General features: G+C 39.9%; 4 protein-coding genes across 11 annotated transcripts; 3 read left to right on the top strand and 1 right to left on the bottom strand.

The window, feature by feature from the left end:
* Window positions 1–3,653: 3,653 nt before the first annotated feature.
* Window positions 3,654–6,124, top strand: LOC118701380 (cytochrome c). The gene is made up of 3 exons (XM_036405997.2): window positions 3,654–3,784; window positions 4,557–4,733; window positions 4,889–6,124. Exons 2-3 carry the CDS (start codon window positions 4,565–4,567, stop codon window positions 5,035–5,037), a joined length of 318 nt encoding a protein of 105 aa, XP_036261890.1. The 5' UTR covers window positions 3,654–3,784; window positions 4,557–4,564; the 3' UTR covers window positions 5,038–6,124.
* Window positions 6,125–45,048: 38,924 nt separating this feature from the next.
* Window positions 45,049–131,989, top strand: OSBPL3 (oxysterol binding protein like 3). 2 transcript variants are annotated; one of them, XM_036406503.1, is made up of 24 exons: window positions 45,049–45,236; window positions 64,604–64,723; window positions 86,184–86,426; window positions 92,764–92,880; window positions 93,080–93,133; window positions 93,345–93,458; window positions 94,192–94,362; window positions 98,178–98,304; window positions 99,116–99,219; window positions 99,363–99,455; window positions 100,077–100,233; window positions 102,610–102,740; window positions 105,231–105,338; window positions 108,120–108,254; window positions 108,951–109,044; window positions 112,053–112,303; window positions 114,131–114,268; window positions 116,990–117,053; window positions 120,076–120,154; window positions 122,250–122,394; window positions 123,676–123,820; window positions 124,491–124,617; window positions 125,163–125,285; window positions 126,470–131,989. In XM_036406503.1, exons 3-24 carry the CDS (start codon window positions 86,334–86,336, stop codon window positions 126,564–126,566), a joined length of 2,667 nt encoding a protein of 888 aa, XP_036262396.1. In that variant the 5' UTR covers window positions 45,049–45,236; window positions 64,604–64,723; window positions 86,184–86,333; the 3' UTR covers window positions 126,567–131,989. The 2 variants fall into 2 exon arrangements, with proteins under 2 accessions (XP_036262396.1, XP_036262397.1); XM_036406504.1 differs by lacking the exon at window positions 105,231–105,338.
* A 10,125-nt stretch (window positions 131,990–142,114) lies between these two features.
* Window positions 142,115–185,788, top strand: GSDME (gasdermin E). 5 transcript variants are annotated; one of them, XR_004979815.2, is made up of 15 exons: window positions 142,115–142,257; window positions 143,722–143,833; window positions 146,049–146,279; window positions 147,443–147,635; window positions 155,225–155,396; window positions 156,397–156,517; window positions 161,328–161,516; window positions 163,135–163,262; window positions 163,379–163,565; window positions 164,926–164,999; window positions 166,213–166,891; window positions 180,642–180,791; window positions 182,835–182,992; window positions 183,746–183,985; window positions 185,518–185,788. XR_004979815.2 is itself a non-coding variant. In XM_036379121.2 (11 exons), exons 3-11 carry the CDS (start codon window positions 146,069–146,071, stop codon window positions 166,441–166,443), a joined length of 1,506 nt encoding a protein of 501 aa, XP_036235014.1. In that variant the 5' UTR covers window positions 142,115–142,257; window positions 143,722–143,833; window positions 146,049–146,068; the 3' UTR covers window positions 166,444–167,823. The 5 variants fall into 5 exon arrangements, 3 of the variants coding, with proteins under 3 accessions (XP_036235014.1, XP_036235016.1, XP_036235015.1); XR_008508480.1 differs by lacking the exon at window positions 180,642–180,791; XM_036379121.2 differs by lacking the exons at window positions 180,642–180,791; window positions 182,835–182,992; window positions 183,746–183,985; window positions 185,518–185,788 and having other exon boundaries at window positions 166,213–167,823.
* Window positions 168,518–227,963, bottom strand: PALS2 (protein associated with LIN7 2, MAGUK p55 family member). 3 transcript variants are annotated; one of them, XM_036379119.2, is made up of 12 exons: window positions 227,828–227,963; window positions 200,171–200,292; window positions 195,244–195,396; window positions 186,868–187,020; window positions 186,139–186,366; window positions 184,870–185,001; window positions 182,786–182,885; window positions 182,196–182,264; window positions 181,013–181,174; window positions 178,294–178,496; window positions 177,728–177,856; window positions 168,518–175,385 (listed from the first exon to the last, which is right to left on the bottom strand). In XM_036379119.2, exons 2-12 carry the CDS (start codon window positions 200,285–200,287, stop codon window positions 175,209–175,211), a joined length of 1,623 nt encoding a protein of 540 aa, XP_036235012.1. In that variant the 5' UTR covers window positions 200,288–200,292; window positions 227,828–227,963; the 3' UTR covers window positions 168,518–175,208. The 3 variants fall into 3 exon arrangements, with proteins under 3 accessions (XP_036235012.1, XP_036235011.1, XP_036235013.1); XM_036379118.2 differs by having other exon boundaries at window positions 200,171–200,289; XM_036379120.1 differs by lacking the exon at window positions 227,828–227,963 and adding an exon at window positions 227,107–227,127 and having other exon boundaries at window positions 200,171–200,289.
* Between the last annotated feature and the right edge of the window lie 39,460 nt (window positions 227,964–267,423).

The raw sequence follows: 267,423 nt of genomic DNA, 5'->3' as shown, positions 1-267,423 counted from the left end.
AGGTGATGATTTCCATAAGAAATGTGTTCTAAGTTATTTGTCAAAGACCAAACCAGAAGTTTAGCACAGAGTGGAGAAAAAAAAAAATCACATATTCTCCTGAGTTCCAGTGTAGGTCCATAATTCAGGGCGACCTTTTTTCTTTCATTTGCAATGTCCCTCTTAAGGAGATTTGGATGCCTCTTTTGACATGTTTTATTTGTTATAATGGACTTGACACATTTGGTTTATTTTTCCTTCCTTTGGGACAGAATTACATAGAGTTATACACAGAATTCTGATTGCAAAATAACTGTAGTTCCAGTGTGTAATGGCCTGAGCTAGGAAAAAGTATTCCAGGTGTAACCAGAGTGAATAACTGAAAGACCAAAATATGAGCCTTCTAGGCAAACCACACCAAGGCAAATAGTCTAATGAATGTTAATGTGTGCAAAGTATAGAGCACTGAAATTGCACCCCGAGTCATTTTCATTTACTCCAGCAATTCAAACCCACAAAGCCAGAAAAGCCCTGCCTTTGTCTTCAGTGCTGCCTCTGGAAGTCCCACAGCATACTCTGCCCTACACAGGAAGTCAGATGCAGGATTTCACATATATTTCACACATATCTGCAATGTATGTTGCAGATGCCACATTTAGCAGAGAAGCCAAAAATGTCACTATTAGTCTGTCCTATCACAGAACATTTCAAAAAGCAAACACTGGGCATCTTGAAAAAAACCAAACACTGGGCACCTTTCCTGCACCTTCTATTTTACTTACAAGTCAGTTCTTACTGCAGTGTTGCCCCAGATCCACCCTTAGTAATGACCAAATGGGCTCAAACAGATATGAAAAATCCTCTCCATTTGAGATACCTCTTTTTGCTGGTGAAAACACACCCCCTAACCTACTATCTTGTTATATCAGAACCTCTGCTTCCAGTAACAATACAGTAAGGGAACCCACTAATACTCTGTATGTATCATTTACACCTTCAGGAAAGAGTATTATATCATGAGTGCATCCAGTTGTCTTGAATTAAATTGCAGTTTTCAAGAATAGCTTCTTTTTTCTTGGAAAAAAAAAACTGAAAAAATATTGCTACAGTGTCCCTCCACATCAAAAGGGTTAAGTGTGAAACACAACATGCAATTCTCAGAATGGAGCATATATATTTAAAAGGGAAAATGCAACATAAATTTTAAGAGCTATAGATGCCTGAAGTTTGTGTTCTATGAAGAAAGGGAGAACCTCTGAATAGATGTCAGCACAAATCAGTCCACAACAAGAGCTTAAAGAGGCTTAAGAATTTACACTGGTGCAATTTCTTAGAGCAGCTTAAAGGGTGCTTTCAGCTCCCTTCTTCTTCAGAGATAGGAGACATGGTTTTATCATGATTCTTGTGATATTAAGTTACATCTGGCCCTTGGAATCATCTAAGACACAGAAGCCTTAATAAATGAAACTCAGTCCTTACAATCATGATAAAAAGCCTAAAAACAAGAGTGAAAGGCCATGAAGGTTCAAAACCAAACAACAAATAAAAGAAACAGAAGATACCTTTAAAATAATATTTTTCCAGTGAACCTCATAATTATGGGAGTCTGACATGATTTGAGATTTGAGTTGGGCAACAACAGCAGAATTCAAGATCCTGATTTAAAGTGGGTTCATTGCACATATTTCCTCACTCTTCATGAAATACATGAATTTATCTGTATATTGTAAGCAAAACAGTTTTACTGTGGCCAGTGAGCTGTCAATAAGATAACAGCATAAATTGTTAAAAGTTTAAGAATGCATATTTTGTATATACCTTGTGATGAAGTGTTAAAAAATGCACAAAACCTGTGTTTTGTGCTCTAGACACCATGAGCTTTGCAATGCACTGTCTGAACTAGGGAGTGATGATTTCTGAATGGTCTTGTGAATTATCTACACAATTCTGCCATCAGAGGAATCCCTGATGTATTTTTACAGTCCTCACTCCTTTCTGCTTCATGTAGACACTTCACACGAGCCCTGCCCCATGGGCAATTAGAGGGGCACACCCATACCAGTTCAAGGACAACATAAAAGCACACACAGAAAATAAATGCTTTTCCAATGTCAGACAGTAGAAAATTCTGACAGTTTTAATGTCCATAGTTAAAGCAAACAGTTCAACTCTTTGGAACACTGTACATTATTACACTGGGCTTTTCCAACAGCTCTTCCTCCTCCTTGCCAAGCAGAGTGAGACGGCAGTCATGTCTAGAATTCACCATCCAAATTCTGCTTGGAAGGCCACAATGAAAGGAAGTCCTTATTGAGCTCATACCTGTGCCCCAACAGGCGGAGTGAGCTCAGCTGCAACCCAGGGAGGGGACTTTCTGAGTTTGTCATCTCTTTTACGGCAGCAAAGAGTTTTATTGATGAATATTGTTTAAGCTTTATTGTTTAATAAACAGGGTTTTTTCCACTTTTCTCCAAATAAGTATTTTTCTCCCGGACCGGTTGGCGGGAGGGGCCAATTGAATCTGCTTTCCTTGAAGAACCCCTTTGGGGAGTTCTCTCCAAAATTTGTCCTGAACCAGGACAAATACGTCTAGTGGGCTGGCGTTTGGGATGCTTCCATCCCTTCAAGTGGCAGTCCCATAACCCTCTCGTCTTTGTCAGAGCAGTGTGGCTTTGGTGTCCCCCACAGATGGAGGATCCAGCCACACGCCCGCTCCCCTCCAGTCCCTCGTGGGGCCATGGTGGCAGGCATGGGGATTCTCCAGGGGGATTTCCCCTCGCTTTGGCTACTGCAACACTTCCACATCATTATTCCCTTGGCTCCCCTGGAGAAGCTTTTAAAATTCATGGACAAGCTGGTGAAGGGCCCTGGAGCACATGCCCTGTGAGGAAAAGCTAAAGGAGCTGTGGGTGTTTAGCCTAGAGAAAAGGAGGCTCAGGGAACACCTTATCCTCTGTTCAAGTGTCTGAAAGGAGGCTGTAGCCACGTGAGGGCTGGCCTCTTCTTCCAGGCAGCCAGCGACTGGAGAGGATACAGTCTTAAATTACACGAGGGAAGGTCAGGTTGGACATCAGGAAGACTTTCTTCCAGAAAGAGTGATTAGACATTGGAATGGACTGCGGAGGGAGGGAATGGAGCCGCTGTCCTTGGCGGTATTTAAGACAGGGCACTGCACTTAGTGCTGTGGTGTAAATGACACGGCGGTGTTCATTCCATAGAACGGACTCGGCAATAGAGGCGTTTCCCGCCCGCCCTCACCAATGCTGCAGTTCCGTCACTGCGCCCTTCGCTCCCGGCCGTCACGGCCCGCCCGCCACCACCCGGCCGCGGCTCCCACCGCGACTCCCGCCGCGTCACTGCCCAGGGCCCGCCCACCGCCGCGGCCGCGTGCTTAGGGCACCGCGCGACCCTTGCCTCCACTTGCGCAGTGCGCATGCGCCCGCAACACCGGCACCCCGCTGCTGCGCGCCCCCTCTGCAGCAGAGGGACGTCTGACGTCACTCGACCGCGATTGGAGGGAAGAGGGGCAGGAAGGAAGGAAGTCCGGGGGCCCGCCGGTCGCAACCTACCCCACTAGCCGCCGGTGGCGTGACGTCATTGATTGTAACCAATCAGCACTCCAAAGGCTGGCTCTTGATTGGCTGTCAGGCGGGAAGGCGGGCGGCGAGCGCGCGCAGGGGTTGGTTGCGGCGGTGCCGGGTTACATAGGGTGGAGTACAGCGTGTCCTTGGGCGCAGACGGAGCCGGAGGTGCCGGGTGTGCGGTCACCGTGTCTGAGGGTGCAGCGGGCCAGCCGGGCAGGCAGGTGCGGTGGGCGGCCGGGCCCCGCGGGGTGGTGACGGCTGGCAGGGACGTGGGGCGGGCGGGCGTTGCTCTCGGCCTTCCTGAGGGCCGTTCTCCCCTGTCGGGGCCGCGGCCTTAGGCGGCGGCCGGGCTGCGGCGGAAGGTCACCGTGGGGCCGGGCGGCCGCGCCGCGGGCGGGTGTCTGAGGAGAATCTCGGGGCCAGGCTGGGCGCGGGTAGAGCCGGAGCCGAGCGGTGCGGGCGCCCTTGGGCCCTCCCGCCTCCTCACGCATGGCTGCCGGCGGGACCGCTGGGGTCATCCCGGGTCACGGTGACCGCCGGGTGCCCGCCGGCCCTCCCTGGGCGAAAAAAAATTTAAAAAGCTTGGCTGGTGAGCTTTTTCAGCTCCAAAGGAAAAGTCTACCAAGAGTCCTGTGCTTTTACACGAGGTCGTTCACGACTAGGAAACTCCTGTACAGTTGTACAAGTTATGTTCAACTTGTTCTTCAGAAATTGTCGCTGTACCCTTTAAACAATTAGTTTGTCCGAGGGAACGTTTTTCGTGCCCTTCAAGCGTGTTTATCACCTTGATAGCTTTTGGGTAGTCTCGTGGTTTCATAATAACCTTCAAGCCCAGGAGCTGTGGCTTGAGGATAGACAGTGTGCTGGAGAATTGCCAGATTCACCTGCTGCATTTGGTGGTTTTGTAAACCTGCAGGACGCTTTTTAAAGTTTCAGCTCAGTTGGTGACCTTGAGGTTGCAATACTGACCTCGTGTGTGTGTTCTTGGTCTAGCACTGACAATGGGAGACGTCGAGAAAGGCAAGAAGATCTTTATCCAGAAATGCTCCCAGTGCCACACGGTTGAAAAGGGAGGCAAGCACAAGACTGGACCCAACTTGAACGGCCTGTTCGGACGCAAGACTGGGCAAGCCGAAGGTTTCTCTTACACGGATGCTAATAAGAACAAAGGTAAACTTAAGGCTGCCCTTAGGGGACAGAAATACTCAGTTCTTGGTGATAATTTTAAAAATCTGCCAAAAATTGAGCAGAGGACAAGAATATGTGTTTTTGCGATTTTGAATTTGTTAACTGTTGGTTTGGTTTTTTTTTTTATCTTCTTCTAGGTATCACCTGGGGTGAGGATACTCTGATGGAGTATTTGGAAAATCCAAAGAAGTATATTCCTGGAACAAAGATGATTTTCGCGGGTATTAAGAAGAAGGGCGAGAGAGCAGACTTAATAGCATACCTCAAAGTTGCCACTGCAAAGTAAAAGTTATCTGCTGCCTTATTTATTTCACAAAGGAGATGGCAATGGAAATGTCTGTGATGAGATTGGTTTTTAAACTTTCTATTTTTACATGTACTGTGTCTAACCTTAAAATCACCCATCAAATAACTTTGCTGATGGTGGGTCACTGGAGTACACTCTTATTTGGCAGCCATTAACTTAACAAAGACTATGTAATTGGGTTCAGTCATCCTTGATCATAAAAATTAAAAAAAAATAAATAAACATTTCCTGCCTCTTCATTGTTTAAAAAATATGTAAATAATCAAATGAGTAATCATCAGCAGTGTAATAGCTTTGACAGTTCAGCTCTTTAACATCAAAAAGTAGGGTGCTTTTTGGCATCTTCTGCCATTCATCTTATGTTACATTAACAACAAAACAACAAAGGCTATTAAAAGAAACCCAATCCCAGTATAATATTTTTCTAAATTTAATCAGTGCTAGGTGTTGCAATATATATTAATCTAAGGCTTGTGATAAAAATGCATTTCATCTGATTTAAGTACTATTTGTGAACTGCCAGTTGTGCCCAGCCACTTGTCTTTTATCTAGGGGAAGCATGTTACCTAATTCATCCAGACTTTCACGGCTGCATGCACCTATAGAGTACAACTCCCCTTCAGAAACATCTCCAGTTTTGACGTGTTATTGGTGCCCTTTGCTCAGTAAATCTGTTAACAGCCATTCTTAGTGTAAGAGAATCCTGTTCTGGGAATATGAGTGCTAGTGGCCAAGCTGAGAGTTACCTAATCTTAACTCAGCAGAAACATTCACCTAGAATCCATTGTTACAGGAAGTTTCAGATGAAGGGATGCAGGAATGATTGTACTGGTGGACTAAAATACAAAATCAAGCAGTTTTCCTCTGTGCCTGGCTGTAGCCACCACCATTACTTCTGAAGGTTCTGTTTCGCACATTGTAAAGCAGTATTTTTAATGTTTTATCTGCATTTTTTTCATACTAAGTTGTTCAGAAGAATGTATTTACTGTGTACCAACAGTAAGGCATAATTTGGAGCAATCAATACTGTAAATTTAAAAAAAAATTAAAAGTCTTGCTTGCTGTATGTGTATGAAATTAAGTGAAAAACAGTGGGAATGCAGAGCAAAGTTGCATGCCCAGATTTACATCATGAGGAAACAAGACATAAAAAGCTCCACGTGGAAAAAGGTAAATTCTAATTGAGTTGGTGGGGGAAGTATAAATGTGGCAAAGTTAGTATTTTGGACCAGAGCCAGCAAAGCTCTTTAAGGGATGTGCTGTTTAACAGCATTTTCTGCTACGCTTCCAGAGTGAGATGGGAAAAAAATCAAGGGAACTGAAAAGCTGTAGGATGGGCTGCATTTGATTTGTATGGAGTAGTGTACTTAATGGCAAAGTGTTACTCAGAGTAAATGAGTGAAAAGAACTAAGATTACTAACAGTGGGCTCAGTGATTGCTATCATACGTGTTGTGATTATTTTTTCTCTCCAGACTAACCTGCAAACAGTATTTCTTGCAGTTATGGATACACTATTAAACAACAGCAGTTTTTTTACTAAAATCTTTTTAACAGAAAACTTCAAATTGTTGTAGTTTATTGCTGTTCCAATTTCTGTAAGGGATGTTTGTCATAGCACTTCTATGGCTATGCAGAACTGAGGCTTTTTCCATGCCAAAATCCTGATAGAGCAGTATGATACAGAATCTGTAGATACAGAATGTAACTGTACCCAGCTCTGCAGTCTTGCAGGATGATGTTGGTGGAGAGGGAGAGTTGTGACACTTTGTTCTGTTAGCACCTTTATGAAAGAACACTGTGACCGCCAAGCTGCTCTTTACAACATGTTTCTTCTCTAGATCAGTTAGGGAAGAGGATTTTTCAGTAAGGTGTGATAATTTCTGCACAGATTACAATTTGCAACAAGTAAGTTACCCATCATCAAAAAAACTTAAGGAGGAAGCAGAGTTATCCTTTGCCCAAAGTAAGCAGAGGACACAATTTAGCTTGGCTCTTCTATCTGTGTATACAAAAACAAATGTTACTTCTACATAACACTGAAGACTGAGAAAATTTAATTCTAGACTCAGCATGCATCCCTGATAACATGTTAGGGAAAAGACCATTCAGACCTTTAAAATTTCATCTATCTATGTATATAGCCCTGGACTGCAATGGCTCAAAAGTTTTGTAGTAGGAAATGAGCAGCCATTTGCCACTGGAGAAACACAATACTATGGTGTTTTTACTAATTGATAAGCAAAGAATATTGGAAGGAGGTTAGGTTATCACTTGAGTAAGTGTTAATGCAAGGGCTTGCTTGGGTGGGAAGGAGACATCATCATCAGTTACATAATCAAGCTTTAGTTCTTAGTTTATATTATGGAGTAGAGGGTGGAGTTTGCCTTTGTTTTACCAAGTTTAGTGGTCTTCATTCTGACGGTGATACCAGTCTAGACGCTTGGTATTTCAGTAGTTCCTTAACAGTTGCCAATTAGGGAATCAAAGCACCACTGCCAAACATTGCACCATCCTGTAAAAATTCTGCTTGGCTACTAGTTCACAGCTTTGCTTGGGCATGCCTTTGAAACTGATCTTGTGATATTTTCACGTATAGTTATGCAAATGAATGAAGATAGTTAGTGACTGGAAAAAAGGTGAAATCCAAAAGCACACCTTTTCATAGTGTGACTTCCAAATAAGTAGGATACTTACAAAGCTACAAAACTTACTAGTTGTACATCCAATTGAAATATAGTGATACAGAAGCTGCTTTGTTTATTTAGTGTAACCACTCTACAACCAGCTTGGGAAAGTTCCATTTGTTGCTGCCTGTACAATTGTAAATAATTGCTTCGGATAAAGATCTTCATTTTGATAGATTTAGTCTTGTATGGGATTCTGTAATGCTTTCCTTTTTTTGGTACACTATTCTCTTCTGTTCACAGGGGAGAACAAAACCAGCTAATAGGTAATAATTAGATATTCTAGTCTGTCACATATATCAAAGCCCATTGAAGTGCACACATTTACCTCTATAGTAAGCCTTGTCATTGGCCTTTATCCAAAACACATCCTGAAATCTCATCTAGGGCTAAAGGCAACAGAAATCTGTTTTACTACAAACAGGATGAGTTGAACTATTTCAAGCTGATGTCCTGAAAACCAGGTTGTTCTGAGAGGTGAGCAGCCCAGAGCTAGCAGTAGGACATGTTAACCCTGGGAAGGAGTATGAAATCCTGCCCCTTTGCAGTGCTGCAATTGCTGAGTCAGGACTCCAGGTGGCTGTCCCTCTGCTCATGATTTAGAGCTTGCATATGAGTACTTGCATGCTTTTTTCCAGGATTGTTCTTGTTATCTGAAATACAGAAAAAGTGATGGTCACCTTTTGAAAGATTGCTTTCAGCTTAGATGTCAATGTCACAGGAGGTAAAGGAAGTGGGTGATGTTTGCTTCTGAAACACTATTCAGATTCACATCCTCAGTTTCCAGAAGGCTGCAATAACCAACAAACTGAACCTGTGTTCTGGGAAGAAGATGCTCTATGCCTCTGTTGAAGCTGTCATTATGCAAAAGGAGAGCCAAGAAAACATTAGCAAAAGAGGAGCTAACTATAGCACAGTGTTCAAAACACATACCTGGGAGCAGGAGGGGTGTGTTCTCTCCAGGTTATTTATGCATTTAATTAATTAATTTTAAACAGCCTTGGATAAAAATAAACCTGTCAGTGGAGATCAGAAGTCATTACTCTGCTGGTTTTACATCTCGTTAAAGCTGTTCAATGCAGCTTGCTTATGCAACGTGAGCCACTGCTTTTTTCCTTTCAGAATCACCCACTCTCCAGATCCATCTTCCCTTTCCTCTGTATGTTAAAGCATATTTTTGTGTGGAAGTCTGTGCTGTCCCTGTCTTACCCCACTACCAGACTTCTGGTCATAAGCACTCAAAGGAAAAGCTGTAGCAGAAATACCAAGCTGTATTCTCACCCTTACAATAACTCACAGAAATTGACTTCTGATGACCCCATTCAGTTGTGAGTGTCTGGTGACAATTTATTTTTAAGATGTCTCATGGTTCTTAAGATATGGGACATTGCCTTTTATTGGTGTTTTTAATTCTAAATTTTTAAGAGCTAACTAAAGCAGGTGGTTTTATGTGGCTTTTACCTGCACTATGCCTCAGGGTTTTTTTTAGTATGAGATACAGCATGATTATATGAGCGTTCCCTGATGTGTAGTCCTTCCAGATAAGCAAGATGTACACACACTGCATTTTAAAAATATCATGGCTGTCACCTATATGGCACCACTACCCTCAATGATCTGGTGCTCTTACCCACCCAGATTTTGTTGCAGGAGTGTTCCTACATTGACTGTAACCAGCCTGTCATTGAAGTGTGTCTCATATTTCTACTTCCACTGTTGATTTTTTTGTTTGGAGAACAGAGGAAAGGAAATCAGACTTCTCTATCCCTTGCCATGTTTCCTATAAGACTCTGTCATTTTATTTCCAGTTATTTAATCAGTTTATTTGCTACTGATCACAAAATCACTGAATCATTTCAGTTGACATCAAGGCCTCCAAGATCATCAAGTCCAACCTGTGACTGACCACCGCCTTTCCAGCTGGACCACGGCACTAAGTGCAAACAATGTCCAGTTGTTCTTGAACACCTCCAGGAATGCTGACCACCACCTCCCTGAGCAGTCCATTCCAATGCTTAACAACCCTTTTCCATGAAGAAATTCATCCTGATGTCCAACCTGAACCTCCCCTGGAACAGCTTGAGGCTATGTCCTCCTGTCGCTGGTTGCGTGGGAGAAGAGGCTGACCCTCACTTGGCTGCAACCTCCTTTCAGGCAGTTGTAGAGTGTGATAGGGTCTCCCCTGAGCCTCCTTTTCTACAGGCTGAACACTCCCAACCCCAGCTCCCTCAGATTTCCTTGCAGGACTTGTTCTCCAGACCTTCACCAGCTTTGTTGCCCTTCTCTGGACTCTCTCCTGCACCTCAGTGTTTCTCCTGTAGTGAGGGGCCCAGGGTGCAGCCTTCACCATTGCCAAGTAGAGGGATAGTTTCTCTGAATATTAAGATATTAGGTCTGTATTCCTTCCAGTGGTATTTTTACAGGAAAGGTACCACATTTTTGATTCCACAGATTTTTGCCATAGTGAATAATTTTAGTTCTAATTCTCATGGACAAAATGTCGCTGGTTAGCTTTCCCATCTGGTCTTACTCTTCTTCATTTCACGTGTTACTGTTACAATATATACTTTTCATGTCTGAACTGCATGCAGCTTCTTGTACTTTACTATTCAAATTTAGTCTTTATTTATACATCTCATAACTCTGCAGTGGACTCTAAAATGTACATCTTTAACTCTAATGTGGACTCTAAAGGTAAAGACTTGAAGAATCCTTCTACATAGTTTCAATTTTTTTTTTTTTTTTTGCTTTAAATTCACTGAAAGATGTTGAGTTTCAACTGGATACCTAAGAAAATCTTTGCTTGTGATCCTCAGAAACATGCTTCCAAATAACAATGGAAGTGCTGAGAAATGTCTGTAACTGGCTGCACTTTGATCAGTTTCTTGCTTGCACTCAATGAACAGGAGAGGGAGCCAATGTACAAAAAAGCTGGAGAGTTGTATCATCCTCTTAAAAATAATTTTGACAAAATCTCAGTTTGAAAGACAAATTTCATTTGTACACAAAGCACTTTTAATGCAAGTGCTCAGCAAAAAAATGCTGGAGGTGACTATCCAGCTAAATACAGTGATATGTCTGCAATAAGTCTGTGCTATTCCGAAGTCTTAAACCAATTCATGTTTTATATTTCATCAGGTGTGCTCAAGTTTGAAATAGTCTGTGTTAAATTTCAGCCTATTCAAATGGTAAAAGATTCAGCTAGAAAGCAAAATGTTTTTTTCTAACTGCTCAAAAGAATCTTAAACCAAAGATGGCAATCTCTAATGTGTATTCTGGCTTTGTTCCTACTCTGGAGCTCACTTTGATGTCATCAGTCGAAGTATTAAGCATGAAATGGATATACAGGTAATATAGTTTCTCCACTAGCTGTTAGGCAGAAACATTGTGACTTTTGTAATCAAAAATGCACTTTTAAGTCTGTTTTTAATACTGCTTTATGGGTGGTGTTCAGTGATAGTCTCAAATTGCCCCGAAAACCATGATGTTTTATAATACATGTGTATCTAAATACTTGCATTGATTCTATATAAGATCTAGGAAAACTAAGATTTCTAACATTTAGTTAGAATTTTACTTAGCAGAGATATTTCTTATCTTAGCAGAGATATTTCTTATGTTAATTTAACTATAAGTATGGATTTTCTGGCACATGCCAGATCATGAAGCCTTTGCAACTCTTCAAAAGACCATGCTGCCTTTTGTCCTGTCAGTTTATCGTCAATGTTTATGTTTCAAGTTAAGCTTGTTTTGCAGTGGCTAACTCTACCAGGAGCAGTCTGATCAGACATTAAAAATTTAGCTCATATATGTGTTTGCTTTCACTCTGAATTCTCAGAAAGATGACATCTCTCTCTGTACCAGCATCCAGTGATACATCAGAAAAAACTCCTCAAAGAGAGATGCAATCAAAGACAGAGCTTTGCAGATAAAAGATATTTCCACATCAGAAAATCTATCAAAAACATAGGGTAGTCTTCTACAAATGAACTGGATCATAGGATGGAAATCAAGATGACACAAATGAAGCAAAGAAAGGGGAAGCAAAGTGGAAATTAAACAAGGTTAGTGCAGGGTGACATGTTATATGTTCAACAGGGACAAAGAATGCACCTGTGCTTTCATCTATTGCAGAATGAGGAGAAAAGCAGTGGAAACCCAGAAGCAACAAATCCTGAACTTGTGTATCTTCAACTGAAGTTTTAGAGGGAGTGGGTGTGTGTGTTCAGTGAGTATCTCTTTGGTTGGATGCATTTAATTTTGCTTCAGCTAATTGAAGTCATCCAGTTGAGGCCACCTGGCTCCAGCAGTCTGCACTTCACTTCCACTAGTTTTACTGATATATACCCCACGTTAGCAAATCAGCCAGCTGAGAAATGGTGTGATGTTTACTCAGTGCACACATCAAATGATATTTTGTGGGGCTGTCAGCTCTGATTCTTCAGGAACACCAAAGCCTAATGTCCCCACTCACACAATATGCTTGAGTTACACTGCAGTTGGTGGCATAGCTTTAAATTTTGCTCCAGCTTCACATCTTACCTGAAAAGTACAGGTCAGTAATCTTTAGTAAATGCAGTGAACATTCTGTAGATAAAAAGGTAACAAGATGGGCTCTAGCAGAGGAGAGAGAAGTTATACAGTAGAATCAGCATGAAAAAGAGCCTTTGTTCCTTAGCCAGAATATATAAAAGGTATTGATGGGGAGCTTGGCTTAAATTACATTTACACTGCCAATATATTTTATTTTAAATTTAAGGATGATAGTTCTCTGAGCTGCTCTGTGCCAATCCAGAATGCAGTTGAAAGTCAAGTCATCATGAAAGTCTCCAGAAGTGAAGATAAAAAGCCCAGTGAATCCACATCTACTGCAGTGCCATCTGTCTGGCTCTTTGCCTGTCTGGCTCTTTAACAGCAGTTTTCAGTTTCTAGGTAGTGCAGGCTGATGCTCTGACTGATCAGGTTAGCCAAATTTATGTTTTTCTCTCAGAAAATGGTTTCCAATAATCTTTTTTTATCATCTCAAGATTTCAAGAAAACTATTCCTTTGCTAAAGCAGTTAGTTCTATTTTTCTCATACAGTCAAATCAGTGCTGTGTATACAATTGGTGCTATTGCCAGGCAAGCAGGAGAGGGAAAGGTCCCCATGAAGGCTTCCCCTGCTGCATGAGTGAGCTGGGATAATTCCCTGCCAGGGCTTCACACCATGACCCAAAGACAGCACTGTCCCAAATTTTGCACCTGTGACATTTTGGAGTCTGGCAGCTGGAGGGTTGTTGCCACAGCTCTAGAAAGCCTTTCTGGGTGCCATGCCCTCTGCTACTGTGGCTAAAAGGGTGAGGGATGGAGGGAGAGATAGAAACTGTTGTCAGTCTCTGCACTGTGGTTGCAGTTTGGGGTGGTGTGCCAAGAGATGCTTTTCCACCCAGATTTATCTTTAATCTTGACCTTCCCACTGCCCATTACCAACAATGTCTGCTGCCTCTCACATCCTCTCAGTGCAGCTTCTTTTCCTGCATGGCTGCAGCAGGAACTTTAACCAGGTCACAGACACTGGTTTGACTTCTTCAAAAGGGGGGACAGTCTCTACTGGTCTTCCAGGTGTGGGGAATTTTCTTCAAATTTCCAAACATCCTTTCTTTTTCATTTTAGGGTTACAGATTTTGGTTCTTACTTTAAAGAACAGCACAGGATCTTAGGATCACTAAGAACAGAAATCTTTACATTTCTCCAGGCCTTTGGAGCAATCCAGTTGCTCATCTGCTTTAACTGACAGTGTTGGGATCCTCACTTTCTGTAAGGTCTTCTAAGATTTGGGAGTGTTTTTAATTTCTTTTTCTTGGATGGGTTGTTTGTTTCTTTGTTGTTTGCTTGTTCATTTGTTTTGCAAGAGCTGCTAATAGGTTTTAATTTAGAGAGTCTTTGAAAGGCCCAGCCAGTCCCTTCCTCATGGGAGAAGAATATAATAACATAAACACGAGGGCTTTTCTTTATTTTCCTATTTTTCTGTGTGCTTGAATTTGACCCTGAGGGACTTCAAATACAGGGTAATTATTGGGTGAGTATTTCTTACTATTTCATCTGCACATATTCAGTTTATTGGTGCACATCATGTGCTCACTTTCTCTTTATTTGTGGACCTAATGTAATACAAGAGCTTGTAACTTCACTGAAAGTAATAATAAAGTGTACATTTTATGACAGCACTTGACATGAAAAGTTTCAGAGGCAGATTTCTTAACTTTCAGTAGCACAGGTGCTTAATTCTAAGCAAAAGCTTTATAGTAGCACAATGAGTATCTTTAACTTGGATTTTCATATAAAAACAAGCAAATATCACTGAAATTCTGAAATGTTTGATCCTCTGGTGACCCATCCTGTTTTCTTTTGCTGTCTACAGCTATTACAGCCACATTTTTCCAGGGAATCAAATATATAGTTACAGTGATTGCTAAAACATTCAGCTAGCAAATGCTTGGTTTAAGCTGTTTTAGGAGACATTCTGCATAAACACAACAGCTTGTTAATTTTTCTTTTATTTTTATTTAATTGAGGGCCTTGTCTCTCTCTCACACACATGGAGGGTGGAAGAGGAAAGAGGTGCTCATGAGCTCTGACTGCTGTATAAAGCTTTTTCCCATGGCTGTGGATGTAATCCATATGAGTGGGACTTTCTTTTTGTCCTGTGACTTGTTCATGCCCGCAGTTTCTTTCCAATCACAGAGAAGGAGACCTTCTCCCTTTTCATGAAGCACCTTTTAAAGCAAGTCCCATTATTTTGTTACCTAAGTAACAAGTCCCCTATTTTGTTACCTACCCATCTTTTCCAGTAAATGTAGGTAGAGCCAGTCTGAGTTTGTACAGTCTTGTGACTTTCTCTGTTTCTGTTGCAAGTTTTAAGTGGTGCAGGGGTTTTATTTTATAAATGGAAGAGTTTTCACTATTCTCAGGAGTGGTATCCACTTACCATTGTAAAATTATATGCTTTGAACTTTCTAGCTGTGGGAAAATATACATTTGTCTAAATTTTGCAAGTAGGTGGAATTTTTCTGTCTTGCCAGGCTTTGAAGGAATTACACAGCACTGTAAGCATTTTCTAAGTATTTAATAGACTTTGGTGAGTTCAGAAATGCTGGGGCTTTTTTCTTGTGCTTTAATGCATATATGAGACTGGGAACCTGCCAATAAATAATTCCAGAAAATGCAAGTGCGAGGAAGTCTACACAGCATGTATAAAGCATGCCAGACGTATGAACTTGACTTTTATTATTTTATTGTTTATAAATTTATTTATAAATAATAAATTTTTAATTTATTTTTAATTTATTTATTTAATTATAATTAATAATTAATTAATGAAATTTAATTTATAATTAATTTAATTATAATTAATAATTATTTTTAAATATATTTATTATTATTATTATTACTTTTTATTTCAAGCAGTATGAACTTGACTTTTATTTCTTGTCAGTCTCAGGGAACCCAAGGTCTTAAAGCATTGCAGGTGTTGACTAAATCAGTGTGGATGTGTGTCCCACGTCTGCCTAAAATTTGGCTCCTACACCCAGACTTCATTGCATAGGATTTACTCTCCATATCTGCCTTGGTTTTATTTCTCTGCCACTATAACCAAAATTAAAACCTCCTATGGGGTAATTTCACATGTAAACACCACTTATTAAGGCATCTCAATAGGGTCTTGCAAGGCTGGTGTGCATGCATATTTATTTGTTGTTTATTTATTTATTTATAAATATTTATTAATATATATTATTAATATATATTAATATATAATATTATATATAGTATAAATATCTTATATTATATATATATTAATATATATAATATATTAATATGTATTATATATATATATATATATAATATAAATATTATTTATAGGTTTGGGCTTCTGACTTTCAGTGTTGCTTCTGTGATTCTGTGTCTTTTCCTGAATTGTTTATCTGTAGCTTCAAAGTCTGTCTCAGAAAGGCTTAGACGTCAATAGTTGTATTCTTGCTAAAGTCCCTGTTATGGAACACATAGAGGAGGCAGCCCAATAATTACACAGACATGAATATTTTGCTGCTCTTGAATTGAATGTCATATAGCAAGAAAAGATAATTTAATGACTGAAGCAAAAACTCTGGTTAAAAAGGCTTCCTATATGTGGAATCCTGGATTTATGTCCTTTATATCCCTAGAGGGATCAACTCTTCATGCTTAATTTATCCAGCATTAAATAGTCCATTCAGGATGAGCTTGTCTTCCGTGAATGGATGCTGAACTTTCCACCATCCCCAGCCCAGCTCCTTCTGAAAAAGTTATTTCTCCATTCTCTTTGAATGAAGTCTTTTTTGTTTTGCTCTGCTGTTTGCTTATTGATTACTATCTCAAATATATATATATGTGTATGTGTGTGTGTGTGCGTGTGTGTGTGGTCTCTTGCTGCTTCGCAGTTTATTGAAGATAAAGATATAGAAGATAATTTTTAGATAATAAGACATTTAATGTCTGCAGCATATAAATTATTTCAATAATGATTCCATTAGTACATCAGATTGGATGCAGTGATGGATTTTTTTTTTTTTTAAGTAATGATCCCTAGTAATTCAGAACTCATAAATAGGATGTGGGATAAAGATATGTAGCCCAGGACAATGTTTTCAGCAATCCTGTTTTTGCAGCTCCTTTCCTCATATTCAGATGCATTTTCTTGATTTGTGTCTGAAGCTCAGGAGGAAAATAATCAGCTTTTGTGGGATTTAGGCATTACAGTGCATCTCTGTTTCTAAGCACTCAAGTAATAAAGGCTTTGTGAATTATCTCCAGCATACAATATTACTATCTTCCAAAATTGTCATTGCAGTTGAGTTTAATGGCTACTCTACAACTTAGAAGTAGCTATAAAAATCAAAAAGGATGGCACAACAGCTACAGACTGAAATGCAGTCTGTAGAAAGAGCTAGAAAGCTCTAGTTCTCACTCCAAGAAAAATATCAAATGCATTAGCAGAACATGACTTCATTAGCAGCATTAAAAGTTATCATTTACGGGAAGGCAAAGTCTACTTTGGCAAGTATTTCAGTGAATGACAACAGCTTCTTCAATATTTCAAATAAAATGCATTGACAGCTGGTTTAGGGCAGCAGGTCTAAAAGCATTTAAAATTACAGGAGTGTTCCTTAGTATAAAGAATTGTCACTGCACTAATTTTCTTCATTGTAAAAATACATTTTCTTGAGTGTTAGTGTATACTAATGTTCATATGTAAGTAAAGGCACAGATGTGTCTCCTAGTTAATTATGTTGCCCAGTATGTCCTAAAATATAGTTTTTGGGTGGGGGGACAGGGGCTGGGGGAGTGTTTTGGTTTGGGGGTTTTTTGTTGGTTTGTTGCGTTTTGGATGGGGGAGTTTGAGTTTTTTGTGTCACCGTAGAAAAGGAAACATATTCTACGTTTTGCTACTTTGTGACCTAAAGTTTTGCTTACAGTTGACTCAATTTTGGGACTGTGGAGAGTTGTATTTTTTCCTTCTGCTTCTCCTCCATCTTCACCTCTATACATGAAACCTAAAAATGCTCATAATTCCTTCCTTCAGCTCTGGCAGGATTTGTAGATGATCACTTGTTTCTATGTAGCCTGCAGTGAGTCCTGCCCTAGGCTGCTGCCACTGCCATGCTGAGGTTTAGCTTTTGTGACATTATCCTTCTGGGAACAGTAGGATAGATTTCTTGGATTGCTGCAAGGCACCTATCCAAATAAGAATATACCACTCTGCAGTTCAAAGACTGGTATTGTTTCCTGAGCCAGCAAACCAATATTGATAATATTTCTTAGCTGTTTTGACAGTTATTTTCTTTCTCTTCAATCTCATGATTGTTAAAAAGATAGCTGCTATAATTTTGATTGAGGGCAACATCATTCAATGTTTCAAAAAATCTAGATCAATTTTAATTAGGCTTTTAAAATTATCTTTTACTTACAAGAAAAGAAAATTAAAGTGGGTAGAAATGCTACTGTGTCTTTGAGGATTTCTTGTTTACACATGTAAGGCTTGATTCTCTTCTGTTTTATAGTGACACAAATGAGGCATAAATGTTAGGCACAATGTAAATGTAGACTGGTGTAAAGCAGGGGGGAGGAGAAAGAATTTCTCCTTAAGATGGGCAAAACAGAGAATATTTAGATGCAGGTGGAGTGCATGATCTTCAAAGCAGAGAAGGCAAGGACAGAAAGTCCATGACTCTGAGTGGACAGGAATCTGAACTCAAATCCTGCAGGGAAGTACAAGAGGTAGCTGCTTTGATGCCCCTTGCCAGTCCTGCAGCAATTATTTGTTTCCAAATAGGCCCCTTCAGACAGCAAGATGTACAGATGAGATATTTGACAGACAGAAGGGGAACATAACTATATCATGCAAGCCTTCCCTGCAGCTCCAGGGGCTGGGACAGGAGAGGAAAGGCAGACACGCAGTTCCCGTGCCCTGTTTGGTTCTGCCTGGCTGCAGAGACCAAATGCACCTTGCCATACCCGAGAGTACCCAGGGGGTTTCTGGAAAACAGGAGAGCCTCTCAGCAGCTGCAAGGGCTGAGGTGCTGCAGAGCCACCAGGACCTGCCTTTGCTGTGACCAGGCCTGGGAGCAACTGGCATAAAGGAAATTCCTCTCCCAGGCAGTTAGAGAAGTCATGCAAGCCTCATTTGCTGTCACCTCAACAGAGCCACGAGCCTTTTCTGTTGGAGCTGGACACTCTTGCTGTCATATGAAAGGGGATAAAAAATGAAGTTTAAAGAACTTTGAGAAGAAAGAAGGAAAGTAAGCAAAGTCAATGTAAAATCAAGCCTGCTCCTCAGTGCATTACAGAGAGAAGAGTGGGGACAAGAAATCAGCAAGTTCTGGAGGGAAGGCATAGGGCACTACGCCAATTAACAGTGGGAACTGGAAGTGCGTGGAATATTCACTTGTTTTCTCACATCTAAATTTCTACTAATGTTTCCAAGAAAAATGGCCATTAAGCAGCAACACATATAATGCAAAAAAACTGCATTGTGGAGATGGTCACTACAGACCACCCTGTGGCACTAAAGACCTGCTTGAGCAATACAAGCAGCTGCTTCCTCTGGCCACCTACTGGCACTGGATGCTGTGTCTGTCCTGGCTGCCACTTACTAACAGGAGCTTTGGCATCCCTGACCCAGCTGCCATGTCACCAAAACAAGCAAAGTTTCCTCAAGTCACTGAAAAATTGACTACATAATTCTCATTTGGCTAGTGTGTGGAGAGGAAAGAACAAGTCATGCAAGTGTTTTTGGTGTGCTCCTTATCCAGCACCTAGATGGAGAAATGCATGGGCACTTACATAGAAAGATGAAAATGCAGTTGCAGAAGGGAGTAAGGAAAACGTGGAAGGGGCTGAGGAGATGGTGAAGAGGCTTTGTGGTAGAAAAGTCCCCAAGATTCCCATTCTTTGGGAAGAAGGGAAAAAAAGACCAGAGATAATCAAGGGAAAGGAAAGCTGGTGAAGTGCTCACACAAAAATTAGGGAGGCAGACATGATTACATTCATCAGAGAGACAGCACTGAAGGGAGGACAGTCATAGAAAAGCAGACAGCTTTAAGAAGGAGCAAAGCAAATGCAATTTAAAAGAATGAAAGAATTTCCATGGAAAGAGTGAGACATGAAGAAGACTAGAGAAAGCTTAACTAGACATAAAAGGACGGTGGTGGAGAAAAAGAAGGTAAGAATCAGAGCAGGACTAGGATGTTATAGACTCTGTTTTATTGAGTGTTTGGCCCATCAAGCATTCTGCCCTGTAAATGACTAATAGCTTGCTTCCCTCCCTAGATTCTACTTTCAATACAGCCTACACCATCCTCTTTTTACTTCCTTCTGAAAAGCTGCCTCATCTTGCACTCAAAGAGCTGAAAGTCCATAAAAATTCAAAAAAAGTAATCTTACAGCAAAAAGCAATATTACAATAGCGAATCACTGTGCCTCCACAGGCAGCAGCTGCAGGAATGGGGGCTAATTTTCACTCTGATCAGCTCTTCAGCTGAGCATTTTCATATGCCTATGGTCTCATTCTGTGCCATAACTGAGAGGTAACAACTGAAAACTGGGAAGAAGCTTCATGTTATTAATTATGTAGTTACTTCATTAGTAAGTAGAATATACATAACACGACTACATATGCACTGAAACAATTATAAATTATTCAGTTGAAACCATACTTACCAAAATGCCTAGGAAAACTGTGTTCTATTTCATATGGTTTTAAACTTTGAATCTTATTTGTCCATAAGATATGAATCCTCTAATTTCTTTAATTTGTTCTTATACAGAAGAAAAAGAACACTCATGATTCCCTATTCAGGGATTTCAGAGCACAGAATAGCACTGGTAGCAATAAATAGCTCATTTAGCTAAGACTTATTAGCAAACTGATCAAATAATAGCAATTTGTGGAAGCATCTTTCATTCTGAAATTGATAGTCCTGTAGTACCATCTTCTGATTGAAGTTGTTTTGGAAATATAGAGTAGGGAAAATTACTACCCAAATTCTGTTGGTGTTACTTTTAATAATATTGGCCTACAGTTCAGTAATAACCAAAACGTTGATTATATGTAAATACATAGAAAGTTTCTATCCTCTGATATTAAATAAAAGGACCATCTGAAGCACAGGTTCAATTTCAACTGGAAATGAAGTTTTAAAGTGGTTTTTGTGCCTGACAGGCCAGGAACATTACTGGGTCTTTGACTAGAGTATTTTCATTTCTGATCAGCTTCCTCTCTTCTTCTTAAATGTGTGCTTAGGAAATGGCCTGGTTAAAAGGATGTTTAGCAGTCAAGTAAAAGCTTCTTTAGGAAGCAATGTTTCTGTACTCCCAGGTGGCAGCAGAAATGGGGGCTTCTGCAATTCTCTTCCATTCTAAGCCTGCTTGTCTTTTCAGTCTCAGAGGTAGGTGCGCCTGTGCTGTACAATGCAGCACAGTGTACAGATTTTCAGGCTAATTTTTACAGAGCTATCATTGGCAGCAAAAAGAGAAGAGCTGCATTAGCAGAGCACTGCATCAGAGCCAAGTCCTCCAGCTGAGAATCTACCCTGGATGCCTCCACTCATTTAGCACTTAGCATCACAGGCAGGCACTGTGTGCAGGCATGGAAACACAGGCAGTGTTTCTGAGGGGGAGAGCAGTGACCGCTTCTCCCAGTGATTCACCATCTCAGCCTGCTTCTTAGCAATCCATGCCTGGAGTCCTGTGGCCTTCCAAAGGACCTCTTTAGTCATGGGTGACACACAGAGGCCAAGAGACCTTTGCATCTTTGGCCCCTGACCAACTCCTCCAAGGGAGAAGAGGCAGCGGCTGTCTGGGAACATCGATCTGGGTATTGACTTCTTTCTTTCTCTATTGACTGGTTTCTTTCTCTAGCCTAAGCAGAGCAGGATCCCTCCTTTCTAAGGAACTGGCTGTGTGAGGTCCTGAAGCAGCAGCATGTGTCAAGTGCCCCTGGGAATGCCTGGGGAGGGTCTTCAAAGCAGAGGAGTCCATGAATCTGAAGTGGACAGGAATCTGAACTCAAATCCTACAGGGAAGTACAAGAGGTAGCTGCTTTGATGCCCCTTGCCAGTCCTGCAGCAATTATTTGTTTCCAAATAGGCCCCTTCAGACAGCAAGATGTACAGATAAGACATTCGAAGTCATTATAGGCAGTGTTTCATCCAGCACCAGGAACAGTGCTATTGATTTTGCTCCGTTCTCTTGTCTTCAAGTTGAGTCAAGGTTCTGTCTTCTGAAAGCTGCATCAGAAAAGTGTCAGCAGAGGCTCTGCTGCACCTCCACATACTGTTCAGGGAGCTCAGGGGTTTAGCTAGGCCGGGTGTGGTAGGACATTATATCATCTTTCTGATTGATTGCTGGAAATCTGTTGTTTTGCCAGGCTCTGTCTGTCCTGAGAAAGAAGGACTATTGTGCCAAGTTTCATACTGAGTGAGTGCAATTTTATAAATCAGCTTTAGTGCTTGGCTTATTAGAACCAGAAGCAAATGAGAGGCTAAATGAGCAATGCTGGTATTTAACTATGCATGAGATATGATTCAAGCAGCACAAGGCCTGCTTGTTGGATGCACTGTTAGTGGACTCAGTAATGAAGCTCTTTACTGGGGAACACTCACTTTCCTTTAGCCAAATGACAAGAAATGCTTTTTGGCATCATATGACTGTGATACTGCAAAACTTGCAGTGCAGAAATAAACTCGAGAATCTAATTTAACACTGAGCTGATGACTTGCTGATCACAGGCTGTTAGATTTATCTTTAGGTAAATTACCTTCCTCTGGACAACAGCAACTGATGTTTAGACATAGTGGTATAATGGGCAGTTCAAAAAGAAGAGTAATGTGTTCATCCCCATGTATCATAAACTCATTGTCCAAAATACATGTAGTTCTACTTAACTTTCACCAATGTCCTCTGCAGGACTCACTGCAAGTGTTCCAGGCATTTGCTGCTTAAAGAATGATCAAAAATATGAGATAAAAAGGGTTGTGATTTATTCTTGAAGCTGTTTGTTGCAAGATTTGGACCTAGATTCAGCCGTCCTTAGGGCAGTTTTGTGCTGCACCCTGGGCAGAGTGCCCTTGAAAAGGGCAGAGCTAGCATTGTGTTTATGGACTGCACTCTAAGGTGTATAAAGCAGCAAAGGTCGAATTCTGCTTGCCCTGTGAACTTTATTTAAAAGTCAGAAAAAGCTAAAGGCAAAAAAAGAAAAGTACTTAGTCTGTAAAGAATATGCTGTCTAAAACCTGTGTTGAGATCATGTTGGGGAAACAGTGCATTAACAAGAAATCAATCTAATTCCTCCAGTAAATCTGAAATCAGACCTTATTGTTGGAAAAAAAAAAAAAAAAAAAAAAAAACCAAAAAAAAAAAACAAAAGAGGCAATAAGCCATTCACGCAATGTTTGCACTTTGGTACTGATGCCAGAAGTGCCAAGCTGTCACTCAGAGTCCAGCTTTACAAACATAACTCTACCTTTTACCTTTTGCTGAAGTGCTCTGTTACATAATAGCATTCTCTTTTTTTCTTTTTTTTTTTCCTGAGAGATGGAATTTTGTCATCCTAGCTCTGCAAAGAAACAAAAAGACTCATAGGAAACACCATTATGTCCACTGGCTTTAGCTCATACCTGAAACTCATTTTTCTTCCACCAATCTGTCCTGTCTGCATTCTCCTTCCTCCCATCCCATTCTCATTTGTCTTCTTCAACCTTCTCTGTCTCCTTGAGCAGGTATGACCAGACACCTCCATGACAGCTGGATTAGAAAGCTGTGTTTTAAAGAGGCTGAATGCTAATGCCAGCTCACCAGATTTCACAGGCTGTGGGTTTAACCTAGCTGCAAGGGTGCAAGGAGTGCTGCAGCAGCACAAGCCTCATCTGTATCCCCTGCATTTCCACATTGCTGTATCTACCTTATTTTGTTTATGCAGAAACACAGCTAATTTCTCAATGACTCTCTCTTTGTCAGTTCTTCTTTTCTAGAGACTCTTTCCAGACATGCTTCAGCCACTGGGATGATCAGCTAAGGGCATCAGTAAGGATTTCTGTCTCACTGCTGCTAGACCAGACAAATTTACCTTGATGCATAGCAAACAAAGTCTTCTTTTCTTTTGGTGTCTTACACACATGGACATTAATACATGTATAGCCTCCTGCCTGGTGTTTCTTATCCCTTTGGTCCTGATTGTCACACCAGCAGGCTATATAGCATGATGGAATGAAGTCTCCATTCCCATATGATTACATTACATCCCACCCGATAAAAAACAGACAAGATCCACAGCAGCCCTCATAATCTGGAGATTGTGGCTGAGGAGCCCCACTGTGCATGCCAGCAAATGTTTTATTCCCCTGTCTGTAAAGAACCTGTACATCAGTGTTTTGCCTGGATCTGTCTTAAGGACTGAGAAGACTGTAGATGTTGAACTCAGCACTCCAAACTGTATGTAATTGTTACTATCGTTCAGGGATAGGAACATGCTAGACCTGCTCATTCACCTGGCCTCTTTTACCACCAAAGTTTGCCCAGCACTTTCCACACAAATATCTTTTACTTAGAAATCATTATATAGTTACATAAGAGCACTGATAGGACACTTTTGCATGTCTAATGGAGGAGGCCAGCACAGCTGATCTGCAGAGCCTGGGGCCTAATTCTTCAACATGAATGAAGCTGAGATGGAAATATCTTCCCACACTTCAGCTCATGCAGAAGTCAGAATGCAGAAAACCTTTACAGTGACTGATAGCACAAGTAGATCATGGACAATCCCAAGCTGCAGGAAATGCATGTTACAAGATTACGTAAGCATGTCAAAAGAGTCAAAGACTGAGGCAATCTATATGGTTTCTATCAGTGTCAGAGTTTTTGTTTTCCTCATTGGAAAATAAATGCTTTTGTATTTTCTTCAATGGAATATTTTAATAAAAGAGTGAAGCAGGTGTGCACATGTCAGGAATAATCCCCATGTTCTCCTTGCTGCCAGTGTCCTTGGAAGCTGAGATTGGATTGAGATTTTCCTCCCTTAATTATGTCAATTTTAATTTGCTGGCTGTTCATAAGAAGCTGCTTGCCTGGAACAGCTGCTGGGGCTGTGTAAAATTAACCTGAGCCATGTCCAGGGTCTAGCAGATGGGTGCTGCTCTGCACAAGCTGACGCATTTGGTGCTGACATCCCATCCTATCCTGAAGCTGAATGCAGAAGGCTGAAAGCTGGATATGCCCTGGAGATCAGCATGTCCTGCCTTCCTCTGACTTTATCTTCTTAGGCCTGGCAGAGATGGATTTGCAGGGGGAAATCAGGAGGAATGTAATTCTCCTCATCTCTAAGTACTGCCGTGTGTTTTGTGTCAGATGGAGAAGTGCCCATGGTAGGGACTGCTTTCTCCCTCAAAGTGTCATCATGACTCTCTTACAACTAACCCTGAGTGGTGAAATACCTTTGGGAAACCCTAACTCCCTCCTTTCCACCCTAAAGGACATGACAAAGTTTCTTGAACTAAGGCAAATCTGCCCTGGCTGGCTTCCTGCAGCTGAAACACAAGGTGATTCCTAGGGGGTAAAGGTGGTTTACCCTGGCATCAGTATCCTGTGTGCTGTTAGAGTGGCTACCTCTGGGCTTTTGCCTAGAAATTTTTTTCTCATGGCAAGTCAGGTTAGTGTTTTTGCCCTGGTTTTACCTGTTCTCTGAATTACATTATTCAGCCTCCAGTGCTCCCAATAGAGTCCTTGGCTGCAATTTTCCCAAGACTAGTTCTGTCCTGTCACTCTAAATGTTCGTGTTTCAAATTAAGCTTGTGTTTCATGGGGAGAATCAGCAACATCATGATGAGTCAAGGAGAAGTATGAAGTCAGTTGACATGACTTGAAGAGAGAAGCCTGCACATTGAGATTCTATTCTACAAAATACCTTTGAATCAATTCAGAGCACTCTTTCATCAAGAACTAAATCCCCAAGGACTGAGGACCACTTTAGTCACATTAGGACCACTTCAATCCTAAATGAGGACAGCCATTTGGAGCTTTAATGCATGTTGATTTTCCATGGACAAATAAATTGGCTCAACTTGTTAAAGTGTGTCCGTTTTCTTACAAACTCCAGGTCTCCTTTGTTTTGCACTTCTGCCGCGTCCCACAGGAAAGGAGTGCTGCGTCACGCCCGCTACCCCACGTGTGCACAATCCTCTTTCCTTCTCTAAGTCACTGACTCATCCCTTCCGGCAACTCCTGACTCTCTTTGCAGAGTTTTGTATGCTGCAAGCTATATAAAGAAACAAATTTTATTCAACTGTATTAGCAAGTAGCCTGGAGGAGTTTTTATTTTGGGAGGGGTGAGGGGGGCTCTGTACAGAAACCAATTTTCCCGAATCCCTAAACTTTCCGATACACTTGACTCACATTCCTGAGTTGTCAGGACTACTTCATGGTTGTACTTCACTTCTTCATTCACTATGTTCTTTATTCAGAGCTGATATTTTTTCCAAAATTATTCAAATGAGGCCACAATTATCATATTTCACATAGAAATAACAAGTCCATCTATTCTCCCACTGTAATTAGAGAGTAACATAATGCATTTGAAAATAAATAGCCCAGGCATGAGGTGGTTTTATGGAACAATGCAGAACAAGTTGGCGAACAGGAATGTGGAAATAAAGCCAGGATTTGAGTGGTAAAAATTGGCTCATCTCCATTAGCTTTCCAGAGCTACAATAGCTTGAACTCTTGCATTTGGCAATGAGTGGTAAAATTATAAAAATATGTAGTATCAGGAGAAACATGTCCTTTTAAGCTTTCTTTCAGTGAATTTCTGCTGGCAGCAGCACAGCTTCAGAACAAATGATCTAAAGTTAGATTTCTGTAGTTGCACTCTTGGCTATAACTCATGGAGTTACAGCAGAGATGCTGTGTAGAATGGGGGGGGGTGTCTCTGTTGTAGTTGGAATGACTGATAATATAAGATATTGTAGTGAACTGTATGACCAGGAAATACAACAGCACAGACCAACACTTTATGATTTGTAATTTTATGTCGCTGAGCAATGGAGAGTAAGGAACATTGAAAAATTTCTTTGATTTTCCCCCCTTCTTACTAGCATTGTGGCTTCTTTTCCTGGAAGGCTGTTTTTGAACAAAAGAAATAAAAGGCTATATACCTTTAATAAAAATCAGGATACAAGTTTCAAATCCAAGGTGCTGCTGGATGTTGTATTCCCACCCTGCCAGTCATCCCTAACTTGATATCACGAGTCTCCTACACCACAGCTTCTGTTTATAGTTCCTTACAGGCAGATTTCTGGTTTGTGTAGATTGGTTGGTCTCCCTTGGCATCTTTCAGGAGACCATAGCCAATGCTCAAAAAAGAATGAAGCACCTAAAATCTGCTTCAGCCATCATTTTGTTAGCATTAGGAGGAGAAAATCAGATCTTTGTGGCCCAGCTTTCTGGTGCAGAATCTATGGATAGAAATGTGCATTGAAATAAGACCTTATCTACTTGTTTGTTGCTGCTTAAGGAAGTCAGGTCATTAAATCCAGTTATTCCTATCAATCTTTACTTGAGAATTTTGTCTGTTCTATTTTTTCTGTAAGTCAAAATATGACAGCTTAGAAAGATCTGATCATAGCTGTGCTATATTTATTAGTTAGGAGTCTTGATAAGATGTGGCCTTATGACTCGCCAAATATATTCTTTCACTCTTTTCAAATGCCTTAGCATAGCACATAAATATCATGAATTTGCAAAATATGGAGCATCAAAGGGAAGACTTACATCATACTCTGTCCTCCCTTACTTCTCAGGCTAATATAAAATGTCATATGCTTGTGTTATTGAACAGGAAACAAGTTGTTGCTTTTCTTAAAATTTAGGTTATGGTAAAAGGCTAAACTCCTACACACTTCCATGGGAAATATCATATATATGAATAAACATCACTGCATTTTCCTCCTCCCTGATGCTAGCTGTAGGGTTTCTGATCTCTCCCAGCAATGAGATTTTGTTTGCTGTCCCATGCCTGGTCAGATGGCTGGGGTTGTGACCAGTATGTGGCTTTCACAGTTGTTGGCTGAGTTTCACACTTACACTACTCCTATCCTGAAATTAGCAGAAGTATTTGTGCAGAGCTCTAGTGAGCTGTTACATTGTTTTGCATGGCTATCTCAGGTTCCCTACAATGACTGATCCAACACTCCTCTGTATTGCCACCCATCATGCTGGAGTATTGGACGACCAAAATTTACTCAGAATTGTTAATACTGATAACAGTTGAGGTATCTGTGACCTTTTAGATGACATCAGCAGCTCTGGGAAGGCTGGGTAGGGAGAAGTCAGAACTGAGACTAAGAACTTGCTCGGTGCCTCCCTCCTCAGACGATAGCTGCCAGGCCTGCCATCATCACTTATCTGCAGACAGAAGGACATGAGTAATGCTTTGGATGTCACCCACACCTCCCCCGCTGCAGAGCAGTGCTCCTGCTGCTGCAGCAGAGCCACAATCACCCCCTGGAATCCAGGGTGGCAGCAGGAATGCAGTCCCACTCATATTTTATACCACTGGCCGTAAAGGACACTTTGGCCTTGGCTAGGAAGAAATACAGAGCTGAATCTGAGTTTTCTTCCCTAGATTTTTGGTAGTTCTTCTCTTACTTGGAGCAGAACACACCTCCTATCCTTCACCAGGTTCTCACTTCTGTAGGTTCTCACTGCCCAGTGTATAAGGATGCTAAGTGTGCACATTCTTCTTTGTGGGTTGTTTTTCTTAGAGAGAGAAAGAAAGAGCAAGTTGGTTTGTATTTTTCACTGACACATCTTAAGGAAATAAAGTGTGTGTCAAAGAGGGATGGCTGAGCAGCAGTCTCTGAGATGTGAAGGTCTGACAGATGACTGGATGGGAGCAGGAAAGAGGGAGCAGCAGGGGGAACTCAGATGAGATTTCTCTCTGACAGCAGCTGGTTAACCAGTGGCTGTGCCCATAGCTCTTCATACCATGTGTTCATTTGTGCTCATTTGTGCTCAGCAGAAAGCCCAAAGGCTGTAAATAAGGGACATAAGTAGATCTTTGGATGCTGTATGAATGGGACAAGGACTGTAAGAGGAGTTTGAGGTGAGGAGAATTTAGGAGAGACAGAGACTGGGGACACGGTGATGGCAGTACTGCATGAAACATGGGTGAGGGATGGATTACTAATACATGTTAGGGTTCAGGACACATAACACACATTTGTAGCTTGGTAGACTTAGTTTGCTTTCCTGCTAGTGGAATAAGTTATTTCCCTCTTTGGTCCCAATTGCCATAGCTTTGTCATTGGAGCAGCTCCCCCATCAACAATGACTAGGAAGGCAGACACAAACTTCCACAGCAGCTTGAAATTTTTGCGTAGCAGAAAAGAGTGTTTCCTAGCCAGGGAACATCTCCTGAATAACCACAGTTAGCAGATGGAAGAGCCACAGCTCTGAAGTGTGTGTGTGTGCTTGTGTCAGCACTGGTTCTCCCTTTTGGTGCAGCAATCTCTACAAGTTAGAGGCAGAAGTCACTACAGAGCCAGCTCATGAAAGCAGAGCTTACCCAAAGTGTAGTGTTCAGCACCTTTTCCTACTCTTGGATTTCTGATGTGTTTAGTGTGGGTGTTCTGCAAACACGGATAGGACTTATCAAGCTATGATCTTGAAAGAGCTGCTGCTATGCAAGAAACCAGATTCTGCTGTACAATGCTTGTGGAAAAGTCACTAGCAGTCTACAACATAGTAATCTGCCACTTCCTTGGTGACTGGATTTTTTTCACCTGGCAGCATGCCTAGTTCAGAGTTAGTACCAAATAGAGACTAAGTCTTGATCTGTTACCTACTTCCAAGAATAACACTTGCAGTAGATCTTATCACTGTTCCCTTTGTCAAGGTATGGTATCATCCTTTTGCAGTTCACTATTATGTTCTTATATGACTTGAGTTTTGTTGAAGTCCTAAGGCAAAACACATCAGCAATAATATTTTTGTGAGCCTCCAAGGAAGTAGTGGGATACAAAAAAGTGAAAAGACTTGGGGTAATTACCCCCAGCTTTCCAGGATCTGTGTTACTCCTCACGTATGTGATTTGATGTAAAGCATTGTGGAATTTTGCAGGACCTGTTAAAAAAAGTGTTGTGCCTTGTCAGGAAACCAATGGCCACTGAAAAGCCTGGTGTTAGAGAGTAAACCAGAGGCTTTGCATGGTATTTTTTTTCACCAGGCTGAAAGATGCTGCAACAGTATTCTTTGTAGACAGACAATGGGTCCAGTCTGCCAAAAAAAATTGTCCAAAACATAAGAAGTTTACTCTGCAAAAAATAAGACAGCCAGCATTTTTTATTTTCCTAATCTAGGACTGTGAAGATCTAGCAGTAAAAAGTGAAATGGAAATTGCATGCCAAACTGTTGACACCATCTTTTTCCTTCCAAGAGTTCTATCACAGTCAGAGCTCTCACAGCTTTGTCTTGCTGCCCTCACTAGTGAGTTTCAGAAACTCTCCAAGAAGATAATTGTTTGCAGCTTTATGATTACATCACTGGAATGCTGTCAGAAGAAAATGCCTGCCCTGAGCAACGTATTGAGCTGCCAAAGAAGGTGGCTCTTCATAATCAAGGAACGAGAGATCTCTGACGTTTCTCAGCTCTGCTTACAAGACTTGGTTGAAAACAGTGAAAAAAACTGCTACATCCACATGGACAGCTTAACATGCCCTTAAAGCAAGTATCTGACCTTCAGAAAGAGTTGTCAAGACTTTGTTGTGGAGACAGAGGAGAGAAGAGAAGCAGATTGCTAATACAAGGCTAGTCCTTATTATCTAGATGGGCTTTAAACACAGGGAGACAGAGGATGTCATTGCAAATCTCCAGTGCTTCACTTCACACCACAAAAAGGACTTGGGCTTAGTCACTCAAGAATATTCACTGTTAGATGTGGGCAATTTCTTTGAAAAATAAATATTGCTATGAGTCAGCCATACACTAGTCAATTTTATTGCATTGTAAATCAATTATATTCCTGATAATTTAATTTTACTTGCACACATTTTAACAGTTTACAGACTTCTTAATATTGATGAGTTTCCATATTAGATTTTTTAAATTTCATCCAAAAAATGCCCTTCCATGCACACATACTTGAAATACCAGCTTTTTTTTTTTTTTAATCAGACCAGTGTCTACTTTTCATGCTGCATTACTTTGGTTCAGGTGCCTGCTTTCAAGGTTAAAAGTGTCAGTGTTCCTCTCCCACTGAGAGGTGTGCTTTGGAGTGCTTTTGTACCAGCTGAGAAATCTTTGGAGGAAAACAGTAATTATATGACAGTGTTCTTTTTTTGTCTTTTGTATTACAATAGCAAAGAAATGCACAAAAGTCACAAGATCTGACATCATCACTAGCCCTGGAAATTCAGACTGCTTTAAATAAGGCAATGTCATGGATGAGACAGAGCAAATGACAGCCCACCATTGATCCAGGAACTGAGCATTACTTAAAAACCAACAAGACTATAATTTTTACCCTTTTTAATTATTTCATATACTCAGTCCTACTGTCGGTGTTATGACCTCTAAGTGTCAACTTCACTTCCCAGCAGGATCATCACTATTCAACCAGCAAGGCCGTCCCCTGGCATTCACCTACACACAGCCCCCAGGTCTCCAGGATCTTCCTCCACATTCAGGATCTTTCCTCTAGTGAAGATCTCCACCTTTCTTTTTGCAGACCACCTTCTTTTTATTGAGACCACTTCTTATTGGGAACCTGTCATTTTATCATCAACTCTTCTTTACAGAATTCAAGGACCCGATTTTCCCTGGTCTCAATAGTCTGAAGCACAATGCATATGATCAACCTTGTAACTGGTGGCTCTGTCTCATGTCTCTTCATTAATTGTATTAATTGATTCAGGATGTTCTGTTTACTCCAGGTGTTACCAAAATTTGCTATTAGCCTGGACCAGTTGCAGTTAGTAGCTGGCTTCCAGGCTGAGCTTGATGGTGAAGTTCAGCTTTAGACACTCTTCCCCCATACACATACACCCAAATATCTCTCCCCTATAGCTTTCACAATTTAAGTCATTTTTTCACATAGTGCAGACAGGACAGAGACTTTCTACCTTCCTCACCTGGTGTTGGCTTGGACTAGGATTAAAGATCTTGGGGCAAGTGCTTGAGGACAAACAGACACTGAAGGATATTCTGGCTGGGGAAACACTGCTGAATCCTACCTGGGTTCTGCTGGAAGAGACTAGTTGGGAATAACTTGTACATTCCTATCATCTCTGGCAGTCTGTGAAGGTCACCCTCAGGTTGCCAAACCAGATTCAGCAGCACAATCCTGCAAAGTTAGTCAGCGTAATCCTGCAAATTTAGTCATGAGGGAGGCGTTAGATGAGTTAGACTAGACAATCTCAGAGTTAATAAAAACACTGGTAAAAATTGACATCAGCACACACAAAGAGTAGGCAACTCTCTGCATTACAAGGCTTTTCAAACTAGCATAAACTCAGTGCAATAAGTCCTCGAGTGCCTCCTCATGAGACCATGGCTGTATTGCTTCCAGATTCAACCCAGCTCACATGGAGACCCTGGGGACATCTCCACACTGAGCAGAGTCACCATGCCACCTAGTTAGTTCTCTCCCAGCTGACTAGGAGGAGACTATCATTTTATATGTTATACTAAGCCCGGTTTATAAACTAAAGCCCACTTGCCTATACTTCATACAAGCTAAAAAAGACAAGAATTAATCTGGTGGCTAGGATGATATTATTTTACTGCAAATCTCCTCCATATTTGCAGTACTTCAAGGCAGATTTTATTAGAGACACTTTTGCCTTTTTCTTCTTCTGCATTTCCAGGAGCTAATTTCCATTTGCAAAGTTATTTCAGCTGGATCAGATAGCTAAGCTTCACTTCTTTTAAAATGGCTGAAAATTATTTAAGTCAGTTCATTGTGAAAAGAGGCCCCAGAGTGTTGGGCATTCACAACAGAAAACTATTTTTAGATTGTTTTCTTAAGGAAGCAGTGCCTTCTCAGCCAAGTTGTTTGTTCACCCATCTATCAATTTTGCTCTAATAACTATGAACATCAGATTTGGCAAATTTGCAACATTCCTGCAAATTGTATTAAAACCCTGTAGTTAGGTAGGAAAAGCCTATTATTTCCTTCATGATGCAGGAAAAGGAGGCACTCAGGCACTGTTCTTTTGGGTGAGAGCAGGCTGACCTGTTCATCTTGTTACTGATTGACCAGGTGCTGAGCTTGAATTCAGCTGCAGCACATCTGGCCTCTTCCCTGCCTGGTAATTAGAGGACCTGGAGTGAGGTGAAGCTATTGTAGGAGAGCTGAGGGACACGTAGGTGAACTCTGCAAGATGAAGGGAAATCCATGGCTATTGAGTGGAGCTTCATGAGAAGCATGTAGAGAAATAAACCTGTAAGACAGCAAACTTCTTTCATTCTGCTGCCCATTTCATACTGTCTTCTCTTTCCCTCTGAAGTTTCTTACTCTGAATTTTTTTCTTCCATTTATATCCCGAAATCTCACCTGAGTGATTCAGATCTTTTCAGCTGCCAGTATAAAGATGTCTGTCATTGCCATTGAGCCTACATTTGCTGAATAAAAAGACAGTCACCTTTCTGGGCACCTCCTCCCCTGAACTGCTCAGGCTCACAGAGGCTCAAGCAGCACATTCATTTTTTGCCAAACCTTTTGTGTCACTTTCCTTCCTTTTATTTTTTGGGGAGTGAACACTGAATATACGACTTACATTGACACTGGGGACCTTTTATGGTGACAGTTATGATTTGTCATGCTGGTTATGTCTGGATAATTTTCTTTTAGGTGGGAGATTTCAAGAATTGAAAGCATAGAGGTTTTTAGCAAAAAGGGCTTTTCAAATTCAGCCTCAAATACGGAAGTGATAGGATGGCCACCTGAGGAAGTGAGAGGGGGAAAAAAGGAAAAATAGTAGAAGAATTGTTTGGATGTGCACTTAAGGTATGTGTGAGTATGGAAAAGGAACAAAAGAGAAAAGAGAGTGATGAAATGAAGTAGTGGAAATGCAAAAAGCCACGCAAAAAAGCAATGTGGGATGTCTTTGAAAAATGCCTTTAAGTTTCAAGGGCTCTGATGCAGCCTGTTGTTAACTGGCAAAGTGAAGACCAAAAGAAGCCTGCATGGTATCATATTGTTTTGTCTATTACCTTTCATTTTCTTCTTTAAAATGTTAATACTTCACTCACTTCTTGACAATTGCTGAACACTCAGCAGATGTCTTGGATTAACTGACAGCATGCATTTGCATCCTGAGCACCACAAATTGATTTGACAGCTAAACTGGACAATTTAAACAAAAAATGGTTACAATCAAGTCTACAGTCTATCTTCTTGTCAAAAGAAACCCTCAAAAACACTGGTTCATTTGATGCAAATATTCCATTCCAGCCTCTAAGAAATACTTTGCTCAGAAGAAACATAGAAGAAAATTTAGTCTAATCCTCCAATTTTATTGTTCCTGCTCCTTCAGTGAGTAAGCATGTAGTGGGAACCCTCACCTCCTGTCTAAAGCATTTTCTGAGAATCAAGCATTTCCTGACAGGAATCAAGGTTATTTTTGTGGGGGAATACCACTTATTAAACACACTGGATTGGTAGCAACATTAAAGCACTGCATCTTCCTAGGAATAGCTTGATCACTGCCAAGGTCAGGGATTCATTATTTTCCTTTTTATTCTGCAAGGAAATGAAACAATTCAATCTGCACCCTTTGGCACAGCTTATGCTGTGGTAGCCCTGTGGCATTCCCCCATGACGTGGGGACTTCCCTCACAGGAAGGAAGGGGAACTGGTTCTCATCTTTTCCAAGTGCTCCAGTTACTACTTCACTTTTTTGAACCTGGCCCTTGACATTTTTTGGCTCTTTTCTTGCTCAAACTCTTTGGCTAGTCGGTTCATATTTGCAAACAGTCTCGAGATGACAGCAACCACACTGGCAGTTCTACTGGTGCTTTTTTAATGATCTTCTTGCCAGTTGTGCTCAGGGCTGTCCTTGGAGGTTGCAGTTCAACCAGAGCCCACTGCACACAAGTATGCTACAACTTACACTCCTTCCGACAAGCCTTATCTTGAACTTTCTTTCTTGGTGTCCTGATTTTGGCTCAGTCAGGGTTAATTTTCTTCCTAGCAGCTGGTGCAAGGCTGTGTTTTGGATTAAGGGTGAGCATAATGTTGACAACACACTGGTGTTTAGTTGTTGCTAAGTAATGCTTTCTCTAAACCAAGGACTTTTCAGTTTTCCATGCTTTGCCAGTGAGGAGGCACAAACAAGCTGTGAGGGAGCAGCACAGCCAGGGCAGCTGATCCAAACTGACCAAAGGGATATTGCACACCATAGAAGGTCATGTTCAGTACATAAACTGGGGGGGAGTTGGCTGGAAGGGGCAATCTCTGCCCAGAGATGGGCTGGGCATCATTCAGTGGATGGTGAGTGACTGTAGTGTGCATCATTGGGGTTTTTTCCCTTGAGTTTTATTTCTCTCTTTCTCTCTTTGTTACCTCTCTTTTCATTACTATTATTAGTAGTAGTATTAGTATTATACTTGACTTTATTTTAATTATGAAACTGTTACTATTTTAAATCACAAGTTTTACCCCTTCCCAATTCTCCTCCCTGTCCCACTAGGGTGGGGGAGAGTGTGAGCAGCAGTGCAGTACTTAGATTTCTTGCTAGGGTTAAACCATGACAGTTGGTATTTCATTTACAATTATATTGCTTCCAAACGTTTACAGTAGCTTTATTAGATCCATCTGGTATTCTTCATAATCCTCCCAAACTGTGCCAAACCCAAATAATCTGTATCAGAGGCAAATTTTACTACCAGACCATTCATCCTGTCAGACTCTGAATACTTCACAGAACAGTGGCTCCAGACAGGGTCCTTGGGGTCTCCTGCTATTAACCTTTTTCCACTTTAAGAGGCAGTAATTTACTCTGTCTCTCAGTTTTTAACTCATGATATGACTTTACCTTTCACATCTGATTCTTAAGTTCCTTTACAGCCTCTTGGAAAAAGACTTTATTGACAGTGTTTCAAGGCTCCCAATTAATTTCATCTCTTCATCCTTCACTAGCCAGTATTTTAATACTGAAATAATGTTTACATCTTAGAAAATAAATGCTCTTCCTGCCATTAGTAAGTGACTTCATTTTGGCTTATCAAAACCAGTGCATGAGAGGCATATTTGCTAGTTTTTCTCCCCCTGTTGTTAGGACTGTTTGCTTCCAGCCTATAATAGTCCCCCAGCTGCCTCAGAAATACACCTTTAATTCTTTACCTCAACACTGATTAAAAGTCTATAACCTGTGTGATTCCTAAAATCAACACAAGTTCCATTTTAGAGAGTGAATATTGTGTTTTTTCATTTTCTCCTTGCAAAGTAAATGCTTGCAATAACACATTGTCTTAGCTTTTTGAGGTCAGTTTAACAGCCCATTTAATTCAAAGGCCATTTTTCATTTTGTGGGATGGATTTTTTGAATTCAAATGTTTCTTATTTTAGTTCTTTCCAGACATTCTTATGTCACCTGCTCCCAGTTATGTAATATGATTTAATTCACCTTTTCAAAGATGTCTCCAGGAGCCTTTTGCCTTTATTACTTGTAAAAACCAAGAAAACCCTGAATTCCCCACAGGCAGTTATTTCTGCCATTTGATTTTTCTAATTACTGTGATGTTCATAAAATCTTTAGGCTGGATAAAGCCTTTAAAATCAACCATTAACCCAGCACTGCCAGTTTCACCTCTAAACCATGTCCCAAAGTGCCATATCTACATGCTTTTTAAACACCTCCAGGAGTGGTGATTCCACCACCTCCCTGGGCAGCCTATTCCAATGCCTCACAACTCTTCTGGTGAAGAAATTTTTTTCTAATGTCCTTTCTCAGCCTCCCCTGCTGCACCTTGAGTGTGTTTCCTCTCATTCTATAGTTTGTTACTTGGGAGAAGGGGCTGACCCCCACCTGACTACACCCTCCTTTCAGGCAGTTGTAGAGAGTGATAAGGTCCCCCTGGAGCCTCCTTTTCTCCAGATTTAACTCCCCCAGCTCCCTCAGACAATCCTCATAGGATTTTGCTCCAGACCCTTTCCCAGCTCAGCTGCCCTTCTCAGGATATTCTCCAGCACCTCAGTGTCTCTCTTGTAGAAAAAAGTCCAAAACTGAGTACAGGATTTGAGGTGTGATCTCAGGAGTGCTGGGTACAGTGGGAAAATAAAATCACTGCCCTGGTCCTGCTGGCCACACTATTGCTGATCCAGGCCAGGATGCCACTGGTCTGGGCCACTTGGGCACACACTGGCTCTTGTTCAGCTGCTGTCAAGGTACGCTTGACACTTCCAGGGCATTTTCCAGCCACTCTGCCCCATCCTGCAGCACTGTCTGGGGCTGCTGTGACCCAAGTGCAGGACTCAGCACTTCCCCCTGTTATGGCACAGCCTTGGCCTTGGCCCATTGATCCAGCCTGTTCTGATCCCACTGCAGAGCCTTCCTACCCTCCTGCAGGTCAACACTCCTGCCCAGCTTGGTGTTGTCTGCAAACTGACTGAGGGGGCAGCCCATGTCCTCACCCAGGTCATGAATAAACATATGGAACAGGACTGGCCCCAATAGTGAGCCCTGAGGGATGATTAGTGTGCATTAACAGATCAGTGTCTCTGCCAAATGTTTTCCTTCTTCAGTTATGAATGGAGGACTTGGTGTTTTTAAAGATTATAGTATACACTTGTTCACCTTCAGTTCCTTCAAATGTGTACAGACCAATCACCTGAACATTTTTGGTGTAATATTTGCTGAGCTTTTCAACAGGTTTGTTTTTATTTGGTTTTGTTATTTTGTTTTAGTTTTTTTTTAAATTCTATTTAAAAATAAAAGTTTATTAAAATAAAAATCTTAACAACTGGTGAATCTCTATCTGTTTGTATTCAAAAATAAATTTTAGAAGTGGCTGACTTTAAAACCTTATACAGATATCTCTTTCCAACACCTCTTCTGGAGGCAGAAAAATGGAAAGGCAGCTGCACATCTCTGTCATGGCTGAGATTGAACTTGTGCTAAGTGACTGAGCAGCAACTGAGTGGACTGAGATGACTGAAGAACTGGCTATGCCTGGCCTGCAGCTGAGTAAACTTCCTTTCATACCTTTTGCTCATGACCTCTCTATTTGTATTTGCCCAAGGTGGACTGTGTGGGAGGTTTGCTTTTCCTCTATTTTACTTTGTCAGCCAGTTGTGGCACTAGTGCCATAAATGCTCTTGTTCTTCTCTTTCTCAGCAATCACCTTTGAGCTCAATTAAAGGCTCTCATTGCTTTATCATTGCCAAAACTTTCTTAACCACAGAGACCCATTCTCAGCAGTAAACCCTTAGAAGAACAGCATGGATAAAGGATGGATGCATTGAGCAACAGCCTGTGTGGCCCATCTTGCCTCAATTATCATGAGGTAACAGTGGGGAGAAGTACTTGTCTTCCCACAGCTGCCTGGATTCTCATCAATATCTTGAGATGCAAGGGAAAATCACAGCCATTCAACATTTTGATCCATTAGGTGAGGCATCTGACACAAAACCCATTGAACTTAAAGGATGATTTTTCCATTGATTTCAACAGCTCTAGATATTGTCTGATGCTGCTGTCTGGAATGGTTATGTTACTTCAAATAAAGCAGAAGATTTGATTTCTTGGATGTTCTTTCTCCCTGGAACCACTGCTGACCTCTGGCAAATAAAAAAATAAAGTCTGCTTGGACTTATTGACTTGTTTTTTGTGGAGCCAGGGTTATGGTGCCTGGGAAGACATATTTTTCTGTCAAATAAGGTCTACTAGCAGCAGTAAAAGTGGGAAGTAAACTTACTAGTATGCATCTGAACTGTATTAAAACTCAGGCCGTGACACCAATGGCTGCAGTACAGAAAGAAGAGAGGCTGCTACTGTACCCCAGCAGAAGTCAACCCACCTAGCTTAGTTTTTCCCTCAGCTAACAGTAACTTGACAGTCAGACTGAACAGTTTTCCTGATGGAAATCTCCAGATGCAAAGGAGCAGTTCATTCACAGCAGAAACATGCATGCTTTCTACATGGTGAAATTCTGACCCATGTACATGTGTCTACCAGCTGTGACAGGGGATAGTTTTGCTACATTAAGGTTTTGCTAATGAGGTGCAGGTCTGGGGGGTTGTGCTTGTTTTAGCTGGGGCAGTGCTAATTTTCTTCACAGTAGCTAGACTTGGGCTGTCTTTTGAATTTGTGAACACAGTGGTGATAGGGGACATATGTTTTTGTTATTGCTGAGCAGGCAGGGCTTGCACACATACAAGGCCTTTTCTGCTTTTTATACTGTAATGGAGGTGAGGGGACTGGGGTTACATGAGAGGTTGGGAGGAAACACAGACTGGTGACTCCCACTGTCCAAAGGGATATTCCAGACCATGTGACATCATGCTCTGTATATAAAGTGGGGGGAAGAAGGAAGAAGAGGAGGACATTTGGAGTTTGTCTTCCCAAGTACGTGTCAGGCATGATGGGGCCCTGCTCTGCTGAAGATGGCTGAACACCTGTCTGCCTTGTGAAGCAGTGAATTCCTTGCTCTGCTTTGCTTGTGTGTGCAGCTTTTCCTTACCTATTAAACTGTCTCTATCTCAACCCATGAGCCTTCTGGCTTTTATCCTCCTGATTCTCTCGCTGATCTCACTGGTGGGGCAATGAGGGAGTGACTGTGTGGGGCTTGGCTGCTGGCTGGGGTTAAACCACGGCAGGGTGGGAAATAACAACAGGCACAAACTGGGTGTAACTGTGCCCAGTCTGAGAGCCAGGAGACTGTCTGATCACTGGAGCAGGAAGGCTCTAGAACAGCTCTTTGGTTGGAGGCCAGAAGCCTAAGTCTCAAGTGAGTGTGAGGAGAGTTGCTTCTCTGTTCTTCTGCTCTGATGCCAGTCAGGAAAAACTGTTTGCTAAGTTTAATGTCTGTCAAGCTGGACTTGCACACATTGTCAAGGTCGTGCTTGTTACTGCCATCATTGACACTTGCTGTGTATCACATGCACTCAAATGAAGTACTAGCAATTTCAGGGAGTTCACACAATGGAAAACATTGTTCATGCTGGCAGGAAATGTACCTTGTAGGTCCAATTTACAAGGTTTGAGCAATATAATTTATTTTCCTTTGAAGCTAAATGCAAAGGTATCTATCACATGGTCTTCCAGATAATAACTCAGTGTCTTCTCTTACCTTCTGTGTTCATGGTTCCAAAAGAATTAAATAACTTGGCATCAGCAGTTTTTGTGCACTAATGTTTCTGCATTTTTTTCCTCTTGTGTGTATTCAAAGGAAAGGAACAGCAAAGCTAATACTAATAAGAGAAACTGGGATCCTACTCTCAGAGCAGAAAGCATGACAGTCATCAAAGATTAAAGAATCTGTGCGCAGATCCTCTGAGAAAAGAACAGGGACCTAACCTCTGGATTTGAAGTGCTCCATGCTGTGTGCAATACTTGAAGGAGAAAGAAGAACACAAGAGATATGCCTGGGCCTCACCCAGAGCCCAGAAAATAAGTAAAAACTTTGGTTGCAATAGACAATCTATTAAGTCTTCCATCTGCATCTAGGTGAGACTCTAAAAAGCTGAATGACCCATGGGTGTTGAGTCTCTCTGCTAATCCTTTGTGCCCCACAGGAGGTTTCTGTCTCTCCTAGTCCAGGCAGAACCCCTCAGCAGCAATCTGAATAACCAAGCCTGCATCAGCAGGGAGGGATATTGTGGCCTGCAGTGCACTGAATTCCAGAGTTGCCCAATGGCTGCATTGCCTTCTGCCAGCTGAACAGCGTCTGGCTGCCAGATTCTGCAGAGACCTAATCACATCTCTGTAAACATGCTTTCTAAATATGGTAAACCTCCATGTACTCTGATGTTTTTTTGTCTTAAGTAGTGCAAAAAAAAAAAATTAGGACTAATTTTTTTTTTCCGTCTGACTGCCTTTTAGATAAATACTAAAATCCCAGAACGCTGGGACAAATGAGTAATAGTCACCAATGAGGGGGAGGAGGACAAATGTTATAAAACAGCATCTGGTATGTATGAAACCAGCACAAGACTGAGAAATCCAGAATCTCCAACTGCCAGTTCATTTAACTTCTCTTCTTAAGGGAAATTCCTACTATAAAAAAAAATCAGAATAACTTTCTCTTGAAAACCTTGAAGTTTGCTCTCATTTCTGAGGCAGTATGAAGTTACTACTTGAAAAATGTCCCCGTCTGTGTGAAGAAGAAACTCAGTGATTCTTTATTCCCTGTTTTTCTAGAGGTCTTGATGTTAATTTTACTCATCCACCACACAGTGACCACTTGACATTCGAAATTGGCTCTCAAATGCAGTAAGCCTGGGAGCCAGACCAAATGCAAGCGAGCTCTCACAGTTTCCCTGGAGCTAAGTAAAATAGACAAATAAAACTCAAATCAACAGCGAGAAATGTACTTTTAATACTCATGATGAACATTACTATTTGAAATTCAGTGATTGCCAAGCCCACAGATCCTACTGTGGCAGGTAATGCACAAAACCACACACACTCACAAAAGATGGGGTTCCTGGGAGTCTGAATTTTTGGCTTTTGGGTCTTTTTTGAGCAACATATGCTGCATGCCTTCTCTATTTCTTTGGTGTGCACTGGTGCCTTCTGGGACAGATCAGCAGTGTTGTGGAAAGAGGCTGTGAAGCCACTTCATGTTATCATGTCATGTTATGTATGTCATGTGATGTTGTGTATATCATGTCATGTTACACAGCTATGCATGGTCATTCATGGCAGCCACAGTAAATCTGTGCATCTTTTTAATGTTTGCTGCCTGGTTCATCCTATCCAGCTTTGTACATTTTAGACCAGGTCAAACTTCTTTTGACCATTTGGCACAGGAACTCTCTTCCTGAGTGCCCAGCTGGTGGATATTAATTCCTTTTCAGTTTTTCATCTTCCCATTTTGACTTCCTTCTGCCCACCCTGCTTTGCCAACATGGAAAGACTACAAGCCTTCCTGCTCTCTCTCTGCCCTCATCTGAATAAGTAAACAAAAATCAATATAGCAGTTTGTAAGAAGAAAAAGAGTAAAGGGTGCTGTGACAGCAGGTCTGCTTTCCCCCACAGCTGTAGAGCTCTTATCACCATACAAATGGTAAGGCACAATCAAGATTGCTAAAAGCATTGCAAAAATTAATGGATTTTGCAACCCATATGATATGCTTTTACCTTGGAGGTATCTAGAAGGGTTCCCAAGGGAATCTAACAAGGCTAATTCTAGCTGGGAAGCCAGACAAGTCATGGAAGACCCAGTAACCATGGTCATGTGAAAAGAGGCCTGGGCAGCCCAGGGAGATAAGAAATTAGAAGTACCAGCAAGAAAGACACAGGTGGTGCCAAGAGCTTCCATAATACCAGCCAGTAAGTGCAACAGGACAACAGCAACATTTGCCAAAGCACTGTCAGTGGGATAGAGGCTCCTCAGTGGTGACCAAGAATAACATAGAAGGTACTGGCATAAGGACAGAAATTACATCATGGGGAGGGCTGGTGGAAAGAAGAAAGCTCTCAAGGACAGATTTATTTTTGTGCATGAAGAAAGATGCTTCTGAATTTCAAGATAGATAACTCCTGTCCAGGACTGAAAATATATGTGCATAGTCATCAGAAGAGTTAGACAGATGAATCCAATAACTTTGCAATGTGCACAACTTGTGCTGCACACACCTCAGCCACACAAATACTGATAAATATATCCATCTGCTGTAAATGTAGAAACTCTTTGCAAAACTTATTTGTCAGTTGTTGAGCTCAAACCGCAGGACAAAACCTGTGTGTCATAATGAGCCTTTCTCTTTGTGGTCCATACACATGGAATGGAAGCTGGCTTGCTCACCAGACTAAGACTGCTTAAACATGAGGCATCATTGCTTGTCTTTGAGTTCAATAGGGATGCAATAATTATTTTTACCTAATAATTAAAGGAAAAAAATCAAGCTGGAAATCAAAAGACAATCCCTTTCATTGTACCACTGGAAACATTATTATGAACTGTCCTTACAAAACCACAGGAAAGAGCAAGCCAAAAGAACACACGTTTTGGTAGAGTTTTAATTCAGACCATGTAATTTAATTCTGAATTACAATAGATCAAAGGGAAATTGAATTTTAAAAAATACCTGTTGGATTATGCAGAATGGAGTTCCTCTTCTTAATAGCTCTGAAAAGATTACTGTGTCATGAGCCTCCATCAATCAGAATACCCAAAGAGCAAGGATAAATCGAAGGTTAAGTGCATGTTGCTGAGGAACACCCTAACCACCTTCCTTTTATGATTATAAACCGGATGAGTTTGTGTTGATGGATGTATTAAGAACAAAAAACCAGCAACCTATATTCACACAGAGGCTTTCTGCCCATACATTTCCTCTGATATGTACGAGACCACATTGTATCTTGCCATCTCAAATAATGAACTGTGTGTTGCTTTTCTAACAGAAAGAATGACCTTGTTCTCAGAAGGCTGGTTATTACTTATTTCAAAACTTTTCTTTAGCACAGGAAAAGAGAGTACTCTGCTATTTTTTATTCTTTCTGTGTGACAGAAGGAAAGAACAAAAGGAAAGGAAATGAAGCCCTAAATCCATAAGAAGATCAAACTCCTTCCTGATGTAACTCCAGTGAAATAATGTAATACAACCCATGGATGCACCCAGTCCATATTTTTTACACAGGAACAATAGAAGTCCTAAATATTTCAGGAATTTCAAATAGGCCAACATCTATACAGCAGGACTCAAGATGAAGATTTTGGTCTGGAAGATAATTTTATTTTTGCAGTTTGTGTCTTTTTTATTGCAGGGTCTGGAGTTTGTACATTTTCAGGTAGACACATGGTTACTTTCTAAATAAAGAGGTGGTCTGAGTTTGATTTCCGTGGAAATTGGAAGAGGCCACACATGTATAGGAAACATGCTGCTACCTAACAATGTGCATCATTGTGCATCCTAACATCATGGGAACACTAGAAAGGTATATGATCAACACATTCCAGGTGTCTAATTTTTCCTTAACTGAATTGATGCTGCAGGCTGTTCGGTGCCTTTAGTTCAAAAATTGTGCTCTTTGAAATGACAGGCACTGCTAATTTTGTCCTAAAACCAGGATTTATAAAATCAAACTTTTATAAAATCTGAAACCCAAGGAACTGCTAAATGTTATTGTTAAACTCTACTTGCTTGCAAACAGATATATACCCTCTGGCAATGCCTGAACTCCCATACAGCAGCGACTTGGAGCTACGTTAAACAATACTATGAAAACTAAAACTACTTATGTTGCTTTTCATTGACTTTGATGCTAAAAAGTCGTTGCTTGAGCTTTCATTGTGTAGGCAGCATCTCCTTAAGGCATCGTCAGTTTGTATAGCTGCAGTCAACAGCAGAGGCATCAGGAGCCCTCCCTGCTGTAGTATCACACAGGCCAGCTCTGAAAGCAGCTTTCAGGGTGTTTGGGTCACGCTGCTGCTGATGGTTTGGGAGGCCTACTGTGGATATTGTCCTTACTAAAAGTGATGTTCGGCAGCATCTCTCACGCCCTTACAAGACTTTGTTCAAGGTGCTATGTACTACTCTGCTCAGTTATGCTGCCTCATGTTCTAATCTGTGAATACCATTCCTAACTTTCGGGATGTCGCTTAGGCTTGCTCTTACAAATGCTTCTGCTCTTTTTTAATGCTGTATGAATGGTATTCATGAAGAAAAAGGTTTCTGTTTCCCTCCAGTCGAGAAATCACCAAATTCTGAATGGAATTGAGAAGCAGCTGATCAGTTTTGGGCATGTGATTCTGAGTAAAGAAACCGGGGTGGTTCTTCCCGCCCCCCTCCTTTTCCCCTAAGTGTGAATTAAATCGCACTTTGTAAGTAAAGACGGTGTGAATGGTGTGCCAGGTCACATCCCGTCTACCTCCTCGCAAACAGTAACAATTTCTGAAAGATTTAGTGCACACATTAAGGGTTCATGGAAGCCGTCCAGCGCGCTTCTAACGGCTTGGATCTAATTAGTCATTCAAGATGTTTATTTTTAAGTAAGGTACAGACAAACACGATAATTTTAGGATGCCGGTTCAGGGGAAGGAGTAGCGGGGGAAGGCGGGGAGGGGTGGTTCTCCCACAGAGGAGCTCTTCCCCAGGCGGATGGCGAGGTGGGGCGCGGGAAGCGCTCGCCGTGAGCGGGAAGCGATGCCCGCAGGCTGCTGTGGATGCGGCGATCCCCCGGCAAACCCTCTCGGCCGGCGCTGGCTCGCACTTCGCCCCTGCGGCGCGGGGAGCCGCTCCCTCGGGACCAGGCGGCTCCGGGAGCCGTCGCTCCCGAGGCTCCCTCGGGTCGCTGCGGGATCAGCTCCGCGCCTGCCCTGCCCCGCCCCAGCCGCTTAAGGCGGGCTCGGGGGCTCAGCTGCGGCTTAGCCCGGGGCTCCTGTCCCCGCGTCCCCTCGGGTCCGCTCCCCACCTGGCCGCGGGCGCTGCCCCTGACGTCATGGAAACACCCCCCTGCCCCCGCCCCGCCGCCCGGGAAGGCGGGCACCGGCACCGGCGGCTCCGGGCGGCGGCGGGGCGGGGGCAGCGCAGGCTCCTCCCGTTGGCCGGCGCGGCCGTCAGTCGAGCGCGGCGGTCCCGCCGCCGGTGCCGCTCGTGGGTGTTCCCTGCCAGCCGGAGCGAGCGCTCAGCCGGACCGGCCCTGTATGCTGGCTGTCGCTCCTGCCGCGCTCCTTCCTTCCTCGCTCCTGCCTGCGGGGCGCCGCTGCCCGGAGGCCATGGCGGGGGCGCCCGGCGGGCCGTAGGTGTGGAGCTCAGGTGGGTGTCCGCCGTAGGGATGCGATGGGATGGAATGGGGTGGGACGGCACGGGACGGCGGGGCGCAGCGGGAGCGCTGCGGGCGCGCCGGGGCTCCGCGGGACGGGACGGGGCGGGCCAGGTGGCGGCAGCCGGCGAACTCGGCACACGAGAAAAGTGTCGCTTTGGCGCTCAGCAAGCGCCTTTCACGCTCGGCTGGCAGCCAGGGCGCCCACGGCTGCCGTCCGGGGCGCGGGCGGGCGGACAGGCGGCCGCTGTCGGTGCAGCGCCTTATCCCGCCGAGCCCCTCCAGCCTCTTCCCGCGGCCCTCGGGGTCTCCGGCCGCGCTGTCACAGCCACACGAGGCTGTTCCGGAGCGACAGCCAAGTTCGACCCCTTCCCTGCTCCGGGACGGTGCTGCTGAGGGGTTTATGTTCCTGCCGGTGCGCTCCGTGCGGAGCCGAGCGGAGCGAATTCGCGGTGAGCCGGGACGCACCGGGCAGGCGCTGCCCCGGGGATGGGCTGGAGCAGCTCTCCCCGCGGCTGCGGGCTCCGGGGGATCGCCCGGCAGCCGGCTGGCTGTGAAATCCCTGGAACTTCAGAAATCTTGGGCGTGTTTGCAAAGCCATCGATCTCTGCTCAATCTGTGGCTCTCTGTGCTCATGTAAAATATAGAAGAAAAAAAAGCCACCATTACTATTATTATTTTTATTTCTTGCCTCTATCTTAAATAGGTTAATTAAATCCAGCTTGTTTCTAGGTTGATTTAATTTCCATTTGAGGACCAATTAGGCAATATGAGCTTTTAAATACTCCATTATTTGAAAACTGTTTGGTGTACAGTACTTCACAGCTCAGTGACAGTGAAGTACTCTTCATTGAGACTATTTCATTTTTACTAGGAGGATATCTAGAACAGCTAGAGAAAAGGACGTTTAATAAATGTAAGGTAATTTTCTGCCGTATGTTTTCATCCTAGGCTGCTAATGATGGTAACCGTGTTTTTTTTTCTCTGTTTTCTTGAGAAGGCACAAAGGGAACAGTTGCTTCATCCCTTGACTTTCATCGATTAATCATAGAGTTCAGAGTGTTTCACTCATAGAGTTCAGAGTGTTTCACTCTACTTAATTTCAACAGAGCTTGTAAGTCCGGTTTGGGTATTTAAAGCGTGTGTTTTCATGGACATTTTCTGTAAAGCCCTGGGATAGCGACAACTTTAATTTCCATGAGCTTTGGTTTTTTTTATTGTTTAAAATGTTTTTTTTTAAATATGTCTTTAAATAATGCTCCCCAGTCTGCACTCCCAATAGATTCAAACTAGTTAACAGATTAATAGATTAACTAGTTTTCCATTGTGGCTCCTATCCATTTTCAAAGCAACAGCATTCACAAGTCTTAATTCTCTTTCTCTTTACTCTTATACTGCCTTCCCCACACATTGCATTAGGCCCACTTATGTCATCTCTTTTATGATTTTGTATAGTATCTGAGTTTGCATGCAGGAAAGGTGGGAGGGGACTTTAGGTGTTGGAGATGTTCTCTGTGTGTGCACTGAACAGTTGTGGTTGTGCTGAAATTATTGGTGTGTTCACCAAGGACAGGAAATGATGGTAAGGCTCTGCTGGAGTCTGCCTGTTGCAACACTCAGTGTGTGGCTAGCGCATTCACTGTTGCAAATGTAAGTATGCTGTGTTTTATACAAAACCTTGTTTGGGTTTTTTTAGTAGATGTGTGTACATTGTTGTAAAGAATTGTGTCTTGTTCAAACCACATCTATTATAAACAGATGCGTGTCAGCTTAATTCCCGCGTTTGTTGCATTCTCTAGATCTTGTTACCATACTGAGGAGAAAATAGAGTCAAACATGGCATTTCCTGGACCTTATGGTTTCTAACTGTAAAGCTGAGTTTTCAGTTTCTACAAATGATGCTCTTAGCTACCAAATGAGAAAAGCCTCTCTATAGAAAAGTTAATTCATATCTAAAGTACTAATATGTTTTAGGTTTAAATTGGATTTGTGGCAAAGTGCATTTCAAAACCGTGCAGTGATGAATGAAGCAGCAGAATGAGTATTTTACTGTGCATGGGGTACTTTTCTATGACAGAAGCAGTGTACTATCTGTATCAGCATATTTTGATCTCATTAAATTTAATCTACTTTAGTGCAGGTAAGATTTGACCTACTGAATTAGCAAAGTTTTACTGGTAAAAGGCTGTGGTGTAGATACTGTGATGCATTGCTATTAAGGTAGCAAAGAAACTTCTAGGAGAATCTAATTGCTTTTTTTCTGTATCAAGTTTCAGATAATAGGATGCAGATACACTGAGATCTGACAAACAACTCTCTGGACCGGGACTAATATGTTTCCAAATTTACCCTGTTCTGCTCTTTGAGATGCTGGATTTGCATGTCTGTCTTCTGCATTAGTGATTATATTCAAAAATTATACTTTGGGGGGCAGACACTGTTTTTAGGCTCCTGCAGCTGTCACTTGTGCAATGTCCTTGAATACTGTGCCTTGAAATACATATTTCATTCCTTAAGATTGTCATTTATCTGAAGGACAAGGAGGTTTCGGGTATTGTAACATTCTGTCCTGTTGTGGGTGGATGCTTGTCTTTTTTCTACTAACACAAATTGTATCTCCTCCATGTTAATTTCTAATTACCTTAGAGGGAGGTTTTCTGTCTGCCTTCAAGGTTGAGTGATGTGGGTGTTGATGCTAATGACTATGATAGCCTAGGTAAAGCTGTAGGCATGATAGTTAAGAAAAGCACAGCTCTGGGTCTGACCCTGGGAGGCAGGATATCTGTAACTCCTTCTTTAAATCTGTTTTAGCTTGTTACTCGTGCAGAGTTCTTGAAAATGCTTGTGGTTTTCACATAGGGTGTATGTGCAGAAATAGATTCTATTATATATGAAGTTATGACATGAATGAACAGCGTTGGGGTTTTGGAACTCTGTCAGCATGAAGCTCATGCACGTTGTTGCAAGTCACTTGAAACATTTAAAAATAAAGGACAGCTTCAGCTGAAAGAAAACGGCAAACTTGAACAAGTTCTTTCTGATTTTCTGTGTTCAGCTGTTGTAACTGAGATAATTTTTAAATGATCAGAGCTGTTGTGGCTGCTGGGTTTGTTTGTTTGGGGAGTTGGGTTTTGTTTTGTTTTTTTTTTCTAAAATACAAATTCAATGGCAAGTCTGGTACCTGCCTTGCTGCTGAAAGCACCCAAGTCTGTAGGAATGCTAGCTGAAACTGGGAAATGTACTTGGCCATTGCAGCTCAGCCTCTACTGTCCTGCCTGTCTGGTGTGCCTGACTCAGTGCAAGCTCCTTAGGGTAGAAGTCACGTGTTGGTGAGAGGCACCGAGCACAGCACGGCCTAATCCTATTTCAGTGTCTGGGCACTCCATGATGTTAACCATGAAAGTAAAGAAATAGAGTTGAGCTGCTTTCAATCTGGCAGGTGCTGAGCAGGTTTTGCAATGTCTGTTTGCTACTTGCTAATGATTCTCAGTCTTTGAATGCAGGCCGTTCGAGACATGCCCCTTGAATTGTGGAAAATACGTACTGATAAGCAAGACTTGACAGGAATCCCTGTCATGTGCAACAGGAGGAACAAACAGAGAGAACTGACTTTCACTGACATCTAAGCCCTAAGCTTAGGGACTACACTGAGAGTTGCTATGTGCACCTAGCTCTTAGAGATATCTCTAAACTAAATAATTGTACATCTGGCTGTGAGACAGACATCCTGACAAAAAGATAGTGGCTGCCTAATAGCATCTGGTAAGTCACAGCAGAAGGGCTGCAGATAGGATGTTTTATGTGTCTCTGTTGTTTGTCAATATTGTAACTGCTTAGACTGAATGTGAAAACTTGTCCTTTGAAGTCATTGAAAAGCATACTAGACAAGCTCTGCATTCCTTGTGCAGCCATGAGGTGTGTGTGTATATATCTGTGGTTTTAGATTTGTTATTTTCAAGTCCAGTTGTTAAACTACAAGTACCTGAACTGAACATTTCCTTTCTAGTCTTTAAGTTGTGGGGATTTGATACCTGAATCATATTTAGTTTGGCAAACACAGCAGCTGCCATGTCAACACTTAATTATTTCCTTCTGAACATTTTCTTTGGCAATTATATTAACAGGAGTGTACAAACAAATCTCCCTTTCCTCTGCTTTCCAATGTAATGCATAGGCTGAGAATTAATGACATTTTTCTTTTGGTTCATCCTTACATATGAGCAACTTTTTAATTGAATCTTCAATTCAGAATCTTCAGATTCTGCCTCCATGCTAGTTGAACTTAATCCTGAAAAAATCACAGCAAAACCATGGTAATATGTGTTGCTACAGCTGTCATGCAGCAGTTGCATGTAATTGCTGTACTTAGAACAAAGACAGTAACAATACAAAGCAGTAAAGGTGAGAAACTCATCCTTATTTGTGTTTCTGTGTTTACTGTAGTGGAATTTCAGTTGACTTTTTTATTATCATTTGGGGAAAAAAAAAAGTATTGGGCTTTCTGGCTATTCTGTGTATCCTCTGATGAATGTTTTCAGGCTAAAAATCTGAAATATTTCCCTTACTGAATGTAGTCATACTTTTCTCCCATCTTAGTTTCAGCCAATTTTTTTATTATTGCTAATGATGGTACTGCAGAGTCTGTTATCACACTGTAATCTCCTATCTCTTGTTCCAGTCACTCAGGTCACTTCTCTCTTATCTGGTGCCACTTACTCTCACGATTCTGGAGGCTTTTCCTAGTCATAGTGAACACTTTTTTACTGCTCCAGTTTTAGTCTGTTCCACCTTCATAGAGCTGTTGGTGAAAATGAATGAAGCTCCTGGTGTGCATGGTTCTGCTAAGGAGCAGCTGTGTGGATATACTCCATTTGCCTCCCATGTACTCTCTGCCCAGAGAGTAGCTGAAACCCCTGGAGAGACAATTTCTGAACAGCCTGGCAATCAGGGAAAGAACCATGTGTGCTGGAGACTTTATCCTTCTCAGTGCACAAGCCCATCTGTGTCACTGTTAATTCTGCTTGTTACAGAAGGTCAAGTCCTGCCCTTCAAGTTTTCATGTGAGCAGAGTAGGATATAGGTCTCTGGTACTACTTTCTTCCATCTTGCCAGTCGCACATGTTAAAAACATTTTGTTGCAACGTCTCCCTCTTCTCCAAGATAATTGCTTTGTCAGTGTGCCTAGAAAAATAGCCTTGAGGAGGGATAGAGTTACTTCATGCTCATAGTTGCTGAAGTGAAATATACAATTCTTATTTTTACAGGACTTTTTCCGTCCTGTCTGCAGTGACAACATACGACTTTGAGACCAGTCTTGCTAAGTGTGTCTGTCAAAAAGGTTCTGGTGCTACCTCAGGCTGTGAGGCATAACTGTGGCAGCTGCCCTGAATATGATGTGGAATGCATCCTGTTCATACTGGCAGCTACATTGGCTGTAACTGTGCTGCCAGAAAAGAAGTTTGTTTAATAGTCTGATAAAATACTGTATTCTGAAGGAGGGTGAATGATTCTATCATTTTTCAGTATTTCTGGCTTGTGACAAATACAAGTGCTGAGATGCCCTACAAAGCTTTGACAGCATAAAATCTGAATTCAAGTGCAGTTTGTGATGGGAGGAAGGGAGGAAGTTTCACTATGAACGTGATTCAGTCACTGACAGTCTCGTATACCTCAAAAAAGGAAACAGCAAGTGTCTGTTCATCTTCTGCGGTAGTGCTTGACTGATTTAAAATAACAATGTGTAAATCATCAGTAGCAACAGCGATCCTGAAGACAGGCAAGTGATTATGTTCTGTGTGTTGGGGGCAGATGAAGTGAGCTCCAAAGGAAGTGGGTTACTGAGTCTCTGCTAGTTGCAGATGACTGTGGTTAGGAGTTTGAGGTGGCTCTCTCAGGTTCACTCCCTGATACCTTGCTGCTTGCCAGAGGAAGGCAGGCTGCTGCTTGCTGAGAGATGCCTTTCCACAATTTGGAAGCTGTGTGGGGTTTTCCCCGCTTAATTGCATGTATCTGTGTTTGTGCAGCATAGAGGCACGTGAGCTCTTAGTTCATGGGAACTGTGCAGCCATTTAGCTAGCAGGTCCATCTCTTTAGCAATGATTCACCACCTCCAAAGAAGGTAGGCCACCTAGAATGCATCAGGCTGTTTGGAGCTGACATTTTTGCTGAAAGATTGAAGGTATTTGCTTATTAAATAAGCAATATTGGAATAAAAAAAAAATTAAAAAAGAAAAGGTGTTAAGACTATGCCTGAAGAGAAGGCTACTCCCTAACTTTTTTTTTTTGCTAATGAGAGTAATTAATAGGACTCTGTGGTCTGCCCTGGAAACTTGTCAGAACTCCATCTTACTTGCTGTTACTGTTAAATAGGGTTAGCTGAATCATTCAAAACAGCCGTGTTCAGTTTCCTTAAAAGATAACATTCTGATAACAGCTTTGTCACTTCTTAAGATATGTGAGAGGACCAGAGACAGTGGGCATTGAAACAGGGGAGGTTCCATCTGAACATCAGGAAGTTTTTCCTTCACTGGGAGGGTGAATGAGCACTGGCACAGGTTGCCCAGAGAAGATGGAGTCTCCCTCCTTGGACATACTCAAAAGCTTTCTGGATGTGATCCTGGATAACCCATTTCAGGTGATTCTGCTTGGGGGGGGGGTTGGACCAGATGCCCTCTAACTGGGGAGATCTCTTCCACCTTGAACCATTCTGTGATAATTTTACTAGGGTATTTTGAAGCTCAGTGTGGTGCAATTCTGCTTTTCAAACTCTTAGATAAACAAATTAATTTTTAAAAGCCAGCTAGAGTCTTGGTGTTTTTTTCTAGTCTTGGCTGTGCCTTAAAGTCAATAACCAACCTTGTGGTTGGGGTACAGGTCATCTCTCGTACAGCAGGGTGCATCCATTGTTGGAGTAGGCTTCCTGTGGAGGATTGGTGGTGGCTGTCTGAGACAATTTGAGTTTTAAAAAGAGCTAGAGCTACTGGGGTTTTCTAATTTGCTTGGTACTGAAGTCAAGTAACAGCAATTTGTGTATGAAGAGAGGAGAATCTCAGCTAGATCTTGTCTTGTTATGGAACTCTAACAACCCTGTTAGGAAAGAAGAGTTAGTATTTCTTGTTTGCTTTCTGATTAAGGTCAAACAATGGAAGGAAAAGAGTTTAGGTGTTGGTCTGCAGGATTTTGTCATGTCTTGGCAAGAAGAATGCTGGTTTTTAATATGTGAATTCAGTAGGTGTGCTCTTACTAGTGTCAATAAGTACTATTTAGTGAATAGAATGATGGACAACAAAGCTGTATCATGAACCCTCAACAAAGATGTATCATGGACCCTCATTTGCCTACAACTGTGGTATCTGTACCACTTCTGGCTGAGAAAGCAGCCAGCTGGGTTTAGATTCCAGGAAAATTTCTGTGCCAAAAATATCAAGTCAAAGTATTATGATTGATTCTTGTCTTCCTTAACTGAATGGCACTGATATTGTTTTACTGAGTGACCTAACTAGGAAGTTAACAATTCATAGTTCTTACACTACTGCCACAGCTGCTGAAATTCAGGAAGTATAAAACACATTCATTCTTTCCTGTTGTTTAAAAATAAAAAAAAAAAAAAGCAAGGTATATCAGTGAGTTCACTTGCAGATTTCTTACTGTTTTTCGAATCCACCAATTTTAACTGTAAGCCATTAAACCAGAAGCACTCATAATTATAACTTTATAAACCTTATAAAACGAAGGCACACTTATTTAATATCTCCCAGTGCTTAGAGAGTGTCAAATTGTTGAGGAAGGAGAACTTGCTGAAGGAGGGAAATGCTACTGTGGATAAAGTAAGTTCTTGCCTTTTAGCTGATAGCCAGATTGTTTTGTTGAAACAAGCTTTTCTAACATCCTATTTCTTAGAACAAGAATACAAATGCTTTGCTGAAATCATGTTTTTTCGCTCACTGAATAAATATGGAACTTCAGATTCAGAGATAAGAGATTAGAATTTTCCACAGGATGGCTGAATCATAGTCTTCTCTCCACACATGGACACAATTTTACAGCTTATTTTCCTGTTTGTAATACTATATTGTACTTTACTACTTGAAGTTCAGCAGGATCAATGCTTGCACTTGAAAATCAACAGTAGAGCTATTGCCAGGATAACACTTTCACAGATGACACTTGCTGTTTGTTTGCTTCTTTCTGAAAGAAGAAAAAGGAAGTAATGTCAGCTTTGACAAAATGGCATATTTGATAAGTGGTTTATAATTTTTTTTCCTTTATTGCCAGAACACTTAAGTATACAATATCAGTTTCTTCTGCCATGTCATGTGTGTGCAATTGTTGGTGTACTGAAGATCCCTTACAGATAATATTACATTTTAAAAGATCAGGTTTCAAGTAATGGGACACCTTTGAGTATTTTTAAATGCATGCAAGTAATTGTTTCCACCAGAAAAGTTTAATAATCTGCTTTTAGTCCTAGTTGATTACATTGATAAGCTGAGTAGGGAAATGCAACTTCCCATTTATTTCTGGCTGTAGTATCAACCACCTCTGTTTTTAAAGTGGATTTCTTAATCTCATAGTAATTTGGTGCTAGAACATTGGCTGTATCTCAGTGACACCAAGTGACTGTTCTCACTTTGGGAGATAACAGCTTCCTATTTGAAGAGGCTTGGGAAATCTTGGTTTCTGGGGCACAGCTCAGCATTTGAAAATATTGGTGTTTTCCTAACTGTGGATGCCATTTCAGTCCTGGCATTCCAGACATGAAAGGTCACATAGGTCACATGGAACTACCAAACGCTCCTTGTCAAGTGAGTTTGCGTTATTTACTTTAATATGACTAGAATGCATGCTTAGCACAAAAACACCCTTCTATTCAGTGCAGGATGAGAGTTGTTTGCTCAAATTTAAATAGCAGTTCAGTCTCCAGAGCCCTTCTACAAAAGGATCCTCTTTGCTTGCTGTTAAGTGAATTTTATGTTCTAAGCTAAAAAGAGTTTGTCTCTTGACCATTAGAAAGATGCAATGCCTTTCTCACCACGGCCTGTCTCCCAGCACTCATATCTTGCAGAACTAGAATTCTTGAGGGATTTTCTTTCTTAATATCATTACTCAACACTCTGCAAGTGCATTGCTTCTTGGTCTACCTTGTGATGGCTTACTTAAGATGAGAGATCGTATAGGCTGTGCATTTGTTGTACATTAATTTATTGATAAAATCATGTCTTATATTAGCCCAGCATAATGCACTTAAAGCTGAGAGGAACAGTGGTATTCAGTAATGGAACTAGGGATGAAGGGCAGGGAAACAGGATTTTCTATTTTTTCTTAAATATTAATGTCCAAAACTTAAATTCTTCTCTTTTGACTCTAGTTTACCAACTTATTTTTTATTTCCTCGTGGGTTTTTTTGGCCCTTGAAAATCATGAGGGTGTTTTGAGTAAACACAGCCAAGTCATCTTATGAAGCTGTTTTGCCCAGTCTTTGAATGCTGCTGACACATTTGCATGCAAAAATGCTTTGTGAAATGTGGGAGGAGTGCAGAAAAATTTCAAGGCATAGATGGGTTAGATCTGTGCTCGGATTGACTTTGAAGAAGGGAATTGTTCTATAATCTCCTACTTCCTCCTTGCATTGAGATTCTGAAGTGGTTGTTTCTCTGTGTCTGGGGAGTGTAGCTGTCTTTGGAAAGGCAAGGACATGCAAAGCATTGACATCAAATCAAGAAGAAAATATGCATAACTTTCATTGTCAGAATTGATGTAATTGAAGCCACCTATTACTGGTAGCCTAAACTAGATTATAGATTATAAAACTTAAACATAGATTCTAAAATATACCATTTCTGTGATCTAGCACTTAAAAAAATTATATTCCTTTAAAAAAACCCATAAAGACACACAAAAACTTTGAACAGAAGAAATACATGTAATTGAGTAAAGATGAAGTAATTTCTTTTTATTAATGGAAACCTAAGAGTATTAAGGCAAGGTCAGTTTTCAGCCCAGATTAAATCAGTGATAATAACATTGGCCAGTGATATATAAAGACTTCCTTGCTGAAGGTAGCTGTACTGGCACATAATATAACTGGAAGAGAGTTCCTGGATTCTCATGTTTAGTATTTGTTGCAGTCAATGCATTTGTATATTCCCTTTTGCAAAGTTCCCAAGCATCTTCTTAAAGTAGTCAAAGCTTGTCTCTTTAACAAATTATTTCAAAGCTTACGTGTTTGGACTAAAGCTTGATTCCAGGATTCTGGCTAAAAGTACTCACAACCAGCTTGTATGCCCAGTTGGATAAAACTGGTATTTTATCTCGGTATTTATAAGAGCATTTCCACCCTTTGTAAAGTGGTTTTCTCTCTGTTTGTGTAGGGGTGACTCTCTTTCTCCCAGTCAGTGTAGGAGACTTGCATTTATATTCAAAGAGATGCAGGGAATCTTGTGATAAGGCTGATTAGGTATGCTCATGGTACTCATTTTGGAACAATATTATGCTGTCAATCTTCCTTGCATAAACTTACGTATATCTCACCTGTGTCTTAGGTGCTATTTTTAAATCTTCTGACCAGATTAGATACTGGCAGTGCCTTTTTTTGATGTTTCCCTACACAGCTCTGAAGGAAATGCCTTAATTTATGTAATGGGTAGCTCTTTTCTCTTTTCATACCTTCACTAATTTGATAATGTTGATCAGACACGTATTCCATGCATGTGAGTGCCTTCCTCTCCTTGGTCACTTCCCAGAGTCTCAGCAGAACCTGTGCTTGGCTTACTTCTTGGACCCTGACTGTGAAAAACGCCAATCACTTCTTTTTAAAATTTTAGAAGTTTAATAGTAATAAAATGGTTATAAAAATAGTAATACGATTAGAGTAATAATAATTTGGACAATTTGAATTAGGAAAATATGAGACAACAGAAACAAAGAGTTACGGAAGTCCAGGTACCTTTTTCTGGGTAGCATAAGCCTGAAAAAGGGCACCTGTTAACAGAGGGTTAACCCTTAAAAACAACAGCCTGTTGCATATTCATACACCTCATACATGATGCATAAATTCCATTCAAACACAGGATTCTGTCTGGTCAGTGTCAGCTTCTTCCTCATAATCCTGATGGTGTCATCCTGGCTGTGTGAGGCTGGAAGAAGTTTGTTTCTCCTGATAAGAGAGCAATAAATTCTCTTTCTCTGAAAGATTTAGGTGTCCTGTGGCTGCTATCTCAGTGCAAGTCCTTTCTTCAGGAAAAAAAAAGTATCCTTCATAGCACAGTTTCTATTTTAACATTTTGTTATAACCTAAAACTATATTTACCACACTACTTAAGAGAATTAATACAGCATTACTTTCTAACACAACACATATAATATTCATTTTAATATTTGCGAAAAGCCAATCATAAAATACGCATTTTTCACACTGACCTTGCCTCCAGGGCTGATAAACTGCATTCCCTGTCACTGCTTCTGCTCATGTGGCTCCTCTCACCTGGTGTCCTAGTTGTTCAGTGCATCAGATGTGCCTCTATGCCTTTTGTCAGCAGCAACTTTTGGTAGACACCTCAATTCCCTTATTCAATAAAACTAGCTTCCAGACAATTCTTGGCAACTTCTTCTGGTGATCCATGTCCAGCCTGATAATTCTTTATTGTTTGTAGCCAGTCAGTCACTTTGCAATTCTTCTACCAAATAAGATCCTTACTAACTTTTTTTAATTCAGCTGTTGTTCAGTCCAGATGTGATCTAAGATTTCTCCTGTCTGTTTTTCACTTTTTGTAAAAAGTTACTCTCTTACTATTGACTGCATGGTACTGATTGTAGTAGGGCTGATGTCTTTTTACTTTTCTCCCCTCTGTTTCAACTCTAAAGACAGGTATTCTGTTTGTTCTCCTGCCATCATCTCCATCTGGGGTTTTTTGTGTGCTTTAGAAATACAGATTGTAGGTTTTAAATTATTTCATTGGCTCAATGTGAAGTAGACACAAAAGCTTGAGAATACATCAAAGTTTTATTTGCAACTCTATGTACAATCTGCCTTTTTTTTTTGCAGGAATCTGCAGTGGTTTCATCTGTTTTTCTTCACACATGCTCAGGAAGATGTTACTTTTAATTTCATGCTGGTTTTTGTAGTTTCCAGGTCTGTTTCATAGTCGACATCCTATATTTATTTCTTTACTAAGAAATTTTCACTTCCAGGTTACTACTTCACATAATTTCTATGAGGTGTTGAAGAATTTAGTTTCGAATCTTTTAAATCAGAATTTTTTTAAGCTGTAACTTTATTCCTGTACTTTAACATCTGAGGTGCAACTTCTTTAATCAACTTGTTCTCTGCCTTCTGGGAGCTGTGGTGAAGTGCTTATCTAGTTGGGGCTATTTCATCTTCCAAGTTATCTACTGCATGCTGCATCCCATGAGGTGTTTCCAGATTTGTTTATGCACATTTAATGAAGCAGCAACTCAGCATTTTCAGTTTAGAGAGGCTGAACTCCTCAATCTACATGACTACTTTAAACTTCATGTGAGTCATAAGTTAATCTCTTCTAATGCCCAACTCACTGGGATATTTTTCATTCTAATAAAATAAAGTCTGTAGCAATGCTGGTTTCTTTGAATCTACTGCAGACTCTGAGCAAGGCTGTCCTTTTTAAGTGTGGTTGGTTTTGGTTTGGTGGTTTGTTTTTTTTTTGTTTTTTTTTTTTTCTTACTCAATTGTATTCTCTAAGTTCTCTTGCAATGGTGTGTTTGGGGTGTTTTTTTTTTGTTTTTTTTTTAATCTATCACAATATTAAGTGGTGTATATTTGAACACCCCCTGCCTCTATGGGCTTTTTTTGAATAGCATGTGCATTTCATTATGTTTTAGCCACTAAGATACTGTTGTCCCTATGATATTTAATCTTGTATTTAATTCAGGTGCATTAGTTTTGTAGAGGAGGCCTCTTTTTCTGTAAGTACACAAATGCTTTAGAATGTTTTATCTCGTCATGCCTGTTTACCCGGGCAGACTGCTTGTCTGCCTGAACCCTGTTCTAATCTGTGCTAGGACTTTCAGCCCTTTATCAAACAATCAGAGATAAGAGTCCTTCTTGGTCACATTCTCATTTTTCTTTACTTGTGCCTTGAGGTTGGATGTGAGGTTGTGTGGGTGCCCAACAACTCTCATTTCTCTCTTTCATCTGTAACGCCCTCCCTGGGCGTGTCACCTTGCCCTTCATGGTCAGTGTCCTTGTCTCATAACTGAGAGTCCTTGAGCAGGAGAGTCCTGCTGAGTGACTCTGAGATGCTGAAATGTTTCACCCATCTTTCTCTCTGCTCATTATTTTAATGCCTTTTTATCAAGTCACTTGAGATATAGCTGGATCAATTGTTTGAAGTCCTGCCATATGAATAATCTCTAGAGTCTGTGCCCCCTCCTTAAGTAACCTTGTACACCCAGATAGAATATAGCTTTGAATCAGCAGGGAAATACATAATGAGCAAGGGAGAAGGGGAAAGCCAACCTAGGTGAAACTGTTCACTTAAATGTGACTTTTTATATTTTATAAACATAAAAGTGCCTCATGTTGCATTTAAGTGAGTATAAATAATTAACTGAAAATTATTACATGTCATTTTCTTTCAGTCACAAATACAGTAGTGGCTGTTGCCAAGGTTTATTGCTATTGCTACAGCTAAGGCAAATTTCCAGGTCGTCAGATAGATGTAGAGGAAAACATCTGGTAAATAAGTAGATTCTGGAATTTGTCGACATCTGGACTGGTCACATCTGTTTGATTTTTTTTTTTTCCTTTTTTCTTGAAGAAAATGTCTCTGAATAAACTTACAGTGATTAGGTTGAAGCTTCTGCAGGATGGTATTTATTTATTCTGGTGGATGTCATATATTTACTCTGATGGATCTTCTTGTTTTAACATAATTGCTTTTGAATTAATGCTTTCATGACAATTTTGTGAATATTTAGGCCACAATTGTCCTGACCTGAAGCTGATAATGCCTTTTTCTTTTTTGTGGCTTTTTTTATGTACACATGACTCTTAGGAGGGGAAGGAGTTACACTGTACATGTTCCAATTTTGGAGAGGAGAGTAAAATCTCTTCAGTATTACAGATGATGAGAAAACAATTTACCTTTTTGTGGTATCTTTTCTGTCCTGCTAATCCCCAGATCCAGATTTAGAGGCATTGTGTGTCTGTGCACCGTAGCTGCATGCTTCCTTTCCGCTCTGATGCTGCAGTTGCCTTGGCTGATCTCCTCCGTTCCTCCCTCCTTCTTCGCTTGCGTGGGTTTGTCGCTTTTTTTCTTCAAAGGCAGCATGTGGTGTGTCCCTGCTCTCTGCACCTCACATGGTGGTTTCAGATGTGGGGAGAGGCTGTTTGGTGCTCAGGACCTGTGCAGCCCTGGCTGACAGGCTGCCTGCCCTGCCCGTCTGGTTGCTGCTGCCTGCGAGCGGAACGGCTCAGCCTGGATGAGCCCCGTGGAGTTCTGGGGCACTGAGCTCTGATTCATGGCAGCTAACACAGAGCTGCTGTAAGACTATATTTATCCACAGTACAGGCATGATGTTTTATACACTTTGGGATTTTTTAACCTTCATTTGTTCCAAATAGTCTGTTGTGATCAGCAGAGTTTTAAACTAAAAACGTGTTCTGTAAGAGTAGCCAGATCTAGTATACAAAGTGCCTCCAGTACTCATCCCTATTTTTGATGCTATTTATCCACACTTTGATTTGTTACTTCAGGAGGAAGAATCTTAATGGAATGAGTGCCATGATTCTGTGCTTTACCACAGGTTGGTAAATGAAGTCTGTGCCTGCACTGACAGTAGGGAGCCTTTCTGTTCTGGGGCAGCTCAGCTAGCAGCAGAACGCAGATTTCCCAATGCAGAACAGCATCATGGAGGCAACGTGTCAGGAGGCTCGCTTTAAAACCTCTCCTAAACAGCAAACAGACATAGTTCCTTTAACCTGTTCTATTCAGCCTGGTCTGCATCCCACAAATGGCTGGTCAGAGGGCAGAAAATCAGTGGCAATCTACCTTTGGTCTTGTTCAGTGTATAGGTACTTCTTGGCAGCCCTCCAGGCAGTGTTTCTAAAGTGCTTGCGCAGCTCTAACACAGCCAATCCTGGGGAGTTTTACAGCTCAAGTGAAGGGCCAGGTCATGTGGCATTTGGTGATTCATATGGTCTGGTAAATACTTTATTTTCCATAAATAAAATTATTCTTCTTTTCCCCACTTAGTAAAGGAGAAAGGGATGGATGAAACCAGAGAGAAAATAGTAAGATGGTCAGATGAGAGTATGGGGGGAGAGAACAAAGTTTGGAGTTCTGGCCTGAGGGAAGGTGGGAAGACTTGTTATTGCAGCAGTGGTTACTTTTAATTTAACTCCATGGATTGTAGAAAATCTGTGAGCACTTTAATTACATAATGACCTCTAAAATGAAGGTGAACAGAAATGCTGAATTCACAGAACACATTTCTAAGCTGTCAGCCAAATTTTCTGAGTGAAACCCGTTATCAGCACAGAGAGAGGAAAATGAAGCTTGCTATATGGAACTTTTCGTTACATTTTTTGAGATCTTTATTGGGTATTAGAAGGCAGAGGAGAGAATTTGTTTCATGCCTTTATCAGAGTGCTGCAGTCTCAGCTGTTCCAGCAGATTTTGGACCCTCCCATGCAAGCAGTGCCAATCCAGGGGCTGCAGGGAAGGGGCAGGCTGTGTATGAGTGTGTAGCCTTGCTCCTCTTCCTGCCCCATGGTGCCCAGTGAGGTGGCACAGGAAGAAGTGTGTGGGCACCACAAAAGACACATCTTTGGCTGGAAGCACAGGGCAAGCAAGATTTACAATCTGCTAATAAAGCAGCCAAATGGCTTAGTTTGAAAAAGTATGCATGCTTCCATCACCTGCTGTAACTGGAAGCAGAGTGGAGGAACAGGGAAACATTTGGTCTCTGGAAAAACAGGAGCTCTGAATGAGTGTTGGAGACTAATGTAATCATCCAAATGGTTTGCTTCCTGCCTCGCTGTGCTGACATGCCACTCTGTATGCCTGGGTGCTTTTTCTAACGAGAAGGTTTTTCCCTCCTTGAAAGACTGAAAAGCTGAGGGGGAGCTATTAAATTCTGAAAGCTATATTTAGCTGGGAGCAATTAAAGCTAGCACTGTATAATGACACTTGAGATTAGCTTATCCATCAGGCAAACAGTAAGATTTTAATGTTTGGTTTCAGTCAGACTTGGCATTACTGTTAACTTCTGCTTACATTCATGAAATTATGCATTTTAGAAGGTGTGTCTGGTGCAGGTTGTCCTGGAGAAGTTACTTGCTTGCTTACTGTTCCCACTTTGTTCCTACTTCCATTTGCTGTGTAAACCCTGTCTGTAGTCCCATGTTGCTTTTGAAAGAGATAGTTCTGCTCTACCCTCCAGTCACAGATGCCTGGTTTGCTCTTTTCATCATCTTTATGCTTGCAGCATGTTGGTGCAGTGAAATGACTCTGCAAACATTATGGCTAAAAATTTGGCTTTTTCCTTCTTCAGTTATTAATGGAATTAATGTTCTACTCTAATTTCTCTCTGTAGTCATGTTGCTGCCGGCTTTAGTAGAACGTGCTGAGGGCATAAATGACTGACTTTGAGAAGGGAGAGAATTAGCTGGTTCCTCCCTAAGAGAGTTCTGCTTGATGCAGACTCACACCAAATTGCAGTCTATTGCCAGATTGAGTCTTTGTTACACTCCTGGTAGGCTCTTCTGGAAACAGTTAGAAATATTAGTCCTTCCTTAGGACTAATATAGTACAAAGCAGCTTAATTAATTGCTGTAGATTTGTTAAAAGGTCACTTATTGCGTGTTCATTCTTTTTTTCTCTCGGGTACCAAATAATTAATTTTCTCCATTCTGCATTAAATGAACATCCCTCTGTGATGCTCACAGGATCTATAGCCATCCACTATTGCTCAGTTTGTTCTTCTATCCCAGTGCATCAGGCTCTAGAGTTTTTCGTTTTTGAGAATGTCTGTACAACTATGGGTTGCTTTTTTTGTACACAGGCACAGAAAAAGTTAAAAATCAATTAGCAGTGCATTAAGCTGATCTCAATTTCCCAGATGGTTTTAGAATTTGTGTACCTGTGTTGCAAAATATTCAGAAACAAAATCATAGGAGTGCTTCTTTATGCTCAGTGATCAGAAGAGATCTCTTGAGTACAGTGGTTTGGGGACCAAGGGGGAGTGTGGAGCCTTTTTTGACCAGCAAACTGTTGGGGAAATTTCATTTTGGAAGGAGGAGAACATGATGTCTATGCAAAAATGGGGAAAGATTGTGGAATGGCAAAGGCATCACTTGGCTTTATGGAGTGCCTAAGAAGTTGATACAAGCCTTGGTCTCCTGAGCTGCTGATGGCTTAAGGTGCCCAGTGAAGGGTGCTTATAGGCTGTGTCTCCTTATATCTGTGACTTTCCTTTAGGCTCCTTCTAGGGTCCCTCTTACTTCAATATGATTATGTAATGTACTCCTAGTAACTAATATAGTTCTTTGTAACTGGTTATCAGATAATTTTTATTTAATAATTTTTTTAACATAATTGTTTTAACATAATTGTAATGCTGTTTTTCTAATGGTGTTCATGCAAATAGCACAAATATTTCAGAGCTAGCTTGTTGGGTTTTTTTTTTTAAGGCTTTTTGTGAGGTTATTCTGTTGCCTTAACCATGAGAAGTTTTTAATATATGATTAGTTGGAAGTTTTGAATGTAGAACAGCTTAATTTTTGAGTTACTGGGAAAAATGCCAGCCATAGATTTGGGAAAGTCTGAGTAATAAAATCATAAAGCTGGTTCATCGCTCAAATATGTTGTTATTTCAGCTGCCTCTGCCCACTGCATGTTCCTACAGGCTAAAAATGTCAATAGGCTCTTATATTAATAGCTATTTTAGGACTCTAATCTTAAAAGGCAGTACAATGAAAGAACCTTAGATTAATCAAAAATATCAAAGTTGACACATCAAGTGTTCTTTCTTACTCTAGTTTAAAAAACTTCCACCCTTAATACTTAGATTATTAAAAATATGCAAGTTCATGTGTTAAATTATCCTAAAATTAAATCACAGATGTTTAAGCTACAAACCAGATGGGGACAGTGGCATTTTTAGGAATCGATATAGACGAAGCAAGAAATTCAGTGTAAAATGTGAAATTAGGAGATATTAAATGTAGACAGATGATAGGAGAAGGCAAAAGTATAGCTCACAACTCTGAGTTGAAAATAGGGAAAAGAATTTCCTTTTTCCTTGGAGAATATGCTAAGACTGTAAGAATAATATTAAATAAGAGCAGTAATGTAAATTCAAGAAATGCAGAAGAATTTAATTTCATTACTGAATTAAAGGTGTAGTCTATGACAGCATATAGAAATAATAGCTAAGAAAAAGTTAAATTGTAGCAGTAACTCAAATTCAAAACTGTTGTCACAAGTAATTTGAAGAATTCTCTTTTTCTCATATTGGTTTTGAAGAAAGATCAGGAAAGCCTCAGAGAAAGCTTAACAATGTGCTAGTTTTTATAAACAGTATGTGGTAGTCAGACACTGGTTTGTCTGGGGCTGATTTATTGCAGACTTTTGGAAAATTTATCATCAAGCTGATATGGGAACTGACTCGGGGCAATAGAAATTCAAATCTAATAATTGGACCATGCAGTCCATGAAAATAAAGGCAGACTAAACCATTGTTTCTTTTTAGCTGGAATGGAGCACGTTGAGCTTTGTCATAATGTCTTTTTGGTAGTGTTCATGTTGTACAGAGAAGTCTTGCAGGCTGCTAAAACTGTAAAATTGGATGGTCTTCAGAAAAAGTGCGTTTGACTAAACATCAAAGCCCTGTGTTAGTTGCTTCAAAGCAATGGCTGAATCATGTTACAAGTTTGTAAAGAGTAGTACCCCAGCATCTATTTCTGTTCAGGATTCTTCTTTCTTGTTTTAGTGCTGACAAGGTGTTTGGGTGGGTTCCCCACAGCCTCAGTAGAGTTACACACTGGTGCAGAGTTCTGCATCTTTGCAGCAAGAAGGGTTTCTGTCACAAAATGCATTGCCCCCACACTGTATTAGTAGACTAAAACTCAACTTGCTTAATTATATGGGAGAATGTGGGTAACCTGAATTTTTAATGCATATCTTTGAGGAAAAACTCAGCTGTAGATGCTGTATTTTAAGAAGGTGTTTTGGGAGGGGAGAATACACAAAAATCAAAGCAGAAAAATTTTCAGCTATTCATATATCCTAGTTGTTACTTCCCTTGTGCTTCTCAGGTATGAAAGGACAATGCCTCAGGAAGTTTTATTTCTCATCTGATTTTTTGGTTGGTTTTTCAGATCCAACACAAGACTCATGTGAGCTTGCCACATCCTCCCTAATGGAATAGCTCATCCTTTCACTTCTGTGAGAGAAGAGATTTGGATTCTTCCTGGTGGCAGTGATCCTACCCACTCACTGTAAGTCAGTCATCCTTCTCTCACAGCTGTGTTGCTGGGAAAGAAGAGGTTAAATTGGTGTGGAGCCTTCTAGCCTAGAGAGAGCATGATCAAAGAAACTGTCTAAGAAGCTTCATGGTATGAAGAATCACTCAATGGAGAATGGAAGAGGTCTGCAGTATAGCTGAGAAGGGGCAGCAGTTCATCCCCTTTTGGGATAAGACATGATGCTTAATTAGATGTCAAGAGAAGAAAGTTACTAGAAGAAAGTAACAAAGAAATAGAGTAGGTAAACCTGAAGTTGTGCTTATGTAACCTTTTATTTTGCTTAGACAAGGGTAATTGTTCAAAAAACCTCAAAGTTCTGTTACTTTTGGGGGAAATGGGGAAAAAAATACCATTTGTTGGGTTGTACTGTGTTTTGGGCTCCCTTCAGTCCAAGTCTTTGGGGTTTCCATTGATCACCCACTGAAAGGGGGGAAGGGGGACTCTCACCCATTGCACCATTGCACTGTGTGGTTTGTGTCTCATTCTGAAATCAGCCAAATACAGGACTTGGGCAAGGCTGAGATTATGTTATCAGTGACATTGAAAAACTTCTTGTCCTGCTGGTGAGTTTTTTGCCTGAGTGTTCACTAATTGTGAGATTTAGCACTAGGACAAAATTCTGTCCTGAGTCATACTTCCAGTCATGGCACTTGTGGCATTTTATCTCCTCTAATAGTATGTAAATGTAGTCACAATGCATTCTGAATACTTAACAATTTCTCTTTTGGTGTAGGAATGTTGATAATGTGTGACAGTGTTCACAGGGGTCTCAGGTTGAGGGAAGAGACGAGGATCTGACTCCATGTTTCAGAAGGCTTGATTTATTATTTTATGATATATATTACATTAAAACTATACTAAAAGAATAGAAGAAAGGATTTTATCAGAAGGCTAGCTAAGAATAGAATAGAAAAGAATGATAACAAAAGCTTCTGTCTCGGACAGAGAGTCCGAGCCAGCTGACTGTGATTGGCCATTAATTAAAAACAACCAACATGAGCCAATCACAGATCTACCTGCTGCATTCCATAGCAGCAGATAACCATTGTTTACATTTTGTTCCTGAGGCCTCTCAGCTTCTCAGGAGGAAAAATCCTAAGGAAAGGATTTTTCATAAAAGATGTCTGCGACAATAATGTATTTGAACTTTCTGGCTAGCTGCTTGTGCTGCATTTAAACTTTTAATGTTTGTATTTGTGTGTGTTTATAAATATATCTATTCCTGTCCTTTTAAACCCGTAGGGACTAGATTAGTATTTTAGAGCACATAAGCTGGTTAGGATGTTTTAGGCCTTATGTGCATGTAATTTACTTATTTGATTGCAGTTTTGGAAGGCTGGGTGCTCTGAACTTTGCAGTTCTTATAGTCCTGTGTATAAATTAATGTTTTTAAAGTCAGTCTTGATAGACTTACGTGGATCTCATACTTGTAAACCAGAATAGACCACTGCTGTTTGCACTAATTTCTTACTGTATTTGCACCTGTGTTTGTGTAGGCTTAATCACTGTTTAAACTTGGTGAATTTTTAGGCAGAATCTCTGTTTCTCTTGAGGGCATGTAAAAGGTATCACTGGCTCTGTGGTGCCCAGGAGGAACTTGCTTTCCTCTGGAAAGCTGGAGATGAGTCATGACAACTGAAGTACAGAGCAGGCACAAGGACTGAATCTTTGCTAGATGTGACTGCTGTAAAGCACATTAAAAACCACATATGTTTTCAGCTTCTCTGAATTAGAAGCTGTAAAGGTGTCAGTGGAGGAGAGCCAGGAGTGGAAAATACTTTCACTTGGTTGTTTCTGTTGGTAGGTGCTGCCATGCTGCTCCAATGGGAGGTGCCCTGTTGCTATAGGATCCTTTTATCTGTGAAGATAGTGGAGTTTATCAACACTATTATAAAACAGCTCACTGATAAAGTTGGGAAGTTTTATGTTTAAGTAGCAAGCCAAAGGTTTTTTTGTTGCCTAATGACTTTCAAAACATTTCTGTACGAGCCAGAAATGAACACAGACCTGCCCCACCCCAGTGTACAACATGTGGCAATTTTGTTTACAGAGAGGGTTCCTGTGGAACAGATAGCCTTGTGAATTCACATGGAGTCATGCAGGAAACCTGTGAAAAACTCTGGTCAAGACCTTATCTGCTTGTCCTAATCTTTCCAGTGTTCCCCATTGTAAGGCAACTTGGATAGCAAGGGTGGTAGATTTACAGGGATACGGATCTGACAGCATTTTAACAGTTACAAAGTGGGATTTTTTCACTGCTTCTCTAACAGGGGCAGCAGAAGACTGGAATGAGAATTAGGATTTACTTTAACAGTAATACTTCCATTTCCATACTGATGCAGTGCAATCCTGTTGGTGTATGTTCTTGGAATGCATTAATTCTTTGTAACACCCTGTTTTTTGAGATACATTAAATCTCACATTAACATATGGAATAATTTCACTAAATAGCTCTGTGTCTTTTGAAAAAAGAAAGAAACAGTAGCTGATGCTTAAAGTGAATTCACCTTTAAGTGGGTATTTAAATTCATTTTTACAAGCTTGAATATTGAATCCATGGCTGTTACAGAAGCAACTTCCATATGTCACTGAGCCTTTAGAGGAATTCTTTACTGCTCTCCTGAATATAGGAAAATATAGTGAAAGAAGTGATCCTTAGTCCACATAATTTTTTTTAAAAGAAACTTAATGGAAACTTTGTGTATTCTGTTCTATGTTGGTATTTTCTGTTAGTTTTGCCAACCTAAAATTCCAAGCTGAGTTCTTTGGTACAAATATTATGTACATTGAATCTTCGGTTTTATCTCACTTGTGAAGGGTATTTAATTTTACTTTTTAAGTTGAATATCAGCAGCTCAATGCTGTCTGCTGCTCTTTACTAATAGTGTTATATGAAAACCTCTTCATACAGAATAAAATTCTTTGTTAAAATATGTTATTTAGCACTTCCTCTGAAGGAAAAAGAGGCCAAATCTTAGCATGCATATGCTTGTAAATGCAAAAATAACAAATGTACAACCCTAGCTTTTGTGTACAAGCTCAGGACTCTAAATTGAAGCCACTTCTCTCATATGTGTTTTTTTTTGGAATTAGCTATGAATATTTGTACTAACTTGTCCAGTGAATAGTAGCATAGGTAAACCTCCTCCAAAAAAATGTGAAGAAGGGACGAAAAAGGCTGTTTGTTAACTTCTTGTCTCACCAGTGGCTATTGAAACAAATTAGTTTTGTTATTTTTTAAGACCAAAACAAACTGTTACAGCTGAGTATAATGGATTGCATCTGTGATTGGGAGAGGTGAATAAGCAGGTTACCTACCTCATGAAAGTATAATTTGTATCTTTTAGTTTTATTCATAGATACTTTGGTCTAAAACAGAAAACACCTGCTTAGACAGAGGAACTGTTTGAAACAGGAAGACTGCTGATTTCATACAATCTCAGAATAAAGTAATTTTTTAAGACTTGTTTCAGTAGAAAATAACTGTGAAATTACAAAAAGGTGAATGAAATATACATCACAATTTCATTAAGGCAGCAGGATATTATTAATCATTTAAATGCATTTTTTAGGGCAAATTGTTGCTTGTGCCAAATGTGTCAAGCTGATGTTTGGCTTGAGGTGGTGTGACAAGGTTGTGAGCTCCTCAGCCCTGTGGTGCCAAGGTGACAGACCATTCTCCCTGGGTTAAGGGCAGAGTATGCCACACACGTGAAAATTCAGGTCTTTTTAATAGTTACTGCTTCCTACTTTGGCAGAGACCATGAACTTTAAGTGCTAGAAATAGCTAATTAGCATAACCAAAAGTAACTTAGGAGATCATGAGTCTTGTCTCCTGTTATAGAAACTTTAGATTCCGTAAGCTTAAATGCAGAGAAAAGTAGCAACTACTGTGTGTCTGGTTGTTCCAGAGACAATCAGCTGGGTCACCCTTCCCATTTTAGCAGTGGGAACAAGTTGCCTTCTTACTGACATTACAGTGAGGATTTTATGAAGTGAGATTCTGCATTTTGCTTACAGAAAGTGATACAGATAGTCCATATTCCTACACCAGTGAGAATGTTTTCATCACACCCTCACTGAGCAGAAGCTTGCACTTTTCGTGAACTCAGTCCTCTGATGTACATAATTTTTTGCTTGGAAAAGCCAAAAGAACTTGCCTGTTCTTTTAAGAGTAGTTTTAACAGACCATCTCTGTCTTTTAGTATATGCTTGAATGTGTGCTTCTGCCAGCCCTATCTTTTTGAAAAAAGATGGGGTACATTTTTCCTGTCTTTGTTTATGTAGACTCTGGTAATTTATTTGTAAAATTATTTGTAAATAATTTTATTGTCAGCTGAAGAAGAAAATAAAGAAATAATAATAACGAAATAATAGAAATAAAGCCACAGATACATCAGAAGGCAGAAGGTTTGTCATGTTTCAAAGGTGGCCTTTGAAATTAATTATGACCAACAGCTGTATAGCTGTATAGCTTCAGGGCTCTTGTGTGCAAGAGAAATGCAGGAGGGTGGAAGAGAAGGTTGCTGTTGTTGGTGGTGGGCTCCTCTAGTGTGGTGATGAGGATGTGAGACTGAACCCCCAGTGCTGCCATGTGTAATAGTGAATGAGGGATGGCTTTGGCCTCTAGTCACTGCTGCTTATTCACTGATTCCTAGTTTGTATGCCTTATACTCACATTGCTTCAGAGAAAAGGTCATATTCTTGTTTTAGTTCATAAGGCAGGTTCTCATATCACCAGGTACTTCAAGACAAAATGAAAATGAAATTGTTACCTTAGGTTGGAAAAGGCTTTCTACTAAGCAGAAAAACATTATGATTATTGAAGTAGTCACTTCTCAAGGAGAAATAAAGATTAAAGACTGAGTAAAATGTTAACAGTATAATTTTTTTGAGCTACATGTATAAAGCTGAGTGGCTTTTTCAGTTTCAATCAGTGGACTTCTCTTACATTAATGTGTTTAAATTTTGTTCCTGTGTACTTGCCCAAGAATGTCATGTCACAGATTTTTTTGTTGCATTTCTTATCAAACCATATAAGAGGGATGAAAAATGATCAAACCTGGTGAAGTATAATTATCAATAGTGATGAATAAACTGAGATGTTTTTATGAAAATGTAAAATCTGCAGTATTTGTTTAATGAGTTTCTTTAACTTACCCAACTTTATGCATCTCACAAAATGTCTGTTGTGGAGACAAGTGCATAGCAAGAACTTTTCAGAAGAGAAGTACATTCTCACATCAGCTTATGTTTCAAGAACATTAACATTCTGAGAGAAATCCAGGAAAGGTGTTACCTGACAGGGAGTAAAACACACTCTCTGGTAACTTGGATGCTCACAATAGTGAGCATCAGAGTAAGGATAAAAATAAATTGATGATAAAATGATGGTGATAAAATAAAATGATGAAAAAGCTTTAAGAAGCCTTCAGTGCAACAGCATGTTTTACTGTGACTTTCACTGCTCTTCCCTTCAGAGAAGTCCAGGTGACTTCTCTGTCTTCTGGTCTGGAGGAGACCTGGGCTCTGCTGCTGTATTTTTGGAGGATGGCAAGTTATTAGAGAAAAGGAAAAGTTTTTGATCTAAGACCAGATTTCATATGATACTTTACCTTGAGAAGTAGCAAAAATTTTCTTTTTTTTTTCCCCTTAAGTTCTGCCCATGGTGTGCTTGTCCCCTGGAGTTTTTTACTTCCAGTGCTTAAATATCTGAATAATTTGTTGACTGTCCACAGGTGTGCTGGAATATACTTCAAGCTGTATTTTATTTTAAACATAAAGCAGGAATTATGCTTTCAGAAAGATCAAAGAAATTCAAGTTATTATTCTACTTTAGAAGTCTAATAATAAAGGATTAATCAAAATGTTGACACTAGTCTTTCTGTAGCACAGCATTTGTTTGGAACTTCTAACAAGCTGTCAAATGCTCCAAAAAGAAATTATTTTAATTCTTGGGGACACTTACATTAGCTAAAAGGCAGAAATCTCCCAGCTGCTTGAATGGTCCAGAGGCAGCAGTACTCACCGTGGTGACAGTGAAAAAGCTGTGTGTTTCTGGCTGAGGGACACCAATGGAATTTGGTGTTGGTGATGACAAGGAGGACTGGAGAATGGCCCTGTCCCTTCGTGTGTGATTTTTTTTTTTAATGCCAACTTTTATTGGGCATTTTTTTGCTTCTAAACATTTCAACTGTTAATGTTGTTTCTAACACACATTGTGATGAGTCACATGCCACTACCTGCTTGCTTTTTTTTTTTTTTTTTTTTTGCCACCACTGGACAAGATGATAGTAACAAATGGTTAGCAAAGTAAAATGTACCCTATGAAAAGCTTAGTTTATAGTTTTACTCTTAATACCATTCAGCATCTGGCCAGCAGCTTTTGAGGGAAAACCTTTGTTTCAGGAGAAATAGGATAAGCATGCATCGTTTACTTCAAGCTTTGGGACTCTGAAGGAAATTGGATTTTCCACTCTATGGAGTGAGACAGGCTGTAAAATCTAGAACTTAAAAGTTCAATGGATTTTGATTTGTCATGAGGGTAGTATAAAATAAACATTTTCTATGCCTGTAATTGGCTGTTTGTTTTATCTTACACAAATTATAGCTTGTACTTCACCTTTAGCATTTTTACATGTGGTTTATGTTTTGACTAGAATTGTCGGGTTTTTGTTTGCTGGGTTGCCTTTTTTTCCTCTTTTTGTTGTTTTGTGGGGTTTTTTTTGGTTCCACATAGCTATTGAGGAAATCTAAAAGAAGGCACTAATTAAGAGGTGGTGCTGGCTAAGTGACAGCTGTTAAAGGCATGATTCAGCATCTCCTGCTGCAACTAGCTTCCCCTGCAAGTTGTGAAGTCTCAATCTATCCTGTCTTTGCAAAATCCATGGTAAAGAAGTGCAGGTAACCAGGGTGCAGGGGCTGCCACAATGGCTGTGTGGTGGGTTGGCACCACCTAAGCCACCCTGTCACTCCCCTCAGCTGGATGGGACAGAGAAAATATAGTGGAAGGCTCATGGGTCAAGATAAGGACACAGAGAGATCGCTCAGCAATTGCTGTCGTGGGCAAAACAGTCTTGACTGAGGGAAATGAATGTAATTTAATGCCTGTCAAATATGGAATCATGAGAAATAAACCCAAATCTTAAAACACCTTCCCTTCACCCCTCCCTTCTTCCAAATCTACTCCCAGTGAGCAGGGAGTGGGGAATGAGGGCTGGAGTCACATCATCACACGTTGTCTCTGCTGCTCTTTTCTCCCCAGGGGAAGGACTCCTCACTCTCTTGCCCTGCCCCAGGGTGGGTCTCTCCCATGGGAGGCACTCCCCCAGGAGTTCCTCCTTTCCACGGGCTGCAGTTCATCCTCAGCTGCTGCAGCGTGTGTCCCCTGTGGGCTCACAGAACTTGTGCAATACTTCTGAAATGGGATTGTGGCTTTAGGCTGGAGGCCCTTTTGACAGGATCTCGTAAGAAATGAGGAACCACTGATAGCATCTTTTGCCTGGGTGGCTGGCTCTGTGTGGGATGCTCCAGCTGTGCTCTACAGGCTATTCACTGCAGACTTGGACTCAATGATCCTTGTGGGTCCCTTCCAACTCAGAGTATTCTGTGATTCAGTTGTCACTCGTGGGAAGATAAATTCATGGATTTTTTTCAGTTACATAACTATGCATCACATTTCATTTAACTTATAGCCCAGAAATCTGACTGTAATGCACTCGATATGATGTGTGCATTTAAAACACAAAGGCACTGTCATAGAGAAAATAAATGTGCATATTAAGACTTGATTAAAAAGGGATCATTAACACTTGAACAAGGTGCTAGTATACTTCAGATGCATATATAGAAAACATGAGTATCAATATGCAATATACCAATATATCAATATACCTATACTTTGCAAAGGTATTGGCAGTGAAACAGTTTTGTGATCACCAAGAATTATGGGGTTTGCTATGGAAAGTGCAGCAGAAGTTCTTAGCCTGATGGATGGAACAGAGCTGGTGAAGGTGTATTTGGTAGAGAGAAAGTCTGCAGTCCTCCTGAGTGCCCACCTGAGGCAGATGGCAGGCTGATTGACCTGAGCTCAGGGGCCAGCTCAGAAGGCCCAGCCATGCAGGTGCTGAGCAAACTGTCCAGATCTGAGGCTCTGCAGTGAGTCAGAGCTCAGGGGCTTCTGCCTTTGCTTCCAAATGTGCTGCCATCAGTCTGGTGTAATCTAATAGGCAGTGACCTTTAATTGCCTTTTGGCCTTGTGGCATCAAGCTGCTACTGCCACAAATGACAATTAGTAAAATTCTTCTCATTAGACAGCAGTGAACAAGGGTTAACATGATGGAAAGTCCGGGTAAGGAAGATGTATTTTCCTTTATAAAGAATATTTTATTGCTGTCACAAAAGCATCCATATGACTGCATGTGTTTGAATTTCAGAGTATTCTGAAATTGTGAAAACTAGCATTGTTGCTACTTACTTATTTAAATTAGCAGTTGCAAAGAACTTCTGGTTCAGTATGTTAAAAGGAAGATCAAATGGAGGACTGTTCAGTGGTTTTGGATAAATTGTGGCAACTCAGTTTGGACTGTTTGCTTTCACCTGATCTATTTAATTTGCTACCTGTGAAATACCCTGTTTCTGTCCATGGGCACATGAAGGTTCACTTATGTTGTTGGAATAATGTCTCTCTGTTTGCTCAGCTGAAGAAAAATCAGGCCTGCAGCATCTCTGAAAGTGGTTCTGAATCTAAAAAACAGTGGTTGCTTATGTACAAAATGTTAATTGTCACTCTGCTCTCTTCAGACATAACTAATGTGTGACTTAATTTAGATATGTTAACTGAGAATCATTATGTTCACAGGGGAAGTAACGCATTTGTCACATGTATTTACTTTCTCATGCTTAATGCATAGCATCCAACTTGACAATTCCTGCACTTGTTGGTGAGTCTAAGCTCCTTAGATTTACTGTGTAAGGTGGTTAAGCTGCTGGTTTTAACTTCCAAATGCCTAATGCTTTTTCCATGTCCTCACCTAGCTCCAGAAAAGTATCCCTGGCATGGGCAATGGAGCAGGGACGAAGACAGAGAGAAATTGAGCTGTTCAGACTGGTAAAAGGAGATGTGAACTCTGAGCAATTCGTGAAGTCCGCAGGCAAAATTAATATAAAATCAGATTCCTGTGCACAAGGCAGCAGCATTTATTGGAAGCTTTAATTATTTTAAAGCACTGTATGCTGGATTTGTATGGACAATCTGTAAGAACAAATAACAGACTTGTCAGAATTAGTTGCTGAATGCCATAGGGAGTACAAGCAAATTTACATTCCAATTTTGGGAATAATACTGAAATTTTGACTAGATTGGCCGTTAGTAATAGGTCAAAATTTGATTTGTATTTCTGGGAATGCTATCATTTATGTGAAAGAAAAATGTGAAGTGTGAAAGCTTTTACTGCACGTTTGGGTCTAAATGAACTTCACCTTAGGGTGGCTGTTTTAGGAAGCACGAAGATGCAATCAGCTTTCACACCTTTTAAAAGTGTGATACCCGTTCAACTTGGTAAGCAAACTATTCCCAAAATCAACCTGGCACGTGGCTATCATTTGTCCCATTTTCAAAACCCTTTTCCAAAAACCTAATATGCTAAAGAGAGAAAAACATAAGGAGAGGGATCAGAGTATTCTTCTCCGAGTAATTCAGTAACTTTTTTGTACTTGACACAAATATAGATTATTTACATTTTTTTGTATGCACTTCAAAAATGAACTGTCACGTGGCTCTAGTAGTATTTTAATTCAATTGGCCAAAATGACCATTTGGAATACAGCATCAGGTCTCCAGGAAGTGCTTTGTGTTGTACTGTACTTTCTTTCACCTCTTAAAAGTGTGATACCCATTCAACATGGTTAAGCAATCTATTCCCAAAATCATCTCTTGTGATGCTGGAGGGTGGCAGGAGCTCCTGCTTGTTTTGTCACTGTGTTTTATAGTTAAATAGTGACTTGAAGCAGTGATCACCCTCACTGTGATCTGCCTAACTGGTATTGTAAAATCACTCCAGAGAACAATTTTTTGCTCTCACCCTGGGTGGGAACCATATGGGAAGAGTTTCAACAGCACCTCTTTTATTATTCCCACTGTTAGTGCGAGTGTCCTCCTCTGGAAGATGATTATAATGAGGGATATCATGGGGCTGGTGAGCAGTCAGGTGAGTCAACAGGTTAGAGAAGAGCCTGAAATAGGAGCTGGGGCATTGCCAGCTCCTGTGGCCACCTTGTTTGTTTGCAGCTAGAACAGACAGTGGATTTGTTTTCTTATTTTTTGAGTACAGAAGAGAAGACTGTCAAACTTCACATGCTGATAATGTAACTTCTCCAAATGTATACTTCCTTCCAACTACCATTGGCCATTCCCATATTTATTTTTAATGGGATGTTGCATGTAAATCCTTGCTATTTTGGTGTAACAACACTAAAGATTTTTGGGTTTTTTGACATATTTTATGATATGATCTCAAAAAGAGTATAACATGTTAGGAGAAATTATTTGGTGTATTTTTGTATGGAAATCTTAGGGGTTTTTTACTTAAATTACCATTCACTGTAATTTTTTTCACATTTCTCCTCCAGCTCCTCATTTTCTACATACATTTAATTTTTCTACCTTTTCACAATAAACAGGTAGAACAAAAGAATGAAAATCAGTTCAATGGTTGTGGTTGAACTGCCTGTATTGCACAGGTGTATTTTTTTCTACAAGGCAGTGTGAGTTATGACAATGCTTTAATGTCTGCAAGTGTCATGTTTTCCAGTCAAGGCTGGATGAAAACTTTCTGAATAGAGTTTCAATATTGAACAGCCTTTGAGAAGACAATTTTATGTCAGAAGTCAAATTTTATGTCCTGGGCTTTGTAAAGGTGTTTTCCTCCTTTATGCCTTCTATATTTTATATTATTATAAGTATGTTCTTGAATAAGTATCTCAAACCTTTAATGCTAAAATATTACTTGGCGGCAAAATTGTAAAAAACATATTCAATGAAAGATTAATATTAGTAAAAGTTAAGGAAAAAAAATGTAGGTCAGCATGGGTGAAGTAGGCGTGAGTGCCATCTGTTAGGAAAATAGCTTGCAGTATTGTTTCCTGCAACTTCATATGTTGATGTTTTAGTCATTTTAGACACTTTTATTAAAAACCCTGAACCTTTTAATGTCTTCCTCTAAGAAATTGCTTTGTTCTACTTTCCTTTTCAGAAATTCATCAAGAGAGTTGCATGAAATAAGACTTGTTAAGTATTGTCAGAACTCACTTTATGTGCTATCCAGAATTAACCACAGCTTTGATTTGTTTGTGTTGCAAGTCCTGATGGTCTAGCAGAGCCAGTGCCATATGTCAGCAGCTTAAAAACTAACACAAAACTGATGGAGGATTGGAAGGAGAGTAGAGAGAGAAGGCAATGACTGGTGGAACTCTAATTTTTAGCCGTTTAAGGAGAATCTACATCACTTGTGAAAACTTATGTTTATTTCTGGTTTTATAGCCTAAAATTAAAATCCAGCTTGCTGGTTGCTGTTCAAGTACAACCAACCTCAAGAGTGCTATGAAGCAACCAAAATGTTGGACTGTACATATTACAAAACTCTTCATGTTGTTGTCTGCCATCTCTATGGCCTGCTTGCAGTGACTGGGGCTGAACTAAAAAATTATTTACTACTTAGAAATAAAAAATATGGATAGTTAATTGTACCACTCTTTCACTGAGCTCCAGTAAATTTCTGTGTAAATTATTCATTCTCTCATATTGCTGAGGCATCCTAATTAAAACCTTCCATCTTTTAAACCTCTAAAAATACTTGAGAATCAGAGCATAGCTAAAGCTTTTTTTAATCATGGGGTATTTAATTTGTATTTAATTAAATCCAAATAGATAGTCGCTAGCTTGCACTAACCAGAATCTAAATGTAAAACTGGGGGCAGAACTGTCTGGATCAATTGAAAATAACAGTACTTCCACTTTCTTGGCCACCAGCTGGTTATGACCATCCCAAAGCAAAGTGTGTGAACTACTTGCTGTGACAAAAATCTTGCTCTACTGAAGTGGAGAAGGGAGGGCTCCTGTGATTTTTTTAGTTTTGTATTTGTTTATTTTTTGTCAGGGAAACTACTGATCTCAGGAAAGGACAGTAACAAATTGCTTGGGAGCAAGAATTTCTTTAATTACTTTGGCAGATTTGAAAGTTAATATGATTTTGAGCTCTAACCCATCAGTGGAGGCACTCTGAGCTGCTACTGAGACCCACAAAAGTTCTCAGCAGCTTTGTATTAATTCTGAGCTCTATTGCTGGCAACAGGACATATTTTTACATTGGGATATTACATTGTAGCAGACTTGTATAAATAAACTTAGTGCATTCAAACTCTTTGGGTCTTCCTTGTTCTGGGCTGTCTGTAATAGTTACATTACTACTTTTTTTGGCTAATCTCTGAACTTGCTTTTAGATTTCGTACCCTTGTAGCTAGGCAGAGACAGGGCAAGATCTGACATGAAGTCACTCACTCACTCTGAGATGGATGTTCTGATCTTCCCAAATACAGGTTTGCAACTTCTAAACGCAGCTTTGTGTTTAGTTTCTTCCTTTTTTGAGGGCAGAAGTTCCCTTACCAGCTCTATCCAAGTTGAGCCTTTGTGGTAACCCTAGTTGGATTTGTCTTCCCCTCCAGCATTTCAGAACTTGAGGACATGGTGGTGGGGTTGCATCATTTGAGGTGGGGAGAGGATCCCCTGTATGGTTCTTTCCTGTTCAAGAGCTGCCCTGTTAACCAGTCAGAGACCCTCACTTCTGGCCTGCATCTTTTTTTGTCTGACCCAGCTATTGTGATTGATACTTTCCCATTTCTTATTAATTAGGCAAAACATTGAATGGAGTCATTCAGATTTATAATCTGAATTCCCACATCTTGCATCTCTCTGCTTCTTGGTCTCTTTCAGTTCATCTTTTCCCTATACCACGAAGATAATGTTGCAGAAAACTTGATCCATGGAACCGCTTTCCTGGTTCCCATTGTCAAGGTGTTCATTACAAGCATAAATATGAATGGATTTAAGAGCAGATGTGATACAGAATCTTCCAAGAGTGTGGTTCTGGCATCTGTGACTCATGGTGCCTGTCACCTGCATACATGTATGTGGGTCATGTGTTTCCAGGGAAAAGGACAGCTGCAGGCATCCTCCTGTCTGTCCTGGAGGAGCTCCTGCTAAAGCCTTAACAGTTTTAATTTGTATTTTAAATGAATACATTTCTGTGAAAGATGTAGATTAGATATTCAGAAGAAATTCTGTGAGGGTGGTGAGGCACTGGCACAGGCTGCCCTGAGAAACTGTGTGTGCTCCAACCCTGGCAGTGTTCAGTGCCAGGCTGGATGAAGCTCTGAGCAACCTGGTCTAGAGAAGATGTCCCTGCCCATGGCAGGGAAGTTGGAACTGGGTGATCTTTAAGGTCCCTTCAAGCCTAAGCCATTTGATTCTATGGTTCTCTATATACTTTTTTCCTTCATGCTGGCTTTTGGTTTGTTTTTTTTTTTTTTTTAAATTGAAAACTTGGAATTAGCAAACTCCTACCTTTTGGCATTAATAATAAAATTACTTAGCACTTGTAGTACTAATTGTTCTCAGGATACTTTATATGTTATTATTTCCCACAATGCATTTCTAAAGTGCTGATATTTGTTTGCACATTGTGTGTTTAGAAACACAGTATTAAGAAATTAGTGACCTCTCACCTAAGGTGGTGTTAGAGTTAACATTGATCCTCTGGCAACTACCTGCCCTTGTTCAGAGCACCACACATCTCTTTTGTAGTTTCCAGCTCTCTTAATATGAAAGACCTTCTGGAAAAAATAAAAATCTATATAATATTTAAAAGAAAGCTGTAGTGCTACATGTATAAATGCTAATGTTGTAAAGTACACTGAAAAAGGTGTCCTGGAGTGGACTTAGAGACAGAAGCCTCTAAAGTTACATTAAGTTGATCAAGAGGAAATACAAGATTTTTATAGCTCGTCATCATTGCACTTTATAAAATGTGTAAACAAATTTCCATGCATCCTAGGAAGAACTGAATCTTGTTACCACAGTTATTAAAGTTAATAAGATTTAAATTTTGAGGTAATAGGCCTGCTTACAAAGGAAAAATATGAAACATTCTCAAAGGGAAGTGCTGGTTCCTTTGTACCCTTTTTCTTTTAGCAATTAGTGGTATACAGGACAAATGACAATTCCCATATATCATAGAAAAACAGGTTTCTTAGTGGGGGATTAAAATTTTTGTTTGGTTCATTTGGTGGTTTTTTGTTTGATGTTTTTCATGGTTTAGTTCATTTGGTTTTTTTAATTTAGAAAGTAGATGATGCCAAAGTATGAAAGGTAAAAGAGCACATCAAAGAGGACAAAACAGGATCCTGCTTTGTTGGATCCTGCCACTCTTTAATGAGTGCTAGCTCTCCTGCTAAGAGATAAAGGATATATAGTGTGTTTGCTGGTCATAGCACCCTGATGATATTTTCCTTCAGGCTTTGGTGAGGATCATGCCTGGGCCACCAAAACTCTTCAGTATTTCTATTTGCCATTCTACTTGAAACCAGAGGTGACTCAGTTTGTGTTTCTTTCTCCATAGCTAAACCAATTAATGTCAGCTGGTTTAATAAAATATATTGTTTTATGTTGGCCTTGATGGACTTATGCATCTCACTACATTATGCAGTTCATGAGGTCACAAAGAGCCAGTCTGATTCAAAGTTACACTGATGCTTTCAATGATTTGACAGAAAAGTGGTGTCTTTTGCTTGATGTGCAGACAGTTCTGTCTTAAGATCTTGATCTACTACATGCTGGCAGACCGACAGATATTTCCAGAGCTAACATTGTGCCTATCAAAACTGAATCCAGGACAACAAACACTGTGTATTTCAGTAACACTTTAGCAATAGTGACTGCAGTTTTGAAAAGGGCACAGGGAAATATCTTTGTTTCAGTGAACAAAGCAAAGCTTTGAGTAGTAAGAGCAGAAAAATGAAAGACAAGCAAGCTCCTGCCAAATGTTTCCCACTCAGGGATGTTATCACTAAGAGGTGGGCCTTTCCAAGGTTTTTAGTACAGGCTGTAAAGTGATACCATGTGCCTGTTCTTTTCCTTACTGAAGCTGATAATAAGCTTGTCTCTCTCTTTTCTGTTGCCTGATCATCTTTTGTGAGGGTTCTCTAGCTGAGCAGCAGTTCAGTGCAAACAGACCTGCTCCTGGTGTGTTGTTTGAGCAGAGGGAATACCTCTGTACCCCGTTAGCCCTGTGGTGTACAGTGCACCTGATCCCAGCTCAGGGTTTGATCCCAGCTCAGGAGCTGCTGTTTTGTGCTCCACCCTCTTGGCAGGGAGACTGTGGACGCCTCTTTTAGTGGGTCACAAGTTGTTTCTGGTGGTCCCCCAGCTTTTGGCTGACTGGTGAGCTGTTGAGCCGTGCCAAGAGCTGGACGGGGCGCGTGCAGCTCCCTCGGTCACACTGCTGAGCCCTGAGCTCAGGCAAGCCCTTGGCAGGACTCCTCCTGAAAGGGACAGGGAGAGAAGAAGAATATTAATCATTTAGGACCTGACTGTGGGCTAGGTTAGACCTGTTAGTTCTGATTCTCAACTGTGATTGAAAGTTGGGTGGAAAAGGGAGTAAGACAGCTGACTAATTACTGTAAAAATACTGCTATTACCAGGTGTATTTTCTGTATCACTTGTCATCGAGACTTTTAACATGTCTATCTAGTTTATATACCCAGTAAGTTTGGGTTTTTGGTACAAGTGCAATTTATCACAGATCTCCTTGGGGGGATGGAAACAGTGTCAAGAGTGTGCATTTAAAATGAATCATGTCATGTGCAATATTATAGTCAATTTCTGTGGCAGATGTGAGGAAAAGGTGGTATTTTTATATGTACTCATATTTCAGGATGCTGAATGACCTGTTTCTAAATTTAAATAAGATTTTTATAATGTAAGGATTGAATTATCTTTGATATCTATAAGGCAAGGATTGACTTATTAGTGAAACAGCAAATATTTGCTTTGCTTCCAGAAGGTCTAACTAGACTTGACATTGAAGCATGTTCTTTGATGTCTTTCTTGGGATGTATTCTACTGGATTGTTTTTGGGGTTTTTTTTTTGTGGTTTGTTTTCCATTTCTGTGGTTTTGGAGTTTTTTTGCTTTCTGTTCACTGGAACATACAGGATTTTCTTTCATCAAGTGATGAACATTATAGATGTTCAACATTATAGATAAGCAATGATGATGAACATTATAGTGATGAACATTATAGATAAGCAATCTCTCGTTAAATGTAATATGTTTGTTGTTTGTCTAGCTTTTTCCCTCTCCCTCTCTGTCTGTCTCTCTTGATTAGACAATTAGGAGAGTTTTCTTTGAACTAAATTTTCCTCTTTTAGGTCAGTGACATAGCATGATTAAATTACTACAAAAGCCTCCTTAAGGAGACAGGCTAGAAGGAACTGTTCCTTTGCATCACAGACTGCTTCCAAGTAGCATTTTTTCATGGCTGATGAAAACATCTGCTGAAGAGAAGTTGTGATTTGGGTGAGCACTTATCTGATGGAAGGCAGTTCTGAAGTGTTTCCTGTTATTGTTAGTATCCCTAAGATGTTTGAACCTGTGCTTTCAAAGATAGGTTTAATAACCTATAAGTAAGAGTTGTTTTAAACTGCTTTGTGTTTGTCTCTGCAAGTTTTCTTTAGTAAAGAGAATAGCCAGTAACAGAACAGGATTCATGTGCTTTGACCTTCAGTAGTGTGAATCTTACAGTAATTGAGGAACAGCAAATACCTGCCTTGGAAAGACATCTCCCATAGTTGTATGTGGTGTACCTGAAGCCTATAAATAATTCTTTCCTGTTTTGAGCCAGATAAGACACTGGGATAGATTAAAGCTAGCACATTGAACTATAACTGAGAGAGACATGAAAGCAATACTAGGAAAAGACTATTGCTTTGTTTATCCAGGCAGATGTGAGTGAATGTAATTTAATAATAGCTGCAGAGCAAAGGTTTCAGCACAAAGTCTTTGTTAATCCTGTGAAAAGTCACTCAACGTTGCTTGCGACTCTGATTTGGACTGCTCAGTTCCATGCTTGCTGTATCCACCTGACTCTCATCAGGCTTTATGTTGTTACTATTCTTCTATCCAAAAAACCTTAATTGACTACAGAATGAGATGTACACTTCCAGTTGTGCTTCTCAAAGTCTCTAGTGTTCCTTCACTGCTGAATCAGCTTTGAAGCAGCTGTTAAGGCTTTACTTTTCCTCCAGAACCGTGGCAAAAATAATTGCACAATGTTGATTTTTTTTTTTACTGCAGTTATACATAATTTTTTTCTGAATTTCCCTTCTCTTCTTTTGTGAGATGTGAAAAATCTTTGATTTTGCTGTAAGCTTATTGTTTTCAGAGTTGTGAGAGATTAAATGATACTGCAAGGCTGCTTTGAACCTGTGCAATCTTAAAGGTTTGAGGACAACCTGGGATGGTACTTCTTTAAAAAAAAAGAATTGTATTCCTGTTTTACATATTATCATATGTTTACATTATCTTTAATTGCTATAGAATGATAAGGCTCTTAGTAGCAGATGATAAGTAGAAATAATGCTGTTTATCATCTTATGGTGTAGAAGCTCTGACCAATATTTGATACTCATGTATTTTTAATTCTTCAAAATGCACCTGGTGAGGTCATTTGCAGAGGTACTCTTGGCCTACTTTTGCAGCTGTTGGCTTTATAGAAAAGAATTAGGGCAATACTTAGTGCTTGTGAAAATTACTGTCCTAAATTTATTTGGATTTGCCTCAGCCTCGCACCTTTGAGTTGTCTTTGTTGAATAGACAAAAGTGGCCCTCTGTGTGCTCCAGAGAAATGTGGGAACAAATACAGTTCTAAAGCCATCCTGTGGCATGGAAAGGAGCAAATTTTAATGAATCTGAAGCAATTGTATTATGATGACCTTAAAAATCAATTTTAGTTGCAATCTTTGCTTCATTAGCATAACACTGCTTTTTATGCTTGCTTTAAAGTTGTAATTGCTTTTGTACCTGGTGACCTTAATTTCCACAGGTATTGCAAAATATCATTTGCCCCAGAAAGGCCCAGTCACTACTGCTAAAAGCAGTCAAGTTGGGATGCAGGATCAGTTTTTTCTCACCTTTCCAGAAGAATAAGTGAGTTATTGTTCAAGGGCAGCCACAGTTTTCTTTTTTTCTCTTCTAAACTTGAAGAGAATTTTTTAAAAGGAGCTCAAAATTGTTGCTGGAATACACAGCAGTTTTTAGAGAGGATTTGGGGCCATGATAGTTATTCACATACACTTTTTCATGCTCAAATCTGGAAGTCTCAAGGTAATAAGTTAAATTACTGGGAAACACCAATAGAATAAAGCACTTCAGAGAGAGGACACATTTTTCACTCCTGAATTCTTCAGGGCTGGTAAGAAAAGCCTTTCATCCAGCCCATGCAGTAACTCATTTGAAGGAATAAAGGAGAATTCAAAAACCCCACTTGAGAAGTAGACTGACAAAATACTTCAGGTATTCTCTACCAGATTTACCTCACCTGTCACCTGCTCCTTGTTCAAGCACCTCTTGTTAGGTAGTGAGTCATCTTCAGCTCATTTGAATTCTGGAAACCTGCCCATCACTCTCTTTTTGATTCCAAAAGGACAAATGACATTGCTGTAGGAGATCTTAAGTACTTTCTTAGTGTCTCTGACGTCAACGTTAGCAAGTGGAGCAGTGCAGTAAAACTGGATCCTTGTAGTCAATCACTTAGGAAGAGGACCTAACATCAGCCCCTGCATAAGACTACTCAGCACTAGCTCTAGTCAGGTGTTGTGCTTTGAGCACTGGATGCAGTCCTGTAGCACATTTAATCCAAAAGGGATTTGGCTTCCATGTTCCAAGACTGCCCTGCAGTGCAGACCTTGTTATTACGGGAGATCTGCAGAGGAAGCCCCCCTCTGCTCTGCCCTAAAACATTGGTGTAGCCAAACCTTGAGTTCATTTACACTCCACACCAGAAGCATGATGATAGAAAGATTCCTTTGATTATGTGGCTTCTCTCTGTGCTGAAGTCCAAGAGACCTCTAGGGGTTTTTTTGGGTTATTTGACACTTCTAGGACATCACAACTATTGTGCTGTGTGTTCGAACAAGCAAAGGACATTGTATATTTTAAATTTAGTGTGTCCTGGAGGTATACCCAGTGCTTTTTGCTGCAAAAGTTTCTGGTAGTTTTTGCTGCAAATCAGAGCCTGTTTCTTGCCATGAACTCTGCCAATCACTGCCAAAATGCCAGATTGTCACCAGTGAAAGATGAAGGTGCTCATTCTCAACTAGAGCAGGGAAGAGAACAGGGATTTATCTGAGCAAAGTGTGTTTGCTCAGAAGCAGAACACTTGCTGCTGGTTTCAAGGGGGTATCTGAACAATGAATTTACAGGAGGAGTGTTTCTGTTCTTGTAAATACAGACGTTACCATTAAACTCTTTTGCTGAATGGAACTTGCAAGTAAAGTAGAAAGCTACCCTTTATATTTACTCCACAGTAAAAAACCTGAGATGCTTCTATTCTAACCTGCTTTGAAAAGAAAACGGAAATAAATCTAAACCTGTTGAAGTACTTGTTCTTAATAAAATGCCACACTGATTTATCTTCCAGATAGGACTTCTCCAAAATGCACTGCTCCTAATCTCAGTCATAACTTCAGTCTCAAGTCCATATGTTGGGCCCAAATCACAGAGACCTTGCTTGCCACGTTGCTCTTCTGGGGTTTATTTTGGCCTTCATTGTGCTCGCTGTCTTTGTAGCTCTGTGATGGTTCCTGGAATATTTACCAAGCTGACTCATCTTCACTCCTGGAAGAACCCCAGGAGAGTTGATTTCTCACCTCACTTGTGGAGGCTGGGGCTGTAGAACAGATTTGTTCTGGAGGGTACAGAGTATTTCTAACTAGGTAAAGTAAATGCCATTGTGTTTCAGGTGAAAAGAGGGCATGTTGATTGAAATGTTACAGCAAACTGCATTGCCAGAAAGCACTGTAGATTGGAAAAGGTTTCTGTTCAGAAGATGGATACTTCAGACTACAGCTGCAGGGAGAGAGGTTTTCTGCTGCAGAGTGCTGTCTTCATCTGAAATATAGCACCTGGTTTTAATTTTGTGTTCTGGTTGCTTTTTCTTGTCTGTGGCTTTTGATGTATTTTTGTTTTGTTTTTAAGGAAAATGAATTCTTAAGATGAACAAAATATTTTACTAGGGATCTGAGACTACTGCTGCTCTCAGAATAGAATTTAAGGCTCTTCAAGGAAAAAATGAATGGCAAACTTCAATAATCACTGATCCCAGCTCAGGACTATTGTTGACAGTGCAAGTGAGAGAATTGTGAAGTAGTGCCTTCCTGTTTCAGCAATAAAATCTCTCTTCTCTCTGTGGAAACTTCCTTACTTCTATCACTGATTGTTCTTGGACTCTTCCTAATTGTGAATTCATTGCCTGAGGCAATAAAATTTGAAGTGATACACAATTTATATTGCCACCTCAAGTTTTGGAAAGCATCACTCTTTTGTAACGTCCTCTGTTCGTTTGTGTTTTGGTTTTTTGGGTTTTTTTAAAAAGTATTCAGTTACCATGACAGCTTTTACCCACGCTGGGACTCTGTTACTGGAGTTCCTGGCATGGCTTGTATTTGCATGTGCTGCAGGGAGCACTGTTATTAAACAGACTGGTAATTATTCTTCCAGTCACTTGCTGAGACAACTGATGTGACAGTAGATAGAGCTTGCTGATTACAGGTAAAAGTGCTCATGCACAGCTCTAGACAGCTAAGTTTTCATGCTCACTAGTTTTAGGAATTGCTCTTTTATGTAGAGGGTTTTTTTTCCTTATAACATGAATCCATGCTTAGTTGTTTAAATTATCAAGGAACAGAGAAAAAGAGACATTTATTTAATTACACCATCATTTTTTTGGCGGCATTTTATTGGATGCTTGGCTCTTACTTTGGATCTATTTTGGGCTATTTCATATAGATATTTATGACTTTCTTGTGAGTTTTTATTAATTTTTAAAATTAATTTAAATCTGTAAAAAGGTGCTCGATACTGTACTTTGTCCTCTGAATAAATAGCAACAATTAAAATGTTTTTAGGATTCAAAATTTATATCATTCCTTTTTGAGACTTTCAAATTTATCTTAAAGTGGTCGTTCAATTTATTTCTTATAAAATACAGTTATGTGCTCAGCTTGTGTTAACCAAAGGCTTTATTATAATTCATGCTAGAATGTGGCAGCAAGAGACAGCATCTGACAACTTCTTGGCTTTTTTTTTTTCTTTTCCCTTTTAGGAGTTTCCATGGGGTACAGATCATGCCACTGGACTGCATTTGGATAAAGGATGAGTTTGGTGTTTCATTGAGGAGTCTTCCAACGCATTTTCCAAATTACCTTTTAATGGTGTTCTAAGTGAGCTTATGTGACACAAATAGTATTGGATCATGAGTGAAGAAAAAAATTTTGGTGCGTCCCAGAAGATGTTGTCTCCTTCAAGAAGTACTAGCAGCTGCTCCTCCAAGCAGGGAAGTCGACAGGTACTTTTTTCACCAAGCTGAAAGCATTGCTAAGATTGGCTGTTTTTTTCTTGGATACCCGCAAATCTCTTAAACCTTGTTTTCCTGATGCTTGCTTGTTTTATTTCATCACTTCTTTGCTTTCCTCTCTCTTTTTTTGTTGATAGCATCTTGTTTTGAGTCAAATACATTAAACACATATTACTGAATAGCAGGCATGTGTAAAACTGGAATGCTTACAGTGAATTTTGATTTCTATCTTATTGTATGTATGGTGTCTTTATAGTAAAATACAGCTGCTGTTGCATCTTGGTCTCAGTGGTTTGATCCTGAAATACCAAATCTTTTCTGTTAGGCAGTACTTTTGTGGTAGAATATTGTGTAACTGCTCTGTTTATTTCAAGTTTCCAAGGAAAGGTGTGCATGGATGTGTGAAAGATAATTCATTTTTCATGAACCTGACACAGGGTTTCTTTGAATGCCCACTTGTGCGGGGTGTTGCTGTAGAGCTGCAGATAGCAAAATGAGCATTTGTGTAACATGATGCTTCTGCATGCCAAATGTGAACGTTGCTTTGTTTCCTGCTAAGAAGGTTGCTTCTGTTTTCTGTAAACCTCTCAGTTTCAAAAGACCTGTCTGCAAATGTTTGCACCTGACAGGTGAGGCTGCTGAAGAAGGCTTCATTTGTGGGCAAGAAATGCTGACCTGCAGCTGCACTGAGAATTAAACTTAAATGTGCTCAATCCATGTTTGCAGAGTCATGAGCAAAGTGCTCAGCATAAACTTTTATCTGTACAAGTGCTGGCTTAGTGGAGCTCTTGGAAGCTGCCTCAGGCAGATATTTTAATTGGAATTGAGCATCCCAATCCCCCAAAAGCTTTGGAGCCCTCAGCTGTGTTTTGAAGCAGCACCTGCTCTTCTAGGACTTCTGGCCCTGCTCATACAGTTGGCAAGGCAGACAAATGTCTGAACAATTTATAACTTTTAAAGTGCTGCACTTGTGAGAAATGCTGTGCATTACTGAACAATAAAATCCTTCCTCTCAGGATATCTTTTTTGTTTTCCTGCAATACTATTTTTTATATCCTCCATATGAGATTACCTTTGAAAAGTATATTTTAAAAGATTTGGTATTGGCTGTTCAACAGTTCGTGTCTATCAAGTGTTATCATTTATTATTTAAATAATAGGATTTACATGAGTATGACTAAATTCACTGCTGTCTAGTACAGCCAATATAAGGAACCATAATAATGCCATTTATTTGCCCTTTCCATCTGTGTATTAGTTTAAATGACAATACTTTAGGTGTTCCATTATGACAACAACAACCATCTAAAGTTGTATGAAATAGTTAAGAATCCCCTAATCAAAAAAGGACCACATGTACAATAACCTTCAGGAGCTTTTGTTCATTTGTTTGGATTTGTTTTGGTGTTTGTTTCAAAATCCTGGTAGAATAGTGGGATGTAACACTGTTACTGATACTTTTTTATTAATAGTATCCTGAAAGTTTAAATGATGTTGCCAGGTGCTGTGCAGCTTAGGGAGTGACATGCTATGATTTTGATATTCTTTTCTTCATGTTCCAGCTCCATGGAGGGCTTCTTATTCCTCCTTCAAACACTTGCATCCCTTGTGCTCATGGCTCGTGGGTTAGTGACAGATCTTCCTGAGGGGTGCTTTTCTCTGTGCTGCTGCTCTGATGCAGTACTTCTTTGAATCTGATTAAGTAGAAAGAAGATCTGAAAATAGTGGGGGGAAGAAGAGTTGAAGCAGGGTGAAATTTGCCCCAAAAAATAGCAGGATCTGAATTCTGAGCCTCTCTGGATTTGCTACACACAGACTTTATTGCTGATGTGTGCCAGCACCAAACAGGTGACCTGAGGCTGGGATATGGAAGCACAGTAGTGCCAGGCTGCTGTGTCTGCTGAAGTTTAGTTCCATACTAGAGGGCTGTTTGTGGGGAGCATGACTCCTGTGATGCAGAAAATGAGCCACTGTGCTAGAAAGGAGTTGGCTTAAGCAGGGCTGCAGGACTTTGAGGGATCCACTCCTTCCTTTGCTACATTTGGTGCCCGTTTCCTGCCCAGCTGCTGTGTGAACTGAACAGGTGAACACTTAATCCTCCTCCACTAAATTCACCTTCACTTTGAAGCCCCGTGGAAAGTTGGAGGCTACTGCCACTTCCCACCTCTTTGCTTTTCTGTTCCCCTCTCCTTCAGTTATGGAATGGGATCTCTTCCACAGAGACACAACTCAAATTCAGTTTTGTGAGGAAAGAAAACTGGTGTTGACCTTCCTTAAATTTAAATTGACCTGTGATCAAAAGAAGGTATGTTGTGCTAGTTATTTTTAAATCTAATATGTTAACTAACTTTTAAAATATATCCACCAGGGAAAAGCTTTGTGACAGGAGAACTGTTTTAAAAAACCTCCTGTTCCATAAAAGAAAACGAAATAATTTCTGCCAATTTTATGAACCGTAACAAATGCCTTAGTTGCAGCTGATGCCAACCCTTATCTTCCACAAAGTAGGTTTCTATTTTTGGCAGTTTAAAATATTTGGTCCAACTGACTGCATTTTGCACTGAAAGAGAGTGTGACACTGTCATCTGTTTCCTTCAGGGAGCTGCAACTGCAAGCATCAGTCTGAGAGCCATTCAGAATCATTACTTCATACTTTCCCCTGAAATAATTTGCCTTAAGGAGCAGTATGGTGCAGAATGTTGCAGAAAATGAGAAGGCTTTTATTATATTCAACTAAGAAAATGAATACATTTACCTACTAATGGACATATCTCTGACGACCAAAATCTATGGGTTTTTTCCTCAGCCATAGACTGAGTATGCACCAAGGAACGTGTACAGGGGAACTTTTAAGTGTCTATCTGAAATGAGCACCTCTAGACCTGAGAAAAGTAAAGATTTTGTTCCTCCCTTAGCCTCAGGTGAAATTTCTTCCTGGGCAGCAAATACAGTGTTGATAATTTTGTGTAGATTTTGGCCCAGATAATGATGCAAAAATCTTTTGTAGCATCATAGTCTTAAAACACAACCAATCTAGACAGGAGACTTATGCTAGAATTGTTAATGACATTCATCTGGGAGTTTTGGGGGTTTTTTTGGGGGGTGCTGTTGTTTTTTTTTCAAGTTAGTGCCATGTTTTGGGCTATCTCTTTCAGTTCCCTATTGTGGGGTAAGAATAAGCAAAAGGGAGTATAATTTGAATGCTTTCAGGAAATCCTTTGTCTCCAGTTTTCTCTTCTGCTATTTCAGAGGGATGAGTAGAGATGATAATCGACCAGCCTGATTCATTTGCCTTCATTTTAGAGTGTAAGCAGTTTTCTTTCACTTCTGCAGCTGCTCCCAGGAATAGCCAGCTGATGCTTTTTCCTCATTCAGTGAGGTGTCAAATCTCTCACAAAACAAAAAACCTGGTCAAGATCTGTAGGGTCTGGTGGAAAACCAAAACCAGTCACAGCAGCAGTGTTTTTGAAAAATGTGAGAGTTTGTTCAGGTGGGAAAGGTTGGATTCGTCTGGAAGGATGTATCTGGAAGAGGACCAGGTTCTCTTAATCCATCATGCCACCTCACATGTATCCAGCAGGTCCCCAAACTGTTAATTCTGTGAGCTTTTAAGAGGATCCATTTCTATTTCAACTCAGCCACCTTTATGTACAGCTGACAATTGAAGTGTGAGGTTCCCAGGGTAGAGAGATGAGTAGCAGACTTGCCTTCTACCTGAGATTTGGCAGGATGTCAAGCCTGCTTGAGGGGAAGCAGTGCTTCCACTTCAGATTTTCTTCCCATTTTCACACCTTTTATTTGAGAAGGCACACTCTAGGATACATTGCTCACCTGGAGAACTGTAATAAATATGATTTTCCTGCAGGAATGTGAGAGACACCTTGTATCTGGACTGCAGGAGAGGTTCAGGCAAAATTGGAGTTCTAATGCAGGGAACATTGTATTCTGTACTAAAAAGAATTTAAAAATTGTATTCTGATCAAAACTGTTAACACTGTGTTTATTCCAGATGAGTGTAATTGGCTGAGCTATTTCTCAGCTGATTCTTTTCACCTCACCCATGCAGTATCATGGGTCTGTCTCATTTCAGGAGTCCCTTTCTTTCTAAGCTTATCCTTACAGAAAGATGAGGCTCCATGGTGACTCATTGCAGCCTTTTTGAGTACTTAATGGAACATATAAAAAAGACTGAGAAGGATTTTTTACATAGTGATAGGACAGACAGGATTGGTCTTGAACTGAAAGAAGGGAGATTTAGATTAGCTGTTAGGAGATTTTTAGTGTGAAAGTTGTGAGACCACTGAAGGCTGCTCAGAGAACTTGTGGATGCCCCAGCCCTGGAAGTGTTCAGTGCCAGGTTGGATGGGGCTCTGAGCAATCTGATCTAGAGGAAGGTGTCCCTGCCCATGGCAGGGAGGTTGGAACTAGCTGATCTTGTAAGGTCCCTTCCAAACCAAGATGATCGATGATGCTGTAAAAGTTCCTTGATTGAGATGAAATTTCTGCTTGTCTCCTGCAATCAATGATATACTGTGTTTATGCCTAACCAAACTCTGTGAAAACTTGATCCCAAACAGGAGAAAGTTCTTTCATTAGGTACAACGCTAGAATATTGAAAAAGATCCACTGTTCACCACTACCAGATTAATTCTCAGTGCTTGGGTACTGCAGTTTAATATATTTTGGCATGACAAGAGAAATAGCTTGCTTGGTATTTGGGCAAAGCAGCTTCTAAGTTTTTTTGGCTACTTTCAAGAAGAAAGAAACAGAACCACTAACACAACATTTTTCTTAATCTCACAGCTGTAGCTGTTAGTTCTTCATTAGAATTATATGACAAAATGTATTCTCTCATAAAAATTTTGGTTAGGACAACTGCACTTCCGACATGTGTTGAGGTAGTACAACATCACTGGATGGTCTGTAGGGTGTTGGTTGACAGGAGCTGCCCAGCCCCACATTTCCACTGCTTGTGGCTCATTGTGGGTGAGTGTTGGCAGACTTAACTCCAAGCAGGAAAGCAGAGAAGCTTACCAGTTTGTTCTATTAAACAAGGCACAAGGAAAATAACAGAAATAATGGAGTGCGACCAATAGTGTGGTGGAATTATTAGATACCTTTTCAAAGTTGACTTCCTTGTAATGCCTTATTACACAAGTAATGAGCATATTACCTGATGTCATTTTTTTTCCTGGGTTTATAGAGATGAATTTTAAGGATTCTGAAGATTGATAAATTAGGACAGCTAGCACACTTGCTGATTTTTTTTTAATTTTGTTTCATTTTTCTTTTTAAGTTTTTGGTTTGTCTTTTTTTGAGGCAGCCAAGCTCTTTTTGGGAATACTTCCCTATGTATCTTATAGGGAGCACCATGAGTACTTACCTACCTAGAATAGTTCTCTTCTCCCTAATGCACTTCATACTAGTCCTTTTTTCTTATTATACTCTATGCATTAAAGTATTCTTTCTCTCTTTCAAATCTAAGGGGATGGTACTAGCACATACCATTTCCTCTCAGTTATTTATAATGCTGCATCTGCCAAGTCCTGGCAATAAATAATTCATGAGATCTCTCATCAGAAACCTTGAAACTCATGTTACTCATTGTCATTTGTAGTTGTTCCATAAATAAAAGCAATAAAAATACTGTGAGATTTAGACTCTTCTGGTTTGTTGCTGTAGGGTCTTTCATTTAAGAGTTCCTGGCTTTTAATTAGTTTTATCTGATGAAGGGTGACTTCTGTTTTTCTTGTAGTTTCCCTTTATGTCATATTCCTCACAGTACTTCCCTGGCTTTTTATATTGTTTTTAGTTTAGTTTGATTTTTTTTTTTTTCCTTAGGGAGGCTGCAATTTACAGCAATTTGAAAACCAAAAACCTTGAGTTACTGAGTATGGACAAAAGAGTTTTATAGAGAAAGATCTTCGTTTTTAGTGTCTTATTTTTTGCTTCATAACCTACAAAACCTATCTTTTAACGTAGGGCATTTTCTGTCTCTGATGACAAAAGGTTTTTTGCTAAATTGTGACTATGCTATGGTCATGCACTGTGTGTATGTATATGCAGGAAAAGATACATATAAAATTCAATGAAGGATGATGTCATAAAAATTATGTTTTGTTTAGTGGTATTGTTTCTATCAAAATTAAAAAGAACCTTATTATCTCTGATGATACATAACAAAATGTCGAGATGGAACCTTGGTTATATTTCAATGTCAATTGGGTTTTGTCTTTTTTTCTTATAGCCTTCTTCTTCTTGACTCTCTCTTAAAAATTCAGTTATTTGGAAGAAATAAGATCTACATTTGGATTTTCTGTTTAAGCAGGACAGCTGGGAAATTGTAGAAGGACTCCGGGGAGCAATGAATTGTACCCAGGAGCCACAGAAGCAGGAGGGCTGCTTGCTGAAAAAGAGGAAATGGCCTCTGAAAGGCTGGCACAAGGTAGGAAAGGAATGTGCATCTGAAAGCTTGAGTGGGACTTATTTGGTGTGGTTTTGTGACAAAAAGGTTACATAAAAGCAGAGAATGTGTTCCCCAGAGAAATGGAAGCAGAGAGGATGTGTTTGCTATTCTTATGATTGTGCCTTTTTCTTTTTGTGTGTGTTTTGTTTGGTTTTAATTCTCTACATTTCTGTTACAGAGATACTTCTTTTTGGACAGAGGGATTTTGAAGTATTCTAAATGCCGAGCTGATGTAAGTGATCAGAAACCCTTTAAGGCCATTACAAAGTAACAAGTATCCAAAATAACAAAAATTCCCTGCTGTTGGCAACGACAAATAGAGTTTTCAGTAGTTCTAAACAGTAGGTTGAGAGGGGAAGAAATGCTGATTTCAGAAGGTAATATTTATCCTTTTGCTTTCATCTGGAGTGATTGTGGGTTTTTTACCTTTTACTTTTTTGCAGATAGAGAGAGGAAAACTTCATGGCTGTATTGATGTTGGACTTTCTGTCATGTCTGTAAAGAAATCAACAAAATGTATAGATTTGGATACAGAGGAGCAGATATACCACCTGAAGGTAGGTCTTCAAGATTGTTGTAACCTTGCTCCCAAACTACTGCCATTAGCTGTGTAGGTTGGAGCACTTCTTTTTAATAGCAAGAGGTTTCTCAATTGCACTAATAACTTTTTAGTCTCATCAGATTAGTTTGCACTTAATAACAGGAGAGGTCTTATTGCACTGTTTTAGGGCCCAGAATCAGTAACCCTATTCTGACCAGAAGCCACATGTTTAGCAGTGCTTTTTTCATTTCTTGCAAAAGTGCTTTTGTTTTCAGTATCTTCATCCTTGTCTTATCTATAAGACGTGTTTTCCGTGGTCAAGTATGAGGATTTATACTTGCAGAATAAATTGTTTTGAAACGCATCAAGAATATCAAATTTCTGTTTGTAATTAATTAAACACTCACCTACCCTTAACTATGGCAATTAAGAAATGATAAATGCGAGGGGCTTTATTCAAATTTTAAGGGTTTTTTAAATCTGTAAGTTGCTCTAGTATTGTGTTCTGTATTGGAAGGAATAATTACTAACTGTAGTTTCTTTTTTCCTTGACTTGATCTTGTGATTGATTTTCTGTCATGCCTAAGCTCATATAATGTGCATTTTGGTAGGAGCATCCTTAGAAAAACTTTCCTGATACTTTGCCAGTAAAGGTCAGCCAGGCTAGCTGTCTAATGAGCACAAAATTCCATAATTTCTTTGTTAGTTATTTCGAATGTGAATGTCATCCACCCTGAAATTTTGTGCAGGTGAAGTCCCAGGAGCTGTTTGATGAATGGGTAGCAAAGCTTCGCCACCATAGAATGTACCGCCAGAATGAGATCTCCATGTTTCCTCACGACGCCAATAACATTTTCTTCCCCGTGTCGACTACCACGGACTCTGTCCCAGGTTTCTGTGATTCTGCACCAAGTAGAAAGGTAATAGTTTTTATGTATAAATAATGAGCTTCCATAAGGAATTAAATTAGTCTAATTTGTGTTCATTAAATAAAGAGCGTCATGGAAGTTGTTGGTGGCACTTAAGTTACGTTGTAAAATGTCAAGAGGAAAATTTATTATTTATTGATTTACACCTGAGCAGTTTCCTTTATGATGTTGTTAAATTTTTAGTAGTTTTTCACTATTTTAATCTAGTAAATTGTGCTTTCACAGTGAATTTCAAAACTGTATATTGAGTTAGAATCCTCGTAATTTTTGGGACATATATCAGTATTTGTCTGATATGTGCTGGTGAATATTAGTCACAGAAGAGTACTCAGCTAGGTATTTTTTTCCCTTTAGCATTTTGCTGTATATCCTTCTTATGAACCCTCTCTCCTTTTACATGAATGAAGCTGACTACTTAACTAAGGAGTATGTAGGAATTATACACGAACTCACTATTATACAAGAAATTATATATACAAGGAATATATATTATACATATTTTATATTATTTATATATTTATATTAGATAATATATAATATTCATATATAATCATATACATTAATATTTATATTTATATATTTATATTATGTGAATTTATATAATATATAATGTATTTTAATATATTATATATTCAAGGAATTATACAGGAAGACCACTATTTATATTTTAACTGAGGCAGAAGCTTTACTCAGACCAATCCAAGGGCTGGGCTGTGGGTGGATATGGGGTCTGGATGGGTCCAGTCAGCAGTGTACTTCTCTTTTGGTAAAGTCTGTGAATTAGTTTCACAAATGGCCTGACAAATGCTCAGTCCAACCCCATAAATGGCCTCTTTGCAGTTTCATGGAAGATGGTGTGTGTTCTGTGCCTGAACACAGCCTCTGTGCCTTCAGCTGTCTGTACATTGGCTGGCTGACCTTCACCCAAAGCAGCTCTTCTGCTCCAGTGTAGAATCACTGGTTGCTTTTGAGAATCAAAAAAAAAACCAAACTGCTCTGTGTTAGTACAACTGAGATGTAGTAACTGTTTCTGTCAGCTCCAGATCCAGAATGACTCTTGAGCAGCAATGCCCTTCTTGTTCTCCTTCTGCCCAAGGCTTGCTTTTCCCTGGTGTAATTACTTTATGATCTGAGCAGGCTCGTTCCCCAATACCCGCAGTTCCTCACTTTATCCTGAGACTGAGAATGAGTTGTAGCAAACGCAGACGTGTGTCTGAACAGCTTTTTGCGGGTGGTGGAGCAGGAGGGGGTCTGTGTGAGTGGGCAGCTGAAGGAACAATAACTCACCCTGCGGTAACCAGGCCGTTCTGCAGAGAATTGTCTGCAGCACCTCGTGTGCCAGCAGCAGCTCCAGGGCTCTGACAGCCTGCTCTCCTGACAGCCTGCTCTCCTGAGGCACTGCCTGCAAGGGAAGGGCAAGTCTCCTGTGGACATTCAGTTGTTTTCTCCTGAAAGACAGCAGGGATAGAAGGGGAGCAGAATATCAAGGGCAGAAGTGGAACATTGCAAAGTCCGTGGGATATTTATGCTAGTGCCCTCAAAAAAAAAAAAAAAAAAAAAAAAAAAAAAAACCCAAAAACCTAAACCAAAGAAACCTATGTGATCAGCATATCTAAAATCTATTGCTTACTGTCAGGAAACCAGCCATTTCTTCTTTGGCATGAAAGACTTTAATTCAGACTATTAATCCAGATTTGCACTGCAAAGAAGCCCTACTTATTTTCATGTGAAAAATAGAAGGGGATAGTTCTTAAGCTGCAGTTAATCACCTTAGCTGTGCTCAAGCTAAATGGAAGTCTGCCAATTTACACCAGCCTTAGCTTGGTGTTAGTTGATATCACTCTAGCACTTAGGTTATTTTGAGAAATATATATATCAAGTGAAATTTGAGTTGCATTTTATTTGCTTTTAGCAGCACCTGATTGGTTTCCACTTTTTTTTATTGTTGTTGAGAGACAGGTGTAGTTATCTACACACTTTTATGTGGAATTCCTGGATTCTAAAGCTTAACTGTGCTGATCCAAAGCAAAACTATGAAAACTGGAGCTACACAAGCTCTCTCTTGTCTGCTTCTTGGTAATCCCTACTTCCTTCTTTCCTCATGCTCACCTCACTTATGTATTTGAGTTCTGGAAAAACTGGTTAGGTGAGGGCAATTAATGAAGAGATAAATGTGAAATTGGTTCACAAAATGCCAATATAATTGCCCATCATTAAATTCAGTTTACTTGTGCTTTTAAAGGTGCTGAGATTATTATTTGGATATATATATGTGTGTATGTATGTGTATGTCTAAATATATGACTAAAGCTTTATGTAGGAATAAGCCAGCTAAGCTGCATTGATTAATTTAAAAACAAGTGTGCTCACTGATGCTTACTGCTATTGCGTACTGACAAAATACCAAATGACATCACATGGATGGTGCATTTTATTTTATTCTGAAACTCAGGTTGGTGGTTATGCTGTAAACTTGAAAAGGCCAACTAAGGAAGCTGCAGCTGAGTGGGATGTAGATGAAGTTTCTTATTAATAGATTTAAAATTAGTACTACTGGAGTTCTGATATAAGGTGAGCAGGAGGTTGTAATGAAGTTTGTAAATTGTATGCTTCAGAGAAGAGCCAAACAATTTAGTCAGCTTTTCTCATAACCATAAGTAAAGTGGCTGTGTAAAGGCACTAGGATGAAACAGTTTAAAACTGATGATTAACAAGATGTTGACAAAGCATGTGATTTGTGCATCTTCTTACCTGGGTTTTATTGAAAATGAAAGGTTTAGTAAGATGTACAAATAATTAGGTGTTTGAATGGCTATTATTTCTAGTTAGGTTAGAGAAGAAAACAGCATTATAGGCCGCAATCAACTGGTAATATACTGGGTAAAAATTTCTTACCATTGGAAGCTACATAATTATACTCTTCAGTTAGCTCTTACACAGAATTTCCATCACCTCTTGGATCATCTGATGATGGGCACTGCTGGAATTGAACTAAGTGTGAAAATGTTTACAGAGGTGTTGTCAAAGGGTGGTCTTTACCCAGATAAGGTGTATGGCCATCCCTGTATTAAGGACTGTTGAGCCAAATCCATGCTGAAGTCTTTCAAACTTGTGTCAAATTTTAAATGACATCTAGCATCAAAATTTTAAATGATATCTTGTTTTTCCACTGAAAAAATAGCATTAACAAATGTGTGTGTTACATCTTAGCTACTTTTGGGGCTTCTTTGGCAAGTGTGGAGGAGGAACAGAATGTCTGAATTTGGTCCTCTTCAGATATAGTACTTTATTTATTTTACACAATCAATAGGTTGGAAGAGACCTTCAAGATCACTGGGTCCAACCCATGCTCTAACACCTCAACTAAACCATGGCACCAATGCCATATCCAGTCTTTTTTTAAACACATCCCCCACCTCCCTGGGCAGACCATTCCAGTGCTTTATCACTGCTTCAGTAGAAAACTTTTTCCTAATATCCAACCTGTATTTCCCTTGGTGTAGTTTAAGACTGTGTTGACTTAATTTATGCAGAACTTTGCCCTTCCTCAAAATTTAGTTTTCAGCAAATTTTCATGGTTCCTTGAGTTTTTCTGCTGTTTATGGACAGCAGTTACATTAGTTATCATGCCATTGTGCTCAATGACTATATACCTAGTCTGGATTGTACACTTTTTTCCCCTCCATGTAATTGGTGCCTTCAGTCCTTGTCCATGATCATCGTCCTCAAGTGCTGGTTGTCAGAATTTGTGCATAAACCATTAAAATATTTTGTGTTAATACTTTACTCGTTCTTCTTTGGAACAGGCAGGCAGCTTGACCAAACAGAATTCAACGTCAACTGGAGGTAATTTGTCGTTTTCTTTTTCGAGTAATGAGTCAAGGATTTCATCTTGGTTACAGTCTTCTGAAGACATGGAAAAATGCTCAAGAGGTAATTATATTTCAAGAAAATTGAAAGTAGCCTAATATTTTCCCTAGTTTTTCCTTAACAATGAGAGTATTATACACTAAGTAGTCATTACTGTTAGAATTTTCTCTGAAACTGGAGGAAGGAAAGATGTGGTTGTCGATTAAGTGGTTACTCACTTTTTTTTCAAAAGAACTGGTAATTTTGGATGTGGGGGGTATCAATTGCAGGCAGCTCTTCAAGAAGCCAATGCATTTCAGTACATTTGCTTTTATATAGGAACATCATGTTCAGTAGTAAGATTTGAACATCCAAAACCTAGTAACTTAAAAAGCACTGAGTCTTTATACTTCAAAGTCGCCTTCTGCTTTCATGCTTTACTAAGAGCAGGAAGATCTTTCTCATGTTGGCAATGTCTATGTGATATTTATTTTTTAAATTTCTACCTACCAGTGAGCTTCATCTCTAATGCAGAGGAGCCTCACCTCTAGGTCTGAATGTACAATTCAGTGTTGATGCCTGTGGCATTCTTACCCTCACCATGAGGAGCTCTGACAAATCTCAAACTGCAGAAATTATCACATTATTCTCATTTTTCTGCATCCAGCAAGGAGAAGATATCATGATCATTATACACACCACATAGATGCATTTCAATATTTTGAATTTAAACTTGACTATAGGATACAATCATTTTATCCAGCAGTCTAATGCTTTTAGTCAATGAATAACTTAAGCTAGCTGCAATCAAAATAGGATTAACCTTCAAAGAAAGAAAACTGTCAGTGTGTCTGTTACTTTAGGGCAACTGAAAATACTCTCTTGTTCCAAACAGACCTCTCCAACTGTCACACATATTTACTGGAAATGAACCAGCTGTTACAGAGCATGGATGTTCTTCACAGGACATATTCAGCGCCTGCTATAAATGCTATGCAGGTTTGTTGTTTAAAAACAAAACCAAAAACTAATTTCCCTTTCAATTCCAAAAAATAACCCCAAATCCTTAAGAATCGAGGTGTTTCTTAGCGTTGTTGGATTTATGGCAGTCTCTATTGCTTTTGTTTGTGCGCTGTTAAAAGGTTGGACCTTTTGAAAGCCCAAAGAAGGAAAAGAGAACACACAGGAGGTGGCGATCCAGAGTTGTTGGGAAAGAGGCTAAAGGAATGTTACAGGTAACTTCAGTCCTTTCAGAGCCCACCTTCCTCCAAACCTTAGTTATTGATCACTACTTGGCATGACCAGTTAAGGAAATACTAATCCTTTTTAAGTAGAGTCCTCTATTAGCTCATTTTAAGTGGTAATATATCAGACAAAACACAAATGTGATGTCATTGATATCTGCAATAGAATATCTTTCATGTTACCTTCAGGACACTGGTCACATTTTTTACCCATTGTCAGTCTTCTCTAATTTGTTGGAGTTTTTTGGTTTGTTTTTTTTTTTTTTTTTTAATGAGTACAGATTTTTGCAAATTCCCTAGATAGTTTTGTGCACATTTGCACCCAGAAGGCATGTGATTAGATACTTATAAGTGGGGGAAATAACCTAGCATATGTAACAGCTCTCAATGGGCTTGTTTTTTTTTGAGTTTGGCAATCTCCCATTATGGCACCTTGGGCGAAGTTATATCTCTGGTTTCATTTGCCAGGTGTCATCCATTTAAAGTTTCAATTGATAATTGACAGTATTTTTTTTCATTTTTGGTGTCTCCAACATGGAATCCAAGTGAGTACAATAAAACAAGATTTTCTTTTGTTTATGAAAACATCACAAATTACTATCCTACTTACAGGTGCCTTCAGTATTTTCTGCCCCTATGAGACTGCATGCTTCCAATCCAAACTTATCTACAATAGATTTTGTAGAGGAGAAAAATTACTCTGATGGCTCTGAAACATCATCAGAATTTACTAAAATGCAAGAGGACTTATTTCACGTTGCACATAAAGGTAAATGAAATTGTCTTTTATAAATGGTTTTATATCATCCCAGTTTAGATAATGATATGACTTCTGAGAATGTTAGAAAACACCCTTCCTTTAATTTCCTTGAGGAATTGCAAGTGTTGAGATCTTGAGTAGTATGAAAAAGGTGGCTTAATCACCACTTTTTACAGTTTTTATTTAATAGAAAACTACCTCTTGTTTTATGTGCTAAAAGCCTAGATTGTTTTATTTGTTGCCAAAAGGTAAAATACCTAAAATCATTTGCTAGAAATACAGCAGTCGTTACTCTCTTGTGCTTGCACACATATTTGTGCATATGGGTGCATTTATGTTTCTATATTCTGTGTGCTTCACTGTGGTTCAGAGTCAACATTTGTTGGTGATGCAAGGGTTGCTATGGTAGTAACCTATTTTTAGTGAATACAGAAGAGTAAATCATGCAAAGCAGCCAGAGGGGGAGCTTGACTAGAAATACTTCTTCCCTCAAAATCATTTTTCATTAGCAAGTGCTTTGTTCCATCACCCGCGCACCAGAAACATTTTTATTGTTTAAGTGATCTTGGTGAGGGAGGCACTTAAGCATTTATAGCTGAAGGGCTTTTGGGAGGGTTGGCTTTTTCCCCTTTGGCACAGATAATGGTTGATGGTATCAACAAGCATTCTTTGCTTGCTGTTCCCCTTTGGTGCTGATGTATCTTGATTCTGTTATGTAAGGAATGTATGTAAGTAGTAAACTTCATAAAGCCAATTATAGTCAAAACTGACGTATGTTTTCCAGAAGAGAAGAAGTGAGGGTGGGATGCAGTGGGAAAAGTTGCTGTTAAGCAGAGCAAAGAAATCACCTACTCAAGATCATCTTACTTGAATTGCCCAGGACAGAAATTTCGGTTAGATTGCTCCTCACATTTGAAGGGACAATTAACTTTGTTGTAATGACTGCAGAATCATTTTACTAAGAGGATAAAGAATTTTTCTCTAAAGTTACTTCATAGCACCCCTGTTCCAAGAAAAAGTAGTGGAGAAACCTCTTGTGTCACCTTTTTGATACAAATTAAATAAAATGTAACACTAGTCATTTAGTAGGCAGAAATTCTTGAAAAGTAAAGTTAGTATACAAAATATGAAATGCCATTGAAGGTCACTGAAGATTCTGGTCATGTTATCTATATATAAAAGAAAGCCTAACAGAATAGATCACAGTGGACATATTTCCTTCCCCACCCTATGATACTGTTAAAGATTTATTTGGATAGTATAAGAATTAGCTTTGGTAATGGCTTGCAGTATTGGAATATACCTTAAGAATAATTTTTCAGAAGACCAAATTGGGTTACATAACTACTCATGAAATGATGAATATTCAGGTTAACTCAGAGTGGATGATTAGGAGAGAGAAGTGTTAGGAATTTCTTGTTGTTTGCCCTTCTCATGCATCCGTGCTCAGATTTTCTATCTTCATTTCCCTGTAAATGGATTCATTTTTGCATTGGCAAGTCTCATGGCTGTATTACAGGGCTTGATTAGGTCCTCAGAAGTCCTCTAATGCTCCAGTCAGATGAATGTTGAAAACCTACACTGACAAGTACTGCTCAAATAAATTTTTATTCCTTGTGGTTAAAGAGAAGATGCAATGTCGTAGTGGTGAAAAAAATTCTAAAAGTGCATTTCCCCTATAAACCCCCCTGTAGTGATGTTAAAACTGCATGATCTGTTGTCTGATTTAAATGTATTGGGCTGGTGATAGTGCCTCAGGAAGGAGAGGAAGTAGCAGCACAGCATGCACATCATTCAGGATCTGACCCTTTGAGTCACTAAATCATCTAACAAGCTGAAATTTCTCTATCACAGAAAGAGATAACAAAACCCAACACCACAGTTGACTTGCTTCTGGGGAAACTACTAACCCTATAGCTGTGGCACAATACGTGTTATAGCTGCCTTTTTCTTGATTATTTTTTTTTCCTATTTGATTTTATTTTTCCTTTCATCTCTTCTCCCCGCCGCTGGAATTTGTAGAGGAATATGAAATAGAGTCATGAACTATCTGAAGATTCAAGCTAATTGGGAAACAAAAGCAAGTGAAGAGCAGATGTGGTTAGTTAGCTCTGTTGCCACCTGTCACAAATAGAGTAATTTTGACTGTGGCTAATACAGTCAACACAGTGGCCTTCACCATAAACATGTCTCCTACAAAAAATCTACCCTATAGCCTTGATTGGCTAAAACCTTATTTGGTTTTAGTAACCCACCCTGGATCTCTCGACCTAAATTCTTGTTTCTGTCACCATAAATGATGCTTTATTGGAGTTTTATGTAATTAGTGTGTATACAATTGGCTGCTGCTCTTTTTAACCGTCCCTTTTTATGAAATGCTTCTAGTTTACTTCACCTTGAGGTCAGCTTTCAGCACCATATCTGCAGAGAGAGAAAAGCTGAAGCAGATGCTGGAGTACGATGCATCCTCATCTCCATCTGCACAAATAGCGGGCTTGAAGAATGCCTTAACATCTGTAAGTGACATGCTGAAGCTCACCAAGCTTCATTGTCATCAGATACTACTTTTAAATTTTAGAATAGTTAATTTCTGTTTCTTTAGTGTCAGCTGTGTGCTAAAATTTGCAGAATTTAATCAGTAAGTTATTCTAGATCACGTTTTTCAGAGACTTTGCTAAATGTTAAAGGTATTGTCAAATCATTGGAGTTTGATAGATGGATTGATTTAGGTATGTAGTCTAATTGTATCATTTGAGATGGAGAATCAGAGGGCTGCTCTGTGACTATGAGTCTGCTTTCTTTCTGAACATGCTACTACTCACTTCTGATGGGTTGCAGGTTTCCTTTTCCTTTTCTTTACCTAAGCAGCACTCAAACATTCCCTGTATGACTTGGCATAAAACAAAGGTGAGGGTGGCTGAATGCACTCAGCTGTCCCTTCTAATGCACTAGAGCTTCACCATGCTGCACCAAGACACTGCAAAGCAAATTCAAGTACAACTTGTTTATATTGTCTTCCAGCCTCAATTATCTCTCAGTCCTCTAAAAACAGCAATGGAGCTATTAGGACAGAGCTCTAAATGTCAAAAGATTGTGCTCTTTAAAAAGGTGGGGGTTTGGTTGGTGTCCTTTATGTAATTGGTAGAGATCAGAACTTTTCAGCTTGGTCATGTTTAAAAATGACAACCAGACTGATCTGATTCCAGGGCAATGAGGGCAATCATTACCATGGCCTTAAAATTTCAGAGTTTATTGCAAACACCAAATCAGGGGCAGGGGAGACTCTCTGGCACTGATCAGTGTGATGTAGATTCTCTTAGAATTATTTCAGTATGAAAACTTCCCTTTGCTTTACAAAAGCTGCATGTGATCGCAGTTTTTAAGAGTATGAGATGCCTCTTTGCCTGGACCTGTAGAGACTGTGATGTCTCCACAGTGTTTAGAGAAAGTTGAAGTTGTGTAATAACTCATTCACTTGCACTTCTTTTGTTTTTGGCTTTCAGATGTTCCACTTCTGATATTTGAATAGGTGACTTTTATTTTTTCAGTGTTACTTGTCTACCATTTTGTATCAGAAAATCACTTTTAAGATCGCTGAACTTAGTGAACACTCAGCTTAGCATGAATTATTTTGTTTTCTGGGCAGTGAAATGTGGTTGTCCATCTTCATCCTGTACATGTCTAAAAAATACTTCTGTTAGGTTTTATCTGATGCTTGATCAGTCTTGTAGCCCATCCAGAAGTCTTCTGTGAACCGTGGCTGTTTCAGCAGGGTAATCACCTATGAGGGCTCTTTTTAATCTGCAGATCTGTAAAGTCTGTTTTGCTTCCATCAGCCTGGCAGTGGAAGAAAAATGAGCAGATTTAAAGTGAATAAACCACCACAAAACTAGCATATCTGCCTCTGCTTCCCCTCATTAAGATAGTAGCCTTGACCTACACACATTCTAAGAAAAGGAAATACAGAATGGGAAAAGATACAATATTTCTGGTTTGGGGGGAGGAAGAAGCCAGCAGAAAGAAGAAAACATTTTGTAGCAGATAATGAAAATGGGAAATTGTCATTACAGCAGAGTTATTTTGCACTTGCCTGATGAGGATTTAACACAGTGCTGAGCATTTGACCCAGTAGGGATATATAAAGCTTTATGGCAAATTCAGACCAAATATAGGTAAAGCCAGAAATAAGTTTTCTCCTCTCCATCATCACATTGAGCTTTCTGGCTTTCCTGCACCCAAGATAATTTCCAACACAAATTACTGCCAGAAGCAGAAGCATTTGTGGGATAAAGCGGATGTGTAAACAGCAGGGTTCTCCACATCCTGGTATTGATTCAGATCACTAAAATGGGATGTAAGTCTTCAATACTGTTCCAAAATTAATAATACAATCTTTTATTTCAGAGACACTTTCATTGCAGAGTTAGGCTCTCTTCCTACAAGTCTACTCTAATTGAGTATCTGTCTATCTAATTGAAAATCTGTCTATCAGATGCACCCAGAATAAGTAGATAACATGTAACAAATATGAGTTTGCAGTAGAGGCTTTTTATTCTGACCGTTGCCATTATAATCTGATGGGACATGAGTTGTATCTGTTACCTGTGTGAATTTGTCTTGTTTCTCTGTTGAAAGGCAAAGGAAACTGCCAGTATGGGAAAATTAAATGGTTTTGGATTTGGCAAGAACTAATGTTGAGAGAGGCTATGTTGGAGATAGGGATGAAGGAAGGGAGCTTGAAAAGAAAAATATCCCTGCCATCTTTGACTTTTTTTCTCCACTGATGTCTCTGTTTCCTCACACTAGAAAAAACAGTTTTAATTTGACAGATAAGGAGTAAGGTTTGAAGAATTTATAATAAAGGATTCGCTGAACCAGTAAAAAAAGGATGTGGTGGTGTTTTCTATTAGACTTTAAATAGTCTTTGCCCCTTTATATACAATAAAGCCCCGTTCGAGTTAGTTGAGAGAACTTTATATCCCCAATATTTTTGTTAAATATTCCAGGCAATAGCACAAAACACAGATCTTAAAGACCGGTTACGCAGAATACATGCCGAATCTAAGATCATTGATTCAGCATCTAATGCAAAATCAAGCCCAGATTTGGTGAAGGTGGGTATGGATTTCCTCTTTCAGTGATGTCCTGTTCCTCCAGCCCCTACATCTAGACAGTGCTGCATAGCTGCCTCTTGTCTGTTCTTGGTGTCTCCCCCGTGGTGTGGTGTGTTAGCAAAGCCAGTCTGCTTTCCTGGCTGTGAGTCATCTCTGGTGATGCATTGTGTGGTGTTTGGTTTCAAAGACTCGCCTTGTGAGCAGGTTTCCTGAGCACATCTTCCATTGCTTTCTGCTGCTGGTTCCTGGTGTTCTCCCTCGCCTGCTTCTCATTCAGCATGTACAGAGCTGCCACCTGTCACCCTCGTGCCACTGTTTCTCTTGCCCTTTTAATCCCTTGTTAAGTTATGTAGATCTTTTGTCACCCATCTAAGTGCTGTTAGCCCAGAATGTTGGCTACCAGTGTGGATCATGTAAGGTTTAGAACGATTTTCAGACATTTCCATTAAAGGATCAAAGTTAATGGGACATAAAAGAGCCCTTTCAGCCATTTAGTTGTCTTTGTGTGAAGCCAGGGACTCTTCTACATCCAGTTAGCTGGTCTGAGATTCCACTGATGTTCAGACAGCTTTTTGGCTCGCTGCAGAATGCATGTGAAAATGGTGTAATTATAGGTCATAAGATGTGGGTGTTAATGGTGCTAGTGAGGGAAGCCAGAACTGTGTTATTTCTGATGGATTTTCCTAAATGTTAACTCATACAGAAACCTCTGATGTGCTTGTAGTATAAATCTTTCATTAGGACTTGAGTGCATGTAATGCTGGGGCTTTTACATAACTAATTATTTCCTTTTATTTTTAAAGACAGTTTAGTCATTCCAGAACAGATTCCATCTGTTCGCTTCTGGTTCAGTTCTGGTGTAGTGGAGCTGTGTTTTGGTCATATTTAGCTGTTCAGTTTTGGGTTTTTTTTCCTGTAGGTAGTTGATCATTCTAATGCCTTTTGCTTTAAAACCCACGAGAATTTGAACAGCCCTTAAACTGCTGTCCAGAAAAGCATTAATGCGTTGTTACTTCGTTTCAGGAGTTATTTTCTTTTTCAGTGGAGGTCCTTGCAATGACAATGGGTTATTTTTGAATCTTTTGCTATGTGCTATACACACACAAAGAGACACACATGACAAAAATAGCTTTCAGAAGGTCCTTTGGAGGCTGGATTCACAAATTCCCTCTGGCATGGCTTGGGCTGGAACTTGAGGATGAAATCACTTATACTGGAGAAGCTTTATTTTAAGACTGTGTGAGGACTGTGATGCAGTAGTGCTGCTGTGAGGAAGACAGGGCCACTACACAAAACTTGTCACTAAATGATACATTGGGTGTTGTGATCCACCTGTGAAAATTGAAGCAGTATAAAATAGTAGCTCAAGCCTTTGCATAAGGGAAAAGTTTTGTTTGTCTATTGGGTAATTTACTGTAGTTCATCATGCCAAAGTGGGAATATGGAACAAGAAAAACTGAAGCTTATGTGTTAGATATATAAACCTGATGCTCTTTTATGAGTCTTTCCTGCTTGCTTTCCTTCTCAGATTCAAAATAGTATTGGAAATAATCCCAGTAGCAATGCTTATGTGTGTAAGGTTGTTTTTTGTTTTTTTTTTACTTGTGTGCTAGTATAACTGCCGTCCTCCAGGAGGAACAATGTTGAGGTTCTCTTTTATCCCTGCTGTAAAAGGAGGGGGTTTTTCAAGTCTTTTTTATAGCAGTTTTTGTTCCCTTGTCACCATTATCAGCATGGTGTATAACATTCCATACTAACTACCTACAGAAATGCTTTGAAAGAAGGTTTGTCAGCTCAATTCTGGCCTGTCACGTTCATTATGTTGTTCTGAAAATAAAATACCACAATTCCTGCAAAATCATGATGTGGAAGTCATGGTTATAAGCTAGTAAAGCACCTCATGCAGAAAATCTTGAGAGCAGCTAACCCACTCATTTGGGCCAGCATAGCTCATTTCCTTTGCGTTGGTGGAGTTATCAGGGAAAACAGTAGCACACAAGCTTCTCCAACTTCTGTACTGCCACCACACAAAGAGAAGTCTCACTGGTCACCCCACCTTTGCCAGGCCACCTATTGGAGCTCTGCTTACACCAATGATCTGCAGTGCTCCCATGGGAGGGGCTGTCAGGATCTCTGTGGCAGTCAAATGTGCCTCCAGCAGCAAAAGCAATTCCAGTTACGTGGCTTTAATAATACGTTGGTTTTGGGTAACGTGGAGATATCTCAGGTGTGGATATGAAGGAATGACTTCAAAAACACAGCATAGAAAATTAGGAAATAAAAAGACCTAGGAAAACATACCATTATAAACAAAGCAACTTTACCCCTCTGAATTTTGTAGACTACTCGACGGCAGGCTTTGCATTAAGCAAGGCTTGAGCAGGAAAAGATTAATTAATTTGCTAAGATCAGGAAGGAATCTGAATCTAGGGTGTAATAAAAGAGATGGGAGTTTTGTTCTTTTGTGGGCTTTTTGATGATACACTTAGATATATCTCTCTAAATCATTCAAATAGCAAAGCATTTTTATGTACAGCACCTTAGGTGATTTACTCAATATGCATTGCTTTATTTTCCTTCTTTTTCCTTCTCTTTTGGTCTGTTTTACTTTGGTTTTAAATCCCACTTTGAAACACATGCTGTCTTTCACATAAATTGAAGAGGGGCATGTGCAATCTTCTCCCAGTGTTTTACAGCCCTTCAAGTTGGGAGACTGTGGAATTGCATGCGTGAATGTTGTTTGTGCTACTTCCCTGCTCAAAACTTTTTTCTTTTAAACAGGAAAATTCAAGAGAGGAAGGCAGAGGTCTGGTTCACCAGGTCTCCAATGAAAGCAGACTGTCTGTCGCTGACTCTCTCACAGAATTCTTTGATGCACAGGAAGTCCTGCTGTCTGCTAGTTCTTCAGAAAATGAGGTCTGAGCAAGGAGATTGACATCATCCAGATGTCTTTTCTTATCTGCTTATTGACTGGCAATCTTTCTGAGTTCTAACTGTACATCAGAAGACTGCCAGAAAATTTAAATTTTCAAAACATTTAGAAATTAATATGCCATTTATTTTTATTTGCTGTCATTGTCTCTTCACTGTAAAGGGTAGCCAGTATTATGAAGAAGTCTTACATACACAGTGAGGGAGATGGCAATTAAGTAGCTTGTATGCAGATACTGCAGACATTGTAGTCTGCCTTGAGGCATTATACAGGTGCCCAGGGAATTGCACCACAAAAATGCTTATTCACACCTGTCCTTGTGGTACCTGTAGGTACCTTGAGGCTGATGTCATACATATTGAAATTTATTAGATCTTTGTTTCCTCTCCTAGGTTCCATAAAAACTTTGGCTTTTGATATGAAGAAAGCCTTCTTAGTTGTGAAGCCAAGGAGGGGAAGCATGTTTCCACTCAGGTTAAAATTTCAATTATAGCCATCTCTCCCAAACTCAAATGCATCTTCTTAGGACTTTGTAGTACTTTTCTATAGTACTGAAAGACAGCTTAAACAGTTCAATTATATTAAAACAATAATTGCAGCTGAAAGTAATAATGTCCACATGCATTTGGGATTATTTTAATGAGTGATGTATCTTGCTTTTTTCCCCACCCCACACTCAGGTATCAGATGATGACTCATATGTAAGTGATATCAGTGATAATGTCTCAGAAGATAACCTAAGCAATGACATGGAGAATGAAAGACAAACTTTAGGTAAGTTCAGTGAGGTTTTTATGCCATGTTTTGAGAATTTTGTTACTGCTTGTTTGGATATTTTTTTCTTCTCTTACTAGATAATTTGATATTACGGACTTTGAGATGTAAAAAGCTGGTTTGAGATGTAAAATGCTGGTTTGAAACAGCAGATTCCAGCTAATCTGCTTATCTGGGCACTGTTGATTAAGCAGGATGGTGGCTCTGTATCAGCAAGGAAACACCTCTTTCCTTGGCTTCTGTGAGTGACTCCCACTCTAACTCAGTTTCTCATGGCCACAGGATTTTTTCAAAGTAGTAAGGACCAGCTGCTTTCATTTTTTCAAAAAAGTTATTTTTTCCTTGTCACACTGTTTTTTCAGTCTGCAATTTAGCAACTGCATTCAGAAGTCCTGTTGTTTTAGAAGAACTTAGGGTTTAAAGGAACATGAGAATAATTACTCACTGGCAGCTCTGGTGCATGACCACAAGAATTTCTTTCTTGCATGTATTACTCATGATAGTCTTGTTAGTACCTATGCTAATTTGTCCTCCTAATGGAAAGAGACTCAAAAAAAGAAGAATTGGTCATTACAACCTAATTGGCTTTGTGCCTTCAACTCATTTCAGCTAACCACAATGTTCTTCCCAGCCTAAAAATATATTTTTATTTTCAAAAGTGCTGAACAGTGATTTCTCACTAGCAGCTGTTTCCTGATCATCTCCAAGAACCAGCAGATTCCTATGAACTTGGGTAGTTTGATATGTATTCTGTAACTGTTCAAAATTAAGACATTTCAATTTTTCCTTAAAGTTAGGAAAGAATACAAATGAATTTATTTCCTGATCTGGACCTTAGAAAGCTGTATTGATATGGCAGTTCATCTTTTTCTAACAAAGGCTGTCACTGAAGCTCTTCAGTATAAGAGGCACCTCTGCATGCTTCTGGTACCTGCTATTTCTGTGCTTTGGGCAGCCTGCCACTGCCATCAATAGAAAACTGGATGTCGTTTTCCTACAGGGCTTTAGCTGCACCATAAATTGTGGGATTATGACAAAATCCTCTGGCCACTGTAATGTAGAAGGTCAGATCAGATGTTGATAATGGTCCAGTTTGGCCTCAGAAGTCATTGACTCCCCCTGGAGGTCAGATGTCTAAACCTCCTTTGGTATTCATCCTGTCTGTCACAGCTCCTCCAAATCAGAACTGCCTGGGCCTTTCTGTAACGCAGACTAGGCAAACTTCACTGCTTAGAAAATTTGGCATCTGAGCACTGAAGTTCTTGCTCCACTCCATTAATTACTTCAATTAATGGACTGGTCCTGAATATGTAAATGAGCCAATTTGCATTCTGTTTTTAATAATCAGAAGCTGTCAAAAGGCATAGCCAAATCCCATTTCTGGGAGCCCTTTTAAACAAGACAGGTTTTTAGTATTTACCTCATTCCTGAGGTATCTAAGGGAACATCCTTCTTTTTGGCCTCTTCTGCTATTAAATAAATTCTTCCAATAGGGAAGTAAAAAAGTGAGCTCCTTAACTCTCAACAGTATAATTGTTTCAGGTAGGTTTTTGGACCCCTAGTGCCTATGCCATTTTTAAGCAAAAAGAAAGATATAGGCAAGGGGCTGCAAATGGTTCACCTGACCTTGTTATAGTAACTCAATCATATGAGGTATTAGGACTTGGAGTTTGCCAGTGGTAGGAAAGATGGAAACTCCTTCCTCAAAACTCTGAGGCTACTGATTACCCTATAAATGTTCCACGTGAGGCATGGGCTGGGAGGCGTGGCAGGCATGGGGAAGTTTGTCCTTGTGGTCACCTGTCCCTGCTGTAAGCACTGCTGATACCCTGCTTATGTCAGTGGCAGAGAAGAGGAAGTACTAGTTAAGTGCATTTAAGGGCAGGGATTCTTCAGGCATGTGTAGCTCAGAAGGAGATGTGCAGCCCAGTGTGGGTTTAATTCCTTCAAGACAGAGCTGTGTGGGGAAAGCCAGAAAAGGACAGGGCTTGACAAACTGAGGCTATGCCTGGGTGTCTTCAAATAGTAACTGATCCTAAGGCAGGAGCTTCCTAGCTGCTCCTGAGGATGTGGAAAGATAAAATATGTTCTTGTAGTGGCAAACACACTCTGAAACAAAAGTGATGTACAGCTAAGCAATATAATCACTTCAGACTAGTGCCTGTTGTGGAAGCTTGTAGCTCTATTTGGATTTTGCTACAAATCCTGTCATGGCACGCTTAGAGCTATTTATCCTGTTCTGATTACTTTGATATAGGAACATAGACTTCAGATATTCATGTCAAGGACTCTTGACTTGAGTCCTTGTTTTTTTTTTTTAATCTTCAGCAAACCCATAGCTCTACAGTTGCTTCAGCTTTTGCATCCTTACAACACATCAATTCTCCATCAATATATGGGTATATGTCAAAGTAACTCAAATATAGGGGTATACTCAAAGTATATCTCAAAGTAAGTTTAAATGCTATGGGGAGCAATGTGGAAAAGCCTGAATGTAAATTCATGGTACAGTAAATTTCCCTGGTAGGAGTATGCAAAGAAGTAGGAAGAGATCAGTAGGAGTAGTTATTATCCTTGCATCTGTAAGTTACATCTTGCCTTCTGAGAAGTGTCAACTTAATTAAAGCTCTGTCAAGGAAGGAGGTTTTATATCCCCTAAACAGATAGGAATCCATCTCTGTTACAAATAAAATAGTTATAATATTTACACTTTCAAATTCAGTGGAAAGTCTGAGTCTTTTCTTGCAGACTTTAAGGGAAAAGGTCATTTTTATTCGTCTCTTGTACTTGGCATTTTACTTCTGTTAATGTACAGAAAATGTGATTCTTAATTTTGTCATTTTTATAACAGGCTATCTTCAAACCACAAGTGAAATACTTAAATGATTCGTGGGTGGAAGGAAGTTTTGACAGAAGGAAAGATGGTTGCATTTTAATGTATGTTTGCAGAGGGGGATGAAACTAAGAAAATGTGAATTTAATTGTTCTGCCACTTCCTTCCTTTTCAGATTGTATTTCTGAAAGCGGAATCGGATGCAATTCTAAACGGAGAACGTGTTTACCAGCTCCATGCCCTAACACAAGTAACATCAGCCTGTGGAATATCCTGAGGAATAACATAGGGAAGGATCTCTCCAAAGTGGCCATGCCTGTTGAGTTAAACGAGCCCCTGAACACGCTGCAGCGCCTCTGCGAGGAGCTGGAGTACAGCGAGCTCCTGGATACAGCAGCGCACACGCCAAACCCCTTCGAGCGGATGGTAAACACCTGGTTCCAAACACTCAGAAACACTCAGCAGAATGAGAATTAACATAAAAGCAGTGCTGAAGAAGTGAAGATGTTCTATTCCATTGTTTTGTTTCTCTCAGCTGAGAGGCAAACTCTCCAAATGTCTGTACATACTCACACAGCCTCTATTTTTGACCATTCTGTTCCATTTTTGTTGCTTTTTCAGAAAGTCTCTCTCTCCTCAAGTACCTTGCAGTACTGCAAGTTTAAACAAAAAAGGAGCTTAGTTCTGTTTTGCAGCTCTTGCTCTCTAATATTAAAAATTACAGCAAAAAGGGAGGATGGGATTGAATTTAGTTCCCTCTCAAAGATGAAAGCTACAATAGATCTTTTTCAAGGGTGTCTGATGTGGTAACACATTTCTTCATAGACATGCTGGATCTTCCAGCCCTACATGACTGTGATATCTTTATATTAACTAAATGAGCTCCATGGTTTTTATTAACTGGTTTTCTGAAGTTTTTGTGTTTATCCAAAAGATCAGGATCTCAAAACTAGGCTGTATGCTGTATGTTGGGTACAATAATGATGTCATCCTCTTCCAGGGCAGAACCCTGAATTCTGCATTTGGCAAAAGAACAAGAGAGAAATGCATTTGTTGCTCTGCTTCCAGGTGTACAAGAGCTACTTAATATGCAAGCCCATAAATAAAGGATTAGAAGCTCCCTAAATTCTCTTAAATGAGAGATGGAGATTTTCCCATAAACTGAATTAAGCCTTTTCAACTGAATGTACCTTATCTCAAAATGAGGTTATTAATGAGAGTAGGTAATCATGTTGAAAACACTGCTTGAAAAGTTTCTTTCCTCATTCTGACACTTTCAAGGGTTACAATTTAGGGCCTATTCCCAGACTGTGGTCATTTACTGGGGGTTTCAGACCATAGCATTTTGTGTTCTCTTGAGAACATATGCTAAAAGGAAAAGGAAATGAGCAGTAGTTGTTCAGAAGGGAGGGAAAAGAAGCCTTTTCCCTCCTCCCCACACCCAAGCATCTGGAAATTACCTCAGACTGGTGTATTCTTTGCCTTTGAGAAATTCCTGAAGCAAAATTTAATGCTAGCTGTTGCATAGTAATTGCAATAGTTCAGAAAAGAGCCTATCCTCAGTGGACTTGTTTTCTGAAACTGTGAAAAGAGAGTATCTACACTTTCACAAGATGAGGAAAAGGGAATAAAAAGAGGAAAAAAAGTGTTACAAAAAAGACTTGAATCCAACGACCCTGAATTCTAATTTCTCGTGTTATGCTTGAGTTGACAGCAGAAATTTGGAAGGGCTACCTGTGTGTCAGTCATGAACAACAGTTTCATGATTAGGTAATAGCACCCAGTAGATAAAAAGCAATTTAAGTCAAACAGCATTAGACATAGCGAAGTTGGTGAAAAATCATCCAATACTTCCAGTGCCATGTTTATGAAAAGGATAGTTGGTACATTTATGGAGTCACAGATGTAACTATAAAAACCAGTTATTATACTAAATTTAACAGTGGCTTTAAGGTTACTTCTTTGAACTGTGTTGCAGAATGCTAAACTGTTTCAAACACTTTTCAGAAATGCTGTTTTCAGTTGATGAAATTTGCAGTATCTGACCCTAGCAATTCTATCCCTGACCTATTGAATGACTCTGAAAATTGAATAATCCTCTAATGTGTGAACTAGGGCTTAGCTTGCGGGAGGCGTGCATGTCTGTAGCCTGCAAATGAAGGGAAAACTACAGAATCAGGATAAATCTTGCTTTTATTTGTTTTGTGTCTGTTGTAAATTAATTAATCTAAGTCCCAAAAATGTACTTCCCAGGTGTACATAGCTGCCTTTGCAGTCTCTGCCTATGCATCCAGTTACTACCGAGCTGGAAGTAAGCCATTTAATCCTGTGCTTGGAGAAACCTATGAATGTATCCGTGAAGATAAGGGTTTCCAGTTCTTTGCAGAACAGGTATTGTATGCTGCAACCCTTAGAATTGCTACTTGATACACTGCTGAATTCTAAATGTGTGGCTGGAATTCTCCAGAATTACTGGCAAAATACAAAATTACTCTACGTTACCTGAGCCCAGCAAAACCCAAGGGACTTTGCTGAATTATAAACAAGGGGAATTGTTTTTTGAGGAAAGTCTGCTAAGTCTGTTGTGGAACATCACAACCAGCAGCTGACACTGGAGGAGCACAGGCTGGCAGGCTGCCTGCTCCAGTAACAGGATATCTTGGTTAAGTAGAGTGCAATTCCCCATGCTGAAATCTGACCACAACTGCAACAAAAGTTTACATTCTTGTAATTTTCTTTTGTGTGTGATCATTAAAAATACTGTATCTTCAGCTGTTTAATGCCTTCTTTTGTAAAAAATGTATCCCTTGTGCAAGTCAATCAACCACAAGTATTTCCAATGGCACCATGACTATTCCTGCTTTCTGTCCAAATACTTAGGAGGCTAAGCCTTGAGAATTGGCTACCACAGCTGAGTAGGTGAAGGATTTATACAGCACATCATGGTCTGAGTGTTTATGAAGATAATTCCCCACTAGTAGAATAATTATTAAGTATGAGTGAAAAATACTAAATTCTAAATTTAAACCAGCCAAGCTACCAGAATTGCTAAACTTGAAGCATATGGTAAAAAGAGATAAAACTTAAATACCTGGTGCCTGGTATCAAACTAAGAATGACTGAAAGCTGTCTCATTCTGTCTAGACATAAAAAATACAAAAAGTGCAAGTGGGCAAAGGTGTGCAACCTAGAAATTTGATCAGAGAAAGACTTCTCAGAGGCTTCCTTTAGGAAATAAAAAGTGCTTTTTACTGCCTGTGAAGGTACAGCATTTTGCATATTATGTTTTAGAATTGACAAAAAAGAATGTTATGTGATCTTTCCTTAGTCTCAGGAAATGTCACAGGCAAGAGTAAAAATGAGGGGGGGAAAAAAACCAACAGAAAGTAATACAGTCAAAGCAAGAATCAAATTTAAAGTTCATGTATCTGGTTCATCACTGTGCTACTTCAGTACTACAATAATGTGTATGGAGCACTGCAAGTACCAGCACAGCATCAAATTTGAATACTGAAGTGGTGAATAGAAGTTAGCACTGAGTTTAATGTTACACTGAATTAAAGGAAGGTGTTTTCACTTGAATATTGGGTAAACCAGTACAAAGGCTAGTTTTTATAAAGAAGAATTTTACTACTTGAGCGGGCTTGTGCTATGTAGAACTGTTGTTCTAATATGAGAAATAAGTGAGGTGGGTTTAGAGTGGTGAAGTTACTGTAACAATATGGGGTGGAGAAATATTAGAAACAGAGGGCAGTATGGGAAGAAAGAAATGTAATGCAGCTTGCAAGCATTAAATATTTCTCTTTACATCAGGAACAGTGGCTTATTGCTTGCACTAGCATTTTGATGCTTGCTTCACCTTGTTAGTGCAGGCAGAATGTAATTAATGGATAGACTCACAGAAGATACAAAAGTAACAAAGATTCTGTTTTATCACAGGAGGGAGTTTAGAATAACTCCTGTTAGCACCATGACCTTACTCTGGAATTATAACAGTTTAAGTGAGAGCTAAGTTTAACCCATGTATTACAGTGACATCTGGGGTTAATCTGGCTACAGTATGTAAGAGAGAGAGAGAGAGTTGCTCTTGCTGAATTAGGCCATAGCTGAAAGTAATTAGTACTACTTTTTTTTTTTTAACCAAGTAGAGGATGTTCAATAAATAACTGGATGCCTGTGGGGAAAATGTTTAGTAAGAGATTTGTGAAATGAGTAATAAAAAAAAAGTAAAAGTTGACTTAACTTTTTTAAGTTGATTTTTCATAGTGAAGAATAGCAATCTGACTTGAAAATAAAGTTGCCCAAGGAACAGCTGGCATTACACATCTTAAGAGCTGCTCCTGGTCCTAGTTGCGTTCACCCAGAAGGGAGAATTCAGGTTGAGGAGGAATGGCTGCTCCTCCTTTCACTTTGTGCTTTTTTTATTTACTGTTGCATTTTAATAGTCTGAATTGTTTATTTGCTCACAGTCCTTGCTTTGCTAGTTTGGTGGTTGCCCTAATTTCTGCACGTGCTGTTGCCCAAAGCTGATGAAATGCAGTGCATGTGGTTAGAGTTTCACCTAGAAACACCTGGGGTGCCACTGCTGCAGTGGTGGGCATTGCTGGATGGAATTTCCTGGCTTGATTTCTTCACCCCTGACCCCTTAGAGATGCTGATCACTATCTCCTCCCTCATACTCAGGGTTTTGTGGTTATTCACTGTACAGAAGCTTTTGGCCCTTTGTTGTTTTTGGTTTTTTGAACATTTTTATCTGTGCACTCGAAGTGTAGTTTTTGTTAATCTGTTAAGAGGTCCTAAGGGTAAATTTAATTATTACCTCAGAGACAATGTACAAAGCATATTGCTAGATTTTCACTGGAACAAAATCTCAGGCCTTTTAAAATAATTGTTTGCCATTTCTTTCAAGGTTTCTTGGGTCTGAGAACCTTTATTAATCTCACTGCCTCCCCCTTCAGGACACAACTGCAAAGTGAAAACTAATGTTCCAACTGTAAATGCCATGTGGGAATGAAGGAGAAAACAAAACAAAAGAAGCCAAACCAAAAAGATTGTTCAAGTGTTCATGTGTTAATCTTTTTTCCCCCCTCTCTTTTCATGTCTTGCTATTAGGTCAGTCACCACCCACCTATTTCTGCATGCCATGCTGAATCTGTGAACTTTGCTTTTTGGCAAGGTAACTCTTCAGTCTATCATTTACTTGTACAGTGTTCATAATGTTTTCATTTTATGTCTAACCGAAAATATCCATAAATTAGGAAAAGTTGAAATTCCTTGCTTAAATTTGTATTAGAATGATTTTATGAAATCTTAGCCTATCCTTACTTGCATTCTTCTTACTTGGATCCTCTGCTATTATAAAAATTCTCAAGAGACTTTGCTTTGTTTGGATTTTTTTCATGTAATATTAATTGATTATTATTTTCATGTACAAATATCTGTTCTTCTTTAAAATCAGGTTTGTTTGGGGTTTTGGGGGGAGGGATGTTGTTTTTTAGTAAAAAAGAATAGTATGTCAAGCTGTTTATAAAACAATCAAGCCTGAGGACAGCATGAAAACACTACAAGTTAAATCCTGAACCTTGGCAAATCTTGTAAACCTGTTCTGAAAGCAATTTTCAAAAATGAGCATAACAGCAAGGGTAAATACATTTACCTTCTCTTTCTCTGCTGGCATTATTACAATATGTAAGATTTTGTGCTATTTGACTACTGTTTTTTTCCAAAGATGTGTGTTGAAGCTTTGTTTGCTGTGTACTGTAGCGAAGGTGTCAGCCAGTAACAGCACCTGTGTGATGAGATAATTTTGGAGTGCATGCAAAACATAACCATGCCTTTTAACTCACTTAAAATCCTTCACCCAGGGGTTTGTCAAATCACATGTGGCCATATTGTAATCTTTTTTTTTCCTGATTGGCTCTGCTGACTTGATTATAGTTATTACAGATGGAGCCATACTGAACAGATATTGGAACCCGTTAGTCTGGGCTTTATTATTCTGTGTAATTCTTTGCTTTATAAACAAATACAGGGACACAAGAATCCTTTTGTTCATAGCCCAAAAGCTAAGATGACCATAAATTTATTCAGTAACTTGAACACTGTATAAATAAGATCAGATAGCAGCCTGTTTTAATAAAGATAGGTGAGACTGATTTGTTTAACAGATTTTGACAACTGTTATAATTCAAATATTTTAACACTTCCGTTCAGAGAATGAAGTTCTTCTAATGAGAGCTGAGAATCTGATTAATGTGAGAGTCTGAGATTTGGTCTTGATGAGCACAGGACATTCAATCGGGGTGCAACAGGGATTGGGGATTTTTGTTTGCTTTGTTTCTAAATATGGCTGGCTGAGCTTATGGGAGGGCTAGACAGTGACTTTTTTTCATTGTAAAGGCATTTTTTGAATGCTGTGACCTCTTGTAATGAGGCTATATTAACTTACATGGAAAGATGATTAACACCAATTTAATCATAGAGGCAGCTTGCCAGTGAGTTCAGCTCTTTCTGTGTGCAAAGACCTTTTCACTTACTGTGTCACCTTCTCAGCTGAAAAGGAGACAGCAGCATTGCCAGGGTAGTGCTGTCATCCCACCTTAGTTCATGTGTTCCATCACCAAGAAATCTCCTGATCACATCTTGTGAACTGACGACTGGGCTCTCACAGGAGCCAATAGTTTGGAAATAGCTTTCCATGACTTATGAAGCTAGCTCTGCTTTTGCAGAGGAGTGCTCAACACATGAGCAGTGGAAATGAAGGAAGTTTCAGCTATTCCAGCATCTGTGCATGAATTAGTGTGAGCATAGCTTTGAAATAACACTTTGCTTTTCCTCTTCTGTCCTTAAATTATTGCGTGATGAAATTGCACCCTGGCTCCCAAGATGTTTCCCACATGCTGATCTCTGTGGGACAGCTTTGCCATTTATGAGAGCATAGAATTTGGCACAATCTGGTGATGCATTTTAACTGTTAAGTTTGGTAGGGTGTACCTTTGCCTTTTTTCTTCCATCCCACTGCAGAAGAAAGAAAGCCAGGACAGAATTTGCCTCAACAACATCATACTGGAAGTAGCTTTGGAGCACTTGTGCAGTGTAGGAATCAGAAGAGAATCGCTGTCACTGAAGATGTTGACCCAGCACCAGACTTCAAAACCAAAAAACCCAAAAGGTCTTTTTCTCACATGATAAGAAAAGTGACTTCTTTGTGTGCAGAATTCTGCCCTATATCCCATTCTAGTCTTGGCAATGATAGGCAGCCCAGTGTGGCTCATTCCTCACTTGCACATACACACTCAGGAGATACCTGAGTAATTTCTTAGCTGTGGTTTGAGCATCCATCTCACAACCAGTGTAAGAGTTTCTCCCCAGAATTACACAGGAAATGGTGTTATGTTTTCCTTCTGTTAGAACTAGTATCTTTTTGAGACTAGAGTTGAAGTTCCCCCTCTTTTTTAGGTTGGGCAGGGAATGGAGTTCCTAGAGTCTAAAACAGGAAGGGTACTATTCCTCTGAGCTCTGAAGTTACTATGAAAGTTACTGCCTGATTATCTAGCCCAATTTAACTACACACATTTTGCCATGCTCCTCTCTGTTTCTTTCTCTTCCAGGTGATTTTGCTCAATAAATTTGGCTAAGCTTGCATTGAGTTTTCTTATCTTTTTTATATTTTTGAAGAAAAGGCATGAGGCTTGGACACCTCTTTCTGTGATTCAGACAAGATTTCAAAAGACCAGTTAAACTTACAGAGGAAGTTGGACTAAAACCCTCTGCCATTTTATGCCATTTGAAACCTTCTTTAGCCTCTTGACTGCGAATTTTCTTGTTATATTTTTGTATTTGAAATTCTGCTTTTGTCTTTGAAAATGTCTGCATTAATTGAATAGCAACTGAATTGCAGACAAGTGTATGCTGCCTATGGCTTATTCAAATCCCTTTATTTTGAAAAAGTTTTTGAGAGGACTGTTAAACATCTGTTACTTTGCTATTTAAATAACCAATATTATGATGAAAATCAAACAAAGCAAACAGCAACAACACCAAACCCACCAAAACATATTTGAAGGTCCCACAACATTCTTTGAACGCTTCTGTTGAACTTTGTTTTTTTGAATTTCTTGAAAATAAAGTAGAGCCCAGAAACAGCATGATTCACCCACCTGTGACTAAACCTATCTTTTTTTTACTTCTTGTTCCAGATGTCAGATGGAAAAACAAATTCTGGGGGAAGTCCATGGAGATTGTTCCAGTTGGCACAACACACGTAACTCTTCCAGCGTAAGTGCTGCCGCTGGGCACTGCTGTTCCTGCACAGGCACTGATGCTTGCACACACTGCAGCCACGTTCATTCAGAGGACAGCCAGCTCTGCTCTGCCCTTTGGAAGGACTGGCGGCTTTGAATTCATTTAAAGAGAAAAGGGGAAGAAGAAAGACCCCACCAAACCAAAACAAGAAGCATAAATCAGAAGCACTGACTCTTTCAAAAGTTATGAAAAACAAACAATGAAAAAAAAACCTTTACTTCTGTGTACCTTGAAAAAAGAAAAGTATTTTTTCTTTTTGAAAGTATGAAAAGGTATTTTCATACTTCAGTTGAATTTCAACCTTAATGCATTTTAAACTCACAGGGAAAAACTGTAGGGTAAAGGAAGCTATGAATTCTTTTGCTTGAGTATGGGTTTGGGGGAAGAGGTGGTAGTGGTCCTGTCTTTTTCAACTATATTTGTAGGGACCCTGACACCATGGGATGTTCTGGGCTGTAGGCAAGGTCAACAACCATAATCTCTGCAGAAATAATGACTGTAAGTGAAAAGTAGAACCACTTACATATCTGATGTTCATTATCCAAGGAAGCAGCCACTGTAGAGAAGTGTTGAGTACAGTTGGTTTGTTTCCTTTTGTTTTTTTAAATAAAAATCTGCAGTGTTTCAATGCTGGCTTGTCAGAGTGCCCATTATTGATGAGCAATTAAAATCCCTTAAAATTTGGCCTATATCCATCATGTTTGCAGAACCAGAGGTCTAAAGGTTGAGTATTGTTCCAATTAAATCTGTTTTCCAGTGAGAAAGTACAAAATTAATTAATCTGCCATCCTGCCATCTGAAAAAAACACAAAAACAACAAAGAATTCAAGTACCTAGCACTCATCAAATCAAGCATGTCTTTTTTTTTCAAGTGGATAAAGTTGTAGTCTAGTAAGATAGTATCCAAAAGGTAATGTATAAACCATGTTATGTTCATAGCACCTGCCCTAAACTTTGAAATGAAAGGATGTGAATGAGTGCTCAGAGCCAAAATAATTAATATATTAGGGCCTATGATGGGCTGATGAACTGGGAAGCAATCTGATTCATGTGTGATCTCCATGTTTTGGTTTGTATCCTTGTTTATTTGATACAAAATTGGGTACAAAAAAGGTGCCCAGGCTATGGGGAAAATTAAGCATTAGTCTTAAGGTTCATTTTGAAACAAATAGATGTTTTTAGTATTTGTGATAACATGTGACATGCATAGGTAAGGGCAGAAAAACAAGTTACTGTGGGATAAATTGGCTGCTTATCTGCAAGTCTGTACAAACTGTCCTTGTGTGTGCCCTTAGAAAGCAGCAAGTGAAAGCAAGTGATTAAGGGGAGGAAGGGAAAGATTGCAGTAACTTCACAAGGATGTGTGTGAGGCACTTGCTGTAGGGAAACTGGTGCTTTGTAAGTTCATATTTTACCTTACCCATAGTGAGTTGGCCATCCATACCCAGAACAAATTGTAGAATATATGTCTTCATGAGACTTTCCTTTCCTTGATGCTTTATAAAGCTGTTTTATAAGAGCATCTACTTCCTTCATAAAAGGTGAAACGTTGCATTCTCTATTGGTATTTGTTTATCTCTCCCTGTCTGCTGTTTCCCAGTGTGCAACTGCATCTTGAAGTGCCTGGTGAGAACTTTGGCTCTTGCCTAAAGCACACATGTTAGGCTCAGCCTTGAGAGCTTATTCCTCTCAGTACATGTTCTGGTGGCCCATGTCCTTGTGTTCTCCATTGTCACTGGGTTACAAGCTTGGATGGGCATCTCAGACTGTAGATGATAACAGAATGATTACTTCTGGAAACTTAAAACTGGTTAGAAGGACAAGTAGATAGAGAGAAAACTGAATTCAAGACCAAAGTATCTAGAAGAAGTGAAAAGGATTTTCTGGGAGGTGGGATTGTTGCCATAGGGTTTGTTTTTGAGAAGGTTTGGAACAAGAAGATGAAGCAGTCTAGTTTAAAAAAAGTTTATTTGGTTTCTCTAATCAAGTTGCTGCAAATGTTTTTCCTCAAGCTTGAGCTCACTTGAACATGGCATGACAATTTTCTTGTGTGTAATTTTCCTTACAGTTTTAAAGACCATTTTGCATGGAACAAGGTGACATCCTGCATCCATAACATCTTAAGTGGGCAAAGATGGATTGAACACTATGGAGAGATCATCATAAAAAATCTTAACGATGACACGTGCCACTGCAAACTGACTTTCATAAAGGTAACCACAGCAGTGCTGGCACTGCCTTTTCTGACAGGCAGAGCAGTGGGAGGATGCTCCCTGCTGAAGCTCAGCGCTTCTGCTTACAAGCTGTAATTACCTGTGATTCCTTGAAAACTGTAACTTTGAAGGAACTGCCACTCACTAGACACAAAAGAGAAGCAACAGCTTTCTTGAGTGATTCCACTGGAATGGAGGAATTATGGGGAAAGGAGTATCATGGAAAGCCCACTCTGGGTTTGATGAGAGACATAAGCACAAGGTGGCTACTGGCCCGCTGGCACATGCTGTGCTTGCAGTCATTCAGCAGCTGTAGGACCAGTGCTTATGCAGGGTGTTTCTCCTGATGCTCTTTGCTAGCCCTTGACAGGCACTCAGAGGAGTTTAAGTAAGAGGTTGGGGTGTTACTCAAAGCTTTTGCTTCAGTACAAGTACAATATATATGACTTCTTCAGGAATTGTCCTTATAACTGAAATGAAATTCAGCTTTTGGCAATAAATGACTTCGTAGTAAATGAAAATCAATGAAAATATAAAGCAATGCCAACATTTTTAACCTGAGAAATACTTTTATAAATCGTCCTAAGAGACTTACCTTAACCTGCATTTTCTGTATCTGATTGATGGAGAAAGGCTCTGCTGGACATAAAACAGACCATACAAATACAAGGGATACAGTACTTCAGTGTACCTATGCAGCATGGCATGCTCCCCAGCAAGTTTGGGGTTCTTTGATTTGTTTTCCTGAATACTTTGTGCTTTCTAAGAAGCATTAGGGTGATTTTTTTTTTCCAAATACTTACTTGAAAGTACTTTCATGTATTTTCAGAGCTACACTGGATGCTTAAAATTCAAATATTTAAGGCTGAGAGCCTGCAAATCTCACACCTTTGATATTGTAAAGTGTTTAAAGTGGAGATTAACTTATGAATTCCTTCTCTTCCTCTTCTGCAAATTTGGGAGAGATGTAGATAACCAAGTCAGGACTCAGGGTCAACTGTCCTTGGGCAAAATTCATGGTCAGCTGCACTTTACCTCATACTGCCCCTAAAAAAGGCAAACAAAATAAATACAATTCTCAACGTCAGTATTTTAAGAAGCTAACATAGTAATAGGTTTGTATTTTAATGGTACCAACAGTAGTTCTTTGCACTTGATATTGTAATGCACACCTGAAATGAGCAGTTCTTATTGCTCTACAGCCTGGTGCTACTGGCATGGCAAAATGGGCTGCACTTGAGCTCTTATGCACCTTTTTCTCCTTGTTCCTTTTAATTCTAGGCAAAGTATTGGAGTCCAAATGCACATGAGATTGAGGGCAGTGTCATGGATAAATCTGGGAAAGTTGTGCATCGACTCTTTGGGAAGTGGCATGAAAGTTTATACTGTGGGACAACTTCATCTTCAAACTGCATATGGAGAGCAAGTTAGTGATCAGAATTGCTCATGTACACAAACTGAGATCTTCAGTATAACCTTACTGTTCTCATATCTTTATTATGCCCCAATTTCTTGTTATTTTTCTGTAGAATATTAGATTTTTGTCAAGCATTTAAAAGTTACATCAGAAGAATATATAATTTAAATAATATGAGAACTTAACCCCATGGCTTCCTGAATTTTCTCCATTCTCCCTCATTTTCATATTTGGGCATGAAGTGAGTATTGAGGACTCTAGCAGGAAGGGGAAAAAAAAGGAACAAACTCCTACTGCTTGTGCAGAGAAGTGTTGTTTATTTCATGTGTTGAACACTGGAGGATAGCCCACAAAGCTCAATTCTGTAATGACAGTGATAGCTGAATTTCTCCCAAGCTTGTGGGGTTTTGTCTACTGTGTTTTGAAAAAACATTATGATAATAGCATGGCCTTCATCACAGTTGTGCTGTGATTCAGCTGAGAGAACAGAAATCTGTCTTGTTGCAGTGCAATTATCAAGGGGGATGTTCTCTTTTGTCACATTATTAAAAACCTCTTGTTCCCCCAGCATTGACACTGTGGATCAGGCATAAACAAATGACTGGAGGGAGCTTGAAATTTTCTTTCTCAATATAATAGCATTTAATTGGAATTCTGAATGTACTTTTTTCTTCTGTAGACCCAATGCCTAAAGATTATGAACAGTGGTATGGATTTACACAATTTGCACTGGAGTTAAATGAACTGGACCCACAAACTAGGTCATTACTCCCATCCACTGATACACGTTTTAGGCCAGACCAAAGGTAAGAAGCTTTAACTCTGAAATATTTTCCTTAAATAGTTCTTAATCTTCTGTACACTCACTTTACCCTGAACTCAGACTATTTTCTGTGGAAAACTGCAGTGTGTTTCTATTTTTACATTAATGTGTATCTGAAACAGACATTGTAATCACTTATTGAGAGATGGTCTAGTTATTATGGAAGTCTGTCCTAAAATTGCCTCTTGGATGCTTCTAGATAACTGTCTTTCCAAGGATATTAAAACCTCAGTACTTCAGGTACTGGATGTTGAGCATACTCAAAGTATTTGAGTAACCTGAAACTGAGACATTTGAAATTCCTTTCTGCAGTGGAATTTTAGCTTTTGCAAATTTCCAACTAGAAGAATCTAATTTAACTGTGACTCTGAGCTTGCTACAAGAGTTAGTTTTCCTTAAGTGCTTTTTCACAGTGCAGTTGTCTGCAGAGGTAGTTGTTTACCTTTCAAACACTGTGAAATACCTGCTGGAAAGATTAGATCCTTCTGGGGGCAGGAGACCAATTGTGTCATATCACTGCTGCTGCAGGTTTCTAGAAGAAGGGAATATTGAAGGGGCTGAAATGCAAAAGCAGAGGATCGAGCAGCTACAGCGAGAACGACGGAAGGTGCTAGAAGAAAACAATCTAGAGCATCAGCCTAGATTTTTCAGGTACTAGATAATAATTAGCATATACTATCATTTATTGAAATGTGTATTATAAATCTGATTCTAAATTGCCATGTGACAGGCTCCAGTTTTTTTCAGGGTTCCCTTATATACTTAGGGTTCGTATTTTGGTGATGTAGAATACTCCCAACTTGGTTAAAACTCACAGTTATGTATTAGTTTTTTATTAGTGCATCCCTGAATTTTTTTTTTTTTTGCCTTGATGGTAATTGATATTTGGTCCACATTTGAATTTTCCTGAGTAAAATGTAGCACCTTTGATTCTTTGAAGCAAGCTGAAGTAGCTGGATTTAGCTCAATTACCTCTGCTGAATTCAGTGGGATTGCCTGGCATGGAAGTGTGCAGAGTTGGAGCCTTTCACTTGCAGGGCTATTTTTGAACATGTTTCCCCTATTTTATGGGGAGAGAATTATTATTCTGAGGGCACTTTATCTCTTCCTGTTGTAAATCAGTTGAACAGGAGACTTGAGGCATCAAGACAAAAAGGAATGCTAGTGAGAATGTGGTCTTTTGCCCCCAGCTTCTCTGTCCTCCTGCAGTGAGAGAGTTGGAGCCAAGATGAATGTTGTATGGGCCTATTAGCAGATCTAGGGTCCAATGTTTTCTGGATATATCTATACTGTACTTCTGAGGAACCCTGGAATGTTTTAAATAGGTGCAAAAGGGAATGGCATAGACTAGTACATCTCTGACAAGCTGGTGAGCTAACTCATCTCATGCCAATCACACCTACTAAAGGGAAGCAGGATAAAGGCAAAGTCTAACACTTTGAGATTGTATATTCACAATGAGAATTGTGACTAAGAATGAGGATTTGAATCCTTACAATGAGGATTTGAAAGCTGAGATTTAGCCTGTAGATTTAAATGGTGGAATAAAGAATTTAATTATTATATAGCAAAAGTATTAGAGCAGATAGGAGTTAATGCATTTGGCTCTTTAATAGTGATGTTCTCTGGTGAACATGAGATTGAGATGCCTCTCCATGGCCCAGTGCAGACACACCCATTCATCTCTCCAATCTGTACTGCCTTGTTTGCAGGCTGCAATGAGCTGCACTGCTCCTGGCTTGTGGGCTGGATTTGCTATCTGTGCATGGTGCTACACTGCATTACACAGCATATAGATGGAAAATATAAGCTTACATTTGTTTAATCTTTGATAGGAAATCCAGTGATGACTCCTGGGTGAGCAATGGAACCTACATGGACCTTAGGAAAGAACCTGGTTTTTCCAAACTGGACAATCCTGTCCTCTGGTGAAAGAGGAGCTAAGTGAAGACATTCTGTGCTGTATTCTTGGATCTGATTTAAAAGACATATATATATTAAAAATAACTATATATCTATATATACACACACACATACAGAATGTGTGTGGTGTGTGCATATGTGCAAATGTGCATATCTCCAGAATCATGCTTAATTTAGAATCTGAGAATTCATTTGTTTCCTTTACTCAACTATTGCAGTGATTGTTTGAATGTATAAATATCCTAACTTCCTTTTATAAAATATTTAATAAATAGTAATGAATGTTAACAGATGGAAAAGAGAGGAGCTTTTACACTACTTTTTCAATGTCTAATAATGTCAGTTCTGAGTTAAATTATGCCTTACTGAATTGCATTGGAGACAGTAGCATCAGCATCTCCTAGCTGTGCTGAGGAAGAGTGCAAGCCTTAGTAACTCAAACTGTAGGTAGGCTTCCACAGCGCAATGAGTAGTTCAGCTGTCTCTGGGCTGGTATAAATTGTTAAAACAGATTATCAGCTGGTGCTGGAATCTGACTGTGATCTTTTGCTGTCTGCAGGAAAGATTTAAGTAAGCTTTTGTTTCTATTAACTTTCTTCTGAGCTTTATGGAAGCGGTAGTTCTGAGCTTACGTCGGTGGTTCCACTGCCTTATACATAAACTGTACCCGGTTAAATGTAGTGCTAGAAAGTCAGGAATCGCCAAAATTTTTCACTGGGAAAAATTTTCACTTCAAATTTATAGCCCCCAACAGGGCAAGAAGAGGAGATCATTTGTATATACTGCTTGAGTACTGACTAGATGAAGAAGCTCTCTCTTTTTCCAGTAAGTGAAATCTTATACAGAGCACGAAATCCTGTGCTTCCATAGCTTCATTTGTTTTTATTCACTTAAAAATTGCAACAGTAAGACTTTTTAAAAAGTAAGCAAACTCATTATTTTAAGATAGAAATTTTTTCCTTGTATTTTGATATTTTCTACCTCTTAAGAAATAATGTATTTAAAATCTTATATTTAAAAAATTACCATCTGCCTTATGGAGAAGTGTATGGAGTCTTTGATCTTCCTCTGTTTGTTTGTTAAGTTCAGACAAATATTTAAACGTCTTGCACTAAATCAATTGCATCCCTTTCCTGTAATTTTATACGTATGGTTCAATTTGTGAAGCTACTAAACCATAGGTCAGAAACTTAACAGGAAGCAAATGTAGCAGAAGCCTCACTTTTGAATGAAGATTATAGAGATGAGCAGCACTGTTGGTTTTTTCCCATCAAATCACAATGCCATAGTCATTAACAGACTAATTTAAAAGATAGATCAGAAGATAAAAGATAGATCATTCCCACATATCTGCAACCCAAGGCTGATCCATGGTTCTTCAAATCTGCTCCGTGTGTCTGCAACTCTCTGGCAGCAATGCAGTTTTCTATGTGATAGACCTGCATCCTGTCACCACACCCTTTTCTTTTCTTTACATGCCACTGTAAAGACACAAAACAAACCCAAATGCTGGCATGCTGGCTTATGGCTGGAACAACTGGACATGGTATGGATAAAGTAGACTCCTAGGAGGACAGACTAATAGCTTAGAAAAGCTTGCACTTTATTGCAGTTGTGCTGCATTGTTCTAGAGAAAATCTATTGAAAATGGATCTTTGTGTTATATGTATCATGAAGGAAATACTATGAAGGTTTTAAATTTTAAACAAAATCTGTGGTGTCAGATTAGATATATATTTGAACTGTGCTTTCTATTACCTTGAAGCCTCATTGTCTTGGAGGCAGATGAATGCTTTTTCACCATTTTTCATTTTGCCCAGGATCTCTCCCTCACCATCATTTTCATAATTTATTACCAAAGAAGTTAGCATAATTATATCTAATTAATATGTCTTCAAAAAACTTGACTACCATGCCAGCAGCTTTAAACAAAGCAAGGCTCACACTTATATGAAGACAAAATCTGGGCTTTGATTCCAAAGGAAGTCTTAAACTTTGGGGGCTGTTTGGCTTTTCAAGAAAAATTAGGTTCTCTTCATGCCTTGTTCCCTTCCTGTCTTTTATCCTTGTATTAACTGTCAAAACCTGGCACAGAAATGAGTTGATAATTGCAATTATCCTTGCTGTTGGTAATTACAATTTATACTAAAATTAAGGTTCATTTAAAAACAAAAGAGGGTAGAGGAAATAAAAGCTTTTAAGAAAAGGAGCAAAATTTGTGGAGGCTGCATTAAGCTTGCTCATTGTCATATTTGGCAGCTACTGTGATACTGCCTGATCTGATTGCTGGGTTTGTGTGTTCTGTGTGTGGAGGGGATTCCCCCACGCAGGTATTAAACAAAACAAGTCTCATATGGGGTATTTGAGTCGTGGTTTTTGAGGAATCAGACTGGTAGTGCCAAGTCTGATTTCTCTAACACTCCCAACTGTCTCAAATACAGACATGGGAAGAATGACAAGAAGCATTGGGCTGAGCAGTGCCTTATATAACAATTTCTTCATCAAAATTTCTGTATCAAGAAAGTAAACTCCAGAGTTTTAGCACTGTCTCCATAAAAATGCCTGAGAATAATCCAGGGTGTTTCTTAAATGCATGAAGCAAAATCATTGAACAAGTAATTGCTCCTTTTGTAAATCTCTAATACACACCTCCAAACACAATGTAATCAGTTGTGAATGATCCTCTGACCCCACATTTCCAACTGCAGTATAGTTTTCCCTGCTTACTTTTGTATGAAACAATTGGGTTTAGTTGTTAAACTTCTGTTAACTGTATATTAAGAAGTGGAAGAAATTTGTCTTGATGTTAGTTCTGTGTATTTCTGCATGTAAATATATTCAACATTCACAAAGTTAATATATTCTATAAAGTTATTCTTGGTAAAATATGAAATTTGGGTAATGTTCTTCCCCAAAACTTCAGCTGTGTTAATGGGTACAAAATTTATATTAGCTTTCTGCAGTATAACTAAGACAACTGTTATTCTTAATAACTGACACTGAGGGACTTTTTACCCACTATTTCTATCCTGAATGGTAAAAAAAGAATGCATCAGGCAACTTAACTGCTTCCTTTCATACACAACTGTGTTCCCCAAGGTGTGTAGCTCAATGGACCAGTCTTAAAATTTCCTGATGACCCTTGCCTGCTGTCAGCTCTCTTATTTCATTGCTTTATAACACTGCTTAATATGAATTTGGAGGCCAGTTTGAGAAGCACTCATGCAACTCTGCCTTTCTGTGTGTGTCTCTTCATAAAGTAAAACCCTCACTATAAACTTCCATCAAGGTGATGGAGCAGCTCAGGCCTTTGGGTGTTGAAACCCTGCTTCATTTTTCAAGTTATAAGCATAGAAAGAAAAAAAAAAACAGGGAAATATTATACATAGGAACAGAAACCCACAGCTCTGCCTTCAGATTTGCAGGCTTGATGCTTAGTTTCTGATTTTGCGTAAATTTGGGATTACAAAACAGCATCACTTGTTCAGGAGGCGACTCTGGGTAGTGTAAAGTGCCCTTTAGACCAAGTGGAACTAGAATGCACCATTAATCACTGCATTCCTTTCTGGATCTCTGTTCTCTGAGTTATGCCTGATGTGATAGTTTGCCAGCACTGAACTACTTCTTTTAGACACTTTTTGAAATACAGATCCAGCAGTCTGTACTTAGGTTCTTTATGCAGAGCTTGGAAAGTTAGATGCCTGGAAGGAGTACAAAAACCAGCCCAAATTTTCATAAGGAAAGATCCTGGAGATCTGTTCTTACACCAACCAGTTTTCTTTGAAGGACTGGAAATAGGATTGCTGCTTTCTTTTAAAATCTGGCCTCTGAAGGACATAATAGTTGCAAACACATTCACCTGTATTACCTGGCAGCTTAGTGTTGAGGCCAGATCATAGTACAGAAACACCAACTCACGGGACCAGAAATTAGGGCCCAACGAGGGACAGCTTTCACATTGCACAACAGTCCAGTGCTGGTCTCAAAACAAACAACCCCCCCAAAAAACCCAACCTAACAAAGACCTCACCCCTTTCCATGCCCCCCACTTTCCCTCAGCTGTTTACAGTCCTGCTCAGGTTTTCTTTGTGGTCCCTTATTCAGTGTCCTCTATTTTTCTCTTTATTAAAATAACCTGAAGAATAGGAAAACAGTCCAGAGCAACAAATGATAAATCATACCTAGAGGCTGTAGTTAAATCTTTTTCCCCATAAATTCCTTCTGTATCTTTTCTTTGACGGTGAATAAGACTTTCTTACTCACTGGAGTCAGACCTCGTAAGGGTAGTGTGCTATGGAAATATGCATCTATACCTGCTCAACAGATCCTAATTACAAATGTCCTTGCATCTGCTTTTGTGTAAATCTCTTGTGTTGTCTCTCCAAATAAGCAGCTTGGCAGAGCAGGAAACTTTCAGCAGATCCTGCTTTGTTTAATATGGCTTCTTTTTTTGTGTACAACTCATGCAAAGGGGGCAAGCTGAAGAGGAGTGCAAAACTTGGCCCATGGTGCATTTTAATAGCAAGAAGGATGACATCCAACTCGTCCACATATCTGAATACATCTTGCAAGGGCTAGAATGAGATGGTGCTATACAAATGAGTGACATTAAAATGACAGGTTTTTTTTGGTTGAGTGTGTTTTCATTCCGGAATTATTCCTACAATAAATAAAATTCACAGTGTTCAATAACTCATCTGTTCTATTTTCTAGCTACTGGTGGGTGCAACTTACTCCAGCAGCTGTGGGCTCATAAGAAACTGCACATTATCTGGCTTTTACCTTTTGAAACTTAGTAAATGCTGTAACCTACCACCAAATGTATTACTGTACTGCTCAGTTCTTAGCTACTGCTCTTGCTGCAGCTTTTTGGAAGCAATAAGAGAAAATTTCCGCGTAAGTAGTTGCCATATGTTAAAGAATTATTTTAAATGGTTCATTTTTTTAAATATAAACTGTGGATTTGGTGTTTTAATGTGGAAACCAAAACTGTATTAAAGCCTATGAGAATGTTTGGGATGCTGATCCACAAGAGGTGATGATGTCCATCACCTCCACACATTGGAGATGATTGGCATCCCTGAGAATCTGAAAGTCTTTGTGTTAACAGTATTTTCCTAGTTCCAGTATTGGAAAACCATCTCACATGTATGAGGTATTACATAAACAAAGCTGCTAAATGCTGAATTTGTTGTTTGTTTTGATAGGGCATTAGTGATTTCAGAATGAGGAAAGGTATCTTATGTATTAGAATTATTGCTGACTTTCAGATATTTGAGAAGTCTCTCTGTAGTCAGGACCATCCCTGTTTTCTGCTTCACTCCAAATATTTGTAATAACATTGGAGTACCTTGATGCACAACTTGATTTATTATTTTTGTCTCTGTAACCAATTTAGTTGGATGTTAATAAATCATACTTGCAAAAGGTCACAGAGCACCCTGACTTTTTTCCAGGGGTTGTAAGCATCTTTCTTCAAAGGTTGTTAGTGGCAGCTGAAACAAATCTCACTGCTGTAGTGATCTGTGCTTTTTACACTTTGCAAAATGGCAAGTAGGAAAGAGCTTCCATCTGCTAGAACCCTTATTTATCACTCTAACAATCTGTCTGGAAGTTGTGCAATGTTCCAGTTGTACTGCTCTGCACAGCTCTGCTGCACAGCTAATGTGCCAGACACTGGGGCAGGAAAGGGGGTAAGCTGATGGAATCCATTTACAGCTGGAAGTTTATTCTTAAAAGCAGTTCTTAGCATACAGATGTCCAGCATAAATATTATGCTTTATTATGAGTGCAGAAACCACAAACTAAATGTTTTCCATAAAACAACTTTTAAAAACAAGGAAACATGGTATTTACTAGGTAAAATAAATAACTGGAAAGAAAGGATAGAAATGTGGTGGTTTTCCCCTTAGAGATGGTGATTCAGGACAGCTCTGCCTATCAGACCTCAATAATGTCTCACAGTCCCACCATATGTGTATAAGATGCAATATGGATGGACTAGGATCTTTAAAAATGTGGGAGTACAGTGAGTGTAACTCTTGTCCAACGTGAAATTCCTGACTGCAGTTCTGTGGCACTTTGCAGCCTCAGTGGCTGCAAAGATTTGGTGGGAGGGAGCATGGAGCATTCAGAAAGAGCTGGGAAAACTGGATCTAAATATTTGTTACCATGCCAAATATCCTCAACTGTGGTACATGGCAGAAGCAGGATAGAGGCCAAAAGCAAAACAGTCTTTACAGTGGGCCAGAATCAGCTCCTGGATTTTTGAAATCCAGCCATTTTGGTTCTATTGGGTGAAGAACTTTGGAACTTTCTCATTGTGTCAGGGAGAATTACTTCATTGCTGATTTATTTCATAGAGATCTGATACTGTTTAATTGGTATCTGAAATACCTAGCATTTAGTTGAAGTTGCTGGGAAAGTTCTGGTTTATAGAAGCAGTAGTATTTTTTTCATAATTATAAAAGGGAGAGGAAGATTGCAAGGGATGTTCATTATTGGTGACCCACTCATGAACACCCAGGGCAGCAGGAATTTCTCTTGCAGAGTGAATTTCTCATGACTGCCCCACAAGCTAACACCATGCCAAATGCCCACAGTGTGGTCAGTCCTACCCAGACAAAACAGGCTGTTCTCCTCTACAGAAGTGCAAGATAAACTTGGCGAGTGTAGAACTTGCATCCAATTTGCATTTAAGATCAGTTGTCTTTTCATTTACAGTTATCCCCCTTTAATGTCATTTTGCTTACTGCAAAATGATTCAAACCTTCATAAGGTGAGGAAAAACACTGACAGCTGAGCAAAGCTTGCTCTACATAGTAACCAACACGTCTTGGCTTTTTGTTGTTGTTTTTTTATGGTCTATAAATTCTATATTATATATAGACTATATAATTATATGTTCCTTATATTGCTTTCATGTTGCAAATGTTGCTCTCTCTGCTTGGTTTTTTGATTTTTAATTAAGACCTCTCTGTTTTATGCATAAGAATTTGTAGGGTTACTGTTTTTAAATGGGGTTAAAAGCTGGCCAGAATCAAAATTCTGATGTATACTTAGGAATTTGTATCTTTGCTTACTCTGTACCAAGGGAAATATTTGAAATTACTTTGTGCAAACTCTCATTTGAGGTAAATCAACATTGCTCTACTGAGCTGAATGTAGCCAAGGCTTGAGTTAACTGAGAATGTGTCTCTGTGGGCTCGCTGATGTAAGTTTTAACAGGCTCTTGAACCAGTAATAAATTCCTGGAACACAAGATGTTGTGTATTAACATCCGCTGTTTCTGACTGTAATTTCAGACTCCAGGAATTATTGTCTTCCTCTAAATACTAGGGTACTACTTATCCTTGAGGATTTTATGTGCTGATGTTTCACATGCTATTCTAGTAAAACCAGCTGTTAAAATTCAAAAGTACTTTTTTTTTTTTGCTTGCTTAACATTGTTTGTCTTTATTAAAACTTCTTGATGAAAATTGTTTTCCAAAATTACAAATTCCTTACTTTTCAGCTTGTGTCAAAAAAAAAAAAAAAAAAAATAAATGTTGCAGTAAGGCAACTTTGAATTACCACAGTACATGCCTTGAAAAATCCTCTCCTCCTTAGGTTTTTATAAGGATGTCTGCAATGCCTAGACTGCTGCCTAAGGCAAGGAAGATTATGTAGATTTATCAATAGATGAGAACCTGTCTAATAGCTGAAAGAGATTTACAGTTTTGTTTACTGCAAGGTTTGTTATAATTTTGGCAATGGACAGACTGAAGATGGAGTGAAGTCAAGAGGTCATCCTACTTGTATTCCTTGTTTGCTCCTTGCAGTTCAGTCAATGAAGTAAACCCTGTAAAGGCAACAAGAGCTATATAGGTTTTTTGGATGGAAAAATCAATTTTTCTTATAAGGTTTAAAAATAGTGCACCAAATTACAAAGTTCTTTGGTGGGGAAAATCTTTTACTAAGGACTTTGCCTAAGACAGGCACTGCAAATATGTCAGTTAGGACACGCTTGACTTTTTCTGAGTTTTCTAGTTACTAAAGAATGGTGAGCCTGGCCCTTCCTTAACATGCCTTCTTTCATTAAGGAGACAGACTAAAGCTTCAATTAAAGGTGATGTAGGGTAGAGAACTCCAGGATATTATATTCTCATTTGTGAATATAAGGAACTGAAAAAGAGCATGTGCCACATCACAGGGGGGGGGGGGGGAAAGCCCTAGTAGGAGCTCCATTCTACTTTATGTAGGTGCAAAGCTTCCTAAAGCTGATGCTTATGTTTTGGTCTTGATAACAACATGAATTGGTTGTTTGACATGGTGGGAGAAAGGAATGAGAGGAAAGAGTACATGTTGAAGTATGATTCTCTGTATTGAAGTGTGCAGTCATGAGGTCCTAGGAAAAAGGAGTAACTGCAGTTCATGCTTTCCCTGTACCAGTTGCTCATTGTTTCCTTTCCTGACAATGCTTCCTCTCAGGACACAGCTGGTCTTCCTTCTCTTTTAGAAACTGTATTGCTCTCACTGCAGTATGCTGGCATTGGTGAGGCTGGACAATAACTTAAATAAGCCCCATCTCAAGCTGACAGCAACTGGTTCTGCAGGAGAAGCACAATCCCATCTCCCAGCTGCAAAGAGCTGTCTCTGGCAGTAAAAAAGCCACCCACCCCAGGGTACTTGCATCACCTGTTACAGATGCCATTCACCCAAATCACTGCACCATTCAGATAAACAAGGGCACTACAAGCAGCAAGGACACCAGTTTTAGTCCTGTGATGAAGCAAATAAATTACATTTTTAATTGTCAGAGAAGAGGCCAGCACTTCATTTCATACATGAGGTTCTTTTCCAGCTTAGTGAAGACCTGGTCTGCATGTGGAACTGCAATATAACAAATAGTGTCAACAACCTGGAGCTGTGTGACTCCGTCCCGGGCCACCATCAATATAAATCTGCAGGACAGTGACTGCTCTTTACTTCCCACTCTTCAGAAGGATAGCTGCAGCCTTTTCATAGAATCAGTCAGGTTGGAAGGGACCACATTTGATCATCTGGTCCAGCCTCCCTGCTCAAGCAGCATCATCCAAGAGCACATGGCACAGTATTGCACACAGGCAGTTCTTGAGTGTCTGCAGCAAGAGACACTCCACATCCCCTGTGGGCAACTTGTTCCAGTGTGGGGTCACCCACACAGTAAAGAAGTTCTTCCTTATGTTCAGGTGGAATTTCCTGTGCAGCAGTTTCTGCCCATCACCTCTTGTCCTATTGCTCAGCACCCCTGAGAACAGCCTGGCTCCATCCTCTCTGCACCCTCCCTTCAGACACTGACAGACATTGGTGAGGTTCCCTCTCAGTCATCTCTTCCAGAGGCAGAAGAGGTCCAGCTCCCACAGCCTTTCCTTGAAACAGAGATGCTCCAGTCCCTTAATAATCTTTGTAGCCCTTGCTGGACCTGCTCCAGGAGCTCCACGTGTCCCTTGTGCTGAGAAGCCCAGATTGGGACACTCTGCTTTTATATCTACCAAAATCTGTTTTGACCCAAAACATTCTCTTTATGATACCTGCTGTCCTTTAGGGCAGCACTGTTGCATAATATAAAAAGAGCTCCCATGGAATTACCAGCCCACACACTTTTTAGCTGCTTGCCAGCCCTTTCTCCTTGTTTCAAAAAGAACTGTGTTCCTTTTTCATCTTGTTCTCTTTTGTGGGAAAATCCCAGGAGTGTTCTTACCCACTGTTCTTACCACTGCCTGTAGGACACTGAAAAGCAAACACTTGACATGCTGAAATTGGGAGGAGCAATAGCAAGCTGAAGAATGAAGTGACTTTAAGAAGAAATATGAGGCCTTCCTCTTGGTACCCAATGGGGTGTCACCCCTGTGGGAAATGGGATGGGGTTTTAACTTCTGTCCTCCTCTGTGTGTTTCTACAGCAGAAGATGCAGACAGCTCCTGGCAGCTCCTGCTGCAGAGCCCCTGGGAAGCTGCAGGAGTCCTGACTCACTTGCAGGAGCAAAGCAGCCTCACCACTCCTCAGGACCCTCTGTAGCCACTGACTTCTTTGCTGTTTGTGGTCTTCTCCTCAATGTATCTGCCATTTTTATGGGCCATGGCTTGCTTCAAAGACTGATAAACAAAATTCTCAATTTCTATATTTGTGGGCCCTTAAAACTACTTTTTATTTTTTTTTTCTTTTTTGTTCTGGAGAAACCCCTTTCACATTGTCCTGGAACAGGAATTTCTGCTGTTGTTCCTACAAGAGACACTGAGCTGACAACAGATAATCAGAAGGGGGATTATGGAGTTGCAAAACAACTAGAAAAGAAAACAAAGCAGACACAAAAACCAAAAGGGAGAGAGAAAATTTGTTTTAAACCACAATAAAGCTATTGCTACAAATGTAGTACATGACATGCATCTGGTGGTACTCAATGAAATATTAATGTTACCTTCTAACATTTTGCAAGGTTTGACTATGGCCATGCTCCAGTTCTGCAGCAGCACAACACGAACACCATCCAGCTGGCTGCCCCATGAGGGACTGCAATCACATACTGCCCATTCTTCAGAAAATTCTGCCCAAATCATTTGTTCCCACAGGTGGATAGTGAGGTTTTTTTGAGGATGCTTGTGCATACACATTCAGAGGATGCAAAAGGAATTGCACGAAGTATAACATATCTGGAGAGCTGATCAAAAGCAAACTTACAGCCAGTTTTTCTCTCTACAGGCAGCTTCAGCCTTGGGCTCTTTCCCAGGGATCATTTAACTCCTGTTGCTTGCCAATTTTGTCCTAAATCTTCTATGTGTTATTTAGATATGCTTTCCTTAGTATTCCAGTAACTTTAAGGTTGTCTATAAATAGCAAAATCACTAGGAACTGCCCTAATTTTAGGGTGACATTTTTACTGATCTGAAAATTTAACAGTAAAATAATTATGAGTGGACGAACAATTTACTAAAACAATGTATATTATGTAAGCATTTACAATCAGTTACCTAGCTGCCCATAGTAGTAGGCACTGTACAACTCTGAATGGTGCCCTGTGCTGCTGTACACTTAGATTTCAGAGCAGTGCCAGAAACCCTGACAGAGAGCTTACAGTCTGAAAAGTGTACATGTGCAGGGATGAAGGACTTCATTTTTTGGAGGCATGGTGACAGGTATTCTCTGTTTGCAATGTTTTATTGAAAACCAAATTTTTTTTTTTGTTTTGGTTAATTTTTATTTGTTTTTTTGGTTAATTTTTTATTTGGTTTTGGTTAATTTTTATTTAAATACAGTTTGTCATTTTGACTTTGTCACTCCTGTTCCAACTGGCCAAGAATTAAACATGTAGAAAAGAGAAAAAAATTAAGAAGCTTGAGGAAGAAGCTAAATTTCAGATCTTATTACTGATACATTTTCTAGGCTTTTGAAGTTTAATGTTGAAGTTTAGTGTAGTCTAATACTTTTTAAATAACTGTTTATATAGGACCTACATGAAAGTTGTTTGGGGCTCCTACACAATAGTTTGAAAGCCATTCTTTTGGGCTAATTTATGAGCAAGTTTTACTACTAAATAGCTTGAACAATACAGCAGCCAGATGGTATTTGATAAAACATTAATGAAACCAGATGGTTTCTAATAAACTATTATGGAAGGCTTTTGAGATGTGCAAGAAACGTTATCTATTCCTAAGTCTTCATTTATCACTGTTGTAAAAGAAATAAAGTTCTGTGGCTGCCATCGAATCTACAATTTCAAGTTAGAAGCAACAAGTTTATGCAAATTCATGCAAATTGTTCTCCATATTATTATTGGAGACATCACAGAATCATCGCATGGTTGGACAGAGGGGAGCCCTGTGCCACAACCTGTGCACTAGAGAAAGGAAGTGTGGCACTACTCCCCCCCATGCCAACATGAGAGCTGAAGGCAGAGCTCTGACTGAGCTACAGCAAACAGGTTGTACTGAACACGTCTGTCTCCTTCTGCATCTCACCATGGCACTCTCCAGTGGTCTTTTCAAGGGACTAGAAGGTCCAGAAGTGAACTCTGTTTTCCTCATATTGGTCTGTAAAGGTAGCAGAGTTGAACCTGGTAATACAAGATAGCCTCTAAAGAGTGGCCAAACTCATCTCACAGCAAAATCTTCAGATGGGTAAAGATGTCACCTTCCCATCATCAAGAGCAGAATGCACAGAAGCTCAGAGGAACAGGTAGGGGAGCACAGCAGAATGGATTTTCTGGATGTTCTGAACTCACACAGCCCCTCCTGGCTCATTGCACCCTCCCACTCATCTCCCCTTCTCAGGACACCATCCCTTGCTAAGCCTGTCACTTGCTGCTGGCACGGTGGCAGGGCTGTGACAGCCGTAACAGCAGGAGAGGGAGAAAGCTGTTGTGTGCAACAGGAAATGTTTCAGAGGACACAATGGTAGAGGCAAAAAGTACAGAGCATCCCAGCAAAACAGGACATGAATTTCAATGTGGAAGAAAAATGAGGCTGGTTAGTTGATTTGAAAGAAATGCAGAAACAAACAAAAACTGTTGCTCAGATCTTTTATTCTTACAAAAGGAAGTGGAGGGAAAAAAAAGAAATTAATTCTTTTGCTGGTGATTTGGCTTATGTTGCTGGACACCTTCTAAAAGATTTGCTACCCCAAATATCCTTCTCTTGTAAATAGAAACCCAAAATAGCTTCACACTTTCTTCCTACTTCCTCCACTAAGGTCAGCAGAGCCTTCTCCAGCCAGCATGAGGGTTTTATAAAGGCCTAGCATGCAGCAGCAGAGAGCTCTGGATGACCTCTGGACACCTTAATATACAGGCACAATTTTAGCGAGCGTTTTCTAGCCAGGCTGGATGCAGCCTGAAACAACACATTGATGGCTACAAGGTATTATTGGCCATTAGTACTGCTGTTCATGCTGTGAAAGCATTTTTTAAAGTTTTTAAGATAGAGTTAATTCAAAAAAGCCATTTAAGAAGTTCTCACTGGCAACTAAATTTGGAATGACATCATAGTGTCAACGGTTGAAAAAATAAGGCCAGATTATGCCATCATACAAAAACAATTAAATCTAATACCAAATGCATATAGGATGCAAAAACCTTTTCTGTTTCTGGCAAGAATAACCATTCTGCAATGCTGACATCTTGTGGTGGCATGCTCAGTGATTTTTTAAATGTCATACCTGAGGAATTTCACACAGCCATACTCAAAAAGCATACAGCTATTTTGCTGGGATCTTTTTTCCCTTTCAGATTATCTTTTGTGTTATTACTCACTTATTATGTGCATTACTCATTTTTAAAATTGTGGCTGTGAAGCCACTTGCCTCACTTCACTTATTTAAGAGGTAGCCAGAACTTGTCCCATACCAAGAGCAGTTTGTTCCAGAGGCAAAAGTTTCTGGTTTTCTCCCTCTGCTCTTTCTGCAAGATGATGTTCTCAGGCAGGAGCAATGCAGAAGGATCTACTAACACAGCAGTGATGCACTTGATGCTTCAGCTCAGGAGATGGAGTCTGTGGCTGACAGACCACGCTGAGATTGTGTATTCCTCCGACTCAACATTCTCCCTGCTGGCATCCCAGCTGGTCATGGAGTAACCATGGGCTGGGAATTTTGACTGTGCAGTGCACCTGAAGAGCATTTCCACGAAGACTGAATGCTCAAGGTGGGTGTTCAGTCCTAAATGTCTCTCATTTGCAAGCCAGTTTCTGTGACAGACTTTGAAGCCTCAAAGTTAATTGCTGCATAGCCCTAAAACTGTTTGCTAAGAAACCTGTGTTTCTGTTTCTTCTAGTCAATTATATGCATCTGAAAATTACCCTGTATCAGCTGGTGCCATTCAGATGGAGAGACTTCTGTTGAAGACTTTTTCTTAAAAACATTTAAATATTCCTAGTGTGGATACCCTCTATTTGGTGTGCATGCAACTGCTGGTAGTGTCCTTAAAATTACCAGCAAGTTACACTAGTTTTATTTAAGTCCTACCTCCCCAGTGGATATTTCCATAGCAATGTGGTTCAGTGCAACTTCCTCCCTTATTTCTCAAAATATGCTTTAGCAGGCTCTTGCATTTGAAATGATCACACATTGCCACTCCCTGGAAAAACACATGATAGCTTATGAAACGTGTGCTATTACTGGCCAGATTATTACTGGAGCTAGCAATTCTGCAGCTCAGTGCTGATCCTAAAAAAGAGATCTCCCGAGGATGTGTGGGTACTTTTTCTCAGGCAGGGACTCTAAGAATGGAGATTTATAAATTTCATTAGTTCATAAAATTTAAGCTATCACAAATACAGGTACTTAGTTCCGTTCTGGCTATTTGTTCAAATTTCTGTATGCAGGTACAACCCCAGAATGAGGATGTTTTATCATTGAATCAATAAGGATGTCACCTGGGGAAATCAGGAAGGGGTGATAGATTAAAATCAGCTGAAATTCATTGGAAGGTTTGGATGCTGCATGTAGCTAAATGGAAGAAATGGGTCTACTTTACTGCTATTTTTCACCCAGAACTGTTCATTTAAAGACATTAAGCTTTCACCGTCCCTTTGTTCTGAAGCCAGGGTGTTAGCCCATTAAGGTCTGCTGATGTGACATTTGTGACTTTACCCCAGCCTCAAATGCTCTCTGTTCAAACCACAGGGGAAGGTACCCAGCCTGTGGCATGGTTCACTTGAAAAAGATTTATTTGATATTTATTATAGTGAAAAAAAATACTCTTTGGGTTTTTGCAGACTCATCTGTTTCTCACTGGATCGCTCCTTTGGCATCATGAACAACCAAGTTTTTTCATTGTGTTTTCAGACGGCCGAGATACTGTGACAGCGCTCATTATTTCACACTGTGGTTCACCAACCTGCCCCAGGCTCCACTGACCACACTTCTCATTTTCCACAGTGCTGCCGTTCAAGGTCCCTGGACTGGGGACCTTGACTTGGGAGCTCCCGTTCGGTGCACGGCGGCTTCACAAGGCCCGCAGTGCCAACCCAGAGCTGCAAACTCGCAGCCAAAATCGTGGCAGGGCTGGTGCTTCCAGCGGACACGGCACCGGCCCCGTGCACTGCTGACCACGGGCGAACCGAGCCGGGCTAGAGAGGCTGTCACAAAGATGTCCTTGTCGCTCGTGTCCTAGCACATCGCTGTCACGCAATTACCTGGAGGGAAAGACACCTGCCAGTGTTATCTGCCAGGGTGCAGCCATACAAAACCGTCTGTCCCAACCCAGGGCGAATTCTCCACTCACAGGGCTGCCCCACACGACACCTGCCGCAGGGGGCCCTGTGCCGGGCCACGCCTCACGCAGAGGGACACCTGCAGCCCTTCGTTCTAACCCTCACGGCAGGACGGTCAGCGCCCGAGGGAGCTCAGGCAGATGGGCGGGATGGCGAGGGAGGCAGAAGCCGCCCCGAGGGCTCGCAGAGCCGCGGGCAGCGCCCCGGCCCCCGCCCTGCGCTGGGCGGCGGCTCCGCGCCTCAGCATGGCGGAGGCGCCCCGGGAGCGGCTCCCGCCCGCCCGCACGGCCCGGGCACCCGGGCGGGGCCTGCGCTCCCCCCGCCGCGCCCTCCCAGCACAGAGCCCCCGCTGCTGCGGGACCCGCTCGCTGAGCTTCGCCCGCGGCCCCTCGCCTGGGGCGCGGCGGGCTCGTCACGCCCCGCGGGCGGAGTGCGCCGCATCCCCGGTAGCGGCGGCGGGGAGCGCAGGGAATGCCGTGAGTACGGGAGCGGGAGCAGGCCCGGGGCGGCGGCGCGGCCCGGCCCTGCCCGCCTCCCCGGGCCGCTGCCACTCCGCCCTTCCGCGGCGTACGAGCAGCGGCTGCGGCCTCCGTGCCGCGCCCCGCTGTCCCCCCGCCCCGCGGGGAGCGGAATGGCCGCGGTGCCCGTGCGGGGCTCCGAGCGGTGGCACGGCGGGGCCATGCTCCCCTGCCCGAGCCGCTCCCGGAGAGGCGGGCGGGACCCAGCGCCGCGGCAGCGCCGGGCCTTCCCTCAGCCCTGGCAGCCCGCAGGACGGCGGCACGGCCGGGGAAAGGCAGGCGCCGCTTGTCTCCGGGGTGCCCGAGGCTGCGGCACCGGCGTGTGCAGGCACGTGCTGCAGAGCCCTCGAGGAACAAACAGAGGGCTTCAGCCAGGGCTAAAACCTTTGGAGGTGTTTTTGGGGACTACGTGCGTTCAAAACCTGTAACGCATTGTGTGGGCAGCCCAGCTAGGCTTTGTTTATTAGCTCTTATGGGTATTTGGTTTTTTTTCTTTATAATTTTAAGTATTTGGAGAGGAGGTGAAAGTAACTGTGATGTTCTTAATGAAACATGTAACATGCATGTCGTCACTTCATGCTCCCGTTCCCTTCCGATACGGACTCATACTCCTTTAGGATTCCAAGGCCATTACCACTCCTACACAGTGGTTAATGCCTAACAGCCCTTCTAAAGCTAAGGCTTTAGTCTTAAAAAAGCTTCCTCTTTGGCTTTTAGACATCGCATTTCCTTACAACTTGGGTCTTAGGTTAAATGCAAAAAAAAAAACCATATTTGAAAGATACAGAATGTAAGAAATATCAGGTAGCTATTTGCTTTCTTTTGTACTGACAGAGGCAAACAGCAATTGCTCATTAAATGTCACTTTGGGTTTAATGTCCTACTATACTGAGTTAGGGAGCTGTAAAGTAACGAAGCAGGGATGAGATTTGTTTGTTTAGGTTAACGGTGAAATTGGTTTCATTGCCTTCATTTGTTCTCATTCTTGCCATTAAATTATCCTCCTGTAGTCCAGATTCAGGCTAATTTTAGATTTTGTGGTAGGCAAGGAAGGGACTCTTCTTTTTCATGCCTAGCTATCTGCAAGAGTGAATTCACTCTGACGGGCATTTCCTACCAGCTTGATACCTTCCCTTTTATTTCTGTCAAACCCAGCACAGCTCTATTAAAATTTGCAGAGGAACAAACTCCCAAGGCAGAGCTTTCTTTAAGCTGGGTCTGTAACTACTCCCTGTCCATTGGTTCAGGATGGCACTGAGCCTTGGGCTGTATTAACTCCCTGATGTTTGGGGGCATAATTGCTCTGTGTCTTTGTTCTGGGAAGAAGTGAAGCAAGGTATTTGGGGGCATTGTCAAATTTGTGTTAAAGGTGCTATATCCAAAGATAAACAGGGATTTGGATAGAATATTCTTGATTTGCAGGTACATCTACACCAGCAAAATATGCTCCCTGCAAAGACATTACCAGCACAGCAAAGTGTGGGAGACACTGCCATAATTTTGAGTGTGAAATCTCCCCCATCTCTCCTGTCTGGTGAGTGTTGCTAGTCCTCAGAAGCACTCTGTCCTCTTCCCTGGGTGTTCCTTTTGCTAGTCAAGAGCGGTGATGGGAAATGAAGGCAAAACACTATGAACTGGAAGTTTTACAGACCAGTGCAGTGGTTCCTCTCATGAGATTTAGTGAGTTTGTAAGAATATTAGTACCTGGTTTTGCAATTTGTTTTATGATATACTCAGAAATTGGTGGCCTTTTTAATTTTTTTTTTTTCCCAGAGACTATGCCTATGTGAGCTGGCTATGTAGCAAGGGGATCAGGGTGAGTGAACTGTCACGTGAAATACAGAAATGTTTGTAGAAGGTTTTGCTGGGCAAAGGTAGCTAATGCAGGCAGTGAGAATTTTTTTGGTGGTCCTCTACATAACAAATCAGTCACTGTCTGGCTGTTTGCAAAATACAGACACTCCTGCAAAAGAAGTCCTGTGGATAAAGGAAACTAGTTTTGGTTTGAAGTTATATTTGGGCTTTTTTCCTTTTCTGCTGCAGTGGATCTGCACTGCTTTATTCTGTTAAAAGTGTTCTCACTAAGATTAAAACCAGGGAGATTAAGGAGGAGACATAAGAATGTAAAAAATCAGTCTGAGTTCAGTTTAAGAGGTCAGAGAGCAAGAAGTCACTGGAAATATTCCCGGTGCCCACAGCTGAGGTTGTGCTGCAGGGTTTGCTGCACTTACAGTGAAAGCCCCAGAAGACTTTTCAGTAAAATGCTATGTGACTTAGACATTGCTTAAATCCTTTTGATGCAGGTATTGTTGGAAAACACCTTTTATTTGTTACACAGACTAGGCTGTAGATGATTCATGAGGAGGTAAATACCTCATCATGAATTAGTAAATACTGTGTGGAATATCTGAAATGGGATTTGGGAAAAACTAATGAAAAGGTTAAGTTTGCTTCTTCAAAAGGGCTTTTTTTGCTAACAATAAAATACTGAGCCTGTGGTCCAAGCACTAATAATCTGTATTCAGGTTATTGTTTTCTGTCAATAATCCTGAGTGCTCACTGCAATATCAGTTTTTGTGTGAAGTCTGTCCTGCCTTACTCTAGTCTGTGTTTGTAAATGAGAAATCTAAGATCTGTGTGGAGCAAGACAGGTAATTAATCATGGAAGTGTGAATACCCTGCTGAGACGTCTTGTGATCGTAGTTGAACTTTCTGGTCAGTGCCAGCTGGGGGACTTAAAGGAATGCTGCTGGATTTAAAAACTGATTTAATTCTGGAGATATCATTAGCTCAGATAACACAGAGTTGAAAAACTAGAAAGATTCTTTAAAAATATCAAATATTAATTTATTAGAATTGTTTGTTTGGCACCTGTGAATGGTTGTTTTTACCATTTTGTGACTTCAGCCAGACTCCCTTACTGGAAGACATTCCTTGTAAATACAGTAAAATACATTCCCAGGGATAAGGAAAACCTTACTTTATAAGAGATGCTGGTAATTTTTAATTAAAATCATTGCAAAGCTACAGTAAGATAATGTATGTAGTTGTGTAGGGGATATGAATAACAGTTGTGAATAACAGTTGCACATAATGTATGTTTCATTTAGCTGTAGTTATGCAAATGAAAAATAGAAAATTGGAAAACATTGAAGGTAAAAAAGAGTTCATAAATAAAAAAATTAATTGGAACTTTCCAGGGGTGTAGTTCAGAAACAAAATTTAGTAACAAGGATGCCAGCTTGGTGCTTTTTATAGAACAGTTGTTATTATCCATCCATGTGTTTATACTCCCTATTAAAAAGATCAAGATAATTTGTGTGAGTAATACCTAATTGCCTTATGTGGAGTAAGTTTTATGTTAGGTAATAAAAGAAGGATCCTGTAGGGAGGCAGAAATCCTTTGCCATTGCCCCAGTGCTCTCCTCATCACAGCTGGTCTCTACGGGGTGCTCATTAGTAGATGCTTTTTCATAGAATTTCAGGTAAGCTGTGTAAGTTTTTCCTCCCTAACAGATTAGTAACCTGTGAATGTCCCTCTTAACTAGAGTTCTTTTATTAGTTACTGAGAAAACTTGCACTGGGACAAGTAATTGGAACTCCTTCCCAGCTCAGAGTGGAGAAGATAAGTTGAAAACACCATGGTGTTCCTTTGTTAATACCAATTCTGTGAAGGACTTCTTAAAAGGACAATGTAAATATTTATACTTTCCAACTGTAGTTGTTTAAAAACAGATGTATTCTTTCAGGCTTTAACTGATTCCCCACGATGTTTGCAAAAGCAACGAAGAATTTCGTGAGAGAAACTGACAGTGGAGGTGACCTGATCCCTGTCTCCCACTTGAACGCCTCAGACAAGCTGCAGCTTTTGAGCTTAGTTACGAAGAGGAGGAAGTTCTGGTGCTGGCAGAAGCCCAAGTATCATTTCTTGACAGTCACCCTGAGTGATGTGCTTACTGAAGACAAACCAATAAAACCAGGTAAAGCCATACTTGGGCAGCACTATTGGTGCAGATAAAAACAGTACAATCCCTAACCTGTTCTGTTATTATTCTCAATTATGTTATTAGAGGGCTCCTTTCAGAGAAATGTTCTGAAGGAATCATCCATCCAGGAATGAGACGAATGGATCTTTTCTCACTTGACCATTTATGTTTTAGTTACCATTTATGTAACTAAAACTGGTAGTAATAAATGTTGGTTAAAAAAAGAAGAAAGTTTTGCCTGGGTAGAGTTATTAAATTAAGTGCTGAATGTTGTTAGGCTGTATAGTCCCGCTGTTTAATAACAGTAGCTGTCTTGCAGCTACAGGAATATCCCTAAAATATTATAGGGGGCTGTATGTCATAGTAGTGTGAAACTGTACTGTGCTTCAGGTCAAAAGCAGTGAATAAACAGTGTCTTGTTGGTGTTAGTAGCCCAGGGAATGCTTCCAGGCCAGGCCAGATGAGTTTTACCACCCATTCTGTTTGTCTTGCTCAGACTGTTAAAAAAGGTTGACCCTTGTACTTTTTTCTTCATCCAACTATAGCAGTCCCACCCATGTTTTAAGATTATTGAGAAGGAATCCCATATTTCTGGACATGTCATAATTCCGTACAGTAAAGTAGATAACTCCCTAACCTAAGATCTTAATTGTAGCTGGCTTGGAAATACAGCTGATTCCAAGTTGGCGCTCTGCTTTTTAGGTATATAAAATTCAGAGTTGTTTTAAACCAGTTAGATTTTTCCATTGGTTTTCAGTGAGCTTTGGGACAGCCCTATGATGAGTTGTGTCAAAATAATGCCAAAATACTAGCACTGTTGTACAAGCAGGTCTGCTTTGTAGTTTTCTTTGTAGCTGAAATAAATTTCAATCATTCTTTATAAATATTTCATAGTGTCTGAGTTCAGCACTTCAGTCACCTTATGTTTTCCTAAAATGGCAAAATTTTAAAAGATAAAGATAGTAGGGCAAAGATGATGAAAACATGAAGAGAGCAGATGCAAGAGTTGCAGAGATGTAAATTTTATTATTTACCTCTTCATACTGTTCCTTACCTTTGCTAACTTGTCATATTTTCTGTAAGTATCTGTTCCTCCAATCACTTATGGACAGTTTCAGCACTTCTCTTCACAGAAATTACTGTTATTGCTTTCCTAGTGATTGTGGAGTCTGACTTTGCAAAATATATGGGGAAGTTTGAAGATTTTGTTCAAGGAAGTATTGAAACATCATTTGTGAAGTTCAGCCTGGGAGCTGGAGGGAAAGGTTTTGTGGAAAACCAGTCCTCATTTGGAAACCTGAGGAAGCAGGAGGTTGACTTGCAGCAGCTTATGAAAGATGTCAAGGACAGGTATGTTTCTAATGTGAATGTTGTAGTGGCCAAGAGAGATTACTGAGCTCAAAAGAGTTGGGCCAGCTGTAGTCACTCACCAGTTAATTCTGTAGTGTTGCCACAGTTTGAAAATTATTTTTATTGTAAGCTTTCATATTCATGACAAATCATATATACAAAAATGAAATTCTCCATATTTTGAAATCTTGTTAGACAGACTTTTCTCTTTCTTGTTTTAAAAACATCTCTCTGTTATTTCATTTTACATTTTTGCATGAATTACTACCTGGGACAAGAGCCAAATCCTCCCTTCTTTGGGGGACTGTACTGAGGTAACAATCTGGAAAAAAAATCAGTTCTCTGTGTTACTGGGGCATTGAATATAGAAATTGAATTCAGAACTGCTAATGTTCTTGTAAGCAGGCTTTGTAAGTTTGTGTGTGTGAGTGACCATGTTAGAAAATGAGATTATTTGAAGTTAAAGGAATAGCAGAGGTGAGCAAGCATAGTCAAGGCATATTCTACCAGCTGAATAAAATATAAATATGTTGCTTCCTGTTATACACTGTATTAACTGAGGGGAGCCATGTTCTTTATTTTCCGAGATATGCAACACTTCTCTCTTCCTGTCCTACTCTGAAATGGGATCTATTTAATGTTGCAGTGGGAGTGTCATGTACCAAAGCCTGTTTGGCAACCAGCTGCCAAGTCAGGGGTCTGCTCTCTATTGCAGGTCGAGGCTCAGTGGGAGATGAGGGTGCTTTATTTGTGACAGCATTGTACTCTAGATCTGTAGCAGAGGCTGTAATGAATTTAAATAGCCTTTGCTGATGCTCTGAAGATAAAGATGATAGGTTTTTGCTATCAGTGCAGAAGTTGTCAGAAGCAATGTAAATTTGCTTTAGATACACTGATGTTCTAGAAATAATCGATTCTCCATTTTCATGGGAACAAATGGCTGGTGTTTCTTTTATTGTGAGCATTCACAAGTCAACAAATTTATTTTAATAAGGCACCTTGCTCTCTTTGTTCTAAGTGCTTTATTAAAAGCAGAAAATACTGGGCCAAATGTGTGTACCAAGCCAGTAAAATTAATCTGCATCTAATACCAAGACAATAGTATTAGTCAAGATTTAGAGTCTTGTTTGTAGCACTAGGTAGAGTCTTATGGAGAAACAAACTACAGTAACTTTGGTTTAGGATCAGTAAGCTTTTGCTTGAAGTTACCGACTCTGTTCACAAAAAGAATCCTCCCACAGCAAATCAGCACATCTTGGAGTTCCAATCCTTTATGTAACTAAATACTCAAAAATACATTACCTTCTTTTGAGTGTTGAAAATCAGTAGCTCTACACTGATCTGTGTGTGACTGTTAACTGAAGTTGATGTGCATGCTACTTTATGCAAGGCAGTAGGTCTTAGTTCATACAAAAGATGCTCATAGCTTATTAAAGCTTATGATGTACAGTGTGTAATTCAAACTGAGTCAGTTTGCCTTCTGCCAGGTCACTGAAAATGATGAGGAGAGCAGAATTTTTATTTTTTTCTCCAGTGTAATGCAGAGGCTCACTGGAAATTGTTGGCAATGCCTTATAGATGAAATTCTACTTACTCGTTCATAAATATTCTATGATTTATGATTGATTGTGTCCGAGTTTCAAACTTTGATCTCGTTCATGAGTACTGTGTGAAATTCAGGAGTGCTGATGCCTACAAGTTAGTGATTTTTGGATGCAAAACATTACAGTATTTACAAGAGAATGTTTACCTGTCAGGCCTTGTGAAATGAAAGGCAGCAAACTGATCTTGATGTCATTTAACAACATGTGGTGCTTTTGCTTGTTTGATCAATCATTGTTTCATTTATTATTTCTACATATATAACCTAATTAAATTGCATTTTTTAAATGTTCTTGTATTAGGCTGATTAAGTCAAAGCTGCAGATTAGTAGCAGTAAAATCTAAAAAGTCAAAGCTGATGTGCCTTTTAAAATAAGTTACATGAGTCTTCAGTGTTGAGCAAGCTGAAAGTGCTCAGTGGCAGGAAATCAGTTTCCTGTCACTTCTTAAGTGAACCTTCTGAAGGAGAATCCTACTGATCTCCTGATTAGATTCCAGGTGCTGCATTTGCTCCTTTTTCTGAAAAAGAGTGAAAGCTGAATGATGTGGGATGAGATGCTTCCTGGTTTGTAGAAGCAGTGACATTGTAAATGCAGAACACAATAATTAACATAATAAGTAATACCTAAAATAAAGTTAAGCAATAGTTTTAGGTATACAAACTTGGCATATTTGCCTTTACATTATTTTTGATTTTGTATTACATAGTGCTTGCTAGTTCACAGAGCACTGTAACATGCTGATACATGACTTGGGGCAGAGTCCTGTGCCTTTAGCTCAATTGGTTTGCTATGGATTTAAGATATTCCATCTTCTATTTTAAGGTTTTCAGTACTGTTTGCCATAAGGTCCTCTTAGAGTAGTTGATGAAGTATGGGCTGGATGAGCCACTTTTCAGTGGCGCCCAGAGACAGAGCAGAAAGCAGTAGGCGCCATCTGGGACACAGGAGGCTCTGTCTGAACATGAGGAAACTCTTTTTCACTGTGAGGGTGGCTGAGCACAGGTTGCCTGAGGAGGCTGTGGAGCTCCCCACCTTGGAGACATGATCCTAGGCAGACTGCTCCAGTGGCCTTGCTAAAGCAGGGAGGCTAGACCAGATGACTGTCCAACCTCACCCATTCTGTCTTCTTCCCAACCTCAACCATTCTTCTTCTTCCCTCCAGTAAAAAGATTTATGAGGATATTATGATCTCTGTACTTCTCATATATTAACAAATTTGCTTGTTTGTTTTTTACCATTTCACTAAAAGTCATGGAAGGTTATTGAATGAGAAGTTCTGAGAGGACAGGGATAGCAGTCAGTTCACGTCAGCTGCAGAAAAAATTGCCTATCACACTTCCATCATTTTGTGTGAATGATTCCTAACTCTGTCATTAGCATATTAGGAAAAGAGTTGTGTTTTTAACAACATGCTCTGGCATGCTGAAAGATACTTTCATACTGTTGCATACTGCATTTTAGTTGAATTAGTGAAACTGCATGGTATTGTCCATCCTGAGACAAAAATAAATGTCTATTCTTAATCTGAGTACAGTGGAAATTCAGACTATCTTGTGATATATTGTTTAAAACTCCTTGAGCATTTATGAGCATGATGAGAAAACCATTCAGTTTTCTATGTAAGCTGCTACATGAGATAACATGAAGTCACAAAGTGTTGTGAGACAGGATTGAATAAAAGCAATTGTGTGTGCCTGTGATTTAAAAAATAAGGAGCATGTCAAATAGAAAATAGAGAAAATACCTTGCAGTCTGAGATGTTTCTGTTATTCTTAGGGAAGATGTTCTGTGAAGTATGTGTCAGGTTATTCTGTAGGGAAAATAGTGAAATGCTATCAGTGAAGCTGACTATTGCAGATGCTGTGTTCTGTAAGAAGTAGGTCAGAGAGGTTATATTTGAAGTGGGTTAACAAAAGAAATATGCATCTGTGCTTGGTGGAAAATGGCAGAGTGAGATTTTACTCTCTGACACTCGTCTCTATTAGAGCAGGAGCAAAGCTGGGTGAAGGCTCTCACTTGCAAAAAGCACTATTTGTATGGCAGACATCAGACTACAGCACATTATAAATGAAGTGGAGAAGAAGCTGTGAGCATGAGCTGCCTGTGTCTCTGCAGCTGGGAGAGGAGGTGTGTTGAGGTGACATTGCCCAGTAAAGGACTGAAAAGGTTTTTTACTTGTAAGTAGTTTGGACCAGTGAAAATTTGTGCAGAGAGGCAGCAGTGCTGATTTCAATGTGAGGATGGAGAGTATGCACAACAATACCCATTCTCCTTGGTAATTGTAGGAAATTGACAAGTACCTTGCTTTGAGGATTTGTGGGTGGGTTACTGAGCTGGTTAGACAGGATTTGATGGAAAATGGTCCTGTGGCCTCTCCTTTGTGGGAAATTAAGTCAAATTCCGTGCCCAAAGGATAGACCCTCGGTCTCAGCGCTGGAGTTTAGAGCAGGCTCGTGCTCTCTACTTTAACTGTGAGATCCTGCTATGTTGCCAGGTGTCTGTTTTTTCTTGTCTTTATTTGGTTTCTACTTTTTTCTTTTCTGACTCCAGTCTGCAGCAAATTGCCTTTATGCCTCTATTGTCCACTGCTTTCCTAATGTAAGAAGAAAAATACTGAATGAAGGTGAAAGAAGTCTTTGCATTATGAGAGAAAAGAAGTGTTTAATCTAGTTAAATGTGGAGTGAGACCAAAACTCAAAGAAATTCTTTTATTTACATGTTTGACCTGTAAAGCTTCCAGCATAGTAAATCATTAACCTCAGGAAGGTTGTTTATACAGAACAAATAATCAAGCAAAACCCCTAATTTGTATTTTTAAAATAATTTTTATTTATACAGGCTTTTACTCTGTGTGTTGATAATGGGACTTGGCAGACCAACATCTCATTATATTTTCTGTAGTGTTATTTTTGAGTGCTTCAGCTCAGCTCCTTGGGGTGGGAATGGCAATGGTGATGTAGTACAAATGGCACAGGTTTGGTGGGGGCTCTCGTATAGTACAGAGTGAAAGAGATGGTAAGAGCCATGGTTGTAGAACAGAAGTTAAAGCTCTGAAACATGACCTGTAAAATAAAAAAAATCAATGCAATTTATGTGCCTTGCATGCATGTGTTCTCAGGGATTTAACTTGGTCATCTTGTGTTACTCAGATATTTTCTTATATTCAGCGTTATGCTGGCAAGTAAATTCAGTTCTTGCAAAAATACAGTCATAGACTCAGCAGCCATTGCCCTGCAATACTTGAAGGCCTGCTCTGATTATCAAACTTTAACCCTGTTGTGGATTGCTCTTGATGACTGTTTTCAGTGATAATTTAGATAAGATACTTGCTTACCTTGTGTTATCATCTCCTGTTTGAGTTGCTGAGGAGAGCAGAATATTTTGCCTTCAACAGGCTGTGCCCCAGTAATAACTCATGATGTGCCCACATGCAACCCCAGAGTTCTGTTTTATGATGGAAAGTTCAGTGCCAGAAGTCTAGAGGCAAGCACTTTACTGTGCTGTCCTCAAAGAGAAGGTTTCTGTTGCTGTGGGCAAGGCTGTGTGTTTGAAAGCTCTGAATTTAGAGCTCACTGAACTTACTGGGCAGAGGAGAACAGTTCTGACAGCTTTACAATGGGACACATCCCACTGAAGTCATTTGAACCTTGGGGCTGTGACAGTGGCTGGCACACATTCAGCTCTGTGCAGGGGATCCCAGGTCACCTCTGGGCACTGCCTGGGGTGTGCTGCTGCAGCAGGTAGCTCTGTGTCCCTGTGTGTCCCTGTGTGTCCCTGTCACTCCATAGCCCTCAGTGCTGCAGCAGCTCCTCCAGCGTTGCCTCCAGGATTTGTTCACTGCCCCTCTCTGCAAGTTAACGTCTTCTGACTCTGCTGCTGCTTCTGCATCTGGGCCTCAAAGCCAGGAGTGTGACAGGGTTGGAGCCAGTCCTGCCTCAGGCAGAATACTGTAGAAGCAGGTGGAAGAAAAAGTCTCTTGAATTTGTTTGGCAATTCATTTGCATAGGTCATGTTCTTTAGGTTTCTTCAATTAACACTTATTCAGAAATAGCAAATCTTTATTTAATAGGTGTGTTTCTACCTTTGTTTGAGGGGCTTTTTTTCTTGTAAATTTTGGAGATATCCAGTAAGTTTGTCATCCTCTTAAACAGTCAAAAAATACATGTGAAAGCAAATGACAAATTATTTTTGTGCTTCTTCATTGTTATTTTTCCCCTGTGGCTCCCTAGGTCAAATGTTAAAACTGCAAGTTCTTAGTGCATTCACTTGTATTTTCAGGATGCTTAGCACACCACTTTGAAAACATAAATAATTATTGTGAAGTATATGATAGGCTTGATAGACTGTAACTAATGGCCCTGGTTTGGCAGACAGCTCTGGGAATGGTGAGGTTTGTGGTTGCTTGATGTTTCTTGAATTTTTGCTTAATCCAAAGGTTCATTGCATTCCAAGCATAAAGCATGACTTTGCACCAAATGAAAAAAGGTTATATTAATAATCTCAGGAATGTTTGGGGCTGCTGCATTGCTTCAGAGGTATTTTCTTTCCCTTGTCTAAACAATCAACTTTAAGGTTTTCAGACAGTTCATTCCAACTGATTGAACTTTCATATAAGCATGTAACTCTCCAAAGATCAAAAATTGCCTGAGGACGTTTTAAATTCAATAAAAACCCCAGCTGACTTCAGACTTACACAGACTGTATAAATTCAGAGCTCCAGAATCTAATAAATCTAAAACTTTTTAATTAAAACTGGAGATATCTCGATTTAAATGAATTGGAGTCAGACATGTCTTTCTGTTACATTTTTGGGAAATTGCCACTTAGCTCGATGAATAGCCATTTAGAATAAAAGGGAGGAGAAAAGACTGAATAATTTGAGTCAGGGATAGCAGTCCTTTAATCTTCCAACAGTTTTGCTAGATTACCTGTTCATAAAAAATAAAATATCTCATCTGAGGACCTCCAGTGAATATTTTTCAAAAGTGTAATATAATTGACACATTTTAATCAATTAAATACAATTAAGAAATTGCTTTAACTGTTACCAGAAAGTCTGTTAACACCCCAAAAGACAAGGTGGGGTAGATTTTGTAACATTTTCTTAGAAAACTAACCTCCTGTAATGTTTCTGGAGTTCCCTTTCTGTCTTCTGCTCATTCTAAGAAGAACCTAACGTTAGAACCGTTTCCAGCAGCATTTAACCAGATGCTGAATTGTGCTGTGGAGTAGGGATGGTTTATTAAGTTGGTGCCTGAGCTAAGTTTTGAGCTCCCCCCCGCCAAGTTAGTTTTTCTTTTGACTGTGGCAGTCCTGATCACCAATTTTGAATTTTGCGTCTATACCAATGAATAACACAGGACTTGGAAGCAGGTGGGTAATCCCCAGTCTCAAAATCAATGAAGTCTTCTGTTTCCTTATTCAGCCCTTTGAAACAGTGGGGTCAGTGTTGATCCCACTCAGCCTGTTTGGGGTTTAGGTGAGCACTGAAACAGATCCATAGCAAGCAGTGGGGGTTGGCACCGGGGCATTGCTGTCCTTGTGTCCCCCAGCCAGCACCCCCTGCCATGGCCATGGCAATGTCAGTGCGAGCTCACAGTAGGAGAGGATTCAGTCCAGTGTCCAAGAGCCTGACTGGTTGGTTTTGTATTACCCAGGAAACTTAAAGTTGCCTTTGCTTCCCTCTTGCTTTTTTCTTTGCTTAGAAAGTATCCAGACAACTTCCATTTTTGCTCAGAGTAGGGAATCAAGAATTCAGTATATATTCAATATGTATGTGAGGATTTACTGTGGAAAACAAATATTTACTGCTGCCAAATAACAAAAGAGGACATCATAATTTTGAGGAGGCTGCTCATACAGAAACCATTGTCATTTTTGCAATAAAACCTTCTTCAAGCAATTTAGAAAATGTGGTTGGTCTTGTTTTTTGGGGTTTTTCTTTCACAATTATAGTATCGTTAATGGTGTTTTTTTCTTTTTCAGAACAATAGATCTAAATAGTAGTTTGCTGCAACAAGTAATAGAAAGAAAACGTGAAGTGTTGTGCATCTTGAGAGAAAAGATAATCACAACTCAGAAGTGTACAATATCTGAACATATCCAGACAGAAGAAAAAGTCAGTGGTGTGATGGGATGCACTGCAAAAACAATAAGGGTAAAAGTTCCTAAAAATCTGCAAGGAATAGAATGTTTGCATATTATCTGAGAAGAAGTTATTTCTCCAAATGGACTTGAGAGTAATTTTCATGCTTTTTTAATGTGCTGAACAAACTGCAGTGCTTGGTTGTAAAAATTCTGTATGGTAAAATGCTTTTTCCACTGCCTTTCTGGCAAAAGGTGCCGTATTTTTGTATGAGCCTGGAATGTAGTTTCCATCAATACTATCAAATTGTGATTCCATTTCTCTGTAGATTCCTGCCTACAGCAGAACATGAAGCAAACCAAAAACAATTCATTGCAATTGAATAGCAAAATGCATTGCTGAATCACATTTATTTTAAAAGCCAAGTAATCATTCATCACAAATGGTTGCAGTGTCTACTGAGTTTTCATATTTATTGGGAAACTATTTGTTTTTGATCATGGGAGTAGAGATTAACTGCATTATGAGGCTATCTGAAAAATTGCCTGTGAATTGAGAAGGAATTACTGAAGTCAAAACATGCTCATTCACTGCAAGTTGTTGTTTGTTTTTTTTTTAAGCTGGAAATCACTTCTGTGTGCAGTGAGTCTCCAGTTGCAGGGATCCAGGAATTGCAGTGTAACAACCCCCTTTGCAAGTGCCACCTTCCTGGTACCAGCATCCAGCTGGGCAAAAGAAATGTCACAGTAGAATTGGGCAAGGCAGGACACTGAAGTGGGTGCCCATTTCCCATTTCCATGACATGGGGCTTCATCTGTGACAGAATCTATGCCTGGAGCTCAACTTTGTGCTAGGACAGGGTAGCTAAGAGCATGAGAACTGCTCTTGCCACTGTGTTTCTACCTCATTCTTCATCTTGTTCCTTTCTTAGATGCCAGATGGAAGGTGTAACACTTTGATGAGACATCATGAAGAATAAAGGATATTCTCCCTCTGTATTTTTCACCTTAATTACATGTTTAAGCTATGCAGTAGCTGAATCAGATAAATGGTGAATAAATCTGTCTTGTAGGTTTCAGTAAGTGAGAATGGAAGTCTGATGAAGGATTCTAGTGTGATCCTTGAAATTCCTCCTGCAACCACTATTGCCTATGGTGTAATTGAACTGTTTATAAAGCACAATGGCCAGTTTGGTAAGTGAAAAACTCTTTTTTTGTGGCCCACAGTTCAACTGTGGACAAAACTGTTTGTCAGACAATGATTTTTGTGTTTCCCTGTGTGTGAAGGTGATTATGTTGTATGGTGTCCTTTGCCTTGATAGTTATTTGTGCTAGAAATGCAGATTTAGTAAGTTTAAAACTTCGATATGGTAACGCTTTTTCAGTGGCTTGAATACACTGTAAACTCAGAGTGACTTAGGTTTCAGGGAACCACAGGAGATTGTGTAGCTTGAGCCTCTGCTTAAGACAAGGCCAACTTTTGAACTTTGATCTAAGTTCAGTTAGATCAGATTGCTCATATCCTTATCTATTATAAAGTTTTGATTTATCTTCAGAGACAGATTCCATCACTCCTCTGGACAGCCTGTTACCATGTTTGACCACCATGGTAGTGAAGTTATTTTCCTCAGTATCTGCTGTTTGCTAGATAGCTCCAGTCTGTGAATGTGCGGCTTGTTCTCAAGAGTCCAAAACTGGACATAGCACTCTGAATGCACTTTCCCAAGTTGAAAATTCAGTTCCATCAATCCACCAGCTACAGTCTTGTCAGTGCAGCCCAGTATGCAGCTGTTCTGGTTTAGGGCAAATTTGGGAGCAAACTTCAATAACTGCAAGGGCAAGCTACTGATCCTCTCGGATTTATTGTCCATGTCTTTCACTGCAATTTTGCTTCCAGCCAGCTGGCCCTTGGCCTGGGCTATTCCCTTTGCCTGTTGCAGAGAGTGACCTGACTGTAAATCAGATATCAACCAGGAGTGTTTAGACAACAGTCATGTTAAAAACAGAATCCTACATTCGGGACTGGAATTTAAACTTCTCTAGCTTACACTTTCATCTAAAGATTGCCCTCAGAGTGGTTGCAGAAATGCCCTTGTAGTGTTGTCTGGTCATGCTTTACTTACGTCAAGTCGAATATTTTTCAGGTTAAAAAAATGTTGAAATTGGCTTTGGGGGGAGTTGTATCTCTGCTCTGCACAATCACTTGGATTTTTCTTTCTTGTCTATCCTCATTTAAACTCATGGACCTAAAGGAGGTTTCAGAGGATGTTATGCAAGGAGGAATAAAATCAGATAGTAGAGGTGGAAGATGGGAAGGACTGATGTGGAGAGAAACAGGAGATACATTGAAGAAATAATTGGAGTAGAGTTGAGATTTAAATCCAGGATGTGCTTTACTTGGATGAGAAATGCTGAAGATTAACTCTCCATCATACTCCTTCTGATATAAAGAAGTCTGTAGGCTCAAGAATAGAAGTAAATATTATGTAACCTGTAAAAAGTTTCTGAAAAGTGGAATTGCTCTGATGTAGCCCGAACACAGAGATAGTAGCAGAGGATGTTGACGTCATGGTTATAATGGAGCTGTAATTCAGAGTAATGAGGTGCAATTAAGGCTGTCTGACTGCATAGGTATATAACTGATAGCCTACTTAGATGATTTCTACATGAAATTATGATGTCCTGCTAGCTAAGAATACATAGGTCTTGTTAATGATCTGTATTTCTCTGTTTTTTCTACTTCTGCTGCTTTTTCCACTTTTTTTTTCATATTTAATATTAACATCTTTTAAGCTTCAACACCAGTTTGTTTCATGTTTTGTCTTAAACAATCTATGTCCTGCCTCTTTTCTTTTTTAATTTGTGCTATTTTCCCTTGCTGGAATGGCATTGAGAAGGTAAAGGAGAGGAACTGACAATAAAATTAGGGCTTTGCCAGCGAGAGTAAGTATGGTGGAGCCTAAACTTCAGCTTGTTAATGTCTGATAGCAGGGATCAGTGTCTGTTTATGGGAAAAGAAAAAGCCTTTGAAGTTAAATCCAAGGAGTAATGTAGTCCTTTCTCGTGAGACTGAAAGTGACCAATAGCAGGTGTAACCTAGTGGGATTCTCTTGTTAGATAATTATGGAGTAAGATGCATGTAAGCTTTTTCTTGTTCCTTTTTCTTTTCCACTGCCAGTACCTGACTTACTCTGTTAGGAAGAATGGTATATATTTCTTCTAAATGTTTTGACTTGTGCAACTAGACGTATTTGGATATTTTTATAAATAAAATAAATTTTAAAAAAATTAAAAGGATCTAATACTTTTCTGATCCATTTACCATTGTGTTTTCCTGTAATCATTCTGTTTGATTTCTACAGGCTATTTTCACTCCATGTAAAAGCTGTTTCTGCTTAAGGCTTTGCAGTTTTGTGTCTTCTAAAGTTGTGTTGAAGTGCCTCTTGTTCATACTTTACAAATCGGGGGATATAAAAGCACCCAGCTGGTTTGATTTGTTCTGTTCATGGCTATATGTGTGGGGTTTGCTTTTTCTTAAATGTCTGTAAATTAAGCAGTCCCAATATATCCACTTTTCCACATAAAGGAGTCTCTTTGATTGTTTTTGTAGATCATCTCTGGTTTTCTTGCATTTTTGTTAACATTTCTGAGTAACTAACAAGCTCTAACTGCACTGTTGGATGTTTGTCATTGATGAATGTAATAGAATTCAATACAGAATTTATTAACAGTCCTCTTATACAGAATTTTGAGTCCTGTGTTTTCCTGTGAATTGAGTTCTGCTACAAGATTAAACAACATGATCTGAAAAGTTCTATTTCCCTTATTAGCATCCTTTTGCCTCAGGAGGGGAGGCAGTGTATTAGCACAGTTTTCCTCCTCAGGGTTCTTGTGAGAGGCTTGTTCTTTTCAATGACAGTAACATGAATGAGTTGGCCTTGCGGTGCCTCAGCTGCTGTCCAGAGTCTTGTTGCTTTGGGAAGTTCTTAGCTTGTGTTAATCACTTTCTGCTCCTCTGTAGCTCCTTCTTCTCCATGAAGGGTTATGCAAGCATAAAGGTCTGTCATCTTTCTTTCTCTATGGGCAGGGATTTCTTTGTCTGCTTTCCCTTTGAAAAAGCTTTTTGCTGATGGAGTGCTCTCCATGCTTTCTCATCTGCTTTGAATGTCCTTAATTTAGTAAGACAGACTCTTACAACTGCAGAAAGGTTATATTTAGGTTTTGTTCCTGGTACATCTGAGCACTGTGCTTGATTAGTTACATTTTTTTCACTTTGCTGTCAGGTATTACTTAAAATTGAGTTTCTCTTGCTAGCTTGCCTCTGTTTTCCTCAGACCCACTGCAGAGTGCCATAGGTACACATTCAAGTCTTGCATTTGAGCCAATAAAAAATGATCAGAATCTGCACAGGGCTTTGACTGTATTCTGCATCTTTAGGGCACGGTGTTGGACACATGAGCCCAGAATTTGATACTCCAGATTTCTCAGTATAACTCTTACAAAGGCTCCTTGTACCTTCCAGGAAGCCCTTAACTTCTGGCTGTGGGCACTGGGATGGCAGGATAAGGGCAGTCCTGTTTGGGTGAGTTTGGCCAGTGCTTGTCACAAAGATGAGGCAGAAAGAGTAATCCAGCCAGGGTGTGTTATTTCCTCTGTGATGTTACTGAAGAGAGACAGTTACTGCAGAGTGATTCTCTTAGGAAACATCCCTGGGTGATGTCCTTTAGAGGCTCTCAGAAGTCTCCTGTTGTCCACTTACCTGGAGGACTTGAGAATGGACCTGTGGCTTGGCTGAGAAAGAGGAGTCTGTCAGTGCCATGACCAACAGAAGCTCTGTGAAGGACTCTCAAGAGTTTTTACAAGTCTCAGAGAGTACTTTCATGTGTCACCTTCATGAGTGGATCCCCTTGCCTGCATTACAGCATGTCTCTTAGAGGTAGAAAAAGTACAGAGTGGGGAATGAGAAGCTGGAGAGCAGTGCTGTGGAAAGGGACCAGGGGGTCCTGGGCAGGGCAAGGTGAATCTGACTCCCAGTGCCCTGGCAGCCAGGAGGGCCAATGCTGTCCTGGGTGTGTGAGGCACAGAATCCCCAGCTGGGCAAGGGAGGGGATTGTCCCACTCTGCTCTGAGCTGGGGCAGCCTCACCTCATGTGCTGGGGGCAGTTTTGGGTGCCACAATGTAAGAAAGATATTGAACTGTTAGAGAGGCAAAAGAGGGCAACAAAGATGGTGAAGGGCCTTGAGGGGAAGCTGTATGAGGAGCAGCTGAGGACACTTGGCTGATCAGAGAAGAGGAGACTGAGGGGAGACCTCACTGCAGTTACAACTTCCTTGTGAGGGGAGAAGGGGGCAGATGCTGATCTCTTCTCTGTGGTGACCAGAAACAAGGAATGGCCTGAAGCTGACTCAGGGGAGGTTTAGGTTGGATATCAGGAAAAGGTTCTTTACCCAGAGAGTGGCTGGGCACTGGAATGGGCTCCCCAGAGAAGTGGTCACAGCACAAACCTGACAGAGTTCAAGAAGCATTTGAACAGCACTCTCAGGCACATGGTGTGACTCTTGGGGATGGTGCTGTGTGGGACCAGGAGTTGGATGTGATGGTCTTTGAGGGCCCCTTCCAACTCAGCTTATTCTGTGATTCTGTGAAAACATCAAGAATTCCTGCCTGCATCTCCTGTCTGCAGCATTCTGGTTTACAGTGTCAGCAGGAAGTTTTCATGTTATTTTCTGTCTGCATTAATTTAGTTCACAGGAGCTGGTGTCATGTTCTGTAGGAGGCAGCTGCACCACAGGTCTTGTCTGTACACACTGTACCAAACATCAGGGCTGCAGGAATGCTCAATAATTCACATGCACAGCAACCCCTGGCATTCTCTCCATCTGGGAAAGACAAGACATGGAGAAATAACATGAGAGAACACTAGAAAAGACAAGCTATCATCTCATTCAGTAATTGCTCGTCTATTTTATTAATTATTGGTTTTGATTGAATTTCTAATTCCAGAGTTCTGTCTGCTAGATGAACAGCAAGGAGGTTTTGAAAAAGAAAGTACAGAAGGCTCAGCTTCTCCCCATTCAGTTCAATTCAGAGATGCTTCGTTCCTCTATCAGCCAGATGCTGTTGATAATGAGATGTACTCTGGGGCTAAAAACCTCGTTCCCAGTGATGCTTCTATAACTATATTGAAACAAGGTATTACCAGAAATGCTTTGCATGATTATATTACAGTGCATTAAATAACCTGATAGGCAGAAATAATCTGGTACAATAGTAAGTAAGAAATCTTGTTAGTTCATTTTAATAGCTCTTATCAGGAACTCTTGGGGGAATGCACTGAAAGAGTATAAAAAAATCAGTTTGCAGTGAGTGTATGCAGTGGACTCTTTCTGTGAAGATTCTGAATCCATCTGTCATAAATACCATCTTACAAAGTCAGATGGCTCTTTTGCATTCCAGATAACCTCTGCAAGTTTAGTGATGATACATGCTTTCATTCAGAAGGGGTCACTGAAAATAGTTTCTCATTATTTGAAAAATACTCTCAGTTACAGGTTAAGTCTCAGAAATAGACATCTCCCTTGCCTTCACTTAGCCTCATTATTTTCTGAGAAGCATTGTAACTGAGAAAATCAAAATGTGGTTTAAATGGAGATTTGCAAATGGGTATAATGGCCCAGGTACAAGTTTTTATTGTAGGAATGTGGAAAGAAGAGGCAGGAATGTTACTGGTGGAATGGAATGGAAAAAGGGAAAACCAGTCAAGGTCTCAGAACACACTGTGCTTTTCCTCACTTCTTGGTGGAGTTCTTACAGCTGGTTCTCCTGATGAATATCACCCTCTTGTCTCTAAGTTTCCCCCTTGATAAATAAACAATATGTAAAAAACACTTGTGAAAGAATGGTATGCCCTGTTCTATTTTTTGTTTTAGTTTGACAGACCTATTTGCTTTTCTTGCTTAAAAGGCTCAGAGATTTCTTAAATTAATTTAACCTCTGCTGTCTCTTAGAAAATGAAAAAGCTAAAAAAAATTGTTTTTACTAAAGAATTTGGAAGTACATTTCATTTTATGTTATTTGTATAGACAAATTCATACCATTGCATCAGATAAACAAAATATCTGCCTGTGGCTGGGCTTTTTTTTCCCCAGTGAAGTAATTTTTTAGTTATAAAGGACATCTTTAAACAGAGTGTGTTTCTTGACTGGAGTGACATGAAGGAAAATTTCTTTTAAACAAATTTGAGAACACTTATATGCCCACATTTTTGGAATGTGGAAAAAAGAGCCATTCCAACCTTCCAGTTGGCATTATTGATTTGAAAGCTTCATTTTTTTTTTAGCAACATGGTAATTTGATGTCACAGAAGATTTAATTTCAGTATCATAGTTGAATTGTGAGAAAATGAATGCAGAGCATTCCCTTGTACTTAATGAGTACTCTTCATTCTGCCATATAAATGAACATTCTCTGGAGATAAACTTCAAAGTGGAAGACTTAAGATGTAGTTAGTTTGTTAACATTAAAGTATTGAATTTCAAAATATTAAAAATACTGTACACCAAAATCTTGATTCTTGGAAGCTGTTCTTCTTTCTTAATGTTTGCATTGAGGTTTCATTAGCTACTTAGGAAATAAAATCAGATCTGTTCAAACCTTACCTTATAACTTGTACTGGTGAAAATCAGGATGTCAGGGATGTCAAGGTGTGGTGACAGATGAGCTTGTGAAACACACAGCAAAATGTTATCTGGTTTTACTGGCATTTTCGTAGAAATACTTAGTTTTATTTTCCACTGCTTTCTTGGGAAAGATCTGTCACGGTTGAAGACCCAGTTCCAGCCCTTTGTGAAGCTTCCTGAAGACAAGCAAAGAGCTTTATATAAAACCCTTTGTGAACTCTTGCTCCATGAAGAAATGGTGACTGCCCTGGGGGACATGGTAAGATCAAGAACCTTTGTATTTCTTCCTAAAAGTAATTTCAGAATAGTACTAGCATTCCCTTTTGCTTGGATTTTTCTCTTTTCAAGAAGTTTTGCTTATTCTTTTGCTTTCAGTTCGATGATATCTGCACAGGAGACAAGCCAGATCTGGAGGAGTTAAAACTTGAAGAACAAAGAGACCTCCTTGACTTCTTGCAGCTCTTAGGGTGCAGTTTAAAGAGTGAGCTGTTGTTGCAGAAATATCGGCCTCAGGATGAAGAACTTTTCTCAGCTGCTCACCTTCTTATCAGTGCTATATCTGGTATGTTGTGAAAAGCCCTTTTAAAAATTTTATTTTCCTTTTAGAAGCTCCCTCCATGTTAAAGCTTTTATGGCTTTCTTTGAGCAGTTGGTGAGCTGCATGAACATAAATTTTTCTGTTCCCTTTTTATGAGTTTGGTATACTATGCTTAGCATTCCTGGCTGTGAATTAAATTCAGCCCTCAATCACTGACAGATTTTGTGTGTAAATTGCACATTCCCCCAAGACTGCTCAACTTTGCTTCTGCTGAGTGTGAGCATTTGCAGTTTGGCAAGCTAATTTCTGTACTTATTGCCTGCCAGAGTCCTTCCTGCTTAAAGGCTGAGAATTACAAATTAGGTGTTGTCTCCTGTGTAACAGTGTATATTGTTCAAGTGCAAACTAAATTTAGCAAAAATGAGTTTAACACAGAGACACTGCATTTAGAGGGCTGTGTTGCAGCTGCTGAAACAGGAGATTAAACATAAATGTCAAACAAATGCCATCCTCACAATCTAGTTAGCCCCACAGTGTTAATTAAAAGCTACCTGCAAAGTCCAAGACAGACTTCCCTGGATTTTTCTCTTCTGTCTTGTATGTAAAGAATTCCTTGACATTAAGATAACGAAGGAAAGTCCTGTGTAAATTGTGGCACTGTGCAGCAGAATGTCAGTGTGCATTCATATATGCACAGGACCCAGGTGGGAGAGCTTAACTCATTTGTGGAGAGAGAAAAGAAATGGAAAACAGAAACCTGCTGATGTGGTATCAATTGTCAGGTGCCATTAACAGCAGGGCACAGTTAATTGAGTGTGTTGCATTATCACCTGACTTTGGACATAATGTCTGCTACTAAAGTCCAGACATAAGTGTAGCTGGATCTAGATTCAAAAGCTGTCTTATGCTTGTTACATGTGGTAGGAATTACAGCCTTTTTGTTCCAGAGTTGAAGGGCACCACAGGGATCAGCTAGTCCATCTCTCAAGGCAGACTCAGCTATGCCATTCCTCTCAAATTGGGCTTTGCAGAAGTTAGCATCACCTATGGATTTGGGAGCGTAGGTTCTTGATTTATTCAAGGCTTAAGTCATTCATCCAGCCTCCAGACTCAGAGTTAAACACTGAGGAGATACTTAGGGAGAGGCAAGGTGAGGGGGAGGAAACCCCCTTTCCTACAAATGCCTTTTCTCAAGGACAGAGATAGTCAGACCCTCTGCCCATCCCATTCTGTTCTGCTGGCAGGAAGGGGCTGGATCAGCCTCTTCCAAACATCCAGCTGAGGAGGACCTGCCAGCTCCCTGATGAGGCTCCTGTTCCAGCAGCCAGCCTGGTGCAGGGCTGCTCACTGGAAATGACCTTGTCTGTGCATGTGTCCTCCACAGAGCTGCCTGCTGACACCCTTGTCCTGCTGCGTGCCTGCTGCGATCTTCAGGTTGTTCCAGCCTTGTGTTGTTTGGTGAGTAATGGAGATGAGATGTGCTCGTGGGCACAGCAGCAGGAGTGGCTGTGTCCTCTGCCATTTTTCTCCCCAATAAAGGAGGAGATGTCAAGCTCCAGTGGGAATTTCAGCTGTAGGCAGTGCTTAGCCAAGGTCAGAATCTGACGTGGCAAATGCAGCACGTAATTTACTGCACGTGGCTATCTAACTTCTGATCATTGCTGTATTTGGGAGATTTCATGGTTCAGGAGCAAAAGAAAATTGTGGCTTAAGCTCTGTTTTTCTAATAGTCTCACTGTTTTAAAGTCTCAGTAACAGTAAATCATCTCTCCTTGGGAAACAAATTTTGCTTTGATAGCAACAGTGCTTGAGCCTTGGCAAACCCTGAAGTCTCAAAACTCTGAGGCCATTTATTGTAACAGCTGAAGGAATGGTGCAGGGCATTAGAGTAATGCAGCACCTCTCCTGTGAGGAAAGAGAAAGAGAATTGGATTTGTTTAGCCTGGAGAAGAGAAGGCTTCGGGGTGACCTAATTGTAGCCTCCCAGTACCTGAAGGAAACTTACAAAAAAGATGGAGACTTTTTACAAGAGCAGGTAGTGACAGGACAAGAAGGACCGGATTCAAACTGAAGGAGGGTAGGTTTAGATGGGAAGGAGCTCTTTACTATGAAAGTGGTGAGGCACTGGAACAGGTTGCCCAAAGAAGTTGTGGATGCCCCAGCCCTGGAAGTGTTAAAGGCCAGGTTGGATGGGGCTTTGAATAATCTGGTCTAGTGAAAAGTGTCCTTGCCTGTGGCAGGGGGGATTGGAACTGAATGATCTTTTAAGGTCCCTTCCAACCCAAAACATTTTCTATGATTCTGTGATTTTTCTAAGCTTTTAAAGTCACTTTAAAAAACAATAGTAAAATCCTTTAAATATGTAGGAGCAGGGGGAGTTCTTTTGTTTGCTCAGAGTGGTAGGTAAGTGTGATGTGCAGTGAGAGAAGTGGAACTCAGGGAATGACACAGTAGGAGAGATGTTTCCCCTTAAATTGTGTCATGGAGCTTTGGTTGTGGATCAGTACGTCGTACTTGTCAGGGCTAATAGCAAAGGGAATCTTGACCTTTTGCTGCTGCCTTGTCAGCTCTCCTGTGGTTTTATATGAAACTGAGCTGTGCAGTGGCAGGAACAGCAGTGCCTGGAAAATGTTTTAATGTCTCTGTCTTTTGCTGTCTCTCATGAACGCAGCCTAACGTCGCTTCAGCCGATGGCACTGTGGCGCTGAGCAGTCCTTTGGTGGCCACTCTGGCTGACAGAGGAAGATTTGAGGTCGTGCAAAGGCTGTTTGCTTCATCAAACATCAATCTGGAAATGACAGAGTCTTCTGTAAGAGCTGTAACCATGAAAGAACCAAGATTCTTCCCACTTGTTCTTTATGTTGCATTGTATGGATTTCATGCTTTAGGTGGGAATGTATAGGAGCTGTACTGAGTATCCAGTTTTTGCTGTAGCCTGTTGCTTCTTTTGTAGCTCTGTAATTTTGGTATGTTTGGGATCAGCAGTAGAGCTCTTCTGTTGGTACTTAAGGCAGCACAGCCAGGAATTAGGGTGACCAGGGGACTCTGCAGATTCAGTGAAAAATACATAAATAAGGGATGAAGGGGAGAAATTAAAAAAGAGAGCCATGGGAGAGAAACTGAACATAGCTGCTCTGGTAGGTGTCAGATCTGCAGGGCAGTGAAAGCCTGATTGCTTGCATTAATATGCATGGGAGAAAGCAGCTAAGTACAAACTCTTTTTGTAAGCAAGCAAACAGGCAGACCCTGGAAACCCAGGGTTCTGCAATGCAGCAACTGCTTTTCTCCTTAAGCTTGGGTGTGCAGAATGCCTTCACTCTGGAGCAAGTGCAATGGAGGGCTCTTAAAAGGTACTCGATTAGATTCTCTTAATTATTGACTTTTATGGATATGAACTGCACACTGCAGGAAATAACAAAGCCTCTTTTTCAACCACCAAGACCCACTTTAGGGATTCATACCTCTGTACAGCATTCTGTTTTCTGGTATGTTTTTACTTGTGTTAGCAAGTTTCAGCTGCATTCTGTACTTTGGCATGGCAATCCCTTCTGGTGTGTGCACATGAAGGGTCCCTGCTGCACACCACAGAAATGATCATTTTACCCATATGACATTTTCAATGCAGGTATTTTGCTTGTTTCTTTGACTAACAGAAAAGTATTAGTAAAGCACTGTGTGCTTGAACTATTTTGCCTGTTTTTTCATCATAATTTTTTATAATCATGGATGGTACAGAAATGCAGCAGAGATCACTGTAAATGTGGGCTTGGGAAGATGTTCCAAGTAGGTGGAGTATCAGTTGAGATGGCTGAGAGACAAACAAGCAGGCACCTGTGTGGGGGTGATAAGTAACCAGGCCCTGCAGCGTAGCTGGTGGGTAGGAGTTCTGCTCACTTTCCTGCTCTATTCCCACATGGCCTTGAGCAGATTGTCTAAGAAGCCTTTAAAAAGTCACGTCAGTTCAGCTTTCCCTGAGGACATGGACTTTGCAGAAAAGCACCACGGTGCCTTCCCACTGCCTGAGAGCTCAGGATAGCTCTGCACGCTGGGCCGTGGGTGGTTCTGCAGCTCATCTGTTCAGTGAAGCTGATGGTGTTGCCTGAACTTTGTGCTGGTGTAGAAGGAAAGATCCTTGAGGAGCTGAAGCGTGGAACTCTGCTTCTGGGAGCCGTGTGTAAGTGGGACAGTTGTCTTTTACCTATCACTACTAAAAGTCACCTCTGTAATGAGTTTATGAAAACTTTCTATTAAATGCTATAGAAAAAATCAATAGAGTAACTTACACATGTCATTTCCATTGTTTTTCTTTTGGGGACTACATCTTTGACAAACAAGTGACTCCAGGCTGGCCTCACAGGGAAAATGCTTTTTCAAGCTTAGATGTGGTCTTCCCTAGCAAAGGAGGTGGTAAAAGACCCATAGAATGCTTCAGAGGAGGCTGAAGCTTGTCTGATGAAGGGTGTGATTTCACACCCTGATTTAACCTCCCCAGAATAGTGCTTCCCTCTGCCTTGCCCAGGAGGAAGGTTGGAGAATCCATACCTTTGCAATACAGGAGGAGGTCAGCAGCCTTTCAAGAGTATGTGCTACCTGCAGAGGCCAGCAGGCTCTGCCTTGCAGCCAGTTCCCAGTTCCTTCCAGCTGCCCAAATCCCTGGGCTTTGTCCACTGGCCCATTCCAGTGTGGGCCCAGGAGATCAACTCCCTTTGAGCTGCAGTGCTCCGAAAATCAGGTGCCCAGCTTCAGCAATGATGACATTCCCAGGGTGGCTCAAGAGTCCCCAAGGTCTCCCTGTGCATGGAAAGGGGATTTGGCACGTTCATGAACAGGGAGATAAACAAGACTAACTGAAAAGCTGCTTTTATGTAGGTGGAGCACCAAAATCCAAAGATAAAAGGCAGATTCAAAGACTGGTACTTGATACATTATGTGGCTCAAATGCAGACTATGAGCAAAAAAAATCAGAAAAAAGCCAATTACATTTTTTCAATATTAAATCTTTATTATATACAAAAATATTTTGTTGGGAATTAACAGAATTTCATCATTTGTACATTAACATTTTTATGTTTGGCTGTGTTTATTGTGAAAATACTAGCTGTGAAAAAGACAAGGTGGGGGGGGTCTTAGAAAACAAGTCACAATTTAAAAACATCCCACATAGTAGCTGACTTTATCAGTATGAAGTCACAATGCTAACAAGTCCCATATCCTAGGCCTGCTCTACAGTACTGTATTCAAATAATTAGGTACTAAATAATTTCCAGGTTTTTATTAAAAAATTCAGCTAATTCAGGTTAAGATTTTTCTTGTAGGAAGTTTTCAGCTAAAGAAACTATTTTTTACAGGAGAGCAGTTTTGAAAGTTTTACAAATTCAAATCCAGGTTAATTTAATATACTGTAGAGATAAAAAACAAAACAGAAAACCATGAGAGCTTCCAACTGGCAAACCCAGTTGTGAGAAAAGCAAGGTAAGGAAATTCCTGGTGACAGAGCTCTAATACACATTTAAACCCAAACACAACCAAGATTCTACAGTTCTTAGCCCGGTGTGAGGGTGGAAAGCAGCAACTTTCTTGTGTTTTAAACCCCACAGAAGCAGTTCCCCTCCCTACACCACAGTGCACAAATGTTACACATGGGCAAACATGGGGAGTGGGGAAGGGATGCTCAACATGCATTTTCCTAGGGGGAAACAATATATTTCAACAGTTATCTCCACACATAATTGTGTACAAGACCTAAACCCACAAAAATCAATCAAAACCTTTTTTTTGCCTGTACAAAGCAGCACTGTTCATTTTGCTTTATGCTATGGATCATGTGAAAGGTCAGGTAACAGAGAGACTGGGTTTTTGGAAGAGGCTCTGCTGTATTCAGGTAAATGTTGGCTGCTTGTGGAGTAACCAACAGCTGGCTCAGCCATGGGAACAACCAAAATTGCATGGAAAAGTATTAGCATGGAGCTACTGACATAAAAAAGAAGAGGCTAAATGGGAGAAAGTGTTTCCAGGACTACTTTAACTCTGTTACCTGACCACTGTCCTAGCAGCAAAAAGAACTCCATACCCAATGAGCATAAGAAACAGTTCCAAATACCAAGAAAAAAATGACTTCAAGTGTCACTTATTCTATAAAATATAAATATTGCTGAACCCCTGCTAAATAAATTCCATTTGTAGGTGAAGCTACATCACAGCTGTCACCAAGCTGGGGTTTGTTTTTAGGCCTGTACCAGTAAATCCCAGCTACAGTACCAGCAAATGAACTGAGAATTCAGCAGCTGGCAATGTAACTGTGGAATGGTATCCCACTGCAGAGAATTCAGGTAATTCAGTAGACACTGCCTGAATTATTTGCAGCATTACCATGAAGCTTTATATATGTATATATATGGGTGTTTGTGTGTGTGGGCACAAGCACGCTTTTTTAATATGATCAGAAGCCAAAGCTGCCTGTAAAAATAACCAAAACTGATTATTTTACAAGTGTTTTCTATTTTTACTTTTAGGATCTGTCTTGGGCCTAAAACCAGTGAGTTATACAAGTCCTAAATACTGATGTTTTTGTTAAAATACTATTTCCTCTATAGGACACAAATTGAGAATCCTGGACAATTTCCACCAGCAAGCCTGTTAAACATATGTGAAAACTAGGAAGTACAGGCCAAAAAAGAAGAAACCCAGGGAAAATAAAAAGAAGGGCCAGGACTTCAGCACTGTCAGTCACAACAGTCCACCAGAGAAAGTAAATTAAAGTAGCCTTAAGGATAGAACCCCTTTCAGTGGCCCAGGAGAGGTTTTTATTGCAGGGAGAGGAGGGTGCTGGGAGCTGAGGGGTATTTAAGGCAAGAGGCCCAGCAGACTGCGAGTCTTTGATCCAGTACCCACCACACAGACACCAATAAAATGATCTCACCACTTCTGCAAAGGAGCATCATGAAGTTTGGCAATAACCATGTGGTACTTGAACTCTTTGGAATTTGGGTGAGGCAGGGAACCCCGCAGGAAGCAAACAGCCTGTACAGATGTGCAGGACATGGGACAGAGCCCCAGCCGTTGGTTATCCGAGAGCTGCACCCACAGGCACAATGGACAATGGGGCAGCTGCTGCAGGAGGCACTGTCCATGCACTGGGACACGGCCTCAAGGTTCAGTGGGAGCAGAGAAGCAACCTACAGGAAGCCTGGCTGGGAAACCATGGGAGAGGTGAAGGGAGTTTATATTCACAAGATTGGCTCATGTGTAAGGACAGGTAAGAACCCAGTTCCTGATCTCTGGAGCACTCTGCTTCATTGCTCTCCACTGGTCCTTGAGCATTACAGAGGCCCACTGGGCTCAAGGGGGTACCTAGCCAGGGATTTTCTGTGTTTCAAAGAGAAAGAAGTTTCCTATTTCTTAGCTGAATCACCCTCTTCAAAAAACAAAACCAAACCCAGGTGACTTCCTGAGCACTGAGCTGCAGGCAATTTGTAAGCAAGTCACTTACTTAGGTATGATTTTAGAAGATGCAGCGAGTAGAGAGGATGAAGGAAGAAACGTCACAATTTGAGCTCAGCCAAGATGTGACAGTTTATATAAACAGAAATTCAAAAGCAATGAGCTGATCTGCCATCCTGCTCCACAAAGCTTTTGTACAACTAAGTACACAGAGCTGCCCTGAGCCGAGAACACGGCACAAGTCACAGATACTGCCTTGGTTATGAACTTGATTTTCCTTGCCTACAAAGATCTGTGATTCTGCTCTGTGTTTACCTTCGTTGCAAAGGGTTGCAGAACATTTTGAAAGACCTTTATAAATCTATGCAAGATGATGTATTCCATTATAATTATCCCACTAAACTTGGACTGCATCTTGATGCAGAACCTAAAGCAGACCTGCTATAACACTTAAGAGACAGCAGGTCATCACCTGGGTACACAATGCACCACAGTATTTACAGGAGAGTTGAGACTGGTGCACGCTTAAGTGAATTTTTGGTGAATTCAGGGAAATAACTTACAGGTCTTGGCATACTCACTGTACTTCTATGTATAACTTTTCATTCACAGGGCAACTACAGTGTTTCTTCTATAAGTCTCTATATGTACAGAATTTTACAGCACCTCATGCACTGTCCAAAACAAATAGAAATTACAGATAAATATAGGGTTTTTTTTAGATTGAAATATCTGTATATTTAGAAAAATATACATTAGTAAACACAATAAACCAGGTAGAGAAGTGTACCAGTTCTAAAGTCTCACATGCAGGTAACATTTCTGGATTAAGTCGTGGTAGCTTAGTAATGTGATAACCAACATGAGCATTTTTTGTTTTACCATCCACATACATATACACAGACAACTATTTGATAATTTACTTTTCCTAAACTACTTAAATATTTATCTTGTGATACATACCACATATCTTAAACATTTAGCAGCATCTTCACCTCGCTCAGACACACCTATTGTACTCTTTAACAGTCAATGTAAAGTTTTCCTGTTAGTATCTGGAAAATAAATGTTTAGTACAGAATGAGATAACATGAAATCCCAGTTATTTTAACTCCTCCAAAATACTCCAAACAGGTGTTTTATGAAATGTTTTTGCTTGCTCAAAATGAGCCTCTCATAGTGTCTTCTTCCCTAATTGCACAATGTACAACAGCTGATGCAGCACACCCTGGCAGGTACGGACCATCACAGCTGTGGATGGGACTGAAACAACACCAGCATTTCAAGAACCTCCAAGAACATTCTTTTCAAAAAATAGTAACTATTTTTCTCATTCCAGTCATTCTACCAGGTGGGGACAAACTAAGCAAAGTATCTGATGAAAATCTGACTATGCCAAAACCCAAAACTACCACAAAGAAACAAAGCAATCTCCCTCCCCCTCTCACCATTAAACAATCCAATGTGAACACTCAAGATTTAACACACAGATGCACAGGGTGTGCTGTTTGGGTTTGGGTTTTTTTCCCCCCCAACCTGGCACACACACAACCAAATGAGACCTGCAGATACTTCCACACCATCTTTGTGCCACCCCAAGCAAGTCACCTTCTCTTACTGCTTCAGAACTGCACTGCAGAATTGCTCACTGCCATCTACATCACCACCACCACCACCCAAAGCTCAGCCACAACACTCCACCACCTGACTTAAACCCACAGAGTGAACCTGAAGCAAACATTCAAGCTTTAGGCTTTAGCAAATATGTGACTATTCTGGAGATTGCTAACTAGGGAGACTCTCTTGACAGTATTCTCCCTGGGATGGAAACAGAATGAGAAGAGAGAAGCTTTCCTGACTACACCTTGGTGGCTGTGTTTCATGTGTTTGGTTCAGTAAATTTACAGAAAAAAGATGAAAATAAGTGATGCTTGCAATATGAAGTACTGAGGTGTGTAAACTGAAGAATCTTTTCATTCCATTCATTGGGGAAGAGTGAAGTCAGCCCACTTTTGGCATCAGAAATAAGGGTATATTTCTAACTCATAATGAAAAGGCATCTTATCTGTCCAGACAGCATATCTTATTTACAGCATATGGAGGACTCCCATGACACAGTACACAAACACAGCTCAGCCATGTTCAGCACAGAGTGCCAAAAGCAAACCACTGAAATAGCCAAGCAACAGCCCTGCTGTCATTTGCTGCTACACACCACACTCCAGCCACTTCTCAAGGCAGCCTCTGAGCAACAGGATCACAGAACGTGTCTCCTGGGAAAGAAAACTACAAGTCCCATGCTGGTGCCACAACTGAGAGCTCTGCCAAACTTAAAAAAAAAAAAAAAAAACCAGAGAAAACACATCCTGGAAAGCATAACAATAAAAAAGGAGTGGTACAAATTTTCCTTGGAGAATTTCATATTCCCTCTGAAAAACATTTTGAAATCTCAGTATTAAGAGCCAAGAAGACCTCCTGTGTTACACACAAGTTTAACTAACATTTCCCACACACACACACTGGGATTTCAAGCCTCCTCTGTCCCTCTTTCCCCACAACAACCAACTTTACAGGCTGTGTAAAAACCATCTGTTGCATACGGGTGTTTTGAGTTTTTTTCAAACAGTTTTCCTCTACTGCATCCACTCAATTTTTTCTTTACCTTGTGCACATAAAAGTCTTTTGAGAGCCACAGGAAGCAATGCTGTTTTACAGTGCCTAAGCCTGTCTTCCTCCAGAAATAGTTCTGAGGAAGATGTCTTTTGAGAGCATTCCGGGTCACACTTTGGTGTTGAAAAGGAATCCAGAGCCAGGTGCCTGTCACCAGATGGAAGAGGAATTAAACAGATGACTTCAGTTTAGACACCTAACCCAGTATGTGATGGTGAATGTGGCTATATACAACAGCTGACAGTGTCATATAAAACATGGTCACAAAAAGAGCTCATCTGAGCAACAAGCTGTATTTTCCTTCTGTTCCCATTAATTTACATCAGCTTAAGTTTTGATCAATGAACCTGAACCTAACCTAATATGAATTATATCAATGAGCGTACTGAGGGGAGAATTGTCACTGAAAAGGAAATACACTGTAAACGAAAAAACCTATAAACAACATTGCTTTTTAGCAGTAAGCTTCCAATTCACAAGCTATCTAATGAAAAATGCAATTAAAAGCAATGTAAGAAAAAGCACAGAAATGCCATTACACAACACTCAAAATACAGCAATTAATCACACACAAATATTTAAAAGATAATTTAGAACCCAGCTAGAAATCACAGGAAATGAAGCCACAGATCACTACACAAATACAGAACAATGGCCTAAGAAAAGAAAATGTCTTTTTTTTTCTTTTTTTAAGCAATGTGTTTTCACAAGTATGAATAAATAGTCCTAAACATTAAGTGTCACCTACAAGGCTCCACATTATCAGGTTCTCTTTCAAGCTACTTCACCATTATTCAAATTGCACTGAATTACCTTGCGTATGACTTTCTAATGTCAGTACTTCAACTGTGATGGGCTAACAGGTTGGCTCCCAAGAAAGCATAATAAGCAGCTTGCAAGGTATTGCTCTATGTTATTTTAGGAGACAGATAGAAGGGAATCTACACAAAAGTTATCTAAATCAAGAGATATCAAGAACTTTTGAAACATCAGGAATGCACCAACATTAAGCTGAAAGCAGCTGGAGCAATGGACCTGTGTTTTTGTTACTGCTTTTAATATTTAAAATTCTGCTCCCATGAAATTATTATTTTTTGAAGAAGAAAAAAACCTAAAAGAAATTAGTGTTCTTTCCTAATAAGAGCTATAGACTTTTGATCAGTTAAACACTGACATTAACAAATTTTACAAAAATTGTTTCAAGTATCCTTTTTTAATCACAGTGAAAATGTAAGACCAAGATGTAAATGTTGAAGTGAATGAAAGTTTCTTAGATGAAAAAGGCAAAGATACGAAATCAAAACATAGAAAAATGCTTAAACGCATTTCCTTCATGTGATATGAATAGAAAGGTTATCTGTAAAAAGTTAGAAAAATTAAAATAAATTACATATTTAAGTACACTTTCTCTTCAACATTTTTATAAAAATTCAGAACAGTGTACTTTTGAATATACACAGAGTAAAAATGCACAGGTGCTGTAGGTTATCATCAGTATCTACACGTCACGTTTGCTGTTGCTGACTTTATTTGTTACTGAAGCTCCCTCTGGAACACTCAGTAGACCCAGCTGATGGGGACCCACTGGGGCTCCAGCCTCAGTCTCTCGATGGCCGTCTGCAGCTTCTCAAAGGCTTTGTCCAGGTTGTCATTTACAATGGTCAGGTCAAAGTAGTGGTTGTACGCTCGCTGGATCCGGGCACTCTCATCCACTGTTTTTTTCAGATCAGTGTCCTGTGCAAGAGATTTTTAAGGATTAGCGAATCTAAATCTTACTAAAGATTTAAAGATAAGACTTGGCAAATCCTTAGAGATGCAGAAGAAGATCCCTTCAGTATATACTGCAACTGACTATTTAAAGCTAGATACCATATACATTTTAAAAATAAAGAAAGTTTTCATTTATAATGCATTCACACAGAAATTGAGCTAAAATACATTGAAAGGGCTCAGAAAGTTCTGAGTGGTGTCAGTAACGTTAAATATGGCAAGCAAATGTTTGCCAATCTTACAATTTCGAAGAAAATCAATAGAAGCACGTGAACTTGGGCTGCTGTGCACGGGGAGCAGTTAATCACTTTGTAAGGGCAAGTGATGATCCAACCAGAATAAAATTAATGCTTTAGGAATGACTGAGTCAATCAATTTTGTAAATATATTTGTGTCCCTTTTATTTCCACAGAAGATACCAAAAATCCAAGATTTTAAATTAGGATGAAATGAAAGACAATTTCTAGCAGAATAAAGCTCTAGAATACTTTATGGCTCTTAGAGACAACATTTTAGCCTAGCTCATCTGACATCAGTCCCTCATTTGTAAACTACTGCTACATTACTGTAGTCCTGACCTGAGCTGCAAAATATGCAGGAAATTTATATTCCTACATGATGAAGCCTTCATAAAGTGCCTCTGAGCACGTTTTTGTGTTCTGCTAGTCCTACATTCTTTAAAAATTCCTCTCAATTTTTGTGCAACATCAGTTTTTTGGAACTCGTTATGAGATTTGTCTCCCTTTACAGTAATTATTTCAGTATTTGCAAGTCCTTATACAGCTGTCAATATAAAAACCAAAATGAAAAACTAAGTTTGTCAATAGCCTTTCCTTCACAGTGAATGAAGGAAACAAGTAAATGTATGAACCCAAGAGCCAGCCTTTTTGTAATGGAATGGGTTAGGATGCTAGAAGTAATACAGCCAGGTCTAACAAACTGTAATACTTTAAATGACATTTGTTTTTCATTTGTTCAGGAAGCACAAGAATATGAAATAGCAAGTCATACTCCATATACATGTGCAGGGATGCAATGCAGAATCCATAAAAACACATAAATGCATATCTGAAATTTAACGAACCTCTCTATTACTTGTAAGAAGTAATACAGACCCAAAGACATCCCTTAGGGAATCAAATATTAGGAAGTGCAGGAAATTATTTTTATACTTGTCTGGATAGTTTAAACCTTGCCTTCTTGTATATGCACCATAAAATTCAGGGTTCATTTGGAGCAGGAAAGAGGGATGACTGACTGAGCATCCACAGAGATACTAGAATGCATAATAACTAGAAGCCATGACTAAAAATTATACACTCATTTAAGTGGAAATACTAAACCACCACCACCACCCCCCCCCCCCCCATTTTATAGCTTTGAGTGCCCTGTCAGCGTTTATTCAAGATATTCCTATGAAGCTGCAGCACTGTCATTATGAGCCATCAGCAAAACACAGCTTTTTTTCTGTTGGGGAGCTGAACTGCTTCATCTGGCTTTTTTTTCTTTGCTCCTGAAGCTGGCAAAGTTCATGCCCACACAGAGTATTTATACTTAGCTGCATTGGAGGAATCGTCTTATTTCCCTCTGCTACACACAGTGTCTCAAGAAAAGGAGGGAAGATCTAATGAACAAAACATACCACTTCACTTTATATGACAAATCCAAGGAACAACAGGGGAAGCTGTTCAACACTTCCTATTCTGGCAGCTGTCAGCCACTCTCAGTGCAGCACATGATGCTGCAGCAGTGAAAACAAGGACAACCTGCATTCCTGGGGTTTTTTCTGTTTGTTTTTTTTTGCGGGGGGGGGGTTGATGGTTTGTTGGTTAGTGAGATTTTTTTGCTTTTTCCTTTTTTGACACAAGCTGCAATATCTTTCCCAAGCATTACAGATTCCATTTTTAAAGCACACACATATTATAAGACAAACAGGAACAAAAATTTGGGTGGGGAGGGAGATGGGAAAGTCAAGGAAAGACATCTGCATAAAAGAACAATTGCAACCATGAAATATCTACCATTTGCTGCAAATAATCAAAGGTGACAGTTCCCAAAGTACACATTACAAGTAATTTTTGTAATCAACACTTCTCTGTAAGAGGTCTATTTTTAAGAAAGAAGCAATCTCCCTTATACATAATATTTGATTAACTTCTACTAAGTAATCAGCAAAAGTCTTGCCTAGCTTTTCTAAGAGACATTTGTTTCAGAACAAATTCCACCTAAAATGAATGATAAAGAATTTTTAAAAGATCTAAGAACATCTTGTTCAAAGAAAACTAAATAGGAAATGATCTGCTTACAGTGAGAAGTTTGGTTGTAATTCCAGCATCTACCACAGCCTTGTGCATAGCTCGCAAAGTCTCTAACTCTGGAGCAGCAATAAACACCACATAGGGCATGAATTCTGAAGTCCTCAGAATTTTTAGAGCCTAGAGGCAAAGAAAAAGAAAAAAAATTAAGAAACCACCAAAGTTTGAGAGTGACTCACCACATCTCCTCCTTACTTAAGGGACACAACAAAACTCAGCATGCTGCCCATGATGATGGGCAGCAATACGTAAGTGAAGATTCTTATTTCTATTTTGGAAATTCCTACATTATCTTTTGAAATGCTGAGCATCATTCTTTCCTTGGCTAAAAAGATTATTTATCACTCTGCAAGACTCCTCTTTCATGCAAAATTTAAGTTGGGTATTTTCCATCTTTCTAATCCATTCCAAGTAAGTGCCACAAACACAGAAATCCAGCTGATAACTGTAACCTTTGAAACCAGATAAGAAGCCTTCAAATTTGAAGGCATCTCTCTTCACCTCTTCAGCATTATAATCCCACACATGTTATAATAATAACATTATAAATCATATACCTGTGGATTTACATCCAAGATGCAGGTCCTTCCTGTCTGAACAACTTCAAGGATGGAATCAATTTTGGTGCCATAAAGATTTCCTTCATATTCTCCATGCTCTAAGTATCTGCCAGCTTTAATATCTGTCTCCATTTCAGCTCGTGACACAAATCTGTACGCTTGCCCGTCTTTTTCATCATCCCTTGGCTTCCGTGAAGTAACTAAACCAAAAATTAAAAATATAAATTGAATGTTTTCACTTTATATTTGGAATATAAATATGAAACTGGACTGCCTATTAAGTAGGGAGACTATAATACACATTGTTATACAGTTGTAATTGTTCCATGTACATGTTTATTCTTCATTCTAGATATATTTTAGAACTGAGCACAGCCCCTCCTGTTCCCTTTATTTATACTGTTTCCTATGTGGTGCTTACCCACCCATTTGCCTGTTTCTTTTGCCTACTCCTTCACACCATATACAATACTCATTCATGCAATCTTTTTAAGTAATCACTTAATAAAATACTTATTTAAGTGACTTGGAAATCAAATGGAAGTTTAACTCCCAAATGCCAAATGTACTTCTGAAAATAGCTGAGCACAACAAGATCCGCCCCATCCCACCCCCAAAACCTTTGCTCTCTGTATTTGTCCTGTTCTTCAGGGTAGAATTACATGAACTAGCTATAAAGAAAGTTAGTTTAAATATCAGAAGCAGCCCAGCCACCATAGCAGAATCCTAGTGGAAGCCAGCTAATGCTGCTTTCCAGACAACTTCCCTTTTAAAGCAAGGTAAATTCCCTGCAGAAAAATTAAAGCCAGTATTTGAGTAAATCATTATCAGCTATCTTGGGTATTGGCTACACTGTGCAGTACAGACATTACTTAAGCAAAAAAATAAAAATAAGAATTTAAAAAAGTAAAATAAAATATAAGATTATATTATTATTGACTTTGCTGCCCTATCCCCGTATTAACTACCTGCTACTTATATTTAATTAGATTTGAACTCTAGAACATATTAAACCTGAAGTCAGTGCATTTCTTTGGTAATACTTCTATCATCACTTGGTGCAACTTGCTGAGACAAGTGGAAAGCAATCCTTCCCTTCCAGTAATTCCTATTATCTTCAATCTTATAGAAAACACAAATGCCAGGAAAAATGATCATCTGAAGCTGTTAAGAATAAACAAATTACTAGAACATCTAGTTTTAGTCAAGATTTTATGGAAAGATTAAAGCTATAGTGGTTAATACAATACATTAAGAAGAATTACATATCAGTTTGCAATTAATTTTGGAGAGTAAGCTTTAACATCTTACAGCTAAGAGATGATTTAACAGTTCAGTTATTCACACTGAAGAAAACCACAGCACCACGTGCTGGATTAGAACTCGACACCAAGAACATGCTTCTCCCCGTAGAGCACTGGATCAATTTCATCCATTTCCCACCTCCCAAAACACATCCTACACAAATCTGTTTATGAATAATCTGGAGAATTTTCTTCTAATCAAAGACCAACTAAGTTTACTGATTCTCCCACTTAAAATCTGAAGTAGAAAAAAAGGTTCTACATACAATAAACTGGGTATTGCATGTGCATGATTAGACTAGCAGATTGGGGAAAGTTTACTTTTATGCCTTTGAAGAATGTTCAACAACTGTGCTGCATTACTTACATATATTCAAGCATCTATATAGCATTTTAGAGAAATAAGTAATTCTGAAGGCTTTTTTGAAATAGAGTAAGAATTTTAGAAGCAATAAAAAGCCTCTTACTATTTCGCCAATATAAAATAATGGAATTCCCAAGAGAAGATTCCTTTTTAAAAGTAACACAGAGAAGTCAACCTTGTTATCAGGCCCATCAAACAATTTTAAGGGCCCTGGCCAGTTTTGATGCTAGAGATTCAGCAAATGAGAGAGACTGGTTCTCTCATCTTGCACAATTCATCTTTGAGACCTGTCCCTCCCTCCTATTATTATCAGATCTATTTCTTGCCCACTGGAAACAGAAGGGAACAGACTGTTTTCGAAATTCTGAAAAGTACATGTCAGGAGAATAATAATGTAGCTAGAGTGGGCTTCTCTGATCAGCAGCCAAACAGGAGGGAGGAGTTAAAAAAAAGGTTAATGAGCAAAGCATCTGAAAGAAAGGCAAGAAAACATGCTTCAGGTAAAATAAGTTTTTTTCTGCTATTTATAGGGGGGGAAATAAAAGATCATGTGCTTAAGGCTAGATATATTAAAATACAGTTATACAAATCTTGGAGATCACAAACACTTCAGTTTTATTGGATGTTTGCTGCTTTTCTCTACATTTCTAAACTAAGCAACAATTTATAATGCCTAGTCCACAGGTGGAAAACTAAAAGGCAGACCTGAGAAACTCCACTGGCCGTTCATTACAGAAGGCTACTGGGAACTTATGGAATGACTTCAGTAATGGATGGCGACTGACACTGAGGAAACCCAGACTGAAATACTGCACAGACAAAAACTGGTATTCTGCAGCATCAGTACCATTTGAGTGCTAGTTACAAATGTTTTCATGGTCATATGTTAGTTCAGTTTTCTGAAAACAGGAAGAGCCTTTTGTTTTCCCACTCTATACAATTTTTATGCTCTGACAAAATGACTCCAACACTGAATCACAAGGATGAACATCACATACTTTCCAGTTAATCAAAGGATGATATTACGTTCGGAATCCTGAGAACTTACATGGCACTGTAGTTCCAAATCTAGTAGGATTCAGCACAATAAACCTGTTCTTCAAACTCCTTCGCCCCACTCCTTGGGCCCCAATCAAGACCAGGGTTTTCCTCTGAAAAGGAGGCATTTTGGCTACTTCCTCATATATCTGGATTTCATGGCGATCAAATTCTACATTGAGAAACGGTACAAAAAACTTTAATACACACTCAGGGCTGTAAGAAAAAAAAATTAAGTAGTCCTGTTTATCAACAGACCCCATTTGAATACAAACAGTGCTCAGAGGGCAGTAAGCTTGACACAAGACTTCTAGCTTTAAATTGGTTTGGGAATAAAATAGTTATTTCTCCATGGACAACATAAGGTCAGGTTCTCTCTTTTACTTCCAAGGAGAAAGTCTGTGTTTGATCAGAAGGGGAAAACTGTGACTGACAATTAGTGAACTTCCACAGAATCATGGGATGGTTGAGGTTGGAAGGTACCTCTGGAAGGCATCTGGTCCACCCCAATACCCAGGACCACATGCAGACACTTGTTGATTATCTCTAGGGAGGACAACTCCACAGCCTCTGTGGATAACCTGTGCCATTGCTCAGTCACCCTCACAGTGGAAAAGGTGTTTTCTGATGTTCAGAGCCTGTGTTGCCTGTTGGCTCTTGCCCTGTCACTGGGCTACTCTGCAAAGAGCCCACCCAGCTCCATCCTCTTTGCACCCTCCCTTCAGGTATTTGTAGACATTGGTGAGAGCTGCCCTGAGCCTCCTCTTCTCCAGATTGAACATTCCCAGCTGTCTCAACTTTTTCTCATGGGTGAGATGCTCCAGTCCTTTCAACATCTTTGAATGTCCACATCTCCCTTGCACTGTGGAGGTGCCCACTCTTAGGTGTGGCCTCACCAATGCTGAACAGAAGCAAAAAATCACATCCCCTCAGGCCACTGGCAACAAACATTTCACTGTTTTTTCTTAACATCCAGTTTTTCTCTGATTTCCACCCACCAAATGATGTACGCAGCACAGCCATGTCTGCACTGGTCGCTATTGTTTTTAAACCATAAAAACTATCTATCAAACTTATAATCTATCAAACTTATAATCAAATATTTTACTGCAAATCTTTAGCTTTGGATACACTACACTCTGTGAGTTTTGACACCTAAAGAACGTTGACTTTCATGTAGTATTAAGAGATACCTGCATTTCTTGTAGTGAGATACATCATCTTTTTCTTTTTTTTGCTGCTGATTGTTCCACAGAAAGGCCCTAAAAATAAAAAACTAGATGAACTCACAATTTCTGTTAATTTCTAAAACTTATTTATATGAATATATGATATTTTAGATTAATACATTTATAAGGACTATTCTAGAATTGTATATATCCTAGGGCAAGAAATTACATCTATTTACAAACCCATCAAATGGTACAGGAACAACTGAACACATAAAAAAATATTTTCCTAGAAAAGAAAGCAGTTGAAAAATTCATGTTTAGCTTATTAACTTTCCGTGCATACCATACAAAAAATTTTTAAAAAGTGCACACTGCCTGTCCCACCTCATTCAGCTTTTCATCACCAGGTGGCAAAACTGATTCATGTATCTTTGAACACTAAACAGAGACTTCACCCTTTGTCCTTCAGCAAAAGCCAAAATACGAAATTCAGCATTTCACAATAATCTGTGTAATCTCACACAGCAGTTTTTCTATGATTTATGAAGGTGGGAAAAGCAAAACAAATGGAGTCAGAGCAAAATCTACTCCTGAAATTTATTAAATCTCACCTGAGTTGTCCCAGTCCCTCCTAACAAAAGCCTTCCTCTTCTCTTCCAGGAACTGGCTAGGAATTAGACCTGCACTTCCTCCTTCTTTGACATGACTAGCCTGGGAGGGGAAAAAAAAACCAAACAAATAATTATATTTAACTTGCAAGAAGCATTTTTCTCATCAAGATGGTGTTGACTGACTTCCTCATTGCCAGTTTCTCAGTGGTGAGTGTTGATACATTTACTACTGAGACTTAAAACTTCAGAGTCAGATGTAAATATTAAAATTCTCTTTTACAGGAATAGTGTCTTGATATTGAGTATTAAAATTTAGAAAACGTAAGTAAAATAGATGCAAGTTCCATCACTGGTTCTCATTATGTTAGTAAGCTCCTCCAGACATAAAACATTGGCATAAAATTCCCAAGTGGAATTCTCTGGCTCCAGACACTGAAGTCTCAGGTGACAAAAGTCAAGATTGCTAGTATACAGTATACTTATTTTATATTCTTGAGCTGCTCCAAACAGGCTTCAGTACAGTTTATTAACTGTCATTTCCCAGTGAATGCCAGTAACACATCCCTAATCATGCCTTCAAGCTTTCTGCACTAAGCAACTACATATTTAAAATCTTAGTAACTTAAGCATTCCCAGTAATGAATTGGCTAAAATACTCTATAAAATCATTTCATGGCAAGCTCAATTCTCAGCAAGCTTAACACACACAAACACAGTTATGAAGTGTCTAATTCTCCATAAATCTTTTGCTTGCAATAAATCCTTCTTTTGCTAACAGGAGATGTTTGCTTTTCAACTTGTATGCTTTTATCTATGACTAACTGATTTTTTACAGTATGAAGTTTTCATTAACAGTCCAGCATTTCTAGAAAGCATGAGGAAAAACTAAACTTCTTTTTCCTGGGGCATGATCTGCATAGCAATACACTATACTGATTTAACACATTTCAATTTTGCCAGATTGAGTGTTGAAGATTTATTTCTCCTGGACTCCCACAAGTTACAACTGGAGAGACTGAAAGGCAATACAGAAGTCAGCATGAGAGCTAAACATCAAATTCCTCCAGAGTTTTGGAGTGTCTACTTCTGAAACTAATTAAGTTGGCAGCAATAAATTCTCAGCCTTTCCTCACACTTTTTATTGTCTTTCTTTCTGTTATTACTGTCACTGAGAAGCAACGAAATTCAGCAGCTGCTTAGGTATGTTGGAATCTTTCTGTTGCTCTTAAAGAAGTCATAAATCTTGCTCTCAGGTAGTCTGGCTCTCTTCTGCTTGTTACTTTGCAAAGGGTGAGCAATGTAGGGGTCGAAAGGGAAATTAATAATGTTATACTCTTTGCCAGTTTTGAGGATCTCAGTTGAGAAAAGGGTCTTAGAAGTTCACAAAAGAGTCTTAAAAGTTCACTTGTCCCATTTTCAGAGGCACTGATAATGTTAAATTCTGTGAATAGTGTCTTGTAAAAAATAAACATAGCATAAGCACTGGATTACATTTCTACTGCAGGACTGAATGTAGAAATACCACCTTAAAGCAGGATGAGCTGTTAATATTTGAAACAGTGCCAAACACTGTGACTATGAGCATGCATGATGCACAGCTCACAGACACTGACCACTGTAGAAATAAAACATACAGCCTCTCCAGACAGCTATTCTCACCCCCTTCAAATCCACAATATTAATTTCCTCTCTCTGCATCTCTGAGCACTCAGGAAGGGGTCCACGTCTTCCATGGCTGCTGTCAGGGAAGGCTTACCAGAATTATAGTCAAACTAAGACTTTTTTTCTAGAAATTGTCCACCTAAATTTATTTGTGGGATGTCCAGGCTTATGATACAAGAACAAAGACAAATAAACACAACTAATAGTAAAATAAGTGTTACATATACAATTTAAAATATTACTTTTCCTTTAGTATTTCAACTTCATATCTTTATATTAGCTTGAAACTGGATTGAAATATAAATTTTTTTCATGTATCTACTGTTAAATGGAAGTAGATCATAATTTAAAGAGTTTATTAGTAAGGCACCTACTGATGCTTTTCAGTTTTTTATTTTACTTATTTTAATCTTTTTACCAACCTGCCACCAATTCGGATCTTCCCGGTTTACAATCTGAAGAATTTCTCCTTTAGAAAATTTCAAACCTGCTTCTTTGCATGGGATGAGGTTGTCATTATATGGATTATAATCAAAATGACACTTCACAAAAACCTGAAATATGTAAAAAGTAACAAAGCTTAAGCATTATAAAATACATTCTGACTAATCTATCTGTCAAACTGAAGTAATGTCTTTACCTACAGCATAAAAACCTTGACATGATCCAAGCTGCATTTGGCATGTAAAACACAATCTAGGGGGAAAAAGTTATTCACCAACTGGGATAGAATAATCAATGGTGCAAGCCTTGGCTGAAGTAGCTTCATGATAAAAATTAAAAAACTCTGTTCCATTTGGACATGGTATTACAAAATGCTCATTTTTGCATTTCAGTGTAAACAACTCAATTAGAATTCTAACTTTTAACTACTTAAAAATACAAACAAATTATTGGAATGCGAGCACTGTATTTAAGGCTTGTAGAATCTTAACAATTACTTTTAAATCATTGAGTTCATGGCAAAAATAACAGGAGATGCAGCTGCTTAAGACTCAAATTTGATGCAGGGGAAGAAACAGTAGTTTGCATGACTGAACTGAAAACAGCTTTGACTCTCTTTGTACCAGGCTGGGGAGCAAAGGAAGCCCTGCACCTGCCTCAATAGAGCACATTCCCTCAGCCTCTACTCAGTGGAAGTCACAGCATTAAGATCCACTACTTGAAGGAGCATCTTATAGGGTGTTTCAAAGGACTGATTCAGCTCAGGAAGTCACTTCTGCCATGGAGAAATTGACAGCCTACAGCAACAACAAAAGGATAAGGAACAGCCACCATCCAAGTTCCCACTGAAGTCAGAGAGTTCAAAAGCCTGTCTGTTGAATTAAATATGTTTCTGAATTCTGTTAAACTGATTATTTTGACACTAACCACATTATAAACACACACACACACTTAACTGCATGTGACTGTGGTCAGGTCAGAGATCACCTAAGGTCAAAGAAATGTGCTTTATATGTAGCGTACAAATGCCTAACAATTTTAAACACTAATTTAAGTTTTTCAGGCAGGCATATTAGGTGAACAAACTCATTTCTAAAATGTAATTAAAGGTAAATACTGGTATCTAAATTTTACTCTTCCTCCTAGCATTATATTCATATGTCTAATCCAGAATCTTAGAGAATCTTACACAATAAAGTACTAAGCAGAAGTTCTTTTCACAGAATCATCAGAAATGTGCTACTGACCTGTTGAGGAATGACAGTGTCTCTGTAGCTGGGGAGAATTTTCAAAGTGACACTTCCACTGATGTTTTTCAGCAGTTCTTGCAGTTCTTTTGGGTTGTTTCCAACCTCGTGGCCATTCACCTCTTTAATAATGTCCCCTACATGCAGAAGACCTTGCCGATCTATCATTCCTCCATGAAGAATTCGGGCTATTACCAGATCGTTGTTCTCCACTCTGAATGTGACTCCCTGAAAGAGGTACAGGTCACTCAGTTTACCACTGTTGGAACTTCAGTTTCATTTTACCATTACCTCAAGCACAAATACACAGCTGTGGGATATTCCACTCACTCCAATGAAAACAGTTACAGCTACTACAGTGTTAGAGCTCCTGATATAGAGAAGCATCAGGTGACACAAGTGCTTTCACACAAGATTTTCATAAGACTGAAAAATTACTGCTGTTTTGATTGCATGCAATCCTTTCATCTCATATCAAGATGTTGTGTTAGTCAGTTTTGCCAGCAGTCATTCAGGCCAGTGATTGCCTAATCACTGTCCCCTTACTTCTTAGAGAGAATGGGAAGGAGTACATGAAAGTATCTTCCTATTTCAACCTCTCAATACTGAACTTATCACCCATTAAATTACACAACATAATGAAAACACTTAAAACATAATGCAAGAAATCAGATATGTGCAAACATTTTCACTAGCATTTTAAAGACACACTCACCCTCAATTACTTACCAGTGGCTCTCCTGCTCTTTTGTGAATTCCAAGGATACGAATAGCATCTACTGGAACAACCTGGTTGTTCACAGAAGAATTATTGACTTCTGGGCTAGAAGGAGGGGAATCATAACATTTTGAAGCCACAATATCATGTGCTTCCAAGAGTGACTGCAAAGGAACAGAAAAAAATCTTTTTTATAGTCATGAAATAACTGTTTGTGAAAGGATTTAGTGCTGAATAACCACTGAATCTGTCCTTTTGGGATCAGGTCATAATACCATTACTTCACATGAAATAAAGCAAAAACGGACACAATAAATGCTCACATGAACTGATAAGCCTATTGCCTTGGCAAATATCCTATCTTGTACAGAAAAATGCTGCTTCTTAAGGAAATATAGGAGAAATGTAACTAAACTGGGAGGAATGTGTGATGTTACAAGGGAAGAAGACACAAAAAGGAGTACCTAAAATAGTCTTCCACCTAATGAGACAGTATCTGAGCAAATGGTTACAGTAAATGAACAGCCCACTGCAAAAAAATGACGGTAACTCATCATTAGATACTTGTGTTTAATGCAATAAAATTTTCCTCCACAGTAATTTGGATAATGACAAGTATGCAAGGATTTCTAGCTATTTGCAGAATGAGTGCTTCCTGCTTGCATAAAGCCAAGGCAGAATTCTAGTAACAAATGAATCCAAGCTTACAGAGTTTACTTTCTGGAAGACAGGAGCTCAGACCTTAGAGTTAACAGTGTTTTCTCCAGTCCATATACGTCAATACAAGGTAGAAGGAAGAGATCCAAATGAATATAATCATGTTTGGAAGACAATGTAATTTAGGCATGATTTTTTCATAAAAAATATCTTAGGATAAAGAAAAATGTGTACGGCAACACATACAGGTAAAGCAAGATCAAACTTGTGCACTAAGACAGTGGAGACTTTCAGACTTTCTGTCTTTCTGTCACCCTCTAGTGTAAGGTGTCCCTGCCCATGGTGGGGGATCTGGAACAAGATGATCTTAAAGGTCCCTTCCAACCCAAACCATTCTGCAGTTCTATGAGAGGAACAGGGACACCTGATAGCCATCATACACAGTAGTCCAAAGCATCCTACAGCACAGGGAGTCACGCTGACAGATACACAGAGAGCAGCAGCAAGCAGAAGAGATGCCTACTGGGCCTCCAACTACACAGCTTTGTTTCCAACGGTGACTGGTCAGATATGGTCTAAAGGCAGGTTACTGACTGTGTCACAGAAGTAGCTAAAAAAAAGACACCATGGGACTATGACTGATACTGACATGCACATGCCAGAGGAAGACAGCAAACTACCAGAAAGCAGAGTAGGCGAGCAGGTAAGAGTCATGATTTGCTATGCAGTCTGCTCCATCCTTCCATAAGCCACCTCTAAGCTAAAGGCTGTGCAACCACATTAGGTTAGTGCTAAGCTCAGCATGCAAGCCCTCAAAATGTCACAAACCTGAACAGTCATTTTAATCTGCCCATTACACGATGAACCTGCTGATATTTCAACTTGAGGTTAGAAGGAAGTATTAATTCACCGATTTTGCCCCTTCCATTAAGACTGTAAAGACAGCTGCTTATTGTGGCTGCTCTGATACTGTGGACACAAACCAAATCAAATTAAATAGGAAAAACAATCATTTATTTAAATCAAGCAGCTGTCAGATGGTAGCAATTTCTAATTCTTCACTGTCCAAGATACATCCAATCCAGAAACCAGGAGAATAGATCTCTCTGCCAATGTTTGCAAGCAACATATTTTTGGCTCTTTCTGCATTTCCAAAATGAAACTAATTTGCATCAGCAACACATTTTTACAGATTAGCACTCATAAAACCAGGTAGATGCAGTGGTATGAAACTTCCAGTTTTCTTCTGGTCACATGCTAGAACAAATTGTCCCTGAAGCTTCTGACCACAACTCACTATACTTCTCATAAAGCCTCACACAGCTGCCTGGACAGGTCTCTGCCCTTTAATGGTAATGCAATTTATAGATTATAATCTGATCCAAAAAGCCTACTAAGATAACAGTCTGTGTCATCCTTTTCAAATTAAAATGCTCCATAAAATTCTTCAGTTCTTAAATCTGATCCCATTTCACATTCTGATCCTTTTTAACCACTCAGTTTTATGGATAAGCATGAATTCATACAACTGCTACTTAACCATCTCTCAGTCAAAGGATCTTTTTCCTATTTCCTTTTACACAATGCCTGAGTCACAGAAGGACTATCAGGGACTGCTCACAACTTTAAAGTGTTTTCTTTAAGAAAAGTAGTTCATGGGTTTCCTGGAGGCACAGTTAACTTATTACTGTCCCATACCTAACTCTCAGGTCTGAAACTCAAGAATCTGTACCAGTTTTATGAGCCTGTTTCCAGCCAGCCAGGTCATGACCTACAGTCCTGAAGAACACTTAAGTACACGCACCTGGCAACGGGGCCTTGCGTCTGTACCACTGCCAGACTACTTGCCAACATTTTGTGTCTTATTTGGGGAACATGGCTGAGGGAACTGAGAAATACAGTTACATGAACTTCTCTTGTTTCTTTCTTGTGATACCCAAAAAAGTGATATCCTGTGCTCCTGCAACTCCAGAGCTCCACTGGAATCTGACCTTTCCATACTGGTGCTGGAACACTTATAAAACCACTGCCAAAGTCTGCAAAACAACAAGGACTGATCAACAACCATAAAATGGTTCAAAATTTCCTCCTGTAAACAGGATCAGCTGATTATCCAAGACTGGATAGCTGTAGAAAGGTTCTCATGAAAAAATGCCAATATTGTCAAAAAAAGGCATTTAGGAGAACTGCTACAAATCATAAGAAGTAATACACAGTCCAGTGGAAACACAGACCTGTGACAGACAGTATGGTCTCTTTATGCAAGACACTGTCAAAAAACAATTCATAAACTTAGAAGATATTGATCTCTTTACAGTAGTTTTCTGTGGCTGCATATATTTTGACAGGTAAAAAATATTTTAAAACATAATTGAAAATTCAGTAAACAGAGAACCATTAAACACGCAAGGCTCTCTGCAGTACTGAAGTCAAGCTCAAACTCAACATTTGTTTCTCATTAAAAAAATTCTCAACACAATCAAAACATGTTATGAAGCACTGCCCTAAATAAAAGAATGACCATTTCTCCAATTCTGATCCAAAAGAACAATTAAATTACAAACTGGGGGCTGTGGTGGGAGGGAATACACAAGAGTAGAATGACTCTATAGTCTTCAATTCAGGCCTCCTTTCCTAACATTTTAGGCCTAGAAGTATCTAAAATATTTCCTTTCCTCTCTTATGCACTAAATGTGTGCTAGTCTTCCCTGATAACCTTGTTTAAATATTAGAACTTAATAAATAGACTAGAGACTCCTAATGTTCATGTGAAAAGAACACATTTTAAAGGCTCTCCTGGAAAAGTGAGGGAATCATTTATGACCCTAGAAAAATCAGAAGGGATGATAAGAACACAGGAATATGTAGGGAAAATAACCCTATATATTAATATCTGTCTAGGAGACAATTTAAGATCACGTTTTCTAAATGAAACGTTTTAAAGGTATGATCAGCCCTTATAAAGCTAACTAGTAGAACACAATACTGGCTGCTTTTCAGATTAAGTATTTTACTGCCAGCAGAATCTATTTAGGATGAATGGTTTAGCTAATTCTTGAAAGGTGAAAGTAACAGAACAAGCTCTTCCAAGAGGAAGTAGAAGTGATTCTTCTGCATGTTTAACCACTCCAACAGTATGAAAATTTTTAACTGCTGTTTCTTTCCTCAAGGCAACCTCTCTTACCACTCCTGTGTTCTGCTCTCCTGCTACTGCCTGGTAAGATTTGCTACAGCATTTTCCATGTGCAGCACATGCCAGCTGGCTCTCCAACACATACTGACCTACTGGCCAGCCATCAATACTATGAAACTCATTAGAACTTTCACACTTTGACCTCTAAAAAGTTCAGTTAAAACTAAAAGGGGTAAAGAGTGGAAGGGATGAAAAAACAAGGAAACAAGAGGAGAAAAGAAAGGGAATAATAATACAGCCAGGCATGCACCTGTACTCCAGAGTTAGTCCTTCCCAAATGCTCTTCTACAAAAATGTGTAGAAAAAATGAAGTCCTGTAATTTGGTATTTCTAGCACTAAATGACACATGCAAACAAACTACTGCACTGATGCCTTGTATATCCACATTTTATACTTGTATGCCAAGGCAGGTTACAACTGTAAGGTGAGACTGTGATAAAGTGGAACCATTCATTTGTAAAATACAGTCAGCCTCTAAACCAATTACACAGTCGTGTTCATAGAACTTTTAAAGAGTCAGGTTGGATTGTTTGTACTTTTATAGAACTGGAGAAAGGATGCAAATTACTTTTTCTATAAATGCAATTGACATTGTATTTTTACTCTTTCCCTTCATGCAGGATTTGGAATATGCCTACTTGCACCAAATAAGGCAGAAATGATAGCACTTATTTATTGAGTATTTAGGTAATTTTCTGTTTCCTTTTTGCAGAAGAAGACACACAGCTTTCCCAAGCCTTAAAAAAAGATACCATATCTACATTTTGGTCTGCAATTTGACCCAGAAGTACTTCTAGAATGGTCTTAACTATGATATCAGTTCAATAAAAAATAGTACTTTGACCTCAGCTGATTTTGTTGCTTGCACATGGGTAATGGAAGTGCAAAATTAAGGGCTGAAAATTCTCCCTAATTTTTGGCTTCAGAAATGAATCACAGCAGATATACTTTGAAGAAGTAAGTAGCAAGGTGCTTTTACCCATACACAGCAGCCAAAACTGCTCATTGTTTCTGCAAATGAGACTGAATGCCTCACAACAGGCACACAGAAAATAAATTTTAAAAATACAAATTAAAACTTCTTCAGACTTTTTTTTAATGAATTCCAATTCTGACAGAGTGATGAATAGGCCAGTTCCCCAGGGCAGCATTTAACTATCTTAACCACCTATTTTCTCTTCCTTTCACACTTTTTGTCCTTTTTGTACAATCCAGACTTTGCAGCAACAAGTTGCACTGCATTTTTCTTACATGCCCATGACTCACCCAACACTACAGGGAAAGAAGCAGCATATAAGCAATAACCATGACATGAATATTTAAACTAGGTTCCAAGGAAGAGTCAACAAACTGCAAAACTAAGTGTGATGCTGATACTAAACAAATCAGAAGTTTCCATAAAACCCAGAGTGACTGGACAAAATGGATCATGGGAAAGCATCAACATGCTTAATAAAGGAAGTTATGCTTCTCAAATCTAGTCAGATTCCTTGGAAGAGTCACCAACAAGCATGGCAACAAGGCAGTTAGAGTTGTTAATGTAGAACAACTTCTATAGCCCTTTGGCAGAAGTCTTTCAGAAAAACAAAACTATAACAGGATAAGCAGTAAGGCTTTCAAATGGAAGAAAATATTGGTTAAAGACAGAAAAATCGGTGCCAGGAATATGGTATTTTTAGTCTTCAGAATTCATGTCATCAGGTGATTTCCACAGGCATCTGGGCTCAGTTCTACACCTGCCAATATACTGACATGTCAGATAAATGGCCTAGGAAATGGGAATGAGAAGTGAAATGACAGTTTGCTGATGCTGATGAACTACTCAAGGACTAAACAACTGCCTGTAACCTGCAGAGGCACCTTATTTGCAATACACTGAGAACAAGGCAAATTAATTCAACACAGACTACAAAAGAAAACACAATCCTAGCTTAATACATTAACTGAAAGACTCAGAAATGGTATCTCAAAGATGTAAACAATACAAAACCAAACTGAGCCTAACAAGCAATCCACCTCTACTCTCCCTGAGCCTAGAGGTACCTCTTCCTTACTGACAGGGTGGTCAAACACTGGAACAGGCTCCTAAAGAGGTGGCTGATGCCCCATGTCTGTCAGTGTTTAACAAGCATTTGGACAAAACCCTTAATAACAGCCTTTAATTTTCAGCCAGCTCTGAATTGGTAAGGCAGCTGGAGTGGATGATCACTGTAGGTCCCTTCTAACTGAACTGCTCTGTTCTATTCATCAGCTGTTAAATAGGCAAACCAAATACTAGGAACTTTTAGGCCATGAGTAGGAAATGCAATGTAAATTATGACACTATTTTAGAAATCCATGCTGCATACAGCTTTGCTTCCCTTCATTTTATTTATTTGACACAGAGAGACACAATGAGGTCTCTCAAACCACAAGTAACATGGAAAAGCTGATTAAGAAAAACTGTTCACTTTCTTCCTACACAAGAGGACGGGAATATTAAATGAAATTGACAGGAGACAGTCTCAAAACCAAAAGAGCACAGTCTCCACTCAGATGGGGGATGCCGTGAATGACAGATTTTCATATGGGTTGAAAAAAACAACTGAATAAGCTCATGGAAGAGAACCACAGGTGGATGGCACTACTTCTCACTCAGAAGTCTTAGCAACAATCACTATATCTTCACCACACATTTTGGAAGGTATCATTGTTGGCTTGTTCTAGCCTTACAGCCTTCACTAGACACCTACTGCAGAGATAGGGAAGGAAAACAGAAGAGATGTTTGCTAAATGAACCTTCAACATACAATTAGGAAGCACTACAACTGAACAAAACTGTAAAGCTAAGATAGCATATATGCAGTTCCATGTGTGCTCCTTATATATCAAGCAACAGAAAAGGTACAAGAAAGAGCATAAATACTGACACTCCAGTTCACCAGCTATTTTGGAACTTTCACATTACATGTTTAAGTTGTTCAAGCCTGAACTAATGAAGTATCTGACACCAGCATCACATTCTGCCTCTCTGTAGATCTGACCACAGAACAGGAAAAAATGCTGGGTTTGCCTTAGTGTTGGCTATTCACCCAGTAATTCTTAGTTGATTCTTAGTCACCCAAAAATTCTTATTTGATCTGTCTCCTACAGGCCATCTCCAGTTTCCACCCCAAAGATCCTTTTCCCAAGCTTGTCTCTGGCCTTTGCCATCTCTCTCCAGAGATCATTGCTACTGAGCCTTTCAAAGTGCAGCACTTCAATTGTTATGCCCTTTTCATCTTTTGATTCATCATCCTCTTTGACTTTCAGCTTTATTTTCTCTCTCTAACACAATGGATCATTGTCAGGTCTGTCAGTGCACAGGTGGCCCTCAGTTCTAGTCCTTGTGCATTTTAACTATCAATTCCTCCAAACTCATCCAGTCCTTTTCAAGTACCAATTTTTTCTATGGGATCAAAGACTGATGTGCAGGTTTATGCACCAGTAAGTCTCCAATCATAGTTTTTCATCACTCTGCTTTTCTTTCTTTTCTTTCTTTTGCTTTTTCATCACTTGCCTTTCTGGACAAGTAAGAGCACAAGGGACACCAACACAGGAGAGGCAGAGGAATTGTCAGTACTCAGAAAAGCCACTGCCCCAAAAGCTGAGTTCTTGAAGCGATTCCTTTCCCAATAGGACACAGTACAACCAAAAGCATTTTCACTGTTTATCCATGTTAAACAGTAATATATCTCACTGCTATGTTTGTAAAACATGTAATGAAAAACCTGGGGGGAAAGTGTGTTTAAACTCATCTATCCCAAAAATGCTTATGACTTCATAGCTGTCTGCCAAAAGAAACCCACTTATACTATGGCAAAAAGTTGTTTATGCTCTTCTACAGAATACCTTTAGCTTAGTAGCAGTCCACTAAAGTAGCAAAGTCCACTGAACCCTACCTAGAAAGGCCAGACTCTACAAAGGATTTTCAAACCTTGATCTTTGAGGTTCAGTACAGAAGCTAGTCATAGAAACAGCAAAATGGAAAAACATCTGCTTTTGACAAGCACATGTCAACACTTCCCTTAAGCAGAGCAACAGTGAGAGGGCTGCAGAGTCTCAGCTTCAGCTGCAGTGCAGATCAGCTCACAGAAGAATCACGTTCATTCAACTCTGCAAACCATACATCTTACATACGAGTATGAGTGCAAACAGCTGAACTGAAACGGACAATGTTCATGATCAGGAACTGAGATCACCTGAAAATGTTATGGATGAAGCAAGCCTTTGGGGAATTTTTATGGAACTCCACTCATACAGGAAGTAAAAGCTTGTCCAAGATTTATAACAGAAACTCCAGTAGAATTTAATACAGTGAGTAAAGGTGTTTTTGAAATTATATCAAAAAATAAAATCATGTTTATTTTTAACATGGCTTCTGATTTACCTTTTATTTGAAGTAAAATCCTACATATTACATTTTGTTATAGTTCAGGTTTTGTTTCATTGTTATTCCTAAATCTGTATGTGGACACTGATACAGTAAGTTGGTAACATACAGTAAAAAGGTGGCACCTGAAAATGAGGCTCCTTGAGTATTCCAACCAATTCTGCAACATTTTCATCCTTATTTACTAAGGGACTGATGTCTTCAAGAATTTCATTCACCAGCTCCAGGTTGTTGTCACTGACAGCCTCAAGTTTAGAATCTTCCAGTCGCTCGTGAGCCTGTAAGATTAAATACACGAGACTATAATGTAAATAAGTTTCGAGTGGTTCAAATCTATAAACTTTTCAAGTAATTTCTCAGTGCAAAATTCAGCAGAAAAGTCAGAAAAATTATATATAGGATAACCTGATTAACTGCTGAAGGATTTTGCATGCTCAACTACAGGATCCAATAAACTTTATAAGCAGCACATACCAGAGAGGCTTTTAAGTGCATATTTCCTCTATGCTATACACAACAAGCACTGCTCTATCAACAGTACAGCACCTCAGGACCTTCCCTGCTTTGGAACCCTGGACAAGTACACCTTCTAGAAGCAGGGCATAAAAGGAACTATGGGATCTTTTCAGAGTCTGCAAGAAAAACATTTACCTCAGACTCCTCCCATTCAAACACCTTCTGAACAGCACATTCTACCTGCTAAAATCTGCCTAACTGAAGGAAATGCTAAAGAAAAGTTGAGGTCAAAGGCAGCCAGCAGTATCCTGGGCTGCATTAAAAGTGTTACTGGAATAGTGAGTGTTACTCAGCACTAGTGAGGCCACACCTGGAACACTCTGGACATTCTGGAAAGAGCTCAGTGAAGGGCCACAAATATGATGAAGGGTCTGGAGTACCTCACATTTGAGGAAAGGTTCATCAAGCTGGGACTGTTCTGCCCAGAAAAGAGAAGGCTCAGGGAAATTTCAACAATGTGTATAAAAGGTATACTATGCAAAGAGAACGGGGACAGCCTATTTCCAGTGGTGAATGGTGACAGGACAGCAGGCAGTGGGCATAAAATGAAACTCAGGAAGCTCTGTCTGAACATCAGGATACACTTTTTCCAGTGTGAGGGTGACTGAGCTCAGAGCAGATGGGATTTTCCCTCCTTGGAGATACTCAAAAGCTGTCTGGATGTGGTCCTGAGCAACCATCTCCAGGTGGCCCTGCTTGAGTAGGGAGAGTTGGACCAAATGCCCTCCAGAGGTCCCTTACAGCCTCAGCCATCCTGTGATTCTTTGATAACATTTCATCTATTTCTAGAGCTATTCCTGCAGACATAATCATTTCCTGAACTCTGCAGATACTGAAATTCATTGAAAGGTAGGTGCTTTGAGCAGGAAGAGAAGCATCTCTGCTTAATTTATTTATTACAGACAGGGCTCTATCACAGAACTAGGGAATAAGAGGAGGCAAAAAATAACACAGATTCTCAATTAAAAGTTATTTTCAACACTGTAGCAACAAGAAATTTACAAAGGAGCAATTACTTTGGCATACAGAGGCCAAATACATAATAGATATAATTCAGAGTCAGCTATATATACTTCCCACAGATAAAATGTGAAGGTATGTGAGCACTTCTGCTCTCTTATTACTGCTTTAAAACTGACAATAAAATAAAATTTTGGTAAAAGCAGAGAACTTTGCTTCCTAAATCATCTAAGTATTAAATTGTACTTCATATCTATAAAATGCTATTTCTGCAGGCCTGATGGCCAAACTCTGGAAAGGTTAACTTAACAGAAGGGCATTTCAAACATTCCCCAACACCAACACACACAAACCAAACAACTGTAATTACAAAGTTATAGGAAGCTCGGCACCTACACACATTCTCCTTTATAAGGGAATGCTATTTTGTACAGAACACATACAGTAAACAATATCCTTCTTTTACAATTTAGTTCTTTTACAGCAAGTAAAAACATAAATCTAGTGATTTTTAGATATAACCCAACTGCAAAACCTTTTTAAGATTAGAGAATATGCGTTACCTTTTTTCTCACTCCTTGTTTTCAAAAAACCACCACTAACACTAAGTGATATAATCTAAATACAAATTTTCTCACTCTCCACTCCAGAATCAAGGCCATGTATATACTGGGGAACATAAAGTTTTATCAGTAAACAATCTCTGATCCTGTAATATGTTGAGGAGTAACAGGATATGGAATGGTATGAATAAGTTAAAAACCAAACAAATAGGAATAACTAACTTGGATATTGCAATTTTTTTTTTCATTTCAACAGAACATTTCAGAAATACTGATGCTGACTTTAACCTTTCTGTGCATTCAGTATATATCATACCTGCCAAATGTTCAAATAGTAAGGCTTTTACCTCCAACAATCTGACATCTTAAATACTGGACTAAATGCTTTTAGATTACTCCCAAGATTTTTCCTTGGCCTGGGGTGGGCATTCACCTGGTCTCCTGTAGGCTGTGATATAATGCTAAAAGCAGTAGTGTAACAGCAGAAAGAAGATAAAGTTTTGAGGTTTGAGAGAATAGTTAACAATCCAGGAGAAGAGAATTTTGATACCATAGCTCCGCAGCAAAACTGAGGAAAATTCATGCTTGTTTAAAGTTCAACAGTTATTTTCCAAAAAGTATATTAATTCTAAAGACTAGTTAGGATTGAACACAAACATCAGCATAAGAAAGATATGGAGTTGGGGCTGTTAAGTCTGGAAAAGAGAAGACTCTGTGAAGACCTTATAGCAGTCTTTCAATACTTAAAGGGAGGAGCTTACAAGAAAGATGGGAACAAATTTTTAGTAGGGCCTTTAGCAATAGGGCAGGGCATCATGATTTTAAACTAAAAGAAGGTAGACTGGGACTAGATATAAGGAAGAAAAGTTGTAGGATGGTTGTGGTAAAACACTGCAATAGGTTGCCCAGAAAGGTTGTAAACACTCCATCCCTGGAAACAATCAAGGTCAGGCTGGACGGGGCGCTGAGCAACCTGATCTAGTTGAAGATGTCCCTGGCTCATTGCAAGGGGGTTAGACAAGGTGACCTTTAAAGGCCACTTCCAACCAAAACTACTCTATGATTCTATAAACACCAGTGACAGGAAAAAACATTTTACAATGATAACAGTTCTCCTTTCCTCTACCACCTACTGAAAAGTGGAAAGGTTCAGTGAAAGAACCCTATCCAAAAAACCCCCTGTAATTTCTACCTTATTACCTTTATTCTACACAGGAAAAGTGTGAAATGAATGTAACCCAGTTTTAAAAGATCAGCCAAAATGCACTGCGAAATACTGTAAACTAACTACTATACTTATTGTTCACCTTCATTTATTTAAGGACCAAAAGGAGAAAACAAGTTTGTATAGCTTTTGGCACATTTCCCCAAGTTTCTTATTGTCCTTTTTGGTGTACTTTACATAATGATTAGTCTTAATAACTGGCTAATAAAGGAAAATGAAAAAGCTTTTGCATTTCTGGCCTGCTTTGAAATGATTCTGCTGTAACAATGTAACCATCTCAGAGAACTGAGATGACTGAGAACTGAGAACCAGCTCTTCTAATAGAAAAGCAAGTTTATGTATTTTTAGGGACAAATATGTGAATTACATACGCTTCACCAAATGTGTTTTGCTCTTATCCTTATTTAGCACTGCTTGTTAAGACTGAGGATTTTTCCAAAATAATTACTAAGAAAATATGAGTGCAGTCACACCATGTGAACACAATTAAAACCTTTAAGCATTCTAGATAAAGCATGTGTATAGTTAAGAATCTGTTTCTGTTACAAGCACTTTTTTTACATCTGCTAGTCATTAAATTCCACCTAATTGTTAGTGGCCATTAAAGCACAAATTCTTTATAAGAAAAAAAGGCTTTGCAGTGAACATTTTCTTCGTGATAAATATTAAAGATGACTTATGCAGCAGACACTTAAAGTTGTTCCCATTGTCAGTAAAAAAATGCTTTTACTTACTCTAGTAAATTTAGTACACAAATCTTTCTCTCTGCAGTCATCTCACCAGCAGATAACACACTTCCATTACTTCTAAGTTTATTACTGTGCCATGTCTTCAACTTAAAACCAATTTTTTTAACAGCTAAACAGAAGTAGATTCTTACATGAATTCTCATGAGAAGTTTTCCTTTCCAGATTTTTATACTGAACAAAATCCATTGGCAACAATCCTTTAGCTTTACAGAGGATTTCATGCCTGCCCAGAGGGCACTGCTTTCAGATGTCTATTCCTATTAAAGAGACAGCTGTATTTAAGTTAACTGGGTTTTCCTCATGAAAGGAGCTTATTTTTATGAAGTAAGATTAAGAACATATATAAGTGATGTGCAGTATTTGTCTGCATTTCCTACTGGTAAGGCCAGCTACATTTTAATTAAAGAGTCCAAAGATTTTTTTGCAAATATCACCTTACATTTTTATAATTGATTGCTACCACCCATACATAAAAGATTTTTGTAATCCAAGAACAAAAACTTAGGATAATCCATGTTTTAGAGAGCTGACAATCAAAGATAAAATTATTAGTCTGAGATCCAGTAAAGGGCATGGAGAGAATATTTTCCTGGCATATCAGAAAGTAGTTTTGAGCTAAAGATGAAAAGAAAACATTTTTATGCCACAGGATAATGAAGGTGACTGCTCTCACTTTTCATCTCTGGCAAAACCACTAAAAGTCAGAAGGCATATGGGTTATGCACACAACAGCGGTTACAAGACTACATTAAAATCAACTGCTTCTTATTCCAAATATTATGATTTTTCCTCATAAATAATGTAACCACATTATTTCTGTAATCTTTGAATTTTTTATCTTCCTCTAGATTTTTCCATACAACTATTAACCAGCATGCAGAGAAGTTATGAACTCTTCACCTTCAAGCCGGTCTTCAAGTCTTTTAATAAGATGAACCAACAACGCGTTGTGGATACCTCAATCCACACTCAATGTTCACAAAATAATGTAAGAGTTAAAACATTTCCAGATTCTACTCAAAGCAGCAAATTTAAATACCTTAGCAAGCGATCTTACGATGGGGTTTTCCATAATTCCTTTAAGAAAAATCAGGTCTATTTCTTCAGCACCTGTCGATGTCGGCAGATCGGTAAGGTTGTCTAAGACCTGCTGCATGGCTGCTGACAAAACAAAAACAAAAAGTAAATACTGACCAAAACAGGCTTCCATAAGGAGCAAAAGCTCTAGGAAACACCACAACATTAACTTTAAAGATGTTAAGCAGTCAAATACATTTACTGAGAACAAAGGGACAGAACAGAAAAAGAACTTTGTGTGTGTGTCTGAAAATGAAATACAGGTTGCATCCAACTGAATCCAGGCCCAGCACATTCCTTCCAAGATTTGCTACTAAGGATTGAAAAAACAAGTATAAACTATGTATAAAGTATGCATAATCTTCCAAATACAATAAAATCAAGTCCTTCAGTACTCTTTTTATTTCATAATTTTCAGAAGTTTTCAGCCCTCATACCTACAGCAACCCACAAGTTTTACAATGCCTGGAGAGGCAGATTCACTGTTGTAAAAATGACCACACAGTTCCAAACCAATTTTTTTAAATCAAAAATTTGCTTCCAAGGCAGCTCTTACTGTGGGAACACTTGTGTCCACCCCAGCAGTCCTTCACAGCCAGTCCTGACCCACTGCACTCTGGCACTAAGTGCACTAACACCAGCCTGGTCCCACAGCACACTGCAGTGGGAAGCACACCCTACAATGAGAAATGCATCATGCCTGCCCAGTACCCTCAGACTTGCTGAGAGAACCACTCTTGGCTGAGAGTCAACAATGCTGCCTCAAGAAATGTCAGGAAATGCCACCATCCCAGCTGTCTGATCCCCTGAAGTCATCAAGGTGAGTTAAGAGAATTTGCTCTTGTTCTTAACTTTACTCTTTTAAACTCCTGCCAAGCTATATATGCATGCTCAAATAGACACACACACACACAGGTGTATTAACAAAATCTCCTGCTGAGATCCCCAACAAGCCCAGAAGCCTTGGAATAACCACTGTGTTCTGCAATGCTCTGCATGTTGCAGAGTAGTATATATCAAGAAAATTAGAAAAGCCTATATATGCCCCTTCTCCCACACAGGAATTAACCTTTAAATTTCCTCACTGCTTTATAATGAAAGCTATTATGAAACTGCACAGTAACAGAACAAACCGCATTTCTCAACACCTACTTTCTGATTCTAATTCTTCCTAGAAAATTCCATCAGAAGAAAAAAATTTCAGGCCATTCTTTCTGTTGAGTGGAACTGACTTTTTAACAAGTAAATCAACTCACATGCAACATTTTAACTACAGCAGTGCATGTCAAAAGACCTGTACTATGTTAAATCTTTTAACCACACTTTTCGTTTCAAAAAAAGTGAATTTTCTGTGAAACCATGAGTAGGAGGGAAAATAACACTTTATGTTTTCAGATTTTGAAGCAGCATTATTTCTATTTTGTAACAGACAAAGTCCTGTCAGCAACCATACATTATATAAAGTCACAAAATTACCATGCAAACAGTCCACAACTTCCCCAGACTAGGTAGGTCCTACATCCTGACTAGTTCAGCTGCAGATGAAACTGCCTTCTTCATATTTTCTCAATTCCCAGTTTCAGACTTGTGACTTTTAAAGTAGTCATGCAAGCTGTACTATCTGCAGAAGTGGGCAGATGTTTCTGGCCAATTTATGTCATAGGTGCTGCATAATAATGCAAGTGTTAGAATAAGAAGCTTTCTTTACATTTTTAACAGTTATGCAAATTCTTTTTTAAGGAATTTCAGGTTAGCACTTTTTCTCCTACAAATAATTGGAGAAAATGCAAAGCTTCCTTGAAGCCAAAGTATGCATCTCAACTACCAGCTGCAATTCCAGCATCTTTGGTCATATTATCTCCATGACATTATCCTGTTTCTTACTTAAGCTTTTCAGAATTCTGCCTTAGATCAAATTTTAAAAAATAGTCCCTAATAGTCCCTTTATCATCAAAAAGAAAATGTTAATAGCAATGTTAAGCTTCAGAAAAATGTCTTCATGCAAGTAGTCAGGGTATTTTCAAATTAATATTTTATTCAATAAAGGTTCCACAAACATCTAGCATCAGAACTACTTAAGTATATTTCAGCATTTTTAGAAAACAGCAACCAGCTTTATCAACATGCAGAGATCAAAATATTCACAAAGGCAGACTTGCATTCCAGGTCATCAAAACCAAAACCAGCTGTTCTCAGAAACAGCTTCCTACAGTCGTGTGTTGGCTGTCTCATGGCACAGCCATCACAGCAAGAGTTTCTTAGCTATAAATAGTGTTGTCTCAATATTAGAAAGCAAACCAAAAATGCAGGATAAGGCACCTTTACCCATGCTGTATTGTTTATGTTTAAACACAGTAAGAGGCTCAATATTGCCTCAGTGTAGATAGTTCCCCATCTTAAAGGGAAAATTTTTCTAAGTAGTTGAATAAAAAATAATACCTTCAAGTATCCCTGTGTTTTAATCAGTTACAATGTTAAGCAAAAAAATTTTAGACTGAGAGAAAGGTTAAGCTTCAACAGTCTTTGCACCTGTTACCTAGCACAGGGTAGGCAGAGGAGCATTTATATGCCTCACCATGTTTCACTGCTTTACACTCACCTGGCAAAATATTCAGAACATGATCGAATGTTATTTGCCAAAAAAAATATCAAGTGCATATTCCAACAGGAATTATATCTGCTGGTTTATTCAAAAAGAATAGACCACAAATATATGGATACTTTTTTTGATGGACTAGACAAAGCATTTTAATCTCAGTGTTTTGTGTGTATTATACAAGTCATGAGCCTCTTTCAAATATAGTTCCTGTTGACTGTGAAAAGCTGGTCTTTGTTCACATGTGAAAATAGCTTTGAAAGTCTAAGCAATATACTGACTACATATGCCTTAGATATTCATACATGTACTTCAAAAAAATTTGATTTATCTAAAGACTAAGGGCAGAAGTGGGAGGAGGGGAAGACACTTTGGGAAATGTATTATGGAACCGTTTCTGCTGTATCTATTCAAGAGGCTTTCATTTACTCATTTCTAGGGTCTATTAGACAACAAACAACAGGAGATACTTTGTTTCCAGGCTTAATTATAATGATCTTTCAGAATAATGTAGATTCACATGGAATTTCAAGTAGCACTCATTTAAACAATTTCACTTTTTTCTTTTCAGGGATAAAGCCACCTTAGCACTTTTGAAAAAGCATCTTCTCTTATTCCTGAGCAGCAGGAATGAAAGCAGAAGATGAAAGTACTTAGGTAGGAAAGTTTTACTTAAAAGATCAGCTCCTACCAAGCAAGAAACAGATGGAACTGAGGAGTTTTGAGACTACCAAATCTAAATATCCCATCAAGAATTGCCTTTTGAGGTTCACATCTCTTTTGAGGTGAATCTGCCCCTGAAATGTTGATAGAACTTACTGAGGGGTAGAAAGTGCTGTAGAACTTACATTCAAGTCAGGCATACTGAAGAACTAAGGACTACATGAACAAACTGCATAAACCAGGTTGTCAGAAGTCCTTATTATTTTTGTGTACTTTGGTGTACAATAAAGAGAAAATGTGTGCTTTTCCAGTGGAAAACTAATTGGGTCTCTCTTCCCTCTCTTGTCCCATTTTTACAGGAAAATAATAAGACTCTAGTGACTTTCAGGGCTCTACCATTCACCTCCCTCTCTCTGAAGACAAGACTGTTTCTATATTCAATGACCCATCTGGGGAAAATGTTAAACTCATCACAACACATAAGGATTTGTTTTAGTGAGGACACCATGAGACAGGCATGGCTGACTACAGTGGTTAACAAAACCAATGAGGAACACATGTGTATTACAAGAAACCCACTGACAACAGCCTCCAGACACGCCAGGAGGAACTGGGTGGCAGAAACAAACTCTCAGTTGAGGCGAGGTGCTGAAATACAGGGATTCTTAGGAAAGGGTGACAACAGAACTGAGTCTGAGCTGGGACTCCTAAGAAAAATGAGATTACAACTCCAGCCCCCGGCTTTCGTGACAGGGAATACACAAAGAATTAATTTCCACAGTCAATTTTCAAAGAACATCTTCATAACCGCAGCAAGTTTAAAGCCTCAAGCAAGACTCAGCAGGAACATTCTGGTCTGCTGTGTACATGCACTGAGCAATTTATTCCTACTATACATATGACCCCACATTCAGGCAAACTAGTTTGTCATTTGAACCCCATTTCAAAAAGGGAAAGGGGCCAAAGAGATGTTAATTGATCTCTGTGGCAAACAGCATGCATCCTGAGGTGTGGGAATACAGAAATCCCACTTCCTAATGCAAAATTTACTAACCAGAATTAAATCCTCCTAATTCCCACAGAGTTCTTCAGACAACCAAAGGATGTTTCAAAGGTTTAATCTACACATCGTACCTTACAATAGTAAGTTCAGATCAAACAGATGTAAAAGATACCCTGATAACTCCTTTCTTCTTGTAATTGTAAGAAAGAGGCAAGTTTTCACCAAGCTCTCAGCTGTGATCCTTCTACCAAATTTGATTTTTATTCTTTCTTTCAGTGTCTAATTCTTGACTGCATTAATTCTATGTAGAGGAAAGAGGAAGCATACATTTAAATAAATTTTCCAGATTTGCAGACAGAAGACAAATGTGTCACTCACTGGGGAAAATTAAAGCTTTTCAGAATGAATATTTTGCACAATTTTTTTTAGCTCAGCTTCATTTTATTAGTCTCCAAGCTTACAAAATAACAGGAATGAAAAGAAAATTATGTATAATATATTTAAATAAACATGCATATTTATTTCCACATGGCCTACTCATCTGGATAGAAAGTTATAATAAATACCTCAAGGACTACTGGAGAGGCAGGTACTCCACACAAAGTCTAGAAAGTTAGATTAAAATCTTGTCACATACATAAACTTCAGAAATAGTCTCTTGTGTAATTTAAAACCTTTTCAAGAGGGATATATTGAAGTTTCACAAGCCACACAATAAGCTCAGACAAAAGATTAATTTTTAACTTCGCCAGCCCTTAACCAATGACAACTCTGTAATTTTTTTCCCATTTCTGTCTAAGGTTTTTAAATAATGATCATTATGCTTAAATAAAAGGCAAGGGAAAAAACAAAGCTATTTTGTCTTGGCCACTTCTCTCCCCACTCACAAATTATAGCATTTTTGGCAGTCTAGAACACAGAAAAGGAGTACCTATGAACAAGTTAACATTCTGAGAATATTTCATGAGTTCATTCACAAACAGGCTATTGACCAAGACGATATGAAAGGCTGACAAAGCTGTCTTACTACTGCTAGAGTACATTTCAGAAGCCATATTTTCAGATAGAAGTCTCTAGGGAAGCACTATGCAGTGAGCACATGCAACATTATGTTTGTGTTTTCCCAGCCAGCAGCTGCATGCACTGAGCAGGATCACTCTCAGCAGCAGCTCCAGAGCAGCGAGTGCTACAGGAGTGGTGGAGCTCTGCAGTTCCACCCCAGGCTCCTCTGCAAATCAGGCACCTGCTCCACAGCCACTGCTGACTGCAGCAGGGTGCAATGACAGTCCTTCAAACACCCAGTCACACACCTTGCATCTCTGTCTGACAGACACTGCCAAGCAGGGAGCGCTGGGCCAGCCCTGGACAGCCACCTGAACTCAGACATTCCTGGGCAGGGTTCCATTGTAACATCACTCAGGCACCTCTCCTAAACGGGACCCCTTCCTCAGGCTGCAAACATAGCAGATCTCCTCTAAAACACAGAAAGATTGATTAATGAAGAAACCTGTTGTCTGCAGCATGAACACTTTACTGACTGCAGAATCATACATGGCAATGAATTTTTAAAGGAAGAACGAAGTCTAATTGATAAGAATGAATGTTCCTCTGGATATTCAAATTCTGCCCACTAAATTGCTGCACATTGAAAAGAAAGAACGTAAGTGCTTAGAAAAGTTTATTAATTTTTTTTACTTCATTTTCTCCAAGTCTACTGCCAAGCCAAGATGGAACTATTTTAACATACCTATAAATAGAGGCTCAAGCAGTCCCTACCCTTATCAAACCTGGCTCAACTATATCTTTCATGCCCATGTTTCATGACTGTGAAGGTCACAAAAGCTATAGGGAAGAGCCAACAATCCTTTCCCAGCTTGAACACTGCAGACATACTTCTTTCAGGCTGCGAAGATTGTCTAAAAAAAGACGAAGCACAAATTTTCTGATGAACAGATGGACCTCACAGCTGCATCTTTGGAAAAAATAAATGCACTATTTAAAAGTAATCTCAGCAAAGATAAAAAGGGAACAAAACATCAAAACTCCAAAACTAGCATATTAAAAAGCTTAAGTCTTATTTAAAATACATATATCATGACCAACAACAAGACATTGAGGATAGATACACTAAAATCTAGTTTTAAGGAAATTATGTCAGACTTCTCTTTCTTAAAGGATTGCCAAGAAAAATATTTCATAAAGTACAAAGGCAATTAACTTCATGCTAACTAAGCTTGATGCTTTGAAGATAAGCCTATGTAAGTGTTAGGTATTACCAAGTTTTCTGACCTTTTTTAATTAGAGGAAGAATGATGCAAGCTTCAGGCACAGAAATTATTAACTGAGGAAGGACACACGCACACAACAGACAAGAATACAGAAAAAAAAATCTTTAAGCACCATACAGCACAAAGCAGAGCATGTACGAGCAAGTCAACTAAAAGTTTTTTAAAAGGTTGAATTTAAAATTTTATTTGTGTGTTTTTACTTTTTCTCTACGGATATTAGGAAAGTATACACTGATGTCACGCAAAGAGTACTGTACGTTAAATGAGTACTAGGACATGCCCAGGAGAATTTTCAATTTTGGTGAAGAAAGACTGTACTACCCTTAGTTCTTCAACTACCTTAGTAGTTCAGGTACTGGAGAAATATATTTGAACAGATTTTTAAATGAAGGCAAAACATTCAGTGGATCAGCAGTCTAAGATTCTACTTTGTAGTCAAAAGTTACAGGAGAAATTCAACAAAGTTTCAGAATGCATCCTGCACTACACTCAAGTTATACAAGAGGCTGAGCTTATTGCACACATCCATCATTCTCCCCGGTATTTTGCAAACAGTAGCTGGATGAAGAAACCTGCATTCTCTGCAGACCTCTGGTAATTAATGCCAGTTTTTATGAAGTCTAAAATGCCAGCAAAAGAGATACAACAACCTAAGTACACCTTTTGAAGTATTGCTTTCTCTAATGCGCACTCTTCCAAATGAATCAAAAGCTTTGTATCTGCATTTCTGCCACAGTACTCAGTATTATTTATTTGTTGCAGTACTACAGAGCCTGAAGAAAGCAGGACTGAAAAATGCTAATATAAGTAAAGAAGACAGTTATATAGCAAGGAAGAAGTCATGTGTAACAAACAAACAAACCCAAACAAATGTAAGAATCAGTTTACTGTACCACTTTTCTTGGTGAAACACTTGATGGAAAGCCATGCAGAACCACCTATTGCTTTATCCTATTCACAAACTCAGCCTAAGGACAGCTGGAAATCAATTAAGATTTCTTCCTCAATTAAATCTCTTCTTCACAAAAGTAAAAAAATTAGACCTGAAGAGAAAATAATGAACACCCTTCCAAAGGGATAGCAGACTTCCACTCCAAGAACATGCTTTCATCTTGTTGCTGGTCTCTAATCAACACTGTCATAGTGGATACGGCAAGCTGCATGTTGTGTCCCACTTCTGAGACCAGGAACCCCAGGAGCAACTGGCCCAAGCTTGGCCATCAAGCATCTTTTTCCAGCCATTTGCACTTTCATCTAGGAACACTGGATAGGCATTTTTTCAAAGAAAGGTAAAATTCACAAGGCTTGTAACGTACTAGTATTGTCAGTGTAAATGAAACGGTTCAGAACATTAGTTACAGAGCTGTTCCATAGCGTGCTTTGTGCACGTCTGCAAAAAAGACAAGGTACTTCAAATAAACAAAATTAGATACTCCACTGTGTAGCAAAGTAACAACACTGCACCTCCAGAGATCTGTGATGCATCTTATTACCAGAGATGATGTTGGTTTCACTGCAGTTTGCATCCCAGGGGTGTCTGCATCCTTGTGTCTGAAAGCACCTGATCACTCAACAGAGTATCAGGAGGATATCATTAAAAACAATCCACACTTCAGATACCTGGGCATTTCCTTAATCTTGGTTAATCGAAAATCTAGATTAAACAATTGTTCCTGCTCCCTGTTCTTAATCCAATGTTTTTAACATCTAGAAAGCACAATGTCTCAGTTTCCATTATTGGACAAGAGTCTCGTGAGTGCCTTGCATGACACCATTAATACTTCCCTCTCTAGTGATAGGGAGAGATAATGAGATCTATTTTGACCTTCTTACAGTTACATCATACTGTCAGCTCAATCTACTGGTCTGTCACAAAACAGTACAAAGGTACACTTTAAACATCACTCTCCTCCAAAATTAAAAACTGTAACTGAACAAAAAGTCCTCTTTCTTCAGTGAAAATACTTCACATATATTTTGTCCCACTGCTATTACTCCAGGCTTCAAATTAGTTTTTGGCACTTTGTTTTTGTGTTTTGGCACTTTTGCTTTAGTGAAAATGCTTAGACAAGGAAATGCACCAGAAACCACATATCATCCAGATACTACTGTTGCTTTTAACACTACTTCCTTTTACAGCTTCAAGCGTAGGAGACACTCAGGAATTCTAACAAATAAGAATTTTATAATGAAGTTTTGATATCAAGTGAAATAACACTGTCATGACATATTCTCAGAGTTATTTTATAACAGCAGAATGCTTTTTTAAATGAAAGCATCCAAACTCAGCACTTTCAAAATCTCATTGCTCCATTATGATGTAGCTGTAAAAAACTACACCTCTGCCCTTTTACCAGTCACACCCATATGTTAACATTTCATGCATTCACTGTTTCAAGCCTCTGCTACTGTGAAGTATTTATTGAATTATCCCTTCCAAGTTAATACACCGAAGTATTTAAATTAGAGCTGTACCAGTGCAGACATAAAATTATTTTTGAGGTTCCACTATGGATGCTACACAAGCATTTAAAAGTTGCTCAAAAAAATTATATGGAGAAAACAGAAATACATGACAGCTTCTTGGAGCACAAAATAGGTTAAAGCACTTTAGAAAATATTTAGACTATGTCAACATATTCTTTAATAAAAAAGGAAAAAGATATTTAATTACACTATTATTATACCTAGCCCATTTTTCTATTGAAAGAAAAAGAACCACTATGAAATGCTTCCATAGGGAAGTGTTCACTTAATTTCACTCAATTTTCTACTGCATCCCAGCCTGAAGACAAAAAATTTAGCACAGGAGTGAATCTGCAAACAGGAGTGAATCTGCAAAATTTATAACATTTAAATTAAATTATCTCTGTCCCAGGACCTCAGTTTTCAATTTTACATGATCACCTAATACATTTTCCAAAAATTTCACTTGAAGTTCATCCCTAAACTCTAATGCTCCCACTTCCACTAAACTAATCTCTCTCATGCACACACCCTCATTTCTGCCCAACAAACTTATTTGGAAGCAGTAAATGCAATTCACTAAATGAATAATGGTCTAGTTCAGGGTGACTTGCAACAGAAAAACAAAAAAACCCCATTTACTTCACTACCTTTGTCATATGACACAGTTCTTGCTTATTTTAAGAATACAGCTAAAGCTTTACCCACAAAGAAAATTTCCATAACACAGTTGGAATATTAGTACTGATATAGTGGATAGAAAATGGCTTTTTCAAACTTGTTTGCCAAATAACACAGCTTATCTTTTTAAATAGTGAAAAATACCACATAAAAACTGTGTGTTTTAATAAAGAAATGGCAAAATATGGCATGTTAAAGGCTTACTTGACCTTCAGGAATGCTCAAAATACATCTCCATCACTCCTAGTGAAGAGACTCCACTCTAAACCTTTCTTTCAGTTCGATGCAGTCAAGATTTACACAATTGCCTATTCATTACCCTCAACAGTTATGTTTCTTTAGTCCTTAGAAGGCTGTGTTCAAGAACCCTGGAAAAGGAATAAAAAGATCAGCTTGACACTTGTATTTTGAAGGGAACTGAAAAACTTCATGGAGTAAGTCACACTGCCCTTAGTCATGTGTTTTACCTCCTGGACTACTTCCCCACGTTATGTTACCAGGATTTATTCACAATTGCCAATGTTTAATGAAAGGTGGGAAATCTAATTTCAATTTAAGAATATCTAGGCACAATAACATCAGGAAAAATTTATTTCTAGTGGTCTTGGGGCAGCTTGGATTAAGAACTACATGCTTTTAAGGAAACTGCCACTTTGAATGCTCTCTTTGAATGTTTGCCACCTTCACTTTAAAGTTAAAGTTACTGCTGTAAACCCTGAAGACAGCGTTCTGTCTTGTATAAGGTGGGCACAGGCAGTGAAACAGCAAAGGGTGTCTTCAAAACTGTATGTGATGCATACTGACATGTTTGAAATTTTCTACTCCATTTCCTCAGAACACAAAGTTGGATTTCATTAAGTTTTGCTAAGAACTTCTGAATTTTCAGTCACATTCCCCACCACTCCAACTGAAGCAAAACCAGGGATCTTTCAAGTAAATTTTGCATATTTTTCAGTTAAAATGTCTTGGTTTAGTTTTTTTTTGGCTGGGGGGAAGGGTTGTTTGCTTGTTTGTTTTCAAAAGAAGCACTGGCAAATGCAAAGACAGCCAAACTTTTCTTCTTGAACAGTTCACACCACTGCAAAACTCAGTGAAGAATAATATCTGTCAGGGCTTTTCATCCTTTTCTGAGACAGGCAAATTGCTGTAAATCTGAAAGGTTTGAATCGACAACTTTTACTGATATGACATCATCTTTTATAATGGCTTCTCTTGTGAAAGTTCCATGATGGAACTTGCTTTCTGACTGCATCTGAGCCATGAGAAAGCCTACAGAGGGGGGAAAAAATTGTGAGATAATGATTTTCTCGACTTCAAACTGCAATTGCTGTTTCTTAAAAGCAGTTCATACACATCCTCATATGCTAACTCTCTTCAAACCTCTTTATGCTGAAACAATAAAAGCCACATTATCTTAATTTTCACTCAAGTCCTTTGTTCTTTTGTTTCCGCACTTCTTAGGTGTCTCAGAGAAAGGAGTTGGGAGAAGAGAGGAGGGTACTAGTACAAACAAGTACTAGTACAACACTTGTTGGGTTTTGACTATAAAACCTCTCAGATCTGCACAAATTTTAAGACCCAGTCACCTGGGTAGCAGCAGTCAGGACCACTTCTAATGCCATCCACAGAAAAGAAGAGGATTCCCAAAATAGCCTATTGAAGTCCTCCATGTACAATCAGAAATGGTAGGCTAGGGATCATGAGTCTCTGTCCCCAGCCTTGGAATTTCACTACAATCGATAAATAATAATTCCATGTTAGAGCTTTTCCCCAAGAAGGTTTTATGAAGTCCAGGTCCTGACCTGGAAAAGAGCAATTGCTTTACCAGCCACCGTCAGTGTGGCACTTGAGAGGACTGTCTCATCACACCAAATGAGTTCTCAGAGCAGTCAGTCCCATCCATGGTTGTTTCTGCTTATCTTACTCCCCACTGAATTCCTCTTTCCCTGAAGAGTACTGGGCTTGAAAACAATATAAAAAAGAGAGCAATGTAACCTCCTATGGATAAATTGGTTCTTTGGATACAACTAGTTTTAAGATTGTGGAATAATTTAACATGAAATTACCTTCAAGTTCCCAAGAAAACTTGAAAGGGCTAAGATGTCTTTTTACATAACTTTCTGGGTGTTACAAGGTCAAAATCACATTGTTGCCAGTATTTTTGAATGCTATTTAAAAAAAACCAAGTCCTATCTCAGCAGACAGGTTATACAGCACGCAAGGTAGCAAAAAATAGAAGGAGTAGTCATTGTCTCCACAAACTTGACACATAAGTGAAATGGCCCCATTCCTCCTCAAGATTTTGAAAGGTCTGAAACAACATAGTCTAGGGATGCATTTTCAGAAGTATAAATTCCTCTTTGCAGAAAGAATATCAACCTGTTTACTTATTTTTTCAAATAATTATCTCTATTTCTTTCACTTTTCACTATACTTTTCTTTAAGTTGTGCCCAACACCAAATGGAACTTTGATCCTGTTTCAATTTCTCAGAAACCCTATCAACACAGCCCCTAGAAGACCTGCACACATTCCACTTGTCGTGTGAGAGAAGAAAAGTCCTAGACTCAGGACAGAACCTGGCTGACAGTTGATAATTGAGAGCAGCTGATAATTTTAAGCAGCCCAGGCTTGCACTTCCCTAAGTCAACAGATCCCGATTCCCCAGCTACATGTATCCTAAGAGTCAGCTACACTTGTGTGCAAAGTTTTAAAGACTGCTGGCCTGCAAGGACACATGCTGGACTTTAGCTTGCTTTTTGGTCCAGTGAGGAAGGAAAAACAGCTTGAAGAAACAGATCTAATAAAGTAAACCACACGCAGGTAGACTCCCAAACACCTGTCCCTGGACAGATCCAGTGGCACACAAAAAAAGACGTTGGCCGAGCACCCTGGTGAGCACTTACTGGATTGCTGATCCAGCCTACTGGCATTAGTTTGTACATTGAGACATCCTTTAGCAACATCAGATCGTCGGGCCCAAACTTCCTTCGGAATAATGTTTGTAACAAACCTCAGCAGTACTAACTCCATATTGCTTGGAAAGGGACCTTTCTATCTTCATTAATACCCTTTCCACAAATCAAACTTACTGATGGCACCGAGTATTCCTCTACACTAACCTGCCATACAGCAATCCTATTTGATCCTGTAAGAAGGAATTTGTGTTCAATGACTGAAGCATTTGAAACATGAAAGAAGCTTTCTCAGCTGCAGAAAATCCGGCAGATATTCTGTTTTTCCAAAGACAGTGTCAGGATTTAAATACCACATCACTTCTCAGCGTAAGTTTTCAGACCCAGACAAGCCAACTTTCACGCAGAAGGAATCAACACTTGTTTTTTAATACCAGAGAGACTGCTTTGAATCAGCTCCTGCCAGTAGTTCAAAAAAGAAGCCAAGTCTCTGCACTGAAAAAATCTTTTCACAAATTAATTACCATGCCTCTGTCCAGAACAATGGACATCAAGAGCTATGAAGGATAAAGATTCAATCAGGCATGCATTATGTTGGCTCAATATAGGATTAAATTATGGCTGAAAGGGTAGAAAATTAAATAGTCTCATGGCAATTTTTTGATATACACTCTAAGTACTTGAAATTCACTATACAGTTACATAAATTTCACATGTGCTCAAAACTGTGATCTTCCTGTGCTTAATAAATGAATTGTTAGCATGTCAAACAAGTTAAAACAGAGGACTCCAAGAAGACCTGCAATTTCCTGGTCTCGTGTACCAACCAGAATCTTAAACATGAACAGAAAAACATTCTCATCCATGCCAAATACCAGCAGGATGCTGCAGAACCCTTCCTCTAAAGGATTTTTACCAGACTTACACTGTTCATCAGTTTTCCTAATTCTTTAAATAAAGTCCATCACTCTGCAGGCAGTTCTTGTTCCAGAGAGATACCTGAACCTGAACAGGTATCTTTTTGTGAGAAAGGAACACTTACACAGTGCTTTATCACAGTGCACACATCAGATCTCTCATTTTAAATTATCAGGAAGACTATCTTAAGTTCAAGACTTAATAAAATTAATAAATCAGTATAGTAATTCTATCAGTCTCAGTTCTGAGGCTTTCCAAGAACAGGTGGATACAGATTTTTCTGTATGACAGATACAGAAAAACAATGCAAAGATTGATGAAATGATAAGTTTATAGCACAGCACAAATCTGCTTCATGCAGCAGAGTTGGAAGACTCCACCATAAATTTGAAGCATGGAAATATCACTGCAACTGCATCCCAGTCATTCTTGCTTCACTGAACATTTTTACTTGAATCTACTGTGCTAACAGCACAGCAAAGCCATACAATACACAATGTCCTATGACTTTCAAGATTCCATAAAGACACACACATAACAGCATCCCAAACATATTCACAGACACAGCACTTCCAACGTCATCTACAAATAATCCTCTATAAAAACTCGCTGACTTTAATTCTCTGAAGACTTTTGTTGGATTATATTTTTGGAGGGGTAGAAAATATATTTCAGTGAGTTTAATCACCACCAAAACGTACAAATTCAAGATCATCTCAAGTGTCAGATTATCTCTCATGGGTTTTTTGCAGTCATCATACCAGCCATCAGAACACAGGCCTGTGCACATACCCCAACAACAGAGTTCAAATCATTTAGCCAAAGACCCTATCATACACAGAGAAGTTGGTCATCTCTCCAACACCCATATAAAAGTAAAATTTTGGTTGAGTCCTGAACACCTATGTAATAGTAAATTATTTGAAAATGTATCTAATAAAAGGGAAAAATGGCTGGAAAGTAGGCAACACATTATAATGAACTTAGAAAAACTAGATACAGCAAAAGGAGTAGCTCAGTAGGAAAAACAAAAAAATGTGAAATGTCTTCTATATTCCAGCTAATGGCCCAGGAAACCACACCTCATCTGTCATTTCTGTACGCAATCTAGCACTACCACATGGTGCTTACACCGTGCTGGAAGGAGTAGTGTTTAAATGGAACTGTCACCTGCTCCACCTGTCTTCATGTACACAGACTGGCACTTCTGCCCGAAGATAACACGGTGCTTATTCATTGATGCCAAAGAGAGGCAGGTTCCCAATGCTGAGTCCCTCACTGTGCCTCTCTTTCAGCCTGCTGCCTGTAAAAAAGTTTGTTAGACAATATTCCAGAGAAGTAGAATTTGCAAAAATATTACTGAAAAGGATTTAAGTGTAAACTTAGCTGCAAGCAGGTAACCAGCCCCAGTGACTTCCAAGTTAATGCATCAGTTAAAGTTGGTTTGGGAATTATGTCAAAAAAAAGAATAAAATGGAAGTGACCTACTTGAATGAAAGACTCATTCAGAGGTTTATATGTTCAGATCCCCTCAAAACAGGCTGACAAGAGGTATTTGCATATATTTCATTAAGTACAAACTGTGAAATGTCACACAGTATAATTCTTGATTAATCCATTAGGTTCATACAGACTCGAGATTTTTCCACTATCTTTTTATTCACTGCCTATTTCTGTTTACACAAGAAAGTACTCCTTCTGTTTCCTAAGTATACCCAAATGTTCAAGAATCAGAGTAGATACTAAAACCAAAATGGCAGCTTAGCTGCAAAAAAAGAATTAGTAGCTTGAATAAAAGCAACCTGTGCTATAGACATTCAGAGATCTTCCTAACATTTTGGAATTCTAATTTAAAATAGGATGGCCAAGATCTCAAGAGTCTCCTTATGAGTCTTCACTTCTTTAGCCTTTCTTCATCCTTTTAATTCACTCAGAAGCTGCCAATGAACTCTAAAAACTACATAACAGAAGCTTTAGCAGGATTCTAATTTTGGTCACAGATAACTAAGTAGAGCAATTCTAGATAATATTAGCTGAGATTTATGATGCATTCACTATCTTCAGATGCACAAGAGTATTTTTGGGCATCACTTGGAAAGACAATATTCAATGTACAGCTGGTAAATTTTATTCCTTTTTTTCTCCTATTTCTATACAAGAAGCATATTCATGCTGCACTTTTTTTTTTTTTTTTTCCAAAGGATCTATTTCTTCAGCAAGAGAAAACACAAGTCTGGTCAAGCCTCACTTTCAACATATCAAGATGATGAAATTACAGCCGGTTTTGAGAGTAGAAGTTCTTGTTGCATTATTACTAAAATAAATAAATAAAAAAACATTTACATAATTGTTTGTTTTACCTACCACTATGAAAATCTCTTCTCCAAAGAAGAAAGACCATCTATAGAAGCCTAGATCAAGTTCTTGGTAATGGAACTGTTCTTATTTTTTTACACTTCCCAATTTCTGTCAAGCCTGAGAGCTTCCACATTCCACTCAGACCAAACTAGGGATTTGTCAGTGATTACACTTCCTATTAAAATATAATAAGAAAGTCACCTTGAAAAAGTATTTTTTAAAATCTTTCTAGAGAACTCTCTTGGGAAATTGCTTCGTTATTGCCTCTTTAAACGACACAATGATCAAACATGAGAACTGTGACTTTTACCAATGAGTGAGAAGATGAGAGACTGGAAAGTAAAGGGGAAAGAGCTCTTTTCATCTCTCTGAATCCTTGGCACCACATTTCCAGCAGGTAGTACAAACTATTCCTGTAACACTAAGCCTTTAGTTTGTATGGAAATCACTGCTTGGATTCTAAGATCTCCTATCAAGCTGATTTTGATTGAAAACACATCTCCAGTTCACTGCTAACACAGGATGATCTAGAACATCTGACTCCATTCCTCCTCCTTACATCACAAGACTGAACCTAGAAGCTTTAAAGCCCTTGCTTATTGCTGTAAAACTGGAAGTGTTTTCCAAGTGGTACCAAATCTAAAAAACTGCTAGCTACCTGTAGAATGACTGAGTGAGGGAAAGATGAGCCAGCTGCTTCAGCTTGTTCCCAGTTCTGCATGTAGATATAGGACAATGTGAAGGAGGATGTTAGGAAGGATGTTTTTTAATCACAGCAATTGAGACAGTGATGTTTCCTTATTATCAATGCATTTCCACAGATCAGTTGAACATGCTTCCAGGTACAGGATACCATACTGTCAGACTAACTTGAAAGAGCATTTCTATTGCTAATTGAGAACTCTCCCCTTTAGCTTCAGACGACCACCTTTTATCAGCTCACATACGTAAGTTCAAAGGACTCAGTGACCAAACAATCCAAAATTCAAGCTATTAGAATGTTCTTCCTTTAGTCCCAACACCCTTTATCTTTCTGTGTTTATTAAAACCCCACACTAAAGGCAGAAAACCCTTAAAGCCACACCAAGATATTTGCCAAGGCTAGGTTCACCTTATTCAAGGTGCCTGTGTGGAAGCCAGTATCAGAAGGAACATGTCACAGGGCAGCAGTCAGATTTCTAGAGAGCAGGTGAATATGTAACAGGCCTGCAAGCTCCAGTGTTTGGAGGCTAAACATCTATTTCTGTTGTTTCACCTGGACACATCATTAGGCAGAATGGAGCAATGGCCCACCAAAGACCAACCTGTGGATATCCTGGTCAGTCTGACATGCTTCCTAAACTAAAAGATGGGTAATCATTAATCTGCTGCAAACTTGCCACCAGCTCTGTTACTAAAACAAGAACTAGTACTGGTTCAATCTTCACAGAAGGCTACAATGCTGCACGTATCATATCTCAGTTATCAAGCACTTCAGTGAAAATCCATTGTCAATTATTTAAAGAAACTAAACAGTAATCCAATCCAAGGATAAGAGTTTCTCATGTTTAATCAAACAGATCTCCAGTGCACACTAGCAATTTATGTATGAATACAGTCCATTAAGGAGTTGAAACCAGCTTTGAAATTGAAGCGTCTTGAATGGTAAAAGCACCCAAACCAAATTAAAAAATAATCCACAACCTAATTTAATTTAAAAAATCTTCAGGTTAAATGTTAGCCAGATTCTGGGAGATTACCTAGAGAAAATGTCATGTATGTGTACTTTGTATTTATGCTTTCCTAGACAGTTTATGGATGTTGGGCTTTCTGTTTACAGACAAGCGTTCTTTTTTTTAAGATACATATGTATGCATACATATACACCCACATACATCTTAACACACACATATAAAATACTGCATTTTATTAAAAATTACTTCTTTTTCTGTATGTTTCCATTTATGTATGGAGTTGCATGCACGCACACAAACAAAATAAAACATATGTATTTTTAAAAGACAGACTGCAACTTCCAATCCATTACTGGCATCAACCCTGTCCAGTTCAAATGGGTAATATCCTAACACAGAGGAAGATCACATCAAACAAGAGAAAGATCCTGATGCAGGGTCTTTCTTCAGTGCAATATTAGAGAGTAGGAATCTTCTTCTTACAGGTAGCCACACCCACAGCTGCTAACATGTGCCTGGTATTTCAGGTCATCCTCTTGCATTTATATTGGCTCCCTAATGACTTGCAGAAGAGCAAGAGAAAAAAAAGAGTGGCAAATGCATAATCTCTTCTCTACTCAGAGATGGACTTCCTGGAGCCCTTCAAGTCTTACGCCTTTAGCATTATCAATCATTCTGCTGTCTTAGTTTTCAATCCCCTCTGCAAAGCTGTAAGATCATTTTGGAAGCTACTAATTTACAGGCCCAGGACAATTACATAAGATGTTATTTTAGTCATGAACAACACACTAAATTTTGGAATCTGCTGCTGTTGCACATTAGCACAATGAATTCTTCATTGGTTTTTGGGTAATGATGTCTAGGCACTTGGGGACCATGCTATGCTTCTTTATGCCTATCTGTAAGCTGAATTTAAGGTTATCCAGACACTAACTCTTCTGGCCCCAGCATCTTCTCATTAAGACACATCCATGTCTTCTGTCTTCTTGAAAATCTGCTCAGGGATAACACTAATAGGAGCTCCTGACAGATTCTGCACGGTTTCAGATGCTGCACTGCATGTTAGAAAAACGAGCTTGATGGAACTTCAGTCTGACCAAACGACAGAACTTATTATTTGAAAACCTACTGTATTCAATGGGACCCAAGTACTTTCAGGTTTGCAATGGACTTACATGTTACTTTGCTAGGCTGTAGGACTTCACTGACAACACAGGTAACAAGTTTTTACCCTTTAACATTGTACTACTTTTGCATTAGTACACAATACTCCCGCACTTGGATACCAGATGCCAACTACAGAACTAAAATTACTGCCTCTACAGATATCCGGGCTGGTCCTGTATTCAACACAAACAGGAAGTCATATTCTGAGACCTCAAAACACCAAAGATTTCCTTCTATTTCAAAACAGCACTGTATTATTAGAAGATTAATTTGCAAATTAATCTCTGTAGTCTTCTCTCATCTACTGCTTTAAGTGCATTGCTGCTTCTTAAAGTAAGTAAAATCCAAATACAAACAGGTCATTTATATAAATGCATTTGCATCCAATCGTGGTTCACTATCATCTATCCAGAGATTTGCCCTTCCTGCTGAAGTTCATGAAAAAAATAGGAAAAACATTTTCCTGACTATCTCCCCTGACTAACTCTGCTCCTCTGTTTATTTCACACTAACTGGCTTTCTGTCCAAACATTTTGTAACAGAGGTAAAAGTAGTAACTTGCTTTATTCATGAAGCTTACTGCCAAACTACTGGAAAGATTTCAAACCCAGAACTCTGGAAATACAGATTTAACAAAAACATTGCTCTAGCTAGACTTGGTTAAATGTCACAGTTGAAAGATTTAGTGTGCTTACTCTCTGCTTATTAAGTAAATATTTCCAGTATTTCCAAATTAAGAAACTCTACAACTGAGACTAACTGAACACAGCATGAGCTGTATGAAGTTGAGGAGCAGAACAGATACCTACCTGAAGGAAATTAAGTTATAGATGAAAAAAAGTTAATGTCATCCCCTCAAATGCAAGTATTCTTAACTTTCTCAGTCTAGTTATAAGGAAGAATAGTAAGCCTTAAAAGTGATCTAAATTTTGAAGTAATTACAGAAAAATAAAACTCAATGTATTAACTCACCCTGGAGGAAAAAACAGAGTAATCTAATTCAAACTAGTCTATGGCTGTCCAGAGAGATTACCTCCTGGAAGTACAGTAATTATATTTGTAAAGTAAAATCATTTATGCCTGGGGTAGCGAAGCCCAAGGGATTTTATTTTTTTTTTATTATTTGAAATGTATAAAAGCTTTATAGTGACATCCATAGTGAGGAAAGTGCTTTGTGCACAAAAGTACACATTCTGTGAAATGGGTTCATCAGAAGTGGTGAACAGATAACTGGGGTGACTGTATCACACCAGATGTCACATATGAACAGATATACAATTGCACTTTTCCATATAGGGCCCATACATTCTAAGCTAAGTAGCAGACTTCTGAAACTTATTACACATGCATTTTTTGCCAAATTTGTAATTAGACTAATTCTTACAACTCTTAAAAAAGGATTCTTAATGGTTTCACTAAATATTCCTCTATGTAGTTTTTTTGCTAGTACTTTACAAATAAAATTACTTCGAAAAATCCAACCAAACACTACATTCTTAGGAGCTCAAACTTACTTCAAGTGTCTTAATTTAACAACTCCAGTTAACAGCAAGACCCAACAGCACCATTCTGACAGTCACACTGTCATATAAAATACTTGTGGTTTTTGGAGAAACAAGGCGTGTGGTCAAACAAGGGCTAACTTAGGTTTTGTCTACAAAAGAGAGCCCTACCAGGAGCCAAAAGTTGATGGTTTGAACAGTTAAAGACAGCTAAAGTAAAATACTAGAAACTTGAAGTCATCTATGAAGCAGTTATCTCAGAAATTTCAAATTACACAATGCACCTTGAGACCTTCCACTTTATGATGAGTCCATCTGCTGAACAGTTCACCCTTCTCTTTTCCATTTCCTATTCATTAATGCCAATGAAGTTCTTCCTTCTGAAGGCCCATGGCTGCTTTCCTGAACAGCATGGAATCTGATGTAAGACAGAGAACTGTGTGCTAAACTTGTTAAGAACTACGCATTTCTTTCTGCTGCTGTTTAGTTAGTCTGTGCTGTTTGCAGAGCTATTTGCCAAGATTTGACACAGTTAAATGTGCACACTTCAATTCATAGCTAATAAATTCCATTCAGCAGTAAACCTGCCTGCTTCCAGGCGTCAGCACAAAAAATCCCAGCAGAGACTGCAGCAATCTCCCCATTTAATAGACTGCTGGATGGGACAGTCCTTTTTTGACCCAGCTACCAGAGCAAGATTCCTAACTGAATCAATTTTTGGCAACATTGGCAACAGCAGATTAATCTTTCCTTTAAAAGCCACTTATTTGTTAAGAAGCACCAGCTTATTTATCAGTGTGCTCAGCTAAGCACGCAGCCATCCGCACGACAGGAGCTGGCTTCTGTCACTCAGCCGGCGCGGCGGCCCCGACGGCCCCCAGCCCATCCCGGCGCCGCTGTCCCTCTGTGGCCACTGGAGAGCGCGCTTGAGCCGCCTTTCCGAGCCGACCCGGCGCGTTCGGGCTCCGCATTTCAACTTGCAAATCATTCCATACAAAACCCTTTTCTGCCCCTTTTCAACAACAGCCAAAGCCTCTTACATTCTCACCAGTGTATACACCCAGTTAACCTCCCATTCCAATAGCAGGATTTCTAACAATGTCTGGATCCCTAAGCCTTACCCGTTGTGTGTGTGTGTGTGGCAGACGCAAAGACCAATGGATGGATGGATTTTTTTTTTCCTATAAAATTATATGTAAAACTCAAGACACGATTCAACTCTCCGGTACTCCCATACCCCTTTCTCTTTGTGTATTTATAGCCTGTCCTCAAAACTGCCCAAACGTTTCTCCCCTGCAGCAACAGGAACATGAAACAGATGTGAGGGCTCTCAACCATCAGTGAGAGCAATTCAAGCACAGTCATTACTGCCCTGTGACCAGGTAATGTTACAGCAGTGCTGATTAAAACCCAGCAACACAAGTTACCAGTTTATCTTGCTTCTCAAAGCACAATGACTTAAAGGTAGTGTGTCCATTTGATCCCTCCTGCGACAAGACACCTGTGAGATTATTGTAGAGCTAATGATGGACAACTCCTCTCACACAACAGGTTTACACCAAGGTTGAATTTTATCCATGCAGCAAGTGGGCCACCCCACGTAAAGCTATGAAAGAATAAAACAAAATTCACAGAACTGAAACCAAGTGTTTCACTTGATAAATAAGCTGCAGTTGAACACTGCCTTAAATACCACACATAGCAATGTACACCCAGAGTTTGTCCTCAGGGAAGATCATGTAAAACAAATGCCAACTGCAACAAGTTCCTGGAAGTTGTTAAAATACTACAAAGAATAAATCTGTATAAAGGAGCTTCACTGGTCAGAAGTGACTGAATCAAGCACTGCTCATCCCATTTTGCTGTTCCGTACCAAATGTAGCGTAAGCAGCAGAGCCGTGCCAGTAGATCTGAGAAGAGAGACTGACTGTCTGTCCCATTTGAGTTCAGATGACTGAATGCCCGACTGCCACACACTCCATGAACATGAAGTTTCACTTACCAACTTCTCCCTGCCTGCATGCTCTCTACCAAAGAATGCGTAAACTGAACTTTCAGTTGTTAATTACAGCTCCTTCTAATGATCTGAAGAATGCGTGAGAAGCTGTAAGCAGTACTATGACTACAGCAAAATTAATAACATTCAAGCAATTTCTGTGCAGCAGCCCTGTCCTTTGCAACAGCACAACAAATCACAATACGGTAAGCCAGAATAACTTGGAAAGGAGAAATTAACTTTTCTCTCACTTCATTTACTAGAACATAGTCTGTCTTCCCAGTCTGAGAACTTCTGCTGCATAAGCAGTTTCATCTTGCCAAAAAGATCTCTGTAAACTTCAACAGAGGATCAGAAAAGGAATGGGATGGAATTTTAATAAGATATGTAAAGGCTGACTTACCAACTGGCCCACTGACTTGTTAAAAAATAAATCAACATCACATAAAAAGTTGTTGACACATTTTACGTGCAAAGCCTTTGACATGATCCCTGCAGTCAGATCTCTGAACAATTAATGAATGAATATGGAATAAAATATTTTTTTAAAAATTTATCATGGAATGGAATAACACGGCCAGAATGACTGATACATCTTTCTTTTATTCTCCTGCTAATTTACTTGAGGGGTCCCCTACCTTGTGTTACTAGTCTTAAGAAAAAACTTCATCCAATCTTTTTACCCTCAGTCTATTTACCCTCAATCTACTTTCCTCCATCCTGTGTTTGGATATTTTAAAAGGTATCACTTAAACTTTTCATCAATGCATATTTGACCAGTGGGTGGAGATAATTAGAAAATTAAACCCAAACTATTTGAGCAGCCACTCTTAATACAGAAGCAATATTTGAATGCCACAGCTCTTTCAGTAAGAGCCTTAAGAGTGAACTATCTTAAAATAAAAATTTAAACATTTTCTTACATCCTAATTTTCATTATTTTAAGAGTATCTCGATAAAATGCTTGCAATCAAAATGTAAAGGCTTAAGCTTATTTCAAATCAACAATTGTCTCCACCTACTGGAAAAGTGAATTTAACTGAAACAGTAATTTGATCCTTTGGGATTTGGGTAAGCAGAAGCTGCAAGAGGAGCAATGTTTTTGTGTTACATACAAAGAATTTGTGTGTGTGTGTCATGTGTCATCATGTTTTGTGTCCCTCTCCCCCAAAAACAAGTTTGTAGAAACCACATTCTCTGCAGTAAGCATGGATTACACTGAGTCCCTGCTCTCAAACAATTCTTTGTCAGAATGTAAAACTAATCAATACTCTTAAAAATCATGTAGAGGTAATTTATCAAATTTGTTCCTAGTAAATCTGAAATGTCATCTGATTTCAGTATCTTTCTAATTGCCACCATGGTTTCATGAGACCTGGGCACTAGAATGAGTTCTTTAAATAACTGATGTGTAAAACCCATGGAATAGTTGCTAATATGAAATATTGTTACGTTACAAAACACTGTATGAAACACCTTTTTCTTTTAAGCCACGGACATTGAAAATAATTAGAACATGATGATAAGAGTAGATAACATCCCATTTTTCAATTCTTCTTGTTATTATTTATCAAAGGTCGTGAAATTACTGTAACTTCAAAGACTCTAATTAACCCAAAATAAGAATGTAAGTGTTCACATATGGAAGAACCCCATCCTAACTTCTCTTCTATCTTCTTTTTGGTCTCTATTATTCTTGTAAGAGTGACATCTGCCATAACTACATAATTCAGGTGTGCTTTATTCTGAAAAAAAGCAATTTTAAGCCCCAGGATAGCACATTACCAACACCATGCTTTGTTGCACTACAGTACTGCTGTAGTATAAGCTGAGATCCACCTGCAGATGCTTATAATGACCACAGAACCATACAAGCCCTGTAACAGAATCTGTGAGCAGCACATCTGTATTTCAGCCTGTCTCTCACATGTCACACCCAACTAAACTCACTCCTCTCCAGCACCCTCTACGAGCTCCTTCTCTTGTGGGGGACAGCAAAACCACTCTTCCCTCTCACAGACTTGTTCTTAACCCTGCCAGCATATTCTGTGTCATATTTCCACACAAATAAGTCCAATAGTGTTTGTACCGCTCCAGTTGCAGGATGCTTCTAAAAATTCATGTTTTTACCACAAGTGCAAGGCCAAGCCTTCCAGGTTTTATCCATTTTTAGTTTAAGCACACAACATGATGGAGCATTTTATTTTAACATATGTGAGCTTCTCCTCCTTTCAGATCTTGAGAGTCTTATTCCTTCGACATCTGCACAGAGACTGTCACAATCCCAAGTGCATACCTGTCTCTTGAGTAAAAAGAAATTCCTCCCTCTCCTTCAGCATGAGAAAAGATTGACTGATCAGTGTCCTAAACAGAGGATCAAAGGGCACTCACAAGCCTGGGACAGTCACACTCAGTGAGAACTTTAAATCACTCAGCAAAAAGTATGGGTTTAAAGCAGGACACTGAACTTCTAGAAAATGGCATTCAACCTACAGTTTCGACAAACAAATACCTTTAGAACAACACAAGAATTCAGAGACTGAGTCACTCTACAAAGACACTCATACTAAAGAGTCTTTTGCTTGTCATTTTGGTATTAGAAAGTTTTCTGCAGATCACTGACCTCTGTTTCTGCACACAAAAATACCAAACACATGGACTTAACAGCAAGCTGGATCTTGATGCTGACCAAAGATACCCAGTGTCTGAGGATAATGCTCTGATCACATCCTTAACAACTTAAAATAAAGCCAAATTATTTGATCAATTACTTGGTTTTCCTGCTTTTACTATGGTTAAATATCAACTAAAAATGCCAAAACTAGTAAGTCATACTGCCAAGATTTCTTATCCTTTCTGCCTCCCTGAGGTTTACAAAACCTTTCCTTTTCCTGTTTTTACAAAAAAAAAAAAAGGAAAACAAAGATCAGATTAAAATTTTATGCTCTAAATAAGAAATGTCCTAAAAGTCAGGGTTCTTGCAGATATTCATCCCATTAGTGTTTAAGACTCTTTTGTATTATTCAGGTACATTTTCATTACTTCCTTTCTTATTTTTCTTTTATTAAAAAAAAAAGTAAAAAGAAACCATCATGATTTAATAGCTTCTACTAGTTTTTGAAAGGGAAAAAGGGCACAAGAAAGAGGCAGCTCAAAAAAAGGTCCAATTGCACATATGTTGCAACAGCTTTTCAATCATTTTAGAGACTTAAGAGTATGCAGTTGGCCCACTAATAGAGCAGCAGAACAGATACCATTCCACAGAGCTAGTACAGCATATTTGTCAATAATTTCCATATTAATTAGTTCTCAACAAGACAAGCTGAAAGAGCAGTGATCCATAAGATCTAAAATAAATGCAAGCATCCTGAATTCAAGGAATATACACCCTTTTGGTTAGGTGTCAAATATTCCATTAAAAAAAAAAAGAATAAACAAAAAACTCCAAAACCTAAACAACAAAATAAAAACCTAGCAGTGCTACCAGCATTGTGATGCCATACCTCAGTACTGCAGATTTTTCACAGCAACAGAGATCTCAGGTAATCTATCCAGTGCAATACTTTGAGAACAAATTAAGGACAGAAGAGCATCAATTCCAAGCATTTCAAGGGAGGGAAGAGGAAACTAAAGATTTCTCTGAAGGGTCATTTAAAAACCCCATTTAAATGAGCTCAAACTAGACTTCAATTGTCAGCACTTCATTTAAATGAGAATTTTCTCTATGTCCTTTACAGGAAGAATTTTTTGGCAGATGTTGTATGGTCCAGTCAAAGTGTTAAAAGCCAACCACCTCAGCAGAAATAAAAGGAAACGTTATGATGCTAGTGTCAACCCAGCCAGTTTAACAGACACTATCTGTTCAGAAGCAGCATGCTAAGATTTGAAAGCCTCCTCTAGTCCGACATCTATTTATAGGTGCCCAGTCTCCATACAATTTCTCACAGCCTCTTCTCTTCTCAAAGCCAAGTGGGAGAAGTTAAATGGATATAATCCTGGGCCTTGTGCTGCAAGATGGCCAGAAGATCTGCAAGTCTCCTCCAGCAAACCCATGTGCAGGGAGACCAGGTGTTAGGAGAGAGACTGGTCGAACCTACGCAGGAGTCAAACACATAGGATAAACCTTCCCCCTCCGTTTTAGGAACACATGCATTTTTCCTCAGCCAGCAAGTTGACAGTAAAGAACCACATCAGCATCAGAGCTTCAGCAAAAGATACCAGCCTGCTTCCTCCTCAACACCAAGCAACAGCCTAAACCAGCTGCCTTTCAAGCCAAGACAGAAGCTACTCAAGCCAGCTCTGACCCTCGAACAGCAGCAATGTCATCCAAGCACCCTCCCACCTACAATGCTACTACTGTACATTGCACCCTCCTCAAAGAAACTCAGAGGCTGCTGGCTTTTTTTCCGTGCAGCCTCTACCACCCAGCACCCATGCACGTTTTTTTTAAAGCACTGATCCAGGTCGGCTCTCCTTCATCTCCACCAGATGTAACATCGCAGGAAGGGTGCAGATATTTTCCTGCATAGGGAGCACAACGCCACAGGCTGAACTCTGGTCCAAGCTCCGCACATCCATCCCTGCTGCCTCCTCTCCTACACCTACATCCACTTGCCTGTAGTACTCGTACAACGACCGAGGAGATGACAGCACTGCTGGAAACTCCTGCCCACCTGATCACAACCACATTTTCGCCCCTTTCCCCAGTCAGAGGCAGACGGAAGGGGAGGGTTGACTTCCTCAGGTAGAAAATAGGCAGGGAAAGGCCGGGGCAGAGATCAGGGGAGGAAGAATCACCCCAAAGGGAGAGCAGATAATCCCCGAGAGGCGAGGCTGCGGAGGAGCATAAACGCGGAGGGAGGGACAGCGAACTGGGGGGATAATCCGGCAGAGAAGGGGGGAGATAATCCCCTCGGAGGGGGGGAGGTGGAGGATCCCGGAGAGGGAGGGGCGGGAAACCTGATAATCTCCAGGAGGAGAGAAAATACCGGGAAAGAGGGTGGGGGGAAGGGGGTGGGCGGGTGGATAATCCGGAGCGGCAGATGAAGCGCGAGTCTCCCGGGGACGCATCTGGAGGCGGGAGGAGGAGGGTTAATCCCCGCTCTAGGGGCAAAAATCCCTCTTCCCGGACTCCGGCGCTGCCATGTTCGCTCCCCTGCAGGCCCGCCCGGCCCCGCTACCTGCGGACGGCTCTTCCCGCCTCACGCCACACGCACACGCGGCGCCCCCGCTCCCGCCGCCGGGTCGAGGGGCTCGGCCGGGATGGCAGCGGGACCCCGCCTCCCACCACCATTTCCCCGCCGGCTGGGAGGGACGGGAGAAGCGAGCAGCCGGGCGGGCGAACCGTCCCTCCCCCCCTGCGCACGCGACCTCCCTGCCGGTACGGGAACTCACCGGCCGGCACCGACTCCCGCTGCTCCCCGTCCCCTCCTCCCTCAGCGGGCGCCGCTCGGCCCCATGGACGATCCCGGGCGCGCGGGGATGCCGGAGGGACGGCGCGAGCCGGAGGTGCCGCCGCCGCTGCTCTGCGCCCGCCTCGGCGCGCGCCGCCGGCGTGGCTGTAGCACGCGCTCCCGCCGCCGCTCCTCTGCCCCGCCCACCCCCGGCCTGCGCGAGCGCGCGCGCGCGCGGCCTCCGCGGCAGTGGCGCGCGAGCGCCTCCCCCCGCCCGGAGGGAGCGCGCGCGCCTTTGCCTCAGCCCCCCCCCCCCCCCCCGCCCTTCTCTCCGTGAGTGTGAGTGAGTGAGGGAGTGAGTGTGAGAGTGAGTGAGAGTTGAGAGTGTGAGGGGGCGAGAGGGGTCGGCGAGGGTGAGAGAGCGAGTGCGTGGGAGTGCGCGTGACTGCGCGTGTCACCGCGTGTGCAAGCGCGCGCGTGTGCGAGGCGGCGGTGGGGGGGGGGGCGCGGGGCCGTGCGGGGACACGCGCGCGTTCGTGTCGCGGCACGCGCGTGTGAGGGCCGCCGTGGGTGGGTGCTGAGCGAGTGAGGCGGCAGCGAGCGAGGGTGCGAGGCGTCCTCTCGCCGTGTCCCCGCCGCTGCCCCCGGACGGCATTCGGGCTCCCCCCGACTCGTGCCCGGGACCCGGTCCCGATTCGGGCTCGCCCCGGTCCCGAGTCCCAGGAGGGGACACGTGGCGCTGCCCGCTCAGTCGCCGAGTGCGAGAAATGCCAGCCGAGAAATCTCACATTTCACTGGGGAAAGGGAAAGTGGGGAGTTTCCCCTGATGCCAATAACCTGCAAGACCACTCAAATGGAAATAACACTGGGAAAGCCATTTCCCCGCACTTCTGGTCACTGTTCAAACATTTCGTGTGTTTTGAGCAATGATTACAGAGCAGCTCTTGCTTTTTTTTTTTTTTTTTTTTTTTCCCAGGAGAGACTCTCACCTTTGGATACTCATGGATTTAGGAAAATTTGGGTTGCACACAGTCAGTCCTGCATACAGAATTCTCACTAACTAAAGATGGACTTTTTTGGTTTTCACCTAAGGGTAAAATTTGCTCCAGAAACGAAATGCTCATATCCAAAACAATCTGTCATTCCTCAACTTGTTTTCATTCACTTATTCCTCCTCATACCGACTTTTCCTGGAAATTTTTGAATCCAAGCATATACTTCAATTGCAATCTGTATAATTATGCTGTTTTAAGAATACCCGGTAGCCCAGTGTGACATAAGGTAAACCTTCATAACAAGCTGTCTGCAATTCATGCTGGCTTTTTCTTTGGGACCCAGTGGAGAAAAGGGAAAGCCAGAGCTATGAGGGGGCAGAGTTCTAACAGAAAATCCACTCGTTACCCTTTTTTATCTTAATGGGTTCAGATTCTGCTCTCCTACCAGATAATGACTAAACTGATTTCTATGCCACCAACAACATCAAAAAAGCAGCTGATATTTATGATGGGCATAATTGCAGAAACTGTGGAACAGCAGCCAGCCGGTGAAAAACCTCTCTCAGATTTTCCAATAAAGTTGCATCAAGTAAATGAGGTCTTGTGCACCTCATCTTAGGAAAAATGTGTGTAAAATTCCTTTAGGAATTATTTTTACTTACTCTTCAAATTACAGTAGCTACCCTGTGCTGAGAGCTTCATAGGCATGTGGAATTATACATCCCCAGGTCCAAAGAGCTTACAGCCCTCCTGCAATTTCTCAGTAAAAAGTCCAAATTGAACATATTTTTGGTAAATTGCTTCACAAACAGTTATCTTTTCCTTGTTAAACTGAAAGGAAACTTAAAATGGCATGAAGGATTCTAGGCAACATAATGACCTGAACCACCCTTTTGGTGTTTGAACCCCCGCAGCTACAATGGAAAAACTGACAGGCATAAAAAATCCTCATTCCCCAAAAAATAACTTTAGGTCATTTTCTCTCCTTTGCCTGTAATTTAGTTTTTTGGTGATGTTCTAATTGAGCCAGAGCCACAAAACCCATAAGTGCCATCTCATCCTGTATTTTGCAACTCAACATCTTGTTGACTTCTTCTCTCACAGTCTCTGCATTTGTGAAAACTGAACATTATTCTATTAAGGAGAAAGGATTGTAGCAATTTATGCTGACATCTTTCATGATATCCTGACTTTACCTTCCTGGCCAATGAAAGAAAATTGCTTCACTGCAAAACAGAGGTTCCTTATTACAGTTCAGCTCAGAGCTTGAATCCAAACCTGTGAAATACAAGAGCCCATTTTTGGCTGCAACATAAATATCTAAACACAAAGTAATTTGACTGCTCCACAGTCTTGAGTGTCTTCCATTCTGGCCTCTGCAGCTGCTATTTGGCTATTAAAGCCCTCTAGGGAATGTGTCCCAAATGCTCACACACCATTTTTTGCCCACTATTTAATCCATTTGATCCATTAGGGTCAAGGAAGAAATAGAGATGTATTGTTTTAGAGAAGAACTTAGAAATTTATGTTTACCCTCTGTCAGGAATTACCATATCCTTTGGGCTTTTTGCTACTTATATTTGCATGCTGCTTATCGCAGAATTCCCCCGTACAAGGATGGTCCTTAGGACCCTGCTGGTGCTGTTCAATCGGAGAGCTTTGAACCATTCCCGCAGCGCAAAAACGACAGTAAATCTCTTTTGTCCATTTAATGGGCAATTACTGCACTTCAGCCAAGCCTCACCCTGTTCCCAGTTTGTGGTAGAAAAGGCAGGACCTGGCCAGGGCTAACTTATGTCCCAGCAATTTCTGGCTGGTGATCATGGTCAGCCAGGCATAGGTTAGAAGAGTGCCAAACCCGACTTTCTTGATGCCAGGGATTATCTCAGTCTCTGTCTAACCGCAGGATTCAGGCAGCGTAAGGACTGTATGGTAGGGCAGCCCCAGCCCTGACACTTTTGTGCTGATTGATTTGCATTCACTGGAACTGGAGTTTATGACTCCTCAGAGCTTTGAACTCAGCCTTTGATGATACAGATCTCACTTGAGCGCTTTTGCTGTTAAATCTTCTGCTCCTTTTTGTAAAACTGCTGGGACCAGGGTGCCTAACATTCTGTCTGTTCTCTTCTGATGCTACAAGCAACAAGGTAGAGGTCTTTCTCCAGGGTCTTTTGGTTTTGCTAGAGCTCTTACCCTGAATTTAGAGGAGTTAGAGGAGCAGACATTCCAGTTTACAGGATGTGGAAAGGAGGATGTGGTTTTCAGTCCTGTTATAGTTCTGGATGTACACAAAAACAAAAACCTGTAATTACCACAGCACTGCCACAATAGTGGAGAGGTTATCTGCTGGCTGGTGTCAACTGTGCTGAAATTTTCTTTGTCTTATTCTCTGCAGAACTCTGGGTTTGAATTCCAAATTCTCTATCACTGTTCTGATGACTATTTTAATGACAAAATGAGCAGTTGTACCCACAGATGGGGTACTTCTTACAGTTCATTCCCCTGTCCATGCTTATTGTGGCAAACTGGTGTTGAGTGAAGGTCTTTGGGGTGGTGTATTTTTTTTAAAGGAGGTTTTAAGCTGATTGCTGGCACACTCAGTAAGTCCAGTGTTCTGCACACTTTGGTGAAGCAGTGTCTAATTTGGATAATCATTTATTATGATCGGTCTCAAGACAGACCTAACTTTAGACTACTTCTTTATTTGATAAGCACCAAAATATGCTGTCTTCATAATCTGAAAAAATTAAGACAATGAAATGTCAGTTTCTTTGCTGTATTTATCACTATTTGGAGATCTTATGAAAATGACTGATGTATAACTTGTTTATGGATGGTATTTACATACCATCCAAAATATTTTTTACTAAGTTTTTTTGTGGCAAAGAAACAATCTAGGGAATTTTTAATTATCATTATCATTATTCTTATTTATTTTTGTATGTAGTTTGTTTTCATTTCTGCAAGCAAGACATCATAGAACTTTTTTTTTTTAAATCCATCAAATACAGCAAAATTTCTAAGAGATTATACCATTTTCCAAGCTATGAGTTGCTCCATAAGAGCACATAGGTAATCACATAGGTAATTAAAAGATCACATAGGTAATTACAAATATTGATGGTAAAATAAAACCAGGTTTCTTTCAGGAGCTGGTGATCAAACCCACAATATTTAGGAGAATATCGATTTATATGGAAAGGTGGTATGAAAGAATAAAAGAAAACAGTACCTACAGAGTTAAAAGGCTACATGTGTAATTCCTGTGCTATTTTGATCACTGAGGTCTGTATGCATGTGGAATTCAACTCCATAGAAGGAGATAATGAAGACAAATAGTATGGCTTTATTTTTAAAAGGGGTGGATAATTTCATGGCAGCTTACAGCATTGGTAACTGGGCAGGCTAAGATAATAAGGCTAATCAAATCTCATGCTTCACAGCACTTGCTCCCTGCGGGGTCAGGAAAAATCTTTCCACTGTATACAACACTATACAATTAGCAAGGTTATTATTGGGGAGCAGAGGTACAGCCTTCTAAAGCAACAAGCTTTTGCCGTTATCAGAGAACAGAGGCTGTACTTGACCCAACAGAAAAGAAGCATTATTTTCTTGTGCCACTTCTGCTTCTCTACACTGACAGAGTTTTGTAATTATAATTCTTTTTAAAAAAAATTCCTGGAACATGATTACCTAAGGGCATTACTGTCTGAAATCTGTCAAATACTCTTCCACCTGTGACTGCTTGCCCAATTCAAAAATAGTTGCCACTGACTGGACTCAGGAATCATATTGATTACGCTGTTGTAGGTTGCAAGTGCGCATTTCCTTCTCATTAGGTCAGTAACGTTACAGAATTTGCATATTTGCAGCAGTGTAGGCAGAAAGACGTAGTCCCAAATGATGATGGGTTTTTAGCTAGGAGCTGAAATGACATATTTTTTGAATATTTAGTTTGGGAAGTACCCTTCATTTTCTTTAATTGCCTGAACATATTGTTGTAGGTGTTCTGTGTGTATACTTGTATTTTATTTCCCATCAGTGTGTGCATCGGAGAAATTATATTAGATGCAATTGAAAATATTTAGCTATTTTTTCTGCAAAATTTATTTCTTTGTATGATACTCTTTATGAGTTGGTGGGGTTTTTTCCTCCCAAGGTGGAGGAAGCATGACAGCAGAACAGCATTCTTTAAAAACCCATGTTATGAAAACAAGTCTCTTTTTATGAGCTATACCTCAAACACAAAGACAGTTATTTCAGAAGTGCTAATTATTTTCAGGTGACCTATACTTTTTCCCTGTGCACAACTTATATGTATTCTCAACTCTCAGCCCACACACTGTTCAGAGCAGGGAAAAAATCCACCAAAACACAACCTCATCCCCATCTTGAAATTTGGGCTAAATGAAGAAAATCTAAAAACGTAAGAGCTTGCATAAAAACCATTTCAAGGCTTCTTCACAGGTGCAAAAGTGCTTATCTTTCTTATATAAAGAATATCCAACTCCTTTCTTTCACTAGAATGTGTGGCCATGAGCTGTAGAAGGCTCAGCTAAATGAAATTGAATCAAAAATAAAATTGTTGTTTCCTCCTTGAGTCTCAGTAACAAGTTCACTAAAGGATCTACTGTCTACAGTATCCTCCTGAATACAGTTAGGCATAAATAGAGCTGAACCATGACAATGTTCTGTTACTGAGTAATGGGTGATTTTGTGATGGCAGACACAGCTGTTTTAGGTGCTCAATGCCTTTTTTCCTTCATTCTTCACTAGTAAGGTCTCCCAGGCTTCTGTGCGAGGAAAAAGAGAAGTACCAGCAGTAGATGAATATCATGAGAGGGATTACTTGCAAGAACTCAGCTCATGCAACCCAGATGGTTTGAACCTGAAAGAGCTGAGTGGGCTGGCTGGTGTCTTTACAAGGCTGCTCTCTGCAATGTTTGAAAAGTAATAGAGATCAAAGAAGGTCCTTGACAACCAAAGAAAAGACAAATTTGCACCCATCTTCAGAAAAGTCCAAGAGGGAGATTTGGGAAACTACTGGAGGGCCGGACTCATTTAGGTAACTGGTAAAGTCCAGGAGCAAGTCGTCTCGGAACACATTTCTAAACACATGGAGAAGGTGACCAGAAACAGCATGGATTTACAAAGAGTAAATTATGTCTAACCAGCCTGAAACATTTCTATGGTTAAATGGCCGGATTTGTGGACGTCAAAACCTAAGCAAGGCAGAAAAACCTTAATAAACTACAGCAAGATTTCTGACACTGACTCTGACAATGTCCTTTTACCCAAATTCACAGGTTTCAGTCTGGATGAGTGGACAACGGGATGGATTGGATGGTCGGGCCAAGAGGGCAGTGGTTAGTGGACCATGAGGACAGTAGCAAGAACAACAAGTACAGCATCAGAAGGGTCTGTTCTGGAACATGTCCTGTTTCACATCATTGACAATGACCTAGAGGAAATGTCACAGTGATGGTTGCTCAGTGGATTTACACATGAGAGCAGGTTGGGGTACAATTAAAATGCTGAGTGGGAGGGCTGCCCTCCAGGAAGACCTCTGCATGCTGAAGGAATGGGCCAACACAAACCTCATGAAATTCAGCAAGGACAAAAGCCGAGTCCTGCATCAGAGGTAGACCAACCGTTTGCACTGATTCAGGCTGGGGGAAAATGTGTCTGCATGGTTGGACAGCAGCTGTTCTGAAAAGGCCCAGGGGTGTTGGTAGACAGCAATCTGAACATGAGCCAGCGGTGTCCTCTGGCAGCAAAAAAGATCAACAGAAACCAAGGCTTTATTAATGTAAGAGGAAAGTCTGCATATTATTGCCCCATTATCTTTGCTAGACTACCTTTAAATACTGCACCCACCTGGGGCACTTTGGGACCCCCACTAGAGGAAAGACATTGAATGAAGTGAATCGAGTTCAGCAGAGGGCTACCAAGATGGTTGGAGGCTGGAGCACTTGGCCAGTGAGGAGAAGCTGAGGGATCTGGGCTTGTTCAGTCTGGAGAAAGGATGGCTTTGAGGGGGACATGACACTAGTCTGGCAGTGCCTGCAAGGAGGTTACTGGGGAGATGGAGCCAGGCTCCTCAGTGGTGCATGACTGAAGGATAAGAAAAAATAGATAAAATGAAACCAAGAGGAATTCAGTCTGTAGACAAAACCTGTTTCACAACAGGAAGCAGTAGAAGTGGTTGCCAAAATAAGTCATACATTCTCCATCCTTGGAGGCTTTAAAGACTCAGCTGGATAAAAGTGTCGAGTAACATGGTGTGCTCTCACACTTGTGCTTTCTTGGACCATCAGGTTGAGCTAGAGACCCCCTGAGCTCCCTTCCTATCTGAATTACTCAATGATACAATGACTCAAATAGTTCACAGAAACTATTTCTACCGTGAATAAAGTTCTGGTACATATGGGTTTTTCAATACAATGATAAATCTTAAATTATACTGGGAGCATGTACCAGAATCCAAGCCACAGCTGCCCAGCTGTGCAGTAACAAGCTGGCTGGAGTTCCATACTCCCCACTGTTTGCTCTCCTCCTGGCCTCACCAACTGTGCACTTTTGGTTGCTCTGCTTTAGGAAGAAAGCTTGCATACTTGGAGTCTTTTTTGGACATGAGAAAATGTCTTAGTTTTTCCATTTCCATAGCCTCATTCCCAGAAAAGGGGGCCCCCAAAGTGAAAGAGAAAAATGACAAGATTATGAAAATAATGCTTATGAGATGTCTTGACAAGATACTCATATCTGAAAATAATTTCTTGGAAGAAAATGTAGAAATTCTCCTATTTTGCCATCTTGTCTTCAGTCCAGGCACACGAAAATGAAATTCCAGAAAAACAGAATACAGACATTCTCATTTTCCCAAAGGATTCCTTTACATTGCTAAAATGATGTCATTTTACACACTCTTAAAAGTTAATTTACACTATGTGATAGCTGTAAAGGGACTGTAGTTTAAAGAAAAATCAAGTCCCAAGAAATTTTTGTCACATTCAATAAAATCAGAGTACCAATGAAGAGGATTTTAATTAAAAACTTCAAATAAACTCCAGGGAATCAAATCATTTGTGAACCTAACCATATCAGAAAAGCCACAGCTCAGCAGCCTACATGAGTAGACTCAGCTTATTTCCTAACAGTGTTCTCCTTACACAAAATGTTGCCAGAAAGGCTCTGTATCCTCATGCTTCAAGGCCAAATTAATAGTCAGCTGAGTGCAGAAAGAGCCATCCTTACAATAGAGAAATTAATTTTAAATTAGCAGCTTCTACTGAAAAGTGCTCTTCCCTAAATTGTTGTTGCTCTGTAGCTACAAAAACACCTGTAGCCCTGGCTACAAAAGACAGCTCTTTCCCCAAACCCTTTGTCTGCAAATCTTCTCAAGATAAAATACACTGCTATTCATGCCTCCAGCTCAGTGGGATGCCAGCAAAAAATTGTCTCCAGTGAAAATCTAGTAGAAGATAAACAGTGTCAGTAGGAAGCACTGCTGCCTGTTCCCTTCTATCTGCCATAGCAAATTCATTTCACAGAACCCACAGGTCAGTCAGGCAACGATGACAGCAGCATCAGAAGACACTTTGCTGTCTGAATGGGAGAATAAAGACCAAGTACTGAAGAACAAAATATGAGGTGCTTTTAAAAGATACATGGATTGGAAAGGAGAACAAAGAGGAAAATAACTGCTGATTAGGTATTTTTCTTTTTAGAAAGGACTCATTTTACTTAGAACCATATTTGTAGATCAAATTCTTGTGACAAATATGATACCATGGGAAGAGCAGTTCAGGAATTGTTCTGCCAGTATTGATCTTACATAACTTCCATTTCCTCTTTAATTTTCAAATGCCTGTAAGACTATAATATGTAATTTTAAGAAATTGAGCCAATCCTAAAAGTCCTAAAAGTATTTTAAAGAAATCTAATTATGGGCACTACAGCAAACCAGGCTTTTTAAAAAACGATTTACTGTGGCGCATGTAACATAATATCTCCATTTAAAGACTAATTACTTGTACTGCATGATCTAAACAGACCCCAAATTTGTATTTTTTGTTCCTGCAGTTAATTTCTTTCACAAAATTGCTTATAATTTGAAAAAAGTTGGCTTGTAGGAATAATGGCATCTTTTTGTTCTGAATTTTATGTCCAGTCAAAACACCATTTTTGCTGTGGAGTGGATTTTGGAAAGCCAAGGGAAAGTATGGCCTCCTGAACCTCTCTGTGCAATTTACTTTGGTGAATGGGGATGGTTAGCATACAGATGTATGGAGTTGTAAAATACAAATCTATCTGTGGGAGCTACAGAAAAAAACCTCTTATTTACTTTGCATCCGACAAATTTCTAGGCAAAGGAGGCAAATAAGAGCAAGCTGACTAATATGGGGCTGCACCTGCCAAAGGGGAAGTACAGGCTAGTTACTTCATGCCTCTCACAGGACAAAGGCTGTTGGCAGGATTGATTTTCTGTTCATTGTCTACAGGGTTCTCATTTTTGTTTTGACTTTCAATTTTAGGAGACCCCTTCCTAGGTGTTCTATAGCATTTTTATGCCTTTCAAAATCTGTGTACATATCACAGGGCTTCTTCTCTAGTTCTTTAATATTTTACTAAGAATCTAATAGTGGAAGTTCAGGATTCTTTTTCAAAGCAAAATTTAGAAGCATCAATGTCTGGAATACACAGCTGAGTTAGTCCTGTCAGATAAGGGTAAAAATCCCTTATTTTTTCTATTAACAGACTGCCATGGATTTTTAATAGCACTTTTTCTATCTGGTTAAGATTTTTAGCAGCACTTTTTCCTATCTGGTTACTCATTAAAGAAAAAAACCCCAAAGCAAACAAAAATTAAATAAGCCTTTGATCAAAATTGGAAGTTGGCAGCAGTACTTTCCCAGGCATAAGATTACTCAAAACAAAGGTAAATAATAGTGGTAGGTGCCTGCAACCTCTTGGGGTATTGGACTTCCACCTTCTACGATCCTAATTACTTCATGAACTCTCATACATGTTTTTCAGCTATACTATTTGTCTATTAGTCAAACACTGGAATCTGGAAGGGGGAAGGGAGAAGGAAAGAGGACATGCCATTGATATTCAACAGTGCACAGCTGTTTCAGAAAAAAAATTGAGAGAAGTAAAGTATTCAGCTCTAGGCTGAATTTTTGAAGGTGGTGTACACAGAATTTGGCCAGGTCACAAGGCCATGTGATTTCTTCTAATCACAAGCTGATTGTTGTTTCAGGTTTCTGAATTTTTATCTCATCTAGATTCCTATCTGTGTCTGAAGAATGCAAGACAAGGCTCAAAGGTAGGACAGAAGTGACTTATAGCAAAGCCAGGTACTACCATTCTACAGACACATCCACTCTCAAATCACCAGTACCATTGCTTACAAGAGTTCATGTTTACACACTCTACTACTGGTAAAGCCAGTGGTTGAGGTTGTGTGACAGATAAAATGCTCGTTCCTCAAGCTGGAAATTAATTGGGTTTAATTAAATGCAAAGCAGTCAATGTCAAAATCAGGCTGACAATGCCAAACTCCAAATGAAGGTATCAGCTCCTAAAGAATATTGAAATAAGTTCTTAGAAGTTTGAGTCCATCCAAGGTTCACATTCTTTCCCCAATGGTGAAGGCTGACCTCTGCCACTTAGAGCAAACAGAGCCCTTTTCTGTGCCCTTCAACAGTCTCAGGAGTAAGACCAACTTTAGGAAGAAAGGAGTGTCAAATCATCATAGGGAGTATGACATAAATTATCCCTTCCAGGGTAAGAGAAGTGTTTCTATCTGGAACCAAAAGCCAGCACGGAGCTGTCAGTCCCCACTGGGGATCCACCCTGTTGCCACAATATGCAGCTGTCTTCTCTCTTCCACTCAGAGAAGCAGAAGGGAGCATATGGTTTTGTACATTTATCTTCTGTGGCATGACCTTTTTACCTCTGCATAAGGGAAAAGGAATGTTGAGAAAATTCTACCTTTTTAGTGCTGTATTAATCACCAAGTGCACATTTGCAATCATCTAAACTAAACACTTGAGTTTGATTTCTATTTAACAGAAATTTTAGCCCAGCAAATATGATCTCTGATTATCACTTACATTTCCAGGGTACTATTTTAAAATGACAGCTTTGAAATATCATTATTGAGTGCACTAGAAGCCCTCTCCTTTTATAGAAATCTATTTTTCCATAAATAGGAGTATAAATTCATTGAAATAGATTTCATTAAAATGCATGTTTATTGATAAATATTACAGAACCAAATTACTATAGGAATAGCACACAATAAGGCATGTATTACTTGACCATTAGTACAGTTTTGAGTAGCTGAACTGTCCCAGTCTGGAGCTTTTTGAAGCACAGTAGGTGCATTTTAATAGGCCATTGAAACATGGCATCTTGTGTCTTTCTGCAGTATATTATGGAGTGCATTTCACTGAGAACATATTGACTGCTTTTGGCCTAAAAAATGGATGAGAACACTGTGTTCCATACATGTTAGGAGAACTGGCAAATTGTGGCATTTCTCCCTGATGACACAGAACTTCATGGGAAGTTGTGAGTCATATGAGGTAGGAATCTTGCCTAAACTAAGACATTTTTGACACTGCAGGCAGCCTGCATGGTGTCCAACTGTCTCTCCAGAAGGTGCCAGCCTCTTCTAGATCTTCCTTCATCTTCACTGTCATTTCTACACAGATGTCTCACATACTTGGTGTCATCTGGTGGACTTCATATGCCTACTTGTTGGCATCTGAACGGCTGCCATTACAACCTCTACCTCCCATAATAACCCAGCTAGACTAGCACAGAAATACTTCAGCCATGAGCTAGGGATAGAGAGACATATGGATAGACAGCTGGATAGGTAAGCTCTCTCCAGACTTTCCATGGAGCTTTGCTGTTGAGGTATTCTTGTTCTTCCCAGATGATGGGAAATCAGTAACAGAGCAGCTGAGTCAGCTGAGCCAGCTGATGCATTTCTCACCAAGAGCTTCTGCAGCCACAAAGATTAGTTCCTGCAAGGCCTTCTCCCTGAGCTCTTTGGCTTTTCTTCAGAAGGGGCAGAACTAAGAAGAACTGCCTACTAACACCTCACAAATCTTCTCAAGTATCTCAAGTGTCCTCTCTGTGGATATCTAACAATGATAGCAGTTTCAACCCAATGCATTGAGGTTTCCTCATCCAGTCATGATTCAGTCAGTCTTAGCAGACTTCAGAATGACTTTGCCACAACTTCTACAGCTGGTAAGAAGGGAAAAACTAAATATTAAGCCAGAACAGATTAATTTAGAAATGTTCTAAATGTGCCCACTACTCTATTGGTCTCAATATTTATTTTTTGTTTGTTTGTTTAGTGTATTAACTTTTAGATGTTTATATTTGTGTCTAGTACTTTATCAGATCTTAATGAGCATATAACAATAAATTATCCCAAACTTGTATGCTGTGATAACTAAAAGTATGGCAAGGCTTTTGAGTTTTCTAGTGCATTAAAAAAAGATTACATTAGTGCTTCAAAAATAGAGTGAAGTAAATAAGTTCTGACAGTATAAAGAAATGTTGGAGAGAATAGAATCAAGTTTGTAAAAGAGCATCTCTGTTTATTCAGAGCAGAGTTTGATGTGCTAACTGTTAAACATTAATGTATTATCTTGATGGATTTTGTACCGTACACACTATAACATCACAGATGAAAAAGCTTTAAAAATAGCTCACTGTAATATGTGCTTCGTTTATTAAAAATGTATGGGCAAAATAGATTGCATTTTTCATCGTCTTCACATTCTTGTCATTGTTCTCACAGTGAAAATCACAAATTCTGTTTTGAAGCTGAAAATGAATTGCAGTTGTCATTAAATGTGGGTGTTTACAGATGTTATTAATTGACAAAATAGTACACTGTTCTCAGCAAGAGAATGCTCCATTTATACTCTAGAGAGCTGAAAGCTGTCCAAAAAAGGAGAGAAGAGCACTTAGAAGCTTTTGAGACATGAAGAACATGGCACATGGACATTATCTGTTTCTTGCCTTTTTTATTGATAACCTGCAATAGTTTTTACTGTGTTTCAAATGTCTTTTATCAAGTTTCACCAATAACTTTGGCAGCCAAAACATGGTTCTAATCCTTCTGTTTTTATCATACCTCTTATGAAATCTTGAAAACTGGCAATATTCAAGCTAGATAAGATGAACAGTATCCAAAAGCTTCTACACCCTGTGTTCCCCTTCTAATTCTGCTAGAGGCCTAATCCATGGAGTCACAGACTCACAGAGGCACAAAATTTCCATCAGCTTTCATTAAATTCAGTAGGATATTCAAACTCCATCCATTTTTCAGGATCAGGAAATTAATTTCCACCAGAAATATCTTATGTAAAATATATCTGCTCTAAAAGAATCTTTCCTATTTAAGAAGTATTTTCTCTGAAATTTTTTTAACTGCTTTGCATCAGTGGAAATCAAAATTAAATGAGTTTTAAATTATGATAGGAAACTATGAGTTTTAAATTATGGAAGGCAAGACTGACCTGTAATTATCTTGCTCCTTCCAAAATAATCTGAATCTTAATAACACACAATTGACTGATCTTTCAGGAATCAAAATACTGGTGATTAAGACAGACATTCCAGTTAAACAACTGTGTATGTAGATTCTGGTAGGTAATAAAAAATGGGCAAAGTACAGAATGAACAATGCCTATGTTTAATTTTCAAATTAACCTGTTAAAATTTTTCAAAATGTTTCTGTAGTTTTAATAGGAAAATATAGCATGAGTGTTGTGGTCAAAACATTAACTTTTAATTCCTAGTATGGTATCCTAAGCCAGCATATTTTAGTAGTAATATTACTTATTCTCTATAGATTTCAGTAGCACCAAATAGCATTACTCTGACAAAAACATATACCAAGATGTCCCTCACAATTTTTTCTAATATGTGTTTTTGTTGTGTCTTAATACTTTTTGGAAGACAAATATAAAGGCAAAAAGTGGTCTATGTAAAAATAACCAAATGAGTAAAAAAAAATGATACTTCAGCTGAGATGTATAGCTCATATCTGCACTGCTTCACACTGCAGAACCACTTTCCAGCATCATGGTGTTTTATAAATATGTGTTTGACAGCTCAGTAGCAAAGTATATTCCCACTTTGGGTGGAACATTGCAATTCTGCAGGATGTTGATTCATTGTGAGTTAGTCCAGTTGGCAAGTTAATTAATGTCAGTCAAAAAGAAGAGTTATAAATATCTCCATACACTCTGCTCTTCCTTTTGCTTCTTCAGCCCTACTACATATGATGGTTTTGACCCAGGCATGATCGTTAGGTTAGCTTGAATTGTACCTTGCTTAAGTTGATCTTTTGAACAGTTTACCCTTGCTTTAACACAGCAGCTCCTTGCTAAAGGACACCTCAAAGCAGAACCCTTTGAGACTCAGCAGGAGCTTACAGGCAGATGGTGAGTGCTTTTGTGCTGAAAAATGCTTGAAAACAATCACACAACAGACTGCTTAGACTAAGATTCTACCTTAGTCACACCATATTTCTTACAGGATTCTTCAAAAATATTTTCCAAATTGGGGGTCTGCTGAACATTGTCAGGAAATGAGTCTATTGGGTTTGCAAAACGCTGGAAAAGAAATGTGATTGCACCAGAGCAGAGTATTCTTCTCAGATAAGATGCCAGCAGCACAGTGCTTGTAGGGCTGGAGAGGGAGGAGCCCTGCAATCATGTTTGTGCAGCAGCAGCACTGCAAACATCTTCTATTTTCATTTGACAGTTTGCAGGTCTTTGATCCATACCAGCATCTGCAGATGACATGTGCATGGTTCTGTGCCCCCGAGGGAGTAGGTGCCAGCTGAGAGCTCTACAACTGCACCCCTGAGCTCAGCCAGCTTGGGCTTTGCTTCAGCTTTGCTGAAAGTGACCATTGAAGTCTTCCTACATCCTGTCTGAGAACCCACAGTGAGCTTTTTTAGCTGGGTTCTTTCAACTGAGACTTTCCACAAATTGTTTTCTTCCTGGTACCCCTGTCTTGTTGTAATGGAAAATACCAGGTGCTGCTCATGTCCCTGTAAACCAGCCAGAGACACCCAGGCAAGGGATGTGAGCATGTGGTGAGAAAGACTGGTGCATGGCCCGAGCATTTCCCATCAGGTGCCTTCAGCTCTCTGTTTACTGCTGCAAATCCTCTCCTAGCAAGCCATGTCTGCCCCCACACTGACTTTAGGAGCTCAGGTGTTTATCACAGAGCACACTGCTTATCACAGAGCACAGCCTCCCACTCTCTGGGCCAAGTTCAGGAAAAACAGACATTTCAATGCCTCAGCTTAATTACACACATTATTTATTGGCTCCCACATCTTTCCATTGATTGTTATGTCAGAACCTAATTTAACAGTAGTGGAGTGGCAAGGAACAGAGGGCACCCAGGGGCTTAAGGCACTTGCATTTTTTTCCTAAAATATCCTGAATCATGCTGATATTTTCTCTTTAAGGAGCAGGAGAATATACACTAAAATCATAACTAAACATTTTGACACATGATGTCAAGGAGAGTTTTGCCATCAGCTCTTTACACAGCATGATTGAACCATAGCTGGACAGCTGCTAACAGGGTAAAAAGCTGTCCATGTGTTAATACATTTTCATGGCATCCAGATATATAAATTTACAAGCCCAGGAAAGGGCAGCCTTGCTAACTTGAGTTGTAATATGTCTTTTCTAAATTGACAGAAATGTTTCTCTGTCTGCTACTCTTTAATATGGGGTAGATCCTGTCATCTGCCAGAAGGATTTCTAGTCCTATATTCCACTGCTTATTTGAAATATTTATGTCTCATAATAAGTTGGAAAGAGCTTTGTCAGTAGAGAAACACAAGAAGCAGAAACATACAAGTCTAAAGATGCAAATTCCAAGGAAAAGTCTAGATTTCTTCTGAAGGGATCAGCACAGAGCAGCTGAAGTCAAATTGTTAGAAATTTGAATGAATGAATGAAGAGTTTCTCTTGCTCTGGTCCTGCAACCCAGCAACCTATGGGCATTAGATGCATAACCTTCCCACTTGAAAAAATTCAGATTCTTCCATGTCCTGAGGTTAAGATTCTTTCATTTGTAGATAGAATATTGTGTCATTTTTTGGTTCCTTACAGGAAGATGAGTCATTAGGAGAAATGAACATGGAGAATGCTTGACACTCTGGCAAGAGGAGGATAGGAAAAACAAATATGGGTGAGGACATGGGAGGAGAAGGCAGAAGAGATGACTAGAGTGTTGATATTGCCTGCAACTGACAGCCTCAGAAAAACTAATTAGGGCTGAAGAAGCTGAAGAATTCCATATGAGAAAATAGAGTTTGAATATTAATAGACTCTTCTCTATTATTTTCCAATTTTAAATCCATTAAAATTGAAGGGGCTTAAAGTTTGGGAAAACGCGTTTCATTTATTCTTGTGACATGATGAGAAATGCCAGGATTAGAAGATAATGGTTTTTGCAAGGGTCCAAACCCATGTGTATACTGGGGTTAGCACACAGCTAATGCAAAACTGAAGGTTGCACTTACATAATTCCCTCTTTAAGGGTTTCCATGATATTTAACGGTAAACCAGGATCTGTTTCTGAATAAGGTTGGCAATGTCACTCAGTATTTGCCATCAGACAAGGAAAAAGCTTTGTACACTATATTTTTCATTTGTTTTGCTATTATGCTGTTTTAAGAATGATTTACCATTGCTTGGCTCTGTGATTCATTTGATTGCTTTCCCTCATTTCAGATGAATTGTGGTTTTTCATCTGTTTGCTGTCATGTCTCATTTCACTGAAACACACATATTGCGCCTATTGCCATGCAAATATGTGCTATATAAATAAAATGTATTATTATGATTACCAGAGTAAAAGAACCCATAGTCATCTGTTACAGAGTGTGCTCTTTGCCAGACTGGGTGCTCGTGCTCACAGTCCCTTTCTCCATTTCTGCTGGCAGAGCTCTGGTGAGACAGCGTTTCTGAGCCCTACTGGCTGGGAAGCATCAGGAGGACCAGAGGAAATGGGAGAAACAGGGCAGATTAATCACTGATACTTCCACAGAACTACAACTTGCTTTCCTGAGGCACAAAACAGCGATGAGAATCCAGCTGTGAGTTTTGAGCTCATCAGACCTCAGGGAATGGAGTTGGCAGTTGAGCATTTGGGTGAGAAGCCTCCCAGGAGCACCCGTAGCCACAGTCTGACAACCGTATTCCCTCGTCTCTCTCCTGCACTTACCTGCTGGTTGCTCTCCTGCCTCATCTGCCTCCCTGAGGAGTAAAAGCAGCAAGTGCAGAAACACGAAAGCATCCCCTCCATCTGCCTTTGCCCAGCTTTTCTTCAGTCAGGCAGTGCATGGAAGAGCACACATGGCAATATGTGAAGCAGTTCTGGGGTGGGTATTGCTTGACAGGGCTATAGGTCCTCCCAGTCTTACTAATAGCACTGCTATAATGCAGTGAGGGTGTTTGTTTGAGTGTTTGAATTGTAAACTGAACTCCTGGAGATATGAATGTGACAGCCAGCCATCTCTTGCTTTGCTCAGAAGGATGAGGATGCCTGACATGTTCGCTTCAGAATGACATCTGCTTGCAGATAAGAAACCTCAAGGAATGTATTTTGGAGTGCTGTCTGCATGGGTGTGTTGGGGGGAGGAGGAAGAGATCTTACATTCTATTAATCAAGTCATTCTGCTATAAACCAGAATATATTTTTGCGCTAAATTAGTCCAAAAAAATTAAATGTCTTTCCTGGATGTCTTGGTGGAAAGGGCTGATCTTTATCAGTTCCAGGGCTGATCTATATCAGCTCCAAACACACAGTGATTCATGATATTCTCTGGACTCCTGAGAGAGCCTAGTTAGCCTACCTTGGTTACATCTTGCTGCTGCTGCCACTTTCCCTGCTGGCATGTAATGTACCTACAGGCACTAGATTTCCTAATTACTTGTGTTCTTACTGCAAGCCAAGACTGGCTATATTTTATAATGCTCCTAAGGGAATGAATATATTTGGCCTGTTGAAGCTGAATGCTCTCTGGATTCTTAAAGGTTTTCTTATCATTTATCCCAGGCACCACCTGGGGTGTCCTGCAATCTGCTTCTATTGGATTTCTAATGACTGCATGCAGGGACCATACCAGGGAGTATGGTATGGTCCACTTACATTACAGGGGTACCTCAGAGTGCAAAGAAAAGCCTGGCCAGGTGTAGGGCACAGGGAGAAGGAAACTGCCAGACTGCAGTAGCTCTCCATGACATGGAAATGTTGTAAGGTTTAGGACAGGACACACAGAGGATTTTAAAGGATTTTTATTGTTCTGGACAAGGGAGCATGGAAGGCAGGACAGCTGCATAAAGAGGCAGATTTCATGTAATACAGTCTCAGGGGAATTGTTGACTCTGAAAGAGGAATTAGGAGCAGGCAGGGCAAGAGGTGGCTGAAGTATCTGGAAAAAAGTGCAGCTTGAGAACAGAGACTACAATGTATGCATGCAGTGCCCTTTAACCTTGACCTATAGAGACATACTCCACACCACAGTCTCCCCTTTCCTTGCAGGACTCTAACAGCTGCTGGTGGCACTGTCAGGCAGAGAGAAAACTATCCTGAGTCCTGGCTGTGGTATCACATGTCGTGTCAGCAGCAGTGGCAACTAGTAACATGCAACGTGTTTGCAGAGTGAATGCAATGCAGAGAACTCTCTTGAGTGTATTGGAGACTGACAAGAAGTGTATGGTGCAGATAAATCAGAAGACAAATGACTTCAAATACCTTTGTAGTGGTGCAAAGGGGCATGGGGAGCTGTACATCTGATGTGGGCCTGAAGAAAGCTGAGCCCACGAGGTACTGCAGTGTGGACACAACTGGGTGAAGCCAATTGGCACGGTGAACTTGAGCGCCTGTGCTCACTGCTCCAAGCACCATGGCTGAGTCACTCCCCACTGAGCTGGTCTCCCTGCTGAGGCTGGCAGGCAGCAGAGCCGGGAATTGGGTAAGAAACAATCCAGCTTCTTCAGAATTTGGTTATGATGTCGGTACTACCTTGGTTCTCCACCCTAACACCTCTGCAGCTCAGGGGTGGAAAATTTCCAGCACTGAGATCCTCTGCTCTTTTGGTGCATTTCTGTTCTGACATCTGCTGAATCCTTGAAGAAACATCTTATGATAAGCTGCAGCAGAAATATTAGTGTATTTTTAATAGTGACAGTTTTTATTACCTGGCAAGTGATCCAAATCCACCTCTGTATTTGTGCAGGAGGGTCAGAGAAGAAAGCTGCCAGCTGACTTCCTTGACATCTCTGTTCTTAGTTAACATGTCCCAGTGTCCCCCAATGTCAGCCTTGTCCCCATTTTCACAAGTGATCCTCTTTTAAATCCAGCTTTTCATAGCCACTGTCAAGGGTTGTTATAACTCCAGTGGTTGACTTGTATCAGCTCCACAGCACCTGCTGCACTTTCCACCTTCCCCATCTCCATGCTGGGCCTCCCAGCAATCAGGGGACAGTGACTTTTTGCTGGCAATCTCTGCTCAGCAAGGAAGGAGCATCCCCAGGGATGCCTGTCTTGCTGGAGTGGTGCTTGATTCACGGCAGGAGCATTCTGCAAATGTACTGAATTTCACTGATTTGCCAAAGGAGAACAGTAGAAATAGTTTTGAACTCATTCTGATAAAAAACTTTTCCCTCATAAGTAAAATCCAGGTTTTTTCTCTGAGAAATACCACTACTTGCTTTGATGGGACCTTTAAATACAACAATACAACATTTGATGTGTGGTAAAAACTATCAGAGAACAAAAAACCAATGGTTCTGGATTTGTTGCTGATCTAGACAAACTGACGCTGACTCATGGCCAGCTCATGTGGAACACAATCATAAAAAGTTACAATTTCAGTTGTTTTCTGGTTAAGTGAAAAGCCTGGAAGAGTTGTTCATGTTCACTGAGGTGTACAATGTCAAGGGACAGATCAGCAGGCTCCCAGCTGCTGAGCACATGTGAGACATTTATGCTGCTCTGAGTAACACTTCCTGTCTCAGAAAAAAACCCTTACATGCCCTTACAGGAATTGTCTGGGGACTCAGTTTCTCTGATTTAACTGTTTCTAACAAAAAACGTTATTTTTCATTTTTGCTATCAAAGAATTGAAAGAAACATCAACAAGAAATATTGAGATAGTCCCAGAAACAGCCCCTAAGTAGAAAAGCTGAGCAAGGAGGATTTGTAGAAACTGCCTGATACAGACAATGCAAACACCCCTCCAAATGGCTGTGTCACTTCAGAGCTGAGCCTCCAGAGCCAGATGCCTCGAGCTTGATGGAAGTGGATGAACTGTGAGAGCAAAGCTTGGGCTTGCTTCTGTGCTTGGGCTTCACTGCCAGGAAACCAGGATGCTTCCTCCAAGCTGGAGGCAGAGGATGAGACAAAATTGCAGACAGCTGTAGGTAAGCAGGGAATGTCAGGGAGCAAAAATGCAGCAATGATAAATGAAAATGACTGTGTGGGCGCACCTTCCAACCAGCTCAACTGCTGTGAAACATGGGATCTGTGGGGAAGATAAGGGGGTTTAGGCAAGGGAAACAGCTAGTTAGTCTTGGCCTGAAAAAAGGGGAAGAAGTGCCTTCCTCTGTCACTTCACAGAAAATCCTGCCTCTTGATGAAAGTGGTTATTTGACAGTGTGAAGTGCCTTCCAAGATTTCCATTTTATTATCTGTATGACTGAAGCGTCTTTCTTACCTACAAATGTGAAAGAAGAAGGGGAAAATTTATCTGGAGTTGTTGAACTTTTATTTACCACTGAATCTTAGAGACAACTTCAAAACTGCTGTGTTCTGACTTCCATGACAACTTGCTCAAGAGCTAGGATATCCATCATGAAATACATGTTCTAAAAAAAGTCCTATGCAGAATTTCAGCTACTTCAGCTGAGTAATTCAGACTATCTATATCTCAGTAACATCTGGTATATGTGTTTGTTGCTCAGCTTTAGTTTGTAAATATGTTTGCTCTTAGCAGCATTTGTTAATATAATTTTCCTTGTATGGGTGGATTATTTTTCACTGTGTGGCACTGTTAGGAATTTCCTATTTGTAACAACATATCTTGGCAGTTCTGTCAAAATACAAATAATCATTAAAAGCTAATAGGTAACCAGTATTAAATTGCACTGAATGTTGGTATGTTCTAGATTTAAGTAATCCTGAGTAGAGGCTATTGATTTTACTGATCTGTGAATGTTCAGCACTTCTGAGACCTGGGTCTTTAAAGTGGTGTTGTTTTTATTACTGTCCAAACTAATAACCTTAATGCCTAAAAATTGTTCTTTCCTCTCTTGAAAATAACAATCACGTTTTTACTGTGACTCTTACACTGCCTGCCAGAAGACCAGAGCAAATGACTGCAATTTCTAGCATACCAAAATTTAAAAATAGCATGATAAGACTGGTCTGTACATCATCTGTCTTTATCACATCAGAAATTGAAACTTCCTGGCAATTTGAGAAAAAGCCATTAATACTCATAGCCTTTTATTAGCCAAGCCAGATTTGTTTTAATTTTCTTTTGGCAATAGCAGTAGCTCCTTGAGACAGCACAAGCAGCTACACCTGAGCAGAATCCAAAAAGGACATCTTGCTCCCACCACAGCAATGTTAACTCTTGCATTGTGGCTGTGAGAGAGCTGCCAGTGCTTTGGTGGCAGGGCAGTTCTCTGGACAGACACACAGACAAAACTGACTGTCACTTGCAGTACAACCCTTATTTTACTCAATATAACTCAGTGAGGAGATTCACCTCACCTGCACCACAAGCCATTCCTGAAGAGCTTCTCGTGCTTTTCAGAGGCAGACACTCCTGGTTTGTTTTGCTGGGAAAGGAGACACAATGCAATGTCCAAATATGGAATTTATTTGTGCTATGAAATCAGGTATTTGTAGAGACATCTGTAATATCATGAGGTAATAATTGGACTTAATATGACTCTGATGAAGCCCATTTCTAGGTGATTTTTTTTGAGATCTGAAGGGTGTCCCCCATAACATGATTTTCATTCTGCTTGCCAAAGCTGTGTGCTTGCAAAATCATTCAGACCCTCCCTTCTGGAGTCAGTTCACCTGAACTGTTGGATGATAGTGACTCCACTGACATTTTCCTCCTGAAGGTGATAGCAGAGCTACCTTTCCAGTCTTTTTCCCCACCAACACCAACTATTTTTGTATTCTGTTCTCATCACAATTCTAGTGAGAATCGTGCTTTGCAATCTAAATAGGGGGGGAAATGCAGTATGTTTTTATTTTGTTCACAGTCCAACCACACATCTTAAAAACTTTGAGCATTTCATTTTGTTTGAAGCCAGCACATTAAGGTTCATTTATACTTACAAAAATATATATGTTGAAGTTGTTGTTGAGAGCATCTGATTGTTATTCTTTGACAGAGCTGTCACTAGAGGGTCCATTTTGAGCTCATTCATTGAAAGCTGTGGCAGCAACAGCAGCCAGCCTTAGCTCAGTTCTGCCTCCAGAGATTTGCAGAGAAGCTATTTGGAGTTTATCACACAGTTTTGCAAAACACTACAGCCTCGGCAAGCTGTCATAAAGAGCCTCTCTTTCCAACTGGGCTCGTTTACAAGTAGTATTTTATTACTCTCTGCTCTGTTTTACCCTGCACCTTGCAAAATCTTTCTTCACCTCCTCTACTCTGCTGATAGATTTAAAAATTCTGAAATATGATTCTGAAAAATGCTTGGTATTTTTAATGCCAAGTTATAATTCAAGAGCTATCCAGCTCCACTTCAAGCAGAGCTCTTTGATGCTAAGCTGTTCCATGTCCTGAGCCACCTATACAGGACCTGCAGCTGAGAGCCTTGTCCTGAGCACAGCCACTTCCCAAAGCCACTCTGCAGGCTGTCACTAGTTCCCACCCATGACTGTAGCATTTGATGACAATCAGACATTTCCATCTGCTGTTTTCATATGAGAATTTTTAACTGGAGCACCAAAAGTCACTGGTGTCTGAAAAGCAATGCACTTTCATCCTGTCAGGAGGATAACCAAGCAAATAAAAAAATCCATGAGGCTGATTTCACTCTTGTACGTTGCTCTGTGTACATTGGCTCTGCCACAAATCTGTTTCCCAGGAGAACTCCTCTTGGAGCCAGCCCAGCAGCTCCATACTCCCCTTTCCTCAGCATAACTTCACAAGGGGCTTGAGGGAGTTCCAGGTTAGAAGTTTAAATTTGGGGTTGTATCAGACTTGTCACCTTAATTACACTAATCTGCGTCAATGGAAACCTTCTTGTGCCCAACCCATCAGCTCCTGGCGCTCCAAGCAGCATTGCTGCTGAATCTCACTGTTCTATCTCAGGGCACATAAACATTTGGTGCTTTTCCCAAAGTCTCAGCTCCTTGAGTTGAGTGATTATGTGCACACACCAGCTTGTAAAGGTGAAGAGCCAAGTTCTTGCTACCACTCTGCCCTTTCCAGCAGAGCTAAAATGTCATGGGAAGAGAAGCAATAAGCCCTATTTGAAAGGTAAAATGTAGTGGATGATGTGGTCTTGCAAGCCAGGTGCACACTGCAAGCACATTTCTGGGGCTCTGAGGCACATACACCAGGAACAAGGACACAAATGAAGGGGCTGGGTTTGTGCAGCTGCCTGACCCCCTGGGGATGCTACAATTTTAGTTCCATGTCCGATGCAAGCACATCCCTCAACACCATGTTTTCCAGCTGGGAGAGGGAAGCATCTGCCACCTGAAAGTTGCTATTTTGCATGACTGCCTGGTATTTTGCATGACTCCCTTCCAGCTCTTACAGTTAAGTCCTGCTCTCTTTTTCTGTGTCTCATAATCCTCAGAGGCAGTGTGTCCTCACATACTTTTCTAGTCAGGAAGGAACTGTCTACTTCCTATACATCAGTTTCATCAGTCATATAAATTCCATGTGAGACTAAAAAACCATTGGCCTGCATGGAATTCTTGTACCTATTTAGTGGCAGTAATTCAGGTGATTTTTCTCTTCCATTTCTTGTTCATCTGCATTAGTGGGTGACAGTCTGTAACAAATGCATTCGTACCTAGTAGATTTCATTAGCATAAATTACATCTCCCTCATGTGGTAATTGATACCAAATATTTCTGTCATTTCATAAGATCATAATTCTGAGAACCAATTTTTAACCCATGTAAACAATGATTATTTACAGCTTTGAAGATAAATGACTAAAACCTTTACCTCTTCTTTTTGGAGAGGGCTCTGTTCATTGTAAAATTAAGTTTTCTCAAAACCTAATCAGTAATAGTCTATAATATAAAGCAGAGTCAATCAGATTAATTTGTTTTTTCCAAGACTTTGTGATACTTAAAATAGTAACCCCTTTTAAAAGCATGTATTTGTGTCTTTGATGTCTGTTGATATGGCAGCAATTTCACGGTTCCCAACAATAAGTTTTATGGGTGATCACACCAAGAGTTTCACCTTTTTTTTGACCAGAGTAACTCAGTTTCCTTGTCCAGCCCAGCCTCATCCTTCAAATTTTTGCTTTGCCTTCCCAAGCTACCTTTTGTTTCCCCACAGCCTGAAGAACCTAGCAGGTAGGTCTGCTCTTTCAAATCTCTTTCCTGACACCAGGAAAAAAAAAATGCTGAGAATATTGTATCTGATTTAGAAAATGTTGCATAGCTTCTGAAACCTACAATCTCATCCAAGAACCCCATTACTGAGGGCTGCCAGGAGTTCAGCCACAATTGCAGTTAGTGCTAGCATTAACCAGAATGGTTTGTGTTCCCTCTCCTTCCCTTCCCTCTTTGCAATTTCTGCCTAATGAAAAGCAAAACTGGTGCTATTGCTTGCACTTGTGAGAGGAAGGACAGCCTTGTGCAGCAGCTCCAGGCTGCTGCCTGAAGCCCCATCCATCTGGACGTGTGTTTCTGGATGTCTTTCCTCATGCCCTTTCCAGACTGGGCGATGTGGTGTCGTGGTGCACACCCTGCTCCAGTACCTGTGCCATGAACCCTGGGGGTGCAGCTCTCTTTAGCAGGGGGGCACAAATCCTTAGTGGGGAGGTGATGGGGACAGGAACCCCAGGTCCCTGGGGACCCCAAGCCTGTGTGACAAGCCAGGGCAGTTGGGGATCTCAGCTGGGGACTGTGGGTGCAGGTCAGCAGGCACAACACCCTCTGCCTGTTTCATGCCGAGTATTGAAGGGCTCGTCACACAGCAGCTTTTGATCACTACCCCCTTTGGATGAAAGCCAGAGCAATGACGTCGAGATGAAAGCTTCTGTATCCCAAAAGCAATCCCCTAAGCCATCCAAGTCCTTCTAAAGCTCTGACTATTTGCTAGCTGAAGAGTTTTAGGTTGGGTATGTAGCACAGATAAGAGTAAAAACACTCCTGTACAGAACAATAGCGTTCCTTTTCTTTTGGATGCTCAGTCTGTTTTCTTTCCAAGTGTTTGTTTGCTTGTTTGTGCTTGCTCTACCACTGATCTTTGAGAGATTCATGCCCACCCTGTAGTAAGGGGAATGGGGCTGGCTTAGCTTCTGTAATTGTGCTACCACCTCTACCTCTTCTTTTAGTTCAAATAAACAAGTCCTATTAGTATTGACTCTTCTATTCAAATTACATTTTTATGCTGCTGAGTTTATGAACTTACATTAGTTTTAATTCTTACACCAAAATAAGCAGTAAAATAAAGCTGAAAAACTTGCAGTGCAACCAGGGTCACATTTTTCAGCTGATATGCTATGTGGCTATTAAGGATGCTTATATTTTTTTCTATGAATTGTCATTTCTCCTTCTCCCAAAGTCAACAGAGGAGTAATATTATTCTTCTGCCTCTTCATAAAACTCATTGTGTTCAATCATCTTTGGTATAGGGGCTGAAGTCTGCAAAGCACTTACACATGTACAAAAAAATCTTCAGAACAACTCCCGAAAGCAGCTGATTAGAATCAGACTGATTTAAGAGGCAGGGAATATACCAGTCTGCCTGATTTTAATCAGCCTGTTGCAGAAGATTGCTCTGAAATTCCATGTTATTTTCAAATGCTTGATCCCTGTGCTACATGTATTTGCTATTACAGCAGGGTCACTAAAGTTCTGTCTCTGGTGAGAGCAATGGGAGTTTTGCTACTGACTTCAGTGGAATCAGGATTCACCAGAGATATAGCTGGAGGTTATCTGCTTTTGATTTGACTGCTGCAGCATTCCCCATTTCTCATACCAAACATGGATATTTGCATGTATTTGCCATCTGTGGACATCACTGACTTTCACCAGATAACCCAATGCAAACACCAAGTTTAACCATTTAATCATTTAATCATTACAAACAGTACATTTCAAATTATTCTACTAGTGAGGGTATAACATGCAAATATCTGTAACTTGTCTCATTTTTGAGCAGATGCAGATTAATCTTTGTGAAGGGGTTTGATGATCTGAATAAAAGCTGCTAAAATCACTGTGCAGGATTTGAGTGAAACAGAAGAGCTCACAGATCTGGACTCTTACGCAACAATTAAAGTTTGCAGAACGAAAGATACCCAGGAGACCTCTATCAAAATTTCCCTTTTTTTCTAATCACAGATAGATTTAAGTAGTATCACACTCCTTAGCACTCTCAACTCTAGATCACAGTGTTTAAAAAATGCCTTTTTAAATGCATGCCCAGAAACATGCCAATTCACTGCACGACTCACTAGAGAAAGGAACAACGCAGCTTGCTGCTAAATGTCTTTCTCTGATCTGCCTCTCAGTTGAATCAGACTGGTGTTGCACGCTGCATAGCTGGTAGAACTAGTCTAATTTCCTGGTGTGATAGTTCAGGGACCCTAAAAACCAATTCTATACTGAAAAGTGTATGAAGATGTAAATAATTTAATTTAGAGTTTAGATGTACAAGAATCATAAATAGAATTAAACTCATTAATAGCATCATTTTGCTACATTCACAGCAATGTGCAAACCCATTAAGAGCCCCAAGTCAAATTCTAAATAGAAAGTTGAGGGTGGCTCTACATTTAATTTAAAAGCATTTTTTTAAACTAAAAGTCTAACTGCATTGTGGGCGGTGTGCTTCTACTGCTGAATAATTTCTGAACGTCAGAGCCCGCAGCACTTCAAAAAAGGTGATCAGCACCTCAAAGAACATGGACCTATCTCTAACAAGCAAGAGTGTTTTTATCATTCATTGTTAATGAACCCAAAATTTCCAGTAAATACTAAACATGCAAATGAAATTCATTATGGTGGTAGTAGATTAATGCACTATTTATTATTTTTATTCAAGCACTAGTAATTATCTAAAGAGAAATGGAGATTCATAACCAAGTTATTCGTTTAAGCTGTTAAATAAAACCTTAGAACTCTATAAATCTCTTTGAAATTTCCTTTAAGTTTACATTCCTATCAAGGCAACTATTCTAATGAGGAAATGAAAGTGTAAGTATGCCAAATCTGAAATTTTAATTGAGTTTGTTGACAATAGCAGTAACAGAGTGCAAGCAAGGATTTTGAAACAAAGACAATGAGTCAGCCAGCTGATGGATGGCAGCCTATATGCAATTGAATATATAATCATATAGAATATTTCTTCCTAGCTTCCATTAATAAAGAAAGCGTGTGAGCGCGTGCGTATGAGTAACGTCAGCTTGAGGCTGAGACTCTGGAATCTGCATCTGCAGCTGAACAAGTCTGGATGGTGGTGGGGTCCTGACTGGACTCTCACTAATATATTTTCATCAACAATCTTAGTACACAGAGGGATTGTTTAATTCAAGCTGCACCTATGGAGATAGCAAGAAGTTGGTGGGGCGATTCCAACTGCCTGTGCTCCAGCACCTAAAGAGCAGTTTCCCCAGACAGATACTAATGTTCCCAATCCTGCATTCACCTGCACTGTACCCCAAGGTCAGAGGCTACTTTTGGCAATATTTGCTTAAACTGTTTGTTCAGGATTTTTTTTACATTTGCCAAATCAAATAAGCACATTAGCAAGTGACCTGATGATCAGCTAGTAGGGCATGATGCCAGTGGAGTAAGCTACACAACTGAAAGTGCTACTCAAAAGAGCACATCCAGCCATGCTCCTCTCATCACCTGGAAGACAGGAATCTGAAAACCTCAATACATTATCTCTGAATTCTGTCATTGATACTTCTCATGTACACACTGCCAGGATCAAAATAAATTACTGGAAATACCAAACCATTTACAAATATAAACACTGTTAACCAGCTGACTTACAGTTCAGTCAAAGAGGAATCACAGTTTTCTTGAAATTCCAAGTCTTATGTAAAATATGAGCTGCTTCTGGCTTCAGAGTAAATATGTGCTTTTGTTATCAAGCAGCTGACATTTGCAGGATGAATCCTGTGTGAATTTTAAAATAGAGAATGAAAGTGAAAATCCTTCTCATTGGATGAAAGGTAAACTGAGTAGTTCCTGGGAAGAATACAATCTTCTTCTCCTGAAAGGAAGCACCTGGGTATTGTCAGGGCAACTTAATTGTCCGTTTCTAGCTGATAGCAAGAAATGAACACTACAGAGCTCTGTTTGTGTCACCAATTAGATCACAAACCTTTCCCACAGAATTGGTCATTGCTGAGATAACTCAGAAAGAGATTTTGCCATAGGAGGAAATAAAATTCAATTTCACATTGAAAACTTCCATGTCTACACAACAAGATAACTGTGAGGAAATGAAAAATAGCAATTTCCCAATCAATTTGATATTAAAATCAAAACTGCAATGTTTACTTCAATCTTTTTGTATTCCTGTCCTCAGAGATAGAAATATTTATTGTTAAACAGATAGAATGAGAACTTCAGAGCTTTAAAGACTGTTCTGAGTATCTCATAAATTTTACCTCATGATCACTGTGGTTCAAAACCATTGCCCATTCTTGGCACAATAGAAGGAATGAATGTCTGAAATTGCATTTCTGTGGTCTGGAGGGATAATGACCTTAAAAAAAAATGTTACTAGTTTCCTCACTATATGACTCTAACAGAGTTATTCCAACAGAGAATGTGTCCATTTTTCTGAGAAAAAAAATTATTTATTTCTGTATTTTTAGGACATAGGAGTGCCTCACTTTGCATTAATAAAATTAGTGTTATAAATGGTATTTTTTGTACTGTGTAAGTTCCATATTCAACCAGAAGAATAATAAATACAGTGAAACAGAACCAGATTATTTTTTGCTGCCATTTATCAGTAAAATTAACAGTGTATTAATGGAAGACTTGTGCACTAGAAAAACTTAAGCCCTAGTGACCTGAGGTTAATATTCATGTATTTAGATTGCTGTCAATTCCCAGGATTTAAGAAAAGCCTGGGATTTAACAGAGTGGTTAGAGTAATCATAAGAGGCTGCTGTTAAAAACGTTGGATTGAGCTTGAACTGTCAATCACTTTTAAAAGCAATGTACATATAAAAACAAGGTTATCAGGTGACCATGAAATGTCTTTTGTCATCAGAGAGTGAGAGCTTCAAGAGCTACAGGGCTCTAGAAGTGGTAAAACTCACGGAGGCTGGGTCAGAGAAAGGGCTTGGAAAGCCCTGCAGCTTCCCCAGTGTGGACTGAAGAGAAATGTCTGTATCCCTGTCTGCTTCTGTGGCAAACATTGCTCAGTTTTTGTCAGCTGGAATAGCTCTTTAGGAGTGCCTATTATAACAGAAGAGAGCTAAAAAAATAGGAGAAAAACTCTTAATGCAGCCATGGAGCTTCATGGGCAAGGAGGGAGCTTACAACTCATGCAGCACCAGATACAACGCTTCATGCAGGGGAATGTTTCTGTTCCAATTGTCTCACATACTAATATATTTAATATTGTTGAAAAAACCCAAAGAAATATTAGTGTTCTGGTTTTGGCTGGGATAGAGTGAATTTTCTCCCTGGTAGCTGGTATAGTGTCTGGAATTTAGTATGAAAATAATGTGTTGATGACACACTGATGGTTTCAGTTGTTGCTAAGTGGTGTTTATACTCAGTCAAGGACTTTTCAGCTTCTCCTACTCTGTCACTCAGAGGTGACAAGAGGTTGGAAGGGCACACAGCTGGGACACCCAAGCCAAACTGGCCAAAGGAATATTCCCATACCATGTGACAACATGTTCAGCATACAAACTGTGGGGAAAAGCTAGTCAGGGATCTCTGCTCAGGAACTAGCTGGACATCAATCTGTGGGTGGTGAGCAATAGCACTGTGCATCACTTGTTTTGTACAGCCCAATTATTCTGATGTTGTTATTGTTGCTGTCATCATCATCACCATCATTATTATTATTACAGTCATGATCATCATCATTACCATCATTATCATCATTATTATCATTATTATTATAATTCTCATTCACTCCCATTAAACTGTCTGTATCTCAACCCAAGGGTTTCCTCACATTTACTCTTTTGAGTCTTTGCCCCATCCCACTGGGAAGGGGGAGTGAGTGAGTGGTTATATGATGTTTAGTTGCCAGCTTGAGTTAAACCAAGGCAGCTAGAAAAAGTATGTGGAAGAAAAAAAGTGATTTCTTTTCTAGGAGTACAGCACTACAAGCCTCAATATTAAACTGTTCCCTCTGACTTGGAGTGGGAGGGGTGGAAGCCTGACATAATCTGGGGCAATGGCAGGGACCATCATTCCTCCATTTCACTGTCCCTCCATCATCTGGATAAAACAGAAGATGCCCCAAGGTATTTCAGTGGGCCTGGGGTGATCAGTGAGGTGGGAGGGAGATCAGGAGACCAACTCTTGTCTGTAGCACTGTCCTCAGCCAACCCCAGGGATTTCTTACTGCAAATCAGAGCTCCAGCTAATGCTGCTTGACACAGAATTAACTCTCCCAGGGCCTCCTCTTTGCTTCTGCAGAGCTGCCACTGAAAAAAAAAACTGAGATGGATTGTGTGCTCCCCACAGGGTTGCACTGCAAAGAAGACTAGAAAGACAGAGGAGAAATGTGAAAGGAGCATCCCTTGAAAGATCCATCCTGCAGCCCCACAGGATACAGGCTGAGGCAGAGTCCATAGTTTAAAATTATATAAATGTCATATATCTCCCATATCTTGCCCACAGGAATAATAATGGTCTACAGCAAAAGCAGCACGAGTTCTGTATCATCTTTCATGCTGGTGTATTTGGATTGAAACTAGAAAATAAACTTAGTGTTTCATCACTTTTTCAGACTTCAAACATGTATGTAGCACTGCTTTCTGTCTCTCCTACAACTGCAAGCTGAAGCAAATATTTTATCTGTTACAACCAGTTTAGCACTGCTTAAGAACATTACAATGATTTTCTCCTCAGTCATTTTATCATCTTACTTTTTAGGTAATAATTTTGTAGATTGGCTAATTTAACATGTACAAATCTGTCCAGTGGAGAATGGTAACAGGATTTTTTACATCTTGAATAATGTGAAATCACTCCAAACTCTGCACCAAGGCATGAAAGAAACATTTGTGGTGTGGAGCCCCTGGGATTTCCTCAGATCACCTGCACGGTGTCACAGCAGCCCAGGTGCCCACAGGGGTGACAGGATGACAACACACAGGGCATCCCAACCTCACTGGCTTTCTGGGCATGAGGGCCTCCTCAAGCAAGGACAGCTGGTCCATGTGTCTGTCATCAAACAGAGTGCAAGCAGGCAGGCATTTCTTGAGGCTGGATATGCAATATAGCATCTCAGACTGCAAGAAGGAGCCCTTCTCAAACCTGGCTTAGCCAAGAGGTGTTGAGGAACCAGGGGCAGCTGAGCCCTTGGCTGGGTGTTTTGTGCCCTTTGCAGTGAGAGTGATGATTTCTGCCCCGTGAACTGGCTGAGAGCTATTTACAAGGGCTCAGCACAGCCCTGGACCTCCAGCTAACTGGAGCGTGTGAGCCCCGGATCAGCCCGGAGCTGCCTCAGCACTTACGGGGGCTTAACCTTGGCCCACGGAGCCCTGGCTCCAACTTGTTAAAATGTGCAGTCACTAATGCAACAGCGCAGCTTCTTCTGCTGACGCAGAATGAACAACTTCGGAGGGATTTTGAGCAAGTCATGGGTTAAACATTGCCCTGGGAACACTCCTGGAGCTCCCTTCGTACATTGCTTTTTTCCCCTCCTGAAAAAGAGGTATTTGCAAGCCATGCAAATGAGTGAATTCAGCATATAATTCCAGAGTGGCATGCAGCTCCTCTCTTGCCACATACACAGACACTGTTTTTAGTGCACATCATCACATGGTGATTAATGGCAACGTGGCATTTACTCCAGGGAATGCAGCCAGCTTAAACATGAAAACCCACATAGACTCCAATGGACAGACAGGCATATAAATTCTATTTATTTTGTCAGCCAAGCAAGAAAACTGTAAAAATAAGAATACAAAAATCTGCTCTGATGTTTGCTTTACTCAGGGATAAAGTGATTTAACAGAATTACCAACCATGATTTTTTCTGAATAGGGTTACACACACTGGCCTGTCACCACCCCTGTAGCTAAGCTGCACTCGGCACAGTACCAGATGCACAAGAGAATAGAGAGAGGGACTTTCCACTCTCTCTTGGTTCCTTTCTTTTGGTGTTCCCAGGGGATACCATCAAGATGGCCCCTGGAACAGCCTCAGCTGTGGTCACAGCTAAGGGGGCTGCTGAGCAGCAAGAGGTCACTGGCCTGGAGTAACATTTACACCCTGCTGCCTCCTCCTCCTCACCCAGCTGCTCTGTGGAGGGAGCTGTCACCCAGGGTTCTGCTGGGATGGAAAGGCTCCTCAGGAGATAATTTAAAGTGCTTTATGGCCCTTTCTATTACTCTGGAGTTGCAGAAGTGCTTTATGTTTTGTAAGACTGAAGTTCTGGTCTGATATTTGTGTTCTATCTATATTTCATCTTTCGTAGCCATCAGAGACTATCAATGACAAACTGGCTCTCCAGATACTAAAGGTTTAGTGTGGTACAAATAAATGAAAAGGACAAAGGTTTGGGCCATAAAAATGAAACACAGGGTACAATTCAATTATTTTATTTTTACATCCCAGATTAAAATTGCCCTTTCTCCTTAATTTTTCTGAATGTAACTTAAATCTTTTAAGGTCAGTGGTTCCGGGTAGTTTTGTGTTATCTGATATGCTCTTTCCTGATTTTCTCATTGGTGTTCCTCAATAGGACTTTCTCCGACCTTTTTGTCTTTAATACAGGAATTTTTTTTCTAAAATTGTTTCAAGAAAAGCAAATAAATCTTTTTTTAAAAAGTTTTCTTTTTAGAGAAATATTTTTTCTGTGAGAATCATTCCTTCTAGCACGGCATTGCAATTCAGTTTGCTAGCCATCTACAAAAAGAAGCATTTGTGAATAGGGTTGAAAGGACATGAGAATAGAAATCAGAAGACTAATGCCACTCAAACGTGCTCCTCTATGTAACATTTTTGTGATCACTTTCCCCCACTCTGTTTGACTAGATGGGAGTCTCAGAGGCTAATAAATATAGATATAGTATACAAATATTATTGAGTATCTAAATCTTAGTTAACGTCCTTTTAAAGGAATATAAAATCCTCCATTTATTTAGTTTACATGAGTCTAGATGATCATTTCAAAGGCAACAGCATACACAATTTACTCATTTCATGCTGGGAGGGAGGAGCCTTTGTTTTCATCAGCAGATATATTTTTAATAGCTGTCCATTCAAGGCTGAATTTCAAAATATCAGATATCCAAAGGAGTCAAAAGCAAACATAAAACCTCTCACACAATCCAGGCACACCCTTGCCATATTCCATGCAATTATTTGTCTATCTTGGAAACATTTTCTGGTTTGATGTTTTAAATCAAGCCCATGTAGAGAAATAAGACTAACCAAATTATCACACTGAGCTACATGTCTTTACACAAACATTTCCACAATTTTTACTACAGAACCCCAGACAATAGGAAACAGTAATGAACCCCTTTATAATATAAACTTCATCTTTTGTGCAAATTGCAATATTGTCAGGAAGCCAAATTTCTCGTCAATATATTACGAACTTCTCAGCTATTTGCATGCAGCAAGGATATTAGAATGATAGTATTTTAAAAATAGACGCACATAACATTTTTTAGTGTAATCAACCATGGATGAGGCCCATCTGTCATATCTAGTCTGTATGACTAATTGTTTGTGGTCTGTAATTGAAATTTAAATTTATTAAATGAACAGAGATGCCATTATAAATGCACTAATTCAATATGTGGAAGGGGGATGGCAGGATATGAAGCTGGGCAGTAGCTTCTGAGCACTGTTTATGTTTATACATATTCAGATGAATGTGATCCTTTCTACAACTGGGCCAGTCCTTCTGCAAGGCACCTCTGAGCTGGCCGGCAGATGCCTAAATCATCACAAACATTCTCCTCCTCCTTTGTCCATACTTCAAAGGGGGTTGTGAATGGAAGATTAGCTTAGCCTTGTTATAGGAGGTCCTAGGAAAAAAAAGAGTTCTTTGTTGTCATTGTAAAATATGGTAACGTCCAAGAGATGAGCTGTGGTTTCATACAGACCATAACAGTGGCCAAGGCCAGCAGAGTGTCAAAGAATACACATGCAGACAGCAGAGAGATCTGTTTTACAGACCATGGAAGGAATCTTAGCCAGATTCATGGCAAAACTCCCATCAACTTCAGAAGAGTCAGGATTTCTCTTCTTGGAAGTGAAGTGAATTTCTGTGATGTGCTAAGCATCCTCAGCTGCCATCAGGTAAACTTGTGGAGAAAGGAGGTCACTCAGCCCCTGCAAAATTGAGTTCTTCATCCCTGGAAAGCAAGGCAACATTTTCATGCTCAGTAAGAAAGTATTTTTAGAATGACTACACTGCTAATTTTTCTTCAGTGGAATAAATAACTACTGAACACACACAGATGTCATCACCAGATGCAATTTCTTGGTTGGAGTCACTGTAGAAGCAGAAAAGCCACCAGTGAGCTCTGCATTGCTTTATTGTTGCTTTTTTACATTGTCACTTATTTTAGAAACCCCGTATTTGCTCCACTAATCTGTTTTATTATGGTTGTGTTTTATCCTTCTGTTTGAAAAATAAGGCTAAGCACTAGATTTAATCCCAAGGATATAAGAGCATGCCTTCTGTGAGAGCCTGTAGTTCTTTAATGACTGCAGCACTGACATGTTGGGTATGTGCATGGGCAAGAAGTGGGGCATATTTTTTAGCACTGGTAGCTTCATCCTGCAGCCTCCTGAGCAGCTTTAAATGGCAAGTACTATCCTGAGAACTGAGGGCACTTGGTGCCCTGCAGGGGCTGCCAAGGATTTCACAGAACTGGCCCTTTCAAAAGAGTGCAGCTCTGTGTGTTTTCAGAGATGAATTTTGGGACTCCTGCCACACAGAGGTTTTTTGTTTTTTTTCTCCTGAGTTTTTTCCTGGTTGTTTTGAAAGAGCTACTTTTTAAATATAAGAACGAAACCAAATCCACTCCAAGTGAAAAATGCTCATTTAAATAGATAACCACTTACAGCAGATGTAACAGAGACAAGTGTCAGAAAAAGGCTGAAAATGCTAAGGCTATTAACATAAGAGGTCAAATCTGACACTGCTCTTGGATTTGGCAGAGGATCCACAAACAGCTTATGACCAGAGAGGTCTCCCTTTTGATTAGGTATGTCGCTTTTGCTTTTCAGCTCTGCCTTGACCCTTTTCACATTTGCTGTGCAGTTCTTCTTTCCAGAGCACACTTGCAATTAGGGTAGGAAATTGCCCTAACAGGGGCCCTGTTAGGACATTGCAAGCAGTTTTCACACAGAAATAAGCAAGACCAAGGGCAATGTTTTGGAGAAGAAATGTAGTTTATGAATATGAATGTTAGGGTTGCTCAGTTGAGAGGAATGAGGAGACACTCTGGGAAGAGAAATCAGATCCTATCTTTGTCTAAAAACATTAATGCCCTGATTCTCACTACTAAACATAGAGCAGGATCCACAGGCATTCCATTACCCATAATTATAATGATCAAGCCTGTGTGGCTGCAGCTTAAAAGGATATTTTTATATTCTACTAAACATTCCCACAGTTGATGGGATACATTCTTCTTTATGTGTGAGCAACATTGTCCTTGAAGCTCAGTTATGGTGTCAGGTGAAATCGTGGATAAACCCTGTGTGTGTTCCCACCTAAGCACCTGACTAGAGAAGGGCAGAGTGGCATGGGCCCTTGCTGAAGAGGAAGCTCATCAAACAGCTTCATTTTCCTGTTCATACCATTCAACTCTGCAACAACTGTTTGTTTTATGATCTGGCAGGCATTTTGCCCACTTCGTGGCACACAGCCTTCCCTCTGACATGGAGCTCATACAAGGCACTGCTCTTTCCCAGGACTGCTGGGGTGTTCAGGATTGCTGAAAATTGACACATTTGTTATTCTGGCAGCTGGAAGAGAGAAACTCTACCATTTTGACTAAACTTCTGTACATTCTTCTCTGAATACTTCTTGTTGGCTTCCATCAACTTATACAGTCGATGATATTTTTCTCTGTACGCCCGTGTCACAAATGCTAGCAGTCTAGGTCTGGTCTTCATTATTGTTTTGTTGCTTTTCCAAAATACAATTTTTCTTCTTGGCTACATCACTTTCATGGTGACTTGCTCATATTTTGAATCCTAGGATTTTGCTTACTTTATGCTGGCAATGCTTCTTGTGGTTTGCTGCAAATTACAAATTATCAAAACAATATAGTATTTCAGAAAATTGTGTGGGAAGAACAGAGGGAAAAAGGATTTTGTGTATGTTTGTTTTGAAAAACCAGTCTCCTGCCTGCTTTTACTGTCTCACTCTTCCATCGGGCTGCCTCCCTAATCCTAAGGCGTTCTATTTTAAAAACCTTCCAAGTGACACAGGAGCAGGACTTAAGGAACTTGAGAAACTTGAGCTAATAATTTCCAACAGCAATTTGAAAATGTTACTGTCAGCCTCACAGGACTGTCCTCATGTCAGCTCATGAGATCTCCTGCAGTGGGTGTGTACTAATGCCTTTCATTTCACTGAGCTGCATGCCACAAAAATCCATCCTCTGCTGCCTGTTCTCTCCGTGGCATCCATTCCCACTCACAAATTCCCAAGTGGAGGCCAAATTCATCTTCCAAACCTTGCAAACTAGATGCCCAGCTATGTAAACTGGCATCACACTTCTGACTCAAAATAATAAAAGACAAAAACCCCTAATACTTTAAACTGAATCATCATGAAGTATTGATAAGGATTCACGGCTGGGAAATATCTTTTGCCTTATGCCTCAGACTATGAAATGTAACTAAGATCTGTGGCATCAATAAGCCATGAATGAACTGTCTGGTACTCCTTTGCAGCTATTTTAAGTTCCTTTTCCCCAACGTCCCAGCCTGGTTTGCTCTGCCCAAGCCGCCTGCTGGGAGGTTGCGTGCTCTGCAGCTTGTAGGCTTTGCGGGCTGTCACTCAGTGCTCCCTGTCAAGAGGACATCAGCATCTTCAGATCCAGTAAATAAAACTGAGGTCAAGCCTATAACATTTTCCACTGAGTAAAAATACATAAATGTTGCCACTGTGATTAAACTCTCTCTTTTCTCCGCTCCTCTGAGGGATTTATTGCTTACATGCAAGCTTATCAGAATCGTAATTCATTCAGTTTTGCACCTATGTCTCCTAGTTCTTATCCAATTATTTCAGCTCTCTGGTTTTGTAAACTTTTATTTCTCAGGCTGTGCCCCTTCCCATCAGGAAATGTCTTCTGGGGTCAGATCTGAATGCAATGCACTATGATTTAGCCTCATGCCTTCCATTAATGTCAGTGGGAATCAGGCTGTTAAACCTTGAACACTGTCTTTAAAATGTAACTCACAGTATTTGAGCTCTTGTGCATTTATAAACATTTATTCTCGTGTGAGACACATGTGTCGTCAGACTGGCCAGTGCAAATGCTTTTTTTTCCTCCTTTTTTTAAATTGATCTAGCAGTGGAGATGAATGAAAGCCTGGGGGGAAGTGCAAATAAAAGGGTCAGACAAAGAAGGTTAATGCTTTCTGTACAATCTCATCACAGGACTTAGGAGTGCTATGGCAGCCCTACGGAGGAGCTTACATGGTTTGGTCAGCAGCATGCACAGGACAGCAGCAGCACTGAGCTAATTAAATGAACACAAATTACAGACAGCTTTCAGGATCAACAACTAGCCTGGTAGCTCATGTTTAAAACTGGTTTCAAGTGCTCCCAGTACAGGCAGCTCCATGTAAGATAAAGCAAAGGTGCTAACAAAACTGACTACTACTTCCTTATGTCTCTCCCCCTCTTCTGCACAGAGTTTGCATGTGAAAATTTACGCAAAGCATTCAGTTGCTCTTAGTAATGTTTCTGTTATGATCAGCCTGCCTAGACATCCCGTCCCTCTGCCAGAGAAAACTGAATGAGGGGAAAATACTGAGTCAGAGAAATGTGTGAAAAGATTTACATGGTATTTGCTGGCATCCCAATAATCAGCTCTGTAATTGTGCATTTTATTAAAATCCCACATGTTTATTTGAGCTGCTGGAGTTGTTCCGCTTAATTAACAGAAGAGAGGAAGGCAAAACCTTGCCTTAAATTCATACATCCAGACCCAAATCCTGCAAATTCCTGTTCAACTGCTTAATTTTCTACACCTGAATAGCCCTTCAGGGGTCAGAGCTACCCAGTTATGTTGTTAGAGAGGTGCTCTACTGACAGATCCACACTGAAGTACCTGCAGGCTCCTGAAAGGTGCAGCTAAGTTTCTGACATGGGATGCACTTGGCTCCACTTATTTCTGCAGCTGTTGGAATGCTGTGCAAACAGCACCTGCAGCCTCTGGTCACAGGTGTGCTTGGATAAAGCCAGGGAAAATCAGTGGGATCATCCAGACAAGAAAATCTGTTCAGGGAACCACAGATTCTGTGGGGACACAGCATCCAGCGTTAAGGGAGAGGACTTAATGAGGAGCCTTGATCAGCTCCTCAGAAGTGTGGCAGAGCACCAGATGGTTGGGGTACATGTGGATATCAGTACTAGGAAAAGAAAGGTAGGAAAAGAAAGGCAAGGAAAAGGAAGAGTGGGAGAGAGGTGATGCAAGGTGCTAGAGGTGAAGCTGAAGCTCTGAGGTGCTGACAATCAGGATTTCTATGGAAGCTGTCTCTGAAATGCTCCTGGAACCCACGTCTGCCAGGGAAAGAGAAGGAGAAAGACAGAACATTTAATGCCTAATTAAGAAATAATGTAAAAGAACAGGCATGTCTAGCCTAAGTAAATGCATCAACATAACAGGCATCAGAATAGAAAGAGGATGGTAAGTGGGATTCAGTAATACCAAATACTGAGCATAGAGAATAAGCCATGCTAGAATCAATAAAATTAACAAATTGCCTTATCAGTAGAAAACATAAAATCTGTGGGGATTGAAGTTACAGAGCTAATGCGGTATTACCATTATAGCAGGGGAAGAACATTGTGTATGATCCTGCCTCTGTTACCAGGATGTTGACACCAGCTGCAGAATTCCAAGGGGGGAATTCCAAGATGCCAGAGAGGCAG

This window comes from Molothrus ater, chromosome 1, assembly GCF_012460135.2.
Source record: "Molothrus ater isolate BHLD 08-10-18 breed brown headed cowbird chromosome 1, BPBGC_Mater_1.1, whole genome shotgun sequence".
Lineage (NCBI taxonomy): Eukaryota > Metazoa > Chordata > Aves > Passeriformes > Icteridae > Molothrus > Molothrus ater.
Note: the sequence above shows the minus strand (reverse complement) of the source record. Positions and strands in the feature narration are given on the sequence as shown.

Bases quoted from the DNA above. Each gene is read 5' to 3' on its own strand.
- LOC118701380 (XM_036405997.2), top strand. From the start codon at position 4,565: ATGGGAGACGTCGAGAAAGGCAAGAAGATCTTTATCCAGAAATGCTCC. The intron at 4,734-4,888 runs GTAAACTTAAGG...ATCTTCTTCTAG, and splicing joins GGATGCTAATAAGAACAAAG to GTATCACCTGGGGTGAGGAT.
- OSBPL3 (XM_036406503.1), top strand. From the start codon at position 86,334: ATGAGTGAAGAAAAAAATTTTGGTGCGTCCCAGAAGATGTTGTCTCCT. The intron at 108,255-108,950 runs GTCTGAGCAAGG...CCCCACACTCAG, and splicing joins CTAGTTCTTCAGAAAATGAG to GTATCAGATGATGACTCATA. The intron at 124,618-125,162 runs GTAAGAAGCTTT...CTGCTGCTGCAG, and splicing joins CGTTTTAGGCCAGACCAAAG to GTTTCTAGAAGAAGGGAATA.
- GSDME (XM_036379123.2), top strand. From the start codon at position 146,069: ATGTTTGCAAAAGCAACGAAGAATTTCGTGAGAGAAACTGACAGTGGA. The intron at 163,566-164,925 runs GTATGTTGTGAA...TGTCCTCCACAG, and splicing joins TCTTATCAGTGCTATATCTG to AGCTGCCTGCTGACACCCTT. The intron at 165,000-166,212 runs GTGAGTAATGGA...TCATGAACGCAG, and splicing joins TTCCAGCCTTGTGTTGTTTG to CCTAACGTCGCTTCAGCCGA.
- PALS2 (XM_036379119.2), bottom strand. From the start codon at position 200,287: ATGCAGCAGGTCTTAGACAACCTTACCGATCTGCCGACATCGACAGGT. The intron at 181,175-182,195 runs GTATCTCTTAAT...TTCTCAATGTAG, and splicing joins TCTCACTACAAGAAATGCAG to AATTTGATCGCCATGAAATC. The intron at 178,497-181,012 runs GTAAGTTCTCAG...TTTTTGGTTTAG, and splicing joins ATTTGGAACTACAGTGCCAT to TTACTTCACGGAAGCCAAGG.